General features: G+C 34.6%; 1 protein-coding gene, 1 long non-coding RNA gene and 1 pseudogene across 6 annotated transcripts; all 3 read right to left on the bottom strand.

Moving 5' to 3' along the window:
* Window positions 1–145,148: 145,148 nt before the first annotated feature.
* LOC149555754 (uncharacterized) lies at window positions 145,149–158,723 on the bottom strand. The gene is made up of 2 exons (XR_016365338.1): window positions 158,312–158,723; window positions 145,149–145,565 (listed from the first exon to the last, which is right to left on the bottom strand). It is a non-coding gene; the product is annotated as an uncharacterized LOC149555754 (long non-coding RNA).
* Window positions 158,724–163,936: 5,213 nt separating this feature from the next.
* On the bottom strand, window positions 163,937–269,804 carry LOC149555752 (protein NUCLEAR FUSION DEFECTIVE 4-like). Of its 5 annotated transcripts, none has more exons than XR_016364556.1 (16): window positions 269,491–269,803; window positions 267,786–267,982; window positions 253,745–253,954; window positions 253,444–253,488; window positions 253,127–253,194; window positions 252,846–252,930; window positions 252,150–252,314; window positions 251,988–252,038; window positions 221,131–221,214; window positions 220,640–220,926; window positions 220,401–220,467; window positions 179,577–179,662; window positions 174,727–174,830; window positions 171,630–171,909; window positions 164,722–164,851; window positions 163,937–164,601 (listed from the first exon to the last, which is right to left on the bottom strand). XR_016364556.1 is itself a non-coding variant. In XM_089829900.1 (16 exons), exons 2-15 carry the CDS (start codon window positions 267,894–267,896, stop codon window positions 164,753–164,755), a joined length of 1,536 nt encoding a protein of 511 aa, XP_089686026.1. In that variant the 5' UTR covers window positions 267,897–267,982; window positions 269,491–269,802; the 3' UTR covers window positions 163,937–164,601; window positions 164,722–164,752. The 5 variants fall into 5 exon arrangements, 3 of the variants coding, with proteins under 3 accessions (XP_089686026.1, XP_089686025.1, XP_089686027.1); XM_089829900.1 differs by lacking the exon at window positions 171,630–171,909 and adding an exon at window positions 165,385–165,458 and having other exon boundaries at window positions 269,491–269,802; XM_089829899.1 differs by lacking the exon at window positions 171,630–171,909 and having other exon boundaries at window positions 269,491–269,797.
* Window positions 190,300–190,967, bottom strand: LOC149555753 (uncharacterized; annotated as a pseudogene).
* Window positions 269,805–288,358: the final 18,554 nt, after the last annotated feature.

Genomic DNA, 288,358 nt, shown 5'->3' with positions numbered 1-288,358 from the left:
TATTTATTACTACAGTAGTGGAAATTTGTGAGTGTCACCCCCACCCCAGTTTTACCTTTTCATTGAAGGGTTTCTGGGTAACAAAATACCTTGTGTCATACATGTGTTGAATGTTATTTGCTTTCATACTATGGATGAATATGTTTAGCTAGCTATTTTAGTTTACATGAAATTTGTGAAATGGATGTGTGGTGAATGAATTTATGGTTAAATTTTTGAAGGACTGATTCCCCCTCCCTTAGAGTTTATTTTCCTATTGTATTTCCAACATGTGCCTCATCATTTCTCTACCCATGTAGAATTTATATACATTCTTGAAGTTTTCATTCAACTTGTCCATGTCAATAGGCAATGACACTAGAGCTCCCAAATCAAATGCTTTTATAAACATCTCCTTATCCAATGCCAAGAAGATGCTTCTATCTTTTCTATGAAATGACTTGCTGACGCAATTGTAGCATTTTATTAGTGCCTTTACTAGGTCAACATCCACAAATAGCTTAGGCATAATCAAATTCTACAAATTCCTAGTCTAATGGTTAGAAATTGGAACTTTCTCCATTTGGTTCTTTTAGAAAAACTAGAATAATTCACTTTCATTCCTATTAGGAACCTCTACATCTCTATAAAATACATAAAGATCCCTGAAAGGATGACCATTTGTAGACTATGCATTGGAAGGTGCTAGTAGAATTTACGTCCATTATTCTAAAAATGAGCTAGGGATCTTTGTTTTGGAGGTAGATTCTTCAATTATTTCCTATGCAATCAGTTCACCTTCTTTCTGAGCCATTTCTGCAAAATATTTTCAACAATTCTGAATGCTATATGTTGGAAATTTGCTCAAATTCTCACTACAACTCAACTTTTCTCTAAAATCTTAAATACTTGTGCAACTAGTAACAAAATGTCTATTTTTCTTGGAATTTATCTATTTCTACAAAGGGAGCATGACATTGATGGCATTAAAAGCCTACATGCTTTAAAACCTATCAATCCTCAAAAAGTTGAAAAAATCTTCACTTTTTCATTATTCGTACTTCCATCTCATATCTCTTTTTTCTAGCTTGGACATGGCCATTTAAAATTGTATTATTCTTTTAAAACTGGAGGCTACAAAGTTGTGATACCTTTTATTGGCCACTTCACCATGATTTTCTACCTTTGTTCATCTCTACCTATAACTATGCATGAAAGGCTATTTTAACAGTTTCATGACTTCGCTACCCCTTTTCCTAGCTGCCATCCCAAGCTTGTGATGTTGCATTTCCTTTTATTTTCCATTTTACAACCCTGTTTCCTTGTTGACTACTTAGGCTTACAGAACAACAATATCTTTATTTTCACCTTTGTCAATTCCTTGCAACTATTTATCACTATATTTTACTAACTGCTATGAAATGGTGATGACCATCAAACTGACCATCTCACATCTTTGTGGCTATTTAAATCTTTTTTTTATTAACTACAATGACCTAAAAAAACCTTTACTTAACATCTCTTCGCATCATAACTTCTTCAAAATCAAATTGTGACTTAACCCTTGTGAACTAGCAAAAACCTTTAGACTAACCTTTTCGTAATTTCTTTGCAATCTAGGACTTAACATTTCTTTCACTTGTAGCTTTGTGATGACTCAAATATTGACCTTGTTGCCTTTTCACAACCGCCAGACACAAAGCTTGTTTTAACCATGTGATGTTGCAATCACTGTCTTGATTGGCTACTACCTTGTTTTATGGTTTCATGACCAAAGAACTTAATTGCCACTAACACCTTGCGATGATGCGATAGCCTTTAGATTTGACTATTTTGATCACTTTTTGCACCTTCATGACTTAAAAAGTCTTATTTCATTTGTCACATGTGATATTTTAGTAATCACTTTGAAGTTATTAGTTCCCTTCCTCACAATCTCTCAAGTTAAGATTTTAACTCATACTCAAAGCTCATGATGGTGCAATGACCATATATTACAACTTCACATCCTTAATCATGGATTGAACTTAACTAAATGCAATGAAGCAATAACCCTAAATTTAACTATTGTTGTTACCTTTTGCCACTTTGTCACTTTGACTTTGAGTCAAATTTAACCTCTTGTGATGATGTGATGACTTAAACATTAACTGCATGACTCTTTGTCACTTCTTCACAACTTAAAAGATCTTAACTGCATTGCCACCCATGATGTTGTGATAACCATTTGAGGCTAACTATTTATTTTAATCAAAAACTCATAACTTAAAGCTCTAACTCATCATTTAACCCCACAAAGCCACGATTATGAGATTTTTGCTACTTCACTATCTTAACCATAGATTAACCTTCTTGTGAAGCCACAATAGCTCTTTATTCTAACTATAGTGGTCATCCTCTACATCATTGCAACTTGAAATGTTTGAGGCTTAATTCAAGTCACAACCTTGAAATTTGCAATCTATCACTTCTTCACAACCCAAACTTTAAGATTATCCTTAGCAGATGTGACATCTTGGTGACCTTATCCTAACTACTTTGTACCTTTGCATCCTTCAAAATAGTTAGTGATCATAAAGGAGTGATGTTGTGATTGAAATAATATTGCAACATCGCAACTTAAAAAACTTTAGAGACATGAATTATAATAGATAAAAAAGGTTCAATAAATTTAGGGATACACATAATAAACATATAACCAAAGTTTTTACATATCCTTATTTATAACTACATGTCAAATTAAGAAAAATTTCAACAAAACATGAAATATGACCACCACCCTAGGGTTTTTTCATGAGGAAAACATATTTTCAAAAAACCTAAGTAACTAAAACAACTTTCTTCCATATTTTCATAGGATATCACAATTTTTTTTGCTAGGTAAAAAATCAAGCCATCACATATTCCAATCAAGTATCATTACCTGAGATGGTTAGTACAAGACAAAGAAGTGAGACTAGAATATATGAACACAAAGGAGCAAATAACTAATATATTCACTAAGGCATTATCTAAGGATGCATTTGAGTATCTAAAAGGAAATTTAGGGGTCATTCCCCTATCTAAAGAAAGTTTAGAAGAGATGCAACATTGCATCAAATTTTATGATTAGAATATCTTACACATTGATGTAGGAGGTCACACTTTAGGAGCTACCTAGATCTGTGAAAAGATGAGTTGGAGCATGAGCAGATGAGACTACAAGAAGTCAAGTCAAATATGAAATAGAGTGTTTGTTTAAATATAAATTATATAGTGACATAGAGAGGAATATGAATGGATGATGTCTTTGGCATTGTTGTCAAAGACATAGATATGTGTGCAATTACCATACAAGTTATTAGATAAATATGAGAATCAAAATGAAACTAAAGATGAGAATCAGAATGAAACTAAGGATATTAATGAAGATCTATATACACCACAACATTTGGGGTTAAATTGTGATCGAAATTTGTGATGGTGGTGTAATTTGTGTCAATTTTCATGCTTTTTTTTGCAATTTTTCCATATGCCATCATAATACCGATGCAAGCATCTTAATTGCGATGCCCACATAAGTATAAACAAAAGAAGAAAACATGACATAAATCATTCCACATTTTTTTGATTATGGAGGGTTGTGTGTGAAAGAACATGGAGAGCTCTGAATGAGGGTGGAGAGCTCTAAACATTGTCATACCCTTGTTCTTGGTGCATTTTTTTCCTCTAATATCTCTTTATTTTGTTTTTGTGCCCTTGCTCTACAATTTTTCTGCTATGATCTTTGTATTTCATTATCATGCCTTTTCTCTATGATTTGGTTGTCATTCCTTTTTTATCTTTGTGTTTCAATGTCATGCCCTTGCTCTACAATTTTTCTCTATGATTTGGTTTCCATGCCCTTGTGATCTCTGCATTTTTTTGTTGTGCCCTTGCTCTAAAATTTTGGTGTCATGCCCTTGCTCTACTATTTTGTTTCCAGGTCATGCCCTTGCTCTGCAATTTCATTGTCATGTTGTGCCTTCATGATTTCATTGCCATGCCCTAGCTCTATGATTTTCTTTAAGGGCTATGTAAAGGTTGGTTTATTTTACGGTGCTCATGACATCTTAGCACAACAAAAAAATTGATCCAACTGCATATATATTCTAGAATCCAAAAAATAAATAAATAAAACTCACTCAACCTATGCTAAGTGACTTATCTCAAGATCCTCCATAGAAATAATGCAAATAAGGAAAAATGGGTAGAGTTTGCAAGAAATTTTACAAAAACATATCATAGAAGATATTTTAGAAAGAAACTAGCCATAACCAGTTAAATGGATCCAATTGTTGATTAGCTAGGTTGATTACAAATTCTTATAGAACTATCATCAGATTAGGTATGATAAAATGAACAAACAAATTTTCCCAACTAGAAGGATCAAATAAAGTTTTCCAAGGTGATAAATTTGCATATGCAAGGAATTGAAGAATAACTTTAGTGAAGAGTTGAGTGTAAGGAGTTGAAGAAGAAATTTTTCCTTCTATGTAAATGCAATAATCACGAGGCTCATTCCCTTGCAAAAGCCTATGCCATAATGAAATTCCCTCTAAACCATGCAAAGGATGTTGAAATGGTTCCCAAACTTAAAACTCTTATAAGAATTTGATTCTTGGGATCATTACAGGGAGACTATGCGAATACTTGAAAAACTCTTATAAGAATTTGATATTTGGATAGTAAATTCTCAAAGACACTTGCAAGTGATTCCAATTTCATAGTACATACTACAACACTTTCCTAGATTCTATCTAGTGGCTCCCATAATATCCTCTATCTTGTATAGTTGTTGCTTCTATCATGTAGTCTCTTTCTAAAGTTGCTCCTTCTCCTTTACTCTCGTGCCTTAAATTTTGATTATCAAACTTCTGCATATCTACCTTTATCTTATCTAAAATCAACTTCACATTGTGTTGTAACTCTAGCATAAGTGCTCAATCATTTTTAGCTTTCATTTCAGCATTCAAGTTTTGAATATTGGTCAACACCCTCACTTGCGAACCTCTCATGTCAAGCACTTTCTATATTGTTTCAACACCATGCTCTCCCTTCGAAGTTAATAGTTCTTCAAGTGCATTTTCTTGTAAAATATTAATTTTGGTGAACAATTGTAAACACTTAGAAAGTGCATTGTTGTTTTCATGTATGTATGTATATGTATATATATGTATGTATGGATGGATATATGTATATATATATCTATATCTATCTATCTATACACACACACACACACACACACACACACACACACACACACACACACATGTATGTATTTATGTATGTAATGTATATAGTGAGATCTTGCAAATAGTGGATTATGGATTATAAACAAAAAAAGAAAAGAAAAAATGACATCGATCATTCCCCATTTGTTTTGATTGACTATGGAGAGTTACGCATAAAAGAGGGTGGAAAATTTTGAACAAGGGTGAAAAACTCTAAACATTGGTGGATATCAACGAAGATCTAGGTTTTCATTTTTATTCCCTTGTGATCACTACATTTCATTTCTATGTCATGCCCTTGTGATCTTTGTGCCCTTGATCTATGATTTTCTTCAAGGGGAGAAGAGGTACCTATGTAGATCTTCTTTTCTTTTTCTTCTAAACATGTATTCCTTGTTCATATATAATAGCTTTTCTCAGATTCAAGGATAATTGATTATGATGATTGTATGCATATGTGCATGTATGCATGTAAATCAGTTCACTATGTGAACTATTTTACATGCATACATACACACTTGCATAGTACTTGTGCTAAATTAAATTAATCATTCATGTCTTGATTTCACACAAGAAATTGTCCTTGCATTCAATCAAATTTATTCATACCAAACCAAGTATGTATAAATTTATACTTACAGATTGTATTATCTCTTAGTGATTGAGTAAAGATATCATGCATTGGTGAATGCACAAAGTTGGGTCAGAATTTTGTAGAAGTCAAATCCATGGAATGAGACCTCTTAGAAATAGGTACCCAATTTTACAAAATAGGCACCTATTTTTGGCTTGGGTACCCAACCCTGAATTTAAAAAATGGGCACCCATTTTAAAAAAAATTGGGTACCCATTTTTTATTTTCAAAAAATGGGTACCTGTTTCTCAAAAAATTAAAAATTTAAATTCTTTTACAAATGGGTACCCATTTTAAAAAAGTTTCAAACTGGTACTTGTTTCTAAAAAATTAAAATTTTTAAGTTTTGGCGGGATTTTACATGCTGGTTTTAGTTTTTAAAAATGGGTACCGATTTTTTGAAATTCAAATAATAGGTGCTCGTTTCTTACAACATGAGGCAGGATTTTTTTTCCCTCCTTGGATTTTGGTTTGGGATAGGCTTGGTGAGACCAAGCCTATGCCTTGGCCTCTCAATTTTTTTTTGGGTGAATAGTCCTTTTCTATTAAAAAAATACTAAGATTACAATTCACAAAAAAGGGGCTGGGGGATACAAGATCACCCTGCGAGTGAGTTCAAATGGTCTAAGTCAGATCTAAAAACATGGCATCAGCCAAAAATAGAAACTATTCATCAAAAAAAACATATAAAGCAACCTCAGGCTACCAAAGTAGTAGCAGCCAATGGAGGAGGATCATCTTTGTCATTAAAACCCCAATCATATGTGGGATTGGGGGGTAGGCTAGGTACAGATTAGCTATCATCAGGAGTAGCAGCAGCAGGGGGATTAGTGGAAGCCTCTAGATCTTTAACCTCAGGCCACAAAGGAGAGATCGCCAAAGCCAGGTGGGGCCATTTCCCAAAATTATCCTGATGAGCACCAGGAGGAGGAGCTGGGGACCAACTAGAACCACCATAGGGTGGGGAGGCAGAGAGGTGCCTCTAGCCACTAGCCCCACCACTAGGAGAGTGGTGGCAGGAAGCCTATGAGTGCAGGGTGTGTGAGTGGTGGCCTGAGGAGTGGCACCGCTAGTGGCATCCATGAGGCATCGAGGTATCTGCTGAGGCATCTGGAGGGACTCTAGCCACCATGCAAAGAGAATTGCCCCAGTGGTTGAGCAGCTCCTCTAGGTGAGAAACTTCTAGTGCAACTTTGTTAGCTTGTGCCTATATCTACATAATAACATTGTTACAAATGCATGCTTTAGTGTACATTGCAATGTTAACATCCAAAAAGCTGTGTGTGAAAAGAACAACATTTCTATCTTTCCATAGAGAAAACAAAATTTACATCCTGAATGTATGCCAAATCTGGGAGTACTTTCTGGGAATTCTAGGGGAATCACCCAACAGGATCATGTGCCATGAAAATGGTTCGGGCCTAAAGGGCTTTCAAAAATCATGAATCTAGTGCCAATAATTATGAGCATGTTTACAAAGTTAGAAAATATGCAAAAAGGACTTAGGCTAACCACAGAAGGGGCATCTAGGATCAGGAACCCCAATGTGCTTAAACTGAGGCCCAAGGGGAAGACCTTCGAAAGCAAGGCACCAAGCAAAGTGGGTGATCTTGGGCTCAGTAATAGCGCTCTAGATGGTGTCAAAACATTTTTTTGCAAAGACTATAAATGCCATCACTTGTTAAGCATGTCAACCATCGAAAGATGGGGTGAAAGCCATCGGTATCCCTTATTGGGCTTGTAGTTGGAAAATGGAGTGTTAGGATACCACTTCCAATCATGCCACCAAGGATGACCAGATTGAATCCCCACTTTGTGCACCAAATGCATAGGGATGGAAGAAAGTAGAAGGTCAAAAGTCTACCAATTTGAACGGACAAGGCGGTACTATACCTGCATATCTTCCCAAGTCTTGAAACTCATAGCGACTTTGGAGAAGAGATCTTTGGTAGTTCTAATGCCACATTTAAAAAAACTAAGAGCACTAGCACCTTGGGTCTTGGCAAGAGGATTACCCTGAATGGAAAATAGGGGAGACCACCAAATATTTTGTTGATTCAAGGAGAGGCCATTACGAAACTCAGCTCCAACCCAATGAAGCTAGGGCTTGATATCCTCCCAGGCTTTTCAGATGCTCTTGATAAAAAACGAGCCTTGTATGATAATAGGTTCATGCATGATGAGAAGGGTTTGAAAACCAATCCCCTTCCATGTAGGTTTGTTGACAGGGAAGCCGGAAGAAATGCAATGGTGAACCAAAATCTTCCAAGCTTCATCTGTAGAAATAGCATGAACAATCCACTTGGCACAAAGAGCAAGGCCTTGTTTTTGGGTGGAAAGAAGATTAAGGCCACCAGATTCTTTTGGGAGGCAAAAACAGTCCCAAGCCACTTTGTCGAATCCATGATGATCAAAACCAGAAGCCTAGAGGAAATCTCTGAGCAAATGCTCTAGTTTAAGATAAGAAGCTTTGGAAGGAGCCTAGTAGGAAGAATAGTAAACATGGGTGGCTGCCAAAATCTTAGAACAGATTTGGAATTTACCAGCAAGAGAAAGTGGCTTGGTAATCTAGTAATCAAGCTTTTTGGTAATCTTAGCAAGCACAACATTCCAGAGCTCTAGCAGTGAAGCTTGAAAGGCAAAATGAATGCCAAGAAAGAAAAAAATTTCCCCATGAGTGACCCATTTCCACTCAAACTGGCTAAGCCAAGGTGGAGCTAGCAAAAAAGACTGGCGATAGTAGAGCATCTTATGCCATTGAATGGTAGAGCCAGAGGCTTGACAAAAGGTGTCTAAGAAAGATAAAGCATTCTTGATGTTTTCCTCCTCTTTAAGAAGAGTATGGAAGGAATCATTAGAAAAATGACCATTAACAAGCTGGGATGAAGATTCAGGTAAGGAAATACCATGAGCTAGTCTTGAGGAGACAGAATGAGCAAGAAAGTACCCAAACCCTTCAGCATCAAGAACATAAAGTGCTAGAGCTAAAGGGAAACCTTACCTGATGGAGCAAAAGAGCCCAAAAGCCTCAGATTGCAAATTATTAATGGTACTGCAAGAATTAGCATCACCAAAAAGCATCTCCACGAATTGAATGAAATTGGGACCAAAACCCAGAGCCTAAAGCATAGCTAAGATGAAGGGCCATTCAATGCGATCATAGGCTTTGGAAAAATCTATCTTCAAAAAGATAGCCTTTTTCTTGGACTTGCAAGCCCATTCCATCCCCTCCTAGACAACAATAATAATTTCAAGAATGTATTTGGACTTGATGAAGCTAGTCTACTCAGGCCGCACAATTAGATGCAACATGTGCCTGATTTTGAGGGAGAGTGCCTTGGCAATAATCTTATAAGACACATTCAGAAGGGTGATGGGCCTCTAATTGCATATATCCTCTAGATCACCAGCTTTAGGTATGAATTTAATATTTACTTTATTTATAATGGCTCCTAAGCTATTAGAATGAAATGCTTCAAGATAGACTTTGTGCAGATCAGGGCCAATTTTCTCCCAAAGGTGTTTGTAAAATTCATAGGGAAAGCCATCACAACCAGGGGATTTGTCATCTGCCATGGAAAAGGTAGCCTCTTTAAGATCTCTAAGGGAAAGAAGTTGCTCACACAAAGCATGCTACTCAACTGAAAGGCAGTTTTGAGTAACAAAGATACATTTTCAGAGAGCTTCTTCTTGAGCAACCAAACTTCCCTACGAAGCAAAGACATTCCCATAGTGATGAATGAATGCTTGCAAGATGTTAGGGAGACTGGATAGAACAGTCATTCCTTTCTTAAGTTTTTAAATCACAACATTGGTATGATAGGCTAGGAGAGCATGAAAAAACTCCTTTGAGGCTTTGTCGCCAACCTCCAACCAGTGGAGGTGGGCCTTGAGTTGAGCTCCTTAGGCAACATAGTTGTCAGCAACTTTCTTTTCATGGTGAAGCTTGAAAAGTTGGACTTGCAGATCTACATCAAAAGGATTGAGGGTGAGAGCCTCAGAAGCTTTTCTGAGGGCAAGGGTGTTAGTTTCATAAGCCCATTTTCTGATAGGGCAACTTGACGCCCATAGATGTGCAAGAATCATGCAGTTCTGGAAATGGCATCATTCCACTAGTGAATCCATCCCCTTTGAGAATGTGAACGTGGCTCCAAATTCTAGACATGTTGGATATGTGAAATGGTGGAAGCATGCATCAACACAGACATGTTGAGGAAAAACTTAGACTTGGCCACCTTCAAGATAGCTATTTTCCAAGTAATGCCAAAATAAATGGGATAGTGGTCAAATAATATGACATCTGATAGGGGATGACAGGAAAATCTCAATCCTTAGAAAAGGAGAAAAAAGATTGCACAGACATCATGGCATCATCAAGAAGTTTTAATATGCAGTCTAAGCCAGCTCAAAAGTTGGATCAAGTGTGCTAGACCCCACTACCCTGGCGGTAGTTAGCACTGGGATCAAATAGGCCCAATTTATTATGCATGTAGTACCAGGCTTCTCTTTCCCCAGCTATCCAACGAAAAGGCAGAATGCCATCTTTGTTAGAGGCCACTTCCACCATATTGAAGTCCCCATACATGACCCAAGTAGCTGGAGACAAATTATTAGCCAACCAAGCCCACAACTGGGCTCTTTCAACAACATCATTGGAAGCATAAAAATTAATGACTCCAAAAGCATGATTGTTAATGAAAATTAAAAGCTAAACAATTCTATGTGAGGGGTCAAAACCATGCAAAATAATAGCAGAATGAAGATGAGGTGATAGGAGAGTAACTACACCACCTCAGCCAGCTTCATGCTACAAAGAAAACATAACGCCATCCTGCCAAATGATGCGGCAAGCAGCAAAAAGCATGGAACCAGAGATCTTAACTTCTTGTAAACACAAAAAATCTAAATTACCAAGTATATGATGGGTATCCTAGACATAGTACTCTCTGGTGAGGTCTGTAAGACCTCAAACATTCCATGAAAGGTAGTTCATGAGAACTCTTTCATGTCATCCTCATCCTCAAGAGAGGAGTAGCTATTTTGTAAGAAGGTAGAAGCCTGGTGAAAGTCATATAGGAAATCTTCTAAACTTATAGTTTGTCGCTTCACTTCTAGTATCCTTGCACATGTAGGAGGATTGGGAGAACGTCATGTTGCTGGTGGCACAATGGAAGAGACCACAAGAGGAGTGCAAGCCCTAACCAAGGCAAAAGCCCTGGTGGTGGCTTTGATCCCTTGCATGCTAGCAGGGTTTGAAACTTTCAAAACCCTTGGAAGAGGAACTATGGAAGTTTCCTACATCCCCACGCTAGTAGATGTAGATGCTCTTGTGGGGATAGGAGGAACTACGGTAACTATCGCGTAAGATTGTTTGGGTGGCAAAGGGTTCAAGGTAACCTTTCCCTTGCATCCAATAGTAACCCAATCTTCTTTTTTCCCTTTGGCCTATTTCACAGGCACTTCTTTAGGTGCGGGCTTTACCCTAGGAGAAACCAATGGGCAATTTTGAATCTTGTGCTCTACTGACTGGCACCTATAATAGGTGTTAGGTAGATTCAAGTAAAGCACCATCTAAGAGAAGGTCTGAGCCCCAATATGAATTTCCATGATATCTCTAAGATCCTTGGAAAGATCAACTTTGATGCAAATACATCACTGTGGGCGAGCATTAAAGAATTTCTCAGGCTCCTTGGTGACAACTTTGCCAAGGGTTTGGGCAATGAACTCAATGAAATGCCAGCATGGCAAGGGTAAACCTGGGAACTCAACCCACACAAGAACCCTAAGCTTTTTATCATCCAAGACAATGAAGTCTCGAGACCATTTTTGGAAAAAAAGCAGAGAAGAACGGATAGACCAAGGGACGTTGGTAAAAACCATGTCTGCTTGTGACGGGTTAGCAAAGAAAAATAAGAAAAAACCTTTGGTAAGGTTTTGCACAGCATCAACGTGGACTCCATGAGGAGTCCAACTCTTGTTAACCCATTCTCTGAGCATAGCTTCAGAAGGAGTCCGACCCACAAAATACCCTATGAAGGTATGGTCCTCTAACCAGTCACATGCAACATCAAATTCTTGCAAAGGAAGGATAATACCAGGATTACCTCATAAAAGACCTTCAAGAAAAATTTGCGTGGGCATTTGTTCGGAGGTGGTGCCATGGTAGTTCAAAGCAATAGCGTGCACACCAGAAACAACTAGGTCACTGCTGGCCGAAGCCATAATAATAAAGCCTAAAGATTCTTGCAGTAAATGCAGTATGACAAGTGGTGCCTAGAGAAGGCAAGCTTAGATGAAGAGATATACACAAGAAAACTGAAAGTTCGCATGAGGCAAGAAACCCTAGTAGAGCATTTTTTCCATCCGCATTAATCCATCATCCATTACACCAAAAGATTGAACGCCTCTCAAAATTTGACTAAGGCATTAAGCTGACAAATTCATGCCTTGCCATAATTTTTAGAGGGTCTTCTCGATCAATTTTTTTTACGAAACAAAAACCCATTAGAGCTCTCACTGTCCTGATTTCAAAAATAGAAATTTTATAGTGTTATGACTTTATTTACTATTTTTGTATTAATTTTTAATCAAAGGTGGTATCTAAATGTAAAATAGTGATGTTTACTAAAACTTTAAAAACTTTCTCATTTTATGATTTTTATTAAATTAATTTATATGTCATCAATCTACATTCAATTCTTTTGAAGTTAAAAACAATTGAAAAAAGTGAAATTTTGATCAAATTATGGTGTCCGTACACGAAAGACTTTAAAATTTACCTTTAAAGCCAATTAAAATTTAATAATAATAAAAATTCATTAAAAAATTCAAGAAAAATATTCTCATCAATCTTTGGTGTGTTAGGTAACTTTTTTTAGAAGGATTCACAAAAAATATTTATTTGTGCTAAATTATGGTGTCGATACATGAGCATGGTATGGTCCTAAAACAAACATTTTGAAAAAGTGGTTTTCAAATATCCATACCAAAAAAATAGTCTATCATATGGGTATACAAATAAATTACATATTCAAAAAGAAGATCCAAGGCACTACAATTTTTATTTCTAAATCTTTTTTATATTTAATCTCTAAATGGCTCAAATTTTGGCATCAATTGACAAAATATTTCAAAAATAGGAAAAACACTTCACTTGTCTCCTTGCACTGACCAACATAATCTTGTCCACATAATGATCGGATGCATTCACATTAAGTCATAACAAGATCAAGCATATGATCCATTTATGTTACTTCATACTTTATCTATATCTCAGCATCTCATTGTCGTGCCCTTTTGATTTTTGTATATGTATGTCTGTATTTATGTATATACATATATACATATGTATATGTATATATATGTGTGTGTGTATATACATACATACATACACACACACACATATGTGTATCTATGTATGTATATATACACATACATATACATAAAGAAAAGCTTCTCTATATACATGTAAATACATATATAGATACACACATGTGTGCGATGTATGTATATATACACATACATATGCATAAAAAGAAGCTTCTCTAATGAATTGTTGGAAGAAATATAAATAGATACATGTCTCAAAGGAAAGTAAAAGAACATTAACATAGGCACCTCTTCTCCCCTTGAAGAAAATTGCAAAGAAAGCACTACTACATTTGGGCCCGAATACGCCACAAATTACACTGCCGTCACAAATTATTGTCCCAATTTGACCCCAAATATTGTAGTGATATAGCTGCAAAGGGCACAAAGATCACAATGGAATGATTTAGTAATGAAATCATAGAGTAAGGGTACAAAGATCACAAGGGAATGACTATGAAATGTAGAGATCACAAGGGCATGGCAATGAAGTCCTAGATCTCCAATAATCTCCACCAAGAGCATGACAATGAAATGCATAAATCACAAGGGCATAACAATAAAATGCAGTGATCACAAGGGCATGACAATGAAATCTCCACCAATCTTTAGAGCTCTCCACCCTAATTTAGAGATCTCCACCCTCTTTCACATGAAGCTCTCCACAATCAAATCAAATGGGGAATAATTTATGTTGTGTTTTTTTCTTATATAACTAAAATTAACTTCACATTGTGTTGTAACTTTCCATAGGTGTTTGATCCTTGATAGCTTTCAATTCAACATTTCAACATTCAAGTTTTAAGGTTTCCTCTTGATTATATAGTCCTTTCCACCCTAAAAACAACCTTTTTACTTCATTAAAATCAAGATCTAAACAAAGCCAATGATTAAAGAAAGCCCATATTACAGAATCCAAATAATAAAACAATAAAACTTACTCAACCCATGTTAAGTGACTTAGCTCAAGATCTTGCATAAAAATAACCCAGACCAAGAAAAATGGGTAGAGTTCACAAGAAAATTTAGAAAAACATATCATAGCAGATATTTTTAGAAAGAAACAAGTCATAACCTAGTTAAATTGGTGTAGTTTCTGATTAGGTACAATAAAATGAATAATTGGTTTTTCCCAGCTAGTAGGATCAGATACAATTTTGCAAGGTGAGAAAATTACATATGCAGATGTATATATGCATGTATGTATGTGTATATATGTATGTATGTATATGTATGTATGTATATATATGTATGTATGCACACACACACACACACACACACACGTGTGTGTGTGTGTGTGTATGTGTACTACAACACAAAAGGTTGCACTAGGGTATTACATGCAGTATTGTATGCCTCTAGTGTGCAAATACCTTGGACTAAGACATTATTTATCAACTCACAAGGCTCATTCCTTTGTAGAAGCCTCTTGCCAAATCACCCAAGATGGATAGAATATCTGGCTGAGCACCTCCTATATTGCTCAATATCTTGAGTTCATCTCTAACATAATTCTAATTATGTATAAGAGGATTATATGTTTCTTCATTGTTTCCAATATTTATGTTCATTCTAAATATGTACTCTTGCTTTTTTTTAGCATATTCTTTGATAAAAATTTACCTTTTGACCATTGTTAGGGCCTAAGCTTCATGATCAATGTAAGTTAATTTGCATGGTAGTAGAATTTCTTGAATTTATCGAAATAGTACTAAGTGAAATAAAAAAAAATGCATTTCAGTTCTCCATTGGGGACATAATCATAATTTATTCCTTAAGTTTGGATGCAATAATGAGGTTTTAGCTCAGGCCATGGGAGAGCATTTGAGTTGTGAACATAAAATTGGGAATGATTTATGTCATTTTTTTAAAATTTTATTTTTTTAAATTTAAAAAATCTAAAATCAACTTCACATTGTGTTGTAACTATAGCAGAGCTGTTTGATTCTCAATAGCTTTTATTTCAGCATTTCAACATTCAATTTTTAAAGTTTCCTCTTCATTATATGTTTGGTTTATCAATGATTTTCTCCTATTTGATTACTATATGATCTAGAATGTTATGAAGTATAGAAGCTAGTAGCAACTTCTCTCATGTTTCTAGAAAACATAGCATAGGTTTTGGGTCCCTTGGCTCTTAGGAATTTGTAGCATAGGTTTAGGGTAGTAACTCCTTACACTCAACTATTCACTAAAGTTATTCTTACTACCACAATGACATTACCTCTAAACCATGCAAAGGATTTTGAAATGGTTCCCAACCTTGAAACGCTCTTATACCTTAAGAAATGGCAAAGAAAATGCAGATGCAATACATCGCAAATTGCACAACTTGTATTATTTATATACAAAGAGAGAGATCTTTTTTAAGGTCCTTATTACATATTAGCACAACAGAAGAATTGTTCTAGCTACATAAATACTCTATAATCCAAATAATAAAACAATAAAACTCACTCAACTTGTGCTAAGTGACAAGCCATAACCTAGTACAATTGGTCTAATTGCTAATTAGCTGGGTTGAGTACAAATTCTTATAGAACTATCATCATATTAGGTACAATAAAACAAACAATCAGTTGTTCCCAGCTAGCATTAACTCAACTAGTCTAGTTAGACCCATTGATTATTGTCACAAACTATTAAACATAACTATATAAGGAGTGAGTTAGGACATATATAGGTTAACCTTACTTTAATTATAAATGACAATAAAAAGGTTGTTGAAATTCTTTAGAATAACTAAGAGGGAGGGTTAATCCATTATCCACGATCTAGATGTACAATTAAAACATTTCACAACTTAGTGAACCTATAACCATAAAACATTTTCATCACACATGCATCCATTAGATCATACAATCAATTAAACTTGTAGGTTATTGTCAAATCAACTTTATAGAAATGTTAGCATGAAACATAACAAATTCAATAACACATTTGACACAATGATTTAACATGGAAACCCAATTTGGGAAAAACCACCAGTAACATGCTACTAATTCTCATTCTTTTGAAGTGATGCCCTATGAAAGGCCAACCTTATTAAATGTTACAATGCACACTATTAATTGTGACTTGGTTAAAGGATTTCAATCACCCTATTAGGACTGAACCTTGTTATAGGACTTTATATCATTCACTTGGAATGCCATCTGATTAAAGGATTTACAAATGACTGTTAGGTCAACCTTAATCCAAAGGATTTACCCTAAACTGACACTATAATTAGAAAGTAATAGTAAGGCTTGATCTAATAGAAAATTACAAAACACTTTTAGATTACAAATCTTTGTTTTAGTCCTCCATTCTACTTGGCTTTCACACACTTCAGCTCTGATAGCTTGTTCGCCCTTCAAGCATCCATACCCTTCAACCTTATTTATTTGCTTGCCAATGCATTCTCTTTTCGTAGGTCATTGAATGAAGCAATACCCTAGAATGCTTATCTTCCTTAGGTTCTCTCACATGACAAATATTTATTCTGACTGGACATTTTTATAAATAGTAAATTAAGATCTTTTGTCATTCATCCTCCATCATCCATTTTAGAGTTAGGTTGGATTAGGTAGGATTCAATGAATCTACCCACCATTTCATTTTATTTTGTTCTAGAAAATTCTCCTTCAATCCTCTTTGAATTCACCTCAAAATGGTTCATCTTGAATTGTGTGCCACTAACTCATCAAACTTATCTTCCACACAGTTCACACATTCCAAGAAATCAAACTTGTTAGTTCAGATTCATCTAATTCATGATCTTTCTGATAATGCTAACACTCAGCATTAGCTTGCTTCTAATGCTCAACACATACTAAGTTTCTCAACATCCACTATCAAAACACTTAGCACAAACTAAAGTTACTGGTGTTTGACATCAACTATACTTTACTCAGCTCACACTGTATCACTTGACTTACACTAAAATTGACTTTGATTGGCTTCAACTATTTGTTTGCTCAACTTACACTAACTTTTCTTGATACCTACTGTGCATATTGTTAATCTTGGCAAACATAATTCTTTTAACTTGTTCTTTTGAACTTAATCAATGTATCCATTCTTTACACCTTAAGTAGATTATCAATGCATTATAATATCATTGTCTTAATTGATCCTTGTACTCCTTTTTCATATCATAACTCAACCTTTCCACTAGGTTCTATTGTTACTCATTCGATAAAATACTTTTTATTAATAAAACAAATGATAATACTCAAATCATCTAAGAAATTATCTTACTAGTAAGTAGCAGGTTTGACATTAGTGACAAAAAAATGATTGGAACTCATTATCATACTTGTATCAATCTGTTTTCAACAAAGGTTGCACTAGGGTATTATAGTATTGTAATTATAGAAAACTTCCTGATTCACCCAAGTGGGTGTATGATGGTGAAGAGTTGTATTAGGAGAATAAATCTCACTAGTGGTTATAGGAATAGAGCTACATCAAAACAATTAGAAACCAAAAGTACACATTCGTTAGAGTAAGTAGTTTAAGGGTCTTGATCCCATGGATACATGTATATAGGTAGCCTAGTAGGTGGAGTATGCCTCCAGTGTTCAGACACCTTGGAAACAGTTAGATAGAATTGGACATAGTTAGGTAGCACTTAACCATGTATGTATGGATGCAACTATTCTCTACTTAATAGTGTCATGCACATGGTGGGGGGAAATTGACCTTGCACCTTCTACAATACTTCATTTCCATTATTTTCACTCTTTGAATCAAAGGTATATAAATTTATCACTTGTGAATAATTTTCAAATAGTAAAAATAACAATAGTTTCTTATAATTCTATGGTTCTCTTTGTAAGTTTATAAATTAATTGCATTTATGTACAACTTTTTCAAGTTTGATATTTCTCTTTTTCTTGACTCATAGTCCAAGAATAAATTTTCAAGAGATTGAAACAAAAAATTGTAAGAATGATTGTGCGAAAAGAGCTAAAAATAATGTTTGGTGCATGATAATCATCCTTTTATATTCTTTTTGGCACAATTGTTCTTACATTTTATGATTTTTGGTGAGAAAAAAATTCTAAACTAATTAGGTAGGTTATTCAAAATTAAATCATAATTGGTTGAGGCATGTTTAAATACCTTATTTCACATGTTATTGAATGTTATGTGTTTATGTGATACTATTAATGAATGTTAAAGGATGAAAAGGATGAACTAATAATAGATGTTAGCTTTGAACATTATGAGATTATTTTATGGATGCTAATAATTGTTTTTTAGTTCATGTGATAATGAATGAATATGAGACCCATCTCTTCTTAGGTACTCTTTCTAGGCTAGTGTACTAGTTCTTAAGCACAAAATAGATAAATTATGATTTGAAATGTAAATTTGGGTGCTTAACTTAATGAATAAGCACACCAAGTGAAAGACCTTAATGAATGAGCATACCAAGATAAATACCTTGTGTGATGAAGGATTATATGATTTTCTTCATATTTCACCACATAGTAGTGCATTAAAGGTTCACATACATTCTTAAATAGATATTTATGAGCACTAGGTGTGTGAAGGCTCCATTCAAAAATGTGTGGAAGCAAAAAAAGGTCATGATGAACATTTTTGATGACATGTTTTCCAAGACCATACACAAGTTCCTCAAGGAAATTTCCCATTATTAAATTTTCATGTTTGCCAACACCACTGCTCTTCCTCTATGTCCTGCACAAATAAAAAAATGTTGCCTCCAACATTGCAACCATATGATAAATGTGAATAGAACATGCCCAAGCCATAGCCTAGTTAAATTTTCCTAGTTGTTGATTATCTAGGTTGATTAAAAATTCTTGTAGAACTATCATCAGATTAGGTACAATGAAATTAACAATCAACTATTCCCAGCTAGTAGGACCAAATATAGTTTTTCAAGGTGATAAAATTGCATATGCAAATGCATCACTTGAATTCCAAACATGAAGCTCATTCCCCAATTTATAATGGTTGGATATAAAGGCTCCTTACACTGGCCCAACAATGTAAGACAAGGATGTAACCAAGCATGTATTGGCATGCTCTCCCTGCAAGGATCCCAAGTATCTACTATTGTTGTTAATTTGGGCATCACTATATGATCCATAATGTTATGAAGTATTGAAGTCAGTAGTAACTTCTCTCATGTCTCTAGAAAATATAGCATAGGTTCAGGGTCCCTTGGCTCCTAGGAATTTGTAGTAATTATTATCACTACTACAAGAATAAATTTAGTGAAGAGTTGAGTGTAAGTAGTTGAAGAAACAAGTTCTTCTTTTGTGTAAATGGCATAATCATGAGACTCATTCCCTTGTAAAACCCATAACCCAGTTTAAAATATATGTATATATCAACCCAACTAATTAGAAACTAGGCCCATTTAACTAGGTTATGACTTGTTTCTTTCTAAAAATATCTGCTATGATATGTTTTTATAAAATTTCTTGTGAACTTTGCCCATTTTTCCTAGTCTATATTATTTTTGTGGGAGGAGCTTGAGGTAAGTCATATAGCACCTTAAAAAATATCTCTTTGTATATATATACATGTATGTATTTATGTGTGTATGTATGTATATATATGTATGCACCCTTGTGATCACTACATTTCATTGTCATGCCCTTGTGATCTCTACATCTCATTGTTGTGCCCTTGTGATCTCTATATATGTACGTACATACATATATATGTATATACATATGTATATGTATATATATGTGTATATGCACGTATGTATATATGTATATAAACAAAGAGATCTTGGCACAACAAAATAATAATAAAACTCACTCAATAGGTAGCATGGCCACAGATGTGATGGAAACGTCCATTGCTAACTAGATTCATCTTTTTCTCTGTCATTTTTTATGTGTTTATTTCACTTGAACTATTATTTCTTATGGGGAATTTTCTAATATTGGATTCATTTTATGTAGGAGGCACTGAGAACATTCCTAGATGTACCTATGTGATGAATTTCTCATGAGCAATAAAGATGGACTTCCCCTAAGAGTAATAGGAGGTGATGAGGGTATTCTAGGTACTTTAAAGATTGATCATTTCTTAAATATTTTAGATGTTAGAGGTGGGGGGGGGAATGAGCTTCCACCTTCACATGGTTGGCCTTGATTAGTAGACAATATTAAACTATTCTCAAAACCAAGTGAAGTTTAACATTAACTTATGTCTGTATGAAAACTAATTGTGTGAATCTCTTGGTTTCAAGAAATGTAGAAGGACACCATAGTTCAATATGCAATGTCAATTCATAAGCATATGACATCAAGTGAAGCTAAAAAAAACAATAGGTTTGCATTTTTCTTAGAGGTCTTTAATTAGGTATTTTAAGTTATATACCATCATGAACATTGTTCATGATGGTCTATAATTTTAAAAACTTAATAGACTTATTAAATAAATGTAACCATGTTGTGTTTTATCAGCTCTACCTACTATCTATACATTTGAACGCATTTGCACATGCATTCTTGATTCAGAGTAGCATAATATTATTTTGGATGTGATGGAAAAATGATATGCACGAGAAGATGGGAAAATGATGTAACTTTTGTAGGTCTAGAATCTTTTTTTTTTTGTACTTTAAAGATTAATCCTTTCTTAAATATTTTATATGTAAATTTGGAATTTAGATGTTAGGGGGGGGGGGGGGGGGGGGGGGTCCCAAATGAGGTTCCACCTTCACGTGGTTGGCTTTGCTTAGTAGAGAACATTAAACTATACTTGAAACTAGATGAAGCTCAACATTAACCTATGATTATATGACAACTAATTATCTGAATCTATTGGTTTTATGAAATGCAGAGGACACCATAGTTCAATATGCAATCTCAATTCATATGCATAAAAAATTAGGTGGAGTTAAAAAAACCCCAACAAGTTTTCATTTTTTTAGAGTTTTTCATAGACCTATTAAATGAATGTAAACATGTTGGGTTTTCTTAGCTCCTTCTATTGTCTATGCATACAGAACTCAAATGCATGTGCATTCTCGATTCAAAGTGGCAAAATCTTATTTTGGATGTGATAGAAAAATGATATGCACAAAAAGATGGGAAAATTATTTCACTTTTGTAGGTGTGGAACCCTTTTTTGTACTTTAAAGATTGATCATTTCTTAAATATATTCAATGTTAATGGGGGACTTAGATGCTGGGGGAGGGGGTGGGAAAATGAGCCTCCACCTTCACATGGTTGGCCATGATTAGTAGAGAATATCAAAATATTCTTGAAACCAAGTGAAGCTCAATATTATCATATGATTGCATGACAACTAACTATTTGAATCTATTGTGAGTTATGAGAGTATCATAGCTATTCAATGTTTGCCGCCATTTATTTTTATTAATACAATACATTGTCACCATTGTGGTGGCCATGTTTGATGGAAAGCCATCTGTCATGCAAAATTCCTTCCATATGACCATCACTATTAGGACAAACATTTCTGACAGTTTACTATGGGTCCCATAAAATTTCTGCCACAAATACATCACCATTGCAATGATGTCTTTGACAGCTTTCTATTAGAATTGGGATGGTGAAAATGAACTCTTTGCCAGTGACATGACCCAATTTATGACAACTGTGTCCATCACTTTTTTGGTGGTCGCCCTTGTTGTTACAAATTGCGATGACAAAAGTATGATGCCTATCTAATGGGAGCAAATTCCTCTTTATGTTGGGTGGGTGACGTGTATCCATTGCAATTATGATGGTTGCCCATCACCATTTGGCCCCAAATTTAGTAGTGATATAGACTATAAAGGGAGTTATTAATGACAAATCTTGAGAAATTCTTTTGTATTTGAATGGTAACTGTAGGTGTTTCCATCAATGCCAAAGAGGGAGATAATTGGAAAATATAATTGGAATAATTGATATGTTGTTATTGATGTCAAACCTTACTAGAAAGACATTTACTAATAGTGTAGAGTTTCATATCAGTTGATTGATGAAGATGATTTGAAAATAAAGTTAACTAGATGAACTAGTGAAGTTGTTGAATAAAAAGGAGCAAGTATGTTGGAATTGCAATGAGAACTTGATCAGTTAGTCTTTGACAAGATAATGCATTGTTTACTCATCATATGAAGTGAAGAAGACAATTGAGTTAATGTGTATAAGAGAAGACACAAATTTGAGTAAAATACTAAGCTTGACCAACTATTGGTTTTACTAGGCTAATGAAGCAAAACATTAAGGAATTTAAGAGATAGTCAAGAAAACATTATTACTTGAGTGTTAGTTATGGTCGAGTGATATGAAGAAGGGAAATATATTAGTGAACAAGTATAGTGAAGATTGAGTGATTCAATATAAGCTAAGCAAGACAGAACAATAGAGATCAAGCTACACAATGATGATTGAGTAGATGAACATATTGGTGATTGAGTGTCAACATTTTTATAGTTTGTGAAGAATTAATTTTTGAGGCTGACATAGTTGAATTTTTAGATTGGTCATGGATGATAAGGAGTGATGAGATGACATATTTAATGTCTGGATTGAGTTTGTTAAGTGATCAAAGACAAGTTTCTAGAAATGTCAAGAAAGGAGAAGAATGAAAAAATGATGATAAGATTCAATGAATCTAATTAATATGATCTATGGTGATGTTTAAGGAAAAAAAGATCAAAGATACCTATATAAGGAGGCATAAGGGATAATTATAAAGGTTGTTTAATTGTTGATTCATGATTTTATAGAGAACCTATGAAGAACAGAGTATCAGAGGAAAAGATAGAAGATTGGTGAAGTGTGACTGCTTGAAGGGTTGTCAAGTAGATTAGAGATAAGGATTATAATGATGTCTAGTCAATGAACCAAAAAATGAGAAGAATGAAGATATGAATATGCAAAGTGAGTTGTAGCTTGATAGATTAAACCTAGTTGTTAGTTTTTAACCAATGTGATAGTACAATACTTTTATCAAGGTTGACCTAATAATCATTTGTAAATCCTTTAATCAAGGTGAAATTCTAATGGAAAGATCCAAAGTCCTCTAAATAGACCATTCCTAATAGGGTGATTAAATCTACTAATAGGGTCACAACTAACAATGTGTTTTTTAACCTTCAATACAGTTGGCTCTTAATCAAGCTCACTTCAAAAGAGTAAAAAGTGGTAGCAAGTTACTTTGTCATTTTTCCCAAATTGGGTTTCGACATTAAATACTAGTGTCATATATGCGTGAATGTTTGTTTATTTTTCGAAAAAAGTGGCAAGACATTATGTAATATATTAAAAAGAACATAACATTGGTCCAAAGTTCATGAAGGAAAGAACCAATAAGAAAACCTCCAATCCTTACCAAATACTAAAATTACAACACTATAAGAATAAAAAAGATATCCCAAACAATGGGAATCAAATGATTATTTTATGATAAAAACATTGAACCCATACCATACCAAATATTAAGGAACCACCAATTTGGTAGTCAACTATGAAAATGTTCTATGTGTGAATGTTATATATGTGATGCATGTTATTTATTGTTGTTGTTGTTTTTTTTTAGTATGCATATAATGAACATAGAGATAGTGATGAATGAATAAGTGAAGGCATTGATAAGTTTTTATATTGGAGGAGTGTTTTTATGAGGTTGAATAAGTAGTGTGAATTTTTTAAAAGTTGAATTGGTATATTTGGACCTGAGGACAACTGATTGACCCCCATCTCATTTATCCTAAGTATTCTAACAAGGACAAGGTTGTTTTGGATGCATTAAGAAAATTAACTTAAAGTTTTGGTTTAATGACACAAGGGTTTCACCAAACCTAAAAGATATTGTCAAAAGATGAATTAGGAATAGAAATCGTGACCCACATCCGAAATTTTTTTTAGATACGAATCAAACACAATTTTATGAATATTTTCTTCAAGGGTTTCCTCTAATTAAAATTAACCAAAGGTTTTTTGAGATGACAAAACCATTTTATATTAAGATTAATAATACACACACTATGTTTTAGGGTCCATGTTGAACTTTACATGCATTATGATATTTATCATTCTATATGTGATACCTTCACACTAATAATATTTTACACGAATGTGTTCTAAAAGATTCTCCAGAGTCACCAAAAGAGTTTATTACAAGTATACTATGCACACGAGATGATAACAACATTTATTATAAGATGATGTGTTCGAAAGATTTTTGTGATAAATGTGGTGGTTTACAAAAGTTGAAAACATGCCCACATGTAGATAGTACACATGAAAGTGGTTAGAAAATAATTTCTCTTGGAAAGTACAAGTCTATTGCATATGGTATTAAAGATGGAAAATAATTAAAGAGGTGTAAATTAGTGAAAAATGATATATGTGGAACTAATTTTATGAAATTTTTTAAAGGAAAACTAGTATACGAGTACATAGGTCATGCTCATAGATTTATATTGTTAAATGATCAATTCAAGATGTGTAAAGACACTTTTCCCTTGGGCACAATTGTCTCTATTGTTGATTTTGATGAAAATTATACACTGAAGCCTCAAAATGAAGTACAAAAATGTACTGCCACTCTACACAAGTCCCAATTTTTGTACACATAGAATTCATTCATGCACATGACAACATAGACAGGGGCTTAAATATTATAAGAGAGTATCACTTCTATGTTAGTGATGATTGAACTCATTTATCAAAGTTTGTGCAAGGTTGTTTTAGAAAATTCTATTATAATTTAAGAGAAAGAGAAGATAGCTACAACCAACACATAATATAGTTAGATAATTGCATGACATAATTTAAGAATGCAAAATGTTCTATTAGTTGACTAGGATGCACATTAAAAGTGGTGTCAAACATTTTTTGAATTTCACCAAGGGAGGGCATATAAAGGGAGAGCATGATGGCACAGGAAAATGTGTTAAAAGAACACTTATTAGAGAGGAATCAAAATAAGAAGGTGACACAGCAATAGAATATGCAACATCAATAGTGCAATGGCATAACTCTACTATGGGACCAAGTAACACAAGTCTTTGGATTCTGGATACTTTTGTTGATACATGAAGATGACATTGAAACTTGTAAGATTGTTGTACACTTAAAGGGTCAAGTGAAATGCATTCTTTTAGAAGGTCAAATGCAGCATCATTAGTAATCAATACTAGATTAATCATGTGTTTTTGCTCCCTATGTATGCATTTTGTATGGGATTAATGTGAATCAAGACCAATGGGTTGACCATTGGCCTTGTAGACATTTGTAACCTCTGATTCAAATGAGCTCCCGAGAGCACTACAATTGAACAAGATTGAAGTGTCAATGGATTTTGACCACATATCTGACTGAGTTGAGCCAAGTAATTTGTCAATTGAATATTTCTTTAAAATTGTACTCTCTATTAATTTTGGTATTAACATCTCCTTGTATTAAACACAAGCCATGTATTTGCAGTTATTCCATATGATAATAGTGAAGAAGGGACAAATTATTTTTTCTGTTATTGTATCGAGGCCAAAAAGAAATTGACAACTACAGTCACCAATGGTGAGGGTATTGGGTACCCAATAGGATTCGTAATAGGATTTGTTGTAGTTTTAGGCACTTGGCTTATAATTTACTAGAATTTTGTCTAATTTCAATATCAAGCTAAAAGTGATTTTATGGCACTACATGTATAATGTTGGCATTAACTTATATTTATAATCAAATGTAGGTTCCCTATCAAGAACTCTAATGTCTGGTTGTTTTAATATTTTTAGACAGACATAAATATTCTTCATTACTCTAACCTTGTTGTTGCAACAAATATTCAATTAATGAAATATTGAGGTAGGCCTCTTAGCAAGAATTTTTGGAAATTTCATGAATCTTATCATGAGGAAATACTTGACATAATAAGGGGGTTATATATATATATATATAATGTAAAATATTGTAACTTTTCTACCATGTGCACATTTAGATGCCAAATTTTGTATTTAGAAACTGAGAAGAGAAATAACATGTGCATATTCAAATACCAAATTTTGCATATAAAAGTTGTAAAAATGTAACATGTACATATTTAGATGCCAAATTTTTTATAAAAAAGTTATAAAGATGTAACATGTGCATATTCAATGTCAAATTTTGTATAGAAAAGCTATAAAAATGTAACATGTGCATATTCATGTTACATTATTAAACTCTTTGGGTATGGTCATTATATGGTGTATTGGTTTCAATGAAAAATACGTAAAATGATGCATTTTCTCAAGTGTTCCCAATACCCAAACAAGGCTTACACAACCCAAATCAAGTAACTAACCTTTCCAATGACCTAAAAGGATTCTAAGGGCTTGTTCATTAGTCTCCAATTTAATAATTATTCATTCTATTTGGTTGTATGAACCTTCTAGATGCAAAATCCCTAAATCACTCCTTAAAACCCCTAAAAACTAGGCATGTTCAATCCAAGTCTCATACTCACAATTCTAACTAAAAAAAATTCATTCGATGATCCAACCAACATGTAATAGTAGGTTCAAACATAAAATGGTACCCTCCAATGGCTAGATTTCTCAATCCAATAAATTAGCCATGAATTGTTATTCCTACAATACATATCAATGGTGGTCACCATCAACTTTTTACTTTATGTTCATATTAGGTTGTTAGGACATTATCGTGCATGTTAAGGAATGAAAGTTTCAGAGGTATCGAGATCCTAGATCTATCTATGTTGAGGGTCCTACATCTATCTATGTTAAGACACTTTGGTTGGAAGATCAAAGTTTAACTATGTTGATCTATGACTCTTTTTGCTATGATCCTATAAATATACCATCACCACCAAATTCGGAGGGCATGGAAATGCAACCATCATCTTGTGTGGTATACTTATTTCAAATTTTGTAATTTTTTCACTTTGCATATGAGCTTTGTGTAAGTATTAGGTTTAAGTATATAGGTATGATTGTGCATGTTAATAGGGTATGTGGGTTTGTCATTAGTGTCAGTTTTCTCTAAATACTATTGTTTCCATGGAATAAATATTTCTTTTGGATTTCTTAGGAAGCTTATGTGTAACCATTGAATCCTAATTCACAAAATTCTTTAGAGTGGCAAGAGAAACAAAAAGAAAAAACTAGTAGAGATGGACAAAGGTATCAACTTGATACAAATAAGATTTTTGAATCAAGTTGGGATTTTATATGGTTTTTGACAATTGGAATGCTTTCTTTGTTATCATCCCTCCTATATATTTTTATAAGATCAGGTTAAGTTGTGTTTCAATGCACCTACTTTTTAAAGGTATTTGTAGAGCTTATCACCAAACTTTATATTTCTTTTTCATGCAGCTAATATAAAAGGACAAGAAGGTCTAGTTGGGAGAAAGATTCAAAACTAGTGACATCAATTAAGGCGAGATATCTAAGATTACGTTTTCATTTGTATGGTATACCATTATTTTGTTGACATCTTATGGAAAGATTAAATATAAATGTACATGTTTGTATGCCTACTTCTAAGTTGAAATGTTTTCCTTCTTGATTTATGAAGTGTGATGATCCTTTCTATTCAAATCATACCATTACTTTTTATTATGTATTTCCCATTTTTCTCCAAACTAAAAATCACTAAGGAAAACTATAAATTTTGGCATCAAGTGAGAATGCTTTACCAAATTAAAACCAATTAGAGTTGTCCAAGATTGAGATAGGTTATTCTAGAGTTTGAAAATATGGTCCTAAACCATTTGCCAATTTATCGATATCCCTCACAAGCTCTATGTTATGACCCTTAGAATATTGCAGCCGAATTGTCCTTAGTGCACCTTTGGGACACTTCAATGCATAATGGTCACACATTTTCTAGAGACTTCATGGTCAAAATAAGGGTGCCACTAGGGTTCACCCAATCATATAGAGCTAATGACATGGTTAAAATGTTGTCTTGAGAAATGGTTGAAAAGATGCACACTGTTGTACCAATTCACTATTTTGGCATCAAGTGATAATTATTTTCCAAATTAAAACCAATTAGAATCTCCTAGATATGAGATAGGTAATTGTAGGTTTTGACAACATAGTATTGTACTAACTAATAGTTTGTTTATAACCTTCATGAGCTTTAATTTATGACCCTTAGAAGATTGTTGTTGAATCGTTCTTAGTGCACCTTGGGGAAACTTTGGTGCATAGTGGTTGTAAACATTATAGAGAATATATGGTCTAAACAAGGGTGTCACTAGGGTTTACCCTTCCATCTTGAGCTAATGTCATAGTAAAAATGATGTCATGATGAGCAGTTGGAAATATATGCACTGTTGCACCAATTTATAGAGGAACACTACAAGTTTTTGCATCAAGCAGGAAAGGTTTTTGAAATAAAATCTAGTTGGAATCTCCTAGAAATGAGATGGGCTATTGCAAGGTTTGACAGCATGGTCTTGCTACATGTTATAGTTTATCAATACCCTTATGGAGATCTGAGTTATAACCATTAGAAGATTGCAACTCAATATCATTTAGGACACATTGGGCACAATCTGATTTATTGTGTTCTTGAACGCTATATTTTCTCTATGACTAAGACATGGTTATAACTAGGGTTCACCAACCCATCCAGATCTAGATTCACTGATGAATCAGTGTCATGATATACAGTTTAGGGTCTAAAAGGTTTTCACAATAGTTGTATTGTCAAGTTGTATAATATGTTCAGCATTAGAATAGGTCATTGTTAACTATGATTTATGATATTGTTCATGTTTAAATTTTTCCTTTATTGAACATGTGCTTCTAAACACTAAATACATGCCAAATTTTTCATTTTCAAGTCAAAGGTTTATCATTTGCAATATGACATTGTTATATGATTTGTGATCTTGTTCATTTTTCAAAATTTTTCCTTCTATGTTAAGCATCTAAACATTTAGCATATTTTATTATCACAACCATAGTGCAAATATGAAGCTAAAAATAACACATGTTATCTAAAAACTTGACCACTACTCTTGTTGTGAAAATTCATTATCAAAACTCATATTTTTGTAATGAAAAAATAGTATCAAATTTCAAGTTTCATTGTAATAAAATATGATCAAATATCGAGAGTACATGTCAAAATATAGCATATATGCTAGATCAAAAGTAGAGTTACAAAATGTGTATCACCTATATAAAGATCAATATACACACTGCAAACATTGAATATGTACAAAAATTGGTCATTTAATGACCACAACTATGTATCTATTAGAAAGTAAAGTCCACCAATATAACTGAGAGGGTCAAGTGGGTGGAGGGGGGGGGGGGGGGGGGGGCGGGGGGGTGTGTGAATCAGTTATCCAACTATTATAGAAATTATAAACCTTATTAATCCTTAATCATATGATCAATATAATTAGCAACCATAACAAGATACTCACACAATAACATGAGATATGCTAACTAGGGAATCCCTTGATCAGAAGAAAAACCCTAGTAGAGATGGTACCCATAAAATGATGTACTAATATAAATATTCTTTGATAGAGGATGGACCTTGTTAGGAGTCAATGAAATGCATTTAGTGCATATCATTCCCTGTTAGGAGACTTTGAATCCCTATTAGGAGATTCCAACCTTATTAGGAGTTGTGACACCCCTATTATGAGTTGTAGAAGGCAGATAAACCAACTGTCCAAAAAACTTCAGGGGAAAGACAACTAAACTCATTGTCCAACTGGTCTACATATTATTCCTTGTAGGATAATAGAAATGAATTGTACTTGTACTTCCCCTGTCCTATCACCTGGACTACATCTTTTGATCATTTTCATTAGATCACCAACTTTGCATCCAATAATTATTTGGACCACTTACTTACATTTAAAAATACTCTACTCTTTTTTTGCAATCCACAAATTTAATTCACTTCCAAAAAAGGAAAATATCCTTCCTTTATACTCTATCCTAAAAAAAATTCCTTGACTTGGCCTTGAGGCTTTCCTAATTAATTATAATGGGACCTCATTAAGACAATTAATTATTTTACGATTACACAATACTGTCAAATCACAATATTTACAATTTATGACATGTGTGACTCTAGACCTTGCACACTCACTAATGTGGAAGACTATCTAACATTGTATATCATGATTCTATCTTGGTAAAGAGATACAAATCATTCATCATAAATTGCTTCTTAGATATTTTGTCTATATACCACTCTTTATAAATCAAACATATATTTTGTATGTCTTCAACTTACTTGATGCACACTTAACATCATCATCAGAACATAGTACAAAAAATGTCCTTAAATGTGCTTGACCTGATCATCAATTCTTTCTCCATAAAACCTCATTCTCTGTCTCCTACTCTTTCAATATTCACAAAAATATTGCTATTGATGGGGACACAACCCAACAACCAGAATAGACACAATAGAAAGGGGAAATTATATTAACTAAGAAAATAAGCTTGTACAAACAGTGCAGAGAAAATAAACTCAAGACATGCCCTGCGGGCTTACAATAGCATAAATCTGGAGAATATTTCTCCTTTTAGCACCTCCTCTCAAGCTCCAATCCGAACTGCCTTTTACAATGCAAGAAATCTCCTTAAATAGACCCCGGAGGGTTAAGGACTAGGATTACATTCTAGAAAGTGCTAGTAGGCATCCACCGACAAAATAGAAGGTTTCGGAAGCTGCGTTAGAAGTCGGTGCAATTCTAGAAGAATCCAGAAACGGTAGCCGAACTTTCGGGAGGCATAACTTTTGAACCGTAACTCCGATTGATGAACCGTTTACATTTTCGAAAAGCTCTCGAAGTGCTCTATAGCCCTATGGACAAGCTTTGCTCGTCCCCCATTTTTTGACCCTTTTCGAGGTCATTTAATGCCCCAAACCTGACTTTGAAGCATTCTTAGGGGGTCTCCAAAACTTGAAAAACTGCAATAACTTTCAAATGGTGGGGCCTTTTGACCTGATTCTTTTTTTGGAATGCTCTAAATCTTGATTACATTCATCTGGCCAAGTCACACCTTCTAGGTCACCAAAATGATGGTCAAATTGCATGCTCCTATTTTTTTGGGATTTTTAAATGCACTGATAGTTGAACTATGAGAGTTGGAACCTTTATTTGAGCCAAATGGGTATCCAAAAATGCAAAGACATAAAATAGAAACTAAGTCTAAGTACATTTTTTTTTTGGGTGACACAGGATTGCCCTTATACCTCTGGATGCTCCTGCATCAGACACCCAGGGTAGATTGAAAAGTGACTCTGTCACTTTATGGATGGTAGAGGAAATCCCAAATGGGAAACCTCAGCTGCTGAAATCCAAGTTGAGTCTTCGATCAGTCGTCCTTTCCATTTGACCAAATACTCTTCATACTGCCTGTTTCTGGTACTCCTACCCACACGATGATCTAGAATGTCTTCTATCTCCTCCTTCTTAGAAGCAGGAATTGGACATGGCTCTAAAACCAGCTCCTCATCAGTACCATCATCATGATACTCTGTCAAATCTGCAATGTTGAAAATGGGAGAAATGTGAATACCATCTGGCAGCTCAACCTCATATGCATTTCCTAAGTTATGTTTCTTCAAAATTTTGCAGGGACCAAAATTCTTCATTTTCAGCTTGTTGTAAGTACCAACTGGAAATCTTTCTTTTCGTAAGTGCACCATGACTAGATCCCCTACTTGGAATTCCTTATGTCTTCTCCTTGCATCAGCCCTAGCTTTATACTCTTGATTCATCTTGATAATGTGTGCTTGAACCTCCTCATGTAGACGCTTGATGTGTTCAGCAAATTCCTCAGCTTCAGCACTTGTTCTCTCCCCTTGTTCTATCTTCCTCAATTCTGGTGCAGTCCTTGGGCTATTCCCATATACAATTTGAAATGGTGATTTTCCAGTACTCCTATTTACAGAGTTATTATAAGCAAACTCTGCCTGTGGTAGAATCAAATCCCATCCCTTGGGCTTATCCCCAACTAAACATCTCAGCAAATTGCCCAAACTTCTATTTACCACTTCTGTTTGGCCATCAGTCTGTGGGTGATGCGTGGAACTGAATTTCAAGTCTGTTCTCAACTTCTTCCACAATGTCCTCCAGAAATACCCCACAAATTTAGTATCTCGGTCAGAAACTATACTCCTTGGAAGACCATGTAGTCTTACCACCTCTTTGAAAAACAAGTCTGCAATATGGACAACATCATGAGTTTTATGGCATGGAATGAAATGTGCCATTTTGGAGAACCTATCAACCACCACGAATACTGAGTCATTACCCCTTTGTGTCCTTGGCAATCCAAGAACAAAATCCATACTTATGTCCTCCCATGGCCTTGATGGAACAGGCAATGGCTGATATAGGCCAGTATTTTGACTAAACCCCTTGGCAACTTGACAAACCTGGCAACTCTGTACAAACTTCTTCACATCCTGTGTAATTTGAGGCCAAAAATAATGTTCTCTAAGAATGGCAATGGTCTTATCCCGACCAAAATGTCCTGCCATCCCTCCACTGTGTTTCTCCTTAATCAGATTTTCCCTCATGGAACTCCTTGGAATGCACAATTAACTACCTTTGAACAACATGCCATCCTGAATCAAATAGTCTAACCACTTGGTTCTATCTACAGCAACAGGTTCTTTACAAGATTTCCATGCTTCAGCAAAATTAGGATCCTCGGGGTACAAATTCTTGAGTTCATCAAACCCAACTACTTCAACCTGCATTGTTGTAAGCAACAACTGTCTCCTACTTAATGCATCTGCAACCCTGTTAGATTTTCCACTTCTATGCTTTAACACAAATGTATAACTCTGCAAGAATTCTACCCACTTCATATGCCTCTGATTCAATTTACCTTGGCTATTTAGGTACTGTAATGCCTGATGATCAGTATACAAAACAAATTCCTTTGGCAACAAATAATGCCTCCATTTCTTTAAGGCATGAACTATTGCATAGAACTCTTGATCATAAACAGAATACTTCTTCTTTGCATCATTCAATTTTTCACTAAAATATGCAATAGGCTTACCTTCTTGGCTTAATACAGCCCCAATAGCACTACCACTAGCATCACAATCCACCTGGAATACTTTTCTAAAATCTGGAAGTGCCAACACAGGCTGTTCAGTCACCTTCTTCTTCAGCAATTCAAAACTTCTCGCAGCTGCTGCAGTCCATTTGAACTCTTTTCTATCCCCTCTTATTGTATCAGTTAGAGGTGCACATATGCCACTGAAATTCTTAATAAACTTCTTGTAAAAACTAACCAGACCATGAAATGATCTTACCTCAGTAGCAGACCTTGGAGTAGGCCATTCCAAGATGGCTTTTACCTTCTCTGGATCCATTTTGAGACCTTCAGGTGATATAACAAATCCCAAATAGACTAACTCCCTTTTTGCAAAGACACACTTCTTTAGATTAATTAATAGTTTCTCTTCCCTTAGCCTTTCAAGGACACTACGAATATGCAGTAAATGTTCTTCCAAAGTCTTGCTGAAAATTAAAATATCATCCAAATAGACAAGAACAAATTTTCCCAAGAACTTCTTAAGTACCTCATTCATGAGCCGCATGAAGGTGCTTGGGGCGTTCGTCAATCCAAAGGGCATGACTAACCACTCATAAAGACCCTCCTTGGTCTTGAAGGCTGTTTTCCACTCATCTCCTTCTCGAATCCATATCTGATGATAGCCACTCTTCAGATCTATCTTTGTGAAGTACTCAGCTCCACTCAAGAAGTCCATAAGATCATCCATCCTTGGCAAAGGAAATCGGTACTTGATGGTTATCCTATTTATAGCTCGGGAATCTGTACACATCCTCCACTCTCCATCCTTTTTTGGTGCGATTACTGTAGGTACTGCACATGGACTCAAGCTCTCTCGAATCAAGCCCTTCCTCAACAGCTCTTGAACCTATCTATTTAGCTCCTCTGTTTCAGTAGGAGTCATCCTGTGAGCAGCCTTGTTAGGAAAGCTAGCTCCTGGAATGAGATCTATTTGATGACTGATTTGCCTTACTGGTGGCAATCCATCTGGAACATTATCAGAGATAATATCTCCAAATTCTCCTAGTAAATCTGAAACTTCAAATGGTATTTCACTACTACTTTCTTTATCTTTTCTAGGAATCAAAGCATAGCACATACGCTGATGTTTCATGCCATCTAAAAACTTCCTTCCATCAACAAGACAAATCCTAGCACTGCTACATACCTTTTCACCTTCCTTTTTCATGGGCTTCAATTTGTGGCGAACTCCATCCTTTGTCAGAGAGTATGTGTTTGCATGTCCATCATGTATTGCATGTCTATCAAACTACCATGGTCTACCCAACAATAGATGGCAAACATCCATCGAAATAACATCACAGAGGACTTCATCATGGTAACTCCCAATTTTGAATTTTACTAAACATTGTTCACTTACCAGGACCTTATGATCATCTTTTACCCAAGAAATCCGATAGGGCTGGGGATGTTTCTCCCTCTTGAGCTTTAGCTTAGAGACCATCTCTTCAGATACCAAGTTATCAGTGCTACCACCATCAATGATCACATCACAACATTTATCCTCACACTTGCATCTGGTACGGAACAAACTCCTCCGTTGTCCTGGTTCATTTTCACCACTTAGTAGGACTCTTTCATTTACCAAGGTCTCTCCTCTTTCTGCATCCTCTGAATGTGATGATTGTGCATCCTCATCCACATGAGCAACCCTAGCTTGGCCCTCAGCTCTCGTATCTGTCCTTCCTTGTCATTGAGGGCATTCAAAGGCACGATGACCTTCTTCATTGCAATGGAAACAGGTACCACGGAAGCCTCCTCTTCCCTGTCCACATCCTCTACCTCTTCCTCTTTGGTTTCCAAAATCTTGATCATGGAAGCGGTTGAAACCCTCATTCCTCTGGTTCCTGCTAGTACCCTCATCTTCATTTTTCTTTTGAGTTTCATTGCGGCCTCCAGATGATCTACCGCTTCCCCTTCCTCCTTGACCGCACCCTCTTTTTCTTCCTTCAAACCTTTTACTCAGCTTCTCTTCAACTCGTAGGGCAAACTGGTATGCTTCTTCAATGCTGGTCATTCTTACCAGACTTAATTCTTCCTGGATGCTAGGTCGTAACCCACTGATATAACGAGCAACCTTCTCCTTATTTGCTTCTGCATGCCCCGCTCTAATCAGGTGTCGGTAAAACTCCTCTGTATATTCTTGGACTGATCTTCCTACTTGCTTTAACCCATGCATCTTCTTAAACAGATCAAGCTCGTAGTCCACAGGAATGAACTGCTTCTTCAATTTGTCCACCATGCGATCCCATCTTGTGATCTTCTCCTTTCCTCTTCTAAGTCTTTCCAGTTGAACCTCTTGCCACCAGATTTTGGCATGGCCTTTTAGTTTGGCCTTTGCAAACTTAACCCTATCTGGGTCCCTTATATCCTCATACTCAAAGTATTCGTCCAGTTCATTGATCCAATCGATCAACTCATCTGGTTTCAAATTTCCCGAAAATATACCCACTTCAATTGTAGGTCTTTTCCCAAACCTAGAAATGGCCCTAAAAAGCCTTTCCTCTATAGGATTTAGAACTTCCCCGTCAACTTCCATTACTTCCTCTTCATTGTCATCCTCACTATTGTCATCTGCGGCAATATTTGCTCCTCTACGAAGCTCCTCTTGCAATGCTTGTACCTGTCTCTAGAGGGCTCTAACCTCCTCAGGATCAAAAGCTCTGGCCCTTCCACCACACTCTCTTTGTGGAGGCATATTCTAACTCGAACCCACAACCACACAGTCCTGGTGCAAACTGCCTCACAGTCGGCGCTCTGTCTACACACTCAGGAAAACCCGCTCTGATACCACTTGTAGGGCCCATTTTCCGTTGCACCAAAAGCCATGACTGTTAGTGAACATGGAACACCACATAATTAACCACCTGTGGGCAGGGGAGCACATCGCATCACCCAACAATCTCCCCCTCGACGTGCATACCAGGTGCTTACGCGGGTCGGGAAGGCACCGGAGAGATTTGAACCCATGACCAGGCCAAAACCAGGCTCTGATACCAATTGTAGGGACACAACCCAACAACCAGAATAGACACAATAGAAAGGGGAAATTATATTAACTAAGAAAATAAGCTGGTACAAACAGTGCAGAGAAAATAAACTCAAGACATGCCCTGCGAGCTTACAATAGCATAAATCTGGAGAATATTTCTCCTTTTAGCACCTCCTCTCAAGCTCCAATCCGAACTGCCTTTTACAATGCTAGAAATCTCCTTAAATAGACCCCGGAGGGTTAAGGACTAGGAGTACATTCTAGAAAGTGCTAGTAGGCATCCACCGACAAAATAGAAGGTTCCGGAAGCTGCGTTAGAAGTCGGTGCAATTCTAGAAGAATCCAGAAACGGTAGCCGAACTTCCGGGAGGCATAACTTTTGAACCGTAACTCTGATTGACGAACCGTTTACATTTTCAGAAAGCTCTCGAAGCGCTCTATAGCCCTATGGACAATCTTTTCTCGTCCCCCATTTTTCAACCCTTTTCAAGGTCATTTAATGCCCTAAACTTGACTTTGAAGCATTCTTAGGGGGTCTCCAAAACCCAAAAAATTGCAATAACTTTCAAATCGTGGGGCCTTTTGACCTAATTCTTTTTCTGGAATGCTCTAAATCTCGATTACATTCATCTGGCCAAGTCACACCTTCTAGGTCACCAAAATGATGGTCAAATTGCATGCTCCTATTTTTTTGGGATTTTTAAATGCACTGATAGTTGAACTATGAGAGTTGGAACCTTTATTTGAGCCAAATGGGTATCCAAAAATGCAAAGACATAAAATAGAAACTAAGTCTAAGTACATTTTTTTTTTGGGTGACACAGGATTGCCCTTATACCTCTGGATGCTCCTGCATCAGCTATGTTGACATAAATGACAAACACAGTCATGAATGCAACACGCTAAAAATATCTCACATGCTTTGGAAATGCTTAGGATTCTCCCCCTTTGGTATTGATGGAAACATAGATGAAAAAAAAGTTCCAAGAATACCAAGTCAATACTATATTGTTGGTGTTGTTGTTGTCTTCTTTTCAAATCCTCTTCATCAATCAAATCTAGAATCCTTTGGAACATCGCTTTGTCTACATCTCTTCCTTTATGATCATTATCAATTGTTCACACTCTAACTCTTGGGAAAAAAATCTCATTCTTGAAATTTACAACTCAATCTCCACCTTAATCACACACAAGAGATATCAATCTCTCTCACATTAGTAAATATCTCCCCCATCAAAGGATCTTATCCCCCATACATGGTACTTCTCTATGTAGTCCCTCCCTATAGTACTAAGGAGATGTTTTTCATGCATACTTCTCCCCCATTGACATCAATGAAAAAGGCTTCATTATGTCAATCATCTACTCCAAGTTTTCAACTAGCTCAAGTGTCCAAAGACATTGTTCTAAACCATCTACCAAGAGTCCTTGATGACTATTCTCGTCTCAGATTATCCCCCATCTAGCATCAACATTCAATCTAGTGAAACAATAACATTATGTACCACTAGACTGATACAATATTTGCATCATCTACTCAGAAGTAGGTAGGGGCATAACCATAAGCATACCTCATAAATACTCAAATGTATCTTTAGACAAAGGTTTCATAAAGATATATGCAATATGATGTTTTGTATTGACATACTCCAATTGGATTCCTTTTTTTGTCACGTTCTCTCTCAAAACATGATACTTAATAGATATATGCTTAGTCTTAGAATGTAACACAAGATTCCTAAAATTACTTCTAAAAATTATATCCCAATGTCTTTTAGCATGTGCTTCATCCACATGATCTGATTACAATTGTTTGCTGCTGCTAAATACTCTACTTCTATGATGCTTTGTGAAATGCAATCTTGTTTCTTTCTCGACCAAGAAACCAATCTTCCTCCAAGGAAAAAAATACTTCACCACTAGTGTTTTTTCTATCATCTATACTACCTACCCAGTCTGCATTGGTATAAGTATAAAAATGAAATCACTTGATCTATCATACCATAATCCATAATCAGGTGCACCTTTCAAATATTTGAATATCCTTTTTACTAGTGTATAATGAGATTCTTTAGGATCAACTTGAAATATTTCTACTATCCCAACTACATTTTCTATATTTGGTCTGGTGTAATTCAAATATTTCAAGTGTAATTCAGATATTTCAAACCTCCAATCACAGATCTATACTTATTTTTCTCAATTTTAGGTGTCTCATCTTTTCTAGATAACTTGTGACCAGTTACTATTGGTGTACCAACAAGCTTACAATTTTCCAAGCAAAATATTTTTAAAAATTATTTCAAACACTTATCTTGTGATATAAAAATGCAATCTTTAATTTGCACAATCTATAAACCCAAGAATTTTTTTATCTCACCAATCATACTCATCTGAAACTCATTCTTTATCTCTTCAGCAAGCTTATCACTTGCTTCATCATTTTCTCCAACAATTGTGTCACCAAGAAATATCATAATGATCAAAAAACCATTTTAAATTTCTTTCAAATAAAAATTGTTATTGTTTGTACCTTTAGCAAATCCTAATTTTCCCAAACACTTGTCCAATCTAGCATACCAGGTTCTAGGTGCTTGTTTTAGACTGTACAATGCTTTCTTTAATATCCATACTATGTCTTCTTCTTCTATCAAAGGAAACCCTTCAGACTACTCAATGTAAATGCCTTCTTCAAGTTCTCCATTCAAAAATGTTGACTTAACATTCATCTAATACACTTTAAACTTCTTAATTGCTACATAAGCCAATAATATTCTTACCACTTCCGTTCTAGCTATAGGAGCATAAGTTTCTTCATAATCTATGCCTTCTTTTCATGAATATCCTTTTCATATCAATCTATCTTTATTCCTCACAGCTTCACCTTGTTCATTTATCTTGTTTTTGAATACCCATTAGGTTCCTATATCACTCTTGTCTTTAGTCCTAGGAAAAAATTCTCATGTATCATTCTTCAGAATCTGATATAGTTGTTCCTTCATTTCTTAAATCTAATGATCATCCTTACATGCCTCATCTACACTTTTAGGTTCAACTTGAGAAATTAGACATAATTCCTCATGTACTATGTTTCTTGTCAGTACTCCTTTGTCTTACTCCCAATAATTTGTTCTGCAGGGTGGTTTTTTGCCAAGTTCTTATTAGGTGTAGGAGTTTTTATCTAACCTCTTATCTCTTCTCTTGGTTTTTTCTGTGTTCTTCTCTTTTCTCAACAATTTGTACATCATCCTACAAATAATTTTATATCTCAAAGAAAACTTCAACAGTCTCATGGTTAGCCTTCGAATCAACAATAGTCACTAAAGCTATGTCTTCTATTACGTCCTCTTTCTTAACCAATTCAAGCTCATTATCTTGATGATCATTATTATTCAAGAATAATTCCATGCTTTCTTTAAATTATTCATCATCATTAGAAACATAATTCCTTCTAGTTCTTCTTACTCTCTTAGGACATCTAGATGAAAAAATGACCAAATTCTTTATATGTCCAACAAACAAGAACTTTCATACCTTCTATCTCTACCAACGCTACTAAGATTTCTCTTCATGGACCTAAGGCTCTGATACCAATTGTTAGAAAATAAAGTCCACCTATATAAGTGGGGGAGGGGGTGTTGGGTGGTAGGTCAGGTGGGGGTGGGGTGAATCAGTTATCCTACTATTATAACAATTGTCAACTTTATTAATCCTTAACCATATTATAAATATAATCATCAACCATAAAAAAATACTCATACATAATAACATTGAATATGTTAACTAGGGCAACCCTTGATTAGAGGGAAAACCCTAAGGTAGGTGATACCCTTAAAATGATGTACTAATATAAATATTTTTCATTAGAGGATGGACCTAGTTAGGAGCCAATGAAATACATTTAGTACATATCATTCCTTGTTAGGAGGTGTGACAACCATGTTAGGAGTTGTAGAAGGCAGATGGACTCACTATCCAAATAACCTCAGGGGCAAGACCACCAAACTCACTATCCAACTGGTCTCCATATTATTCCTTGTAGAATAATAGAAATTAACTATACTTGTACTTCTTCTATCTTGTCAACCAGACTACATCTTCTGATCTTGTTAATGGATCACCAACTTTGCATCCAATAATCCTTTGGATCACTTACTTGTATTTACCAAATACTCTTCTCTTGTTTGCACAATCCACATAGTTAATTGACTTCTAGACAAGGACAAAATCCTTCCTTTATACCATGTCCTCAAAATAATTCATTGAGTTAGACTTGAGGCTTTCCCAAGTAATTATAATGGGAGCTCACTAAGATAATTAATTATTTTACAATTACACAACACTGTCAACTCATCATATTTACAACTTCTCACACATGCAACTCCAAATGTTGTACACTCACTAACATCACCACTATACTATCATCTATTACTATCTAACCTCACATATCAAAATTCTATCTTAGTAGGAGATACAAATCAATCATCAAAAACTACTTCTTAGATATTATATCTATATATTTTTGTTTGTAAATCAAGCATATATTTTGCATTTCTTCGACTTACTTGATACATAGTTAACCTTGTCATTAAGACATTCTACAGAAAATGTCCTTAACTATTCTTGACATGATCTTCAATTCTCTATTTATATGAAATCATCCTCTATCTACAACTCTATCAATCTTCACATAAATACTACTATGTTGACATCAATGAAAAATATAGTCATGAATGCAACATGTCGATCATGCTAACAATATCCCATGTGCTCTAGAAATTCTTAAGATACTCCCCCAAAGGAATACCATCAATATTAATGCTAACAATATCTACATAATATGCATGTATAATAATCTATTTTGAAGTAGAATCATCAAAATGAAGCTTCTTCATAACAATGTGTGGCTCACTCTATGTCTACACAAGAAAAATTCAAATGCCAAGAAAGATATCTTATCCAAAAATATTATCAAATTAAATAAAACAAGGACCATGATTTACATTGGTTGTTGAATTGTTGATTGGCTCATCTCATTCTTCTATGCTAGGACTAAAGAATAAGGGTAATATGTTTCAAATTGGGCGAGTGAGTCTCCTAGTAAATTGGATAGGTAGAGAATTCATTATCAATCATAATGGGGTTTGTCATGGGGGAAGAGGACTCATAGTAGGTCATATCTACATAACATATTAATAAAATTACTACACAATAAATTATAATTAAGACGTACTAAAAAATAAAAGAGGTATGGAATAATAAAAATATGCATGCCAATGTTAGAGCTAGGACTCTTATGCTTGTAGGAGGCATGTCCACTGATGAATCTATTGTGATGTTTGTTTATTTGTGGTGACTGATTAAGGAAGTACTCGACATCATAAAAAAATTGGGCCCTATTTTATCAAGATTTTGAGCTGACATGTAATTATTAATTATAACCCTAAAGCGGTCAAACTACTTTTATAAAAGGGCTTAGGGTTAGGGTTTGTTTCATTAGGTGATGCAAAAATTGGTTCTTGTAGAGGTATTGAGCTGTAAGGGATTATGGATTGTAATCAGGTTGTAATCACTAGATCATTAAAAATATTGGAGTTGTTATTTGGTAGACGTAGCCCAGGGTTTGGGTGAACAATGATAAATCTTAGTGTCTTGTGTTCTTTTCTATGTGATCTATTATTTTCTGATATTGTTTATATTTTCATGTAAATTTTATTTATGTCTGTGGTTTAATCCTAACAAGTGGTATCAGAGCAGGTTGTTTTTTTCAGTTATCCTCTACAAGAAAGTCTTACTGTTGAGTGGGAGCAATGACAGATGAGGGTAAGCTGAGGGTTGACAAGTCTAATGGGCAAAAATCTCAGTTATGGAAGATGCAAATGAAGTACTATCTTTATCAAGAGGATTTATGGAAGCCATTGGAAGGAAAAACCAAGAATTAGGGATCTATGTCAAATGGCATATCATGCCCAAAATTTTCAGGTAAAAATACAACCAATTTTTATTTATTATTTTATGCTCAATATTTATGGAAAAAATACATTGATATGATGAATTATAATTCAATTGATATTAGATTGAATGCAGAGTGGTTGCATTATAGTAGTTCAACACACCTAGTCGAGTTCAATCTCATGCTTACATCCACTAAACCAACTAGGCCCTAGGTGTTATTGATAAATATAATTTAGAGCAAGATGTATATAGGATGAGTTAGGATTGCATGGGTATTCCTCGTTAGGTAATATGGTTAGATGAAAGGTGCATTCAAAAATAGTGGGAGGTCTATGTATGAAGTCACCCACCAATGCTCATTTTCTTTAGAAATTGAGGTAATACATACCTATTACATTTCATAGTGTAGTATATCATATATATCTAGTATATAACAACTTTGATCTCCTTGAATAAATAAATTGAAGTGTCTGTACATAGTCATTATGATTTCAATGTCCAATTCATATGACACAAGACATATATATGATATTTTTGTGCTTAGTATATGTATGTAGGGTGAGGGCTATACATCATACTACATACGATGTATAACAATAAGATGGTTTCTAAATAATTCCATTGGACATCAAGACCTATCTTTATAGTTACATTTGATAATTATTCTAGATGTATTCAACATCACATGACATATAGTAAATATTATGCATTCAATAACTACTCATTATTAATTTCAGTAATGGACTTTCAATACATTCTACATGATATGTGTGTTGCTAGTATTATAAGAATAATTAATTATATAAGGTTTCTATACATACATATACTAGATGCATGAACCATAAATATATATTATCTAATACATGCCACTTATCATTAGTCAAATATATGTACTTAAAATTATAATAATACTAATCTCTCATTGATCTACTAACTATCCCCATTAACCACTAGAATTTCTCCCCAAATTTATTTAACATCCTCCATACATAAGATTTGGTTCAATACAATTTTTTTTATAAGAAAAATCAATTAAATAAAAATCTTATATATTAATAATCAAAACACACTTATTAAATACTAGTTCCAACTATGCACCCCCAACCTAAAATATGACTTCACAATAACCTATAACTTAATTTCTATACTAAGATATTTACTATTTAGATTACTAATATCATTCTAACTAAAAATCACATAAATAAACATTCCATTAATAATACTTACTACTATTAAACAAAGCTAATAGCTGACCACTAAACTAGAAAATAAAACCTTACTTGTCATACTAACTAACCCATAAAAATGGAAGATTATTTTTCTGCTAACTATTCCCTATTTACCACCTACATCTTATTCCTAAACACATTGCTACCCACCAAGTTTCTCCACTTACAAACCCTCCTCTAACATCACATGTGAATTTCGAACTAGTACATGTAACAATACTTCCTCCTTCATTATTAGTGCAATAATTTATGGGGCCATCCTTGTGTTGCACTCCTTTCTAAGCTTTAGTGGCAGCTAGCCAATTTTGTCACCTTTTTTTAGATCGTATGAAGTTTCAAGGGCTTGGAAACATGTCAGGGCTTGGGTCATGAGCTAACATAGAGGGATGGTGAAATGTGGCGCCATGACAGGTGGTAGGGACCACCATTATTCCTACCAAGTTAGGTGCTTTTTTTTACCATTATGTTATTCTTTTATGTTAAGGGTACTAATGAGACTCTTTTCAAATGTTATTTTTGTTAGGATTACCCCTACCTTTTGAGGGAAAATTTTCTTATGAGATGGGGGAGGGGAGAAATTGATATGATAATATAGTTTAGACAGGTCATTAAATTTGTATATGAGTACTCCCCATTTAGAACACTTAAACCTATTGTCCTTTGCATGTTGACCCTTTTTCCTTGTTAAAAGTCATGTCTTTATTTAGACATATATTTTTTGATGAATAGTCATTTTCAATTAAAATTTTTTTTATTAATATTACAATTCACAAAAAAGGGCTAGGGGATACAAGATCACCCCGCGAGTGAGTTCAAACAGCCTAAGCTAGATCTAAAAACATAGCAATAGCCAAAAAAAGAAACTATTCATCAAAAAAACATATAAAGCAACCTCAGGCTGCCAAAGTAGTGATAGCCGAGGGAGGAGGATCATCTTTGTCATTAAAACCCCAATCATTTGTGGGATTGGGGGGCGGGCTAGGTATAGACTAGTCGTCTACGAGTAGCAGCAACAAGGGGATCCGTGGTAGCCTCTGCATCTTTGACCTCAGGCTACGAAGGAGAGATCACCAGAGCCAAGTGGGGCCATTTCCCATAATTGTCTTGATGAGCAGCAAGAGGAGGAGCAGGGGACTAGCCAAAACCACCATGGGGTGGGGAGGTAGAACGGCATCTCCAACCACTAGCCCCACCATTGGGAGAGTGGTGGCGGGAAGCCTGCTAGTGCAGGGTGTGCGAGTGGTGGCTTGAGGAGTGGCACTGCTGGCGGCAGCCATAGGGTGTCAAGGTTTATGCCAAGGCATCTAGAGGAACTCTGGCCGTCATGCAAGGAGCATTTCCCCAGTGGTTGAGTAGCTTCTATAGGTGAGCAACTTCCTGTGCAACTTTGTTAGCTTGCACCTATATCTACATAATAACATTGTTACAAATACATGCTTTAGTGTACATTGAAATGTTAACATCCAAAAAGCTATATGTGAAAAGAACATCATTTCTATCTTTCCACAGTGAAAATTTTTTTTCCATCCTGAATGTATGCCAAAGTTGGGAGTACTTTCTGGGAAATGATTTAGGTGTTAGTACATTTTGATTTTTGGGTTAGAGGGACTTATTCTATTTTTAATTATTATTTCTTTTTTATACAAGGAATACACTTTAGATTATTTTATTGCTTTATATTGATAGACTGATTGTGAGTTATCTTCCTCATTTTTCATACAAACACCAGAGAGTTAAATGTGCATCTATAGCCAATTTTTTTCATGCAAGTTTATACTATGTTGTGGTATTGCTATCAGGATTTAACTGTGTTTTTTTTAGTCAAACTCATTGAGCCATGTTTGATGAGCTTGTCTCCTACTTATGCTACATTGTCTAGTTGATTTTTTTCCTATATTTTATTTATTTATACTCAACATATAACAATGCACTTGGATTCTGTTGGTATAAATAAGTATTTACTATCTACACTTACTTAAATTTACTTAAGTTAATACATATTTTTATTATTTATTTATTAGTCACCTAGGAGTATGTGTACTCTTGTGAGTTGTCATGTTGACAACACAAGAGTCTGCACCTCTTTTATGCACATGGTGTCTACAACACAAGAGTTAGCACACTAATTAAGCACATGGTGTCTACAACATCTCCACTTGAGATACACCTTCTCATTCTTATCCTCTCATCTAGAATGATGGATAAGACATGTTCTTAGTTGTCATGCTTATCTTATCTCCTAGCTCTTTATTCTAAGTGCTTCTTGAGAGGCCTTTATATATAGGCACTCCTAGTGTGTTTGTACATACACTAAAGAGCAATGTATGAGGACATATTGTGATATATTGATCATACTCTTTTGGTCTACAATTGTGCTTGTGTTCGAGTTCCATGATCTTGGGTGAATCTTTCCCTAAGGAAAATTCTTACATGGTATCAGAGCTCGGGGAGGTTCTCTACACATAGTCATTCAAGACCATCGTTACTTTAGCACCTCAACCTAAATCTGGAGAATCTGCAAAATTTGGGAGTGTCCAGAGCCAAATAAAACCTCACCATTGCATCCAAAATGTTGATTCAATGAATTGACTATAAATTCACCTATGTTGGGCAATAGTCAAAATTGAGGAAACATTTTTTTGCAAACTAGTAACCCAAAGGCCCAATTTGTAGAATTGGTATGATCATTTCAGATCTACATTTTTTCATCTACTTCTCTAATTTTTTTCTAGATCTGCATTATTTTTGAATTTTTTTGACCATCAGGCCAGTTGGAGAGATTTTTGCAAGTGAAGATTGAAGCTTGCTAGTGCAAATTAGATATTTGCATCACATTTAGAAGGTCAAAACACCTCCAAATTGGATTTTTTTTCATCCAAATTAGACATCTGAGGCAAAGTCTAGAGACATTTGATTTTTGAAGCTGCGGCAGTGATTTAGGAAAATTAATAACAATAGTGATTTTCAAACAATGATATCTCCCTCATACAGACTCATTTTTGTGAGCAAACTTTTTTGTTTTGGGGTAGAATTTTCTCATCTACACATTAGTGTAGGTGGTTTGAGATCTTTGTTCCTGAACTTTTTGCAACTCACAAATCCCAATTTTTGCCACTTCAAATGCTTAGTACAGGCTCATCTAGACTCCAAATCATGTTCTATTTTTTTTAAAGTGCATATTTTTTGTCTACTTTCTAGATCTACAATCAAATTATAGGTTTTGTGGACCGAAATACTTCAGAAATAGGCCCTAAATTAGAAAGTGGCTATAGGGTGCCCAAATCATACATTGGGGGGGTTGATTGATTATTTCTACATTTTGGGGGGTGCATACATACATTGATCTCATGGAGGCTTGTCACATATGTCAATCTAGTATAAGACTGAAGTTGAGAAAGAGGAACTATAAAAAAAAAAGTGCCTTAATTATTTCTCATCTAAGAGAACATAAGTGTTTCCTTCTCTATACTCAAAGATACCGCCCTTGTTCAAACATCTTTCTAATCTTCTTGGCTTTATGTATAATAGTATGAGTAAGGAATATTTTCCTCCTCTTCTTATGGAAAGTTTTCCTCATGATGTTTGGATGGCCCTTTGGGAAGCCTATGTAGATACAAATATTTCTCCCTTTCTAGAAGACATTATATCTTTGGTCACTCCTATTATGTTACCTCCAACTCTAGATGAGATCCCACCTCCTGATACTCCTGTTGACTCTATTGATCCAGTTCTAGCCATAGATGCTTCAGATTTAGTGTAGTAAGAAAATCCATGTCTTCCTACTTCAGCTTCATGGGATGTCTTCCTTCCAAACATTGCAAGGTTGTTTGTAGAGTTTCACATTGAATATTTAGGAGATATCATTGATCACATTTGTCTTCTCTTTATTGAGGAGCCTACTCCATGCATTGTGGAAACTGATAATAACACCAATGATAAAACTTCAATAGATTCAGATACATGGGGTTCTATCAATAGCTGCAGTGAGAGGTCACAACATCAGCATATTCCACATGCACATATAGCTATAGTGATAGGTCTAGCACAATAGGATACATCCAGTCTTTCAGCTCTAGCTTTAGTGGATGACTTCTTGGCATACATTGTAGGTTTATTCATGGTGTCACACTTAGCAGATTTGGGGGACAATATTGATGATCTACATATTCTCTTTGATGAAGCAGACTCATCTGTAGTTTTCATGTGGATTCAATCTGACCCTTTTGTCTATTCTCTACATGATCGATCCTCACAGATTGAAGTGATTGTGGATACTTATGGACAATAGTTGCAAAGGGGTTCTTTATCAGTTGAGGAGAAAAATAGTTCTTTGAGACAGGTTCTTTAGCTAGTTGAGCGGGTTTCAAAGACATCACTTATCTATGAGATTCTTTCCCCACATAGTGGAAGCGTCTCATTTGTACCCATGGCATTGTTTCTTCCAAAGAGGAGGAACACCATTCTACAATCTTGGATCAACTTCTTCACTAGAATAGTCATTGTTAGACACTCTTCTTTGGGGTGGGGGGGAGGGGGAGACTATCTTGTCACTCTTCTTGTTCTCATTATCCTCTCTTGTATTGATTACTCCATCCGTCCATGCATCCCCTTTTCATCTCTCTTTTTGGGGGAGGGTTTTTCCCACAAGATTTTCCCTCTTTCCCCACTTTATGAGAGATTTCATATCTTTATGTACATGGGTACCTAACATGGCCTAGTAGCTGAGACCCATCTTGCATTTTGTCCTACTTTTTTTAAACTTAAGTGCATTCCCCTAAGTTACGCTTAAGGGGGGGTGTTGGTGTAAATAAGTATTTACTATTTACACTTACTTAACTTTACTTAGATTAATGCATATTTTTATTATTTATTTATTAGTCGCCTAGGAGTATGCATACTCTTGTGAGTTGTCATGTTGACAACACAGGAGCTCACACCTCTTTTATGCACATGGTGTCTACAACATAGGAGTTAGCACACTAATTAAGAACATGGTGTCTACAACATATCCACTTGAAATACACCTTTTTATTCTTATCCTCTCATCTAGAGAAGATGTGTGCTTAGTTGTCATGTTTATCTTATCTCTTGGATCTTTTTAGAGACATTCTAGGTGCTTCCTGAGAGGCCTTTATATACAACCACTCCTAGTGTGTTTGTACTTACACTAAAGATCAATATACGAGGACATACTCTAATATATTTATCATACTCTTTTGGTCTATAGTTGTACTTGTTTTTGAGTTTTATGATCTTGGGTGAATCATGCCCTTAGGAAAATTCTTACATATTCCAATCAAATGAAACCATTTGTTTAATATTATTAATGATACTTAAGTGCAAGCTACCATTGAACAATGCAAATGAAACTCCTTCATATGGAGAGTTATTAAAATGCATCCTATGTATTGATTCATGATTCAAGGTGATAGAAAATCTACATTTCCATGTTCATTACTTGAGCATCCAAAATCAATGACTAGTATTTGCAATGATTCTTCTTCTTTTTTATCCCATTTAGGATTATTGTGAAAGTTCAATCTTCTCCACTTCAATGAAACTAAATGCATGACATTGAATTATACAATATGAAACCCATGATAATATTCAAATCTCTGCATTTTCTTCATGAATCCATTTCTCACAATGATGCACATGGAAATGCAATACATAAAAGTCATAAGTGGAAAGTTCAAACTTTACAAAAAAAACCACACAATAACATGTAGGAGAGTTTCATCCTTTCAAATATATTACAAAATGACCTATCCCTTCCTTGTTACTACACAATCATACATTGCTACAGCATGAATAAGGTGGAGAGAATTTATCCAATGTATGTAAAATGCACATTGACAAGTTTTGTCTTTCAAGAAACCTCTACAAGATGATCATCCTAAGTGTTCCTTCCATTTCTCCCTTGAGAAAAAGAATTGCAAAACAACAAAACAAACAACAAGAACCATGGAGGCTCACCTCCCATCCTAGGCTTCTAAGAAGCCACCCATCAGGCTAGGGGAAACAAGGCTCCAAAATGGATTACATGCAAGCATCTCACTCATACAAAAACAACCCAACAAAATCACATTTACATTCACAAGATATCCCAACTATAGCTTACACAATGATTACTATATGAATCATGAATAATGGGTGAAGGTGGGCTCATCATGAGTAGAATGCCATATCCAAAAAAAACATACAAATTTGTATATATAACATGCCTCTTCAAGGCTATCAAAATATTCTCATCTTCACATCAATACACTTATACCTCAATTTCACATTTGAAAGGAATATGGCTACCATGGATCCCATACTCCATTAAAATAAACTCTCTTCTCTCCAGGAGAAGATCTTCTCAACTACATTGTTCAGCCCAACTAACCCCTTCACCCAAGGCTTCTCTTCCTCCCAAGGGTGAGTGAAGCCTGCACAACCATTAACACTTGACATTCAAAAAAAAACAAGAAGATCAAGAAATAAATTCAAGAAAAAAAAATGAAACACAATACACCTTCACACCATCACAACACAATACCAAAATTTACAATACAAAGATTCACAATACAATGCATGATCCCATAATAATTCTCCATGCTTGCAGATTCATTATGCAATGCTAAAGGATAGAAAATGGTCATGGTTTGAACACCAACCTTGTTCCAAGCTAAAGGCAATTATGATAGTTGTTGTAGAGCTCCCTTAGTCCTCTTCCAAAACTTAATCATCTCTAAACTTAGAGAGTGGGTGAACAACCCACTAGTTTGTCCAACATTCTCTCAAAGGGATTTCCCACTATCTACTTTTGCAAAAGCACCAAGCCACTTCCTCTTACAAACTTATCTCCCTCTAAATTTTCTATATTTGACTTAATGGAAACATGGGAGAGAATACATGTGACAACTCCATTTGTGAATTGGTAGAAGAAGGCATCAATAAAGGCCCCCCCAGGCTGTCTAGTTTCTATCATGGTCAAAATTATGTCCCTAACATGTTATACTATCATGTGGGTAGCTTATTTTCACATAAAAGACACTTTGGGACCACCTGAAGACCCTTCAAAAACCTAGTCAAGTCTAAATTCGAATTTCCTTTTGGATAATGACCCTTCCTACCCCTTTTCAAGTGGGTTTACTTAGTCATTAACAAGATAATTAGTTTTGGGATAAAATGCTACCATGACCAAAACCCTAGGGGACATGTCATTAACACACCAAAAATCCACAAGTGGCAAGTGACATATAAAATCACATTCCACATCATCATGACATGTCCCTAATGCATCTTTGAGATTAACAATTTCATAGACAAGCAAGCTTACATTTACGAAATAAAATACATCACAATAAGGCTTTTGAATCTTCCAAAGATTCACCTAGGAAATACTAAGTTCACATAAGTTTGGAACTTGTTTCCCCCAAAGATTTCCATGGTTCCACTTCATGGACACTAAATACGAGCATCAACAGTCCAAGGAAGTTATATAAAATACATATCATAAATGCATATTAATTTAAATGTTACACATAAATCAATGGAATTCCTTTACTTAATCATTTCAAATAGGACATTCAAAATGTTAAAATATCAAAATTTGTACATTACATTTAATCATAAATCATCATAATCAATTTTAACATACTCCACTGTCGTAATCAACTTTTATTTCTCAATAATTTTCATATAAAGTTTTTTTGAAATGTTAAAATGACAGAATCTACATATCAACATTAATTTTGTAATCAAATCATCCAACTAACATTCTAAACCACATCCTAATCCATTTCCTATCAACATGACAAAATTTTGGATCTATATTGCTAAATCAACCAACATGAAATTTAGTTTTGATAACATACCTTAGGTTAAAGCCACCAAAATGTAATCATCACAACTAGTATTGTTTAATTCAATTACATATAGTTTGATTACTAAAACTATCTTGTTATCATTATGAGATGTTACATTACAAGGCATATGTCTCTAAAATCACTAATGTCAGGAAATCATGACATTTTCATAATCATGTTTGCATAAGTTCAAAATCAGTCATTAGGTAAACCCATTATATGTGTTAGTCAAAATTTTATATCTTCATCTTGATCATCATTCACTGTAGCTTATCCACCTAATGCTGCTTGTACAAAAATTGACTTATTATATTTACATCATGTCGAGCTCTACTAAGTAGTCCTTTAACTAAATTGATACAATGAGTTCTGTCTATTATTATTACTACTACTCACAAGGGCAAGTGTTACTCATCTTTTCACATTGGACTCCTAAAACAACTACCCTAATAGATAATAACATACTATGAACCCATCGGCATAGTTTTTAAAGTTATAATTTCTCAAGTCTTTATTCCATAGGGTCTTAGCTTATGAATCTGATAAAATTTTGAATACAATACTTATGACGACAATGACTACAAGGTAAACCAATCTTAGTAAGATCTCAAGTTCAATATTAATAAGGATGCCAATCATGACATACCTAATTCCTAGAACCTACTTATCATCTTTCTATCATAAGGTGTATGGTTTTAGTCTATAAGTCACATGACATCTCACCTCTTTATGTTTCCTAGTTCTTACCATATTCATGTTATTTATGGTTTATAATATAATACTGGGAAAGGGGTCTTACATGATGATTGGGATATTCTAGACAAAAAGGAACTTGGAAGCATTCAATTATGCCTGGCACCATCAATGGCATTTAATATTACAAAAGAAAAGACAATAGAAGAGTTGATGGAAACCCTACAAAAATTGTATGAAAAACACTCTGCTTCAAACAAGGTATTTCTCATGAAGCATTTATTTAATATGAAAATGAAAAAATGTGGATCTATTATGGATCATTTAAATGAGTTTAATACTATTACAAGTCTGTTATCTTCTATGGGTATTAATTTTGATGAAGAAATTATGGCTCTCTCAATTTTGTGTTCTTTGCCTAAAAGCTAGAATGGCTTGATAATGGTTGTGAGTAATTCTTTTTCTGGATCTAGTACCCTAAAATATGATGATGTGATTGGTGTTATTTTGAGTGAGGAAACTCATAAGAAAACTTCAAGGTGATCTACATCAGGAAGTCCTTTGAACACACAAAGTAGAGGCAAAAAGATTGAGAGAGAAAGTAATTGCATAAATCGCGGAAAACCAAGAGAAAAGTCAAAGGAAAGGAAGTCTTAATTGGGAGGAAAAAATGATTGCTGGTACTATGGTAAAATAGGACATAAAAAGAAAGACTACTAGACTTGAAAGAAAAATGAAGGAGATAAACCAGATGGAGACAAGGATTTTGAAGAGGATGCTTTGCTTATGTCTTTAGAAAGTGTTGACGATTCATGGTTTTTAGATTCTGGTGCTTCATTTCATGCTACACCTTATAGAGGTTATTTAATTGATTATGTCCAAGGGGATTTTAGACTTGTTTATTTGGAAGATAGTGAAACCTATTGATTGTTGGAAAGGGAGAAGTTAAGATTAAGTTGTAGAATGAGAATCATTGGCTACTACATGAGGTAAGACATGTTCCAAGGCTGAGTAAGAATTTAATTTCAGCAGGACAACTTAGTGATGAGGGTTGTGTAGTTACTTTTAATGATAAAAATTGGAAGACTTCAAAAGGTTCCCTTGTAGTAACAAAAGGTGTGAAAGTAGGCACCTTATATCTTTGTACAGGTCATATTGTTCCTTCCACTTTAATTGTTTCAGAGAAAAATGAATGTTTAGAAACAATTGTTGTAGTTGAGGAGGGAGAACAAATAGCTATTGTACATTCTAATATAGCATTGTTGCACAACAAACTTGGGCACATGAGTGAGAAAGGTATGAAAAGTACTTCATTAAAAGAAAGTTTTACTAGGTCTGAAATGTGTTAATATGGATTTCTATGAAAGTTGTGTGTATGGAAAATAAAAGAGAGTGAGTTTTGTGAAGACTAGGAAGGAAAATAAAAAGAAAAACTTAGAGCTTGTGTATACTGATGTATGGGGACTAGCTCAGGTATCTTTCCTTGGTGGCTCTCATTATTATGTTACATTTATTGATGATGCAAATAGAAAGGTATAAGTTTATTTCCTTATACATAAATATGATGTATTTCAAACTTTTAAGAAATGAAAATGCTTGGTTGAAAATAAGACTGGTAAGAAATTAAAATGTCTAAGATCTAGTAATGGTAGTGAGTATTATAATCATGAATTTGAAAATTATTGCTCCGTTAATGGTATTCACAGATAGAAAAATATTCCAAGGACTCCATGAGAAAATGGAGTGGTTGAATGCATGAACAAGACTATAATGGAGTGTGCAAGAAGCATGAAGTTGCATGTTGGGTGGCCCTTACACATGTGGGTGGAGGCTATCAATACTACTATGTATTTGATTAATAGAGGTCCCTCTTATCCTTTGGTTGTGGTATTCCAAAGGAAGCATGGACTAGTAATAAGGTGAGTTATTCTTTTCTTAAAACCTTTGGTTGTGAAGCATCTACTCATATAGATTCTAAAAATAGAACCAAGCTGGAAGCTATGTCAAAGAAATGTGTATTTGTTGGATGTGCCATTAATGAATTTGGTTATAGGCTTTGGGATTTTTAAAAACATAAAATTGTAAGAAGCAGGGATGTCATTATCAATGAGGAAGTGTTGCACAAAGATCTATTTTAGAAACATGAGAAGAAAGAAGATGATTATGTAGTGTTCGATGATACTCCAAAAGGTGATGTTCCAACAATTCTTCATGATGTGCAACAACCACAATAAAAAATACCACACACTAGTGAGTGTTAGTGATGTAATATCATGGAGGCCCAATTTCTCAATCCTGCAAAACTCATCATAAATGTTCTTCACACTGCATCTCTAACTATACCTACTCGACAGACCTCAGGTTAGAGACTCAAAATCCTGCAACATTCTAATGAATATCCTCCATGACTCTTCAATGTCTTCCTAGACTGTCACACTATGGTTATGCATGTTTAATATGCATACCACCTTTTAAACATAATGCAGTCATAACTAACAAAAATTGGGTTCCAATTACATGACTATCAAACACTCTTCAACATTTCCTCCATTGGCACAACCAACCCACACATAAATGGATACATACATGGCTAGAGCACCAAACACTTAAATATTTTGATTTTCCCTTCACCACCTTATCACTACACTATGCGGTTATGAGCTTTGCCACCTTTATCATCCAAGTCACTCTCGAGCTCACCATCTTTGTGTTGATAGCTCGGGTTCCTTTGCAAAAAAATACAGTAAATAGCAAGACAACACAATTTCTTCACATGCCTCATGGCTTCTTCACAAACTGTGATTATAGTGACCACCCAATCATACCATTACCAATCTTAGGTATCAAAATTTGTAAAGTTTGAACTTTCTTAACTATCCAAAGAACCGATCCTCATCACTATTTCTTACTTGAAATCGGGTCTTTCCATTCTTAGCACCCATTTATACAGCCCTCCAAGACAGAACAACCTCCTCACCATTGTAGCAACGACCATGCATGCGAAGTGATTCCCAATCACCATGTTGGTCACACCTAGCTCGTGCATGGAGACTATAGTGCATCCGCCACCTTTCCATTGTTTGTTTGCCCCCAACACTAAATCTCTCCCCATAGCTACTTCATCTCTATTGATTACCTCCACACCCTTATCGAGTTAGTCATTATAAACACAAGAACCGTTAGCTATGGATTCGGGTTACAAATGTTGTAGTCAAAAACACTACAATTGAGTACCCATGATATCCATTAAACTAGACTTCCTCTCTGCATATCAGGTTTCTTCAAACACGCTCACCACCCATGGCTTCATAACTCCACCATCTTTCATTGATTGGAAGGAGACTTGGTCGATTCCAACCATTAAGATGGCTCTGCCAATCCACCACCAAAATAACTAACTATCAAATTGTGAACATAAAAAAAATGCAGATTCACATGAGCTATCAAGTATGGTAATTGAACTCCATAGATATAAAATGAGAACCTACTAATTGCAAGTATCAGACTACAAACAAATAATGGACAATTAGTGTTGGGGGAAAACAAACAATGGAAAGGTGGTGGATGCACTATAGTCTCCATGCACGAGCCCGGTGTGACCAACATGGTGATTGGGAATCACTTCGCATGCATGGTCGTTGCTACAATGGTGAGGAGGTTGTAATCTCATGTAATATCATGGATGCCCAATTTCTCAATCCTGTAAAATGCATCATAAATGTTCTTCACACTGCATCTCTAACTGTACCTACTCGATAGACCTCAGGTTAGAGGCTCAAAATCCTGCAACATTCTAATGAATATCCTCCATGACTCTTCAATGTCTTCCTAGACTGTCACACTATGGTTATGCATGTTTAATATGCATACCACCTTTCAAACATAATGCAGTCATAACTAACGAAAATTGGGTTCCAATTACATGACTATCAAACACTCTTCAACATTTCCTCCATCGGCACAACCAACCCACACATAAATGGATACATGCATGGCCAGAGCACCAAACACTTAAATATTTCAGTTTTCCCTTCACCACCTTATCGCTACGCTATGCGGTTATGAGCTTTGCCACATTTATCGTCCAAGTCACTATCGAGCTCACCATCTTTGTGTTGATAGCTTGGGTTCCTTTGCAAACAAATACAATAAATAGAAAGACAACACAATTTCTTCACATGCCTCATGGCTTCTTCACAAATTGTGATTATAGTCACCACCCAATCATACCATTACCAATCTTAGGTATCAAAATCTGTAAAGTTTGAACTTTCTTAACTGTCCAAAGAACTGATCCTCATCACTATTTCTTACTTGAAATCAGGTCTTTCCATTCTTAGCACCCATTTATACAACCCTCCAAGATAGAACAACCTCCTCACTATTGTAGCAATGACCATGCATGCGAAGTGATTCCCAATCACCATGTTGGTCACACTCGGCTCGTGCATGGAGATTGTAGTGCATCTGCCACCTTTTCATTGTTTGTTCACCCCCAACACTAAATCTCTCCCCATAGCTACTTCATCTCTGTTGATTACCTCCACACCCTTATCGAGTTAGTCATTATAAAAACAAGAACCGTTAGCTATGGGTTCAGGTTACAAATGCTGCAATCAAAAATGCTACAATCGAGTACCCATGATATCCATTAAACTAGACTTCCTCTCTGCATATCAAGTTTCTTTAAACATGCTCACCACCCATGGCTTCATAACCCCACCATCTTTCATTGATTGGAAGGAGACTTGGTTGATTCCAGCCATTAAGATGGCTCTGCCAATCCACCACCAAAATAACTATCAAACTCTGAACATAAGAAAAATGCAGATTCACATGACCTATCAAGTATGGTAATTGAACTCCATAGATATAAAATGAGAACCTATTAATCGCAAGTATCAGAATACAAACAAATAATGGATATTTAGTGTTGGGGGCGAACAAACAATGGAAAGGTGGCAGATGCACTACAGTCTCCATGCACGAGCCGGGTGTGACCAACATGGTGATTGGGAATCACTTCGCATGCATGGTCGTTGCTACAATGGTGAGGAGGTTGTAATATGATGTAATATCATGGAGGCCCAATTTCTCAATCCTGCAAAACTCATCATAAATGTTCTTCACACTGCATCTCTAACTGTACCTACTCGACAGACCTCAGGTTAGAGGCTCAAAATCCTGCAACATTCTAATGAATATCCTCCGTGACTCTTCAATGTCTTTCTAGACTATCACACTATAGTTATGCATGTTTAATATGCATACCACCTTTCAAACATAATACAGTCATAACTAACAAAAATTGGGTTCCAATTACATGACTATCAAACACTCTTCAACATTTCCTCCATCGGCACAACCAACCCACACATAAATGGATACATGCATGGCCGGAGCACCAAACACTTAAATATTTTAGTTTTCCCTTCACCACCTTATCGCTACACTATGCGGTTATGAGCTTTGCCACCTTTATCATCCAAGTCACTATCGAGCTCACTATCTTTGTGTTGATAGCTCAGGTTCCTTTGCAAAAAAATATAGTAAATAGCAAGACAACACAGTTTCTTCACATGCCTCACGACTTCTTCACAAACTGTGATTATAGTCACCACCCAATCATACCATTACCAATCTTAGGTATCAAAATCTGTAAAGTTTGAACTTTCTTAACTGTCCAAAGAACCGATCCTCATCACTATTTCTTACTTGAAATCAGGTCTTTCCATTCTTAGCACCCATTTATATAGCCCTCCAAGACAAAACAACCTCCTCACCATTGTAGCAACGACCATGCATGTGAAGTGATTCCCAATCACCATGTTCGTCACACCCAGCTCGTGCATGGAGACTGTAGTGCATCTGCCACCTTTCCATTGTTTGTTCACCCCCAACATTAAATCTCTCCCCATAGCTACTTCATCTCTGTTGATTACCTCCACACCCTTATCGAGTTAGTCATTATAAAAACAAGAACTGTTAGCTATGGATTTGGGTTACAAATGCTACAGTCGAAAACACTACAATCGAGTACCCATGATATCCATTAAACTAGACTTCCTCTCTGCATATCAAGTTTCTTCAAACATGCTCACCACCCATGGCTTCATAACTCCACCATCTTTCATTGATTGGAAGGAGACTTGGTCGATTCCAACCATTAAGATGGCTCCGCCAATCCACCACCAAAATAACTAACTATCAAACTATGAACATAAAAAAAATGCAAATTCACATGAGCTATCAAGTATGGTAATTGAACTCCATAGATATAAAATGAGAACCTACTAATCGCAAGTATCGGACTACAAGACTGAGAGCGATATTTTAACAAAGCCACGATTTTTGAAACTCAAAATGTTTACAAAGTATGCATGGCGACTCTCTGGCTAAAGGCTAGAGAGCTGATCCTTTACTCTCAATTCCTTTCTCCCTTTCTCATAGTTTCTCTACTCCTCCTCTCTTTACTCCAACTGCCCATTCAGTTCCCACTCTTTCCTTTTAAAGAGTTGCTGGTGGTTATACAAGGTTGGTTATTAAAACCATATCTCCTATTTTAATGCATTATTGTCTCCTCATGGAGATCTCTTTCCTATTCTAATGGAAATGCTTTAAAAATACATCTTAATGCTATACATAACCATTAAAACATATAACTTCAATTTTCTAAACCATGTCTAACCCATGGTTCCCAGAGATTCAAGATTTCTCCATTATTACAAACTCTTTCCATGATTGGCCATGTTCGAGGGGTCTCCCATCACTTAGATGGTCAACAAGGATGAGTAGACCTCCTAAAATATTTTCTCCCTCTTTGTATTCTATTTTACTAACAATTGCCAATGAACTAGAATGCTATAATGAAGCTATGCAATGGATACTAATATTCAGTGGGAGTCTACAATGAAAGAAGAAATGGACTCTTTTCTTAAAAAAATAAGACATGGGATTTATGCAAGTTACCTGTAGGTAAAAGGGCTTTATAGAATAAGTGGGTTTATAGGTTGAAAGAGGAGGAAGAGGTAAAAAAATATTTAAAGCTAGGTTAGTTGAAAAAGGATTTGCACAAAAAAAAGGCATCAATTTTGATGAGATATTTTCTTATGTTATTAAAATGACTTCTATCTGTACTGTTATAAGTATTGTGGCTACTGAAGAATTTCATTTGGAGCAACTTGATGTTAAAACAACCTTCCTCCTTGGTGATTTGAATGAAGAGATATATATGGCTCCACCACAGGGATTTGAGGTCTAGGGTAAGGAGAACTTAGTGTGCATATTACAGAAATGTTTATATGGATTGAAGTAAGCACCTCAGAAATGGTATCTAAAATTTGACAGGTTTATGCATGAGCATGGATACAATAGGTTTCATTCATATCATTGTGTTTATTTCAATAGGTTAGATGATGATAGCTACATTATTTTATGTTTATATGTTGATGATATGCTTATAGCTAGGTCTAACATGGATCACATTAAAGAGCTGAAATGCCAGTTAGCACATGCATTTTCTATGAAGGATTTTGGGGCAAGAAAATAAATCTTTCATACGAGGATTTTTTGATATAGGAAGAATAGGAAATTGATGCTATCTCAAGCTGATTATGTTGAGAAGGTGTTGCAATGTTTCTCTATGGAGAATGCTAAAGCTATTAGCCACCTTTACTTGGTCATTTGAAGTTGACTAAGAAGATGTGTCCCAAGACACAAGAAGAGTAGGATAAGATGTCCAAGGTACCCTATGCTTCAATTCTAGGAAGCCTGATGTATGCTATGGTATATACTAGGCTAGATATTGCACATGTAGTTGGAGTCATTAGTAGAAATATGAGTCATCTAGGAATTGATCATTGGCATGTAGTCAAATGGATTCTCAGATATTTGAGAGGAACATCTAGAAAGTGTTTACACTTTGGGGGATCTACTATTGATTTATAGGGCTATATTGACTTAGATTTGGTAGGGATATTGATACCAGGAGGAGTACTATAGGTTATGTATTTACTATTGGTGGGGCAATGGTGAGCTAGGTTTCTAGGTTACAGAAGTTTAATGCATTATCCACTATAGAAGTAGAGTATGTTTCTACTATAGAGGTAGCCAAGGAGATGATATGGCTTCAAATATTCTTGGAAGAATTGGGACACCCTTAGAGGGATAATTATTTGTTTATAGATAGCTAGAGTGCCATTCATCTTGCAAATAATTTTTCTCTACATTCAAAGATAAAACACATACAGTTGAAGAACCATTTCATTCGGTCTATTTTGGATGATGGATAGTTAAAGCTAGAAAAAATAAATATAGATGACAATCTGGTGGATATCTTTACAAAAGCAGTGACAAGGGAGAAGTTGAATTCCTCTTTATCTTTGGTTGGTCTTCTAGACTAAACAAGTATACAAGAACAACACAATCTAGGGTGGTTTGATCTAGTGAGAGCCCCATGTGGTAGTGGTATTGCGACATGATGAGTCTCCAAGTGGGAGATTTTTGTCTAATGTGGAGTCTGATAAGTCCCCAAGTGGGAGATTGTTAGTTTGTGGTGACTAATTAGGGAAGTACTGTACAAGCTTTATAAATTCTTTGGATTTTTTTTGGGCCCTATTTTATTGAGATTTTGGGCTAACATGTAATTATTAATCATAGCCCTAAAGTGGTAAAAATACTTGTATAAAAGGGCTTAAGGTTAGGGTTGTTTCATTAGATAATGTGAAAATTGGTTCTTGTGGTGGTATTGAGCTATAAGGGATTACATATTGTAATCAAGTTGTAATCAATGGATCGTAAAAATTATCGAATTTTCTATTTGGTGGATGTAGTTGGCTGAACCATGTTAAATCTTGGTGTCTTGTGTTCTTTTCTGTGTGATCTATTATTTTCTAATATTGTTTATATTTGTATGTAATTTCTATTTGTTGTTTAATTGTAACAATGTTTAATTGTATGCTAAAATAAAATATATGTTATAAAACACAATATATGTAATCATATTTAAATGCATACATTTAAAGTGTGTATATAAAAAATACACATCACTAATACCTATCATTTAGTATCAGAAGGAATTAATTATTATAGTACAACTATGACCATTTCCTCTATGGAATTCATAACATATGACATTCAAGTAAAAAGGAATCTAATTTCTATTATTTTTGAACAAACAAGAATGTGAATGAAATAAATTATGAGAATGTTACCTCTTCCCTCTCTTGAACATCAATGCTATCTGGTGCATTCATCAGTTATGTGAAAGCCATTTTTTTCTAAATGCATTTAAAATTAACAAGGAAGCTTCATTCAATAATATAGACTAGAAATCATCATTTTACTCTTAATATATTTTAAAAAAATAGTAAAATTGAACTTATTTACCTTTTTTTTTGGGGTATCCTCGACGATTTCTTGCTCTTTCCTGATGACCTTGAGGTAGGTAAGGTACCCTAACAAATGAATAAGTAATATAAGAGAAAGAAATATTATATTGCATGACTTATGTTGAGATTGTAAACAAGAGGAGTGCTAGTTATGATACCACAAAAATTTGTAAGCCAAAGTTAGAGGGGGATACCTAAGTCATAGAAAAGCTCTATAAAACACTAATTAAATATACATATTTATTAAGAATTAATATTTTCCAACTGAAATGTTTTATTCTATTTTACTGAATATTTTTCTCTTCACCTTGAGTGTTCAAGCTACCAGTATTGGTCTACTTGAATGAATACTGCAGAGTGTGCTCCTACCACCCAATGCACCCTACACTTTGTGTGTGTGTCAAATATCTCAATGTAATGTATCAATATCAATTCTTCTTTAAATAAAAAATTATTTAATTTTATCAAATTTAGTTGAAATTAATTAATAACATGTCAAAACTAGATACCAAGGGGGGGAGGGTGGTGTGAATCAAAATCTATGACAATTTATACTTTTTATAGATTCATCTATCAATAACTTGTGCATGCAAAACTATAAATATAAACTTTTTGTAACATGTGAATCAGTTCGTTCACATTTATAAAAGTAATAACACATAGCACAATATTTGTTACCCAAAAACCCTCCAAGGTGAAGGTAAAACTTGGGCGAGGATGAAACCCACAAATATTCATTATTGTATTAATAAAGATAACTATTTAACGTTACAATGATTGACCATAAAATATGATCTACACTATGAGGAGTCTTTCCAGTTAAAGACTTAAGAAAATGGTAGGTTTCACCTTGTTAAAGGATTTGACACTTACAACTATGTAAGGAATCTATTAGAGATTTACAAAGATCTGTTAAGACCACTCTATTAAGAGATTTGTGCTGATTCAAGTCTATTACAACTAATTCAATACATGACTCAAAGTTTTCTCTTCAAGCTGATTTCGAGTGTCCTCCTTATTGACTGATCCTCTCCTTTGATATGATAATACTTGTCTTTCCCTTTCACATTCAATGCAAATGAATAGGTCACTTCATCTATTAAATGATAACAGAACCTTTGAATGAATTCTAATCTTCTCAATCCTTCATAGTATAATACTTCATGTTTACACATATAATCTTCTCTTCTCTTCTTCTCTTTCCTCTCTTCTTACTATGATCTAGGTTAAGATCATCGCTATTTAAATATTTCCATAAATATTTTTCCATATGGTTCTATGTTTTTCCTCTTCATCTTGATCATTGAACACACACATAGGGATATGTGATCCATGTCATGTAAATGTTCTATAACAACCTCTTTGAGTATTAAATATTCTTTAACAACTTCTTCAAAACTTAAATAAACTTTCCAAGTCGGTTTGATAATCATTTTCCCTAAAACTTTGTCCATTCCTAACTTTTATATAAACTCTGCATTTCTCAACCTTTATTATTTCTAATACTCAAAATTGTTGTTACTTAGCCTTTTCTAACCTTCTAATGCTCAACGTATGTTTTGCTCGACACATACTCTATCGTTGAGTGGTACTTATATACATGGAATTTCACTCGATCATTGATGACCTTGATACATATATCAAATTACTCTATGACCATACAATTACTCGACTTCTATAGAAATCACTCAGTACATACTATCTTATATACATGACTTGGCCTATGTAGATTAGCTTGATCATAGTGATGACCATCTGACTCTACCTTGTAAATGACTAAGTGGTTGACACTAATAGACAAAAATGGTTAGAGATACTAACAATCTCTCCCTTTGACATTAGTGGAAAAAAAACTTTGTCATATCAGTACAATCTGATCAAATGAGCTCCCCCCTAAGTCTTATGATGTGTGACTAAATGAAAAACTTCATTATGACCTTTATACTATACCTATATATCTTCCTCTTTTCTTCAATACACTCCCTCTTCCATATACATTTATCCCTTGTATACATTTCCCCCTTACTTTTGAACACTTTGTGTCACTACTATTGGGGTTGAAAGAGTTGAAGTAATCCACATGTTTCAATGAATTCCTTGTGAACTCTAGTAATCATGGCTAGTGTATAATTCCATGTGGTTAATCTTGCCTCCAAAATTTTATTATACAGTTGTAGTTTTGCAGCTAAATCAATTAAACTCTCAACCAATGATAAGTTATGATCTTTTGCAATAAGATCCTGGGTTATCTTTAATTCTTTCTACATGACCTCTAAATGAGGTATCATCAATGCCTGAATTGAGATCAATTTGGATATCGTGGTGCTATTAGCTACATGAAGCTTGACCTATGTGCCTTAAGCATTTAGTAGAATATTGTAGTGATCAATGCTAGATCTTGTTGACTTTAAAATAATACTATTGGATGCCTTCATCGCAGCCTAAGTCTTAACTATGTTTTCTTGAATATTGTTTGTAAACCTTGGCACATCTGACCACAATTGTGTATAAATTCTATACTCAATATATATAATTCATCATTACCTATGATTTTTATTGCAATATCACTTTCTGCTCAGCTATGGTTATGAAAAATTTGTCCACAAGCTTGGTTTCAATTCTTCTTGCTAACCAATCGATTAGCTTCTCATTGGATTCAAAATTTTCAGCACTTACTTGATCAATTATATTTACAAGTTCATCAATGATTGGTTACCCTTCATCAAAATTTTGTATGTCAAAAGAATCAAACAAAAATATGCTTTACATCTTGTAATTCTTGTTGCTACTTTCTCTCTCTTCATAGCTCTTCTTTTCTCTTTTTCTTCTTCAAAATTTCTTGTAGAAATTTTTTTTGCTACAAGGTGAGATTTTCTAGATCAAGATGTGGTATTTCAATGATCTCATCTAGACTAACATTAATATCTAGTGAAATATCTTTTATTTCTTTTCTCTTCCTATTTAGTGAAGTGGTGTTGTTGCTCAATACTACCTTAGGAATAGGTGATGGGGTGTCACCACTTGATCTTTCCTATGCATCTTTGCTTGACATGGAAACATTCATACTTTGTTCAAATTTATTCAATTCCTTCTTTTCCTCAATATGAGGTTTTGAAAAAATCTTTTCATTTTCATTAGCTTCTCCATCTTCACCATCTTCTACTTCACTTGTAAGCCTTGACTACTTGACTTTTGGAGTGTCAAGAGTTTCAAATTTTATAGGACACATGATACCTTGAGGACTCGACACACTAGAGCTTTGTCCACTTTTGTGTTCATCATCAATGTTCACAGTCTCTACCTTCATTGTAGTTAGCCCAAAAATGATCATCCACAACAAATCGCTTTGCTTTCATACAATTTCCTCTTTATTTATTAATATATAAAATGTTTTTGAATTTTGGGAAAAATATGTTCCTATACTTCTCTAAAAATGTATCCTTTTGTTCTTGTGATAGATCAAGTATAAATTTGACTAGTGTGTCAATTCTTATCTAATTTTCTACTTCTTTTTCTTATTGCCATCTTCTCTTTGATCTTTCCAAAATATCTTGAGGTATCTATCTCTCCATTTCATTTGGAGCTATCTTGAAATTTGACATCATTTCTATCATAACTTCTTCAATTCTATTCTTATCATCATTATCTAGTATTTCATATTTCACAAATTTAAAACTAGATAACCTTGGATAAATTTTTATATCTGAGCGTACCTCATCAATAGAATTTTATTTCCTTTGAGGTGGTCCTCTAACCAATATCCTTCTTTTGGTTTGATGTTCACTCAGTATAGTTGATTCTACTACTTTATGCTTAGCAGACTACACGGTAATAGTAGTTGCCCTAGCCCTTGGCTTATTTGGTGGTGAAGGTGCCAATGCCTTCTTTTTCTTTGTTCTTAGAGCCTTATTTCTCATTGGCATGATAGAAACTAGGTCTTTACCCTTTTCAACTTCTCCTACTTCATCTTCCTCATCCCCGCTTTCATTTTCTTTGTCTTCACCAAGACTTTATGTTATTTGCAATTGTTCTTTTCCCTTGCCTAGGGTTCTAGGTCTTCAATCATCTTCTTCTTTTTATTCTTTTTGGAAGCTATCTTGATGTTCTTGTTATCCTTTCCTTTGCTTCTTCATATCTTCCAAATGGTTTGGCTTCAACATCTATTTCTTCTTTTAACAGTGCATCAATGTTTGCATTTACATCATCACTATCTATCTCATATTCAAAGCTTTGTAGCCATGCCTTCCTTCGTTTCACAACTTGTACAAATGGGTTGTCTGTATCAAAAAGGAAACATATGTCATTGTAATATTTTGAGACCAATTCCTCTAGAATTCTCACTCTCCTTTTCATCCTTAGCCAGAATTCATTAAAATATGTATTCATTACATTTTCAAAATTGTCTCCTAATTGAGTAATAAACTCATTGATTTTCCTTGTCATTGGTTTATCTTGTTCCCATACAACATTACTATACTAGGAAAATACTTCTGGATACAAAAGAATATACAAACAATTAAGGAACCAAACATACACATTGAATTCTTTGTCTTTCTTATTGATGATAGATTTTCTGCTAGTTGTAACATTTGAAACTCAACAAGATCATACTCATGATCTTTCATCACAATCTTCCATGCTTTATCCACATCCATACATGAAACACTATTAAATCTACTAGATTGATAGAATTTGTGAGCAATGACTCTCACTAAAAATTCTATGAGTGGATAAAAAATGCTTGTAATAGATAGACCACATCCATTCCACTCAAATTCTATATTTGTCTCAACTTCTCCTCAAATCAAGCATCACATGGTTTTCTTCTTATCTAGGGTTGGATAACCTGGAACCCTGTGTTCCATTTCTTTCTGATCTCCATTTGTCCATTTTGTAATTATTACTTCATAGCATGAACTCTACTCAAAATAACTTTCATCTATTTGATTTTGAAATTTCTCAAAAATTATAGGTCTCGAGTTCACCCTTTCCTCTCAACAATTTGAAACTCATCCTTCAGAATTACTTCATTACGTAGCTTCTCATAAGCTTCCCTAATTTCAAAATCCCCCACTTCTCTAATTTTGAACATATAACAACTTCTGACATCATGAATCATAATGAATTTAGGTGATATTGAGGATAATGCACCCATTGAGTCTCCTTTTGCAACAATCTCTAGAATGGCACAAGATTTAGGTGGAGGAAAAGCATCACTCATTACTAGTTGAACTTTACTAACCTTTTGACTTATTTCAGTAGTCAATGAAGCTACCATGATTATAACTAAGGTTTGATGTTCTTTCTTCTCTGGATAGTCAACACTCATTCATGCTCTTTACTTGTCCAAACTTCTTGATTGAATTTCTCCTTGAAATCTCTACTGGTTTCTTGAAATCACTTAATCACTCTATGCTCTTCAAAAATCTAAATGCAAGGTATAAAATAATGTCCTTTAAATTTATTATAGACCTTCCCTTTTCATTGATTAGATTCACCATTAATGTTGATTACTTTGTTGAGTGGAAGCCAACTAGCAGAACAACTCAGTCTCTTCCATAACCTTTAATCTCTATTAGAGTTCTTAGTATAATTTTCTAAATGTACTTGAGTCTTGCAATTCTTTCTTTGATTTCCAAACTTGTGACACTTGGAACATGTATTGTTAGGTGCATAGTTATTATTCTTCTGATTTGGCTAGTAGGGTTTTGTCTCTGATCTACATTCAAATTCTCTATGCCCATATTTCTAATAGTTGTAGTAGTATCCTTCAAATCTAGGTGTAGTAGGTGTATTCCTTAGTCTTAACTCACACTCGTGTATATGATATCCTCGATTCTTATAGTAAAAATAGTAACCAAAAAACTTAGGTTTTGAATTTTTCATACCATGTTTGCTTCAATAGATATTTGTAGTATGACCAATTTTTCCATAGTGATAAAATGTTGGTTTGTGTTTTGGCTTTGCATTTCTCATTTCTCCATTCCTAGATGATTCTCCTTTCTTAGTGCAAGAATTTCTTGACCCATTTGAATAGCTTGAGGACTTCATAAGTTTTTCAAAATATTTCATTTCTTCCTTTGGTTTGTTGAATTTTTCCATATATTCCTTCTCATTCTTTAGTATCTCATTTTGAGATTTCATATTTGCAATATCCACATCTTTGTGATTTAGTTCTTGATTCACAATCATTAGTTGATTTAGCAAACCCATTTTTTGTATTAGTGAGCTTATTCACATCTAATATCCTTTATTCAATTATAGTAGCCATTAACCTTTTGTCATTTTATGCCATAGTCCTCTCTTCTTCATCTTTCTTTCTTTGTTTAGTCACTTCACATAGTCTCACTAATTAGATTTCATGTTCTCTTTTCAGTGCCCTTATCTCTTCATTAAGGAGTTTGTTCCTTTCAATCAGTTCAATAGCTCCTTTTTCATTTGGATTGATTGGTTCAAATAGTCTTTCAATTTCAGCTTCTTCATAAGAGTGGTTCTTTATCTAGATGGCAATTTCCTTTCTCCTTCTTAGGAAATCCTTCAAATCTTGTATTGTCTTTTCAAGTTTTTTCAATGTGAGTTGGATGTCAATCACCTGATTGTCAATAGTCTTTCCTAGTTTGAAATCCTCCATCTTCCAACATCTAATCTCCAAGCCTTTAATCTTCTTTTAGAGAACTATAGCTATGATACTAGTTATTGATTTATGGAGGTGTAAATTAGATACTAGGGGGGTGGATGAATTAGAATCTATAACAATTTATACCTTTCACATATTCATCTATAAATAACTTGTACATGCAAAACTATAAATGTAAACTTGTTGTAACATGTAAATCAATTCAATCACATCTATAAAAGTAATAACACATAAGATAATATTTGTTACCTAGAAACCCTCCAAGGTGAAGGTAAAACTAAGGTGAGTATGACAACCACAATTCTTCACTACTGTAGTAATAAAGTTAACCAGTTAAGGTACAATGGTTAACCATAAAATATGATCTAGTTTGTGAGGAGTCTATCCTAATAAAGACTTAAGAAACTGTTAGGTTTCACCTTGTTAAAGGATTTGACTCTTACAACTAAGTAACGACTTTATTAGGAGATTTACAAAGATCTATTAAGACCACTTTGTTAAGAGATTTACCCTAATTCAAGTATATTAAAACTAATTTAGTACCAAACTCTCAGTTTTCTCTACAAGCTAATTTCGAGTCTCCTCCTTAATAACTAATCCTCTTCTCTAATCTGATAACACTTGTCTTTCCCTTTCACATTCACTGCTTATGAATAGGTCACTTTCTCTATTAAATGATAACAAAACCCTTGAATGAGTTATGATCTTCTCAATCCTTCATAGTATAATGCTTTATGTTCACACATATTCTCTTCTCTTCTCTTCTTCTTACTACAATCTAGGTTAAGGTCATCTCTATTTAAATATTTCCATAAAGAGTTTTGTAGATGGTTCTATGTTTTTCCTCTTCATCCTGATTGTTGAACATACACATACTGATATCTAATCCACATCATGTAATTTTTTTGTAATAACCTCTTCAAGTATAAAATATTTTGCAACAACCTCTTCAAAACTTAAATAAACTTTCCAAGTTGGTCTAATAATCATTTTTTATCAAACTTTGTTCCATTCCTAACTTTTATGTAAACTCTACATTACTAGGCCTTTACTATTTCTAAAGCTTGACATTGTTCTTGTTTAGCCTTTGTTAATCTTCTATTGATTGACATATGTTGTGTTCAGAACATACTATATCACTCAGTACTTATATACTTGGAATTTCACTTGGTTGTTGATAACTTGCTTGGTCGCTAATGAACTTAGTGATATAGAAAATTACTCTGTGATCATACACTTACTCAGCTTAAATATAACTTTCTCAATACATATTATCTTATGTACATGACTCAGCCTATGTAGAGTAGCTCTATCATAGTGATGACCATCTGATTCTGCCTTGTAAATGATTAAATGGTTGACACTAACACACAATAGTGGTTAGAGATACCAACATGTGCATATATCAAAATATGTCAAATATCTCAATATCATGTATCAATATCAATTCTTATATAAATACAAATTTATTAAATTTTATCAATTTTAGGTGAAATTAATTAATAACATGTCAAAACACATATAAATAAACATCTATTGCCCCTCTAGAAAAGGCCATCATCTTTAGATTCATCAGTAAGGATCACCTTCTCAGTAGTAGATATTAGAATGATTTAAGAATGACTGGGTGGTGAGGGGGGGGTGGGTGCGGAGGGGGGTTGTGGGTAATGGGATTGAATCATTTATATTTAGTTCCAGATGCATCACATAAACTCTTAACCACTTTTAAATAGATCTGTTCATTAGTCCATTCGGTCTCTTTATTAGCTTATCAGTAACATAAAATTGCAGTCCACTATCTCAATAGTAACCCACTTGTAGAATGTAAAGTGATAAACAATAAAACACATCAAATACCATTCACACAAGTATAACACCAAGATTCAACATGCAAACCCAATTAGGTAAAAACCACCACTAAGATACTACCAATTTTCACTCCTTTGAAGTGAGCTCTGATATGAGCCAACCTTGTTAAAGCTTACAATATGCACTATTAGGTGTAGCCATGTTAAAGGATTGAATCACCCTGTTAGGAGTGAACTTGTTAGAGGAATTAAGAACATTTTATTAGAATGTCACCTTGATTAAAGGATTTTAATTGATACAATGGTTAAAAAGTAACATGAGGTTGATTTGATATATACAAATCACAATGTAGGTAATATGTTAATTCATTGTCTAGACTCCATTCATATCTTTGCCACTGTCTTTGCACTACTTGGAAAGTCCTTCAAGCAATCATTCTTTACATCTTCTCTTCTCTATACTTCTCATCATTTTGCACAAGTTCACTAATCAACAAAATTAACAATTCCTAACCTCTTTGAGTTAATCCTTGTGCCTCCTTAAATAGGTAGCTTTAAATTTTTTTTCTTAGACATCATCATTGATCTTAGGGTTAGATTAGATTCATCAAATCCTTCCATCATTCTATTTCCTCCTTCTCTTTCTAGATACTTCTCAAAACTTCTCTTTGAATCCATGCCTAGGAATACTCAAATGTGGTTGATCAAGAATTAAATTCTCCAACTTATCAATACTTATCCTTCACACACTTTGACTAATATGAAAATTCAACTATGTCAGCTAGGAATCTAAAGACCTTCACAAAATATAAAATTTTGATGCTTGGTCAATACTATGTTCCTTGACCTTGATCGTCACTAGATAACTCAATCACCATTAAACTCTTTTTATTAAAATTTACTATCTTTTCTCTGAATTTTACTAATGCTTGGTCAATACTATATTCTGCTGGACCATAACTATTACTCAGTCGACACAAGCATAACTCAGGTTCTACAATAGGTTCCTTAATCTTTTTCTAATTTTCTTTGTTTATCCTATGCATTTTGTCTTCCATTGATCTTCTCTACTATGCTTTAACTTTAACCATCTTCTTCACTTAGTGTAATGAATAAAGGACATAGTATCTTTTCAAATTCCAACGGATGAAGCATCCATTATAATTCCACATAATTCAACCTTTTGACTAGGTCTTCTTTTTATCTCTTCTTCTCAAATCCTCTTCATCAATCATCTTGATATGACACTTTACTAAGGAAGAACCATCTTACCAATAAGGTTTGACATCAATGGAAACATAATAATTTTTCCAATTGTAGTTTCCAATAATCTCCCTATTTGGCATTGATGACAACACCTCTAGTTACCAAACAATCCAAAACACTTGATTCCCTCTAGGTTCAATAACAGATCTCATTAATATCCTTAGTTTCATTTTGATTCACATTTCAATGTCCACCAATCTCCCTAATCTCATCTTTTAGTTTCATTCTGATTCTCATCTTTACATCTCTGATATCCAACACCTCTACACACAATTGTATCAACTTCCTCTATCATATTAGAACATAATCTCCCTCTTTAACAACATGTTTCTTCCTATGTTTTAACTACTTGACTTCTCTTCCATGATATATGGTAACTGTACATACTCTCCCTCTTTCTAATTATTGATGGTAACTGCTTGACTTCTCTCCCATGATGCATGGTAATTTTACATACTCTCCTTCTTTCTAATTATTTATGGTAACTACTTGACTTCTCACCCTCTTTGAAAAAAATGCCAAAGATATTTCAATTTGTCTCATACATATTCAACATGTAGATGTTTATTTGTAAGTTTTCTAAACTAGACTCTCCCTCTATCATCGTGCTTATGGTTGTAACTCTATCAACTTTACAAATCAAACTCCTTACAATCTTCTCACAAGATTTAGATGGGTCCTAAAGTGTGACCTTTTATGAGCAGAAAAGTTTTATCTATCACATGAGGTGATCAATACATCAAGGATCTAATTAGAAAATCAAATTTTAAGTGAGATCCACTATTTCATCCTAACAGGTGAATCAATCCTAAATCCTTTAATAGGGTAGACTTAACAATATTTGTTTAAATCTCCTAACAGAGTGCATAATTCATTATATGTTTGTAAATTCTCTAACAAGCTGGACCTAGCAGTCTTATTTTCTCCTAATAGGGAAAATCAATAGAAATGGTTCATGTAAGCCTAAACTGGCCAAATTTATGCTATAGTAGTGAATTTTTGTGGGTATCATCCCTACCCCAGTTTTACTTTCTATTTGGAAGGTTTTTGGGTCACCAAAATTCTATATTCCATACCTTATGAATGTTTATCTTTCAGTTCTTATGCATGTATTAAAGTAGATGAATCAATGGTGAATGATTTATATTGTTAAGTGCTAAATTAATGTAAAAATGTCGTACTTACTAATTCACCCCTCCCCTCTTAGTAACTAAGCAAGTCTAGATTATTTCTAACAATTGGTATCAGAGATTTGTGGTTCTTAGGATAAAGTTTAACAACTTGAGCAAAGATCAAAGAACAATGGACATATTTAGACTTGATAAAGCAATTGAAAATGAAAAGCTAGATCTAGAGATGGCAATAGTTCGACTCAAAGAAGCAAATGAATATCTTTCTCAATCCTTAAAAAGAAGGAAGGAAGTTGCAAATTAGATGAATGACCTTAAGTATGTTGAAGAAAAGATTGAAGACTTTTTCCCTTCAAGCAGTTCAGATGAAGCAAACAATGCAATCAAAGAACTTCTAGAAAGAATGGATCACTAGAAGAAGAGATAAGGAAACTCAAAAGAGAACAGGAAATTCAATCTATAAGACTATGTGAAATTTTGGAATAGAGAAATAAGGAAAAAGAAGACTTGGAGGAAAGAAATAATGAAGATCAAAATCAATCCCTTCAGCATGAAGACCTTATTGATCAAATCTTTGAAACAAATGAAGAAATTAGGATTCTCAAAGTAGAAAATGAAAGAATAAGAAATGATCTGAATGAGATGAGATCTGAAAAGAAAATCAATGAAAGATTGAAGAATGACCTAAACACTAAAAAATAAGTCAATGAGAGAATGATGAAATCCCAAGCAGACATGAATCAATTGAATTAGCAAAATGAGAAAAATCTTCATTGGCAAAAAGATAAAGCAAGACTTGGATATGGGAAGAAGGTGAATCTTCCAAACAAGGTGCTAAAAGAATTCAAAAACCTACTTGCAATCACTGTGGAAAGATAGGTCACACATCAAACAAATGTTGGAGCAATGGAAAGGAAAAATTCAATGGAAAATGCTACAACTGCAATCAGCATGGTCACAAGGCAAATGAATACAAAGAGAAACCAAATTTTGAAGATAAATGTCACAAATGTAAGAAGTAAGGTCACAAGGCATCCAAGTGCAGATCAAAACCATTTAATCCAGTTGAACAATTTGTAAAGGCAATATTTTGATGGGACTACAATACTTGGTGCAAATCTGATTATTGTGGAGAATATGGACACATTGGCATAAATTGTGCAAGGCATCACTTAAGAAAGAAGGATACTACAATAAGATGTTATACATGCACTGAACTTGGTCATATAGCTAAAAATTGCATGAATATAGGCAAAATTGAGGATAAAAAGAAAGCATGAATAGAAAACATTAGGAAATAGATGAGGCAAAAGTGGATTCCTAAATCCACCAAGGAAACAAGTTCAAATCATAGTAGTGAAGTCACTCAAGAAGTGGGTGACTCCATCATCTCAAATTAAGTTCTTAAGAAAAGAACAAGAACTGTAATCTCAAAGGCTTATCATAAGAAGTTCCAATAAAAGGAAGAAAAATATCTAATTAGTATTTCAGATACATAGGGATCACAAGAATTCATCTTTCATCAAGAAAGGTTGATTATAGTCTCTATCGAGCAAGGTCGGGAGTAATAAAGTTTTGTTCAATCTTTGAATTACAAATCCTTTACCGACCTCAGTCAGTGGATGATAGTCTATCACATACTATGTCATTATGATATAGAGCATTAATGAACCTTTTCATCAAAAAGGATAAAATTTTATTTCATTCATCATCGTGTCTTCAATATACATAGAGCAAAGCAAATTATAGAGATTCTAAGTGTTTTCGAGCAAACTTGCAACATGATAGTCAAGGAATTTTCTCCTTTATCGAGCAACTATGGCATCAGGAAGTAGTAGTAGCAACAAGGTTAACAAAGGTTCCAAGATGCTAATTAAGGGTGTGGAGTGGAAAGCACCTAACTTCAAGCTAGTACCATCTGTAGCAGAATCTCAAATTCCTCCCAAGGTACTTCTAATTAACGACATCCACACTCATTTCAAATGTAATGTGTAAGAATTAGGAAATCTTGAGTTGGATAGTGCCCAAGTGAAAATGTGTGTAGATGGGTCTTTAAAGGTAGAACATAAACACCTTGAGACAAAAGGTTTAACTCATATTCCACATTTATTGAGAAATTTCCAAGTAAAGTGGATGAGGTATATTTTGAGTCATGTGCATAATGATCAATTATGGTTAGAGAAACCCATCTTGATCACCAAGAAGATGATTCACAAGATCACAGGTATCCCAATCCTTAAAAAAGTCAAGACCACAAAAACCCTAGGTTGGGAAGAACTCCAGAAGAAAAACCTAGCCGAGTGGGATGGCAGAGATTTGAAAATTAACAATGTGACTGATGTGAAGCTTAGGTTTGGTGTTCACATCATTGCACATGAATTTTACAGCTCCAACCAATTAAACAGTGTGCCATGTGAAGCTATTGATTTGGCTTACAATGTTCTAAAGAAGCACTTAGACTATCATATTTTCTATTGAAACAATTGAACAAAAACATGGATAGCATCAGGACATCCAAAAATAACCCCTACAAATTTGGTTCATTACTAACATGTATCTTCTTCTATGTGCAAAAATTCTTTCCATCTAAAGGTTCTATTGTATGGAGGAAGGGTACTCCTATTCTATACTAGATCAATAAATTCATAGTAGAAACAGGTGAGAATTTTGAAAGAGTTATGTATAACAACTTTGAAGAGTTAAAAGAAAAAGATGGACAACAGGTTCCAAATTCCCCCAAAACTTATTGAAGATTACAAAGATGATGTATGTTTCATGGTTGACTATCATAATGTTTACATTTAGGTAGTCAAGCCTAGAGTGGCATGGGTGAAACCTCTTCCATATGAGGTTAATTTTGATGAAACCAGAGATATTATTGAAGCCCTAGTTAATGATCCAATTGATCCAAAGCTTCTAGCCTTTGGAACATATGATGAGGCTAAGAGAAGAATTGAACTAGGCATCAAGATTCCTCAAGCTCTTAGCAGAGGTAAGAAGAGGGTGGCAAAATTGAAAACTACAAAAGGACCTCTTATGATTACCGAGGGTAAGGGAGAAGATAAAGATGAACCTAATGATGTAGAGGAAGAATTAGAAAAAGAGGAGGAGCTAGTTAGAAAGAAAGGTAAGGTGATCATCACCAAGCCTCCTAAACCCTCTACTGCTATATTTAAATCCAAGAAGAAAGGAGGTAAAGATGTCAATGAAGTTGAGTTTTATTGACCTCCACCCACATATGAACAGAGGTTGAAACAATTAACAGTTGAAGTAGGTATAAACAACTTCAAAGCATTAAAATATGAGAGAAGGACTACTGTAGAGAAAAAGGAAATTGAGGATCTGATAATGGAGAAGTTAAGGACATGAAAATTCTGTCCTAAAAAATTTGTTGAACAAGTGCCAGCATTGCTACTAGAAAAAATCAGAGTCAAATGGGACAACAACATCCAAACTGTTAAGGACATATTTGGACAAAATTTAAAATATTTGGTGCCCAACCTGATAGAGGCAGAGGTGCAAAATGCATTGACGGAAAATGAACACATGATTATTCTTAAGTTCAATACATGCCTTATACTGATGAAGAATATTGAGTTAGTAGTGAAAAATGTCACTGATGTATGGAGAGATGTTTACCACCTTCATAAGACTATAGAAGGCCTAGTTGAAATAATGGATGATGATGATGAAGATAACACACCTTCAGTCATAGTTACAGCTGAGGAAATGCAGGACCTAATAAAGGATAGAGAAGAAGAAAAAGATGTAGAAGCTAAGGAGGAAGACAAGCAGGAAGAAGAAGAAAAAGAGAGTAATCCAATGAGGATTGTAGCACAAGTCATTGCTTCCCTTCCCCACTCACCACCAAAATCTACAATATCTTTAGTGGAGACATCTTCAACAAGTGTGGTTATGAGCACAACAACTACAACATCTACTCAATCACTCTTTATTAGCTCCAGGAATCATTAATGGAAGTGTCAAACACTTCATCTACCAAGCTGAAACCATCTTCTTCAGCTACCAAGTCAGCTTCTTTAGTATCATCATCTACATGTATAGTAAGTTCTACATATAGTTCTATAGTTTTGTCTACCTTAGCATTGTTAGCACCAATTTCTGTTGTAGATAGTTCTTCTACCGTAAATACTTCTATGAGTATTCCTCCAGTTGCTACTTCAATTTTTGGAAGAATTTTAGTTTTCGATTTGGTCAGCACTTGTGTTAGTATCTCTTTAGTTGGTCATATTCTAGTCTTCACTACAAGCCCTTCAGTCTCAACTATTGTCTCTATTACTAAGTTCAAGTCAGTAATGCCAAAAGTAGTACCCAAGCAATCTCTAAAACTTCTGATTACTAGGAAATAAATTGACTTGGATAAAGAAATTGAAATTTTCAAGTTAGATTTTAACACTACCATAGTTGATGAAATGAGATTGGCCAGTCAACTCTTGGAGAAGAAGGCTAGGCGGAAGCAGTTGAGAGAAGAAAGAGATAGGGAATTCAGGATCAATGAAAGTGTAAAGAATATTATTATACAGGCTATAGGTGTTGATATAGATTCATCTCAAAAAAAATTTCTGTAGTTAGAAGAGGTAGTACAAAAATTCAATAAACATTCTACCAGGAAAGAGAAGCTAATTGAGAAGGGAAAAAAAAATTTGATAATAAAGTGCTTGAGCACATTTCTCAGCACATTGCAATAAATCAAGTAGAATTGTCTACAATTTTGGCTGATATTGAAAATTATTTTACTAATGTAACATCACTTTTTGCAAAGTTATGTGATGTCACCTAATTTACTAAGTAAATTAAGGAGAAACTAAATAAGATTAATCAGGATATGCAAGCTAGCGTGCAAAGGTTGTAGCTTGACCCTAGTTCAAGCTCAACACATCACATCAAGGTGAGGTATCTTTCATAAATGTAAGTAGAACTTCTGAGAGAAGAGGTAAGGATAAGATCTATACTAATAGATATACAAAATATGATCTTTCCAATCATGGACACAATGCAGAAACACATTGCACATTCTAAAACATTGGTCCAGGATAACAACTTCTCAGTTGCAGATCACATGATACAACTGTCAGCAGAAGTTTAGGTAGCTCTCCACACATGCAAAATTTTGCAAGATAATTGGGATAAGAAAATTGCTCTTATTCTCAAGGTACACTCTAATTTTCTCTCTCATTTTGGTGTCTCTACATAGCCCGTTGTTATTAGTGTCAAAAAGGGGGAGATAAGAATAGAACAAAGGGGAAGATGAGAATAGAATAAGAAGGGGAAACAGAATTGAGTAAGAGACATTTTGTGTTTTGTGCATAGAGTTATGCATATAGAATAAATGATGTATATAAGAGAGACATATGCAATGTATATATAACAACATTACAAATATAAATTTTGAAAAATAAAATTCAGCATAGCAGTATATGTACATAAGTCTTGGCTTATAAGTATTTTTTTCACTAATGCCAAAGGGGGAGATTGTTGGCATCAAATTATATTTTCCATCGGTGACAAAACTTATTCAATTATGTGTGGTTACCAAGCTTCGCAGTATCTACCAAGCAATCAGTCTATGTGATGGGAAGCCAATATAAATTGAGTGATGGAAGAGTAACATTTTTCTGAGTGCAACAAGGTAAACACAATATTTAGTATCTATTGAGTCACCAATAGTCATTGAGTTTGAATCTACGTTATGTGATTATTATGGATCGAGGCTCTACTTCTACCAAGTGCATAACAATGCCGATTAATGTAGTGGACACCGAGTATCAGAAGGTCACCAAGATAGCTTATAGAACCCGAGCTGTCTTCTATCAAGCCAAGTCTGTAATGTTTTTTTTACTTATGTTTTGGCCCACCTTTATTTGTATGAATTGTAATGGTATATATATGTGATGTATTCTATCATACCAATATGAGAAAAATCATTGAGTAATGAATACAAGAAGGAAAAAATGAATGCATGTGATTGAGTATCAGCAGCAGGACAAGGAATTCAGAAAGGTCAATACAGGAGCACAAAAGTTTTATCTATCACATGAGGTGATCAATACATCAAGGATCTAATCAAAAAATCAAATTGTAAGTGAGATCCACTATTTCATCGTAATAGGTGAAACAGTCCTAAATCCTTTAACGAGGTAGACTTAATAGTATTTTCTTAAATCTCCTAACAAAGTGCATAATTCATTGTATGTTTGTAAATCCTCTAACAAGGTGGACCTAGTAGTCCTATTTGCTCCTAACAGGGAAGATCACCAGAAGTGGTCAATGTAAGCCTTAACGGGCCAACTTTATGCTGACCCCACCCCAGTTTTACTTTCTATTTAGAAGGTTTTTGGGTCACCAAAATTCTATGTTCCATGTGTTATGAATGTTTATCTTTCAATTCTTATGCATGTAGTAAAGTAGATGAAACAATGAAGTACCAAATTAATGTAGAAGTCTTATAGTTACCGATTCACCCCTCCACTCTCAATAACTAAGAAAGTATAGATTATTTCCAACACAATCAAAACTCTTGAGATTTTTAACACCAATATTCTTCTTCTCTAGCACAAATTTCAGCTCATTCAACTTGCAACCATTCTTGATCCTCATAAGTTTGAGGATCCAACCTGAAAGTTATGATGTGATGGTTAATTGCAATTAGATCCTTCTCTAACTAAGAGTTTTGATGAATTTTTTTTTGGAAACCATTAACATTCCAAGCTTTAATCAAATTTTTAATTTACCATATTTTCTTGAAGAATTGGAACATCTCTTAAGGAGAGAATGAAAAAGAGGATGTCGCAACCAAATAGATTCAAATTTAAAGGAAGATCTATGAGGTTCATATTAGGAGGGTTGGGTGTATCAAATGTTAGAAGGATAGGAAAATGATCACAATCAGATAATGACAAAATATCCAAAGATAGGGAGAAATTTTCAACTTCCAATTTTGAGAACAAAGAAATCTGTTGAGCCTAACAACAATCTACAAGAAATCATACCTACAATTGGTCTAGGTGTAAGACCCATTTGAAGGAAGAATGTCAAATAATTCATTATCAAGGATGAAATTGTTAAAATCAAAAACCACCCAAGTAGGAGGAGAAATACCCTCTTTCTTATTATTTGAACCCAACATAGCATTGAAGTCTCTAGCTAAAAGGAATTTAGAATTAGGGAATTGCTAGATAAGGTTTGTTAATGTTTTCCAAAGTTGAAACTTAGCTAGTGAAGAAGTTGGACCATACAAGTTAATCAAAAAAAGATCAATGAAATTTGCTTAACATTAATTAATTGTCAATTGGGGCTAGATTGTAGTAGGAATAGTGTCACTTTCTTAGCATTCCATAGGATAGTGAGGCCACCAGAGGCACCATTAGAAAAACCAAAGCAATTTTGCCAGGAGGTCCATTTACCCACTAAGAGAAAGGAGGTTTTAGTAGATCATTTCAAACAAGGAAAACATCATATTGGGAAGAATCAAGCCTATGCTTGATTCTAGACCTCTTGTCCAAGGAATTAATGCCTCTAACATTCCATGAGATGATCTTAATTGAGGACAAGGAGAAACCTTAGTTCTCCTTGTTGAACATCTTTTTGAAGTAGAAAAGTTAGCATCCAATGTTGACTGGACACCAGCCATAATTTCTTCCAAAGCCTTATTTGTCTTAGAATTTTTGCCTCTAGTTTCAGTAGTAGATGTTTTGATGTTAAGGGATAAAGAAGTTTGAACAATAGAAAATTTGTCAAGTTTCTTGATCAAGGAATCCATTAGATCCATAATAGTTGGAGGCGCAGAATGATTGATAGTGTCCATACCAACATAAAAGGGTTGGAAAATTATATCATGATGAGGAAGAGAAGGGTGACAATCAGCATTATCATGGGAGAGAAAAGAGGTATTCCTAATGTTTACTGAAGTCTGTAAATTAGACTTAATAGGAAGACAATCAATATCACTCATAGACTAAATAGAAGAATCAGGTGAGTTTCAAGTAGAAGGAGGGGGAAATAGACCAACCACACATTGCATATCAAACAAAAATCATTCTAGAAGAAAGAGGAAACAAACATAAGATCCATGTGTTGAGGAGTCATCCTATGGAACTAAAGAGGGTTATCAAAAAATATTAATTTTTTAACAACAGAATCCATTATCGGCAAGTTGAATACTTTCAGAATAGACAAAGAAGAGGAGGAAGAAGTTGGTTGAAACATTGTATTAGAAAAATCAACACCCTTGAGTATCAAAATAATAACAAGCAAATATACCTTTAGCATGTGAACAAAAGAGCTAATAGAGGAGAATGAAAAAAGGAATATTGGATTTTAGGAACCAATTGCATATCATGTGTAGGCACAAGTTGACTATCTGGAATAGGGCATCCTACCAAAGCTTCCACATCACCAGAATCATCTAATGAAACATCCCCATTTGGCTAGTGATTGGCATCAAAATGAGGCAATAGATCCAAAGGCGAGGTGAGGAATCAAGAAGAGCAATCCAAATGGATCACCATGTAGCATTGAGAGGGAAAGGTAGCACACTCTTTTCAAACAACCAACTTTGAACAATTTGGATATTTACATTGATTTGTAAAATGACTCGAAAGATTAGCATAAAGGGAGATAGTTCATGCATCTTGAATAATAATGTTTTTTTTTTCAGAAACTGTAGTTAGATTGAAGAGTAATGGACTGAGGTAGTAGATTGGAGGTATCTAGAAGTCAAACGCAAATATAATGATGAGGTTCTTCAAAAGGAAGGAGATCATGTCAAATAAAGGATCCAAATTTATTAGCAATAGCTTCAGTGATATCCATATAGCTATATTAATTGGGAAGAGTAGGCATCTCAATCCAAAATGGAACCAAGGCACATGTAAAATCATTCATTTCAAAATTAGGAGCCCATTTAACCAAAGATATGCCAGAGCCAAAGAAAAACTAGAATCTATTATCAAGAACCATGTTTCTATCCATAGAAGAATGGAACATAGCCATAAAGAAGTTTGAACCATGTTCCATATAAAAAATATTAGCTAGACCAGCCCAATTTGCATAGGCCCAAGAGTGAAAATTAGAGATAGGAATAAATGATCAGATCTTACCAATAAGAGCATAATCTTACATGAGTGAAATGTACAAAAGAAGAAGGCCATCTTCCAAAAACAAAATAGGCTCTAGGGAGAAAATTGAGGGATCTTGAAAAGGGAACCTATTGGTTGCTCTGGCGGTGTCACAAAAGAAGGCTCAAGATGAGAACCCAGAATTCCATTATGAGAAGGCTAGGGAATGAAATTTGCAGGGTTTGAGATAGGAGAAGGTTGATTCGAAGGGGGAGGTTTGTGCACCAAAATAGGATTATTGTTCAGTGAGGACAAAAAAGTAGGAGGTCAAATTTATAATGAGTTAGGCCAAGAAACAAATAGAGGTTGAGAAAAAACAATAATAGAAATAGGATCAGGTAGCAAAGGGCCAGTGCAGATGTCAACAATCAGATTAATGCAATGATGAGAAAATTTCCTGCCACTAGATCAAGTTTGAAAGAAATGAGTATTACCATGCTTAATCCAATGATTGTTGAGATTATTCAACCCTAGGTTGTTTTGGCTCCATATTCCCCTTTGTGAGCCAAATGATTTTCAAGCCCCATCCGTTAATTTTTTTTTCATGACTCTTAGAAAATTGCTATTGCATCTGCCCATGACACATATTACAATCACTATTTACCTACTTATACCACTTCATCATGCTTTCTCTAACCATCATTAGTTAGTGTGATAATCAATTTTGAATATCAACATTAAAAGTAAGGTCAGTGCGAGGAAAACCAATTATCAATATTGATATTTAATTGATCAAAGAGTGAGTTTTTATATTGATATTTAATTTAGTTTGTGTGATATTATTAATGTGACTATCAATATTGATAATTGGTTGGTTAATGTAATGATATTTTGGTAATTTATTTAAATATTATGATTAAATTGTGATGGTAGATTTTATTTTGCATGTGTGAGTTCTTGTACCTTTCAGTGTAAGCATTTCAATTATTTAGTTAAAAAGCTTTTAATTTGATTTCTTAAGTGTGGGATTTAGGTTGCATCTATAATCACTTGGCCTATTATCTTCATCCCTTGAGAAGATAGTCACTGTAGCTCTCATCACCTTATGAGTCTCGGATTAACACTCTTAGGGTATTTCAGTCCAAATTATATCTCAAAATAATTCATTAAAATAGACCTCAACTTTAACCTACATTTTTTGCATTGTTTTTGAGGATAAATATTAAAGTCATGAAATCATAGTAATCCAAGATAGGAATAGTGCACCTTTGGGAGTGTTTGGTTAATTGTCAATCTTTCCTAGTCTAGTACCTTAGGTTTATGTTGCATAAATCCTTAGGTGAATAAATAGACCTAGAGATAGTCAAGGAAGGTTTGTTAAGGAGTTAGGAGGTAGTTCTAAAACTTATAAAACACAAAAAGAAAAATGTCCATTGAATAAAAAAAGAAAACCCAAGACAAAGAAAGGAAACCCAAGCCTCACTCAACTAGTCTCAACTACCATATTCTTTGAGATATCGAAAGAATTTAAAGAATATTATAGAACTACGTGTAGAAAAACTCTAGAACCACCAAAGAATCATTTTGAAACTTACTACACACCTTGGACAATAGAAGTCTTGGAGAAAGTCATGGCTAATATCACAAGAAATGTAGCAGGAGGTAATTATGGTGGAAACAATGGAAATGTAATTGTTCAACACAATATGACCTTTGAATTTCCTATCCAACCTCCCAAAGACAATACCCCTATGAAGAATATACCTGGCTCAACACTTCCTCTATTTAATTGGTCAATAATTGAAGATCCTAATATGTTCCTATTTGAGTTTGATGTCCTTTGTGACAGCTATGATTATCAAAGTTATGCACGAAAATTGAAGCTATCCCTAGCTACATTAAAAAATATTGTATTACGATGGTTTATGAGACTTAGGGACATTAGAACATGGGATCAAATGAAAGATATTTTTCTAGTAAAATATCATGAATATTACAAAACCAAGGAAGTATAGGATGAATTTTTTTGTACGACTCAATGAGAAGAAGAGTCTATAAAAGATTTTCTCGAATGATTCATAGCTATCTCACAACATTCAAGATGCCCTGATCTAACTACTAATACTATCAAAATGCTCTTTTTTAGGGGAATTTGAAATGAAACCATGGATTCTTTGAACCTAATTAGAAAAGGATACATTTCTAAATTACCTTTTGAAGACGTTAATGATGCTCACAGAAACTATTATAGGTCCCAATGGTTAGTGCAAGGATATCCAAGTAAGTATATCTCTTTGGAAAATACATCAAGTATAACCAAAAGAGAAATTGGTAATCTATTAGATGGTCTTAAAAATGATCACTTAAATCATATGGACAAACAAATTGATACACTTTATACTCACGGGAAAAAAGAAGAGGCAGAGTGTGCTTTGGTAGTATTTTGTCCCACATGTAGAAAGAAACATGGCAGTGAGGAATGTCCCTATAATACGGCCAAAATCTCCTCTCTTGAGGAAGCTAGTAAATACTCTAGCCTAAAACCTTTTCTTGTAGAGACCCTCGATTCTAAGTATTCTAAAGAACCTGTGTACTTTATGGCACCAAGATGTCCTTTTTCCCAACCTTCATATCCGAGTATGCAAAATGATTATTCCATGGGATAAAAGTAATCAATGCCCTTTTTTAATCAATCTGGTGGATATGGGGGTTAGAAATAATCCTCACAACTAGCACAATGGCAATAATTCCCTCAATATTCACAATGGATGCCACAACCCCCAATTGCACAACAATTGTAGTAGTAGGCATGGAGCCCACAATCACCACAATAATTTTATCTACCCCAAAAACCATATTCATTTCCATAATACTAGGAATATCCAGTAATAACCCCATATTATCCACCACAAAAATTACTACCATCTATTCCAACATCTCCTAATCAACCATCTAGTTCTTCTCAACCACCAAAAATAACACCTATGTCGGCACAACCAACACCAAATCTGAATAAGGAGGTAAACCATCTTGTGCATAATAATGAAGTATTTGGTTATTGTATGCATCTAGTAAATTATCTTATAATCAATGGAGTTCAACTTTTGTCTAGTAAGGCCCTTCTAGGTCCAACAATTTTAGAAATTAAGGATTCAGCAGATGATACTGTTGAAATTGATAATCACAAGAATGAGCCTAAAGAGCCTCCTTATCCTAAGAGAATTAAGGAACAACCACAAAAGCCTCCAAAACCAATGTCTAAATTTGATTTTATAGAAGAACTAAGGAATGATAATATTTGTATTTCTCTATTTTAGGTACTTCAGGATGTACCAATTTATGCAAAAACTATTAAGGATCTATGTGGAAAGAGGCAAAAGAAAAAGAAAGATTAGAGAACTACCCATGTCATAGGACAACTCACAGGTCTAATGCTAGGGAATATTTATATTCCAAAATATGTAGATCTAGGAATTTAATTATTAAGGTATGTATTAATGATTTGATCATTCCTAATACACTCGTAGATTTTGGAGCACAATAAATGTAATGACTAATGAAACCAAGGAAAATTTAGAATTACAAGGGCTTGGACCCACTCCAACGGTCTATTGGAATTATTTAGAATAATTGAGAGGGAGGGTGAATCAATTATCCAAGGTCTAGATGTAAAAATGAAATATTTTAATGCTTAGTAGTGTTAAGATATGTGGATCTCTGATAGATAAAACAATTACAATAAATATGAGAACAGTACATACTCTTACTTGAATAGTAGTAGTGCTTATTATTCCTTCTGTAATTGTGATTTATGTAATGCTTGACATCAATATTTCCTTTCTTGCAAATCAATGAAAATATGGATTATATGCCAAGTATTTTGATTCTCCTACAGATTAGACTTGATAAAACTATTCAGAACAATTATTAATATTACTTTAGTAGCAGATCACTAGGTTTGAGATGCCATGGATAGATGTCATTCCTCAGTAATCTTGTCTCCCTTAAGTATGTAAATGAAGATTCATGGCCCCTATAGATTCATGACTCTACGTGGCCTTTGGCCACATAGAGTCATGCCTCTTTGGTGGTATGACTAACAACCTATTAGTTAAGACAAACTAAATACAATGAGTGCACTTAATCTTAATACAAGAATGAGCCCAATAACATATTCAATAATATGACAGTATAAATCATAATTGTTGATAGGCATGTTTATTTGCTGATAGTTGCATTGCAAGTATATATTAATCCAAACACACACACACACACACACACACACACACACACACACACACACACACACACACACACACACACATCTATGTGTGTGTGTGTGTGTGTAATAATTAGCAATAACAATTTATCTAAAGACATAAAAAAAGATTAGTATATCAGATAAGCATCATTTACTTCTACTAATACTAAAACATTAACAATCCCTCTTTAGCAAGGGAGAAGTAATACACCATTAGAATTTAAGTATAGAATACCTTATCGCTTTATCTATTCTTCACACAATGAAACAGTTATAAGTTGGATAAAAAAAATTATCAAGTTATGAACACTATCATAATATTTATTGTAATCTCTAATTGTCTAAAACAATATCTAGAGTAAACACAATGGAAATCTTACCTATGATCTCTAATAGCCCAAAGTAATGTCTAGAGATGTCCATAGTAATAACATAAGATTACATGATCTCTAATTGCCTGAAGTAATTTCTAGAGATGCTCATGATTTTTTTTTACTCATGATCTCTAATTGCCTGAAGCAATATCTAGAGATGTCCATGATAACAGGCCTATTATTTACAAGATTGTCACCTTGTAAATAATTACCTTCTAAATAAATATGTCCATGAAATATCATCACCTTCAATTACATATGATGACACTAACCAACAATAGAAGCATAAACTCACATGAATTAAAATTTAATTTAATATTCAATATTACAAATTAATCAAACCAAGTTTTTATCTAAAGTATTTCAACTTCACTTTAGCAAGAGGCTTGGTAAAGATATCAACGGTTTGCTCATTAGTACAAATGTATTCTAGTTGAATGATTCCTTGATTCACCATATCTCGAATGTAGTGGAAAGGAATTTCAATATGTTTGGAGTGATTGTGGAATATCGGATTGGTTGAAAGCTTGATGCAACTTTGATTATCAAAATGAATCATAGTAGGCTTCAAAGGTCTTTTAAAAAAATCTACTAACAATTTCCATACCCATATATTTTGCTTTGGTGGTTTATAATGCAATTGAAGTCTGTTTTCTACTGGACCAAGAAATCATACTAGATCCTAGACTTAAGCAATATCTAGAAGTACTTTATGTCTAATAGGACTACCTACCAAATCAAAATCTAAATATCCATGAATTTCAATGTTGACTTTATCATATTTGATTGCCATTCCAATAATACCCTTTAGATATCTCAAAATATACTTAGTTGTATGTAGATGTATCTTCTTTGGTGCACACATAAATTGACTTAAGGTGTTAGCAGCATAGCATATGTCAGGATGAGTATTAATCAAATACTTTAAAGAACCAATAATTTGCATGTAGTAAGTATAATCTATAGGTTTTAATTTGATCATATCATCCTTCAACTTGTGTAGGTTTACTTTCATAGGAGTATCCACTGGTTTACATTCCATCATTCCAAATTTTGTTAAGATGTCGACTATATATTTTTCTTGATTTAGAAGAACATAGTTATCTTGTTGCCAAAATTCTAATCCAAGAAAGTAGTGAAGTATACCTAAGTCTTTCATTTCAAACTCTGCTATGAGTTCTCGTTTGCATTTCTTTATGAGATGTTCCTCACCTATTATCAACAAGTCATCAACATATAACACAAGAATAATCATATCATCACCATCTATTTTGAAATATAGGTTGGGATTAGATTAATTTTTGGAATATCCTAACTTCAGTAGGTAGTTGTCTATCCTTTCATACCATGCTCTAGGGGCCTGCTTGAGACCATAAAGTGCTTTCTTTAATTTACAAACGTGAGTTTTGTTGTCATGAGTATTGAATCCTTCTAGTTGCTTAATATAGACTTCTTCTTCAATATTTTCATTAAGGAATGTTGTTTTGACATCCATTTTATGTACCTTCCATCCCTTGGATGCTACAATAGCCAAGATGGTTCTGATTAAAGTATATCTAGCAACTGGAGCAAATGTTTCTTCATAATCAATGCCTTCTTTCTATGAGAAGCCCTGTGCTACAAATTTGGCTTTGTATTTTTCAATGTTGCCATCAGATGCATGTTTAATTTTAAACAACCATTTAGAGGAAACAACTAATTAGTTCTTAGGTCTTGGTACAACATCACATACATAATTTTTTAATATCGAGTTATATTCTTCAATCGTTTCTTCTTTCCAAGACTGATTTGAAAGTGTTTCTTTAACATTAGAAGGTTTTATTTTTATAAGTTTAGTTAAAAATGCAACATAACACGATTGTTCTTATTCTTTTGCTCTGACAAATCACTTCATTTGGTTCAACCTAATTTTATTCTATCATTTTCCTAGCCCAAAGTGACCTCTTTTTATTATTGACATTTTTAGAATCTTCATGATTAGACATAGTAGAAGAAGATGGTTCATTATTATTCTCCCTCTCAATTTTTGTTTGATGATTTTTATCTATTTCAGGAATAGATTTAGAATTCGATTCATCACTATTTCTAAAAATGTTAAAGGTAATTGTTCTTTGACCTAGAATGAAGACCTTGTATCCTTTTTATAGTTTCACTATATCCAATAAATATCCCCTTCTTCTCAAAAGATTATAGTTTTGTAATTTTCTCTTTAGGAATATGAATATAGAGTGGACATCCAAATATTCTTAGATGGCTTAGGGTAGGATTAATGCCTGTCAATACTTCTTCTGGAGTGGTGTTCTCTAATATTGAGTGTGGACATCTATTTTGAATGTAACTTGCAATGTTGGATGCTTCAGCCCAAAAGTAATAATGGAGGTTTTGATCATGCATCATTGCTCTGGCAGATTCAACAATTAAAATATTTTTACGATCAACAATTCCATTCTATTGTAGATTATAAGGTATAGAAATTTCCCTCTTAATATTTTTAACAATTTCTACAACAATGTAGAAATTCTTAAAAATATTAGAGATATATTCACCTCTATTGTCTGACCTTGGTATTTTAATTTTTTGTCCTGATTGATTTTCAATTAAGGCTTTGAACTCCTTGAATTTTGATAAAACTTCAGCTGATTCTTTTTGTTTCATAAAATAGATCCAAGTTCTTCTAGAGTAATCATCAATAAAAATTACATAAAAGAAGCACCCATTTAGAGAAGGTACAGACATAGGACTGCAAATATTAGTATGGATTAGTTCAAGGATGGATTTATATTTGTGAACACTTTTAAGAAATGATTAGTATTTTTAGCTAAAGCACACATTGCAAATACTTAAATGATCAAATTTTAGACAAGGTAAACCTTTTACAAATTTTCCTATGGATGACAATGCCCAATAGTGAAGGTGATGACCTCCTATGCCAAATTTCAATGGAATTTGAAGTTTCATGACTAAAAGATAGATTTAGGTTTTGATTATTACAAAGTTTATAAAGAATTCCATCTCTAAATCTGATAGAAATGGCTTTCTCAATATTAGAGTTCTTGGGCCAAGATAGAACTCTATCCTCTTGAAATGTAATTATCAAGCCTTGATCAACAAGACAAAAAATAGAGACTAGGTTTCTCTTTATTCCTGGTACATATAAAACATTTTTGAGTTGTATTATAATTCCTAAATTTAGTTGAATTGAACAAGAACCAATTCCTTTAATAGGATGAGTAGAGTTATATCCAATGGTAACTTCTTTGGAGGCTTGTTCAGAGAATGTTTCAAATTTGTCTTTAAAATTGGTGATGTGTCAACATGCTCTACTATCTATGATCCAAGTGTTGTGGTTAGAATTTAATTCACTTGAAAGGGCTAAGTAAAAAATATAGTTTTCTCTTTCTTATTTCTCTATAATTTCTCCTTTAATTTTTGCTAAGGTTGCTTGGATTTTCTTCTTTTCGAGGCAGAAGCTATGAGAGTGACTTATTTTAGCACATTTAAAACATTTAACTTTGGACTGATCACATTGTTTGTATTATTTGTTAGATTCCCTTTTGTTATATTTGAATTTTCTTTTCTTGTTTGAATTCACATGAAGTGCTTAAATTTCTCCCTCTTGATTTGTACTTAGTCCTTTTAATCTAGAATCTTCTTGTGTGCATTCATTCTTTAATAAATCAAATTTAGGAAGTTTGGGTTGAGAGCTTAAACCTCAGATAAATGTTTCCCATGATAGAGGAAGATCTCTTAGGGCTATCATGTTGAGTTTTTGGTCATCGACTCAATTTTCCCTAGTTACGAGTTAATCCTTTAGTTCAGAAATCCTTAAAAAATATGAAGTTATAGATTCTCCATTTTTCATCTTTATATATAATAGATCTTTATTTAGAGTTAATAATCTACTAGTATTGTTGATTTCAAATTTATATTGAATAGTGGAGAACATCTCGAATGCAGTATTGAGACTAGATATGGATGGAAGAATATGATCTTTTACAAAATCTATTATGATTTTCATTACTTTATTATTATGTCTTTTCCATGTTACTTTTTTTGGTTCATTTTCAGGCATGGTTATATTTGATTCAATATATTCCTCTAACTTCACTTCTCTTAATATTATTAATACTCTAATTTTTCGTGAAGAGAAATTAGATGCACCCTCAAGTCTATCTTCTAGTCTCACATGATTCACCATTTTAATAATATAATTTTAACCCCCTTTTTAAAAAAATCTAAGATTTTAAATTTTATTTTGTAATAGTTTTTCTTATTAGAATAGCTCTAATACCAGGTTAAGATATGTGGATCTCTGATAGATAAAACAATTACAATAAATATGAGAATATAGATACTCTTACTAGAATAGCAGTAGTTCTTATTATTCCTTATGTAATGGTGATTTGTATAGTGCCTGAGATCAGTACTTCATTTTTTGTAGATCACTGAATATATGGATTGTATGCCAAGTATTTTGATGCTCCTACAGATTAGACTTGATAAAATTATTCTAAAAAATTATTATTATTACTTTAGTAGGAAATTACTGGGTCTGAGATGCCATGGATAGATGTCATTCCTCAGCGATCTACTCTCCCTTAAGTCTATAGACAGAGAGTCGTGACCCCCATAGAGTCATCCCTCTTTGGTGGCATGACTAACAACCTATTAGTTAAGACAAACTAAAACACAAGGAGTACATCTAATCTTAATACAAAAATGACCTGATAACATATTCAATAATATGCCAGTACAAATTGTGACTTTTGATAGGCATGTTTATATGCCAATAGTTGTATTGCAAGTATATATGAATTCAAAAACACACACACACACACACACAAACATGTTTAATAAGAAACAATAACAATTTATCTTAAGACATAAACACACATTAGAATATCAGATAAGCATCATTTACTTCTACTAATGCTAAAACATTGACAAGCAGACCCATATCCATCAAACATTATCATGCATGCAACCATTAGATCATACACTAAAACTTTGTAGGTTACTATCCTAGGTCAAAATAAATTTGCAGAAATGTAAACATGAAACAACATAAGAATATTCACACAATTTAACACAAGGATTTTACATGGAAACCCAATATGGGAAAAATCACTAGTAACATGTTACTAATTCTCATTCTTCTGAAGTGATTTCTTATGAAAGGCCGACCCTATTAAAGCTTACAATAAAAACTGCTGAATGTGACTGGATTAAAGGATTTCGATCACCTTGTTAGGAGTGAGCCTTGTTAGAGGACTTTAGACCATTCCATTATAATGTCAATAGGTTAAATGATTTACAAATGACTATTAGGTCAACCTTAATCCAAAGTATTTACCCTAGAATGATACAATGATTAGAAGGTAATAGTAAGGCTTGATTTTATAACAAATTACAACTCACTTGTAGTTTATAGATCCTTGTTTCAGTCCTCCATTAGTCTTTGCATTCATACTCCTCTTCTCTAATAGCTTGTTCACCCTTCAAGCACTCATACTCTTAAGAATTCTTAGTTTGCATGCTAACTACAATCACTTTTTTTTGGCCAGTGAATGAAGCAATACCCTAGACTCTTTGTCTTCCTTAGGTTCTGGCAATGACAACCTTTTCTTTTGACTAGCTATCTCTATAAATAGAGAATTTAAATCTCTTTTTACTTAGCCACAATCATCTATTTTAGGGTTAGGTAGAATTAGGTAGGATACAATGAATCTACCCAATTTTCTATTTGGTTCCTCTAGAAACTTCTTCTACAATCTTCCTTACCTTGAACTCTGTGCCACTAGCTCATCATAGTTATCTTCCATATGCTTCATACAGTTCAAGAAAATAAAATAGTTGGCTCAAATTTGTCAAATCTTTGATTTAACATTATTTATTATCACTCAACATCTATATTGTTCTCAGAGTTGGCTAATACTAGTTCACTTGGAAAACACTAAAGTTTAATGATGCTCTACACCAACTAAACGTTACTTGGTGTATATTAGCAATCACTCAGATTACACTAGTTTTCATCTTTTCTCAACACTACTTATTTTTTTCTCGGCTTCCACTGATTTCTTCTCAGTGTGCACGAATTGCTTGGCAAGGCTTGGTAGACACTTTTCTTACTTGATCTTCTTCCACTCTTAACTTGAGTAATCTTTCATTTTAGACTTTAAGTAGATAAACAATACACTATAGTATCAATGTCTTACTTGGTCTTAGTGCTTCGTTACCATACCAAATAACTCAATGTTTCTCTAGGTGTTATTGTTATCTCCTCTTTTCAAATCCTCTTCATCAATCAACTAAATGATAGCTCTCAGACCAAAATCAATTATCTCACCAGTAGGTAGTAGGTTTGACATCATTGACTCAATAATGATATTTACATTATAGGTTCTTCTCTTCAAAACAATCTTATATCAATAACCTCCCTCTTCAACATCGATGGCAAACCAATACCAACAACAATACCAAAAAGAAAATAAATCTTTGAAAAATCTCCCTCTATCAGTGTAGTATATGTCCCTCCTCTATGTATGGTAATGTGGGATTTTTCAAGTTGCTTTACTGCTCTCTCTTTCTTATATCTCCCTTTTGAAATTGTTTATACCTCTTTTTGATATTCAAGTATCTTTCTTTCTGTGTACTTATATCTCCATGTACTTGTCTCTCCCTCAATCTTATATCTCCCTCTTTGACAACAATGCCAAAGACTTATCATCTCTATATGTAGATATAATAAATTCCATATTCTCCCTTTTTCACCTTTCATGCAGCTGTAAATCTTCTAATTTAGCTACTTCATTACTTTAGATAGCTCCTAAAGTAGTATCCATTGCATCAAGTTGTATGATACAACATTTAGATCAGTTGATGCAGGGCACTACTCATGTTTCTTAAGTATCATTGGATAGGGGTATCAACCCTAGTTTACCTCTAAGATATTCATGTGCATCCTTAGGTAAAGCTTTTGTGAATATATCAGCCATCTATTCTTTTGTATTAACATATTACATCCTCACTTTTTTGTCTTGAGCTAACTCTCTCAAGTAATGATACTTGATTGCAATGTGCTTAGTCTTTGTGTGCATCACAAGGTTCTTTGATATATTTAGAACATTTTTATTATCACAATAAAGTGCTACAGGTTCAATGATTTTCTCCTTCATATCTTTGAGTAGTTGTTTGATCCATACCACATTTGTACAATTTACAACAACAACCACATATTCAGCTTCAGTAGTGTAGCTCAAATTTTTCATTTTTCTTGTAGTATAGACTATAGTCTTCTTTTCCTTTCAAATACCTCATAATTCTCTTAATGACCATCAAATGATTCTCCTTAGGACTTTTAGAGAACCTTGCAATAATCCCAACAAATAATGTAATGTCAGGTCTTCTATGTACTACATGTTGTAATTTTTCAATCAAAGACCTGTACAATGTTCAATTCACATTAACAGAATCGTCATTCTTTGATAATTTGGGTCCTGTCACCATAAGAGTGCTAACTAGTTTTGAATCTTCCAATCTAAACCTTTTTTAATATTTCTTTCACATACTTAGATTGAGTGATGTATATAACATACTTCATCTAATATACTTGCAAACCAACAAAGAACTTGATCTCTCCAAACATAGACATCTCAATTTATTTCTTCATTTTATTTGCAAATGCCTTACATTAATTATCTTGACCTCCAAATATGATATCATTAAAAAAAAATTCAGCTAGTAAAATACCTTTACCTCCTTTTGTCTTAATTATAGATTTCTTTTATTATCAATCTTCTCAAAACCAATCTTCACAAGATAATTGTAAAACCTTTCATACCATGCCCTTGGGGTTTTCTTTAAATTGTATAAAGCTTTGTATAGTCTATATTACATTTTCTTATTGTTAGCATCAAAAAATCCTTCATGTTGATACATAGAAACCTCTTCTTCTAATATGTCATTCAAAAATGTTGACATCCATTTGATAAAATTTGAAACTTTGGTATGCAGATTAAGCAAGCAAAGTTCTTATTTCTTCTAATCTTGCAACTGGAACAAATGTTTCTCCATAGTTTATTCCTTCTTCTTATGCATACCCCTTGCAAACTAATCTTTCCTTATTCCTTGTGACTTCACCATTCTCATCTAAATTCTTTCTGTACATCCACTTGGTGTCAATCACATTCTTGTCCTCTAATCTAGGAACTAGAGTCCATATCTTGTTCTTCTCAATATGATCAATCTCTTCTCTCATGGCTTTACTCCAATCCTCATTTTCTAACTATCTTAGGCTCATGCATGCTCAAAAGACATGCATCCCTTCTCATCCTATTTCTTATCATTGGTCCAACATCTTTATCTCCAATAATTTTTTCAGCAAGGTGATGTCTTTTGACATAGTTTGACAATCTTGGTTCTACTCTTCTGACTTCAATAAGCCTATCAACTTCATAATCACTATATACTTTTCTATCAGGTAATTCAACATCTCTTTCATGTAAACTTATCTCAGAATCAAAATGTTCCTTAGCTTCTATCTACAAAATTGGTTCCTAACTCTAACTCAATTAATGAATGTAACTCAACATTCATTATATGTGACTTGACAGTCACATAAACTTGTCGTTGATTTACAACTTGGTTTATAACATTTTCATTAGAAGGCATACCTTCATAAAAGTATACGAGTTATTTTTACTCTTCAAGTTCCTTTGCAGGTTCAACTTCATGTACCTCTATGTATTCACCAAACTTCACATTTTCACTTTCCACAACTTTTTTAGTGTTAGTATTTAAACACTTATAAGTTTTACTTCTTGTGGAATAGGGAAGGAATATACCTTCTTCACTTTTAGCATCTAATTTACCATTCTTGAAATCCTTAAGAATGTAGCACTTGCTTCAAAATACCTTAACATATTTTACATTGGGTGAGTATCCATACCATAATTCAAAAGGTGTTGAATGAGTACCTTTCTTGACTTACACACAATTTAAGGTCTAGATAGTTGTACTTACAACTTCTCTCCAATATCTCAAAGAATTTTTTTTCTCCATCATGAGTGTCCTAGAACAATCCATTATAGATCTATTCCTCCTTTCAACAATTCCATTTTGTGAAGGGGTTCTAGGTGTAGAAGTTTTTTTTTTTATTCCTTTGTCATTACAGAACATCTCAAACTCATTTGATGTAAATTCTCCACCTCTCTCAAATCTCAAACATTTCAAGATTTTGCATGTCTCCTTTTCAACTCTAGCTAAGTACCACTTAAATATTTGGAAAGCATCATATTTATGTTTCAAAAATATAATTTTCATCATCCTAGAATAATCATCAACAAATAGGATAATGTACTTGTCACCTTTGTAGCTTTGTACATCAATTGGTCCACACAAATCAGTATGAACAATTTCTAGAATTTCTTCAGAGGTATGAGTCTTACTTGTAAAACTAGATTTTGTCAACTTTCCTAACTGAAACTATTTACAAATCATGTTATCAAGCTTCTTCAATTTAGGCAAACTGCTGACTCTTTTCATGTTATTGATACTCACTGAGTTATCAAAGTTATCATGACATAACCTTGTGTGCCATAACCAAACATCATCAAATTCCACAACAAGACAAGTACCATCATTCATATCAAAATAAAATAGATTACCTCTAGTTCGATAACCTTTTCCAATTAATTTCACATCAACTCCATAGATATTTTTTATCTTGTTCTCAAACTCAACTTTGCAGCTTGAACTATTCAATTGTGACACACTCAACAAGTTATAGTTAAGTCCTTCTACATAATAAGCATTGTCACACATGATATTTTCTATGAGTTTGATTAATCCTTTACCTTTTATTAGATAGGGTGCATCATTACCAAAACTTACACTATTTCCATCATAATAATCAAGGGTGGTGAACTTACTTTTCTCTCAAATCATGTGATGTGAACATCCACTATCACTGATCAATCTGTCACTCTTCTTCACATAAGACACTAGTGTAGTTGGCTAGTCAGAATCATAATCATCCTTCATTGCACAACATACACTACTTCATTATCATGGTCATCAAATCCATCTTTGGTTTCTTCTTCACTAATGTAGCAAGAATTCTTTCCTTTATCTTTGAAATCTTTTTTGTCTCATCTCTTTTACCTTTATATTTGTCTCCACTTCTATTTTTCTTCTTCTCTAGACATCTAGCAACAATATAACCAACCTCATTGCAATCAAACCACATGATAGGTAGCTTGCCTTTTAATTTTCCTTTGCCTCTGTGAAATCTTCTTGCCAGCAATGCTTCAAGTTGTTCTACATCCTCCTTATATGTATCATTGTCACTAGAAACACATTTTACCTTTTCCTTTTTCTCTTTTGATTTCTTTAATGATAGTTCATCTTTGAAAGAAGATTCAACATTCTCATATTTGAAGTTATCATAATTAGAGAGTTCAAAGGTAGTGAGCCTACCTACCAAACCTTCAAGGAACAAATTAGTAGCATGTATACATCTTAGTTCTTGTATGGAAGAAACTCTAATAGAATAGATGGGAAGGAGTGTCCTCAATATTTTTCTTAATATAGTATCATCATAAATGATACCATTAGCTCCTCTTATAGCATTAATAACATCTTTTATTCTAGAGAAAAATTGAACAATTTTCTCACCTTCTTCCATCCTCATGTCATATCAAACTTACCTCTTAGACTTTCAGATTTGGCTCTCAAAATATTTTTATCTCCTCCATAAATGGCATGAAGAGGATCCCACATCTTCTTTTAACTATCACAATCCTTGATGTCATAAAACTCAGAGAAACTTAGGGAAGAGGTAATCTCCAACAATGCCTAATCATTTTCTTTCTTTTTTTAGGGATCATCAGCAGTTGGGGCTCTAGAAGGGTCAACATGCTTACTAGTGATGGTAGATTGTGCATGGTCTCCATGACCTCCTAGGTGCAGCTTCATCAAAATTTTCCATGTAGGTAATTTCTCCTTGTTAAGCTTGGGTACCTCTCTTTTAGACAACTTGATTTTTTTCTCCTAGTAACTTCAAACTAGTCCTCTTAAGCACTATGGCTCTGATACCAATTGTTGGAATTATTTATAATAACCAGGGGGTGAATTAGTTATCCAAGATCTAGATGTACAAATAAAAAATTTCAATGCTTAGTAGACCTATATCCATAAAACCTTATCATGTATGCATCCATTAGATCACACAATAATTAAAATTTGTAGGTTATTATCCTAGGTCAAAAAAAAATCGCAAAAACATAAACATGAAACAACATAAGAACATTCACACAATTTAACAAAGGATTTTATGTGGACACCCAATTTGGGAAAAACCACTAGTAACATGCTACTAATTCTCACTCTTCTAAAGTAATGCCCTATGAAAGGCCAACCTTGTTAAAGGTTACAATACACACTATTAAATGTGACCTAGTTAAAGGATTTCAATCATCTTATTAGGAGTAAGCCTTGTTAGAAGAATTTAGACCATTCCATTAGGATGTCACCCAGTTAAAGGATTTATAAATGACCATTAGGTCAACCTTAATCAAAAGGATTTACCCTATATTAATACAATGATTAGAAAGTAATAGTAAGGCTTGATCTAATGACAAATTACAACTCTCTTGTAGATTACATATCTATGTTTTAGTCATCCATTCTACTTGGCATTCATAATCTTCAACCCCAATAGCTCATCCACCCTTCAAGAATTCACACTCTTAAGCTTTGTACTTTACATGCCAACTAGAGTCAATTCTCATCGACCACTGAATAAAGACATTCCATAGACTCATTGTCTTCCTTAAGTTATCCCACATGACAACCTTTTCTTTTGACCAACTATCTCTACAAATAGAAAATTTAGATCCTTTGTCACTTAGCCACAATCATCCATTTTAGATTTAGGTAGGATACAATAAATCTACCCACTTTTCCATGTGGTTCCTATAGAAACTTCTTATACAATCTTTCTTGAATTCACCTCAAAATGGTTTACCTTGAATTTTGTACCACTGGCTCATCATAGTTATCTTCCACATGCTTCACACAATTAAAGAAAATAAAATAGTCATCTCAAATTTGTCAAATATTTGATTTAACACTTTTTGTTGTCACTTGACATCTATACTTTTATTTCACTTGGAAAACACTAAATTTTACTCATGCTCTACACCAGCTAAACTTTACTTGGCATAGACTAACAATCACTCAGCTTACATTGATTTTCATCTTTCCTTGACAGCACTTGTTTTTCACTTGGCTTCCATTGATTTCTGCTTGGTTTACACTGGCTACTTGGTAAGGCTTGGTTGAAACTTTTATTACTTGATCTTCTTCTAGTCTTAACTTGAGTAATGTTTTATTTCAGACTTTAACTAGATAAACAATACACTATAGTATTAATGTCTTATTTGGTCTTAGTGCTTCTTTTACATACCAAATAACTCAACCTTTCTCTAGGTACTATTGTTATCTCCTCGTTGAAAATCCTCTTCATCAATAAACTAAATGATAGCTCTCATACCAAAAAGAAATTGTCTCACCAGAAAGTAGCGGGTTTGACATCATTGACACAATAATGATTGTACCTTTATAGGTTCTCCTCTTCAAAACAATCTTATATCAACATTGTCTTCCAAATGGTTGATCATTCTTTGGTAAAACTAAAAGGTATGATTGAATATGTTATCATTTCTATTGAATATTTGGTGTATCCCACTATTTTTATAATATTGCAACCTAAAATTAAGTTGGGGGGATACCCCCCATTATTGGAAGACCTTGGTTGGTTGTTGCTAATGCTTTTATTAATTGGAGGTCTAGAAACATGGTGATTCTAAATGGAGAACACACTAAAGAATTATTCTTGTATCTTGTGACACAACCTTAAGTAGAAACAAAAGAGCCTTTGTAGGTCGATAGTGATTTGGAAGATTCTTTACCTATTTTGACCATTGACCAAAAAAGGGAGTTGAAAGGTACTTCTAAGGACAATGTCATTAACCACTTATTGCAAACTTATTATGAGGTTGATAATATTTTTTAGATAATGATTTTTCTTAATAATACTAAATTTCCTTTGCCCATTTTGGAATTATTTGCTAATAGGCGACTCATTATCAATTCAACATTTTATTTCTTTGCATCAATTTTTACCACACACTTGTTAGTATAGTGCATTCTTGATGTTCAATTCTAGTTTACCACTTCATGTTATAGAAATGCCTACATAGTCTTGTCTAGCTGAGATTCTTCCTAGAAAGACACTTAACCTTAATCCAAACCTAGATGAATCCAAAAATAAAGAGTTAATTGAAATGCTATGCACATATAAAGAATCCTTTGCATGGGGTTAGTAGGATATGTGGTATACATCCTTCCACCTATACTCATCATATCTATATAAATGAAGGAAGTAGACCAGTAAGACAACCACAAAGGAGATTAAATACACTCTAGGAAATTGTAAAATAAGAACTTCCTAAAATTCTTAATGTTAGATTCATTTATCCAATATCTAATATTCAATGGGTATATTCTCTTGTAGTCATACCTAAGAAGAATGGTAAACAATGAATATATGTTGATTATAGAGTGTTTAATAAGGCCACAAAGAAGGATAAGTTTTAGTTACCTTTTATTGACAAGGTTTTGGATAACTTAGCAAATAAAATTATTTTCTTCTTTTTAGATGGATTTAGTGGGTAAAATGAGATATTAATTGCCCTAGGACCAAGAAAAAACTACTTTCACATGTCCTTGGGGAAAATTCACCTATAATGTTTTACCATTTGGTTTGTGTAATGCTCCAACAACCTTTTAAAGGGAAGTATTCCATATTTTTCTGATCTAATTAATGATTGCATTGAAGTATATATGGATGTTTTACGATGTATGGTGACACTTATGACAAGGCCAAGGTAAATCTTGAAAAAGTACTTAAATGATGCATTGATATATACTAGTCTTTCTCTAAGTCATGAGAAATGTCATATGCTAATAACTAAAGGAATTGTTTTGGGTTACCATATATGCTCTTGATAAATTGAAGTGGATCCTAAGAAGATCAAATCATTCAAAATATTCATGTACCTACTTGTCCAAAAGATGTACATAGTTCCTTAAGGTGTGTTGGTTATTACCTTAAGTTTATTCCTTATGTAAAGATGTGGAGTTCTTATGGACAATGTCAACAAGCTTTTGAAGAAATTAAAGGTAAGTTCATTTCTACTCATGTTTTATGTGACCCAAATTGGGAATTACCTTTTCATATTCATATAGATGCCTCTGACACTTCTATGGGATTTGTCCTTCAACAAAAAGAAGATAATCTCTTCTATTCCATTTATTACATCAGTGAGAATTTTACTAGATGTGAGGTAAATTATACAATTATTGAAAAGGAATTCTTAGTTATTGTTTACATCATTAATAAATTTTATCATTATATCACTAGCTAGAAAAAAATTGTACATAATGATCATTCTTCTATTCAATTTTTAACAAATAAACCAGGGGTTATTGGGCAAGTAATATGATGGTTACTTCTTTTATAGGAATTTGAAATCACCATACTTGATAAACCAAGATGTGAAAATGTGGTAGCTAACTTTCTATCATGATTACAAAATGTAGATGAATCTTACCCCATTGGTGATTCTTTTCCTGATGAGCACTTGTTTGCAATTTTAGTTAAAAGTCCCTAGTTTGCTAATATTGCCAATTATCTTGCTAGTTGCAAGTTTCCACCCCACTTTTCTCCCAAGGAAAGGCATAAACTCATTGGGATTAGTAGTCAATATCCTTGGACTAACAATTTACTTTTTCATGTAGGAATTGACATTGTTATGTGAATTTTTGTTGCAAAAGAAGATGTTTTTGATATTCTTCATGGTTGTCACTCTGAATTTAGCCCAACATACTGCTAATAAAATTTTGGCTCTAGGATATTACTAGCCTACATCACATAATGATTGTAAGAAGTTTGTTCAATATGGTGACAAATGTCAATGGATGGGTTGTCCTACTTGTTCTGATGAAATGCCTTTACACCCTTAATTATCTATTGAACCATTTGAAAAATGGGGGTTAATTTCTTTTGGACATATTAATCCTCCTCAAAATAAGGAATATATCTTAGTAAACACAAATTATGTTATGAAATAGGTAGAAGTAGTGGCTTTAAAAGATTCCAAAGACACAAAAATTGCTAACTTCTTATACTCAAAAATGTTTACTAGGTATGACATTCCATGCAAGATTGTCACTGATCAAGGGGCACAATTTACTTCCAATATGATCAATGCCTTGGTCCATGAATATGAACTTAAGCATCACAAGTCCTCTCCTTATCGCCCACAAGATAATGGACAATTGGAAGTGATCAGTAGAAAGTTGGAGAATATTTGGATGAAGACAATAGCCTTGCATAATAAAGATTGGGTTGATTGACTTCCTTAAGCTATATGGGCCTACCGCACACTTGCAAGACCACAACTAGGCTCACTCCATATGAGCTGTTTTATGAAAAAAAAACTTGTTATACCAATTGAATTTGAGATCAAGACTCTCTACACTACTTTTTAAATTGGGATGAGTCTTAGAGAAGATCAAAAAGATCAATTGGGTCAACTTCATTCTCTTGATGAAATGTGCCAAGAAATCCTCTACAAAAAAGAGATGGTCTAGAAACAATGGAAGTAGTGGGATGACTGTTTCATCAGACCGCATTTTTTCTCAACTTGGTGATTGGACGTTACTCTATGACTCCCAATTCTAGGACTTTCAAGAAAATTTTCATACACAATGGCTAGGGCCATATGAGATTTAATCTGTCCATGATAATGACATTATTTTCTTGTGACTATGGATTGTAAATGCCATTCTCTTCTTGTGAATGAACATCGTTTGAAGCTATATAAAATTCCTCTTTCCAAAGAGACATTCTTTATTGATATAGCCAAGGAACTCACTATTGTTCCTTTTGGTATGTTCTATCATTAAAAGAGTCCCCTTAATATATATAAAATAAAATAAAAAATCCAAAAATGAAAACTATACTTCTAGCATTGTTGGCCAACTATGAGCTGAAAAATAGTTCTCCAGTAGCTCTGAGTTGTAAAAAATCTTGATTATGAAAACTCATTACTAGCACTATCAGATGGAATATGGTCAAAAATTGACTCTCCAATGACCTTATGTCATGATAAAAATTATTCTAAAGAAAAGGGACATGCATTATGCCTTCTTCTAATAGCCTTTGCTAGCTAGAGCGATAGGAAGTTCCTTTACTTCATGTAACCTCGCTTGCCAATAGATGTTCCTCCTCTTCAAGTTCCTACCACCTGTACTTCCTCAACATGTCTTACACATGGAACCTTCTAGTTCCTATCACTCACAATTTTTCCATTTATACATCTTTTTGTGCAATGTGATGATTATAACTCCTATCATGTTTCTTTTTAATGATACTACCATCGTTGCTTTCTTAACATGTTTAATGTGACAAATTCCTTTTCTCCCTAATATTTCCTTCAATGAAACTTGCCATGTTATCATTCCACATCATCCTTTATGGATCTTATAGCATCCCATGATGTCATTCTTCACCATCCTCGTCGAATCTACTCGATCATCGTCATCATTGCAAGGAGTTTTTGATGCCTTCTTTATTTAATGGTACTTTATATGCCTACTTTACTATCACTAAATTTTGTGAAACTAGGACATTTTCATGATAAATTTGGGGGGTGTAAGAACATGTCCATTTATGATAACTCTATAACACCACCTTGTCAATTAATCATCTCTGTCCTTTTTAATTGTCATTTGTGATTATCTTTATTTATAAACAAACTTTGTCCTTGGTTATTTATAAATCTTCTTGCTTGGCTAGTGAATATTGTTCTCTATAATCTATAAATCCTTTTTCCACAATGGGTGGTGACCATAGACGATTTGAACTTGATTCAATGGATAAATTACTTGCTAGCCAGGAAGCCTACACTTTTTTTTGCAATGCAGGGTGGCATGACTATTTCAAATGGTAATGTGGCCATATGATGCCATCACTATGGAGTTTCCTTGACAATTTTTGCAGGATAGTCTTACAATCCAAGGGCTAACATTCCCAATGATAGTGTATATGGTAGACAAAGTAACAAGCTTACCCCAAAATGATTTGAACTTGATTCCATGGATAAATTACTTGCTAGCCAAGAAGCTTACATTTCAAATGGTAATGTGGCCATATGATGCCATCACCATGGAGTTTTCTTGAGGGTTTTTGCATGATAGTGTTACAATCCAAGGGCTAACATTCCCAATGATAGTGTATATGGTAGAAAAAGTAACAAGCTTACCCCAAATTGGTGAGATTTACTTTCCCACTACAACTTCTAGGGTTACTAAATTATAGGACCAAACATTTTTTTTGCAACAAAATTAGTCTATTGAAATTGTTAAAGGGAAAGGCACTCGGTGAAATTCTCTTGTTAAGACCACTATATTACTTGTGAAGATAGGTTTTTTGGCCACTATATTACTTGTGAAGACCCTTTTAACTTTTTTCATGCACATTATTTACAACTCATGCTTCACTTAAGCATAGGTCAAGTTGTTAATCTTCCTTATAACCTATATCATTTATTAAAGAAAGCATGTAGTTAGTTTGGGGAAGGCCATGATAATTCTCTGGCCCACCATGGCTTAATCAAACTCTTAGTTATGCATGGACTTCAACTTCACATGCCCCAAATTAACTGGGATAAATTTTTAGAATTTGGCCTAGGAATTGAAGGGTCCCAACCTAATGAAGCAAAGAATGAGGAGGCCAAGCACTCTAAAAAGGAAAGTTTTAAAAATAGCCCTATAGATAAAACCACAAAAACACCAATGAAGAAAAGCTCCATTTCCATCCCATGATAGAAACCCAATACATCCTCTATATGCAAAAACCCTCCATGGTCTCCCAACTACCTAGACAACTTAGCCAGTGCAGCCCAAACTGCTACAAAAACAAAGGTGGAAATATTAGCCAATAGTTCAAACAAAAAAAATAAAAATAAAAATTAGATAGTGAGATCTAAAGCCAAAATAGACATAACAATAAATAGAAAGATGCACAACCTAATAAAGGAATAGAAAACCCTAATCTCTCATGCAATCCTAATGTGGACCAATAAAACCTTGATATGGAGGATGCAAATCTAGATGAGAATCTTATTAAGGCTATCAAACTTCCTAAAGAAAATACTGAAAATCTTAGTGCAAATGTTGCAAATATTGAGAGCCCTAATACCGAAATCCCAAAACCTCAAGGAAGTACCAAAAATCTTGATGTATCCCAAACTAATTTCCCAAATGAGTAAAATGTTGACCAATAATTTCCTGATATAGAACAGGGTGCTAATGTAGGGGAGGATGTTGACCCTAAAATTATGTGGAAAGATGGGGTGTTATAGAGTAATATTGAGAAACCTTATGAGAAGGAAGGAGAGCATGATGTTAGAATATATAGTCCACCAATATAACTAAGAGAGGGAGGTGAATTATTTATCCAACTAATATCACAATTATCACCCTTATTAAACATTAACCATATGAGCAATATAATCAAAAATCACAACAAGATACTCATATACAGTAACAACAAATATGTTAGCTAGGGAAACCCTTGATTAGAGGGAAAACCCCAATGGGGATGACACCCACAAGATGATGTACTAATATAAAGGATAGACCCTATTAGTAGTCTATAATAACATTTAATACATATCAATCCCTGTTAGGAGACTTTGAATCCATGTTAGGAGTTTCCAACCCTATTATGAGTTGTGTCAACCCTGTTAGGAGTTGTAGAAGACAATTGGACCCACTTCCCAAACAACTTCAAGGTTAAGATCAATGAACCCATTCTCCAAATGATCTATATATTATTCCTTGTAGAATAATAGAAATGAAATGTCATTCCATCCTCTTCCTCTATCCTGTCAACCAAAATTTCGCTCCTTCAGATCTTGTAACTAGATCCCAAAACTTGCATCCAATAATCCTTTGGATTGCTTACATAAATTTAATAAACTCTCTACTCCTTTTCATAATTCACATATAATTAACTCATACAATCATATAAAAAACAAGGAAAATATTATGGACACCACAAAAAATGACCTCGTGCATAATGACTACCCAACAGAAGTGGTGCTAGAGGGAGGACCATTTTACACTCCTTAAAATGAAGAAAATTTGTTAAAGTTTCATAATTTTACACTATTGCAAAAATGTGTGCCTCACACAAGCTTAGAAAATTTTTGAGTTTCTTAGACATTCAGGTGTGTAGGTGTGTAGCTCCATAGGTATGTAGGTATGTAGGTTCATAGATTCGTAGCTATCCAGGTCCACAAGACTCTATGGTGTGCAAAATTTAGAGAGGTGAGAAAGTGTATTTCTGCAGAGGTGCACTTTTTCTAGAATTGATGCAAACTACAGGATCTTGATCAAAAATCCCCATTTCAGTAAGCATTAAGGTCTTCACCAAGTACCGAAGAGTTTCTTGAGCTTATTCATTTATGTAAGCCACGTAATGATAGAGGAATACCCCAAATCCCACCACTTCCATTCAACATTTCATCATCTTCTTCTACTCTGCCACCTATTCAACCATTAGGTCAACCTCCACATACTCCAACAGTCCCACCACCATTAGGTCCACCAAATCCTCCAATGGCCTTTTTTGCAAATGTAGTGGACTCACCCATTAACTTGAGAGGTGCACTCCATGACCTCCCCAAGAATCCAAAAAAGTTTTGCCCAAGGTTCATTTATGGAGAAAAACAAGCTACCAAAGATCATGTCAAAGTTTTCAAGGAAATTTGAAAATGAAAGCAGATTGCTAATGAAGACATGGTTCTTCATTTATTTCCCTATTCTTTGGGGGAAATTTCCTTCAATTGGTATGTTACTTTGCCACTAGGATGTATTGGAGATTGTTCTTGGAACAATTCAAAACTTTCATCAACCTAGCTATGGTACATCAACAGTTTATATCAATTAAAAGGTATCTAGCTGAGATAGTTTGATGCTTCAACCATCACTTTCATATGGCATACTGCAAGTTGGAAATGCCATACACTATACCAGTTGGAGCTGCTATCCAAATTTATCTAAATGCTATGGATGCCCTTATCGCGATCTTTCTAAGAAGACTTCCTCTAGCTGATATCGATACATTAGACAAAGTCTTTGTAGAAGTGATCATGTTCATGAAGCAAGCCAATCCCAATGGAGAAGAGATGATGCTTCCAACACAAGTAGTCACCATAATGCCAACATACCCCATGGGAGCACCCACAGTGCCTAGCCAGTTCATACCTATGAACCTAGTTCCACTATAGCAGGCACCCACTCCACAAAGTCATGTGATAACATACTCGAGATATGAGCCTCCAAAAATAGCTTTCTTTGAATCGAAAGCAATGGTTCCTATGGAAATTGATAATAATCTTATTTCAAAAGTTGGTCAAATAAAGAAGACTATGTCACAAATGGACAAGGAGCTGACACATCTTAGATTGTCATGAGGACAAAATCACAACTTCCAAAGAAATGATGCTAGCCCCTACAACAATAGCTTTGGCTAGAATTACAACAAGAATTTCAATAAGAATAATAACAACAATGTAGGAAACAATGGAAAAGGAAACAATTTCAATCCTCCTCATCACAACAATGGCTTCCAAAGGCAAAACTGACAATGGAAGCATTCTTGCTAATAACAACAACAACAATGTTTAGTATATTGATATCAATCAATATAATGACAAGAAAAATGCGCCTAACAATGATGGTTTGTACTACAATGGCAATCAGGAGATGAATCAAAACTCACAAGTAAATGATAATCCTCTTCTTCTTCAATTCAATGCTATGCTATTAGAATCTTATGATTTCGGACAGAATGTACAAGTGGAACAACCAGCAAGTGAGGAATTCTCATTCCCATTTAGCCAAGAACTAGACCTTCAACGTGATGAGATGTTTTCCTTTCATAATGACAATTGGAATACATACAATCTTAGAAATAGAAAGGATCCCTTAACAAATGGAATTCCTCCAACTTTGCAACCAACTCCACCTAATCCAAGAGAATGTAACAATTTTCCACCAATAAGACCAGTGTATGGAGGGCAATAGCATCAGAATCAAATGAATGTGCCAACAATACTGAAGAATCTTGCTTGGTCCACTAAAATGTACAATGCGATAGAGGATCTGAAAAGGGCTAAGGCCAATATGTTTATGTTTGACATGTTATAGAATTGTCCACAACAATGAGAAGTTCTTATGAAGACATTGGACCATACAAAGGTTTCCCACAATATGAATATTGTCCCTCAAAAGATAGTATCTCAACAAGTGAATGCTATAGAAGTGATGCCCACTATGTTCAAAGACAAAGTTGAGCTACCCCCATTTTTGCTAAGCATCAAGATATATGGGAAGAATCTTCGGAATTGCCTTATTGATTTTTGAACTTCATGTAATGTCATGCCGTTAACAATAGCTCAAAGGCTAGGAGTTAGTCCTCAACCCTCTAATTGAGTAGTAATACAATTGGATAAAATAGAGGTAAAGGTCATTGGTGTATTGAAAGCTATGCAGATACAGTTAATAGTCGATCCTCAGATTCAAGATGTTATTGATATACATGTGGTGGATATCCCAAAAACATACGATTTTTTTTTAAGTAGAGAATGGACAAAGTGTCTAAGAGGATGGTTTTCTATAGAATTCACTCTATTGTGGTTGTCATGGAAAGGATTGAACAATCAAATCAAGATTGATGCTGAGCCCAAGCTAAGAACAATGATCATATAATACAATTCCCTGAATGAGATAGCATTCTTACAATTAGAGTTGGGTTTATACAAAGTGATGGTATTGGATATGGTTCCAACTAATACATCTCAAGATCAGAGTAAAGAATTGAAGGTGCCTATACCAAAAAGTGAAACCATGACACATTTTATAGATAGTATGTTAACTAATCTACAATGCTTAGGGGAGGAAGCTAATCCTAGCATCCTCCTTCCAAGATATTTTTGGTTGCACAAACTTAGTCACTCAGGATTCAAATGCTCAGCATGTCAAGAAGTAGTAGAAAAGGTATTGACACAAATAATGGAAAACAAGGGTAAAAGGACCTCAACAAATGAACTTAGAGAAAGCCAAAATTATGTGAACTCATCCAACCTCATTGAAAAGATTGAAGAGGAAAGAGAAGATCTAAATGCATCATACAGTGATACCTCTTCAAATGGTGAAGGTTTATCTTCTCCTCCTCTAGGAATGATTAAAGTTCAAAGAAGAAGACGATATGTGAAAGGTAAAAGATGGACTTTAATAGTAATTCATCCTAAACATGAAGTTGAAGAAATCAAAGAACTGATAGAAGAAATTCAAGATCAACAAGAAAAACATACGCTTCCCCTATCTATAGATTACAAAGGGGAATCATCAAGTCCTACACAAGGAAAGTTACAATGGGTTCCAAAGAAACAATCATTCAAGGCGCAAGTGAAACAAAGGTTAAGGACGAATAAGCATAAAGTTAGAAAACTCAATGAAAATGTAGTTTGGACACTTTGATTTGATGGTTTCAGATGCAAATCAGGAGTTAGTGCAAGTATCAAATTAGTCAACCCAAAAGGTAGGTTTTCTATGCCACATATCAATTACAATTTAGATGTACTAACAATGGTGCATAATATGAAGCATTAATTCAAGGACTTCTCTTTGCACTAGAGAAGGGAGTCATAGTTCTCATAATTGAAGGAGATTCTCAATTGGTCATACAAAAGGTAAAATCCATATACTTTTGTAATGATAAAAGGTTACTTTCTTACAAAAAAAGGGTATGGGATATATTGTATGACTTTGAAGCTTTGAACATAAGATCCATTCCAAGGAGAAGAAATGTAGTAGTAGATGCTCTCGCCATTTCAACAAGTGCTTTGCAACCAGTTAAACAAACCAAGTTAACAAGATTCTTAGTAGAATTGGTTTTTTGTTTCATCCATTCTTGATAATATCACCAACTGTTAGGTCTTTCAGGATGATCAACAAATACTTGAATTTATGATGTGCAGTTGCCATTTTGAGGGACAAGACATTGATGATATATCGGATGAAAAACTTGAAGATGATGAACTTGAGGATGAAGATGGAATTCTTAATCTGAAAAACAACACTACTCCAAAAGGAATGGTTGAACTTGAACGTATCTTTGATCATGATCAATCAACACTCAAGAGAAGGGAAACTCAAGAAAAAGGAATCGAAGAATGTGACTTGTACAATTTGGTTACTGATGAAGAACCAAAAATGGTACAAATAGGAAAAGAATGCAATCAACAAGAAAGAGAAGACATGCTCAAATTTCTCACTAAGTATAAGGATGTTATTGTTTGGAGCTATGACAAATTAAAGACTTATGATCCTAAGATTATCATGCATGACATCCTATTGAAACCAAATGCCAAACCATTCTGACAAAGACAAAGACTGGTAAATCCTAGGATTGAACCACTGATCATGAAAGAAGTAAAGAAGCTAATGGATGCTAAGCTATATTTCCTATTTGACATTCCAAATGGGTGGCAAATTTGGTTCCTATGTGGAATAAGACTGGAGAGATTCACCTTTGTGTTGACTTTCATAACTTGAATCTAGCATCTCAGAAAGACAACTATCCTTTACCCTCACTAGATGAGGTTTTACAAATTGTTAATGGTTCAAAGATGATGTCATTCTTGGATAGTTACTTAGGATACAACCAAGTGATGGTTGATGAAGAAGATAGGCTAAAGACTGCTTTCACAACCAAGTGGGGAACTTTTGCTTACAGAAGAATGCCCTTTGGACTGATTAATGCAGGAGCTACATTTCAATGAGCAATGGATGAAGCTTTCAAAGGATTGATTAACAGATGCATAGTCATCTACACAGATGACTTGACTATCTTTTCAAAAGATCAAAGTACCCACATTGCTGATCTAAGATAGGTATTCAATAGATGTCATAAATACGACATATCTCTCAATCCCAAGAAATGTTCATTTGGCATTACTAAAGGAAAGCTCCTAGGACATTTTATTTTTGAAGCTGAAATCTCCATTGATCTAGATAGAGTTGAATCTATTCTAAAATTAGCACCTCCACACAGTCAAAAGGAATTGAAGTCTTTCTTTTGGCAGATAAACTTTGTGCAAAAATTCATAAGTGGATTTGCAGAGATAGTCTGTCCCCTTAATGATTTACTCAAAAGGGGGGCTAAGACAGAATGGGTTCCTGAGATAAAGAAATCATTCGAGGATATCAAGGTTGCAATTTCCACAACCCCAATTTTGGTAAGTCTAGATTACGATTTTCCTTTTAAGATCTATTCCTTTTCTTTTGAACATTCTTGTGCAGGGACCCTAACATAGAAAAGAGAAAAGGAGGATGAAAGACCAAGGGAAAAGGAGGATGAAAAACCAATTGCTTTTATGAGTTTCCCTTTGAAGAATGTAGAGTTGAATTATTCTAACCTTGATAAACAATCCTTTGTGTTGATCAAGGCCATAAAGAAGTTCCATCACTACATACTAAGAAGTAAGGTGTATGCAATTGTACCTAATCTAGTAGTAAAGATGATTTTAATGTAGAATGAACTTGGTGAAAGGAGAGGAAAATGGATGGCCATACTTCAAGAATTTGATCTTGAAATTCAATCTATTAGATTATTCAGAGGTCAAGGTTCATCAAAGATGATAACTGATTAACAAGATGGAAATGAAAAGGAATTCAAGTTTGACGATGAAACAAATGAGGACGATCAGAAAAGGATGATTGTGTCACAAGTTGATATTAATTAGGGAGTGGTGATAGATGTTTGGTATCAAGACATTGTATACTATCTCCTACAAGACCGGTGTTTGAAATGGATGAATAGTTCAAAACATAGGGGACTTAAGATGAAATGCGAGTCTTACATGCTACTTGATAACAAGCTATATAAAAGGAACTATGAAGGGATATATTTGAAATGCTTAGGATGGGACATGGTTCAGTAGAAGCAATGATGTACATGATTTTAAGGTCAGGTTATTTTTGGCTTTCAATATTTAAGGACACTTTTGAACATGTGTGTTCTTTCCATATATGTCAAACTAGTGCTAATAAAGAAAGACACTCAGCAATGCCATTATAATTGGTATAAAAGGTATGCCCCTTCACAAAGTGGGGGCTAGATTTTATTGGTCCCTTCAATCCACCATCATCAACTAGGCATGCATTTATTCTTATAGTGATAGATTATTGTACACAATGGATAAAGGTAGAAACATTCAGAAATTTCACTACTAATGTGGTGATTGACTTTTTGGAAGAACACATTGTTACTAGGTTAAAAATGCCATTCACTCTTGTCTTCGATAATGGGTTTGCATTTGCATCCGCATTCTTGACCCAGTGGGTATTTGAAAACAAAGTCATTATCAAGTTCTCTTCAAATTATTACCCATAAGGAAATGGGGTAGCAGAATCTACAAATAAGAACTTGATCATAGTAATAAGATGATTGTTGAAGGAAATTCCTAAGGATTCGCATATGAAACTCAAATATGCCTTATGGATAGATTGAGTGAGAGTCAAAAATGCTTTCGGGACTTCTCCATATTTTCTTGTCTATGGACAAGAGCCAGTGTTCCCACTTAATCTCAGAATTTCCATTTTGAAATTCATGAGTGGATATGCTGAAGATGTTGACAAAGCACAAATCAAATTGATGAATCTTTTAGATGTGGATGAGAAACACATAGCTGCATTGGAGCACATGGCTAAACATCAAGTTGTTGTAAAAAGATGGTTTGACAAGAGAGCCAAAATCAAATCATTCAGGATTTCTGACCTTGTTCTACTCTGGGATAAAGCGAAAGAATAGCCAGGTATCCATACCAAGTTTCAATGCTTATGGACAGGCCCTTATCAAATAGAAAAAATTTTGGAAGAAAACACTTTTAGGCTTAGTTCCTTATAAGGGGAATTTCTTCCGTTCCCTATAAATGGGCAGTTTCTAAAGCATTATTTTGGAGCCTAAAAGACAAAAATAAAAAATTAGTTAGATTTTATTTTTGCATTTAGCTTAGATTTTCATTCCTGCAAGTGTGTTTAATTTTTACAAGTGTGTTTGCGTTCATGTTGAGTGTTTGCTTTTAGTCATGTGTTTCCTTTCAAAGTTGTGTCAATCCTGGGGGGTAAGGTGTACTTGATATTTTCTCTTAATATTTCACTAACCACTCTTTCATTCTAATTTCAGGAAGAGGTATTTCTTTGTCAAGACATTTGGATGATTGTGTATCTTATACCAACCAAGCAACCGACATTTCTTGTGGAAATAAGGGATTTTTAGTCTGGAAATCAAAAACCTAGACCAACAAGTTCTCAACACTTTGCAAATTTAAAAATTTGATTTTCTTGGGTGTTGTTGAATTGAAGTCAATGACGATGAGAGATGGTCCAAACTTTAACTAGTTCAAACAAGAAGGGTCTCCTAGAGAGGTTACTAAGATTATTATTTGACGTGAGAGTTTCTAAAATTTCTAAAAAAGGAATGCAAGGGATCTTGACAAGGGATCGAATCCAAGAAATGACACTAATGTCCTGACTACACAATCTAAGCATAGTCAGGATATAGAAGATTTTTTAAAAAAACTAGAAGAAAATATAGTATCACGACTGAAAGATTCTAAAGATCTAAAATGGAAAATATGCGTTCTCAAAACAAAGTATCTTGCATTCAAAGTATTGTTTCATCAAAAGTAACATTTTGAATGACATGGAGCAATTATTCAAATAGCCAAAAATTTAAAAGAATGCGGCATCCCACTAAGAGCCCTTGAACTGATTCTCTCATGTGGACAAATAATTGATTGATGAAAAGCCTTCATGGAGATTCTGAATGAATGAGCTAGCAGGAATGTAAGATCATTTCAAGTTGCCAAAAAACTTTGATAAATGGCATCCTGAGGCATTAAAGGGAATGAATACACAATGCACACACTAAGTTTGGAGGTTTCAAATTCTGAGATTTTGATTGTAAAATCATCCAAAAGAGGCTCGAGATGTCCAAATTTTGGTTGGTGTTTGACACACGTTGAAAGAATGTTTTCTAATGAAAAAATTGCTTGGTCATTTCTTCCTTTTTTCAGGGCTATTTGTTGTGGTGTCCACAACACATGCCACATTCCTCACAAGGAATGGGGACCCCCCACTTTTTTTTCCCAAACTCCCACACTCATAGTTCGAGAGTTGGGAGAATTTTGTTAGAGTTAAGGTATTAGAGTCGAAAAAATTTGAAAAAACACAAAAAAATTAGGAAAATCGAAAAAACACAAAAAACATTAGGAAATTTGAAAAAACACAAAAACATTAGAAAATTTGAAAAAAATACAAAAATATTAGAAAATTTGAAAATAACAAAAAATAAATTAAAAAATGATAAAAAAAATTAAAAAATTAAAAAATTTAAAATTTAAAAAACAAAAAAAAAAAAAATTTAAAAAAATATAAAAATATAAAAACGAAAAGAAAAAAAATAAAAATAAAATACCCAAATAAGGTTTTTTTTTAATGCTTATTTTATTTCATAGCTTTTACATTGTCTTTGGGCTAATAACATTTTTTCTCACAATGTGCACGTGATTAAATGGCATCCACATCTAGAGTAGCACCCAAACCTATAGTCTTCAAATTCCAAGGTGTGCCCTTCAAGTTGAGATTCCATGATGACCACGTAGAAATCAAAGATATCAACCTTAGACACATAGACTAAGGAGAATACCTGAGAATTTGCAACAAGCCAATAGAGAAGTCAACTATGATGTCTGCATTGATCTGTTCTAGATTGGTAAATACAATGTCACATCCTGTGTCAGTATAATCAGTTGAGCTAATCATGGCCTTGTCATAGCATTTTTTCCTGATGAAAGAGTAGTCAAGAGTGTCATTGGAGAAGTGGTGTTGGATCTGCAACCCGATAACATTGAGAGGGTCTTTCATCTTCCTAGAGCAAACCAGTTCATCTAACTCTCCTATGAAATAGCTGAAAGATGGTACAGGGAGCATGAGCAAGATGCCATTGACATTATACGATCCTTGTACCTCATTGAGAAGCCTCCTCAGGGTAGGATAATAGGCAAAGTGGATATGACTCAGGGATACATGAAGGAAGACACTGGATACTCTATTTGAGCAAAGTCATGGGCTTACCTGTAGCAGGCCACCTTAGTAACTTTATGGTCAACTTCATTGAGACCATCAAACAAGCAAGGATACCATTAGGCTAGGCCACCACACTAAGTGAAAACTTGTGTGAGCAACTAAGGATGGTGAAGCACAAGAAGAATTTTTACATGACTTCTTACATGGTGTACCTACTTACAGCAAGGCCGACAAACTTTCCTGATTTGTATAGGAAAGGCAGTATGTAGGATCTCAATGCCTGGCCATACATAGTCTACCCACAACTGGTAAAGAAGAAGCTCTTAGCACAGAGCAAAGAATACAGAATCGTGAATGATGCGTTTATATTTGTGATCATTCAATTCATTGAGGGAGACTATAGGAAGAGGTTATCCAATGAAGCCAAAGTATAGATCACAATTCTCAGAGCCTACTTCATCCAGTTCAAGACATTCATGTATCTGTGGATAGTTGGTGCATCCATCAATCCTAAAAAGCTTTTAGATATCCTAGTGACAAATTAGTGCTCTTAGAGATTTCCCAAAAGATTGAGTCATCCTACAAGAAAATAAAGAGACAATGGAGACCTTGTTGGACATGGCCATTGGTCATAGGAGCATATCAAGTGAAGTGGAAATGGGATATTTTGACCTTCGAGTGGGAATGGGAGAACTATCCCCTTGAAGAGTACAACTCTCCTTGGCCATTTTTTGACAATATTGGGAAAGTGGAGAGTCTGGCAGGAAAGGACTTCCATCATGAGGATATTTTTGAATATCATTGGATGAATGCCACAAATGATTACGCTGTCCATATTAGAGACTATTGTAGGATGAATTTGTATCTAGCAAAAAAGGCCCTCCAATTGAACATCCTTGATGAGATAAGGCAATAGGATTCTAAGAAATTACTAGACCCCATGTTCAATGCTAATAAAATTGGTGAAAGACCTATTCTGAATGCAGAGGTTGAAAGGGAGGAGGGAGATAACATTAATCATTGAGTGAGACATGTCATCAGAATGAAAAAGAACTAGATTAAGAAACTTTTTCCATTTGATCCAATTCTTGATATAGTGATCTTCCATGCACATGCTTACCTAGAAAGAGGTAAAGGAAAGAAAGTCACAATTCCTACCTTTGTAGCCCAGTCTCCTATCAGGCTAGAGACAGTCTACTAGCTTGATTTTCTGATTGGATATTATCACCCTCCAGAGAGGAAGGGAAAGAGAAAGAGGACCTCTCCTCAGAGGATTCAGGCAGAACATGTTGCAGAATAGGCATCTCCCCAACAACAGGAACACATTCCACAAGGGTCCCAAGATACTAGAGCTACTCAACTCTAGGATAAAACTCAATTGCCTCCTATTGTGTCCAGCCAAGCAGAAGAGGGAGAAATTGAATCTACCTCCATTCCTTCTGAGCAAGAAGAGCCAGCTTCTCGTTTTGTCCCAACGAAACATAAGAGGATCAAGATTCAGATGAAGAATAAAGAAAAGGATTGGTAGAAGATTAGTTCCTAATCCATCTATTCCTAAAACCATTCCAGAGGGAGATGAAGAAGAAGAAGAAATAGAATCAAAGAAGGAGGAACAAATGCCCCTACAGGGAAGAACTTGGCTAGCAAAAGCCATAGAGTTTCAAAAAAGAAAGAGTGTCATGGGTACCTTGCCATCCACCCAAGCAAAACCATTTGAACTCTCTTCTTCAAAAGATGAAGTACAACACTGAGTAAATGAGCAAAGTGAAGAGGGCGATGATGTTTTCTCAATGTCAAATTTTGATTTCATTCCCGTAGGCATAGAGTTGATTGTGGATAATATTAGAGACACCTCTATGGGTGAACTTCAATAGGAAGACTAGACGCAAATGTCGCTAGATACACAGGGTCTTGATCTTACACCTCGATCTCCACCACAAATAGTGGCAGATAGTGGCTCGGTCATTCCTCCACCTCAGAGTTTAGAGTAAGATTAGGTTCAAAAGGAACCATCTTCAAAGGAGCAACTAGAACAAATGGCTACCAATGAAGTGTAAGAATATTCTCAACCACCTTCCCAAGACACTGAGATGCAAGCTATAGGATCCACAGAGACTGAAGCTACAGAAGGGGAGTCCTCACAACAAGAGACGACACTAAGAAAGAGTGATAAAGGGAAGGAGGTAGTTGAACACACCCCTTCATCATCAAGAGCTAGATTTGCAAAGAAACACATCTCAAGATGGATCAAAAAGGAAATAATGAGGATGACAAAGCTTCAATTTCATGCTTCAAAGGATGAAATTTGTGATATTGCAGAGATCTTGAACAAACCTGAGTCTTCATCATGTGAGGCAGGGTCATTGGCATTTGACACCACCATGTGAAACCAAGATTTATTTGTGCAAGTGGCTCTCCCACCTGAAGGCACAGATGCAAAAGGCCTTAGCCTCGAGGATTATGAAATGAAGGATGCTATGTTAGGAAGGCCTACATAGGATTCAACCCAAAAAATGATGACTATGGGAGTCAAAGAGGTCCTCAAGCACATGGAAAAAGATGAGATTAAACTCTAAATACTTCAAAGGCAAGTTGAGATCCTAAAGGGATATCTAGCCAAATTTTTTGGTCCTCTTTATCCTGAGCACCTCGAGCAAACTCTAAATACTATTCTTAGAAAAGAGGGGGGTGTACAATTAGATCCATTTTTGAAAGCTTGTCACGAGTGGTGAGAAAACCTTAAGGATAGAGGTGTTACTATAATTATATGGAATTTGAAGTTACTGCATGCCACACAGGAGAATGTGAATAAGATCCTAGCAATTTTGAGGTAGGACTTCAATATCATGGATGAGGTATGGGCTTGGAGTAAGAATTTGCAAACTCTACAAGCCATAAAGGGCCAAAGGTATGGCACATTGATCGATGTATATACCAGAGAAGAGCTAGACATGATTGATGATTGGATAGAAAAGATAGTGGAAAGAAATAAAGTAATGGGAACATTATGCAAGGAAATCCATCAGCTCAAGGACCAAGCCCGAGAGCAGATTTTGGAAGCAGAGAAGCTATATAGTGATGCATGCTTGGACATTTTTGAGGATGAGGAATGAGAGAAGCTATTACTAGTTGAGATGGTAGTAGAGAATTTTAAGAAGACCTTAGAGGAAGCATCTAGTGATGAAGATATCAGACAAGCCTTCAAGACTGAAGAAGCCCTGTTAGAGTTGGACATCAAACTTAGAGATTTTGCAGAAACTTGAATTGACATGGAAAACTCCTGACAGAAGGTGAAAGATAAATATGAGGCTTTAGATCTTATAGATGTGGCTAAAATTATTGAGATGATAGAGAAATTCAAGGGTAAACATCTAAACATAGCTTGGGGATGAAGAAGAACAAAACCCAGATGCTAGAATTTCAATTTTGACACAGTAAAATTTTGAGATTTTGACCTAGTAGAGGTGCACAGGTTCGAAGCTCCGTAGGTCGAAAGGTGCATAAATATGCAAGTCTGTAGCTCAACAATTCAAAGGTACACCAATTGTCAATTCCAAAAATAGCACTTTCCATATATTGGGAGCACATTCTGATGACAGTTTAACTTTGAGACACGCCTAGTGAAGGACCAACTTCCATTTTTAATGCCTCGATGCACTTCCACTTTGACTGAAGGCTTCCTCCTACTTTCTCTCTCATTATTTCTTTTATTTTGACATGTAAAGGGGTCATGCATCCAATTAATGAATAAAATATGGATGGAGTCCCTTTAAGCAAAAGATTAATTGTTAGTTGGTATATATTTAATTTGTTTTATTAGTTAAAAGAATTTTATTGCATGAAGAATATCTTTCACTCTCAACACAAATTGAGGAGATGATTTCTTATAAATACCCCATTGTAAAATGTTACAAAGGTTGTCATTATTATGCAATAAAATTATGCTTTTGGTGCTCATAGTTGGACTGTAGTAATTCTTGCATGAATGTGTCATTATTTTGTGAATTTTATTCATGAGATTTTGATTGAGCCAAGTGTTTATTGCATTGTTTCTAGTTGTGCGATCTTTTAGTTCTGGTGTTTGCTATAGATTTATGAATTTTGCTGATGTATCTAGCTTGAGAAGAGATCACCAAATTGTGTCTGCATAAATTTTTGTCTCACATGAGCTCACTTTTTATGGCCTTGTGATTTGATGAAGAGTGAAAAATCATTCGGTTACTAAAATTTCCCATTGATGATTGCATCAGTGGATTCTAGGAAGTGTTGCTCCTATTTTCATTGGTTTCCTACCGATTTCTTTGAAGGTTTAACTTGCAACGTATTGGTTTTTGTAGCTTATGTTTATTTAGGATTTCAATTTCAAGTTATTTCAATTTCATGTTATTTTCTTTCAATTTTGTTATTTTCTTTGCTAACCCCTTGTTAAATTAGGAACTCATATTAGTTGCATTGTTAGATTGCATTCATTGAAAAAATCAGAAAATAGAAAAATATTGTTCTTTTGTGTGTTATTTTGAGACAACAAACAAATTTACTTCATTCCAAGATCATAATTAGAACTAGCAAAGGCCTCCTCATGAAAAATCACATTTATCTTCAATTAAGTAGATTTTGGTACTTTGCAAGACAAATATTGAACCTTGGAGTTGATCCCAAAAGGATTATCTTTTTAAGAGAGCAATTACGCAATGGATTTCTATTTTTGACCTCATGCATAATGATCACCCAACAGAAAAAATGTCCTATACCATATCTTCAAAATAATTCCTTGAGTCAGCCTTGAGGCTTTCCCAATTAATTATAATAAGATAATTAATTAAATTACAATTACAATATCACTATTGGCTCATAGTCTATACAACTTCTCTCACGTGTGATGCTAGGGCTTGTGCACTTACTATGTCAACATCAAACTATCTTCTATCATTGGCTGACTGCGCATCTTCTCATTACATCTCATATGAAAGCTATCAAACTAACATTATAACACTTTCTAAAGCACTATATTTTTGTACTACTCTCAATAAATTGGGCACAACTTCCATACATTGTCGACTTATGTCACATGCACTTAACCATGTCATCAAGACATAATGTAAAACATGTCCTTATCTACACATCATTAGACAATCAAACTATTATTTGTACAACTAAGATCTCTATATGCTACTCTGTTAGTCTACACAACCTCACTACTATGTTGACATCAATGAAAAATATAGTCATGAATGCAACATAGTAATATTCTCCAATGCTTGGGATACTCCCCCAATGTAGTATCATCAAAATTCATGCTAACAATCTCCCCCTTTGGCATTGATGGCAACATAGACGAAAAAACATCTAAGTTCCAAGAATACCAAACCAATACTTTGTTGTTGTTGTTGTCATCATCTTCTCAAATCCTCTTCATCAATCAATATCTGAAATCCTCAGGAACATTGCTCTGTTCATCATCTTCTTGGGATCGTCAATGATTTTTTACAATAACAATTAACCATACATATCTCCTCCTTCTCACATGAATCTTTCTAAATCTCCCTAATAAATACTTAGTAGATGTTTTTCATGCATATTCTCCCCCATTAACATCAATGACAAAAACATGTAAATATACTAATGGTTAATACTTTTTTCATATAGTGCACCAAGCCTTCAACTGACTCAAGTGTCCAAAGACACTATTCAAAAAAAATATCAAGAGTCATTAATGACTCAGTACTCAATAGATACTCCTCAATACAAGAAGCATCAACATTCATTCTAGTCTAACAATAGTGCTATGTACCACTGGACTGATGCACTCTTTGCATCATCTACACTAAAGTAGGTAGGGGCATAACCCCAAGCATACCACTCAGGTATTCAACTATATCTTTACGTAAGGGCTTTACATATATATATAAATATATGCAATATGATCCTTAGTTTCACATACTCCAACCTAATCTCTTTTTTTTTTGCCTTCTTTCTCAAGACATGATACTTAATAGATATATGCTTAGTCTTAGAATGTAATATAATATTCTTAGACATATTTATAGTACTTGTGTTATCACAATATATGATAACAGGTTCTGTAAACTCAATCCCAAAGTCCTTCAACATCTACTTCATCCACATAACTTGACTATAGTTATTTTTCACTACTACATACTATTAGTTTGTGGTGACTAATCAGGAAAGTATTGTACATACTTCATAAATTCTTTGGGGCTTGGGGAATTGCCCCAAAAAAAAATTGGGTCCTATTTTTTCGGGCCCTATTTTATCAAGATTTTGGGCCAACACGTAACTAACCCTAAAGTGTTTTAATACTTATATAAAAAAGGCTTAGGGTTAGGGCTATTTTCATAGTTGTGATGCGAAGTTGGTTCTTGCAGTGATATTGAGTTGTAAGGGATTACGAACTGTAATCAAGTTGCAATCACTGGATCATAAAAATATCAAAGTTTCTCTTTAGTGGATGTAGCCTAGGGATTGGGTGAACCATGTTAAATCTTATGTTCTTTTCTATGTGATCTATTATTTTCTATTATTGGTTATATTTGCATGTAATTTTTATTTCTGTCCATAGTTTAATCCTAACAAGTGGTATTAGAGTGAGGTTTTTTTTCAGTTATACTTTGTAGGAAAGTCTCATGGTTGAGTGGGAGTCTCACAGTCAAATGGGAGAAATGGAAAATGAGGTTAAGCTGAGGGTTGATAGGTTTAATAGGTAGAACTTCCAGTTATGGAAGATGCAAATGGAAGACTATCTTTATCAGAAGGATTTATGGAAGCCGTTAGAAGAAAAAGCCAAGAATTAGGGATTTATGTCAAATGATGAATGGAATCTTTTAGATAGAAAGGAACTTGGAAGCATTTGATTACGCCTGACACCATCAATGGCATTTAATATTACAAAAGCAAAGACAACAGAAGATTTGATGAAACCCCTAGCGACATTGTATGAAAAGCCCTTCACTTCAAACAAAGTATTTCTCATGAAGCATTTATTTAACATGAAAATGACAGAAGGTGGATCTATTATAGATCATTTAAATGAGTTTAATACTATTACTAGTCAGTTATCTTCTGTGGGTGTCAATTTTGATGAAGAAATTAGGGCTCTCTTGATTTTGTGTTCTTTGTCTGAAAGTTGGAATGGATTGGTAATGGTTGTGAGTAATTTTTTTCCTAGATCTAGTACCCTAAAATATGATGATGTGATCAATGTTATTTTGAGTGAGGAAACTCGTAAGAAATCCTTGGGTGGATCTACATCAGGAAGTGCTTTGAATGCACAAAGTAGTGGCAGAACAACTGAGAGAGGAAGTAATTCTAGAAATCATTAGAAATTAAGAGGAAAGTCAAAGTGGAGGAGGTCTCAACTGAGAGGATCGAACAACTGTTGGTACTATGGAAAATCAGGGCACAAAAAGAAAGATTGTTGGAATTGAAAGAAAAATGAAGGAGATAAAATAGATGGAGAAAGGAGGCAAATATGGTAAGTAACAAATCCGATGAGGATGCTTTGCTTCTATCTTTAGAAAGTGTTGGTGATTCATGGGTTTTAGATTATGGTGCTTCATTCCATGCTACATCTCATAAAATTTATTTCATTGATTATGTTCAAGGGGATTTTGGGTTTGTTTATTTGGGGGATAATGAACCTTGTTAGATTGTTGGAAAGGTAAAAATTAAGATTAAGTTGGAGAATGGGAATCATTGGCTACTACATGAGGTAAGACATGTTCCAAGGCTGAGTAAGAATTTAATTTCAGCAGGGCAACTTGGTGATGAGAGTTGTGTAGTTACTTTTAATGATAAAAATTGGAAGGTCTCATAAAGTTCTCTTGTAGTAGCAAAAGGTGTGAAAGTAGGCACCTTATATCTTTGTACAAGTTATATTGTTCCTTCTACTTTAATTGTTTCAAAGAAAAATTAATTTTTAGGAACAATAGCTACAGTTGAGCAAGGAGAACAAATAGTTGTCGTAGATTCTGATACAATGATGTGACACAATAGGCTTGGGCACATGAGTGAGAAAGGTATGAAAGTACTTCATTCATAGAAATTTTGACCAGGTCTGAAATGTGTTAATATGGATTTTTGTGAAAGTTGTGTGTATGAAAAATAAAAGAGAGTGAGTTTTGTCAAGACTAGGAAGGAAAATAAAAAGGAGAAATTAGAGCTTGTGCATACTAATATATGGGGATTGGCTCAAGTATCTTCCCTTGGAGGCTCTCAATATTATGTTACATTTATTGATGACACAACTAGAAAAGTATGGGTTTATTTCCTTAGATAGAAATATGATGTATTTCAAACTTTTAAGAACTGAAAATGCTTAGTTGAAAATGAGACTGGCAAGAAATTAAAATGTCTCAGATCTAGTAATGGTGGTGAGTATTGTAGTCATGAATTTGAAGATTATTGCTCCACTAATGGTATTCATAGATAGAAAATTGTTCTAAGGGCTCCACAAAAAAATGGAGTGGCTAAAGGCATGAATAGGACTATAATGGAGCACGCAAAGAGCATGAGCTTGCATGTTGGGTTTCCCTTATACATGTGGTTGAATGTTGTCAATACTGTTGTATATATGATTAATAGAGGTCCCTCTACTCCTTTGGGTTGTGGTATTCCAGAGGAAGCATGGACTGGTAAGAAGGTGAGTTATTCTTTTCTTAAGACCTTTGGTTGTGAAACATTTGCTCACATAGATTCTGAAAATAGAACCAAGCTGGAAGCTAAGTCAAAGAAATGTGTATTTGTTGGATATGGCATTAATGAATTTGGTAATAGGCTTTGAGATTTTGAAAATCATAAAATTGTAAGAAGTAGGGATGTCATATTCAATGAGAAAGTGTTGTACAAAGATCTGTTGCAGCAACATGAGAAGAAAGAAGATGATTATGTAGTGTTGGATGATACTCCAAAAGATGATGTTCCAGCCATTCTTCATGATGTGCAACAACAACCATAACAAATACCATGCACAGTAGTGCATGTTAGATGGTCAGCAAGGAAAATTAGACCTCCAAAAAAAATTTCTCCCTCTTTGTATTCAATTTTACTTACTGATGTTGGTGAACCTAAGTGTTATGATGAAGTTGTGTAGGTGGATACTAAGATTCAATGGGAGTCTGCAATGAAAGATGAAATGGACTATTTGCTGAAGAATAAGACATGGGATTTGTCCAAGTTGCCTATAGGTAAAAAGGCTATATAGAATAAGTGGGTTTATAGGTTGAAAAAATAGGAAGGAAGTAAGAAAACATTTAAAGTCAAGTTAGTTGTGAAAGGATTTGCACAGAAAAAAGGAATTGATTTTGATGAGATATTTTCTCATGTTGTTAAGATGACTTCTATTTGTACTGTTTTAAGTTTTTTTCGCTATTGAAGATTTGTATTTAGAGAAGCTTGATGTTAAAACAACCTTCCTTCATGGTGATTTGGATGAAGAAATATATATGGCTCAGCCATGGGGATTTGAGGTCAAAGTTAAGGAGAACTTAGTGTGCAAATTGAAGAAAAGTTTATATGGCTTGAAGCAAGCACCCCAACAATGGTATCTAAAATTTGATAGGTTTATGTATGAACATAGCTATAGCAGGTGTCATTTAGATTATGGTGTTTATTTTAAGTGGTTGGATGATGATAGCTACATTATTTTATATTTATATGTTGATGATATGCTTGTAGCTAGGTCTAAGATGGATCATATTAAGGGGCTGAAATGCCAGTTAGCACATGCATTTTCTATGAAGGATTTGGGGGTAGCCAAAAAAATCCTTGGTATGAAGATTTGTAGAGATAGGAAGAACAGAACATTGACACTATCTCAGGCTGATTATGTGGAGAAGGTGTTGTAATGTTTCTGTGTGGAGAATGCTAAAGCTGTTAGCACACCTTTACCTGATCATTTGAAGTTGACTAAAGAGATGTGTTCTCAGACACAAGAAGAGGAGGATAAGATGTCCAAGGTACCCTATGCTTCAGTTGTAGGAAGCTTGATGTATGCTATGGTATGTACTAGGCTAGATATTGCACATGTAGTGGGAGTCATTAGCAAGTATACGAGTCATCTAGGAATTGAGCATTGGAATGCAGTCAAATGGATTCTCAAATAGTTGAGAGGAACATCCAATAAGTGTCTACACTTTGGGGGCTCTACTACTAATTTATAGGGCTATGTTGACTCAGATTTGGTAGGGGATATTGATAATAGGCAAAGTACTATAGGTTATGTCTTCACTATTGGTGTGGCAGCCGTGAGCTGGGTTTCTAGGTTACAAAAAATTAATGCTTTATCCACTATAGAGGCAGAGTATGTTACCACTATAGAGGAAGCCAAGGAGATGATATTGCTTTAGTTCTTCTTAGAACAATTGGGACATCTTTAGAAGGATAATTATTTGTTTATAGATAGTCAAAGCACCATTCATCTTGCAAAGAATTTAGCTCTACATTCAAAAACCAAACACATATAGTTGTGGTAGCATTTCATTCGGTATGTTTTGGAGGATGGAAAGTTAAAGCTAGAGAAGATACATACAAATGACAATCTAGTAGATATGTTGACAAAGGTAGTAACAAGGGAGAAGCTAAACTCTTCTTCAACTTTGGTCGGTCTTCTAGACTAAACAAGAATAAAAGAATAGCAGAGTCCAGGGTGATTTGATCCACTAGGAGCCTCATGGAGTAGTGGCATAGCTACAGGATCAGTCTCCAAGTGGCAAATTGTTGTTTAGTGTGGAGCTTGATTAGTCCCCAAGTGGGAGATTATTAGTTTGTGGTGACTGATCAAGAAATTATTGTACATACTTCATAAATTCTTTGGGGCTCAATGCATTGCCCCAAAAAAAAATTTAGGGTCTTATTTTTTTAGGCACTATTTTATCGGGCCCTATTTTATTAGGATTTTGGGCCAACATGTAACTAACCCTAAAGAAATTTAATACTTGTATAAAAAGGGCATAGGGTTAGGGCTATTTTCATAGTTGTGATGTAAGTTGGTTCTTGTGATAGTATTGAGCTATAAAGGATTACAAACTATAATCAGGTCGTAATCACTAGATCATAAAAGTATCAAACTTGATGTTTGGTGGATGTAGCCCAAGGATTGGGTGAACCATGTTAAATCTTGGTGTCTTGTGCTCTTTTCTAAGTGATCAAATTTTTTTTTTATTGGTTATATTTGCATGTAATTATTATTTCTATCCATGGTTTAATCCTAATACATACTCAGCCTCTATTATACTTTGTGAGATACAATCATGCTTCTTTCTCAGCTAAGAAACCAAACTTCCTTCAAGAAATAATGCTCCACCACTACTTCTCTTTCTGTTATCCATACTGCCTACCCAATCCGCATCAGTATATGCACATAAAGTGAAATCACTTGATCTATCATACCATATTCCATAATCAAATGTTCCCTTTAAATATCTGAATATACTCTTTACTGGTGCACAATGATACTCTTTTAGACCAGCTTGAAATATAGCTACAATCCCAACTGCATTTTCTATATATGGTTTGATGTGAGTCAAATATTGCAATCCTCTAATCATGGATCTATATTTGTTCTTCTCAACTATAAGTGTCTCATCCTTGCCAGATAACTTATGACCAGTTATCATAAGTTTACCAAACTCTCCAATCCAAATATCTTCAACAAGCCTTTCAAGTACTTAGCTTGTGAAATGAAAATACCATCATTGTTCTGCATAATCTCCAATCCTAGGAAAAACTTAATTTCTCCTATCATACTCATTTCAAATTCATTCTACATTTCCTCAGTGAACTTATCACTTTCTTCATCATTGCCTCCAAATATTATGTCATCAAAAATATTACTATGATAAATAAACCATTATCAACTACTTTCAAATACAAATTACCATCTATCGTACCCTTAACAAATCCAAGATTTTTCAAATACTTATCCAACCTTGCATACCAGGTTCTACACACTTGCTTCAAACCATATATGGATTTCTTCAGTTTGCATACCATCTCTTTTTCTTCTGTCAAAGGGAATTCTTTAGGCTGCTCAATGTATACTTCTTCTTCAAGTTCTTCATTCAGGAAAGTTGTCTTAACATCCATCTGATATACTTTGAACTTCTTATTTGTAGCATAAGTCAATAACATTATTATTGCTTCCATTCTTGCTATAGCAGAGCATAAGTCTCATCATAGTATATGCCTTGTTGCTATGAGAAACCCTTGCATACAAGTATGACCTTGTTTCTGACAACTTCTCCTTGTTCATTCATCTTGTTTTTGGATACCCATTTGGTTCCTGTCACATTCTTATCTTTAGGTCTAGGAACTCACTCCCATATCTCATTCTTCACAATCTGATCCAATTCTTCCTTCACTGCTTGAATCCAATGATCATCTTTACATGCTTCATCTTCACTCTAAGGTTCAACTTGATAAATCAGACATAATTCCTCATTGACTCAGTTCTTTGTCATCACACCTTTGTTTGTACTTCCAATTATCTGCTTTAAAGGGCAATTCTTTGTCATGATCCTATTAGAGGTAGGAGTTTTCATTTCAACTCTTATCTCATCTCTTTTTTCATACCTTTGTTCTCCTCTTTTCTCAATAGATAGAACATCATTCTGTAGATCATTGTTAGTCTCAAAGAAAACTTCAACATCCTTCCTAATAATTCCAGAATTATCTTCTTCTTCTTTAGAACTATAATCTACCATATTTTCCTTAGTTCCAAATTTTTCATCAATCTTTTCATTTTCACATTGAACTATAGTCTTGGTTCTATGATTAAAATATTTGTATGCCTTACTTTTCAATGAATAGTCAACAAACATACCTTCATCACTTCTTGGATCAAACTTATCAATGTCATCATCTCTCTTACTGTAATGCTTCCTTCCAAATATTTTGAAATACTTAAATGATGGTGAATGACCAAATCATAATTCATAAGTGGTCTTGCTCATACCTTTTCTAATCTGTACTATGTTCATTGTATTAGAATTCACAAGTGGGAAGATTTACTTCTAAGAGGGGGGTGAATCAAAAGTAACAAACTTTAACCTCTAAAAAATTTTAACTGAAATCAACACATGCAGTAACATATCCAATTAACATGAAAGTAAAGGCATGCATGAAAATAGATAACACAAGATTTGATCACCCAAAAACCCTCCAAAATGAGAAGGTAAAACTAGGGTGGGGATGACACCTACAACTTATCACTGTAGCAATATGTAACTAACTAAGGTTACAATGTTTTGACCATCATCAATGGTTTGTCCTATGAGAGGCCTATCTTGTTAAAGGAATGCACATGTCTAAACAATTTAGAAACATTCACTTGTAATGTCACCTTGTTAAAGGATTTACAAAATGGTTGTTAAACTAACCTATCTTCATAGGATTTTTATTCTCCTAATACAATGGCTAGAAAGTATAGTAGAATGTTTTAACCTGATTACTTACAATCTTGAATTGCTGATTTCATATCAATGTTCAATCCTTTTTAATCTGATCCTCCTTGATCTCATAAGACTCTATTCGAAGTGTTGATGCTTTGTTCTTCTATTAACTAATCTAACAATTCCTCTGCTTTTCTAAGTCACCTGTATTGTTCACCCTTCTTCTCTTCGCTTTCTTTCACTTTGTCATTCCACTCTTCTCAATCATCTATATGAATTATGAGGCTTTTTCCTTCTTAAAAAGGTTTCATGACTTAGGGTTAGGTATGAATCTACGGTTCAGATTCATTCATTTTGTCTCTTTAGCATTACACTTTTTTGATTGGTTGCATGCAAAGTACATAGGAACTCTAATAGATTTGATCTTATTTTCAAGATTCAAATTTTTTATATTAGTTGTTATGCAACATGATTTGCATCTAAGTTTGTGAAGGCACAAACTCATATGACAATACTATGTCACTCAAATCTTGTTGATTATTGATGCTCAACACTTGTTGATTACTGATGCTTGACACATATAGGAATTTTATCTTTCTTGGCACCTGTAGTTCACTCGGCACATATACTAGCTCAGCATCTATTGTCACTCGATAGTTGAAACTTGCTTGGCACTGTCTATTTGCTCGACATCTGAATAACTCAGTACTCGTTGAATTTATGGCTCGGCAAATACTGTAGCTCAACATCTATATTATACTCGACAATAACTTAGAAATTTTTTTAAGTGTGTTGACACTCAATTGTCAAAACCAATCTGAGACCAAAAATCTCCCCCTTTGACATGAGTGGCAAAAACACTTAACTATACATTATGAATCTAATCTCTTTGAGTATAATATACATTTTTTTTTGCATATATACAAAACTTTGAAAAATTGATCAAAATTTTTTGAAGGATTTTAAACCTCAAAATCTGTAACTCCCCCTAAGTTGATGTGCCTTTTCTATCTCCAAAACTTCTTATGTTGGATTCTAATACTCTTTATCTCTGCCTTGCCTTTTCATTCTTTTTTCTATTTGCGTTGTATTGACTCCCCCTTTCACACATCTTTCCTTTCAATTATTGTATCCTTTTGGCTTCTCTATTTCTCTCAAAATTTATCTCCATAATCTCCCCCGTAAATTTATCTCCCCCTTTTTGACACTTATGTCAAAGGGTTCTATACATTAATTGAATACTTAGCCAAAAAGGATTTTTTTACCTCCATTATTATCTTGAGAGAAGCATCCCAATTTTCAAGTGCAATTTCTAGTGATTTAAGTGAGATGGTTGACTCTGTTGTAAGGTGAACTAGGCCTTCCAATATAGAAATATTGGGGTCTTTCTTTAAAACATTCTTAGCATAGGCCAGTTCCTTTTGCAAAACTTCCATGTGTGGGGTTATGGCAGATTGTATTTGTATGAATTTGGTCTTTATATTTGCCTCATTTGTTGTTAACACAACTAATTCCTTCTGAGTGTGAAGCATAGTGTGAAAATGCTTCTCACTCTGAGCTGGATCCTTGGGTAGTTGCATGCTTGATATCTTAAGGTTCCTATCCAAGCTCATTATTCATTGGCTAGTTTCTTGTGTGAGAATTGATGGATCACACAATTTGGAGTACAATGAGAATATATTCTCAAGTATTGTCTTTACCTTTTCTATCTTCTTTGCCAACTCTACTTGTGAGAGTGTTGTTTCACTCGATATTTTTTCATTTATCTTCATTTGGAACTTCTTTTCTGACTATTCTAACAATTTGGCATTAGTATCAAGGTCTTCATTTTGTAACTAGTCCACTATACTAGATAGTTGCTCCATAATTGGCTTGGTTTCATTAGGTACCTACAAGTTGAATGCATCCAGAAAGATGTCTTTGATCTCAATTAAAGCTTGCCTTTGTTTATACCCATTTCTAATTATCTCCTATTTCTTTTTCTTTTCTAGTGCCTCTTACACTTCATTTATCTGTTCTATGTTCATGCTTGCATAGTCATAATTAGGAATGACTATTTCTTCATCTAGAGTAGGGTATCCATAGTGAAGTACCCTTGCAAACTTAGTAGAGCTAAGGCCTGGTGCTGAAATTTGGAGTGATATTGCTTTAGTGCTCGGCTTTTGAGATGTTCTAGTTGGAGTCCTTGTTGTAGGCAAATTTATCAATGTTTGTATTGCCTCTTGTTCCTTCTCCTTAGGAATTTCCTCCTTTGCTTTGCCTTGATTGATTATTGTTATATGTGGGGTTGCACCTTTTTCTTGTGTTGTAGTGACAGAGGTATCCATCTATCTTGTTTGATCCTTCGCTTGCCCCTTAGCAGTTGTAGTGTCTGGTACTGTGGAGTCAACCTTAGCAGATGTATCTTGTGCAGCTTCCTCTTCATCTCCATTATTTCTCCCTTCAAAGGGATCTTCTTGTCCTTCTTTCGTAGTTGTGAGGCCATAGACTGACTTCCACATTAGAGTGGACTTCTTGACAACATCTTCAATTTTATTTTGTAGAATAGTGAATGCTCTATACTTGGGTGCAAATTTGCTCCCATGTTTCTTATTTGCTTTTTTGATTTACCCTTTAGTAAGTTCAGGCATCGTTCGACCCAATTTTGACTCTCTTATTTCTTTTTCCATGTTTAGGCAATAATGTCATTTATTTTCTACAATAGAATATAACTCCTTAGGCATTGAATTTTCTAGTTCAAGTGGAGTGTTCTTGAACTTTTTCATCATAGTATAGAATGATTCTTCCACTATGTTCTATTCTTCTCTAGTTAATTTATTAAAATCAATTCTTTTCAAATCAGACAAGTCTTCATTATCTCTAATGTTATCACATATGTTCTCCAAATCAGACTTAGTGGTGTGACTTACCACTTTAAACTGGATGTTGTCATCTGATTTAGTTCTTTCCTCATCTGATTCAGGGGGTGCAACATATTTTCTTCTTAGGTTCTTCTTGGCTAGACCTCCTTGTTCTGTAGCCTTCTTCTTTTCCTGCTCCTTATCCTTCTTTGTGTTTTATCTTGTACTAGCCATTGTGGTAGGTTTTTCTAGGCTAGGCTTAGCTATCTTCTTGTCTTTGGGTCAAGAGTTGTAGGTCGTTTTTGTGCTTTTCTCTTTTTAGGCTCTGACTTAGGTGCTTCTTTGGTTTGCACTTCCTCCTCGACACCTTCTTTTTCTTTTGCATCTTCTCCCATGCTTTGGGTTAATGCAAGTGGCTCTTCACCTTATTCCTCTTCTTCTTCTTCTTCATCTTCTTCTTCCTCAGCTTCTTCAATCCCTTCACCAAATCTAGCCTTTAGATTCTTTACCAATCTATCCTTTTTCTTCAAGGTAGAGGCAGTTTTCAATTCCATTTCACCTTTTTACTTAAGTACATCAAAAGTACCAAAAGGCTTTGCACGTTTGTCAATGTCTTCTATTAGCAATGTTGTGATTACTGTAGATGCCTCATCAATCTTGATTTCATATCCAAGTGGCCTCAACCATCTTACCCTTGGTATTTCTCCTTGGATGTAAGTGAAATCAATTTCCACTTAAAAACATATGTCATTAACATGTTGCTTAACTAGAGAGACATGTATTCTGAGTCTCTATTTCATTGAATTTTTAAAGTCTTCAAAGTAGTTGGTCATGATGGTTTCAAATTTTTCCCCCATTTGTTCTATATATTCATTCACCTAGACTATTACTAACTTGTTTGTTTTCTAGCTAACATTTCCAAAAGAGGGGAATTCATTATGGATATAGAAGAATAGACATATCAAAATTGATCCAAATTTATATTATGCACTCTTGGATCTCCTTATAGCTCCCAGATTTTACAAAAATCTGCTGTAATTGCAATTCAACTAGATCATACGTATGATCCTTCTTAACAATCATGTACCCAACATCCACTAGAATACAAGGCACACTATTCAGTCGACTTGACTGGTAGAGTTTGTGGGATATGACTCTGACAACAAATTCTACAAGTGGATCCTTGATTGTGTCTATGGTCATGCCTCTTATGTTCCACTTTGCCCCATTGTTCTTCTCTATTTCTTCTTTGGAATCACTCCTCGGGTTTTTTGGTCATTCTAGGGTTGGATACCTAGTCACCCTATGTATAATTCTTTTTGACATTTTAATGGGTCAATCCTCCAAACACAGGCATCCATCATGGATCCTACTCAACACAATTCTTATCCATTCAAACTTGAAAATAGTTAGAAAATCTAGGGCATGGGTTAAGCCCTTCCTCTCAACAATATGAAACTCTTCCTTTAATACTCTATTCTCACACAATTTATTGTATGCTTCCCTAATTTCCATATCACCAATAGCACCTATCCTACAATTGTAGCATCTTCTTACATCTTGTACCATTACAACTTTAGGTGGAATTATGGATAAAACTCTAGCGAGGTCATTTTTATAAGAAACTTTGGGAATTGGTCTAAAATAAGGTTATTTAACTTCATTACTGACCAACTAAACTTCAAACAACTCCTTTTCCTTGGGTTTCCTAGAGTTGGAGGCGATTTCTACAAACTAGGTTTTTCAAAACATAAAAATGACGTAAGTACATAGCTTGACACTAGTGTAAATACCTTGAATCAATGAAATAATGTTGAATCTATGTTGGAATCTTCTCAAATGCATCAATCTCTACTTTGAAACCATTTATGCACTCTTCTTTCTCTTGCTCTATGTTTGTGATGATGAAAAATGAGGGAAGACTTGACCTTATACCTTTCATATCATAGCATTTAATGCTCAGTGCATATACAACTGTCCACTTGGCTCCTTAAGCAATTCTATTTTACTCAACTTCCATTGATTTTCCAATCACTCGACATCAATTGGAGTTTCCCTTGGCTTCAATAAGTATTTCTCTTCACTCAACATCCACTGCTAACTCAACTCTTACTGACTTTGGTAGACAACTCGGCATATGAAGAATTTTACTCAGCAACAGTGTGAAAATTTTGAAGATTTAACCTTGCATCTTTATTCATGCTGATCTATCCTTTTCAATACTGACTTAGTCTTGAAACTAATGTATGATAAAACATTTAAATATAAATCCCACATACCTTCCTTTGCTTAGTTGGATGAAGTGTGACCACTTGACCTTTTTGGTGAAGTGATCCCTCCATTGGATGTGCTACTTGTATCTCTTCTTTTCCATGTCCTATTCATCTCTCCTCTAATGTGTTCAACATCAACTTTTCCTTTTCCTTTGTTGAACTCAAAGTTAGGTGTCCTTGACCTAGTTGGGAAATACTTGTTGATGTGTCATGTCTTTAGATATTCGAAACAAGTGGTTTGACTCAACCATCTATTTTATTTGCCACTAAAGTGTGTTCTTATGTAGTTCTTAGGGATGTGTCCATATTATTGATAGTAGTGAAAATTTTGCCTAGTGTTGTAGTCCCAATTGTAGTGATGTCCATGACTATTTGTCTTTCCTAATTGGTTTGGTGTCCATGTAGGCTTGGACCTACATTCAAAGGCTCTATGTCCATAGTTTTTATAATTGTAGCAGTGCCCTTCAAATCTTGGTGTCCTGATGGATCTAGTCATGCATTCATGTGCCTAATGTCCTTGCTTATTGCACTTGTGACAGTGACCCATGTTTTTAGGTTTCTCATGTTGATTGGCATTTTTCTTCTGCACACATTAGAGGTATGTCCCTTTTTACCACAAAAATGACAAATAGGTTTTGTGTTCTTACCTTTGTCACTTTTTTCTTCTGGAATCTTAGATGACTCTCCTTCTTTAGTGCTGGTGTATCCTAGTCCTAAAGTATTATTACTAGATCTTGGTGATTTTAGTAGTTCTTCAAAGTGCTTGATAGCTTCGTTAGGTTCGTTAAAGATTTCTACAATTTCCTTCTCTCTTCTTAAGTCATTTTGCAATTGTTCAATTTGCATCTTCAATGTGGAGATCTCAATGTCCTTGACATTTAGATCATGATGGGAATTCATCATTTGGCTTAGGGTGTCTAATTGTATATTGGAAACTCTTGCAAGCTCAATTGACTTTTCCTCTAATCTGTTGGCAAGATTTCCCTTGTTATCTTCTATCATAGCTTTATCTTCAATGGCTCTCTTCTTCTATTTAGTCACTTCACAAAGCATCATGGCTTGTGATTCTTTCTTAATCTTGAGAATTTGATCTCTTCTACTTGAGCTCTATTCTTCTCCATTAGGTCTACAATTGCTACATCAAATTCCTTAGAATCTCCATTGGAAAACACTTTTGAGCTGTCAATCTCCTTGTACTATGTATCATTCTCAGCTATGGCAATCTCTTTTCTTCTCTTTAGGGATTTCCTCAACTCTACTCTAGCTCCTTCCAAAGAATGAAGAATGAGATGTATCTCAGTCTCCTCATTCTCTATAATCTTCCCAAGCTTATAGACTTCCATTTCTAGATCCTTTCTTCAAGTTGTAAGTCTTCTCCTTGAGGAACTTGACTCTTATACCAATTGTTGGAATTCACAAGTAGGAAGATTTACTTCTGAGGAGGAGGGGTGAATCAGAAGTAAAAAACATTTAACTTCTAAATTTTTTTAACTAAAATCAACACATGCATGTAAGATATCTAATTAACATGAAAGTAAAGGCATGCATGAAAATAGATAACACAAGATTTGATCACCTAGAAACCCTCCAAAATAAGAAGGTAAAATTAGGGTGGGGATGACACCCACAACTTATCACTGCAGCAATATGTAACTAATAAGGTTACAATATTTTTACCATAATCAATGGTCTACCCTTTGAGAAGCCTACCCTATTAAAGGCTCAACACTCTAAAAGATTTACCAATATTCACTTGGAATGTCACCCTATTAAAGGATTTACAAAATGGTTGTTAAACCAACCTATCTTCATAGGATTTTCATTCTCCTAATACAATGGCTAGAAAGTATAGTAGAATTTTTTGACCTGATCACTTACAATCTTGAATTTTTTATTTCAAATCGATGTTCATTCCCTTTTGATCTAATCCTCCTTGATCTCATAAGACTCTATTCAAAGTGTTGATGCTCTGTTCTGCTATTAACTAATCTAACAATTCCTCTGCTTTTCTAAGTCACCTGTATTGTTCACCCTTCTACTCTTCTCTCTCTTTCACTCTATCATTCCACTCTTCACAATCATCTACATGAATTATGAGGCTTTTTCCTTCTTAAAAAGGTTTCATGACTTAGGGTTAGGTTTGAATCTACGGCTGAGATTCATCCGTTTTGTCTCTTTAGCATTACACTTTTTTGATTGGTTGCATGTATACTACATAGGAGCTCTAATATATTTGATCTTATCTTTAAGATTTGAAATCTATATATTAGTTTTCATGCAACAAGATTTGCATCTGAGTTTGTGACGACACAAACTCATATGACAATACTATGTCACTCGATGCTTGTTGATTGTTGATGCTCAACACTTTTTGATTATTGATTCTCGACACATATAGGAATTATGTCTTTCTCGACACCTATACTTTACTCTATCTTTCTTGGCACCTATAGTTTACTTGGCACATATACTAGCTCAGCATCTATTGTCACTCGACATTATACTTGGCAACAACTTAGAAAATTTCTTAAGTGTGTTGACACTCAATTATCAAAACCAATCTGAGACCAACACATTGTGTACACTTTTGTATTTATTTCTTCTCTCTAAAATGTCTTGGATACATCATTTTCAAACAGCATTGCTCTTGCTACCTTTGAAACTGATCGATTCCTTATTTTCACATTTTTACTTTGCTCAGGAGTCTTGGGTGAAGATAGTTATCTTTTGATTTCATTTTATTCACAAAACATGTTAAGCTCTCTAGAGGTGAATTCTCCTCCTCTATTTGATCTTAAACATTTAATCTTGACACCAAATTCATTTTCAAATCTATTTGTAAATATCTTAAACTTCTCAAAAGCTTTAGACTTTTTAATAAATGCTACCCACATCATCCTAGTGAAATCATCAACAAAATTCATGAAATATATTTTACCATAGAATCTTCTTGTTCTTGTAGGACCACTCAAATATGTGTGATTAATTTTCAGCTTCTCTGTCATAGTGAACTTCTTGCTGGGAAAAGATAATTTCTTCTACCAAGCCAAAATGCACTCTTTGCAAACAACAATAGAGGCTTTTTTATTTTAGGCAAGTCTCTAACGGCAAATGTGCTACTAACTTTCACAATATTATTAAAGTTTATATGAAAAAATATCCTATGCCATAACCAACTTTTATCAACTTTTGCAACCAAACATGTCATTTTAGTAGGATTCAATTGAAATACATTACCTCTAGACCTAGTTCCAATTCTAATCATCCTACCATCCTTGTCCTTGATAATCCAAGTATTTTATGTGAAATGTAATTGATATCCCTTGTCCGCCAATTTTCCAACACTCAACAAATTATGCTTCAATCAATCAACAAAATAAACATTGTTAGTGTTAGTTCTTCCATCTAAAGTAATGGATCCAATCCCTATAATATGATAGGCTACATTGTTACTAACTCTAACAATACCTCCATCATAGTTCTTGAATTTAACAAACTTATTCATATCACCAATCATGTGATGTGAACAACCACTACCAATTATCCAATCTGATTTCTTTTCAACTTGGGAAACTAGAGCTTTTTCCTCTCTAATTTCTCTATCAAGATCATCTTCCTTAATAGCCACAAAACCTAATTCATCATCACTTTCACTTTGAGTTCTTTCATAAGATTCCTCATCTTCATTATCATATGGACAATCTCTATCTCTTCTAAGCTTAAACTTTCCCTTATACTTTTTCTCTCTTTTAGGACATTTAGATGCATAATGACCAAATTCATTACATGTCTAATATTTAAAGACATTCTTGTGATCTTTTTCTCTTCTCACAAGAAGTGTTATACCTTCTTCAATATTTTTGTCTTCATCAGATTTGGTTCTACTACTACCAGCAAAATCTCCATTTGTAGTTGCGCTTCTAGACAGGCATGGCCACATATTAAGGGCATTGAAGGTTGTCTCTACTCTTGCTAATTCTCCAATTTGTCTCAGATCCGCTTCTTCTACTTCCAATCTCACAAGCAACATTTCTCTAGTAAATTCCTTAGTGCAGGGTACTAGTTACTAAATCATTTGAGCTACTTGCTTGAATGCTGGTGTTATAGTCTTCAAGATATTCCATACAACCTCATCTTCTTCCTTGGTTCCACCATGTGACTTGATTCCTGCAACAATCTCTTATATCCTACCAATATAGATTCTTATAGATTCATCTTCTATCATTTTAGCATCTTGAGATATCCATATCCAATTTTGCAATCTTAATTTCTTTGTATGTGTATCACCTTCAAAAATAAATGCTAATGCTTTCCAAATCTCAAGAGATGTTTGAAGTGACTTTACCAAATTGTATTCATTCTCTAGAAGAGCTGATAGTAGAGCTTCTTTGGCTCTAATGTTACACATGAATAGATCCCTCTCTACCTGACTACATTCTTCAAGCTTTTCTTCCTTCACAATCATCTTGCTAGCTTTTGTCAAAAGCCAATAACCTAAACCCATGCACAATAGATGATTCTTCATCTTCTCCTTCCAACTATCATAGTTGGCCCCATCAAATCTAGGACTATCATTTCTAAAAATATTCATCATCAATCTCCCAAAGCTATTAATCTTATCCTTCAAAGACTTGATGCTCTAATACCAATTGTTAGAATATATAGTCCACCAATATAATAGAGTCAGGGAGGGGGCTATTAATTAGTTACCCAACTAATATCACAATTATCAACCTTATTAAACGTTAACCATATGAGCAATATAACCAATATCCATAGCAAGATACTCATACACAATAGCACTAGATATGTTAACTAGGGAAACCCTTGATCTAAGGGAAAACCTCAGTGGGGATGATACCCACAAGATGATGTACTAATATAAATATTCCTTGTTAGAGGATAAACTCTATTAGGATTCTATAACAACATTCAGTACATATTAGTCCCTGTTAGGAGTCTTTGAATCCTAATTAGAAGATTCCAACCCTATTAGGAGTTGTGGAATATAGCTAGACCCACCGCCGAAATAGCTTCAAGGTTAAGATCAATGATCCCACTCCAAATGATCTCTCTATTATTCCTTTTAGAATAATAGAAATTAAATTTGCTTCCTTCCTCTTCCTCTATCCTGTCAATTGTACTTCTGCTCCTTTAAATCTTGTAACTAGATCACACAACTTGCATCCAATAATCCCTTGGATTGCTTACACGCATTTAGTAAACACTCTACTTCTTTTTGCACTTCCCATATACTTAACTCATACAATCATATAACAAACAAGGAAAACATCTTTCATTTATACCATATCTTCAAAATAATTCCTTGAGTTAGCCTTGAGGCTTTCCCAATTAATTAAATTACAATTTCAAAAGCATTTTTGGCTCACAATCTATACAACTTCTCACACGTGTGATAGTAGGGCTTGTGCACTTGTTGACATCACCATCAAATTGTCTTATGTCACTGGTTGACTATGCATCTTCTCATTACATCTAGATGAAAGATATCGAACAAACATCATAACGCTATTCTCAAGCACTCTGATTATGTACTTCTCTCAATAAATTAGGTACAACTTCCCTACATCATTCGACTTACATCATACACAGTTAACTACATCATCAGGACACAATGTAGAACATGCCCTTATCCATGCATCATCAAACAATCAAACATTTTCCATACAACTAAGAACTATATATGCTACTATGTCAATCATAACAGACTTATTGCTATGTTGGCATCAATGACAATATGGTCATAAATGCAACATGTCAATATTCTCCAATGCTTAAGATACCCCCCAATGTAGTATCATCAACATTCATGCGAACACATACTTTTAATGAAAAAGAAGTAACTGAAGAGAATCCCATGAAGAAAATGTCTCTTATGATCCTCTTGAGCATCCTTCAAAAGAAGTGAAAAATAAAGAGGAAAGCTCTTATCGCCCAAAGCTAGACTTGGACACTATTGAGAAAGAAACATCACCACAGACTATGGTTGTTTTAGAACCACCTTTTGGAGCTATCATTGATGTCACCAACATTCTCAATTATATCCTAGTGAAAATAGAAACATGAAGAACATATGTTATTTCCATTTCTAACTGGTTCCAAACTTTTGTTCAACTACACCAAGAGAATCAACAACTCAAGACACAACTATAAGGGCAGTCACAAAACAACAATGAAGGAAAAGGCAATATGGCTACTACTCTAGAAGACTTCATGAAAATGAAATAGGGCAACCATCAACTTTCTTTGTATATGTTGTCTGCATGATGCCATGCAAAGTCTTAGAGTTGGGGGAAAGATGAGTCTTAATTATTTCTTATGTTCATTAGCCTTTTTCCCTTATTTATCTTTCATACTTTTATCATGAGGTCCCTTGTTGCCAATTTATTGATGGTGAAATAGGATATTTAGTATCTCTTTAAAAGATGGGAGAATAATTCTCAAAGTGATCAATTGTTCTAAAAATGACACATTTAAATTTCAATTTTCTACAAGAACTACATAATGAACGAGATGGCTCATGGCACAAACATATTGGGTGTTGAAAGATTGCAGACTTGTTTTGATTACTATAAGTTATTTAGGCTATTTTAAGTATATAGTATAAAGCTACAAATGAATCAAAGAAAACTTTGGTATTGTTTATTTTATAGTTATAAAAAATATGGCCAATGACCAAAATAAACTTGTGCATGATTGTAAGAAATTATGCTTGATTCCAATATATAAAAAGCTCTATTAAAAATCATTCTAGTGTTGACATATCTATTAGAGTTGGATTTATTATAGTCACCATGTGATTAAATTCCTTGCTCACCATGAGAACAAGAAGCAAGCCCCCCTCTTGAGAATTTTGGTGAGCTTGTTTTTTATTAAGGAAAATAGGTTTTGAAGGGCTCCTGAAACACTTTACAAATCAAAATATTTTTAATGTAGCCCAAAAAAAAGATACAACAAAACAAAGGTGAAATAGGTCACCTACCAAAATTAGATGTTTAGGCTAGCCTCATAGATATCACAATAAATTTTGATGAGCTTATTTATTTGTATATTATATGTGACTTCAATTGCATTTTGTTTATAAATATGTTTGGTTTGTATGGTTTAATTTATCATATTTGTAACCCAAATTTCTCTGGTTTCATGGTAACTTCATTTTAATGCATATAGGCAATGTATGGACATTAAGAATATGATCTATGTTATGTTTGTGAGAGGAAGAAACTAATTTATGATTTCAATTGAACCTCACTTCTAGGATCCCCTTCAATTTGATCAACTTGTTATATTGCTGCCAATATATACCATTTCTCTACCACAGTCTTGTCAACCTCTTGTCACAATTCATTATTCTTTATTTTCTATGTCGGGACTTCGTATCGCATGTATCATCTTATCCATCCATAGTAACCATGAAGATTTCTTGTCGCAATTAAACTTCCTATAGCAAACAAAGTCCATCCTAATATTTATTGTTAATACATTTATCAGAACATTTAAAGATTGATTTCTAGTGTTGATATTTAATTGATGAAAGAGTGAGTTTTAATGTTGATATTTAATTTAGTTGGTATATTATTATTAAAGTGACTATCTTTATTGATAATTGGTTGGTTAATGTAATGATATTTTGGTAATTGATTAGATTAGGATCAAAGTGTGATGGTAGATTTTATTTTGCAAGTGTGATTTCTTTATCTTTTAGAGTGTGCATTTCAATTCTTTAGTGAAAAAGCTTTTAATTTGATTTCTTAAGTATGAGATTTAGGTTGCATCCATAATCACTTGGCCTATTATCTTCATCCCTTGAGAAGATAGCCACTATATCTCTCATCAGCTTACGAGTCTCAGATTAACACTCTTAGGGTATTTTAGTCCAAATTATATCTCAAAATAGTTCATTAAAATAGACCTCAACTTTACACTACAAGGACATCTGATATGTAAGAAATCACACAAACAATTTGATATGCTCGACCAACTACTAAGTGTAAAGCAAGAACTTAATATGAAGGATGTGGAGGTTGTAAATTTGAAAACTAAGAGTGAGTGTTTGAGGAATGAGTTGAGATCTGAAAAGGAATTCATTGAAAGGATGAATACACCCAAAGAAGCAGTGAGATACTATGAAGAACTAATGAGATTTCACAAAGAAGACCTCATGACACTTCTGGACTAGGCTATACTAAGCACCTATCATCTACTGAGGAAGGATAATCATCAAAGTGTGGAAAACAAAGAAATGCAAATATAAAGAACAATAAACCTACATGTTATCATTGTGGAAAATTGCATCACACAACAAATGTTTGGAGAAGCAAGATTGGTAAGAAAAACCCTAATCCCAGATTCAATAGATATTGTTAATTATAAGAAGAAACGACATCAACAACATGAGTGTAGATCAAAAGCTAGTAATACACCAATTGCAACTAGATTTGTTGGATACTACTACGATTTTCAAAAGTATGGACATAGAACACAAGAATGTAGATCAAAGCAAAAACCTCACTAGACACCTAAGAAGAAAGGAAATACACCTAAGAAAACTAACTCATATAGTTGGAATTGCAATACATGGTACAATAGCTTGTATTAGGACACACTTCAGAGGTAAATCCAAGAGTTGGATGAACGATAATATAATTTGTTATAGCTATCATAAGATTGGACATTTGAGCAGAAACTGTAGGACCCAAGCACCAACACATACTAATGGAAAAAATAAAGGCAAAGAAGTTATTGACATTGAATAAGTAAGAAATTAGATAAATCAAACTTGTAAAAATAAGGAAGAAGGTAACAATAGTGGGGCTAATGATGCTAAGAGCACCCAATCCAATGGATCAGCTGATCATACTACCTCAAACTTAGCAAAGAAGGTATGTAAGGAACTCTATTTCAAATGATATATCATACACCAGTTCCTAACATATGATGTATTGAAGTCCATATCTGCATATGATGAGATGCATTAGGATAGATCTAAAGCGTGAACCAAGGAAAGAATCCATGTACAAAGTTGGAGAACAATTAGAGTCGAGAATTAGTATTGATGTAAGTTGTGACTAACTTATAGTGTGAACCAAGCTCATATATTGACTAAGCTAATATGATTGTTTGAGTTGAGATTGAGAATAGAAGTGCAGTTGTGACCAAGTCAAGGTGGTGACCTAGAAAGTAAAGTTGAGAATAGTGGTCGAGTTGTCTAGTATTTTTTGAGGCAACAATATACCACCAACATTAGAACAATGCATTTAATGATGACCTAAATCATTTTTTTGAGGTATATAGTGTGATTTTGAAGTCATTTTTCATATCTTGCATTCAAATTTTCAAGAGTAGAGCATTCAAAGAGCTTTAAGCTGATATTTTGAAGTGATTTGAAGTGTGTCATCAGCAAAGTAAATTAAAGTGTAGAAGATCATTGTTGTTGAGTTTCAGAGAAGCTTGCGATCAAACCCTAAAAAGATGAAATGAAAACTAGTTCATTTGCAAGTACAAAGAAGCAATAAATTGAGGTAGTAATGTGCAATTAGTTAAAAATGGTGCTTTGCCACCCCAAAGTATAAGGTTGTACCTAAAATTGTGATGAAGGGAGACTCTACAAGTGCCCTATCATCAATTCCACCTAGGCTTAAAATGACATGATGTATGATCTTTGTATAAATGCAAAATTGGTGAAGTGGGAGATTATGAGATAAGAATGGCTTATGAGAAGTTGTGTAGAGAAGTAATTTTGAACAAAGAATTCAAAATTATTTTTGAGAAAGGGTTAACTTTTTCCCTAGATTATTCGAAGAACTGCAAAGTTGAATGGATTAAGATGGTACTTAGCCGAATTCATTATATGCAGTTATGATTGGAGACTAGACCAATCAAGATCATAAAGAAAATCATTCAAGTCATGACTGGATACTCTATGTGTGATCAAACAAAGATAGTGTGATGCCAAAGAGAAGAGTTAATTGAGGACAACACAAAGGTAGTATGGAACAAGAGAGGATTTACTATTCTAACCATTGAAGAATCTCTTATTGAATTTTATGTTCAAGTGATTGTGTACAAGTTTTATCAATTGAGACAATTGAATAGTGTGTCTTGCATAATAGTTGACCAAGCATGGAAGATTGTCAAGAAGGACCATGAATACGACCTTGTTGAGCTACAATGGACATAATTGGTTGAGAATTTGGTTTCTATTAGCAAGGAAAAGATTTATGTGTAAGTTTGGATCACTTATTGTATGTATATTTTTTTTCTGTTCACTAGTTGACAATATTATGATGATGTATTCTTTTTGATACTGATAACACATATGTTCATGGAGTAACACCTATGGTAGCATGGTTGAGACCATTTTCCTTTGAGATAAATATAGAAGAAGTGTTTTCCATCATAACTACATTGTTGGCCAAAAAAGTTGATTCAAAGGGCAAGCCATTCAACAAATATGAGGTTGCAAAGGAAAAAATCACATTGGAAGCAAAGACTCCTCCTATGAATAAGAGGAGAAAGAAGATGATTGAGGATTTGAAAGGGAAATTGGGTAAAGGAAATGAAAAGGAAGTATCCCTACAAATTACTCAATGTCTAGGAGAGGATAGAAGTAGCAATGAAGATGAAGGTGAAGCAGAACAAGAAGGAAAAGGCAAAGAACTTGTTGTTGACGAGCCAAAGGAAACCGATGCTAAGGAGATTGTGGCGATAGATCTTGGGATGAAAAAGAGCTTAAAGAAAGTTGCAACCTCACCCACATCTATACCATAGAGGATCACGAGACAAAGATCTAAAGTAGCAATCCCTATAGTTGTTGAGCCTGTAAAGAGAGATTATGTCAAGATCACCATACCTATCAAAGGTAAGAGTCCTAAAAGAGGATATCAAAGGTAAGAGTCCTAAGTTCAAGAGAAGAAGAGAACCAAAATAAAATTAGTTGTTAAACTAGATGATGAAGAAGATGATGAGGTTGAGAGGATCAAGTCAGATGACTTGAGTCATTATCAAATAGTACCAAGGAGAGTGCCTCAAGACATTGGAAATGTATGTGAAATTATAAGGAGTTCAACTGATTAACTAGCTTTAAGTGTGTAAAATATGAAGCTTTAGATAAAGTTGATAAAGAAAAAGTAGAGTAGGCAATAATATATATAGTGGTGAATTATAAGTATACATCAATAGAGTTAGGAAAATAATTGCCTGAAGAACTATACAATAAGATTTACGGCAAGTGGAAATGGGCTCTAACCACTAAGAGGCAAATAAGGGAAGCCACATTGGCCCAAACAATGTTTGATTTAGGCAAAACATGTATGACTAGAGCTTTGAGAGATTACACAAATAAATTTGTGACAAAGACAAGGGCATACAAAATTTTGAGTAAAATTGAGGATGTTGTATAGGAGAGTAGGCTAATTTGGAAGAAAGTTTTTGGTTTGATGGCTACAATAGAAGAGGAAGAAGAAATTGAAGCTAACAAAGTTGAGCTAGATAATAAAAAAGATATCTAGTCTGACACTCAGTAGCTTGTGGAAACTATGCAACAAATGGCACAAGAAATTATAAAGCCAATTGAGATTGTTATAATCGAGATGAGTCATCACAAGACATAATGAAAAATGTGACTACTTTTGAAGAAGAGTTGGAAAAGATTAGGAAGTCCGAGCAAGAGAAAGAACATGCTTCAAAATCTATCAAGGATATATTGACCGAAGCAAATCCTATAATTATGCAAATAAAAGAATATCCTACCAATGGAGACAAAGATCAGAATCAACAAGTAACAATCACAATCACAAAAGCACATATACTTACAATTGATTACAATGTATTATTATTATTATAGATGTGGAGCAGCAAAGCCTACTAACTATTGAAGAGGAAAGAGAAGAAGGTCCTAATAAGGCAAATCAAACCAAACAGGGTAACACTAAAGAGGATAAAGAGAGAAAAGTGCTAGAACAATCAAGTAGAACAATCTACTATAGGTGAAGTCAGACCACAAGTCTCAGGATCTCTTAGTGAGGGGATAAAGGAGACAATGCAACCTAGTGCAACATATCTAAAATTAACCTTTGGGGATTAAATCAAAACATTATGAGGTCAAATAGCCAACTTACTAAAAGTAGTAAACTTCCAAAATTAGTGACTCTACACTGAAGTGGACCTTATTGAAAAGACAAAACATAAATATTTTTAGGTAATGCAAGATTTCCCTTACACTCAGGATGCTCCTGCTTCAAGTTATTTCTAAATTAATATAGACATTGCAAAGATTTATTTCTCTTAATCACATTATTTGATTCATTTTAATTAATTTTAAAATACTTTAACATTTCTAACATTATTTATTTTATTTTTACTAGTAAAAGGTCGAAGTCAATATTTATTAATAATATAAATAGTTTACAAATCATTTTTTACACCCGGTTGAAAGTGTGGGCACAAGGGAAAAAAGAATGGGACGAAGAAAATCCTTGGTGTCACTCAGGAACAAAGTCTTGTATACAAAGTGGAAGGAGATGTCCTTTCTTACAAAATTCAAGAGTGCATACCCCTGTTACATAACAAAGAAGTGGCATACCACCTCTTACAGATGATCCAAAAGTGAGTGCATAGGTGGGGCATTTCCCCCTTATTAAGTACAAGTGTCTCTTTTCATTAACAAGGATCCAATGCCAAATTGACCCTTATGCAAGATACTATGTAATTAGCTTGTTTAAGAAGAAGAAAGACCCTCTGTGAGATACTAACTGGTGCAGACCATAATTGATCCAAAAACAAGCCCCTGCATATGCAAAAACACAACCAATAAGAACTAATGAAAAGGTAGAGGGTTAGATATATCATAATCACAGTTAGCACGGTGCATAAGAGAACATAATAACAGTCACTTTGAAGCAATTGTCACTGGAATGAGAGGGTGAGGCTTTAACCATAATTCATAGAAAGGAAAGAAAATAGCAGAAGTGAATAATAACTCAATTTGGTCCAGCAAGCACATCCACATATTAGACAAGCATTATCATTATGGTGTATGGCGCATAACTACCAACTCATACCCATATGAAAGAAATATTATGTCAAAAGGGATTCCCCAAAAGTGTCATAGTAAGGGGCAATAGGGATATATTTCTTGCATATAGGTTCAACATCTACATGCAATGCTCTATACACCACCGAATTCTCTCTGCAAAGATTTTATGGAATCCCCAAACAAACACCAAGTCTGATCGTCAAAGCCACAACACTAAACATTGAAACTAAAGATTGAGGAAACAAAACAAGATTGTAGAGTAAAGGGAAGAAGTCCATAGAAAAAGATCACATGAGAAATCTGTGTGACAATTGAAAACCTTGTGACCATATAGAACCATCATCAGTGTAATGTAAATCCTTGTGACCATCAGAATTTGAACCTATTTGCAAGAGAACATATTGGAAGAGGAGGGAGGAAAGGAGACAATTCATTGCTCCCACTAGTATCAAGGCCTTGATGCCCACCCTTGATTGCAATATCACAATTTGACTTGTGGAAAACATCATCGACTTATCAGTGATACCAATTATCCACTTAATACCATGTAGGAGATCATGAAAGTTGAGTGGAGAATAACCAATGCAAGGAACCTCAAAACTTGCAATAAGATCAAATTTAACCCGAACACTTGAGTTTTTAGTTATATGTATATAACAATGAAGCAAAATTTAACTGATAAGTTTTCTTTTGTTGGTCAAGCCAAAAAATGAGATAAGCCATTTTTCCAACAAAGTTGCTACATTTTACATAGCTTCAATGATTTAAGGACAAGGAATCAAATGTGCATACCAAGTGAAGGAATCCTCATATTTGAATTCCATTATGCAACGAGAATCCTATTAATAATCAATTCTTTCCACTAGCCTATCTTATGCTTGAAGGGTTGTTCAAGAAAAGACCATTAACTTCCTTACATATCAAATGGATAAACATTATAAGATATGAGGTATTTCAACTTCAATAATCATCATAGTTTGTCTTGCTTTCGTCAAAATTTGTACTCCAAAATAAAAATGATTCATTGCATTTTATGGCATCTTCCCAATCTTACCAATTATGCAATTTAGTAGTTCCTTAATGATTCCCACAAGAGAAAAAAGAAGGGAACTCATAGGAACATTGTCTATGATGGAATGATACAAGCACAAACCCCTTCAAGAAATGAATCACTAACTCATCAAAACAATTTTGCGATGCAAACTATTTTACAACCAATTAAACCAATCCTACCTCATACTCTAACTGCGGTCCAACTTAGAATATTGCCAAAGGAAGCAAAAAAATCTTTCACAAAAAGATTTGATCACTGCCTACATTACCGTTGCTTGCCCTGATTGTTATCCAAGACATCAAATGAAAGATTTCCACAGAGAGATTTCATCATTACCCATAAAAACATCACCTATATTTTGATTCTTGATTCCCCAAGAGAGAAAATCAAAAGCTTTCATAGAGAGTGTTGGGACTCAAAATTGAAGCCCTGATTTTGAATACCATTCGAAAAATCAAGCCCTATAAGCCCTTTTTAATGCAAGTGTACCTGACTGTACTTGTGAGATGTAAGAGGTATTTAATGTTTCTAACACCATTCATTCAGTACATCCACTTGTCCCATGAAGATAAATTGTCATTCTAACCCGTTCTGTGAAGTCCTATTTTGAGCAATGTCCAATTCTACATTTTTGCCTAAGTGTCAAATAGCGGAAGGAGTTGTGTTTGCAATTGAATATCGTGCACCCAATAATGTTTCATGACTCATCTCTTTGGGAGTATTTAGTGTCCATTAGAGAACCTATGTTTTAGATTTCAAGTCATTTTGAATCCGTTTGACTAGTTTTTGAATCTCTCAAAGTAGGTCATTTATTGTTTGTCATGCTAATGTGAATTGTTTAGAATTCTGGGAGGCCCATTTGACTTTCTACAATTTTGACTCAGTTGACCAAAATGACAAAATTCATTTTGCATTACATTCTATAGGTCAAAAACTTGCCACTTTTCAATTTTGAGCTTATGACGAATCCTATTGATCAGTTTTCGGATGCAATTCCAAATGAGATTTGTAACTTTTCACTATGTCAAGAAATGCAAATTGGTTAGTACCCATGTTCGTGATGTCATATCTTGAAATTCATGATAGGTGAGGTCGAATGGATTATACCACTATGTTCTACTCCAAAAATACTTTGTGCGCCAATTTTCAAACCTTGATGAATCCGTTTGCACACTTTCCTAGGTCAATTCCATTTGCAAAAAATATTTTTTTGTCATTGCTTCCAGTCTGCAAATTCTGAGTACCCCACTTAGATCGCTAGCCAAATGCGTCTTGTTATTCTTCACGAGCCCAAATCACAAATTTATACTCTCCTCATGACAGTTAACCAACGCCCCAATTTTTGTGTCCCCAAGTTTCAGTTTACCCAGTTTTTGAAGCCAAATCCGAACGTGATTTATAGTTTTTTGACATGTCTTCTTGCAAGAAATTCTGCAAGGGCAACTTTGACAGTCAATATCTTTTGACTGAGAATTTCTCATGAGATGAGATTCGACAAGGTGCAAGTATATGGAACAGAGAATCAGTATTTCTGATTTTAGAGCCCGATTAGTTGTTTTTGTCAATTTTTAAAGCCAGTCAAAGGACCTTCTGGCGTAAATTAACAATTTGCAAATTAATGGTAAATGAGTTGCAATTTTGTTTCTAGAGGTCAAATTTGTTTCAAATCAGTGCCATAGGGTGAATGAGTTAGTTTTGCATGTCAGTTGTTCATAAACAAAAAAAAAATAGTTAGACCCACTTTGGGCCCCGACTAAATGCTATCAGATCGATAAGGTATGGTGAGAAGTGGTGTTAAAAGAAAGGTATAATAGCTTTCATAATTATATAATTATATGAATGCATATAATTATCACAGGCTCTCATTCATGAGACCATTGTCAATATGACAAGTAGTTGGAATATAAACCAATTAGAGAGATTAATCATGGCTTCTACTAATGGAGCACATCTAAGAATGTCTACTACAAATCATAGGAAACATTGTCAAAGATTTTAATGGAGGGCCATAACCTTCTTGAAAACCATAAACATTCTGAATTAGGGCCAAATTCAGTTGGTAATTGTGGGTCTAACAGTATGGAGGAAATAACAAAACAAGATTCAAATGTAGATTTTGATTCTTGTGCTCCATATTCTTCTTTAGTGTATAATGTACCCTTAAAGTTACTTTTTTGGGGTATCTAATGTTAAAATGCGTCACTCTCCAACACAAGAGAAGGAAATGCAACTAGATTTTTTCTCTGCTGAAGATCAATTTGATTCAAGTGAATCTATCAGAGTCAAACTAAGAGTCTTTGACATCAGTGTTGGCTTTGGTTTGTGGTGAGCAACAATAAAAGGGAGAACTCCACCACTTGCAGATTCAGAGGTTTGCATTGACTGATTTCCAATACACTCTCCTGGAAAGAGTATAACTCGTCTTACCTTAGAAGAAGAAAACAATACTAGAGCATTAGGAGACATTGGCACTGGAGGCATAGATTGTTTTACAGCCTTGGAAGACTTTGGAAGCAACTCAGGCCTTGTGGAAACAGGCGCCAAGTTTAAAAAATTATTTTTATTCTTTTTTATTGTCTCCTCTTCTAAATGTGGGTAAATTTTAAATAAAATTTCATTTAAACCTATAGTTTAAAACTTTAGGAAAAGAAAATATTTACCCAAAATGTAGTCTTGAGGCCATAGTAGGAGCCTAATTTTCAAATCAAGATTCTGAGAGTTTCCGATAAGCGAATATAGGCATATTATATATCGCCGAAACCGGGAGAAAATGAACTTTCTAATTTTGGAATTTTTTTTTTTTTTTTTGGTGCAAAAGTTCATTGGTTCAAGTTATAAACAGAAATGTAAAATTTGGGCCTTCTCAGTGAAATTGGTGAAAATTGAAAATACAGTTACAGGCCTAGTAAAAACACATGGTAAAAGGTCTGATGGGTTAATTTTGAGAATATTATACAATTCTAGTATAATTTGGCTCCAATTTTCAGTTTTGAGAATATTATGTTTTCTAGCTGTGATGAATTTCGAGATTGAAGTTGGAATCATGATTGAAGAATCAAATCTCTTTGGAATGAAAGAGAAAATGGAAATATCTCTTGGTTAGGATTGATTTCTTTCATCCTATATATGATTTTTTCTCTTTCATTTTAGGGGTTGGAAAAAGTTAGAGAAAAGTTAGGAGTTGGAAATTGAAGCAGAAATGGTTTATGGAATTGATGAAATTTGAATGGAAAGTATCTAGGTTGTGTTGGTTCCAGACCATGAAGTTATTCTTTGGCTGTGATACCCCCTTCGCATCCCAACAGTTTCGCATTCCCATTATTTTCTCTCTTGTATGATAGCATATGCATATTGTACAGTCTAATTTATTTGGTATTTTGTGAGTTAATTTCCTGCATTTCCATGTATTATTTCAAGGAAGTCAATACAAAGAGCAGAAGGTGTTGAATTTATTTTTAAATCTTGTCTCCTTTATCAGTGATTTGCAATGTTTTATGATCTTAGAACAAATGGCCTAGATCATAGTTGAAGTCCCTTAAGGTTGTATATTGTTTCATTGTTGCTTATAATTCAAGGAATTATGTAAATGCTTCAGGGAAATCAATAGGGTTGCAAGTTTGTTGAGAAGGATATCAGGTAAGAATGAGAATTAGATTGAACATTGATATCCAATTTACAAGGTACATGGATAGATATGGAGTCTTGGCATAGGATATGTGTCTTAGATATCCAAAATGCATGAGAAAGATTTGTGAATTGCCCAATGGATGAGGCACTGATAAGCTACAAGATCATTAATTTGTTATCCATACTTAGTTTTCATCCACTTTCTCCACCCACATAAAATCAAATCAAATTAAAATCATCTTTATATTTTATGTTTGAAGAGCTAAAATAGAATGCCCTCACTCAGCTTATGAATCACATTGTCTTGCAGTTAGCTATTGCAAATCTATGTTATTGCATGAGTCAATAGGAGAATTAAGGATTTCATCTATTGGTGATAGGTTCAGATTATATGTTTAATTACACTGGTAGCATATAAGTGAATCTAAGGTACACCAACCTAGGTTTTCCAGAGCCTGAAGTAGAAGAAGGGTCTAGCCTTATAGTTGGCACGGTATTTAAAAGGATATGTTAAGGATGGGAAGTAGCTACCCCTAGGTGTATCTTGTTCTCATCGGGGTAATTTGGAATCGCGTTGTTTCAAAACACTAACAGGGAGATCTGAAGATCGCCCTCATCATCAACATCATCACTATCACATTTTCTTGGTGTTGAAGATGAACCTGTCTCTACAATGACATTATTGCCATCTTCCCCAATGGAATTAATAATATTGGGGTTTGTTGGATTGGGTTTTTTTGGTGGTGCAGATAAGGTTGGGTCAGCAATGAGTCAACTTATGAAATGGTCTCAAAAAGGATAAATTATCCTAGGAAGAAGTTCATGGCCATGTATGCAACAAGATATGTAAAGAGTAATATAAGGGTACATTGTATACCAATCATACTGTGGAGAAAGTGGGTGTGGGGAAAAGTAGTCCAGAGGTGGTGGATTAACAAGCTGAAATAATCTCCATATTGTTAATAGACTAGGAATAATTGCAGGAATAATGGTTATTGGGCATAGTTAAAATTGGAGTTGTGAGCTCAACAGTACTATCAGGAGCTTCTCTGAATACAACAATAGGCGAGGGTGGTGAGCTCCTTACAGGGCTATTGATTTGTAATGTGATTGTGGATAAATGATAAAGCATTGAAATCCCAAAATATAATCTTCATTCCAGGCTAGGATTTTATATGTTTATTATAGAGACCTTTTGTAATGGTTATTTAATAACCGTTGCTTGGCCCAAAAAGAATCAAAGACATAAAACAAATGAAATCCACTGGGTTAGTGGTTGTCAGTGTAGCCCTATCATTTCTTCATGATAGACAAATAATGCAATAGAGTAAGTTCACCAAAAATATCTAATAAGAAAAGGAAACAAAGCACTGATTCAAGGCACATTGCATTTTAAGGCCATGGAAGAGAGGGAATGGAATGAGAGATGGGAAAAGGGAAAATTAATAATCTAGGGATGGGTGGGGAAATAGGGTGAAGATATATCCTAAGGTAGGAAACGAAGGGGAGTCAAAGGTAAATATTTAAGAAGGGAAGACTTTGATAAGGGAGCCATTTGCCCCTACATTAGCTAGGGTATCAGCTATAGTGTTGTCTTCTCTATAAATATGGGAATTGGCATATGATTTGGAAAAAGAAGCAAGGTTAGGCCTCTATCCAATCGAGATCTAAGGGACCAATTCAGGGTATCCTACTTGCAAAGAGCATTGAGGATTTTTGTGAATCTCCCTCTATGATAAGGTTCTCAATTTTTAGGGCAGAGCAAGTCTTAAGACCCTCAACTAAAGATTTCATTTCAGCAACGTTGTTTGATGTGGGATTAATAGTACTAGCATACCATCCTTTTATGATCCCTTTGGAATCGTGAATGACAAAGCCAATGCCTACAATCCTAGGATTTCCCTTGGAAGTGTTGAGATAATGGGTGTTGCACACATTGCATAATATTGTTATGTTTTATTATTTTATTTTATTATGTAATGTTGTGCCTAGATGGATGTGCAACATGTATAGATTCTCATGGAATATTCTTGATGAGTTGTATTGTAACATTGTGAAAATATTTCATGTAATTACTTAATATTGGGGAAAAGAATTAAATGCTCAATATTAAATGTGGGGTCAGTGGGTTAGGTAGCACATGGTTTTAACACATGGTTTATGTAATACCACTTGGTGGTTTTGTGGGACTTGCTACTATATAAGTAGCCACAAGGGTAGTTGTTGTAGAGAGTAAGAGTGAGAAAGGCAAGAGTTGAGCGAGACAAGGCTTGACAGGTTAGCCAAGGGAGCATTTATGAAGGTTGAAAGCATGACATGGGATGTGTGGATTCATGCTTGTTCACATAGTTTGCCCAGTTGTAGCTATGGCCATGAAGGCTTCCATAGTTGTATGGCAATGGTATTTTTTGCTGAATAATACATGGTGATGGATGCTTTTGGAGGCTGGGTTTTTCCCTCAATGAGGGTTTCCCAAGGTATATCTTTTGTCACAATTTTGTGGGTATGTTGTCTATTATCTTGCATGTGGATTTTAATTCTGTGTTTATTTCAGATCTATTATGGGTTATGTGGAAACGGTTATTATTTCTTTATTGCGAAGTTTCCTTATTGTAGGGCCCATTTACCGTTGCACCAAAAGCCATGACTGTTAGTGAACATGGAACACCACATAATTAACCACCTGTGGGCAGGGGAGCGCGTCGCATCACCCAACAATCTCCCCCTCAATGCGCATACTAGGTGCTTACGCGGGTCAGGAAGGCACCGGGGAGATTTGAACCCATGACAGGCCAAAACTAGGCTTTGATACCAATTGTAGGGCCGATTTTCCGTTACACAAAAAGCCATGACTTTTAGGGAACATGGAACACCACATAATTAACCACTTGTGGGCAGGGGAGCACGTCGCATCACCCAACAATCTCCCCCTCGACGCACATACCAGGTGTTTACGCAGGTCGGGAAGGCATCGGGGAGATTTGAACCCATGACCAGGCCAAAACCAGGCTCTGATACCAATTGTAGGGCCCATTTGTCATTGCACCAAAAGCCATGACTGTTAGTGAACATGGAACACCACATAATTAACCACCTATGGGCAGGGGAGCGCGTCGCATCACCCAACAGGAAGCTCTATCAAAATTTAGCTTGTACCATGACGAGGGAGGAGACAAACACAATTTTGTCTATCCCTCTTGGAAGACTTCTTGCCTTTTCCCACGCGTACTGGTGTAAGCAAGCCATAACACTTCTTTTTCATAAAGGAGTCCCATTCCGAAAAGAAACCTTCCCCCTGGTGATTCTCACTTAGGTTATTGTTGATGTTTTCAACAATGCTTGCTTCAATCTTATTGCAAAGGAGGGTATGTCCATTTTCACATTCTAGAAAAGTTGACGATTACATTTTTTCTAGAGTTCCCATAAAAGGATAGCAAGAGCTGAGTTCCATAGGTTATCATCTGTGTTTTTATTGTGTTTAGAAATGTAATCTCTAACATAGGGACCCTGAAGAGATGTCGTGGTGTCAATGGTATCGAAGGACACTAAAGTTTTGAGGTGGTACTCCCCATGAATCTTCCCAAAATCTGGTTGTTGACCAATCTCCAATCTCCCAAGATAGGTGTTTACTAACCATATATTTGTTATCTGACACTAAGTTCCATACCCTTGACCATTTGGGAGGGGAAGCAATCCTAAAGATACTAAGAGGGTTTTGAGGGAATAGGTATTTGTGATAAATGATTTGGGCCCATTTTTGGTTGTGTTCAATGAAACATCATGACACTAGTTTGTCTTTTAAATCTTTACTTTGTCAAATGAGGTTTTTGACTTCAATTCCGCCAAACTTGGGAGGTTTGGTGATAGAGTCCCATTTAATGAGGGCTATTTTTTTGTCTTGGGATACCCATTTTCAATAAAAGGTTATCATTTTCCTTTCAAGTTCAGAATTGATTTTGGAAGATGAAGGAAGACGTGACATCTGATAGGATGGAAGGGCTGAGAGGACAAATTTTATCATTGTAAGATGCCTTGCACTAGATAACTATTTGGCTTTCCAATGATGTGTTCCCATGCATTTTTGGTTCTCATCCCCTTGTCCATGGGCATTTCGATATATTTACAAGGGAACAAACCTTTCTTGAAGCCTACGATGTTGCAGATCCTATCCTCAAGATTCTGACATGAATTAATATTAAAAACCTCTGATTTTGCAGCATTGATAATCTGGCTAGATGTTTTATATAAAGGTCAAGGGTGGCTTTGATAGTGGTGGCTTTACTTATGGAGCTTTCTGCTAGCATGATGGTGTTATCTGCAAATTGCCAGTGGGTAATATTCTACACAAAATTTGTAACTTTGATATTGTGGAGATGACCTTGACTTTGAGAGAGTTTGACAAGTCTGCAAAAAGCTTCCACCATTATAACAAAAAGGAAGAGAGGAATGGGGTCCCTTTGCTCGAGCCTCTAGAGATCTCAAAGAAACCTTCCGAAGTCCCATTTATTAGAATGGACATTTTGAGGGTAGAAATAAACTTGAAGATTAGATGAATCCATTGCCTTAAAAAGCCAAAGGCCTCCATACATTTTCATAGAAAATGCCAATCTACTTTGCAATATGCCTTTTGAATGTCTAGTTTGATCAACATACAAGGGATTTTGTTGGTCTAAACTTGGTGAATGAGTTCTTGAATAATGGCAATACCATCCATTATTGATTTACCTAGGATAAAAACATGTTTTTTCCTCAAAAATAATGTGGGGTAGAATGAGTTTGATCTTGTAAGCCAATGCTATCAAGAGGATTTTGTAAACTATGTTGCATAGGGAAATGGGCCTGAAATCCCCAAAGTGGGAGGCTTCATTCTTTTTGGAAATTAAGGTGAGGAATGTGTGATTGATCTCCCTCAGGAGGTTATCCGCATTCCTTGTCCCTACTATGGCTCTCCATAGATCCTCTCCTAAAAAGCTCCAACATTTTTGAGAAAAAATTTCTTGAAAGCCATTCAATCCTGGGGCTCTATTAGGGTGCATTTGGAAGAGGGTCGTCTAATTTCCTCTTTGGTGAAACTCTTGTTAAGGAGAGAGTTTTGCTCTCTAGTTATTAGAGTGGGGATGTTGTTGAGTAAGGTCATTTGGATCATGAGATCAGAGGAGTTCCAGTTGTTGAGAATGTCTTTGAAATGGCTAATGGCTTCCACTGTTATGGCCTTCGGTTCTTCCAGTAACAGCCCATGAGAGTTTATGATTTTTGAAATTCAGCTAGTGGAGTATCTCAACTTGGAGCTATTATGGAAGAATTTTGTGTTTCTATCACCGTCCAAGAGCCATGTCTCTCTGGATTGTCTCCAAAAAAATCTTCTTTGGATAGGAGGTCCGCTTGTTCGACCAGGAGTTCCTTCTCCTGGAAATAGGCATCATGCCTTTGTCTAGGAATTATTTATTTAGTTCGATAATGTCCAATTCCACCTGGTTGAGCTCTTTGAAAATATTTTTGAAGTAATGTTCGTCCCATTCTTTAATTTTAAGATTTTTTAATTTAGAGACAAAAAAGAAATTAGTAGAGCCATTTACTATATCCTCATTCCACCATTGTTCCAAGAGGGAGAGAAAATTTGTGTTGGAACCACGTATTTAACATCTACAGGGTATTATGTCGTGCTTTTCCATTTCAATTGTGAGTTTAATGGGAAAATCATCTGACCCAAAGGTAATGACAATCTCAGCTAAGAGATTGTGGTTAAAAGAGGCCAAATCTCTAGTATATAGGAATTTATGTAACCTTTCTGCAACGAGGTATGGATTGGCTCTCCCATTAGACCAAGTGCAAACTTCATTATCAATTTTAATGTCTAAGAGGTTACAAGAAAAGATCAAATTGCTGAAATCTCTCGCTGCTTGGTTCAAAATCTTTATACCTCCAACTTTTTCATCTAGGCTAATAATAGCATTGAAATCCACACCTAGAATGATGTTATTGTTCTGGTTTGCCAAGAGGAAGTTTGAGATTCCACCCCCCCCCCCCCCCCCCCCCCGTCTTACTAGTGGAGGAGGTAGGGCCACATATATTAAGGAGGGTGAAAGGCAAGTTGGAGGAGTAATTTTTGACTATACTACACATCCAATTGGGATGGGAGGTGATAGGAGTAAGGAGAACCTTTTTGGGATTCCAAATGAAACATAGGCCACCAGAAGTTGTTATGACTGAATGACCCCATACCTTCCACATCCCCAAATTCTTGTCAAGTCTAGTTAATTCTTCTTAATTTAGTTTGGTCTCTTGAATAAGGATTAGGTCAAAGTTAAAGCTTTTAAGGCAACATTTTAGCAAACACTACTTGTCTAGGGTGTTGATACCCCTTATGTTCCAGGATGTAATGATAAATGAGAATGTGCAAGGCCCTTCCCCTTACCATTCTGAAATGATGACGCTAGTTTAGCTTGGTTCTCAACCTCACCTCTCTCTTCCTTGGACCAGATTTAGATTTTCTACGTTGCTTCCTTAATCTTTTGCCACAGTTTGGAGAGTTTTCTCCTTGATTGGTTTCTGCCAACCCAAGGGAGGGAGGGAGGCCTGAATGTTCTGAGTCTTGGCTACCTCTATCCTATTGGGATTATGGTAAAGAATAGGGTCCAACATGCCTAAGGATGGGATCATTCTATCTAGGGAGGAGCATATGACCTCTTCTAAATTCCCCATTTGGTTAATTCCTATAATATCATAAACAATCTCTAGCTCCATAGGCACTTGATCATGGTCAATGTGTTTCTAAAGGGTTGGAGTTGGTGAGGATTGGTTGGCTAACAACCTGGTTTCGAACTGCTGCCATCTGAGAAGTTCATGTTGAATTTCTCCACTAGTGAAAGTGAATTCCACCATTAGGTCATTATGTTGCAAGAGTCTTGTTTGCAAGGAATTGTTAATTGATAATGGCTTTGGCTTCTTCTTTGGTAGCCAGATCAACCAAATTTCCATGAGCGAGTAGCTAGCTTGGAGGAAGGCTAGGATTAGAGATGAAAGTGAGAGGGGATATCTAAGGAGGAAGAATAGGAGCATCCATATCCAACAGTGATAGGCCAAAGGGGAGGGGTTGTTAGGGAGGGCTAGTAGAGTTGTTGCTCTCATTATCTTTTAGGTCAATAACGAGAGGTGGGGAAGAAACAACCCTTTCGAGCTTGGAATTGGATATGATGAAAGAATGCAATGCTTGAGGTGGAGGATGTGTGGTTACAAGAGAGAGGTTTGAGCTCCTTACCTCCTTATTTGTTGGAGGTTGAAAGGATTGTGCCCAAACGACCTGGCTTGTAGAGGTGGTCTCTTTGACGGGGTGATGGATCTAGAAGGGTCGAGCCTGAAGGACTCCAAAATAGATTGAGGAGAGGAGAAGTCTTTAATCAAGATGACATTTTTCTCTACAATATTCTCGAAAAAGGTTTAGGAGAAATGTTGGAGGAGGAATTGTCAACATGAATGGTCAGTTTAGATAGGGTTAGGATTGGGTTGAAGAGGATCAGAATTAACCATTCCTCATGAGAGGAGGTGGGAATAGCAGCCCCTAAAAAATGTCCAAAGCGATTGCCTATGTACCAGAGATCTTCCATGTTTCGGAGGGAGGTTGGGATCGACCCCAGATTGAACTATACTACCTTTCTTAACACGGTACAATCCTTTGGATTAAAGGTTGCACGGAATTCAGAAAATAAAAATGGAGAGCCTCCATAGAAAATCTTACCTTTATCTACAAAGAAGTTTTTAATTCTTACGATTTGCAATCAATGCAGAATAAATCAGTATCAATATGAAAAATGCATACCTCTCCCGTGAAGGCACCTTCTTCAGAAACTAGGGATCTGTGATTCGAAAGGACTTTTAGCGGAGGGGAAGATTGTCGCTCAGTGTGAATATGCCCTAAGTTGCTTCCAGTGCTTGGAAAGGTGGAGGAGATCTTCTCCTGATCTTGGCCTGCTTCTGCCATAGCGGGGGGGAAGATTGTCGCTCAGTGTGAATATGCCCTAAGTTGCTTCTAGTGCTTGGAAAGGTGGAGGGGATCTTCTCCTGATCGTGGCCTGCTTCTGCCATGAGTAGGCGGCTTTTCTTCCTGCTACTTTGTGAGGATTGGAAGAATGTGCATCAGGTATTTTTCTCAGGAGAGACTTTTTGGCCGGTTGCTTAATACTTGATACCAAGAGTTTGTGGATTGTTGAGTTGAGTTTTTGCACTGCGGTGAAAAGAGAGTGATTCTCATCCTCTATATAGGAGCAAAGGGTTGTGAATGAGGAGGTGAGGGGGCGCGTAACCAAGCAAATTTGATTGTGTCCGAAGAATTCGCAGGCGAAGTTCATTTTTTTCCTTTTTACTAATATTTACTAACATTTTGCAAAGCCTTTATTTATCACTCTTATTATTAGTCCATCCCTATACGTAGGCAGGAACTAATGTTTTCAGTTGTGGTCATAAATAATTTTTACAATAAAATCAATGAATTTGTAAAGTTGAAAATCAGTTTATTTTTAAATTAATTTTGAGATGATAATTTGTATTTTTTTATTTGTTAGTGACATTTCTCCCATGAGTAAAATTATTTTCTGCTCTTAAAAAATTAGAGAATTCGAAGTCTGGAATGTTCTTTAACTAAAAAACACAAAGGCTCTAGAATCTTGTTGGAGCTAAGATCATCTAATTCAGCTGCTTTGAAATCAGCCATGGCGGCTCTATCAAATACCAATGGTGTTGTGCTAAAGTCTTATAGGGACTTTCAGAAGCAAGAGAAGGTTGAGGCAAATGATTTCGTTGAGGCTATTTTTTAGGAGAAATTCCATGCCTCCGAGGAGTTTAAAGCACTAGAGACCACACCCGACGAGGGCCCAAATCTATAGCGAGCCCTTGAACTTCCTTCAGTATCCTGCAACAAGTGTTCTGAGCACCCTTCAGGCTCTTGTGAGGGACGTAGTGCTTACACTGAAAGCTTATGTGCAACAAAAGCTTGAGGAAGAAGCCAAATAGGGATGGAGTTCTTGGTTGTGGTCATTGCTTGTCTCTATAGATATGTATGCAAAATTTGTAAGCACATCCTAGGCACACGAACAACTTGAGCTAAACCCTCAATGAATTGTGGTCTTAGACTTATTAAATGGAAAATCATGAACCTTATAGAGTTGTAAAAATAATGAAACATATCAAAAGCATGACGGAAAAGTAGACTCAGAGGAACAATGTGACTTTGCAAGAGGCCCCCACCAAGTGGACAATTTCAAGTATTATGATCTGCAAGGCTAATACAGTAGCAAGCATATAACACCATTACCATGAATATGCCTTAAGCCTATTTGACAACAAGTGTTCTGACAAAGAATGATCATATCCATCTCACACCAGATCCCATCACCACTGTCAATGTTTCTTCTTCAAACGGAATGACTACACATGTGGCATTGCAAAACTGCATCAAAAAGGTTCTATACAGCCACCCGGTTACTGTGTGGCCGACAAGTTTCACCACCGTGTTTACCATCTTCCTCAAAGAACATGATGAATTTCAATGCTGACAATATTGCCTTTGTCCTCACTTCAAACAACGAGAGCTTCTTACCAAACAACTATGAACAACTATGGTTCTTTGTTTGGCCTCTTTGACTCAACAATGCACAAGAACACGAAATCTAATGTATTAAGGTCAGGGAGCTACCCTTCCCACCCTCCGAAAGACTGGCCTTAAGCCCTCTCAGCCACACCAACACATCTCTGTGTCCATCTCAATGCAATCAAATCAAAACATTGTCTCCTCATTTGATGTTGTTGATTGTCTCCATGCCCCTCAACAAGCCAATTTATTTGCTAGTTATCATATTCCCTTTTACACTCATTAATACTTCTCCTCTTCCCTCTTTCACACACCCACCTACAAATCCTACACAACTTAATCCTCTAGATCGATCCTCAAGTACAATGATCCCTCTTATTATCATCTCAAGGCAGATGCAAACTACTCCTTTGGTTTGTTACCAGGGTTAGTACAAACTTCGAGTTAATCCACCGCTGGGATCAGATGATATAAACCTTCATCTGCTAAACCCATCATTTGCCACTTGATAGTTACATTTTTTTCCGAAAACAGTATAATAAACTTTATTTTTACACCTCATGAAATTCCATTACATTCAGTGAGAATGATAATATAGCACCAACAAGATAAGTGCTTCTTTTAATTCTCATACAAAATCACTATTATCTTAACTTTATCGTGGAATTCTATTTGATTTTTGGCCAGAACAGGCCACCCACCTCTCATTTCTAGAAAGCACTAAAATAAATCACAACAGATAAAAATAAAGCATGGAAACAATAGTGAGCTACGCTTTTAGAAAAGGAACATTTTAATTGAATTATTGTTTCATTTTACTTGGTTTAAGATATTTAAGAATTAGTTGAATTTTAAATGATATATTTATTTTCTTAAAAACAATTTGTTAAAGAATATTTATTATTTTTTATATGACAATTTAAAAAATTTATAACTTTATAATGAAACTAATTAATTTTTAAAATATAATCATATTATTTTCCGTCTTCATTATGCGAAAATGTGGTTTTTAACAATATTAGTTTGAAATGGAAAATATGACAATTGATTTGAAATTGAAACTATGACTCTATTTATTCTAAGTACTCTTATATTTTTTAATTATGAAATATTTAAAAATTTGTAAAATTATTTTTAGGAATGCTCTTATATTCTTTCATTTTAGATGTCTATCCTATCTAAAATACTCTAATTAAATTATCAAAGTAAATTTGGCACCTACTTCATCCACTTTGTAAGAAAATTTATCTTCATCCATTTACTATTTTATTTGTTTCGAACATTAGTAGTTTTTCTACTAGTATTTTGAAGCTATTTCTTAAACAATAGGCAGGGACTCTAGCTCTACCAGAGCTCTTGTCTATATTAAGTATTTAATTGAATATAATAAACTGATTCTTGTATAATCACAATTTTCCTAGAATGTCAATTAAATTAAAATTTAACTTAATTTCCTCAAGACTGTTTGAAGATACAAGCTTGTATTTCATCTTGTCACGACTCACTTATGGTTGCTTTTAAGAGTACTACACTCTCAAGGACTGGGAATTTCTCAAAGAGTTTAGAAATTGGCATAAAAATATTAGATTATTATTTAGCAGATAGGCTATTTGTGAGAAATTTGTTCCCGAAAATTAAATTTTTAACAGAAAATTTGCAAGAGTTTGGCAAGAAAATTGAAAATTCTTCATGTTAATTATTTACCGACAATTTTTTTATCTCCCTCTACTTTTAACTCTTGTTTTGATATTGATTAGTTGTTATCTCCACTTTTAACTATTGTTTTTCTTATTCTATTTATTAGTTGTGATCTCCACATTCGCTCATGTCATGATCTATTCAGTTAACTTTTCATTTTTAAAATTTATCAGATTTTAATTTTTATTTTTTTTAGTAGTTTAATTTTTTTTGTATTTCTCTTATTAATTTTCCATAATAGAATTTTTGATGGTTTTTTAAAATAATTTTTTTTTACATATTTGATAAATTTAATTTAAATAAATAATATTTATTAATCTATTTAAAATATTCTAGTAAATATTATGTTATTTAAATTAAAAATTATTAATAATCTAATTTGTTCACATAAGATTATAATTAAAATATTCACTTTTAACTATTTTTTTCTTTTTTTATTTATTTAAAAAATAATTACTTGTGATCTCCACATTAGATTATGTTGTGATTTCTATTTATTAAACTTTTGATTTTTTAAATTGATTTTAAGTGTAAAATATTGAAATTATTGAACACATTTGTTAAGCAATATTCAAATTTCCTAAATGTTGTAAATTTTATATGTATGTTTTAATTTTCAACTTTTTTATTTTTGTATTTTCATTTTTTTTAAAACTTATATTTACATTATTTAATGTTCATTCTAAATTTTTCTCTTAAATCTCATCTCCTATCGTTGCATGTACAAAACCATGCGATTGCTAGTGTAATATTTATATTATATTTTCATTATTTATACATGCCAATAGGTTGAGTTCTTAACTTAATTAATGATTAAAATTCTTTATTTCTACCAATGAAAATCAAATATTATTATGTTTTCTTATAAAATTAGTATATTGTATAGTGAAGATATGATATTTTTATGCTTAAAAATGAACAAAACTAATTTTTAGCTATCTCATTGGCTAAAAGCATTTAGCCTTTTATACACACTTTTTACACCTTTTGAATTCTTATATTAATTAGTGATTAGAATTCTTTATGTTTTAATTGGTAAATGCCTGAAGCCTAGATTCATTATTATTATTTGTTGTAATTATTTATTTTATGTGTTAAGTGAATTCGAACCCAAGACCTCCCACATGAGAGGCTCACAAATTACCATTGTGTTGTAGGCTCTTATCTTCTATTCATGATGCATATTAATAATATTTCGATATAACATTAAAAATTGTAATATTATATCTATTTTTTATTTAAATAATTATTACTACATAAAATATGATATAATATGACATATAATTAGAAAAATACAAGACTAAATTACAATTAAGATTATTAAATAATTCAATTAAAATGTATTTAATTAAAATTAGAATTATGATTTAAAGGGTCACATACATACTTTTAGGATATTATTAGACTTTGTACTTAAATTATCATAATAATTAGTCAATTAATATATTTAATACTTATAATAATAGTCACCAAATTATAAATTTAGATATAAAATTAAAACTATAATTAATTAAAACAAAAGACAAGTACTTACCTAATATGTTTTTGCTTTTTTTTCTTATTGAACATACCATACTATATCTTGCTATAAAAAGTCAACAATTTCCCCATATATATATATATGAAGATCTCAACTCAACACTCAACACCAATTAAGCCTACAACGTAAAATTTGTAATCAAATCAGATGTCCTCCAAGCATTCAATATATATTGGAATTTATACCCAACAATGGCACATCAAAGAGAATAAGTTACCTGAAACATATAAATGTTAATTTTCTCGCCTTGGTCAAAAGGAAAGCGGGCCATGTATTATGAGCGTAGATGTTAATTAATTTGTGCTTAGACACATATAATGGCAATCCTTCGACACGCTTCATTGGTTTATTCAAAAGTAAACAGCAAGGATTTGAATTACACGCGATATTCAAAGGCAAGTTTTGATATACACAGACTGGCTGCCACTGTAGAACGTCTAGTGGCAGTTATAATTAGTTCATATTCTTCTATAGATGGATTTTTCTCATCTATTTGACCTCTTTTGTTTTATCTATATTTTACAGAAGAATGGAGTATTATTATTATTTTTTATTTCCCCCTTCTCCTCAGGGAAGCACTATATCCATTGAGCTAATATATGTTTACATCACTGCATACATTGCCAGAAAATAAACATTTAATATTATTGATTTCTGGCAGTGCAAAAGTTCTTTTCCAAATCAACCAATTTCGGAATTGTCCAGTGTTTTCCTCAAAAAACCGTATTCACAAACCATAAATATAGCTTATCAATTTGTAGTCATGATTGGAAACAACCTTGTACACTGGCTATATGAGTGATTAAAAGGAGGGAAACGTATCAATACCAGTTCTCTTTTGGTAATATCTCTATAATTTAGACATACCAAAGCTTAGGACCCTAATTACATTGTGTTATATTTGTATGCTGGATACTCATCCTTATTTTCAGGAAAAATCATCTGCAATAAGACGAATGACTAATTTCTTTTCTATGGTGTGTTGCTAACAACTTTATTGAATTCCTGGTGCTTTGAGTTCGTTGCGTAACATAAAACATGATATTTTCTATTGTACAGTCTACGTGTACGTTTTATTAACCATAAGCAGGCTAGACAACCAATGAAGCAAATTATAGAGAGGTAAAGCAAAGCAAAACCGAAGCATTGCCAACCATAGCATGTATTTTCCTCCCCACTTGCACTCATGTTTGCAGAATCGCTATGATACAGAGCAGCTTGTTTGTCGTAAAGAACTCCCAAAACTTTTGCTGAAAGTATATATGAACCAATGGTTGGAGTTATCCTGCAAAAGAGTGATTGAATTTCTGAATTTAGAGGTTTCATTGCTATGGTGTTACAAGCATGAAGCAATTAAATTTCATTGCAAAGAAAAAGAAAATATGAACAGTGAATGAGCCTTTACCCAATTATCTTGTACAGCATTGCAAATGGCTTTATGCCAAATAATTCTGAGAGAATAGCTGGAGACAGAGTCCAATATGCACCATATGCCATGCCAATAAGTGCTGAACCAATGTAAAGATAAAAGGCGCCTGCACATACAAATTACTATCTTTTACCATAAAATCCACAGTTTCTTCTTATATTGCACATTCTCAAGTTGAGTACCCAAGCATTTATCAAACTCGGATTGCTAAAATTTCATTCCTCACACGCTCAAATTTGTGCATGATATGAGCAAATAGAGATGATTTTTCTATGTTAAAAAAATTCAAATATCTGTGAAGGACTACTCATTTATCCAAAGTAGATATCCAACCTGTAATCATTCAGCTAAGATGATTCACGAATAAGATACCTGATTTACATAAAAGTAAAAGAATCACTGGTAGACAATTTTACATCTATTAAATGTCTGAATGGACTATGAATGCCGTGTCTATATTATTGATAAGGATAAGGGCAAAAATATGAGAATATATAAGGTTCCATTATGTATCTCTTGCAAGGCTTACTACTTCTAACTCAACGTGGAAAAGGCTTTCAAGGAAACCAAGCAGACAAGCTTTAGCAGTTCATTCCCGATTCTAATAAGCAGATTAGGGATTCAAGTCGACTGGTAAACCTTTAAATAATGTAGCTGTAGCCGATTCCTTGGTAACTGAGACAGGAACCTATAGAGCGTGCTATCCATTAACCCTGTAATTGTTGTGTCAGAACTTATGATAGACAAGCTCAACAATCTATAGAACATTAATAAATCAGTACCAATGCTTGATAAGAGAGTCTAATAATGTTCTGACGTCCATAAGTTCAACCAATGGATTTTTTAGCGCTCAACAGATTGTTGAATCTCACTTTTTGAGGACTAAGTGGACCCTACTAAAATGTTTTCATATTTTCTGGCTAAAGTATCAATTGCATTCAATGCTAGAAACTAAGTGCAAATAAGATAGCATTAATATACAGATTCGACAGAGGTGGGCCCCTACTATTCTATGGCGAAAGGAGGAAGGGAGTGTACCAGAATATAACACAATAGAAGCTTTATGAAATTTGATTTTCTTACATGTAGCTAGATCAAGAAAGACCATGACAAGATCAGAAGCTTGCCCTAATCTATCATTATCTAATATGAAGAGGACCAACAGCTTTGATAAAAACCAACAAATTTTTACCAACTTTATATTTAACAACGGCAGATAGAAAAAGTGCCTAATTTTGGTAGTCTTCTCTAATCTACATGTATGTAAGAAAACTCTATTTGAATAGAGTTTCTATTGTTTTATTTATTTTAGTCTATCTACCATGCACTACAGTTACTATTATTGTTTGAAAATTGATACTGCAGCTATATAATAATGAACATTAACACTGTTGCCCACACAAAGGCAGGTTAAATTCTCCAAGAATCAGCTTCGATCAAAATACTTTTTGCCAACACAGAATTCACGGAACAATAAATGGATAAGCCTACCAATGATGGGGATTCATAGGCCATACTATATTATATTTTGTTTCATCCTCTGTAAAAAGTAGAAGTTGAGAAGTTACTTTCCCAGTTGTTAGGAGGTTAGCTTTAATTAATTGATTGTTAATCTATTATTGTTTTACACTTTATGTTGAGATTTGAAAGATACTGCATATCAGATTAATCAAAGTTTTGGATTGAAGTTAGCACCTTATTATGTTGCTAAGATTTTGAGTTGTTGATCTGAATCCAATCTATGCCGACTTCTTTCCTTGATTCCCTATCAATTGGTGTCGAGCAGTTTCAATTTGTGGATTTGGGTTTATTACTTGATATGTTTTATTTGCGTTTTGAATCTCTCATCAGGAAACTTAAAAAATATGCACTCTCGGAAGTTCCAGCATTGTATTAAGTCTGAAGCTGCCAAGAACATGAAAGTTGCATGTTTCAATAAAATCTGACATTCTAAGACAGTTATCAGCATTTGAAGTTACAATGTGTCTTGAGTTTCAGATCTAATATCTACTGAGTAAATTTGAAAACAATTCTCGCTTTGCAAAAATTAATAAAAATTATTACAGGCCACCAAATTGTACCAATGAGTGTCTGTGCTGTATTTGAGAATGTGTGAGGCACGTACAAAAGGGTGTTTAGAAGACATACGGTGTTTCTTTTAATTACCTGCCAATTTGAATAAATTTCTAAGTGTGAATGGTACACATTTAATTCAACCTTTGCATGGCTTCTATAGAGCTGCCGTACTTTTCTGTACATACTCCACACATAATTTTTATTTAAAAACATTGAATTATTTATAAACTGAAAAGTCTTTTAACAATCTATATTATGTTTTCTTCTGAGATCGATTGTGAGACAGTTTTTAGCATTTCCTTTGCTCTCCTGCATCCTGATGATGGATCATGTAGTATGATCTGAAACGTTGATGCTAAAAACTGTTGCACAATCAAATCCCAAAAGACAAAACAATATACATCAATATGGATTGGGAAAATCCGTTAACAATCTTAAAAAGAATTAAAGCAAATCTTAACTTTTTAATATGCAGATCTTAAGATTTCAGTATACTTGCATAACACACACGCTAAAAGAAGGTAACAAGGTGGCTGACTGCTTATCAAATCATGGATGCAACGGTAACTTAATTAATTGAGTCTTTTTCAGCAGACCATATCTCAAACTTGATTCCTGAATTGGGGAAATTAGTATGCTCTGAACTAGTATAAATAAGCCTAAAAGTGTTGGTCATCTGTTTCAATTCCTCTTTTGTCGAATTTTTCACAAATTATTGTTTGACTGGAGCGTATCTGGGTCTAGGTCTTGTGAAAAACATGCATCCCCAACCAGCAATTGTGTGCTCAGATATTTTCTCTTCTCTCTCTTTCTATGTTGTAATCTAGCAAGGATACTGAGTTTTCTTCCTAATTCTTTCCCAGTTGAGCTCTTGAATCAGGTTATATATATTCTAGTGGTTTGCCCACTTTTGCTTTAAAAAAAGAAAAATATGCTTTTTTTTACCATTTTATAACTGCAAACCTTAATTTTCTGACTTTTTTAAATCATCATTTAATTAGGAGCTTTGAATGTTAATTTATCTCCTATATATTTATTGATGACCATATATTTATAAACAGATTCAATTTTGGCTCCAATTAGAGAGGATCATTGTTGGAAATGTCATCTCTAGGTCAAATTAGCATGTCCACATCGTAAGGAAAAAAATGTTTGTGGGAGACTTGATCGATTGAAATATCATCTTGGACAAATACTCTTAAAGTCTGCCCAAAAAAACCTCCAAAAGTTATACATGAGGTACAGAAGCAATTAGAGATCTTTGAACAATAGGAAAAACTAAAGAAAAGGGAACATAATAGATTGAAGCCATTCATGGTGATCCAAGAGGATCAGAAAAACCAAAACTTTGAGTCTCGAAGTCTCTCAACTTCAGCAGAGAGCCACAAAAATGAAAAAATGGATTGTCCCAAATCCAAGTAAAAACCATGTCATGCCGTAGTGGTCGTCACGCTGATTCTGGAACTGTTTTTTGTTTTAAAAATGGATCCTGTAAGAGAAAGTTATCATCGGTCAAAGTTACCCAGGTAAAGGGTTGACCAGATGACATAAGCATCCCAGTCAGCAGAGTCAGCCAATCAAGTGGCAACACATGGCAGATGATGGGGCAGTGACATGTCTAATTGTTTTTTAAAGGGACTATAGAGGCCAAATATTAATTAAAGGTGACATGTTTTAATAAATGAACCTTTATCATTCAATGCTACATTGGGATTAAGGGTGATTCCTATTAAATGAAAGTTAAAAAGCATTTCTGAAAAACAGTACAAAGGGACAAAAGTTAATTTTTGAAACAAAATTTGAAAAAAGAAAAAAGAAAAAACATTCGCAAACATATAGCAAAAAAGAAAAAAATTGTTTTTTTTCGAAAAAGTAGCTAAAAAGCAATAAAAGGAGAATTTTCAATTAGGTCTCTCATTTGAGCATGTTGAGTTTGATTTTGATATTGCTTCAACCTTGGAAGATTTCTCCGTTTTTGGTTTGTGAATCCAAAAGCCCTGTAGGTGACATTCTCTATGTTGTTGAGAGATACAATGTGAAGAATGGTCTGTGATTTTGTTAGAGGTTACATTTGCACATATTGGAGGTTAGATATCAGAGTTTTCAGAGCTTTTTGTGTATCAGATTTAAGCAGAACAGATTTGGACAAAATTGTAGAGGGTTTGTCACTATTTGTTAGTTACATCTTCTCCCTAAAGAAGAAACACTACTTGAAGGGCTTCATGAGGTTTCTAAGGCAGCCGTTGGCGTTTTCAAGAGTTGGAATCCGTATTTATTGGAGTGCTTTGCTTCTATTTGTCATTTATAGAGCTAGATGTCCATTCTGGAAGCTTTTTGGCTCCTTCAAAATACATAGTTTGTGAGCAGCTCTAGTTAATTCTTGGCTGCATTTTGTGGGCATGATTTTGATATGTCATTTTATGAACTGGGTTATTATATGTGTGAAAGATTGAAAAATCAGCTCATAAATTAAATCTGGAGTTTTAGCATCACTGTATCTGATTTTTGTTCATTCCTTTGAGTTTGTAAAGTTCCTATCATATTATCTTTTTAACTGCACTATTAATGCCATAGTTTATATTCAGACTACAAACACAATCAGAAAAGACAAAAGAAATATATCAGAGCACAAACAGGACTGCATATCACATATAAGTGATCGAAACTACCTCAAATCACATAACAAAATATTTCAATAACAATTTAAAAAGAAAATAAAGCATGATAAATTATTGAACAAATATTGGAATTTGGAGTAACAATTAGTGGTTGATAAGATATTCTTTTGGCAGGATTACCACTAGAAATCTACGTGCATATAGCACTTATTTTAATTTATAATGTTTGCATGAAAATAAAAATAAAAGCTAATTGCTACTTCTACACTAGGAAGTTTAACTAACTACTTGCCAGCAAAGGCAAGGTTCATTATACAAATTCATCCATCACTGAAAGGTAAAGATAGCATAGACTATGAAAACTGTACAAAAATAGAAAAACGAAAAAATATGATATTTCTTCTAAGAAAGGTGATGGCTGAACATAGCACAAATTATTAAAACTAAAAATAGACTTCTAAATCATCACACCACTTTTGCTGATTAAAAAGGATTCTAAAACTATAAAACTTTAGTAATTGATCACGATGCTCTGAGTCCAAGAATTCTCTTCTTTGATTGATCCAACCTCATCAAGGTGTAGTTTCAAACACTCATTATTTAGTCCTTTTTCAAACTTCCAATCTTCTAAATAACACACTTCTGAGAACATAAAGGTTTGGCAATGACATAAATTTATTACAATCACTTTTGATTTGCTTTTGCCAATAAACTTGAAGAAAAACAAGTTGTTATGACTGTCCAGACTCTTCAAATGACATTTTTCCTCTTCAAAGCTAATATTTTGCAGATGAAGTAACTGATGATTAGTACTCATTTTCCTACATGACCTAATAATTTCACTTTGAAAAGGTTGTCACGAAACTGATGGATAAGCGAATTTCAAAAGAATGAGACAGGTTTGCTGCTGCACATATTTTTCTTTAGAAATTGGCACCCTGCGGCTGCTGAAGGCTATGGCTGGTCTACATTCTTCTCTAGTTTTTCTTTCTAATGAAACTGAAATATCCCAAATGGATATTTGATCTGCTGCTGCTATTTGTTTAATTATATAAATTATATTTTCATGTAGATTTTTCTTTGATCTTATAGAGCTAGACAGAAGTTGTAGAAGAAGGTTTGTTTCTTTTCGTATTTTTCAGAATATAGGTATTACAATAAATAAATAATAGTAACTGATAAAATAGAAGTGATAGAAATTATATGCAGCAATACATACTATTCTGGAAATGATTCTAAAACCGTATCAGCAAAGTCTGATTTATTTCAGAATAGTACCAATACAGATGTACTTCAAACAAAGTTGACGCCAGCTGAAGATGGGAACCAGCTACAGCCAAACAAATTCAAATGATAGAGCCCAAGCTGCTACAATAAAACAACTCCAATCTACTGCAAATAAACACTCCAGAATTCCTCCTGTGAGCTGCTATAAGGAAAAGCTAGGCTGAACCAGAGTGGTCGCCTTCCCTATAAATCCACTGCCTGCAAAGTGTGACTACAATACTAGAAATTGATCCTCTATCGTGATCAAACTGTATGCATAAGAACCTTTAAATCTGATCTTGTTGAGAGCTACGTCCCAACAAACTGCTCTCAACACTAGGGCTTGTGTCCTAGGTGAGGAATGCTCTTCCAGAGCAATGACATCCAAAATAGGTTGACAAAATGATAAAGATACTCACCTTTAGGTTACCATTTCCTTATATCCCCTCTCCAAGGAAAATTGAACCCTAAAAGAACCCTAAAGTGGATTTTATTTGGACTTTATAATATAACATTATTTCCCCAATAAAGGCATCCAAATAGAATAGGCAAATCAAACCAAACCACTGTACAGATATTGGTGTCGGTTATTCACTTCATTTTCGAGAAGGAAGTTTTGGGTGTCATATCCTCTTTGTCTTTCTTAGTGTTCACCTGCTTGGGATTCTTACTTGCACTATCATCCTCCATGCTCGTCACCCTATTACGGGATGGTAGAGTGGTGGACCAAAAGGCAAGAAGAACCAAGCGGAGCAATCCTTAGACTAGAACGAAAGACGGATGTCAGCTTAAGCACTCCTTGCAACTCTAGATGATGAAAATTCACCTTAACCAGTAAACTTACAGCGACTTTTCGAAACCTAGGATATGACTTTCAAAAAGTTCAAATCCCTTTGCAAATTAGAAATTTATTATGCAATTCACCTCCAAATAAAATTTCCCAATATAGGGCAAAAATCGCAGCCACTTGCAAAAATCAAAATTTTATCTCCCACAAATTTTGGCTCCCACAAATTTTGGCTCTCACAAAATTCAGCTTCCACAAATTTCAGCTCCCACAAATTTCGCCCTCCACAAAATTCGCCAAGCAAGAAAAGTGCAGATCTGCTCTTGCAAAATCACCAACGCCTTGAGAAGGAGAAATGAGAAGTGAGGAAGAAATGGGAGAGAGGCCTCCTCTTATACCCAACTTTCTTCTTGGACCCTGGGAGAAAGAAAAACAAATAATTAATGCAAAATTATGGCCCACAATTAAATACTTAACCAAAATTAATTTTGCCATGATGAAAATTAACTTTTAAAATTGACAATTAGTTCTAAATTGCAAAAAGAAATTAAATGGTGCCTTGGAGATGTTAAATATTTCCATTTAATGAGGATTTAGTAAATAATACGTCATTAAAATAGGATGTTGGCTAACTAAAAGCCATTTTTCAATATTAAATTACCAATTTCATTAAAGGCAAAAAGTTTTCAAGACAATTTTAATCTATTAAAATCATTTTTTTGCAATTTCTTACCCAAATCGATTTTGCTATGCCAATAAATTTATATTTTTATTTATTTTGACAAAAATAAAATAAAATTTCTTCTAAAGCCAAAAATCGATTTTTGCAATTTTATTTCACCATCACAAAAATTAATCTTTTTCACCAAAAATAATCAAGATTTTCCAAAAGACCAAATTTAACAAAATTTTCATTTTTGAAAATTATCCAAATTTACACAATCATATCTAAAATTTCAAAAGAAAAATGTCTAAGTACAAAATTTATAATTTTATCCTACCAAGTGTTGCTCTTTTAAAATTTGTTCAGCCTAAGGATGAAATTGGTGGCTCTGGAAAATCAAGTTGAAACAGGGTGAAAATAAATCTAACCCTCTCCCCACTGGCCTGAAAGTGTCCAAGGCTCAAAATTATCAAAAAATCAAAATTGTTGGACAATCCAAAAATTTGCTGAGGCGATCAAAAGAAAGGGGGGGTCCCCAAAATTTTGGGGCGATGGTGTGAAAACCTCACAACACACGTCTCAGAGACTTTTTGTGTCTCCGGAGACCTCAACAAAGGTTGGAGACTTCATGACGAAGTCTCCAAGTCTCCTAATCCAAATAGTGAAGTCTCCCCAAAGTCACCTGATAAAAAATAAATGTAAAATATTATATTAAATTATTAATGTATTTTAGACCTCATTTTAATGTTTTTAATGGAAAAATAAAGACCAATGACAATTTAAATGATTTTTGGAGAGCATGATTGCTGAAGACCTTGAAATGGATGATCACAACCTTCTGGAGTAGATGAGAGTACCATCAACATACTAGTACTAAATAGATTCCGGTTTTTGTTTACTGTACTAAGTTTATTGTTTGCATATCGGCAATTTAGCATCAAACTATACTTTTTTGAATCTAAAAATTGAATATGTTATGAAAATCTCAGTGATTATCAATCTTATATAATGATGACCATATGCAATATTTGGAAAACAAGTATGACTATGAGATACAATAATGTGATTATGTGAGTTTTGAAATATCTGACTCTATTTTAATGTGACATTACTATTATTATTTACTTTACTCTTTTAGTGTTATAGTATTAGTATTTAGTATTTAGTATTTAGACTCTTAAAACTATTTTTAAAAAATTGTTAGTGTCCAAGTATTCCTATTTTTGGAAAATTGGCATACTAGTACCAGTACCGGAGACCTCCAAGTCTCCCCAGCTCCCTAGTGACGTTCACAAAAATTAACACAATTGAATATTTAAATATTCTATTAAATAATTGGATTTATTATTACAAATAATTTCATCTCCTTATACTAGAGATTGGAAAAGAAACCAGCTGAACAAATACATGTTACATGATTCACTAAAAAACTGATTGCCAGTTAAGGTTAGGGTTTGGGTTCGAAGAACCAATTATCCAGTATGACAAAATTTTGAAATGGAATTTGGGTTAAGATTAAAATGTCACATAGTATCGTAAAATACTAAAAACAAAAAAACACCATAAACTTGTAATCATAGCATCATATCAACATCAAAACAATAAAATAATAATATTAAGTTCAAGTATCATTGTTTTGACTTTGAACAATTGAAACTTTATACGAAGTTTCAATCATCTAATGGATTATCTAAATCTTCATCTTTTTCTTCTTCTTCATCAAAGATAGTTGATTCACAAATAGTGCAAATGGGATCAGCTGCACCAATAGCATTCTTGCTTTCAAAATCCTCAAATGATTATTACCTTCTCATTATACAGAGCTTGTTTGACTCCTTTCACCTATTAAAGATATTGGTTAATGTTTAAAGTATAATTTATCACTATAGAGAGCTCGCAATTAATTGGACAGATCATTTTCAGCAATTGGATATAAAAAAATCAGTGGAGGATATCTTGAGGACTAGTTTAATTTGATGTACTAAATATTTGGACTTCAGAAGATTTTGTTTTATAACGTCAAATATTTTTTTCAAAATCTGTAATAATCATTTCCAGCACTAAATTATAGAATGTTTCTCAATGGAAATGCACCTGGTTACACTTGGTCTACTTAGGTCTTCCTTGGTTTGACCTGGGTTTGGCCCAGACAAACCAGCCTGCCTGGGTTCAAACTTTGGCCAAACCCAAGGCAAAACAAATTCAAACCTGGACCTGGTTTCAACCGCCCTGGCACCAAGTTCTCAGACAAGCAAACAAGACTTGGTCAAGGAATAGTCTTTGAAGATTTCTACTGTATATGTTAAGATGAATCCCTCTCTTTTGATTTTTACAATGATTCAATTCTTTGGCAAGTTTTCTACTTGCAACAAATAGTGGACAATCAAGTTGTGATGTCCCTATTATGCTAATATACCCTCAATAGCAAGCTTCAATGCATCCAGGAAGTGCAACAGGGCAGTTAAAAAAAGATAAAAGATAAATTGATCAGAACTTCTATAAAATGAACTAATAATTAAAAGTGTGTCTATCAGGTGCTGACAAATATGCCAATAAGGAGGAGAGAATACCGCCAGTAGCTAGAAGTATACAAGATATCGCCATTGTTAGTTGAGTGATCAACAAACATAATGGTCGAGGATACCCAGTTGTCATAAGCAAATCAGAAAAATACCTGCAAAATGGTCACAGCAGATGCAAGTGCATAATATGTTATTCAAACATGGGATGATTTAATTGAATAACCCAAATCTGCCACACAAAAATTTGATTTTTTGAACCATTTCCCAAGATTATCATCATCATTTAATCATGTTAAGTTTAAAAGTTCCTTTCAATTATGTTCAAAAGATTATTCAATATTATAATTATCACTCAAGTGTGCATTCTCAAAGAAACGAAGTAGAATGTGAAAATCCTGGGAATATGATAAGACATGTCCTTGATTTTAATTTATACACTTTTGTGTCTAAAAAGTGGTCAATAGAGAAGAAAGAATAATCATTAAGTACAGTAGGGTGCCAGAAATATCTACTCAAAGGAGAAAAGTTCTTCCATGTATAAGGAGTCAGATATAGGAATGACCCAAAAAGAAAAAAAAATAACTACATGCCACATTTATAATGTGCATTATTTTTTATTTATACACTTCTGTGTCTAAAAAGTGGTCAATAGAGAAGAAAGAATAATCATTAAGTACTGTAGGGTGCCAGAAATATCTACTGGAAGGAGGAAAGTTCTTCAATGTATAAGGAGTCATATATAGGAATGACCCAAAAATCAAAAAAATTAAACTATATGCCACATTTATAACGTGCATTATTTTCTAGACAATGCTTGAAGCTACCCACATCAGGTAAAAGTATCATACTTGAATACAAAAGATGCAATTTAAGCAATTCATTCCACAATACTGTGCATTTATAAGTGACATGGGGTTTTGAGTAGAGAAATATTAATGTAAGAAAGCTGCTACATACAAAAGTGTGTCCATATGGTGTACAAAAAAATAAAATTGTTTAGGAATATGTTGGCAGTTTCTACATTATCCCACCTAACAGATCTACACTAAATGAAGAAAAAACAATTTGCATCATAAAATTCATTAACAAATGTTGGGACCGATAGTCTAAAAGAGCATAATAAATTATATTAATGTTCAAATATGGCCATAAGTAGGTTAATGGGAATATATAATACACCGGATAACAATAGAGAGCTCTAGAAAGAGGAATCCTAGAAGCAAAATAATGAAAGTAAATAGGCCAAAACAGAGCAATATGCCACTGACAAATAGTATGAAGGGTGAAGAACAGCCACAACAGGGTGAAGTGCAAGGTGTCAATGAGACACAAACAATAGGGTTAAATCCAGTGGTATGAGTATCAATTTCTATATCTGGTTAGAATGCTATCGATCTTGATATCCTTCTTTTCAAGGTTTGAAGCATAGAAATGCTAAAGACCTTAAAATGCACCTGCCAGACTATGTCATAGAATATAGATCCAAAATTGATTCATCCCAAGGACTAAGGATTGTGATATCGTTCAATGGTGTTGGTTGTAGGTATGAGATCTCTTAGTGTAAGATTTGAGGCATTACTATTTTTTCAGGTATTCCGATCTTGAGTAAGATTGCATGATTGCCTAATTCTTTTTCCTTATAAGAAATTTTACTCAAATTCTGATTTGCAATCTATTACGATAATAGATAGTTTCTATTATCTCTGTTTAGTATCTAAAGGTTATCTATTGTAATCTTTTGTAAATGTTAGAATGTTTCTAATATTTAGTTTTTTATTTCTAGAATAGAATATTTCTAGAATAGCATGTTTCTATTCTATAGTTATTTGTAGATAACTGTTAGTTATCTTTTAGCTAGAATAAAATGTTTCCATTCTTTACGAGTGTTTCCTACAGAAACATTGTTCAATCTCTTGTATAAATTGACCTCTTGGTCTCTGTTAATAACAAGCAAATATTTTTCGATTACTTCGTAATATGGTATCAGAGCCAATACTTTAACTTTTTTCATAAATAATTATAATTTCTTGGTTGAAATTTGAAATTATCTGCCTTTTACTTGCAAAATTATTTACATACATATTTGCTTCCAAGTCTCTCTATAATCCGACTAGTGTTTTTGTTCTTAGAGATCTGAATCCATCGACATCTGGTTCGGTTTTGCAACCCATTTCTATCCAGATCTGTTTGTTTTTCTACACATTTCTGCCCTTTTTGCAGCAGGGTTGTTTTTGTTCAAAACCCTAATTTTTTGGGTTCGGAAAAAAACTTTTGATTCCAGATTCTTGGTGGTTTTTTGAGAGCTCAACTAGGTTGCTGTCAGATTTTTCTAAATGCCTCGATTTTCAAGTTGCCAATCTAGAAACTAACAACATATTCTTTCTGGGTTTTTCAAGCTCTCTTCTGGGGCACTCTTCAAATTTTCTGGATCTCCACTTTTTGAGGGTTGCATGTACTTGCATGTTTGTTTGATGTACTTGCATGTGCTGCTTTACCATGCAAATTCCTCTCTTTTGCCTCCCTTGAAAATTTTGGTGGGCTTTCATAAGAAAATTCCTCAAAAAAAAATAAAAAAATCTTAGTTTCTATAAATTTTCCGTCAAAATCTCTGATTCTATAATTCATAAAGTTGTGTGGGATTCTTTTGTGGGTTTTTAATTTCTTCCTCAAAAATTATCTATTGGGTTTTTACCATTTTTCCTAAAAAATAAAGCTTTGTAATGTCAGGTTTTGATTGTTTTTTCACCTCAAAAATCATAAGTTTTGATTGATATTTTACCTAAAAAATCATGTAAGGTTTTGATTGATTTTTCACCTCAAAAATCATCTTGGGTTTTGATTGATTTTTCACCCCAAATATCATGTTCGGTTTTGATTATTTTTCACCTCAAAAATCATGTTAGGTTTTGATTGATTTTTCACCTCAAAAATCATGGCTTTTTGCAGTTTGTTTTGGAGCAATATGTTCATCTCCAAAGTTTTGGAGCATTATCCAAAGTACCATTAGCAATCTTCTCAACAGACATCCTCTGCTCCAGATTCAGAAGGCTCTTGGAAGAAAAACATGCAATGCAACTATTGCCAAAAGTTTGGGCATATGAAGGTTGAATGTTAAAAGCATTTAGCTACCCTATCTAAGCAATTTGGTTTGCACCCAACAGCGAATAGTGTGGAGCACCTTGAGTAGACAGAATCTGTCTTTTATGCTTTTTGACAACTTCATGCTCTAGATAGATTAACCATTAAGTGAGGGTATTACGATAATAGATAGTTTAAATTATCTCTGTTTAGTATCTAATGGTTATCTATTGTAATCTTATGCAAATATTAGAATGTTTCTAATATTTAGTTTTCTATTTCTAGAATAGAATGTTTCTATTCTTTACGAGTGTTTCCTACGGAAGCATTGTTCAGTCTCTTGTATAAATTGACCTCTCGATCTCTATTAATAACAAGCAAATATTTTCCAATTACTTCGTAATACAATCTAGGTACAGAAGTCCAATGTTATATACAGATGGATTTGAGATTCTGTACATTGATTTGATTATTATATAAGGGATCAACATACATAAGAAATGTTTATGCTAATGAAACATAGGGTTGCATCCCCATCCCTAGAACCTCGCATTCCCAAGATGGAAATGTCCCCAGTAAAAAGGGATGGGGATGCCACATCCCCGACTGCCGCCGGAACCTTGGGACAGCCAGGAGTCCCCAAGATGTCTTAGGGATGGGTATGAGTCCACTGAGCATCTCAGTAGCTTCTGAAAGTCTCCAGTGCCTAGACATTTAAAAAGTATATTGTTTTTAAATTTCTTTTATATTTATCCATGCAAGCAAATCAGACATATACATATATTCTTGGCTGATTGAAGGACATTTTCAGATCATTTGTGAACCTGATATAGGATATTTATGAGGATTTGCAGCTGCAATTGCATACACTATTTCTGTTTTGCTGGCTACCCTAAATAAGAATCAGATTTGAGGTTTCTACGGTGCTGTTTCCATGTTTGCAATTCATTTGGTGCTGATGTCATATTATCCAACAAATTCTTATCAAATTCCACTTTCATATATACTGTCATATTGTCCAACAAATGATTATCCAATTCCACTTTCATATATAGTTGATTGAAATGTATAAGGGTTTTATATAATCAGTGGTTAATGACAGTATCACTGTCCATTAAAATATCAGTCATAATCAGCAGTCATATTTGAGTATTTATCATTTGACATATTTGATATGTGCAATTCATATCTTAGTATTTAAAAAAATTCCATTTTACAGATCTTCCAAATTTTCATTGAAACATAATTCTTATTTCAGATAAATCTCATGTTCCATTTTCATTTAATGTTTGCATCAGCGCAAATTTTGATTCTAACTGATTCCATGTATCAGAAATTACAAGATTATTGCTTCATACATAAAATAGGACTCCCAAGTTGCACAATCATTTTCATTTTCTCCGTTTCTAATATAAGTCCATCTTGTGTGACTCCTTCCTTCACATATCACTTGTTCCATGGCACCACAATAGTTAATAGAATCTGTTCAAAGCTCTGGCAAGCTATCAAATTCGTCAAATGCAGTTAGAGCAGAGATGCAGAGCATGGAAATAATCCAGCTCGTGCAAAGGGAAATGGTTCAGATGTCGTGAGCTAATGTGCGGTAAGCCAACAGAGATTTATTGAAGCGTCAATCAGTGTACAAAGACTAATGAAAGAAGAATTTGTGCCAATAATTTTTTAGAATTACATTTTGAGAGGACAAACAAGGGTTTCATTAATGATAAGAAAAATGCATAAAAGAAACCATCAAGCAAAGAAAAACATGTTTTCATTTCCATTTTATACATTATTAAAAGGTCGACAAAGATAATAAGTACCCAGATGTTATTCGACCAAAGCAGCTCCCCAAACTAATGATTTGCACAAAAACTCCTACCTCTTTGCTCCTTGCAGCATTTCCAATCTACAACCACCAGGCACAAATTGGTTTAAATAACAATGTTGAACTGTTTAGAACTAATAATTAAGAAAAGAAACGAAAGTAGATAAGCCTAATGGATTTTAGGTCACAAAATATCCAAAATATTTACTAATCTAAAATTTCTTTCCAAATTCTTCACGAAACAGTCAGAAGAAATTTATGACAGATTACTGGAATTTTGGATACATTTGAAAATAATTCAGATCTACCAACAATTTGTTTGGATAGAAAATCTGGATAAAAAATAACTATACAAAATATATGAGATTCAACCATTTGATTATAGGATCCATAAACACATTTTTTGTCTTCCAATTAATTCTTTGTTCTCCCAAGGAAGACCAGCCAACTTTTGCATATTCAAATTATATCTTCACTGCTATCGATTTTACATTAATTAGTTAGCTTTATTTTCTTCTCTTCAATGGAAGCTATCCATCCTTGCAATGGACCACTTGAGAAACCCAAGGGCCCAAAGCATACATGATACAATTTTACCCTAGAAACATGTCTGTCTCAATAACATACTACGATCATTATTGTTAAATAATTTATGTTACCATTATATGTCAAGACAATTCTTTCATTGTAATTAAAGAAGCTGGCATAGTACAACAGTTTCATATTAAACCAAATGATTTTAATGCATTGAAGAAAAAGTTGGCACATTATAACCTAAATATATGCTCCTAAAATTGCTGACCATCTACCCAACTGTAGGTGAACTATATAACACAGATAACAATGGACCTGTAGCCCTAGAGAGAATTCCTACTTTTATCACACATATGTTTTCACCATCATGGATGTAAAACAATAATAGCATCAATCAAATTCAGTACTCTAAGTCTGGATAAATATATGACTACATCATAATATATTAAAGCTCCATGATGTTAGAAGCATGATATGTTAAAGCTCTATACAAATGTGAGATTTTTTCTTAATTTCTAGCCCAAATATTTCCAGGTACTAGTATAAAAATCAATTTCTATCGTTGGCCCTGAAATAACCTTATATATCACTTTTTCCCCAAATAGTATTGTTTTTAGTCCTTATGTATATCTATGAACCTATGAAGCCTCATTGATGAGGATGTCGTCCTACCCCAGTAGACATATATTTTGAGTAAACTAAAAGGAACCTATTTGGGAGGCTCTACCACTCATTCCCCAAGCCAGCTACCCCTATTTACACTAGTATATATAGAGGCAAGGAGGGGTGTAGCCGAAGTATAAGAGTAGGATGTACTGGAAAAATGACTATCCCTGATGAGATCCCTCTCCATCACCAGTACATGCTTTTGGTGTGATGGAAAAATCTACATAGTATTAGAGCTAGAGCTAGGGAAAAAATGAAGTTCTTGTTTGTAGGAATTGAAGATCATAGCTTTCAAAATTGGAATTTTCAATGTTTGTCATTTTCATGCCATTCAACAATTTCTAATTGAAGCCAAAGATTCTATTTCAGCCCACAAGTAGAGGCTTGTATCGAATAGCTATGGCAACTGAGGTTGAACTGAATTTTGTATCGAAGATAGGCCAAGGTCATGCTCTCTTTGCATGGGTCTTGACTTCTTTTTCTCTCTAGTGATGCACTACTTTTATGGATCCGTCATGGCTCTTTACGTTAATGCTTCTTTGGTTCCACACTTGATCAGCTTTGTAGACAACTAGCACTGGTATTTTCAACTAGCAATTTGTTTTTGCATGGTTGAGTAGTGCTGTAACGGTCACTCATATAAATTCATGTATCGTCTACATCCTTGAATGTTAGATGTTTTGCCTCTGTTTGTCATCTATTCATTGTTTGGGAGCACATATGCATATTATTGTTTTATGTATCTTCAGTTGGCAGATGTTTTGCCTGTATTTTCCATTGTATTCTTCGAGTAGTGTCGTTGGGGGAAGTCATGCAGATTGATCCTGATCTTCATCCTAGTCGCAAAGGACTCTCTTCATTCAGCATTATGACAATTATCATTCAACAAATGTCCATTACTTTCTTGTCACAAAAAATTCTCTTTTGCATCTCTACTATTGTAGATTTTGAGGGAGGGCTTTATTCCCATTAGATTTTCCCTCTTTCCTCATTCTTTTCATTAGATTTTTCATTTCTCCTTAGTTGGAATTAAGAGTGGGTGTTAGTGTACACTAGTTCAAACTTCCTAATTAACTTCAGCTTTGATGGTGATTTAAGATTCCTTATTGGGGATCCTTTCTCATGCATTCTCAAACTAAGGCTGTAAATTCGGATAGATTTCTGTTAACAGCTCACGCATGCTGGTGATAACTGCAATCTCATTGTAATTACTGTTTTCATGCGGTGGTTTCAATTTCTATAAATCATGCACTATGTGTGCAATGTAATATTATGGAATGGGAAATTGAATTTATTTTTCCACCAAAGTTTCTCTTCTTTTTCTGCAACTTATTTTTCTGATTTCTTAGTTTGATCTATTCAGCCATAGATGCAAAATTCTACAGGGTGATCCCAACAAGTGATAGCTGCTAGGTAGGTTATCCCTTACTTTTTGTAGTAGGTTCTATACTAAAGTTGACAATAGTTTACCGTCACAGGTACACTAGTTTCAATACATGCTACTGAAGTAATGGAAAAGCATATGAGTAAGTGCAACACAATGTTTCAGGAAACTGGATTGCTCATTCCATTAATATCTTCTTCAAGTACATAATATGACAATGAATCCAAATGTAAGACCAGACAAGAGATATAATATCAAGGTATCTTTTCTTGTTCATGACAAGCATACATATAATGTCCAAAGGGTTGTGACTTAATTGTCACGACATAATGCCTTCAGTAACCAACACTTCCTAACAAAATTAGTTATTCCTAAAACATAATTTACCCGACAACATCACCCCCCCCCCCAAAAAAAAAAAAGAATGTCGTCTGCTAATGACAACAACCAAAATGGAGACAATGATTTGCAATATATACATAAAAGAAGACAACTAGGAGGAAGATAAAGAGGGTTAAGAAGCGTCCCTAGAGCTGGTTGAGATGTTGAAGGGTTCAACTTTGCTTGCAACTATACACCTACTAAGTCCGCACATTCAACTCCTCTTTTGCTTGCATTTGAGCCTCCACTGACTCTTTCAACATTACTACAACATCTCTGAGCTCGGCCTCCTTCCCTTCACACTCCTATTTAGCCTCGACCAACTGAGTCTTCAACATGCACTTCTCCTTGGTAGCTGCCTCCAACTGAGACATGAGTGTTTCTCACTCTCTCTCCTAATTGGACTACTCAATGGCTAGCTAGGTAGCCATCTCCTCTCGAGATCGCTCTACTACTACCCTATTTGCCTCACTTCGTTGTTGAGCATAGTAGGTGTCCCTATATACTTGTGTTATCTTACAGGCGAGGCTCTCAAGTTTTCTCTCAACCACTGATTCCTCAAAAGTCCACTCTTGCATCATCTCTAGTGTTTTTATCGCTGGCCATCCACGTGCCTCAAAAAAAGTGCCGAAAGCAATGGGACATTCGACTCGCATGAATGACAATATGTATCTCAACTTTTTGACAGCATCCTCCAAGGTTCTATCCTGTGCAGAGACCACAACCCGACGACCTCTAGCTACCATGTCGGCTAAGTAGGCCTCCACATCTTCACCAGGTATTTGTCTTGGTTACTCGATGGCTGGTTACTCTTGCAACGTCCCTACCATAGCTTGCAAAGGCCCTTCTCCAAGCAATCCCTCATCTATCTCTCTTGTATGACAATCATTGACCACTATATCAACTCCTAGAATTGGTGCTACTATCTTGCCTCTGCCTATACTATCCGACTCGATAACCTCTAAAGGTATCTCTCTCAAGGGTGACTAAATAGAAGATCCTTGTGAGATTGGTGTGATCTTAAGCTGTTGCATCAAGTAGCTTGCACATCTATCCACTAGACATCTTTTCTTGGATACTAGTCCTCCACAACTGTCTTCTATCGGCTCAACCACACCAACAGAACTATCCCTCACAGGCTTAGCCAACTACGTAGCATCAATTGTCACCATAGCATCTGACCCTACCACCTCTAATATGACTTGTGGCTCATGTGGTTCTCCACCCTTTGTCTCAAGAATCTCCATAACCTACACCTTCTCGAGTACAACTCTTGGTGGTAAAGACTGAGACTTCGTGATTCCCATGGGAACCCCAACCATTGTCATCTGGATTGTTTAGGTATCACCACGTGGGCTCTCTCTATTGTCACTACAGTCAGGGTCATATCAATGGGTGCCCTGACTTGTCCAACAGCAGGGATAGGAACAGTGCTAGTAGTAGGGGTCAAGTGTGCGATGGCAAAAAGGATAGGTCGTGCAAATAATATTGGAGGCTTAGTAACAATTTCTACCTAATCCTCTCCACCTACCTTACTACTATTAGCATCCTCAATGGCATTCTCACTCTCTAATGTGGCCAAGCATCCAGTTTTTATGTCTCCATGTATAGATCCTGAGTCAACTTCCTGTCTGGATCAATTCTGCCCTGTGGCTTCCTTTTGTCCTCCACTTGTGCCTAAGTGGTGCCACCGCATGATAGGAGGCTTGCTAGGTGCCAAGGGTCCTAGTTTGACTTCTAGAATGTCTGAGGGAATCTTTCTACATGTAGCATCTCGAAACAATCTGATGTCGTAATGTGGCATGTAGAAGGTTTTATGTTGCAATGTCATAAATTCGTACATGTGTTTAGACAACAATCCTGTCCAATCATACACATTACCCCTTGTTAAGCCGTTCATCAGTCCTATCTGCGAAAAGGAAATATTTGAAGCACAACTTGATCTTGTGAACCTACACTTGACAACATCCATAAGGCATCACCAATGTCCTTCTCTGAGGAAAGACTTCTTCACCCTTCTTCTTTTCTAAGACTTCTTAGGAGAATCCTTTTCTGTCTGCGACAAGTTCTCTCTACATACCACTCGTATGTAAAAGTCTTTTGCATCCGGACTCATTTTCTTCGCCTTCAAATCTATCTTGTGCCTCTTTCTAGGTATGTTGAATACCCTTGTGAACTCCACAACTATGAACGAAATCTACAAGTCACAACCCAAGTAAGAGACTGTGCTGATTTTTGAGTACTTTTCATGCATCTCACTCATTACACATAGGGGGCCTTCAAAGTCAATAATGCAAAAGATGGGCATTTGAATGGCCACTATACCTGCGCTCTCCTCAAACTAACTTCATTGGATCATTCTCTAGCATCTCGTGGTACCCTTTCCTACACTCTAGCCCATTCAGCCCTTCAAACTGTATAGTCTATGGCATCACGCAACCTTGGAAGTCACTATAGGCGCCATTGCTACTCTTGGTCTAACTTTCTTCTTTCTAGAATCAATGCACCCTACAACTCGAACACCAAAAGGTAGAACTTGTGCATTCTTTGTCATGTCATTGCTTGAACCTAAGCCACTCCCCTATGTCTATAGTTTCGCTTTCCAACTTCTCTTTCCTGTTGAGTCAATAGTAACATTTTCTTGTCTTGTCTTTCATGCAATTTAAAAAACAGCCAAGGCTTTTGCTCTCTGATCTTCCTTCAAAAGTACGACTACAAACCCTTTTCGTGACTCTGTGTTTGTCTTTCTCAAGTTTGTGCCTCACGGTTCTAGCTATGTGCCCTTCATGTGTGGTTTCCAAGGTATCCGATTTTCCTTCTTATTCCCATCTTCACTCAATAAATTTGGCATCAAGTTTCTAACAAAACATCATGTTTAAAAAAACACTTTTTTAATTCATGTTTTTGTAATGTGGGTCAACTTTGCTATTACAGATTAATAGTGTCCTTTCTATTCTCCCTTCTTAAGAGTTTATAGTTCATGGGTTGGTCCTTCGCCGAGTTCCATCGCATTCTTCTTCCTCTCAACGGTTATTCTCAGCAAAATTTCGTAGGATCTACTATTAGCGTTGTTCCCACTCAGTTTTTTCTCTTCATTTTGTTTGAGTGGATGCTTGCCCAAACAAACGATGAAGGTGATGCAACAACCTATTTGTGGCAAGGCTAATGTTCAAAATGTCCCACATAGTATCTTGGACAACTTCTTCCCATGCAAACTCTCTCCGCACAAAAGTTTCGATGGCCGCCTGAAATAAAATGTGGAAGTTTGAGGTTAGGGCATGTTCCCCTGCAAAGAGCTTTGTAACTCCTTGTCATTGGTGATGATATTTTCGTTAACAAAAAGTCTCATTTATTCACCGTATTCCATGGCCTTTGTGACTCCCAGATTCGGTCGACAATGATGCCAAATGTTTACCGTCATGGGTAAATTAGTTTCAATACGTGCTACAAAAGTAATGGAAAAGCATAACACAAGAATAAATGCAACACAATGTTTCAGGAAACCGGATTGCTCATTCCATTAATATCTTGTTCAAGTGCATAATATGACAATGTATCCAAATGTAACACTAGACAAGAGATATCATATCAAGGTATCTTTTCCCATTCATGACAAGCATACATATGATGTCTACAGGGTTGCGACTCAACAGTTGCAACATGAAGCCTTCAATAACCAACACTTCCTAACACATAATTAGTTATGGCCAAAACCCAATTTACCCAGAAACAACTAAGCTAACTGTAACTATAGGGGACCCAAATAAAATGTTGTATGTAGCACACTCTCCTAACTTAAAGGATGTTTGGAATGTTTTATTTCCTCCTTTTCATGGAGAAAGATTAGGGATGTTTTAGTGTAGCTTACAAGGCGCTATTTTATTTTTTATTTTTCTTTAAAGCTAAGCTTATTAAAAAAGGCTTAGAACAAGTAGTTTGTAATGAGAATTGAACTGATGCCAAACTTATCATGCGCATATTATCATTTGAGGTTCTAGTTATTGTGTTCATGTGTAGTGAAGGATAGGGGATGAAATCTTGAACTGTGGAAAACATCCTATTATTACTTTTATACTATGTTTGTGATTATATGAGTTGAACTGAATTAACCTTGTTAAGCTTTTTATTTATGCTTCTTATTCCTTAAAGTAATAAATTTGCATATTGCTTTAACAATTTATCTTCATAAACCATCTGATGTTTGTTCATTCAATCATTTCATGTTGATGAAAGGATCATTACAAATGTAGCACTGCTTTAACTTATGTGTTTTCCAAGTGCATATCTATAAGTATATATATATAAGGGTAGCAGAGACATGTCCTATGTAGAGACATCTATGTTGATCAATAACATTAGTGTGTTTGTATATGTAATACTTAGGTGTATATATATATATGTATGACTCGTCTAATAATTTATTAATTATCAGTAATAATGTTTAATTGGTAAACATAATCTCTTGATCAAACTAATCAGACTGAAACTACAACATTAATACTCCCTCTTAGCTAGGGATGATTGTTTGTAAGATGAATACACTACACTCTCAAGTAATGAGAGAGATATGTCATCTCAATATGATATCTTGAATTAAAGAAAACAACATACTTTTGATGCTACCTTATGGCGTCATCCAGAATGATTCAACCAGGAATATCAACCATATGATATTCATCATACTTATATTTTCTTTAGTATGTGCATTGGCATTAAATCTCAGGATGCCTACCAAGGAAAATATCTGCACATGGTGTCTCCAATACTACTACTCATAGTATACACCATGCCATATCTCAGTATGATAACTTCAAGAATTATCTATGAGATATGTACTATAATAATCTCCTTAGACATCAACCAAATAATATCCATCATGACAACAGGTTAAACCATTGTTAAGATCGTCACCTTACAATAGTAATCGCAATAAAGAAAAACATCAACGAAAGATCGTCGCCTCTCATGATGGTTCTATAGAATCATGTAGTAACTCACATGATATCCACCATGAACCATATCAGAGGGTAAATCCACCATAAATATTCCCAGAGGGTGGAACAAAGGCATTCACCTCAAACTTCTCTCTCACAAAGAAGAAAGCATTACAAGGAATTTCGCCTCGAACTTCTCTCGCACAAAGAACTCAATTAAAGATAATTCAAGCAATCACCGATGTTAAATCTCCCTCTCAATAAGAGCTCCGATCGATAACTCCAAACGTGTAGTCAATAATGTATAAACTTCACTTTGTCAAAAGGCTTGGAGTTGTCAGATCTTCAGTGATATTGTAGTTTGAATGAATAACATTCCAAGTATCCATCTATGATTTAGGCATTCCCAGAAAGGCTTTTTTGTTTACATACATGGAATTTCATCTCATGAATCATAGTCCACTGATTTCTATAATTTCCTGATCTTTCGAGAATTCATCTCAACATGGTCTACTCCCTCTAAATCAATATGACCAAGATCCTAAAATCAACTAACGCATATCCTCCATTTGCTCCCTCTATCACGAAAGCATACTTTGATTCATAGTAACATGAGTGAATGTACTGAATTGTGGGTTTATCCCCAAGTTTGGTTACATCATACATTCACGCTAATGTGGCTCCCTTTTGAAGCTCCAAGTACATGCATCAACCTCTTGACTTCCAACTTTACATTTGACAAATGTGCCAAACTCCCTCTAAATGCTATATACTCTAACACAATGTCAAACTCCCTCTTGTTATAGAAGGATACTAATAATTCCGATCATACAAGATATCTTGCAACAATAGCCTCACTTTATCTAGCATGATCATGGGATGACTACTGAATCCAAGATCAAAACACCTTTGGAGCTACTAACATAAGATTGAGTCCTGCACAATATTAGGAAGCATGCCTAATGTACCATTCTTCTTTTCTCGCAAGAAAATCCTTAGAGGCAAAAGAAAAGATCAATGCAAATAGCCCTTATAGTATATATAAAAATACAAATAAGAGAGAGACTACGGTGAGTAGATAAATGTAATACTCAAAGATAAAAAATACTTATCTAAATGAAATGTTAGACTCCCTCTAAATGTGAACATCTTGAAAGCCAACAACTCAGTCTCATGGTAGCAATTATTAGGTTCTTCCTTAATTAATCTATCTAAAATTTAAAATATTGCTCCTAGAACAGCTGTCATTGCTTCAAGTTTGCAATAACTTCTTAGATAAGGTCCATACTTGATACATAGCTCCAACACTCCTTGTGCAGCATAAACCAGGTACATTGATTAAAACAAGTCTAATCAAATATATAGATTTGGCACGATTCCTTACAATGTAGTTTACAATTAATAGAAACTTCAGAATATCTTCAGTATCAATTCCCTGATACCATGATATTCTTTAAGAGTAAGTTCTTTGATCCATCAGATTATTATGAAAGCCTTGGCATAGAAGCATCTTTACCACCAATATTCTATAAGACAAGTATGTTGATCGTTCTAGGTACGAATCCTAGGAATTACAACCATGATAGCCTTTCGTTCATCAATTCTCCTCTAGAAAATGACCATGAACAACTCTTAAAGTAGTCACAACCATCAAGGACTGATGTGGTGTACTACAAAGCCTATACAACCATTTCTATGACTGCCCAAAGCCGTGGTCTGAACATCATAAATCAATATACTAATCTTGCCCTTTTACACTTGTGGTTCCTTAATCCTCACCTCCTTTGCAGCTTCTCAATTATTCCCTCCAAGTGATATGTACCAAATATTTTTATATGATCTCCTTATATATCTTGTACTCCCAAATGGTTGTATCCCAAGACGTGGCTTATACCTCTTTATAGCCATATTGTTTAACATATAGTTTGGTTAACAATCTGTTATCATCGGTTAGCTTGTTATCTTCTTGAATAATAATAACACTTCACTATCAACGATCTTTTAACTCACCAATAATGAGATCATCGATGAATCTTCCTTATTTCTGAGCTTGATGTCTTCAAAAGTAATGACCAATACTCAATTGCTGTAATAGTGACCTTATGAATATGCAATCATTAAGAATACTATGGTTTTGGACTTATATATGTCTTGCTCCTGAAACGATATCCTTATGCAACATCTCTAATGGATATCTCTACATTTTCTTGCATCACCATGGACCTTGTCCCCCACAAAACACTCCAGCCCCCATGATAATTCTTGGGATTGTAGTCAGCTTAAGGTATGAAGAATATCCAGTAGCATAATACAACCATGCTTCTCTCAGACATACTCATCTTAGTATCTAGAGGAATTCTAAAAGATGGCAACATTACTTCCACCAGCTATATATCAACCTCTCTACGCTCTTGAAATTTTTTTTAAAAATGTCTTTGCACCCTTCACAAGCTTTGAGTAATGCTTGTTAGCCTTAAAAAAACTAATGAATTGAATATCTTGAGAATGTAATATATTCCCCATTTAATGATCTTTTTAACATTTTTGAGATCTCCTAAAGATTCTTACTTTCTACTGTACTCAATGACACTCCAACGGGAGCAACTCCTATCATTGCATCCATATTCGTCAATTCTTCAAATCCACAATAGTTGCATACACTTGAGTATCATACCACCTTTAGATACTTAAACCACACCCTTGGAAGCTCAATAATGAACCTTTCGATATTCCTTGCAACACTATAAAAAATCAAGGTACAGTAGAGAATAAAGTAATATTGTACTTAACACTTGTTAAAGCTTGAGCGGGCTGGGTAGTTAGGAGGTGAGGGAATGCATAGGTTCGTTTTCCCAAAACATTACACTATTTCCATCTATAGTCGTAATAAATCTTCCATCTAGACTCGCTTCTGCACTTGTGATTGGCAATTTTGTCTCCAAGACATGGACAACCTTTTCCGTCCTCAGATCCCATAGCCTCACTCCTGTGGAATCAGAAGATGAACTCAATATTGTTTGATCACTATGAACCCATGCTACCGTCCTGATTGAGCCAGGAGAATCATCAACTTCCTTGGGAGGTGCCTCAGGCCGGTTCAAATAAAAATCCTTAGTATTTTTTCATATCCTCCGGTGAGAAGTGTAGTGCTCTCAAAAAACGCACAAGCTCGAACAATGTCCTTATGAACAAAAGAGTGCAACTCATCTCCTGAAAAAGCATTCCATATTTTTGTGCTAAAGTCAGTTGATCCTAAGGCTGCACGCATAGCACAATTATCAAGGCAACAACTCCAGATGGCACCCTTGTGCCCTTCAAATGTCCCAATCCAATCCCATGTTTCACCATTCCTTAGCATTGTACTAGAATCTTTGCTAGCACTGATAAGAAAGAAGCCATCAGGAGTAACCAGACTGTAAAACAAATCCACAATAGGGCACGAATGGCCATGGTAGACAAGCGGCACAAGAACTTTCTTCTTATCCATTTTAGATTCTTTAAACCCTCGAACCAAAATTTCATTACAATAACAACAAATAATCCTTATATTCTTTACTAAATTATTTCAAAAAGACTCTTGGTGCTAAAATCTAAGAATCCTGAGCTCCTAACTTGAAAGGTTTTAGGAAGAAATTCAAAAAAAAAGAAATGAAAAGGAGGGTTGTGATGATCAAAAAATTGTGGTGTTTAGGAGGGTCTCCAATGGTGGCCAATGCAATGAGCATGAAAATGGAAGGTTGTCAGTGTCTTGGAGACAAAATCACCAGTCACAAGTGCGAAAGTGAGTCGAGATGGAAGATATATTATGACTGCACATGGAAACAGTGTAAAGTTTTGGGAAAACTAGTTGACGCATTCCCTCACCTCCTGACTACCCAGCCCACTCGAACTTTAACAAGTGCTAAGTACAATATTACTATTGGTGTAAATAAGTATTTACTTATTACACTTACTTAAGTTTACTTAGGTTAATGCATTATTTATTATTTTGCATTATTTTATTATTTTTATTTGTGAGACACTTAGGAGTCTGTGCACCTTTTTGAGTTGTCATGTAGACAACACAACAGTACGCAACTCTATTTTAGCACATGGTGTCTACAACATTGTTTTGCGTGTCACACCCTTGTAGGCTTATCCTCACATCATCGCACATACTTTCGTGCTTAATGGAGGATAACCCATATCTGGTGGACATGTGCTTGGTTGTATGACTTATCATGATGCTGATTACGAGGCATTCTAGATGTATCTCAGAGGCCTTTATATGCAGGCACTTCTAGTGTACTTTTATATTGCATGAATTATGACATATTGAATACATTGTCATTCTGATCATACTCTCTCTCTCTTTGGTCTACTGTCTGCTTGTGTTTGAGTTCTTAGTTCCTAGGTGAATTTTTCCCTTAGGAAAATTCTTACATGGTATCAGAGCAACTTGGAGACTTTCTCATCACATAGCGGTTTGAGACCACGCTTGCTTCATCATCTCAGCCTGAATCTGGAGTACTGCAAAAATTGGGAGCGTCTAGAGCCAGATCTGACCTCGCCATTGCATCCAGAACGCTGAACCGGTGAAAATCGACTATAAACTCGACTACTTTGGCCCAAAGTTGACCATGAGGCAAAAAATTTTTGCAAATCGAAACTCGGAGGCCCGATTTGTAGTTCGGGTATGGTCTTTTTTTAGATATGTAATTTAATTTTCGAATCTATTTTTTCTTTGTAATTTTCAGAATTATTTTTCGAATTCATTCCTCGGCAGAGAAATTTTTTTTGCCAAACCGAGCAATGACACCCCGGCTCGGGTTTAATATTTTTTGGCAAATATTTAATATCGTAAGGTTTCATTATTTATTTTTTGGCCTCTAAAATCCGGCCGTACATAGCACAGGGTCGTACTGCAAGCGGACCTACCAAATCCGACTAAACACTCAATAAACGGCAGACAATTTAAAATCCGTCAACAGCCCTACCAAAGTTCCGACAGCTTCTCACCCGCAATTTGGCGGCCCTTACTCTTTGTCTTGAGGCCGCGGCTATTTAACTTTTAAATAGCGCAAAGCGCTTTCCCACTTTCAATGTGGGATAAACCCCAATAACCTCCAGGCGAGATTTCGAAATCCAGTGACGCACTGTCATTCCGACCTCCATGTTCTTTTCCATCCGGCGACCGCGTGTTCAGGAATTCCCTGCTGCCCATGAACAACTTTCATGATGACTGTTACCCATTTCCGCCGTCGTGTTTAGACCTTCATTAGGGTCCCCAACAAGCGCTGCACAATTCTTGGCGAGTTTCAAAATCCCCGCCTGCGCCTGCAGATTTGAAGTTTCCGGCGAAGAGCCCGTATCTGCACTTTTCCAGTAGCTTTAAACTTTTTAGCGGACTGTAACATTTTCCCGCCCGCTCTTGGAGGAATATTCCAACATTGATTCCCGTGTGTGACTACACTTTAATTCCCCCCAGCGTACAGTCCAATCAGCAGGGCCCACTCCACGTGTACTGCTCTGTGTACCGGCAGTCCAGTCATCAGCTCGGTACTGCCACGTTTGCCATGTGGAAACCGGTACTACGAAGTGCCACATCATCTCATCCGTACGTTCCATACTGTACAGACAGACATGCCAGCTACCACGTCACCCGAGGGTAGAACTTTTGCTAATGTTAGCAAAACAGTAAGCTAAAATTGACGGCCGTTTGACCATCATTTTCAGGCGTTTTACAACTGCAGCGATGGTCGTCTGACCGTCAAATTTAGACTTGCAGTTTTCCATCCAGACCCCTCTTCAGATTGCTTTTCAGTTTGGCAGCCTGAGTTTGCGAGCCCATAACTTGGACATCCGGACTCTGATTCAAGCGCAATTTTTTTTGAAATTAGGTAAAATTTCCTGAATTTTCTAGTGGTGGTGTTGTTTTTTGGTTTTGGTTCACAGATTTTGCAGAAATTGAGTTTTTTGGTGACTGTACCTACATAATCCTGTGTTTTGCAACTTCAGAAGCTTCGTACGAGCACATTTGGTCACCTTTTCAGGTTCTGTTTTTTTTGAAAGTGCATATTTTTTTGTCTACTTTCCAGATCTAAAGTCAGATTTTAGGGTTGTGTGGACCAATTTGTCACTTTTAGAATTAGGCCTTCTTTGGCATTGTAAAGCTTTGATTCTTTTTCAGAATTGTTGTAAACCTAAGCTACAGTGCTTAAGTGACAGATTTAAGCCTCATAAGGTAGTTGTAAAAGCCAAATCAAAAAGTCCACTTTGTTCATTTTGACAAGTGGCCCATTGTAAATGCACTACTTATAAAGTGCCAACATCTTTTTTGGGGTGGTCTTTTGATTAAGTGAAAAGGGGGGGTGTGTACTATGTTTTTTGTGTCTCTATTTTGTGCTCTTTTCATTTCTGCATCATGGGTTTTAAATGTCCTCCTCTAACTTCACGCAACTATTCTACATGGAAAGATATTGCATGGAGTAGATTAATGGAAAAAGGATATAGTCTGTATGTTGATGGTACAATTACCAAACCTACTGATGCTAAAGAACTCATTAATTGGCAAAGACAAGACCAACAAGCTTTAGGTGTTATCAGGAGTAGTGTACATGGGGATCTTCTCTTTCACATTAAAAATTGTTCAGCCTCTAAAGAAGCTTGGGATAAACTTGAACAATTGTCTGGTAAGGTGGATGAAGAAAAGGGATTTCAGATTGAAGATGATCTACTTCTCTTAGATCCTAAGAATTATGACACAATTCAGGATTACATCATTAAAGTCAATGAGTATAGGGCACTACTTAAAGATTGTGGAAATCCCATGAAGGATGATAGGTTGATTCATCATATCCTGAAGAGGCTACCTTCTGAGTATGCTAACTTTGTTTCGAGTTTTATAACTCACAAGTTAACCATGGGATCTGCTTACTAGAAGCCTTCCTTTGATGGATTTGCAGACATGTTGATTGTTGAACAATCTCACTTGGTAGATTTTGGACTTCTCAAGTCATCAAAGACAAAAGCCTTGGTGGCTAGTGATGATCAAAAATCTAGTCAAGGGGGGAAAAGCAACAACAACAAGAAGTAGTGGAAGCAAAAAACACAATTTGAGACACAACAAGCCTCCTCTCAACAAGGCAGTTCTTCTCCAAGCAAGAAGGGAAGTAATGAAAAGAAGGACAAACTCTTTTGTGCATACTGCAAAAAGCCAAATCATGACGAGCATCATTGCAAGACAAAAAGAATCGATGAGTTAGAAAATCTACTCAAGAAGAATAAGATTCAAGTGCCAGGTACTTCCAAGGATTCAACTCCAACCTCTTCGAAGGGTAAAGGTCAAGCACTTATGGCAAACACAAGTTCTTCTTCGGAATGGATACTTGAATCAGGTGCCTCCTATCATATGAGTTCTTCAAAAGAAGACTTTTATTCATTGAAGCAATTAAAGGTACCACACATCTTCGTGGGAGATGATACTAAGATGGAAGTTGAAGGGAAAGGACATGTGGAATGGAAAATGGGGAATTCAAAGATGTTCTCTACGTTCCACACCTTAGTTCCAATCTCCTATCAGTTTACCATATCACTCACCTTGGAGATGGTCATAAGGTTGAGTTCCTTCCTAATTCAGTGATGGTGCGAAGTCTCAAAGATGATTCATTGGTAGTAGTGGGAAAAGTCAATGATGACAAGAGGTTATACTCCTTCTCCCACTTTGTGCCTAAGTGTCCTTCCCAAGCCTTGTTGACTCACTCTACTTCACAAATCAACTTATGGCATGAGCGGTTTGGTCACCTTGACTTCCGCTCTCTTCAACAACTTTGCTCTAAACATATGGTGAAAGGTCTACCTAATATCAGCTTTTCTAAGGGAGAGTGTTCATCTTGTTCAGTGGATATGAATCTCAAGGAGAAGTACGATAAAAGGAAGTCTTCTCGAGCTCCAACTGTTTTTCAGCTAGTTCACATGGTATTAGCAGGACCCTTTTCCATGACTTCAGTCAGCCAAAGCCGCTACATACTCACATTTGTTGATGACTTTTCGAGATTCACTTGGGTCTACTTCCTTCATCACAAGAATGAATTGGTTAATAAGCTTCAAGACTTCAAGACTCATGTTGAAAACAAGTCAAGGAAAGCCATCAAGATATTAAGGGTGGACAATGAGAACAGGTATGTTGACAGAAGACTTAAGAACTTTTACAGAATTGAGGGGATTGATGTTCAGAACTCACCAACATTCAGTCCGCACAAGACAAATATTGCACCTATGAGGATTAGGACTCTCAAGACCATGGCAAGTTGCATGATAAAGGCCAAGTTTCTCGATCCTACACTTGAAGTTGAAGCCATTAGCAGTGCTACTCACATACTTAATAGGTCTCCTCATCCAGCCTTAGATGGCAAGACTCCTTTTGAGGCATGGTGCGGCAGAAAACCAATTGTGAGTCACCTTAGACTCTTCGGTTGTCCAGCATGGGCAAACCTTTCTTCCAGGAGTTGCAAGGCACCGACACCTAGGCCTTGTACCTTCATCAGCTATGAAGATAATGTGAAGGCTTACAGACTGATGGATCCAGAGACACATGAGATTTTTGTGGAGAAGGATGTTCATTTTGAGGAGAGCTCACCGAGCTTATCCTCTACTCTCTGCGCATCATACATAGTGGAAATTGATAGTGACTCTAGCGATAGTGCTTCAACAGGTTCAGACACGTGGGGTTCTATCGACAGTTGGAGTGAGAGGTCACATCAGTCCAGTCCACATGCTTACATTGCCACAGTGAAAGGTCCATCATAGCATGGTACATCTCGTCTTCTAGCTCCAACTTCACTTGACTTGGGAGACAGACTTGAGGACTTACATCTTCTCATTGATAAAGGTGATCCTTCTACAGTTGTTGCGAGGGCTCACTCTGATCCTCATGATCAATCTTCACAAGTTGGCATGATTGTGGATCCTTATGAACAGCAATTAGTGGAGGTCTCTTTGTCAGTTGAGGAGACAGATGGTTCAGTGGAACAGGTTCAACAGACATCCTTGACCGATCTGGATTCGTTCTTTTCAGCATAGTTGGAAGGGGTGAACATCAGCATCAACACAAGAATACTTGAGCAGGTTTCAGAGCCAACATACATCTTCAGGAGTGTACCTTTGGCATTGTTTCTTCCTAAGGGGAGGAACACTATTCCGCATTCTTGGACCAGCTTCTTCATCGAAGCGGCTTTCACTTATTGGCATTCTTCTTTAGGGGGGGAGCCTATTCTATCTCTCTTCCTTCTCTCATTCTCTTATTTATATATTGGATGTATGTCGTAATGGGGGGGTCTTGATTACTTCATCCATCAATGCATCCATATTTATCTCTCTTTTGGGGGAGGGTTTTTCCCATGAGGTTTTCCCTCTTTCCCCACTTTATGAGAGATTGCATCTTCATTATGTACATGGGTACCTAACATGGCCTAGTAGCCAGGACCCATTATGCATCTTCATCCTAGTTTGTAAGCTTAAGGGCATTCCCCTATGTTGCACTTAAGGGGGGGGTGTTGGTGTAAATAAGTATTTACTTATTACACTTACTTAAGTTTACTTAGGTTAATGCATTATTTATTGTTTTGCATTATTTTATTATTTTTATTTGTGAGACAATTAGGAGCTTGGGCACCTTTTTGAGTTGTCATGTAGACAACACAGGTGTATGCAACATGGCCTAGTAGCTGGGACCCATTATGCATCTTCATCCTAGTTTGTAAGCTTAAGGGCATTCCCCTATGTTGCACTTAAGGGGGGGGTGTTGGTGTAAATAAGTATTTACTTATTACACTTAAGTTTACTTAGGTTAATGCATTATTTATTATTTTGCATTATTTTATTATTTTTATTTGTGAGACAATTAGGAGTTTGTGCACCTTTTTGAGTTGTCATGTAGACAACACAGGAGTATGCAACTCTATTTTAGCATTCCCCTATGTTGCACTTAAGGGTTTAGCATTCCCCTATGTTGCACTTAAGGGGGGGTGTTGGTGTAAATAAGTATTTACTTATTACACTTACTTAAGTTTACTTAGGTTAATGCATTATTTATTATTTTGCATTATTTTATTATTTTTATTTGTGAGACAATTAGGAGTTTGCACACCTTTTTGAGTTGTCATGTAGACAACACCCTCGTAGGCTTATCCTCACATCATCGCACATACTTTTGTGCTTAATGGAGGATAACCCATATCTGGTAGACATGTGCTTGGTTGTATGACTTATCATGATGTTGATTACGAGGCATTCTAGATGTATCTTAGAGGCCTTTATATACAGGAACTCCTACTGTACTTTTATATTGCATGAATTATGACATATTGAATACATTGTCATTCTGATCATACTCTCTCTCTCTCTTTTGTCTATTGTGTGCTTGTGTTTGAGTTCTTAGTTCTTGGATGAATTTTGCCCTTAGGCAAATTCTTACAATTACTTTATTCTCTACTACACAAGGCAGTCACTCACTATATGAGTCTACTTTCCGTCTCTTTAGCGGATATAGTAATTTCTACACATTTCCAACTTGGTGATTCTTGACTTTCTCCACAATGTGATATTGAAAGTATGCTTCGGTCAGCTTCGCTATAGAGTTTGGGTTCCATGTGATAGATTGATAATCTCCAAATCATTTTACTAATGATGGTCTACCATTGCATTGATCTCTAAAAGCCTGATAATAGAGTCTGCATAGTATTGTCATTGTACCATCTCTACCAGGTAGCTTCCTTTTGTTTCTTTCTCATTCATAGGCTCAATGATGTCAACAACTGCAATATTCCTCTCATGATTCCAACTCTTCCAAATTTTCCAAATGGACCTGACTAAAAAACTAAAGGGTGCTTGGTCAATTTGAAGTTTGCCTTATGCTTGGGAGGTCAAGTGACAATTATTGTCCACCATAAAATCGTGGATCAAATTCATGAATGTGATCAATTTATTGCAGCAAAGTTTTCATACTGAAAATGACTTGGACATTCCAGTTTTTCAGGCATCAAAAATCTTACAATCAGGGGTCTAGCCAAGGCGGCTAAATTGTCACGTAGGTTGCAATCATGGTAGCAAGCCTATTCACAAGACGCCAATGGAAAGATTCCTAAGTTCGAGCTGCTCCGATACCATGTTAATGGAAGGATCACTGCAAATGCAATAGCACTACTTTAACTTCCAAGTGCAGATTTGAAAGTATGTATATAAGGGTAGAAGAGATATGTCCCATGTAGAGACATGTCTCTATGTTTATCAGCAACATTAATGTATATATGTATGTATATATTATTATATATATGACTCATCTAAATATTTTTTAATTATTGATAATATTGTTTTAATCGGTAAACATAATTTCTTGATCAAACTAATTTGACTAAAGCTACAAAATTAACATATTGGTCTCTAATTTACCCATTGCCAATATACACAAGTTGCTTATGTTTAAATATTTCGTTACAACCAAATATTTGTCACTAATTCCCAAAGGGTTTGATTGTTTATGGTCTAGCATTGCATTCAGATCGAAATGTAGCCAATTAAATACTTACAATTAAATGGCAGGCGCCAATAAAATCTTGATAGTGTGCATACTTGTAAATTCTGTTAGTTTTAGATTCAAATAGATCCCAAGGAGCTTCTCTTTACAATTTAAAGAACGGTTTAACCATGTGTATTGTTCCATGTTGTAATGTATTGTACACATACAAAGGAAAAATTGGATTGTATCGGATTTCATGTTGTCTTAAATTCTCAATTGACAAGGTTTGAGGACTTCTCTTGTTTGTTGTACCTTGTGTTTTTTTCATTTTTAGAATGTTTGCAAAACCATGGAAAGAGACTTTCATCTTGATTGAAGAAAGGAAATTTTCAAGTTTTTAAGTTGGCTAAGTCCAAGAGATGAGTGCACTTAATAAGTAAAGGCATATCTCATTGAAGGACCATTAGAATTCTAAGCATTATAGTTCTTGTCGTTGAACCTCCGAGTGCCTTCTAACATAACGTTGGGTAACAAAGCCATCCCTCTAGTTGTCCAAAGATAGGAATCGAGATAAAAAGCATCTTCTCAGAAAAAAATAATTTTTTGATAAAAGTTAGCAAAAAGATGAAACCCATGATTGGTTATTACAAAAAACTTTGAAAAAAAAAAAAAAAACCTTACACACGACTTCCCAAAAAGCATTCAAAACCAGAAAACTGAGGGCAAATACCACATTTTCCTAAAAAAATCATCAAAATCCTAGCAACAAGAGAACATGATTTTGTAAAATATTTTGTAGAACATATTTCTCCTAGAAAGCCTAGGGGTATGCAACAACATTTTTTGTGAAAAAAATCACCAAAAACTACACGACATCACAAATGATCCAATGTAGAGAAACCCAAACTATAGCAGACATGAGTAAGGCAAACAAAATTTCCAAAAAGACTTTCGCATGACTTTGCAAAGGTGTTGTGGGTCTAAGAAAACCCTAGTAAACACAAAAAAACTCGTTTCTTGGTATTGCAAGCAGCAAGAAACCCTTCACAAAGAAATAATCTTTTGTTAGCTCATTTTTCTACAAGTAAATCATTGCGGCTCTAGTAGACAGGATGAACCACAATTTTCGCAAAAAAACTAACTCAGAAAAATATAAGTAGAGAAATGTGAACTGTGCAAAAGAAAAATCCTTCAAAAGTTGTGCAATTTGAAGAGCAGTCATGTGGGCTGAACAAAAATAACAAGATCAGAAAAAACCTCTTTAACAGCACGATTTCCTTCACACCAATCATAGTACAATCAGACAGAAAAATCTTTAAATGCCATAAAACTCAACAAAAAGATGTGAACCAAAAATGATTGCCATACAGGCCGGTAACCTGAACAATGCATGAGAAAAACCCTTGCCCTAGTAGAATAGCGCCCAGAAAACAAACAAATAAAACCTCAACCTACAATTCTCAAAAAACCCCTCAACTTGTGATTTTTTTAGAAACAACCACTCAAGTATTATCAAGGGAAAATAAAATTACTTTTATTAAAAAATAAAGGAAAAAAGTTCTAGAAATTTTGAAGACATTTCTATAAACCCAAAGATCTTTTGCTTTGAAAAAACCCATAAAAAAAACTTCCAGAAACATCTATAGGTAAAAGAACCATACATTTTTGTTTAAAAAGTTTGTCCACCAAAATGGAATCTATAGTTTGCTACCATGAAATGATAATTGATTGTTGTTGTACCAAGCAAAAAGGACAAATACTCCTTATATAGAAGTTTACAAAAGGATTTTCCATAATAGAAACAATTGAGAACTGAAGGACATAATCGGAATTTACTAAAACTGGTTGACTGACTCACAAATTAAAAAATTATTAACTAATTTACCATTATAAGCTAAAATTACAATATATTATATTACTTTTAAAATTCCAACAATGCTAGTAAGCTCAGGAAATCGAGATGATACTATAGTCTTATTGGATGCAATTTTGACATTTGAGAAGCTCTCCACACTTCTGAGAGAAGTTTGCTATTTTTCAAAAATAGCAAATTGCATCATCTAAATATCCTAAGAGCTTAAGAATGATTTGGTGTGGTTAAAACTCATACTTGATTCATTTTATTGTTTTTTGTAACTTTGAAGTTGTGCAGAAAGTAATACATGATATCAGATTTAGTTGTCCTGAACTGAAAAATTATAAGGGATCTTATACTTAATTTTTTTTAAAAAATTTTATCAAAAAATAAAAGTGACTAATTGTTGGGCCCAAAAATAAAGTTAAATTAAAAGACCACTTTATGCAGGAAATTGAAAGGTAACTTTATTTTTACTTATTTATTTTAAAAGGTACACAACACCATCAAGTGCTTTCAAAAGATGGCCAACACTGATAGTACTGATCATGGGGTACAAAGTGATTTAAAAGGTCGCTCACTTTCAAAAATATTAAAAGTGACTAAGAAAATAAGGATTAAAAATAATATCAAAATAAGAGTTTGAAGTTACTTTATTTTTATTATTGAGGGAAAAAGTGAAGCAAAAGACAATTTATTTTAGTTGCCCTGAATGTTCCTACAGAAGGAGCTTTTTCAGAAGTGCATTCATTCATGGTATTTACATGATCTAGAAGCTGTAGTCTAGAGCTTTTGTAGGTTTGTTAAAAACCACCATAAGACAAAAACCCTATGGAGAAAATTGGTTCCAAAATTGAAAGATACTCCCTAGCTAATACAGCATGAATCAATTACAATCATGGTTTGTTCTGAATGCAAGAATTATATTGTGGTGGATAATTTAGGTTACACAGTGAGCTAACAGGAGAAGATTGTGGAAGCATTATTATATCTTTCCAGTTACATCTCTGTTTGTTGAAAAAGATAAATCTTCTATATGTTGCAAGAAAATAGATACTATTGATATTTTATTGAAGATTTGGTATTAGTGCATAAGGGTTCCCCATCTTAGGGTTAACAAACCCTAGTTGTAGCATTTAAAGGTTTAAACACCCTGACTGGTTTAGAACATGCAAAACCAAGCCATACAAGTACCTCATTAAATGCAATTTTGGTATGTTATTGCTGGCCACCTCTTTTGGACAGTTGACTACACGTCTAAGTTTGCTTTCAGTAATCTAAGCATTGTTCCTTTATATATTTTGCAGTAGTCTTTTTTGGGCTCTGGACAGCATTATTTACCAAAAAGTCCATCATTGTTTGCTACATTTGCATATCACGGGCTGCTACATTTGCATATCACAGGCCAGTATAGTATGTATGTTCGATATAGAAATAAAGATCAATAGTTTTCTTTTGTTTGCAATGTGAATGCTTAACATTTGTAACTGAGCATGTAAGAAATTAGAACTGTGGTTTGAATGTTTTCTATGAATGCACAGCAGATTTGTGTGTGCTAGCAGATTCATTCGCTGTAGAGATGCATTGTATCTAAGTTCACTGGAAATACAAGCTATTACAGTCCAAGAAGTGAGATTGTGAGAATCTGTAATATCTCCAAGCAGGGTAATGGGAAAATTAAAACTTATAGCAATGTCTTCCTCTAACAGCAATACTAATAGTGTTTGCAAACCATAAGTAACCAAATAATAGAACTTTGAGCACTCAGCTTGAATTAAATTTCAAAGAAGCTGTAATTACACCCTCAGAAAATACACAGATGTGGGGAAAAGATGCACCTCTTCTAGTGGCAGCCTAGAAGATGAAATCAATGAATGGTTACTGTCTGCATTTGGAGTTGCTAGACATTAACAGAGATATCTTGGAAGGTAGCATGTACTCAAACTCTTATTGCAGATCGCTTGGTTACACAATTCCAGCAATGCTAGTGATTGCTGGCCCTCCAAAGCAAAAACAGAGCCTGGCTCCAATTCTGAGTTGAGGTGTTATGTATTCCAATTCAGGGGAATGGATAATGAACTGAGCTCACTGTATCACTCACTTCATATGGTGCATTCACACAATATGAATTGGGCTCTTCAAGTCCACGGCAGCAGTGAAATGTAATTCAACCTATGAATGGCCAAGTGATTCTTGTCTTTTCTGGAAATCGTATGACATTATCCTATAACCTTTAGTATTGCAAGAGATATTTTGTTTCTATTCAAGCCGCCACACTGCTGAATGGGATCAGGTAAAGGAATGTATTTTGCAATGTATCTGCTATTTATTATCTTTGAACGAATGGTTATGGGCCCATGTAAGCTTCTTTCAGGTGCCACAATTAACATATCAAAGCTTCCATCGAATAAATATATTCCTTCTACTTATATTATCAGTCAATAGTTAAGCAAAGCGGCCAATATTGATGAGTCCAGCTTCAAGCAGTAAAACAGTGAATATGAAAAGTGATGAGCATTATATAATCTACGAGTATTATTTATGTGCCCAATCATAGCCATCAAGGTGTGATGAATCATGTAAAAGCACTCAAGCTATCTAGGAAAGACCAAGGAGCCAACCACATGCAAGTCACTTATGTCTCCCTCAACATATATGCATAATATGCAATTGGCTAATCGACCACATGTGCACTCAACTATCCACGCCTCCTCTATGATTTGAGCCTTCAAAGGTCTTTCTAAAAGAGAAAACTAGTGAGACTCATGATTCATACATACATAAGTCTCTCCATGTCCACCCAAATCTCAATGTTTTGATTGTAAGTGCTGCATTACTTGAGTAGTCAAACACTTAGCCTTCCTATCTCTTTATGCTCATCCACCACATGGTCCTTGTGACTTCTTTACACCCTCCAAGGTCTAATGTACAAAATCAGAATCTTTGATATGTTCTGCACACAAAACTTGAAAACTCATCTTAATGGACTCCTCAATAACATTATCCTCATGTTTAGGGGCTTCTATATCTGTGATTAGACAAAGGTAAGAGATTGTTGTTTCCAAGCAACAAATCAAAATTGCAGTCATACTTATCCCTAGTGTCCTCAAACACCCCTGAAGGTTCTTCATCAAATATGCTGCTCCAACAATTTTCTCTAACAAATGATCACATGCTTCAAGCTTGATTCGAACTTCCATCCTCTTGGCTGTCATGTTCACAGGTGTGCCATTGATTTTTGTTGTCCCAAAGTGTGTTCTCTGCCAAAAACTGTCCTCATGGATGCCAATTATCCCAACTAAAGTGATGTCCACAATCAGAATATCAAGATTTATAAGTTAACCACATCAAGTCCCACCAAGAAATCACTGTTAATAGTCAGAAAATCAAAACCCTTTTAGCTTAGGGCAGCATCAAACCCAATCAAGAAACTGCTGTCATCAATAAAAAAATCAGGACTTTCTGATTTTAGGGCAGCATCGAGCCCAATCAAAAAATAACCCTCCTCACGATGAAATGTGAAAACATGAGGATAAGAGAAGATAATGATATTAATGTCCAACAAGAGACCAACAAAGGATCTAAGGGACTGGAAGATACAGCAGGGAAGAAAAACAACCCAACAGGAGCACCAAATGGTGTCCGAGAAAGAAAGGAAATGGAACAACAATGGATGAGAGAAGGACTAAATATCCTTTCTTAGTAAAAAGAAATCCAGCACTGAAGGAGATGGCCCAGGGTGACCAGAGCTTCGGGCCCGTCTCTGAGTAACACTGGAGATAGGGTGTTGCTATCTAGTGAATCCACTACTAGGTCCAATAAATCTGGTGTGCCCGGAGATGGGTGTAGCAAGCGGCCACTTCATGCCTCTAGAGGGGGACATGGGGGGCGGGGGGGAGGTGGTGATGAGCTGATCCGAGGCCTAGCTCTAAGGAAACATGCATTGTAAAGTGAGCTCAGGGAGCTATGAAGTCTCCCAGAGGTATAGCACTAAACACAATTGGTCAAAATAACTAAAAAAGGCCGAAAGGGATCTAAAGTCTCTAAATAAAAAGTGGAACTTGCCTCTAGTCTCATAATATATGGGGCACTCGAAGATGAAATGGATCTCAGTCTCTGTCTAAGACAAAGTGCAAAGGTGGATAAAACGGTCATCTTTGGTCAAATGGTGATCCGTCTGGCATTGAAGCCAGTGAACACCAACTCTGAAAGACCCCAGGGAGATGTGGAGGGTGTTACTCCAGTATCGGCTCAAGTAGAAGGGACACACAATAATCCTGTCAAGGGTCTCCGAAAAGTGCTCAAAGTAGAAGGCCACCTGCAGGTGCAGACCTCGAGGAGGGTTAATCCAGGTCATGGTGATGTACTGTCTATATATGTCAAGTCTGACATGCCCATTCAACTCCTACTGCAAGGGGAGGAGATAAGCGAGAGCATCCAGTGAGCACCGGTAAGGCGGGAGATGATCAATGTCAATCCTGATCGAGCTCAATAAGGTAGTGGCTTGGGTATACCAGCAACGAGCCTTGGTCCTTAGATCAAAGCTGGCAATATCAATTGAGGAGGAATATGTGAGGTAGGAGTATCTATGGCAACCATCTGCAAAGTCCACAAAGCCCCTAAGGTAGTGAATGGACCAGATAAAATCAAAGATGGTGTTAAGCCTAAAAGGGTGAGCCTGAACTCGACCAAGATAATAGTGTGCCGAGTGTACAAGTGACATTTGGTATAATCTGACGGAGGAGGGTCTAGACTCACTCGACCAAGGCCCAATCTGAATCAAGAAGAGAAGGTCCCCAAATCATAGAGCCATATAAAATAGTTGGTCTAACCAATGAGTCCAAGAAAGATAACATGGGCGCAATGTCCTGAGAGGGAACCCATCCCCTTGGCGATCTTGGGGAGGTGGGTGGGCCTCGAGCTGAAGCAGGGACCAGAGAGCTTGACATAGAGCTAAGTGTACGAAGAGACAATCTCGATCACCTAAACCTAGAAGCTAAAGTGAAGATGCGAGGTCTTTAGACAGAAGACCATAACCCAAGTCTTTCTCAGGTTCACAACAAGATGACGTTGGTCACAGAAAGAGGCCAACCCATAAATAAGCCTCTAGAGCCCCTTTGGAGAGGAGGCTAAAAGAACCACATCATCAGCAAAGAGAAGAATGGAGATCAAAACCTAGTGTAAGTAACAACCATCCCTGGGGAGCGATGTCTCACTGAAGGAAGGCCTCGAGCTCATCAATATAGATACTGAATAAAGTGGGTGAGAGAGGGCAGCCCTACTTCACCCAAATGGTGCTTTGAATCGGGTCGGAGAAACCCTCGAAAGTCCTAAATCTGCCAACCACTGTCTCATAATCGTTGTCAAAAGAATATTTGAAATACCTCTCGAAAAGGGCCGCCCAAGGAACGGAGTCAAAAGCCTTACAAAAGAGTATGAAACAATAGCAAAATTTCTCAACACAATGCCAAGCCTCCTTAGTGATAGCCTGCAGTGTCAATATGTGATCCATAGTCTAGATGTCGATACGGAACCTAGCCTACCCTCTAGCCCAATGATGTCTCATGTCAAGATGTCTGGAAAGAATAATGTTCAGGACTGTAGCATAAAGCTTGGCAAAGGTATGCCCAATCATAATGGTCCTTTAATAGTCGAGGTTCTAAAACCGACCCGGAATTGCAGATCGGATAAATCACACATCTTGACCATGAACCAGGGAACCCAGTGCAAACCATTCTATTGAAGAGAACAAGAAGAAAGGAGCACAGAATCAAAATACCGACCTTAAAAAGCTCTTCCTGAAATCCTTCTTCATCAGCGGCTCTGTTGCATCTCATGAATCTGAAAACCTTGTAAGCAGTGGACGGAGTAAAAAGATGGCAGTGGGGGGGAGGGGACGAAAGGGTAGGGTGAATGGACAGCTAGTGAAGGATATCATAAAGAGTGGAGGCATGGGACACTAGAGAGTGTTAGTCAAGGGTGGAGGGCAAGGGAGGTTGGTAGGGGAACAAGGTACACCAGAAGACTTTCGGGTTGCCAGCGAGCGTGTCACAGAGGGATCTACACTGTGAAGCTACGAAAAACCACTTTTTGTGACGAAGAAGGTGGTGGTACGAGGAACGTAAATGAGTATGAGGGAGAATGAGAAGCAAAGGAAGCACATAGGGAGTGGTGGAGAGACTTACAGTCATACCACTGGTTCATGGGATAGGATTTCTGGCTAATGGGGTTAACTGGGAGAGAAGTGTGGTGGGGAATGAAGAGGAAGGCAGACTCCTAAATACCAACAACAAAAAGACTAAACAAGGACAAAGCCTAGGAGGAATCTGAAAAGTAGTCAAGGGGAGAAGTTGTTTGAGGTGGAGGATGAAGAGGTAGCAATCATAGTCAAAGAAGTGGAAAGTGGTATGAGGGGCCGAGAGAAAGGGTGGGGGATGGAGCGGGGAGGGTGAGGGCTAGGGGGCTGAAATATCCCAAATGGATATTGACCCAATTTCTTTCTCAAAATATCATTCAGAACATAAACATATGAAGTTGCATTATTGCAACCTAGTAGTACAAAACCATAGTAAATATCCCCAATAGATATTAATCCAATTCCTTCCTCAAAATAATATTCAAGATTCAAGCATATGAAAATGTGTTAAACCAATAGTATAAAACCATTAAACTCTCATAAAATTCCTTAAAACATGTTATTGCATTATACAACAACAATACAATAACCAGCATTCAAAATCCAATCTTAAACACAGTTTTATAGTCTGATTGGAACACTAAGAAGAGGACCTATAAGCGCATGTGAGAAAACTAAAGTGACGTCCCTACAGACATTGGGTTTCCATCCATTGTCTGCCGGCATGAGGGGCTATGTCCTCACACTGGCTGAAAGCTGAAGCTTTCTAAACAACTCAGGCAAGAGAGAAACTAAAATCTCAATCATAAACCAAGCATGCCAAATGAATGAATGGTTAATCTAGATCCACATAAATCTAGCTGAGGTGTCTGAGTGAACCACTATTGTAGCATTGACAAGGTCGTCTCTGATCAAACAAGCCACACCACCCAGAACCATGAACACTACCTAACGCTTGAACCTCCTCTATGCAAACAGATAGCCACTGATATCCAAAAAACCCCCAGGAGAGGGCAGATCAGACTCTCATGAATCTTTGTAACAACCAAAACATCTGCTAAAACAACTGCATCCAAAAACAGACTACATAATGACCAAAGAGTGTCATTACCATTCCAATAGTTGACATGAAGAGAGCCAAAGGAAGGTTCTCTTTCATGCGACTGCTGGTGAGATTGTTATCTGGCTAGAGGAGCACATCTCTATTCCCATTTTCTAGGAGGGGAATCCCAAATAATAACTCTAAGGTTTTGGATCATTGCCCACTTCACATCTCATCTCGCCTCTGCAACCAAAACCCTAGAGTGTCTGAGCTCGGCAACCTGTGCTCTAGTAAGGTCCTCGTCCAAAATAATCTTCGAAGGAAGAGGCAATAGCTTCCTCTCTGATCTAAAAGCCCGTAATCTATTGAAAAGTGAGGAACTGCAGAAAAAGGGTACCAATTGGTCGCACCCAACACTTGTCTAAAGTGATATCTAAGATGCCTAACTGATCTAAGAGAAAGGATTGTCCAGCTATCATAGGATCAATGGTGAATCTAGGGAGGCCTTGAACCCTAAGGTTAAGTTCACGAGCACAACTCCAACACTCATCAGTAATTTGTCCCTAGACAATCTTTTCCACACCCGCCAGAGGAGCTGGCTTGGGATTGGTGTGAATGGAGGCCCAAGTTTTGGCCTTCTTCTCAATCTCAAACAAAAGAGAACCGTGCTTGACCACAAGTTCATTTTGTTTCTCTCTAAAGTGTCAAGAACTCCTAGTTGTTCAATGACCATGTCAAAGTGGGTTTTAATATCCTTTTTTTTGGAAATGAGAGTGGTAGAGAAATTGCAAAGGGTTGACGAGTTGGTATCTACCTACACTTTAATAGCAACGATGGTCTTGGAAAGTGTTTGGACTATATCCCTCAAACATAAGTTCTCTGACTCAACTTTGATCAGTCTGTCATATAGCCTCTAGTTGATCAATTTGTCATATAGCCCCTAGTAATTTAGGATGGCACAAGAATAGCAACAGAAGCAAGGACTGAAGCAGGCATAATGGGAGACTCAAAGGTCCCCATTGAGAGGCTCGAAGCAATAGCACGACAGGAGGTTTCCAGAGAGACAGCAAAAGATGTTGAAGCAACCCAAGCTACTGTAGGAGAATAGTAACACTGTTAAGAAACTGCTAAAGCCAAGAGTTTGTCTAGAGAACAGTGGTCAAAGAACCTGACCTCCATGCACTGTGTAACAGCCAACAACACCGCGTACAAGAGACAAGCGCAAGAACGAAACTTGGGTTGATAAATGGCTGCAACATTGTGGTAACTAGGAAAATTGAAAAATGAAAAAAGCAATAGTATGGAAAAACAGTGATCATGCGACTATGTAGTGGCAAGATAGTCTCAGGTTGACGGAGAAAACACATCACACATCCAGAAATTTGAAACCCAATGTCACGCAACAAACACCCATTCTAGATTACCACTACTCTGAAAGAAGCACCCAATTAAAAATCATGTGTCTTCTTCAATTTTTCAAATTAAATCTTGCAACCCCTCAAACATTTGCTCAATGCCAATCATTCTTGCACTATGTTCCACTACCTTGGGTATGGTAGCAAAATATGTTTGGATGACTAAAGAATGTGTCAAGATCAACTTCAAACCAAGCTCAACATCAATGTAAGTGAGAAATGCAACAATCATGTCTTCATTTAGCCTCAACTATCCTTCTACAGAATGTGACTTCTGAAACAAAAGTCTCGGTTTTTCTACAGATCCATCCGCAATATCCCTTCCACCAAACTCATACTCAAACAAAAGATCATCTACATGAATGTTAAAAGGAATTTTTTACCTCATGCTCCTCTTTAACTGTTGTTGAGAAGTGAGATTGTGGGCAATAAGAATTTCCAATTTTCACCACATGTTTATCAATCCACTCTTAGTTGTTATCAATGCAAATGCTCATATGACAACAAGGGACTACTAGTTAAATTAAGGAAATTAGAATTAAGATCCCTTGGAGTGTCTTTGTCATCCCTTCCAATTTTCAGTATCTACTCTAAAAGAAGCACCCAACTGAAAATCATGTGTCTTCTTCATGATTGCAAACTAAATCCTCCAACCCCTCAAACATTTTCTCAATGCCAACCATTCCTGCATTATGTTCCCTTGCCTTGTGTATGGCTGCAAAATATGTTTGGATGACTGAAGAATGTGTCAAGCTCAACTCCAAATCAAGCGCATCATCAATGTGAGTGAGAGATGCAACAATAATGTCTTCATTTAGCCTCAATTGTCCTTCTAAGGAATGTGACTTCTAAAAGAAGAGTTCTGCTTTGTCTACAAAGACATCCACAATATTCCTTCCACCAAAGTCATTCTCAAACAAAAGATCATCTACATGATTGTGAAAAGGAATTTTTTACCTCAAGCTCCTCTTCAACTGTTGCTGTGAAGTAAGACTGGACAATGGGAATTTCCAATTTCACCAAATGTTTATCAATCCACTCTTGGTTGTTGTAAACACAAATGCTCATATGATGACAAGGAACTGCTAATTAAATTAAGGAAATTAGAATTATAATCCCTCGGAGTGTCTGTCATCCTTTCCAATTTTCACCACATGTTTATCAATCCCCTCTTGGTTGTTGTCAATGCAAATTATCAAATGACGATAAAAGACTACTAGTTAAATTAAGAAAATTAGAATTATGATCTCTTGGAGTGTCTTTGTCATCCCTTCCAATTTTCACCACATGTTTATCAATCCACTCTTTGAAATATCCCCGACAGGTTATTGCTTACTCCAGCACCAAAATAAACTTATTACTTCAGGATTCCGACATTTTGTCAAGCGGTTTGCAGTCAAACTTAGATACTATTGAGTGAACCTCACTAATAAGACACTAAAGTAACAATACTAGAGAGTAGTTACTCATCAAATACATGAGACAAGGCTAACCCTTATGAAATGACGAATTTGCAAGAGATCTAGCACCCTTGTTTTTTAACAATCAAATTGAAGAATAACAAAGTCTAAAAGAATTACAACTGAGCAATGAAGAACCTGGTAATCGGATAACAGGATTCGATTCAGAGTCATCACCCAATGGACAGGATGTGGTGCCGTCTCTCTTCTATATAATCTGCCAAAGAAAGATCAGAATACGTGGTCATGTCCCGCTAGTTAATGGACCATTTCTTCCTCTGCCGTGGCTTCCTTATTCGTACACAAATCTCATCGGTCTAAGGTTGCAATTAGGAGGCTGTTTACTGGTTGATTAATTCATGGGCAAAAGCCAATGGCCTGGACTTACAAGATATCATACAAGGGAGACTTCCATTCAGTAATCCCACCATATCCAAAGAGATGAATGTCAAGGTTGGTTTTCTGGCCACGAAGCTTGGGAATCATATCGGACCCGTGAGTGCAAAAGCGGACAAAAGAAGATTTTCGGGGTCAGATTCTGTGCAAGCTGTGTTATCCGACATGATCCAAAGTGTCAACGAAGCGAAGCTAGAGCAATACGATGTTGCTAAATTTGATTATATACGAGAATGGATAGAATCTTGTTTTCCATCGTCGCTGGAGCCCGCCTGGTTTTCAAGAACCTGCCGCCATGGGAGACGATGAATGGAGCAGTATTGCAGATGCTTTTTGGCTGAATGTTTTTGCAGGGACGATGGTAGAAATCCTTGCCACATTAACTATTGCAGAGATATGTCATCGGCTAAAAGACGTGTGAGAGGTAACCATGAAATTTCAACCTGGTGTAGCAGACCATCTAAGCCCTGATTCGATGGATGTAATTCGCTAGTCTCGGACAAATCAAGTGATGCAAGAGTTCCCAATTCCTACAATATTTATTGATCTTCGGACAATGTCGAAAAATGAAGGAAGACGCCTGTCTTCAGATCCGTAATGCAGAACCCACGAATCCAAATTGCCCGACGGTTATAGTTTAATCCGTCTGATTCAAGAATCCAATGGTGTCGCCTTATAAAAATGATATCTGTGATAGCTTACGGCTCCAGATCTCGGATATGGAAATGCTAGTTGACAAGATATTTTGGAAGATTCGTTCTTTGACCCCTGATCTGCTCACACTTGGAACTTCCTTAATCAGCAATCGAACTTCTTCTGAAAATTCGAACCCTTCTTGACCTGTTGATCTGAATCGGATCGTTGTCTCTTTAAACTCTCTTCCCGACTTCCTTCCGAATTTCCTCTAATACTGCAATTAGTTAATCCCTTTCTAACTGAACCTCCAATGATCAATGAATCGCAAGATTTGGCCTTAGGCCACAGATTTTGTCCCTGATGAAATGACTGAATGTCACCTCCAATCTGCAATAATTCAGATGATATTTCACACCCTCAAAATTGCGTACCAATTGAGAGTTATCGTTCTCAATGGCCAACTGTGACAATTGCGAAAACCCTAGGTTCCACAATGCACCCGTGATTGAATCACAATCTGAAACACAAAGAGAGATAATCAACTTCCTGATTCGAATGGAGCCCCGAGGTGCCTATTTATTCTTTTCCCTCCATCCTCTCCAGAGACTTCTAGAACCTTTTTGATCTTATCTCTTAGGTGACTTTATTAAATATTTTCCAAGTCACTTTATTAAATACAAGGTCATCTTTTAATATTTATTTATTTAATTAAAATAACTAATTAGTCGTCCTTGGACAACCATTAATTAAATTAATTAAATCGAACTGTCACCAGAAAATTGGGGACATGACAGTCCGCCCTTCCTGAAATTGCTTGTCCCCAAGCAATGGCTGAACCATGAACCAATCAGTCTGCCTGGATCCCAAATGTAAATCTGTGTATCATCCCAATCCACATCATACTCCCGTGGAGAAATCATCAATACCAGTAACTGAGGAACTGTACTCAACATCCAAACAACTGACAACTCTGATGAAATCATCTGAAAACCAACTGTAGATGTCAGTAGAAGAAGCCATTCTGCGGAACTCAAGCCAACTGAAACATCAACTCTATCAAAACTCAAACCCCCATCAGAATGACACTTGTACCCAACTTCTCTGTAGATATGACAACAGCTATAGGTACCTGAATTACTGCCATCAAATTCAATCTCTGAAAAACTGCTCTGGGTGTGTCGATGCTGCAGGCTGAGTAACTTGCTACTACCAACTTTATTTTCAAAAGATGGTGCCAATCTATCCCCTAATGGATGGTAAGAAACTGGAGCCAATCTACATCTGCGTGAAATAAAATTTTCTATCTCTGTGTCAAAAGAAAAATGATGAGCGTACCCTACCATATAATGCCGGTAAGAACCTCCAAACTCTGTTGCTGGCTCATCATCACTGAATTGGGAATCAACAGATGGCTCCATTTTCTGACTCCAAGTGACTGTAGGCTGGATAGAATCCCGTGCATTCTGCTCAACAAACCCTTCCTCAAGATCCCTGTGAGGTAGCATAGTAGAAAGGACCCTTATAATCTTCTCAACCAATCTGCAAATAACACTAGTATCTTGGATGAGAACACCTTCTGTCGCCTTATGCGAGTCTAAATGAACACATGCATTATCCAGCAAATACTTCATGAACGGTTCAGTGCAGTAAAAATTATACGAGGAAACATTAACATACTCCCCTGCATACCACAACTGATCCTCCTGTGAAGGTGGCATACCCCACTGTACCACACTGTCGTTTATCAGAGAAGAATCAATCTGGAGACTTGACTCTACTGGTATCCCAAATTCATTAGAACCAGCTACTACCAAATCTTGAATATATGTGTCGGCCTTAACAATATGCTCTTTAGTAGTAACTGCGGAAGTGTACTTACCATCATCCACCTCAGTAGTCAAATGAACTGGGTCTGGGGCTGGTTTTGTTCGTAAATGCTCCAACTCCACGGTCACCTCCTTCAACTGAAACTGCGACTTCTGTAGATCTCGCTGTGTGTCCTCTAATGCCTCAGTAGTTGCTATGAGCTCTTGGGAAAGCTCACTCACCTCCTCTTCACGATCCAAGAGTGCCTCATATGCGGTACTCCCCCACTCAACCAAGTGATCACGGTCGGCTACCAATCGTAAGTAATCATGCTTCAAAATCCGAACAGCTTCACGCAAGGCATGAATCTCTGCCAAAGAAAAGTAACCACCGCTGGACTCATCTGTCATAGAAGTACCCCAACCAGTAACAGCCAACAACTGACGAGCAGTATCAAAATGCTCACAAGCGATAGCAATGTCTCGCTCACTAACTTTCAACTGGCTAATCACATGATGGCTCTGGCTAAACTGTCTTCCACAAAACTTCCCTGTCACATTGTCTAAAGGAGTATCTTCAAAGTTACTGGTTTCTAGAATATTGTCATCCATATCTTGCGAATCCTCTTCAAAACTCATATCCTCATCCGGAGTGTCAAAATTTATAGTACTGCTGTTAAACTCCCTTGTACCCAAAGAATTTGTCAAGGAAGCTGAGTCTACAAAACTGTTCACTTCATCCTCCTGGATGTTATCAAGGTCGAAACGATCCTGGGATTCATCTGTACACACTGTCAAATATGAAAAACCTTCAACACCTTTCAGCAAGGATGGCCGACTGGAAATATGAACCAAACCCAACAATGGTGCATAAAAACTAATACCAACATCGGATGTTCTGCTGGCACAAGGAAAGATAACACCGTATATTCTGCTAATCAAATCCATGATAGTACTCAAACAATCATGGCTATCATAAAGTGCTAAAGATCTTCGGTTGACTGAATCCCAAATGCTGCTGAAACATTCCCGAATCCATATGCAAGAAACAACTGGTAACGCAAGCAAACTACTTACCTGAGTAATGTGACCAATACCAGCTAACTTCACATACCTGTCTGCCATTGTCCTTGTATCCTGGATGTGAATGCAAGATGAACTCGTAACATTATCAGCTACCATATATGATCCCTCTTCTGTCAAAAACTGAGTGCAAGATGATCTTAAGCTCAGCTCCATGTCGTGCTCTTGCCCTTGTTTCTCCCAGTCCTGTAATGCCAAAATTGCTCGAGTGTCCTCAAGCTCGCAAGAAAGCTTGACAACTTCCTCCTCCTTCCTCCTCAAGGCATCTGAATAGTCTTTGGCGAGGCTTAGAAGATGATCACGATCTGATAGAAGATGTAAATAGCTCAACTTAGTCGTTCCCATTCCTTCACCAATTGCATGTAAGTCACAACAGGAAGATTTTGCTTGAACTCCCTTATGTCTTCCTTGTAACTGAATCATCTGGATGTGCTCTTCTAACATCTCCCGCATCCTGTCATGATGAGATAAAGAAGCCACAATACTATCTTTGCTTACCTTCAGCTGGCTGGACAAATCATGTGAAGTACTGCCATTCTCATCCTCATGTGATGAAGCATCTAACTGAGCCTGGTACTCTCTCTCAGCAAAATCATGAATGCTCGATGTCTGCTCATTTCCACCAGGTATCTCATCATCATGCATAATGATATCTTCATCATCATCTGAACTCACTTTACTGTAATCATTGACTGTCGGAACCGAACCACCTTTAGTATCTGAGACATCACCCTTGGGAAACCTGTATACAACTGTCTCAATTGAAGTATCAAGTTGACAATTACTATCCATCAGCGTAATATCCTTCATCACTTCTTCCTGTGACCGAACTGAAACCTCTGACCGGTTGCACACTTGTTTCTCGAACTCCTCATTAAGGTTCCTAGTAACATCTCTCATTGTATCAGTCAACGCTTTGTGAGAAGATTTGCCAAAACGAAATCCAGTTGATTTATTCACCTTAGCTGGGACGGACAGCCTGTCAATCATACTGTGGTGCTTAACCAACAGTTCAGACATGTTATGTCTGATTTTTCTGAGCTCGTCCTGAATGTCTGAATAGTCCTCCTTTCCACAATTCCGACTCTGAATACTGTGTCTATTACTTGTCCAAGATTGTGTCCTTGGAGACTTTGTGCTGTACCTGTACATCTTGGTTGAAGTCGAGTGCTGATTACTCATGTAAGTCGGTTCTCACCCCACAGGATGGCAAGAAAACCGCTCTGATACCACTGAAATATCCCCGACAGGTTATTGCTTACTCCAGCACCAAAATAAACTTATTACTTCAGGATTCCGACATTTTGTCAAGCGGTTTGCAGTCAAACTTAGATACTATTGAGTGAACCTCACTAATAAGACACTAAAGTAACAATACTAGAGAGTAGTTACTCATCAAATACATGAGACAAGGCTAACCCTTATGAAATGACGAATTTGCAAGAGATCTAGCACCCTTGTTTTTTAACAATCAAATTGAAGAATAACAAAGTCTAAAAGAATTACAACTGAGCAATGAAGAACCTGGTAATCGGATAACAGGATTCGATTCAGAGTCATCACCCAATGGACAGGATGTGGTGCCGTCTCTCTTCTATATAATCTGCCAAAGAAAGATCAGAATACGTGGTCATGTCCCGCTAGTTAATGGACCATTTCTTCCTCTGCCGTGGCTTCCTTATTCGTACACAAATCTCATCGGTCTGAGGTTGCAATTAGGAGGCTATTTACTGGTTGATTAATTCATGGGCAAAAGCCAATGGCCTGGACTTACAAGATATCATACAAGGGAGACTTCCATTCAGTAATCCCACCATATCCAAAGAGATGAATGTCAAGGTTGGTTTTCTGGCCACGAAGCTTGGGAATCATATCGGACCCGTGAGTGCAAAAGCGGACAAAAGAAGATTTTCGGGGTCAGATTCTGTGCAAGCTGTGTTATCCGACATGATCCAAAGTGTCAACGAAGCGAAGCTAGAGCAATACGATGTTGCTAAATTTGATTATATACGAGAATGGATAGAATCTTGTTTTCCATCGTCACTGGAGCCCGCCTGGTTTTCAAGAACCTGCCGCCATGGGAGACGATGAATGGAGCAGTATTGCAGATGCTTTTTGGCTGAATGTTTTTGCAGGGACGATGGTAGAAATCCTTGCCACATTAACTATTGCAGAGATATGTCATCGGCTAAAAGACGTGTGAGAGGTAACCATGAAATTTCAACCTGGTGTAGCAGACCATCTAAGCCCTGATTCGATGGATGTAATTCGCTAGTCTCGGACAAATCAAGTGATGCAAGAGTTCCCAATTCCTACAATATTTATTGATCTTCGGACAATGTCGAAAAATGAAGGAAGACGCCTGTCTTCAGATCCGTAATGCAGAACCCACGAATCCAAATTGCCCGACGGGTATAGTTTAATCCGTCTGATTCAAGAATCCAATGGTGTCGCCTTATAAAAATGATATCTGTGATAGCTTACGGCTCCAGATCTCGGATATGGAAATGCTAGTTGACAAGATATTTTGGAAGATTCGTTCTTTGACCCCTGATCTGCTCACACTTGGAACTTCCTTAATCAGCAATCGAACTTCTTCTGAAAATTCGAACCCTTCTTGACCTGTTGATCTGAATCGGATCCTTGTCTCTTTAAACTCTCTTCCCGACTTCCTTCCGAATTTCCTCTAATACTGCAATTAGTTAATCCCTTTCTAACTGAACCTCCAATGATCAATGAATCGCAAGATTTGGCCTTAGGCCACAGATTTTGTCCCTGATGAAATGACTGAATGTCACCTCCAATCTGCAATAATTCAGATGATATTTCACACCCTCAAAATTGCGTACCAATTGAGAGTTATCGTTCTCAATGGCCAACTGTGACAATTGCGAAAACCCTAGGTTCCACAATGCACCCGTGATTGAATCACAATCTGAAACACAAAGAGAGATAATCAACTTCCTGATTCGAATGGAGCCCCGAGGTGCCTATTTATTCTTTTCCCTCCATCCTCTCCAGAGACTTCTAGAACCTTTTTGATCTTATCTCTTAGGTGACTTTATTAAATATTTTCCAAGTCACTTTATTAAATACAAGGTCATCTTTTAATATTTATTTATTTAATTAAAATAACTAATTAGTCGTCCTTGGACAACCATTAATTAAATTAATTAAATCGAACTGTCACCAGAAAATTGGGGACATGACACTCTTGGTTGTTCTCAATGCAATGCTCATGACAACAAGAGACAACCAGTTAAATTCGTGAAATTAGAATTATGTTTTCTTGGAGTGTCTTTGCCACATGTTCTCAGAAATGCCTTAGTTGTTGTAGGACTCATCCAACCCTGAATCTCCTTAGTTGATCTAATATTTGCCTCCAATCAATTCCATGGTGAAGCATCCATGACAAACCAAACATTATCAAATTGTAAGATCTTATCGTGGCGGCTTCTTGGTCCCCTGCAATCAGCTCACTAAGACAATATGTCTCAAACGATCTTAACAAGTACTCCTCCAATGTAATCATGTGTATAGTGCAAAAGACATCAATCTCACTACATGAACAAATTCTTGTATTGCTTCCATATGCATGAACATCACCACTATCCAAATTGAGAATGCATTCCTTACCAACAAGATGGGAAGGTATGCTGGTTTGGAAACTTTGCGGAATCCCTTTCTTCAACCTTGTAGTTTCCATGAGGGCTTATGTGGTCTGCACTTGAAGGTACAATAGTTGATTCTTGCTTGTTCAAGTCTTCATATGGCTAATGTGAACCTGTGAATATGTCTCCATTCTCTTTAGGGCTCCTTGTGCCATCTAGCCTATCATCCTCATTGCTAACAGAAACTTCCTTATCCTTACACAAGTAAGGGTTCAATTTCCCCTCACATTTTTTTCAATATATTTTGACCAATTCACATGCATGAGTAGAAGGAACACATTCTTCTTCCCAAACAGCCAAAAGCATGGATGGGATAGGTTGCAATGTAACATCCATCTCCTCAATACACAAGACCATAATGTTCTCCATGGCTGCAATAATCTCTCTATCATGATATCCCCTAGTCATGACCAATAAATGATGAAACATCAAGACATGCTCTTGTGATCCTGAATCCAACAAAGGGTAACTCATTTTGACATCTGCAATTATTTTCAATATTGTAACCTCCTCGAAGTGTGAATGCTAATGATGTCGTCAAATCCTTGAAAATTATCAACAATCAGGTGCCGTGCTATACCTCTTACATGGTGTCATCATCATATGAATTCAAGGATCCAAGAATCCTGAAAGTCTCACATAGGCACGAAGTAACCATCAATTTGATCCCCCTATCAGGGTGTCTCAATAACCATTGTGGTGTTAATATGGTCACAATAGGAGCAAGGATTGACTATACTGAAATTCAAGGTTACTGCTCTACCACACTCAAACATACTTATAATTTATTTAGAATGACAACAACACCATCTCTCTATTGATGGTGAAAATTAAGCTTGTCGCCAACTTCTTGTAGTGCCTCCCATCACTAGGAGTTATGCTTCGATCCAATTTCTGGAAATCATATGACCTTATAACATTACCTTTAGTCATGCAAAAGATATTTCATTGCTATTCAAGCACCCACAGTACTGATATATAATCAGATAGAAGAATGCATTTTGCAATGTGTCCACTATTTATTATCTATGAACGAATGGTTACGGGCCCAAAATGATCTTCAAGGTGTCACAATTAACATATTGAAGCCTCCACCCAAGAAATATTTGCCCTTGACATATTATCTGTCAATATATGAGCATAGCAGTCAATATTGATGAGTTCGGCTTCAAGCAATAAAACAATGATTTGTTTTGTCTCCGTTGTTTAGTATCAAACTATCAAGTTTCATAACACCATTGTCCCAAATAAAAGAAATAGTGCAACCTCAAATGTCTCGACTCCACAAAATATACATCTTCAAAACATATCAAGTAGGGTAAGAAATTAAGAATACTTCAAACTTGGTTCAAAGAGACTCTCCATTAGATTCCATCATTGACTTTAAGGAGTCCTCTTTAGTTGTAATGTACCACATTTTATGGGTTTCATGAATTATTTTATTCTTTATCCTCTTTTTCTGAAAGGGTGTGTTCCCCATGACCAGAATTTACCAACAAAAGAAGTTCTACAACATGAACACGTAGAAAACAAGAAATTGCAACTGTGCAGGTCAGAATATCGCATTCACTGACAAACCATAGGATAGCTGGGATTTTAAACATTTTAATTCTAAAAGGTCCAAGTAAGGAAGACTAGCTTCATATAGTACAAGTATTAAGGATTTAAAACTATGTTTACAACCAAAATGCTATGATGATTAAATAAAGCTGGAAAGAAAGATTATGATGAAACATGAATTCTACTACTAGATTCTCTCATGTTGACACAGCCCACAAAAGTTACTGAATACCATGCATGAAATCCTAGTGAAAGATTTAAGTGATCAGAAAGATCTCGTGCATTTTATTTCATGGATTTTCACAAAACAAAGAATGTATCAACCCAATCAATTTTGCACTTCTAAGAAACATAACCTTTTACTTACTTGTGCAAAATTATTTATAATAGCAAGCCCGCTACCACCACCACTAACAACCACAAAAGTGACAAGCCTGCAAGAAAAATGTTCTAGTTATCATAGCCATCACGCATTATTTATAATGGAGGAAGATTAGTCTGCATGGTGCCAGAAACTGCGCAAGATACTACTTTTGAATGGGAGAACACCTATTTGGAAACACATATTTGCATGCTATACATGCAAAGAAAAAGAAAATAAATTACCAAAAGTCAATTGCCACAAGACTTTCCCAAACATTGAGATCAACAACCTTTTGGACCTCCATATGTTCCTTTGTATTGCCATGGACAGATGTTTCTACTGATTCTACTTCAACAAATGCAGGAACACTTTTTAGAGGGATTCGTTCCATTTCAACATCTCCACTAAATGCTTCAGATTTCTCATCCAAGTATTTTTTGTGATGAACAGTAGCTAGAGGAATAGGAATGAGATCATTCTCGTCCACTTGTGACATCCTTGGAGTAGGTATGTACTGTTTTCTAGCTACCTGAAATAATTTCGAAGCAGTCCAAATACATTTATTAACTTAGAAGTTCATGACCAATAATTCAAGAGTGTCATTTCCTTTTTTATGCAAAAGTTTCCATTTCATTAGCTGCAAACTTGCTTCCATTTAAATCTACAAAAATATCAATGTACCAAGTGATAAGTTTTCATTTAGCATTTCACATGAATGTCAATATGATCTTACCGGAACTGCATACATTACAGATACAATGACAAGCATGACAACTGCAAACAAGTGGCTGCCAGGATTTCCAAGTTGAAACCTAACCTGAAAATAATTATATACATCGTTGTAAGTTTTCTTTGATATTATTAGCATATTTCCAACTGCAATTATATCACACAAAAAATCTAGTATAAAAAAACAATCTTGTTTCCAACTAGCAAGTATCTTGTATAGTCGAGAGTATCATCTAATTACAATTAAATGATTCTAGCTGTAATATATGGTTTTGCACTCCAAAAAAATGGATTTTATGAACCTGTGTGCAAAAGAAATAAAAAAGATGAGTGTTGGCTTCAGTTGGAAAAAAATTATGCACACCTCTTACAGCTATGGATATTTTGATCACCAATCAAAAAATGTCATATAAATGCAAAGTAATACCACTTGTGTTATTTCTCCAAACTAGACTAACCATTTCAAGAGAGAATGTAGAGAATTTTACATTTTCATTTCACCTATGTCTATCAAAATTCTGAAAATTCTGAAAATAATATCATTGAAGCACGAGAAAACAGTGCATAAAGATTCTGTTAATAATATCATTAAAGTCCAATAGTCTGTCAGTGTGAGGAATACTTCAATCATAAGGAAACAAGAAGAGGTGCATAAAGATTCTTCTTCGAGGATTTGGCATAATACTGAAGGTATGTTGCAAGGACAGCAGCTGTTCAGCTCTCAAATCTAGAGAAATATTTTATGTAGTTCTAAACCCAAAGGTCTTTGCCATTCAAGTTAAAACATGGGTGACATATGCGATCCTTATAACATTATAAGTGAAACTTACCCCATCTGATAATACCCCCTCAATCTAGTATGCCCTTTAATGTCCCCAGTTTTTTATAAATTGACTGAATTTAGTTAATCAAGTTGTCTAATAATTAATATTATTATCAAAGGGAAGAATTTAATTGATTAATTTACTTATAAAATAAGTCAACTTATTCAATAAAGTTCTCCACTTATGACAAATATTAAAGTCATAGTAACACGGGGATGCGTCCCTGCCCTTTTCACCTGATGCACCCGAGACAAGGATGCACCCAGGACAAGGGGACGACGTTCCCACGTCCCCAACAATGCTTCCATTGGGTCGTCATCTCATTGGGAACGGGGGATGGGAATAAGTCCCCTCACCCTTCCAAGGGACGGCTGGGTGTGCCCTATCCAACCAAAAAAAAAAAGTTAAAAAAAATAAAAATTAAACATGTTTTAATATTCTATTGAACGTATTGAATATAATAGCATGTTGCTCAATATAATCATCTCTATGATGAGATACTCATACTTTTGATATCTATGACTATTATTATTTAATATTTGTATAATAGAAGTTAGAACTCTTTCATTTTCTCATTCAAGTATCTAAAATCTTAATATTTATTTGTTCAATGTTCAATGTTCCACTATCATGTTCAATCTTCAATGTAATGTTTAAGACTCGAGTATTTAAATTTTAGTAAATTAGTATTTTACATCTTTATGTCTTATATTATTATATAGTATATACAACCCCCCATCCCCCACCTCTCCCGTTCCCTGCCACTGTCCCACATCATCCCCGAATTGAGGCCCTTTGGCCCCCCATCCTGGAAACTTATTCCCTCGTCTCCCCGTCCCCAAGGGCGGTGTAACCATGATTAAAGTTGGGCTAATCTTCTAGGAAGTGCCTGGAGATCTTTATAAGGAGGTTCTTAATGCTGCAGTAAGGTATACTTATGGCTTGGTGTGATGAATTTATATGATGCTGAGAAGCTGAGGACAGAAGCCTTCAGTAAAATAACGAGTGTCGAACAAAAACTTGACTCTTTCGTGATGGACTTCGTAACTAGACCAAATTTTTTAAGACTCCATTGTAGACAAATTTTCAGGGGTTAAGGGTTTGATTTTTAACTAAAGTGTGATGAAGAGAGGGATATCAACATGGATGCTAAGGCTATTTGACTCAGCATAAGGGAGAACAGTGAAAAACAAATGTAACTTTGAGCTAGTGCAGCAAGCCTGTGATAAGCATTCTTCATTTATAATTGTTATTGTACCTAGCACAGCTTCTGAATCATATCCGCTGTTATAGAAAAAAATGTTACTCTATATTTCTGATAATGATATTGAAAGATTGGGCATTTGAGACATAAATACTTGTATATTGAGTGCCAGTCACAGAAGTAACTTTCAATGCTAATCACTAATAACAATTAAGTTAAATTTATTCTGATTTTCAATATGGTGCTGAAGCCAATTGTTACATCCCAATCTTTGCCCTAAAATTTTTTAACTAAATATTGGCATTGAACCAAATTAACTTTTCATGTTCATGTGAAATTGAGTTAGTTCATTATAGTCGTTGTTATATCATGGTAGTTATAGCCGTTGTTTATTTCTTCATATTCATGTGAAATTGAAGCAGTTAATTTTAGCCGTTGCATCAATCTAATTATCATATGAAACTGAGTCAGTTAATGTTACAAATGTAAATGGCAGAATACTTGATTGATTAAACAGAGATCAAAACGATCAATATATACAAAAGGAGATTAGAATAAAATAGAAACATTCTATTCTACACTACACCTAAATATTAGAAACATTCTAATATTTACAATAAGCTACAATAGTGAGCATTAAAGATTATTCTAATACCCCTCCCATAATGCTCAATCTATTTACTACACCAATAGATCCCCTGAATTTAACAAACTTGTCAGGACCAAGGGGTTTCGTGAAAATATCTACTGGTTGCTCTAAAATAGGGACATAGAGTAACTGAATAGATCCATCTTCTACTAATTGTCGGATATAATGGCAATGAAGCTCTATGTGCTTGGTTCATTCATGAAACACTAGGTTTTTGGCAAGTTTGAGTACTGCCTGATTGTCTGAAAACAAAGAAGTTGGACCTGCTTGAGAAATATGCATATCTGCAAGCATCTGACGGAGCCAAACTGCTTCACAAGCTGCCTTGACAGCTCCTCTGTATTTTGCTTCTGTAGAGGAGAGTGCATGTGCCTGTTGCTTCTTACTGGTCCAGGTAACTGCTGCAGATCCAATACTGAACACAAAACCAGAAGTGGATTTCTTGTCATCAACTGAGTCGGCCCAATCAGAATCAGTGAATCCACTAAGCTAAGGAGTAGTACTCCTAGTGTAAAGAAGACCATAATCTGAAGTACCATGTGCATAGTGTAACACACGTTTCGCTGCAATCCAATGATCAGTCTTGGGATTTGTCATGAACCGTGAGATGTAGCTGACTACAAAACTGAGATCAGGTCTAATAGTAGTAAGGTAGATGAGACTACCTACTAGCTGCCTGAAGAGTGTTTCATCTATAGGAGGAGAATCAGATTGTGTGGACAATTTCATACCAGTCTCCATAAGAGTGGAGGCAGGTTTACAATCCTGCATTCGAAACCTGTCAAGCAAATTTCTGGCATACTTGGACTGAGACAAAAAAATACTGTTGTCAGTCTGCCAAACCTCAATACCTAAACAATAATGAAGCAATCCAAGATCGGTCATATCAAAAGTTCTACATAGATCCTGTTTGATATCTGAAATCAAATGTTCTGAACTCCCAGTAATGATCAGATCATCCACATAGACAACAAGAAAAAGAATATCATTACCAGAGTGTTTAATATACAAATTACTATCTGAAAAGTTGCGCTAAAATCCCTGAGTAACCAAGTACTGATCAATCTTTATGTACCAAGCCCTAGGAGCCTGTTTAAGACCATAGATGGCCTTCTGGAGTCTACATACTTTTGGTTCTGAACCGACAACCTTAAAACCTAGGGGCTATGTCATGTAGACTTCTTCCTATAATTCACCATTGAGAAAAGCACTCTTCACATCCATCTGATGAACTTTCCAACCATACTGAGCTGCAATGGCAAGAAGAATGCGAATAGTGCTCATCTTGGCTGTTGGAGCAAATGTCTCCTCATAGTCAATGCCTTCGCGCTGGGTCAATCCTTGAGCAACAAGTCTGGCTTTGTATTTGTCCAAGGTACCATTTGCATGGTACTTGACCTTATAGACCCATTTACAGCTAATGGGTTTCTTCCCAAGAGAGAGATCTGAAAGAACCCACGTGTGGTTCTTTTGAAGACTCTGAAGCTCAGCATCCATTGCTTGTTCCCATTCTGGAATTCCTTTGGCCTCTGCATATGTCTGGGGCTCAGGGATACTATGGATGTTGGCCATTAAGAGCTATATTAACTGTGTTGTGTTGAATGCTCTTATTTGTGGAGGTTCTACCCTCAATGAGTTCATCAGGACGAAGATCACTAATCGTTTGAGCCCACCATTTTGGCCGAAGAGTCGAGGAGCCAATATCAAATGCTGTCGAAATAGCTGGATGAGGAGCAGGAGCAGGGGCTATAGTATCAGGAAGTCGCTGAGGTGGTGTATCAGTAGCATCAGATGACTCATGTAAAATAGAAGAACCCAAGTCAAAGATTGCTGAAGACTGAATCTTAGAATGCGATGGAGAGTCAAAGAGCGGAAATGGTCCGAGTTCCTCATCAAACACAACATCACGATTGAGGATTAAACAATCAGTATTTACATCAATCAGTCTGTAGGCCTTATGTGTGTGACTGTATCTTGTAAACATAAGTTTTTGGCTTTTGGAATCCAACTTAGTGCGTTTGGCATCAGGAATCCATACATATGCCAGAGAGCCAAAAACTTTCAAATGGTTGATGCTAGGTTTGCGACCAGACCAAGCTTCCTCAAGAGTCTTATGATTAATGGCAAGGGTGGGTGACCGGTTGAGAAGGTAGACCGCTGTGGATACTGCTTCTGCCCAATATTTTCTGAGAACATTTCTATGTTCTAGCATAGCCCTAGCCATTTCTGTTATGGTACGGTTTCGACTCTCTACAACACCGTTTTGCTGAGGGGTGTGAGGTGTGGTGAATTGACGTCTAATGCCATGAGTAGTACAGAAGGCAGAGAAAGCAGAAGAATAGAATTCCCCCCCATTATCAGTCCTAAGAGTACAGATGGAGGAACCAGACTCTTTTTCTACTAGAGCTTTGAACTGCTGAAATACAGGAAAAGCATCTGATTTTTGCTTAAGAAAATATACCCACATTTTGCGATTGAAATCATCCACAAAGAGTAAGAAATACCTGTTCCCAGTAATAGAAGGAGTATTCATAGGACCACATACATCAGCGTGGACTAGCTGGAGCACTCTAGATGCCCGCCATGATTCGCCATTCTTAAATGGTGTCCTATGTTGCTTCCCTGCTTGGCAAGCTCCGCAAATGCGATGGTTCTGGGTCTGGATATTAGGTAGGCCATGGACTAAATTATCCCGAGCAAGTTGTGCTAGATATTGAATGTTTAGATGATTGTATCGTTGATGCCAAAGGCTGTTGAGAGCGGATGATTCGGCGATGAAGGCATGCTCAAGGGAATCTCCTAAATCTACAAGCCTATAAATACCATGATCCTCAAGACCGACAGCAAGGGTAGTGCGAGAAGCACGATCAATAATCGAACACTTATTTCCACTGAAAACGACATCCAACTAAGGAGAGTGCTTCATAATCTAACTAACAAACAGAAGATTATGTTTCATGCAAGGATTATAACATACATTGAGGAACATGAGTTTTCTTCCTCCAGACTGAATCTGAACATTGCCCTTGCCGACAATATTGTATTCTTCCCTGCCTCCAAAGATTACTGAATCAGAATAGGGAGTAAATTCGACAAACCAATCACGCCTATAAGTGAAATGTTTGGAGGCACCAGAATCGATGTACCAGGCAAAAGATTTCACATGATTTGCAGGTATGCTGGCCATAAAGGCATGATAGATGGATTCTTTCTGCTCTGAGTGTTGGGCAGCATTGGCTTGCTGTTGAATTGAGTCTGACTTTTGATGTCGCTGATACAGATGCTCATAACATGTGAATATCTCAAATGGCACAAACTTTGAGGTGCAAAAATGAAAAACCCAAAAGAATTGGAGAAGTACCTAGAAAAGAGCTCGAAAAACCTAGAAATAAAATGTTGTCAAAATTTGGATTTGCTGGCTTGAAAATCAAGGCACGGAAAACAAGGTACCCACAAAAAATTGATGAAGACCTATTTGAGATCTCGAAAATCCCACCAAGAATATGTGATCAAAAAAAATTTCTGAGGTCAAAAACTAGGGTTTCGAGTAGAATAACATTCGGCGGACGTGGAGGTCGAAAAATGCAGAAATAATGTTGTTTTGAGCAAAAATTGCCGTTTGAAGAGACGACCAATGTTGGAATGAAGTCACAGCAGTTTGGAGGAGGGAAAATGACACCCAGAGATCACTCGAATAGAAGAAAAAATGACATGAAGTTCTCCATTTTCGGGTTAAAAAAATGACCTTTGTTGTTTCCAAGTTGCATGCGAAGTACACCGGCAGAGCTTGTTGTTTGACCCTGCAAGGAAAAAAAATAATGTACAGAGATGCACGAACTGGAAGTTATGATTCGTTGCAACAAAAACCCTAGCCGTCGTGTGAACCAGCAGTTACAAATCCGGCGTGAGCAGAGAGATCGCCAAACAAAAACCGGACGTGATTTGGATAGATGATTTGCAAACAACCCAAATTTGGGATTTGCAGACAAACCCGAATTAGGGATTTTTTCCTGTAAGCCGAAAACCCTAGGCAGGTTACTCAGAACGAGCACCAATAAATGTATAGAATAATTTCAAAAAATTTATGCACCAATAATTTCAAAAGAAATTATAAATTTTCGAAATAATGTATTAGGCTCTGATACCATGTTACAAATGTAAATGGCAGAATGCTTGATTAATTAAACAGAGATCAAAACGATCAATATATACAAAAGGAGATTAGAATAGAATAGAAACATTCTATTCTACACTACACCTAAATATTAGAAACATTCTAATATTTACAATAAGCTACAATAGTGAGCATTAAAGATTATTCTAATAGTTAAATCTAGCCATTGTGTTCATGTGAAATGGAGTCAGTTAATTTTAGCCATTGTACAATTATGATGAATGAGTTAGTTATTATAATAAAATTTCCTAACGATCAGTTGATGATTTTATCTAACAAATTATGAATCTTGAATTGTTGTTTTGGCAAGAATGTTGTTTTCAAGGTTGCAGGATGAAGACCGGAGAGAGAGGGGAAGCATTACAAAACGAGGTCATCAGGAGGGGATGGTCATAAGGTTCAGTCATCAGAAGTGGTAGGTTTGCCTTAGAAACCGCCCTGGCAAGGTTATTAGGACTTGACAATATATTTCTTGGTGGAACCGCATGAGCTTTAAGTAAAAACAATATAAATATTAAAAATAAACAAAGTTCTTACTTCTAATAAATTTATCAAATAATAATATCACTTAATATTATTTTATTATCTCAATTAAGATCATAGATAAATAATTACAAGGTGGCACCATTACATTAAAATCATTAATCCAATAATGCCACCTTGCAAATACGTACTTATAAACTTAATCAAGATGATAAGATAATATAAATGATATAATTATTTTAATAAGACTCTTCATTTTCCTTTCTTTATAATTTTTCCCTCTTTATTTTCCTTCTAGCCGATTGAAATAAAGAATCGAGCATAATCTTTTGTAACTGCTGGTTAGCTGTAAGGTTGGGTCGGACTTATTAATTCATCTTTTGTCATGTTTCGAGCATCATTGATAGTGAATCAATTAACCTTCATGCTCGAAGTTGTCTCTGCCTTCATATTACTGCAACTTATCATCGAAGCTTACAACATCTCGTTCCTACTATTATTCCCAAGTCACGCTGCAAATTTAGAACAGAGAGATGAATTGTGCCAAGCGGGAGTCTCCTTGTTATGGTGACAGTGTGTCACGTAAGTTGTGATCCCTCTTTTTCATTCATACCTATTAATATGCTGAGTCGTTTTTGTTGAAAACCAAATTAGAATCCCTTATTTTTCCAAATATTCATTTTAATCTTGTCGTTTTCCTGTTTGGAAGAAAACTTAACTGTATTATGGTCAAATGTACACATTTAGACGTCTCATAAATGTTTATATTTCATAGATGAAGTCGACTACAGTTAGTAATCCAGTTTAATAAAATCTCCAAGATTAGTCAACTGCCACAACATTAATTCGAATATAAAGAATGTCTTAATCATTATATCTGAACATTTTTTTTTTTAACTCTACCAAGCTTTCTTGAATGTTTCTTTTTACTTCTTGATAAAAGATGTTATACAATATGGAATAATGATCAAATCTGAGATGAATTCAAGTAACAAGGAATTCGTAGGCTAAAGAGCCAGAATCTTTTGAATAGGTACAAGATATACTAGTAAAAGCTAATTGTTCAGGCACCAAGGAGACACCAGCTTGATGGCCTAATTATGGTGAGGAGGTGTAGATGAAGCTGTTAAAAAGAAATACAAGAATGAAATCAGTAACCAATTCATTTATACATAAACAAACTAATATATGTTAAGCTCATGCAAGTTCCACTTTTGAAATTAGTTGTCAAGCTGAGTGGTGGAGATCGGGTTAGAAACCCACATTTCAAAATCCTTGGCCAGGGTGGTAATAGGCAGACTTGCCACAACAAATTGATCGTGTTGTTGTCCAAATGCTTCAGTTATTCCTTCGACTAACTGCTGGGACCTCAACTCACCTAATTACTCTGATGGTTGGATCAATGAACTTCCCAAGCCTAACCTCGGGGTAGGGAGGGCCGTTCTATTAATTTAGAACATGTGGGGATAAGTAAAAAGGTTCGCGGCTCGGAGGTTAAGCCTATGATAATGCTTCTCCTCTCACCAAAGCTAGAGCTTGGACAACCAATTATGGAAGAATCATAAATAAAGACTATATGTTATAATTAACCTGTAAGTTTAGTATTTTCTTTTCAAGCTTTAAGAATCATTTACTATAAAGTTAGATACTTTCTTAAAATTAGTTAGTTGATCATGTGCATTTAAATCTGCATTTCCGTTTCAGTCAACTATAATTAGTTCAGTATTTATTTTCAACTGATTTTATAAATTATTAGCTAATGATAATCTTGATAGAATAGCAAAGCAATATAGACTTAAATATTCAGTTTTTAAATAGTTGTTGAATCCTATGCCATGTGAATATGAAATATAATTCAGTTAGTTTAATGATGAAGTTAGTTAGAAGAAAACCGGTTGTTACACCAATAGTATTAATACTAAAAGGGTCAAGTGCATGTTTATGAGTTTTTAATGTTCTAAAATTATATATGTTCTTTCAACACGAACTCTATTATTGCATGCATCAAAAAAACCAACCTACCAAGTACACAAATTTCTAGTACAATAAACAACAAACAGCAATGAAAATTTGAGTAATTCAAATATAGGTGTTTTATGGTAAAAATAGTGCAAGTACCTAGATTGGGATATTACAGTGGTACCATAGCTGCAAGTCTTGGCAACCCATTTAGGTTGATTGCGAGTGTGAAAAAGGCGGAGTCATAACTTGGAAAATAGGAGGGAACAATAGCTGGCACTAAAGGCCTTTTGGACGCCCTAAGTCCCTTAAGTGACTATTTTGCATGTGTTTAATTCATTTTTTTCATTCTTGTTTTGCTCCATTTTATTTCAATTTGTATATTGTCACTTTATGTTTTTAAAGTTTAAAGTTGTACTATCAATGGTGAAGTATCATTCTATGGAATGGTTTATTTTTGTATATTTGTTTCATTTCTTTGCATGTATATATATAGAGAGAGATGCATCCAAAATCAAAAAAAAAATCGTGCATCAAAATCCCGCACCCACAGCAGCATCAAAACCAGAATCAATAACTTAGCATATATAATATATAAATGTATATGATATGTACCTTACAAAATCCACAAGATATGCATACAAAATATTTATAGAACACATAATATTATAATATTTATAGAATGCATACATTTACAAAGTTCTACAAATACTATGTATCAAATATTTGCAAACACAATATACCAATGTTACGGGACTTGGATTCGCCTCTGACTCGGAAAGTCAAAATTGGACTTGGACTTGGCTAGGACTCGAAAAATTGAAAAACAAATGAAATTTAAAGATTTATAAGGATTTAAAGATTTTTTCATGCATCATTTAGTCAATTAACATCAAATACACAATAATTGAGATAAATAGAAGCTACTCAACACTCATACACAATGTTGCATAGATCACATAAGTATATAAGTGAATTTTTGAAGGGAAAAAAATTAAATAACATAATATAAAGTTAAACATAGTGTCACTGTCAAATGTCTACGATATATGAAATCCATGAAATCAAAAGTTTAAAACATATATCAAATTATCAGCTATAGTGTAGAAGACTAAGGTTCATAGTAGCCTATGCCCTCCTAGGAATACGCCTAAGATAAGTCATGGAAGACTCAGATATTGAGAAATATGTTTGTTACAGCTTATGTGCACATTGTAGAAAACAACAGGGCTCTCAAGTATGTCTATGTATTCAGCTATGTAATTTCCTTTAACTTGGTTAACGACCTTTGAAGATTTAAACATTAAATTTCCTATAATATGATAGATGTTAATATTTTCAGATTGGTAGCTGACTATATTGGTTTATAAGTATTCTTCTAAAATTTGTAGGAGAACATTGACTTTTGTAATGCAAGGATATAGTTCCAAATTAGTTTTGGAAAACATCATTACTTGCTTGACTAAATACTATTGTACTAGTACCACGATAATCCCACTCCAAAGGTTTCAAGTCCTATACACAAGGGAAAGTTGGGAAAGGACAATTTCCTAAGAATAAACTTGTCAAAATCAATTTCAAGCATTCATAACTACATAAGGCATATTGTTAGATGGTTGGCATTCTTTCTACATAATTTTCTACACACCCAAAAGATTGAAATAAAAACATTATAACTTTTTGTCTCCATAATCAGATTGGTCAAGGAAGTGTTTAAGATTTAATCCTTAATAAATTCCTGACATACTACAACATCATTTTCAGAATTAATATACATTGGAAAAGAAAAAAACACCTAGAAATCTCTATATCTATTATCTCACAAATTCGTAACTTTTTTTTTAAATTTATTTTGGGAGAGTCATGGGCTCAGGACTGGGTGAGTCCACATGGACTCTACCAAGACTCGGCTGAGTCTGAGTCCAAAGGCCATTTGCCTCAGAAAGGCCTCCTCTGCCTCGGACTCACAAAGTCTAGGAACATTGCAATATACATAATATTGATATTTCTATACATTTTTCAATATTACATGTTGAATGTACAAATTTGATGTACAAAATACATACAAATGTGAATAGAAATTCCATACAGACAACAAATTTGATATATACAAGAGAAATTCAGGATATACCTATTTTTGAAGCACAAATAGGTAGTTCGATAAGAATAAATTTGAAGAATGCCACGAATCTCATCCATCTATGGGATAAGAATAAATTTGAAGAATGCCACGAATCTCATCCATCTATGGTTGTCATTCATCTCTAGGGCATGTGATTTTGAGTCTATGCATTGTTTTATTAAAAATGGAGCATTTTTGGCACATTTTAAGTTTTGCAGACCTTTTTTGTGCAGTTTGGGGTTTTAGAGAACAGCAATTAAACCTAATTTTATATGGATTTAAACTCAATTTCATCTTCATTTTTTGCCAAAAAAATTGTCTATTGTTGTTGATCGGTTTTCCCTGATTCTCTAGGGGAAAATCAGCACTAGCCTCGATTGTAATAACCCTGGTAGTTATAGCTCAAAAAAAACACTAATCTTTTCTTTATAATTTAATGGTTTGAAATTTTGTCAAACACTTGAAATGCATACTCTGATACTAAATTTCTGGTTAGTAATGAATAGTTCAACCAAATTGGCATCAATGGAAGACCAAGCAACAACTCATTTAATTCCAATCCTCTGCAAGAAACAACTAACTAAAATAGAATACCGATATAATAATAATTAACAAAGATTAATTTGACATTCCTGATTTGTTCAGAACATGTTTGCAGATTTCATTCCATTCATTTAAAATTAAAGGAACATTGCAACTGGATTTGTTCAAATCAATGACTTCCAACCATGAATATGAAATCACAATGGTGCCCTTGTAAATGCTCTCCAAATGAGATCCTCAACATTTTGTACACTGAAAATGAGATGCCATGATTGTGAGCTGAATAACGCCCAGCTGTGATGTGTCAGAATCTCCTAATACAGCCCATGCCCATACAAGAAACATCAACAACAGTAAAAGTTGCAGCAACAGTCTGCTGCAAATGTGGCCACCATGAAGTGCAGGATCTCTACCGTCAAGCTATAGGCAGTTTGGTCGCCAAACAACAGCAAACTCAAAACCCTTCAACTTGTCACAAAAAACATAAGATATATGCTCTAGGACTAGGCTATAATAGATGCCAACAACATGCAGAAGTATGGCTCCCAAATGCAAGTTTTAGCAATTACGAATTCAGATGAAACTTCTAGTCTATAAAACGCAGGTATCAAATGTGATTTGTATCAGCCTCTAATTTCCAATCACACAAATATGCATAGCAGAACTCCTCATTAACAGTGGCCATAGTAGAGAAGCTCGATCGTTTTGCTATAGCTCAGCTGCAAATCATTTCTTCCGAAGCAATAGGGATACAAAAATGGAAGACTAATAAATCTCAGAAATCTAATTCACAATACCTCAGCAGTGAATTGCCTGGCACTTCTCAGAATTTCAGAACAAGCCCTTATAACTCAGTAAGGGAAAAAATACTTCAGACTCAAAAATGTCATAGAGACAACAAGAGCAAAATAAGATAATCAAATAATCGGATGCCTTTTCCAATGAAATGACCTCGTATATATAATCCTCTATTGCCAAAAATCTCCCAAAAGAACTCAAACTCCAAAAACTGCAGAGTTTCCCCAAAAAAGTCAACTCTGAAAACTTTCCAACACAACTTCACTTTATAACATTTAATACATGGCTTAAGCATATAATTAATTAAATAAATAGCCCCTTCCCATGATGACTCAACCCTCAACTTCAGTGAAATTATAAAGTTAATTATAACTTTATAATAAGCTATTTAATGAATTAATAATAATTTTGCCACTAAAAATATAATAACTTTCAAAATACTCATAATTTAAATATTATTTCTCCATGTTACCAAATGCACTTTCCAAAAATAGAAAGGGTCCATCTCAATCAACACTTGGCTTACTACAAATAGTAAATACACAAATCTAAGTCCAAATGAAGTCCTATCTAAGCCAAACAAAGACCAACCCGTATCTTAATTGTGCAGAGGACAAGACCCTCCCAAGCCAAGCCACTACCTCAGAAGACCCTCTATTCACAATAATTAGCCTATGAGGATCACAATAATAAGCTAATCTCTCAAAGTCAGATGCTAGAAAAAATGGGGACATTACATCAATCACTGATTAATTGGGCATAATCAGTTTTTTTTTGCAGATTTATAATTCTATGATTCATATTGTTGATTGCATAAGCAAAAACTTAGGTAAATTTTCAAGATGGAAGTCACCAAATAGTTGCCTAAGTTTCAGATCAAATATTAACAAAGTCTATGTATATCATGAGATCAAAATGGATTGTAGAAAATAGATTTTCTCATTTATATTCATATTGCTGATTACATAAGCAAATATTAGTTAGACTTTGTAGAGGGCAGTAACCAAATAGCTATCTAAGCTTGATGTTAACTATTAGCTAAGTCTATGAAGTAATTGAGATCAAAGCATATCAGACTTTTAAGGAGTGCAGTCACCAAAGAGTTGTGTAAATCTGAGATCAAATATTAGCTAAGTCTACAAAGTAACTGAGAAAAAAAATTATCTAACAACAATCCAAGTATTGTTAGAAATTTAAATTTACAAAAAAGTGGAATAAATTAGGAGTGGATACCATTTTGAAGGGATCCAAGACTTTCATTGTGACTGAGGTAAGGAGTTTTGTATGGGTATTTCAATATTTGAGAAAGCTTATCAAATCATATTCCACAATTGCAATGCTTTATGTTCCATATCCTTGATATGGGGTGGAATTCAACTAATGACATTTGTTTGGTTGAAGTAAAAGATTAGCAAGCCACTAGTTTTGGCAACAAATATTGCAGGTGGAGACAAATTTGGCAACCAATGTTAACAATACAATTAAATATATTAATTATAATTAAAAGTCATCTATGTATATATATTAAAAATTGAATATATTATGAAAAAATATTTACATTATGAATTTTACATTTTTAAAAATTTTTATAAGTTATTATATAACTATTAATATACATTAATATTCAAAAATAAAAAAATTGAAACCACTTCATAATATTAATATGGGTTCGCTATTTCCTTGTTAAAGGGCTATCTATAATTGTTACAATTTTAAAATTAGTGTATGACATTAAACTGTATATTTGATCTTATCATAATCCATGGTTGTTAGCTGCTTTGACACTATCACACATGTTGCCCACAATTGGCCATGATTGAGGTTCTTCCAAATTTTGTTGACAGCCACCATTGCTCCTCCAACTCCTTTGTTTAGGGTTTTCCAAAAGTTTGGAAGGAAAATTAAAGGGACAAAATAAAAATTCTTTTCCCAACTCCAGATTGACTTTGCTTCCATCCTAGAAACAACTCTATTTCTAAGTGTTTGGTCAATTTCATGAGGTTTCTATAATATCTTGTAGGATTTGGAATACATTTTTTATGTCCTTTTGACATTTTTTAGAGGGTTTTTAAAATGATTTTAATGCGCTTCAAATGCAAAAGGTCACTGAAAATTGGTTCAATGATTTGTCAACAATCTTTTTATGAATCAAAAAAAAAATTCTAGGAAAAAAATGGCTAGCTCTAGGATTTTGGATTAATTGGATATAATTGGGATTTTTTGCAGTAACCATGTATTGCAATTTCCAATCAACAAACCACAAAGGGCATGAACAAAGGCAAGCATCAAATATAGGATAGTCGAGCAGGCTTTGGCCTATAAAGCTATAAAGTCCCAAGGAGTATCCTAACAACAATTAAAGGGAATTACCATGTTACTTTCAGAGCCAAGGACCCTTTTGTACATTGATTGGTAACAATTGTAACAACAATAATCTCACTCACATTGGGGGGGCTCCTTCGACCTTTTTTTGCAATGGGCTTGTTTTTCTTTTGGCATGCTAATAAATGATTAATTCTCATTCATACATTAACTGAGATCTTGGCTCACATTAGGAACTGATTCCATATTGTTTTTTGCATCATTTTGGTGGACACTTTTAGGGGCCCTCATTATCATGTTAGCCAAATCACACATTTTATTAAGGTAGGGAAGCAAATTTGGCAAATGCATTTCTCTATGGTGGGAGGAAGCTTAGCCACATAGCTAATAACTTTCATGTGTGGGGATGGTTCATCAGAGGACATAGTTAGGCAACTTGCTCATACAAATAAACTCTCCTCTTTAAATGTTTTTCAAATTTTGCCACATCTCTTCTGCAAAATTCCAATCCATTACTTAAAATTTTCAAATTTGGACATCTTGCAAAGAATGGCATTCTTGGCCTTAGAGTTAGATTCGGTAGGATTCTTACCAAAATCGTCAATTGGAGGAGTTCTCAGTGTTGTGTAACCACTAATCACTAATTGCCAAATATCAAATTGAAGTGTGTTTAAGTTTTTCCTAGAAATAATAATAAACAATAAAGAGCACAAAAGTCATTAGACATTTATCCTAGGAAAAAACTTTTGACATTGAAGGGAAAACCCCAGCCACAGCAGGAAAATATCTTTTATTGATAACAAAATTCAAGTACAATGTTTTCCACTAAATACAATATATATAGAGAAATTGGGAGAATCTTCATCTCACAAGTAAAGGTCTCTTCCATTTCTCAAACAAGACTTCTCATATTTCCAAATGCATGCCTCTTCGCATGACGCATGACACGTCTCTTTGAATAATAAAATGTCAAATATTTAGTGTGACACCTAGCAAATATTGAATGCCGCATTCTGATCACTTAAGATGTCGGAAATATCTTCTCTAGTTGTTGAAACAATTTCAACATATAGTAAAATCAGAGATAAAGATCTCTATCGCGGCTACAATCTTCAACAAAGTGCACTTAAATACATCTCCATCCTCATGCTCCATAAAGCATTATTTTTTCCATGAGGGAAAGGAGCTTGATTAGTGGAAAAAACATATTTTTCCTTACCAACCACTTTGTGCTTCTCAAGATCTGCCTTAAAGCTTGTAAGGCTCTTTTCCGAAGGAACTGTGCTTTGGTACCAATTGAAGAGCACATGCTAATACTAAAAGGAAGATTGAATCAGTACTAGGATAAATTTTAACACTATTTCAAAGCTGCAAATATAACTTCAAAAAAATTGAGCAAACAAGAATAAAGAAATTGTACGGAAAACCTCTAAGGGAAAAACAACAAAAAATATTACTTTTATTAACTTCTTATCCACGTCCCCCGCACCCCCTCCTTTATCCCTCATGAGTGAGGGACGATTCCATTCTTGCATTCTCTCATCTTGATGATGGATCACAGAGTGTGATCCGAAACGTTCATGCTAAAATAATATACACAATTGAATCCAGCAACAAATCATGCATTTTTTGCAAACCATCGGCAACAACCCACAAAAGACACTGATCTTACAAACTTGAGCTCCAACTCACTAGAAGCACCAACTCCCTGTAAGCACCAACTCATATGGAGCACCAGCCTGCAATGAACTCTACTTGAAAAAAAAATCTGTGCTCAAAAAACATTCTCTGTATTCTGCTCAATAAATATAAATCTGTACTTGCTCTTTTCATCACACTTTATCTGACTTATTAAATCGCTAAAAAATCATCTTCTTAAAGTGCACTTTTTCTAGACTGCACTTTTCCTGTCTTATTTCATAAATATCCATGAAATTCTTCAAGGATAAAAGATACTAAAATTGGTGCTGAATTTCCAAAATATCTTGAGTGCCCAAATCTGATCGCAAAACCCTATCAGATCTACTTTAAAATCCTGCATAAAATATTATTATATTTTTTATTATGCCATATTAAATCTTTCTTCTTAAAACATATCATGATCAAACCTTTCTTTGTGTGTCACATTAAACAATTCTTCCTCTGACATATTCAATCTTTCTTTTTATAACATAAATCAGATGTGCTTTATCCTATCATATGCTCAAACATTTTTTTCTTGTTTACTTCAAAAAGTGACCACCAGCGCTATTTAATTTGCTTATCTTTTTTACTTCGTAAAGCTTACCTTCTTTTAACATTAAGTGAAATCTTTCTAGCACAACAGCATATTCCTTCCAGCAACAGTTTCTTACATTTTTTGTGCATTTGTCAAGCATTGACATGAATGCTAATTATCTAAAACTTATTACAGTTCTCATTTGTCTCATTTCTCTAATGAGTTACAGTTCTGATATAGCCAAGAATATTTTGAGAAGACATGGGAGCCTAACAATCATCATCATTATACATGTCTGGTTAAAAAACAGATGGAAAGATTTTTGAAACATATGTCCAGCGTAAATATATTCAACCAGCATTTAACTGTTAACTCATATAGCAATGCAGTCATACAGTCAGATTATATCTACAACATTACACAAATAGCTCAGGGATGACCATATGGGACCAAGGATGAATTATTTTAGCGGACACCTTTTTCATTCTTCAAAGATCACTCGACATGTCCAATTTAGCTTCATGTCTTTCTTTCAGTTGAATTAAGGTTGTTTTCATGAGTTTATTATTCAAATGTTCTGTTGCACTGTGTTTATTTTGGGCCATAACATTTTTTTAATATCAACAAAGACTAGTAATCCCATTGACCATAACTTCAGTAATGTACTCTTGCATCTAATTTAAAGCCTTTTTTACATGATATTTATGTGACCACCTATGGTTTGTGATTGTGCTATTATGACTAGAAGTTGTTGCCTTGTTCACCACAATCCTTTAGCGACACTCCAAAGCATTGACCCAACTAACACAAAACCTATAGATAAGATAAATTTATTAATGTCTAACAAAAGACCACAAAGAGTCAAAGGGGCTGCCAAGTACAATGAAAATGAGACCTATTGTCTTGCATTTTGTCACCACAAAAAGTTGGTAATAGCATGAAACTTTTCTAAGCTAGTGTTGTGTTTCTCTAAGCTTGAATTTGATATTCAATTGCTTAATGTTGATTGATCGATCTATTTCAATTTGTATATCAAATCTTTTTGTTGAAGGCCTTCATCAAGTCTTTTTCGTTTTGCTTCCTATCGAGCCTTTGCTTGATTTTTAAAGCCTTCATCGTGTTTTCTTTGCTTTTGAGTTTGCATTTGTTGGTTTTGCTCATGTCATACCTTTCGCTTTTCCCTTGGATTCGGTCTAACCTAGAGCTCAGTTAGAGTTGTCAGTCAAGAGATATGCCTGTTTTAGTGCCTCAAAAATGGACCTTTTTGGTGCAACAACACAAATTAAAAATATTATATTATATTTTTAATTTGACTTTCACTTTTTGATAAATATATCTTAAATTCACCTTTTATTATGTTTTTAATTTACTTTAACTTTAAATTTTTAACTTAATGTGACAATAGTGCACTTTATGTTATAATTTTAAGTTGAGTTACTTTTTAATTTTTCACTTAAAGTGACTATATAACTATATAGTTCCAGTTTATTTTTTTTATTTTAAATCAAATACTTATTTAAATGTTACTTTTAAATGATGTTTATATGTTACATTTTTAAATATGATATGTAAATATTGTTTATGACCCATTTAGTAACATTTTTATAAATTTAAGTGAATTAAATGACTTTAAGTTATCAAAAGTGGACATTTGATATGCAATTACATGTAAAATCCATCAGAAGTGGACATTTTACATGTCACTGCATATAAAGTTCAACTTGGTGGACCTTTTTGATGTCATTACATCAAAAGGTTATTAAAAGTGGACCCTTTTTATGTCACTGTGTCAAAAGTTAAGTTTTTATGTCTTTGCATCAAAAATGTAACATGTAACTTAAAATGTGCAATTGACCCATAAAGGTCCAATTTTGATTGCTTGCACATTTTAAAATATGTTATTGACCCAAAAAGGTCCGATTTGCCTCGTTTGCACATTTTAAAATATGTTATTAACTCTAATAGGTCCAATTTTAAACTTAAGCATGTTTTAATATGTGTATTGGCCTCCAAAAGGTCCGATTTTGAAGAGGTACATGTCTTTGCCCTCCAAGAACCCGATTTTGATCATAAATGGAGATTTTCTTGATGGATTTGCATGGGATTTTCTCTATTGGAGGCTTTTTTACTTGGCAATGATTTTCCTTGCATCAAAAATGGATTCAACATGCTGAAAATTGATTTTAAGAGCTCCAATTTAGGGTACATTTTTGAAGAAGTAAGCAAATAACTCGATTTTAATCAATGTTTTTGCTCCAATACAAATCGATTTGAGCTTATTTGCTGAATACATTGCATGTTGATGCATATTTTGGTGTTTAAAGACCAAATCGATTTAGTCTTGCATCTTGCTGAAAAACATTTTTCACCAAAGACGTCCCAAGCATGAACTTTTCAAAAACATTGGATCTTGGAGCAATCTTAGGGCACATTTTGGCATCTTTTAACAACTATTCTTTTTTTGCTTCCCTTTCCCATTTGAATTTGTAAAACAATGAAAGATTCAAACATTTTTGGAGAATTTTTCAACACTGGAGCATCTTTCTCCTTCATTTTTGGCACTTAATCTTCATGTAAGTGGCCTTCTTCTTTCTTGCTATTTACTTTGTGTTTATCTTGCTGATTTTATGCACATAATTGCTTGATGATTGCCATTTGTTGAAATCTATGCTATGGAAAATGTTTTTTTCTTTTAAAAATGAAGAATTTGTTCATTTTCATGTTTTTCGTTCTTTCCCAAGTTCCAATTTTGAATTTGAGTGTTGAAGTGTTTTGCATCTTGGCATGTTTGAGTCACTTTCCAAAGGTACGTTTTTCTTTGTGTTTGTGTTTTGTGTTTGCTTGCTAGTTTTCTCCACTTTTAAGTTACAAGTTTTTTCCCAAGAACCTATTGTTGCTTCACTTCATGTGAAAGCATCATCACGTTCCACATTTTATTTCCATATCACAACACCTCACCTCTCATTCGACGAATGTGATTACATGTTTTCCATCTCATTCACCATCCGCAGATGCATGTAATCTCATTTTTTGTTTTCATTTTCACTCATCTCACTTTTCACATTCATTCGCACAACCGGATTACACAAAATGTCTTATGTAATTGCATCCAAAAAGTCCAATTTTGATTAAAAGTCACTTTTTGAAAAGTCAAAAAGATGTCATTTTCATCTCCCATGTACTTTGACCTCCCCTTTTCACCAAAAGTAATTATAAAGCTCATTATCCCTCTTCCATTTTCCATTTCCATCCCTCCATATACATTTGCACCTCCATGAGCAAATACATGTTTCTGAATTTTTCAATGTTTTTCATCTCATCTTCCATCCGCGCTTACATGTGAAGTGCATCCTCCATCTGCATTCGCATCTCATCTCACCTTTCACCTCCCATTACATGTTGCACTTACATGTATCCATTTTTCATGCAATAATGCCTTGAAAACCCTAAGTCACATTTGAAAATCAGCAATCTTCATTTGCACGCATTCCCATGCATTCCACCTTCACACATTCTCATTTCATTCTATTTCATTCCATCTTCCTTATTTTCACCTTCATAATACTTCATTCTACTTTCCGTTCATTTCATTTTCATCCATTGCATATGCATATGATTTCTTTCAAATCATTTCGTTGGATCTATCAAGTCTCCAATTTGTTTACATATCTTTGTTAATCACAAATCAACTTGTATGGCGATTCCATCTGATGATGTATTTATGTTTTGGGATTTTTGTGTTGCAGTACAAGCACAAGAAATCTCCTCGCCATCAAAATCCAAAGGCAAAATGAAATATCAATATGATAAAGAGTTGGCTCATGCAGCTCCCTCATCAATCATATCTATTTTGGATAACGTGATGGACACGAAGATTGGTCATGTGGATGTGGCTAATTTTCTGCAGAGAGTTGAAGCTCGAGCTAGCCTTGAAATGAAGCATATCAAGAGAAGTAACATTCACCGGGTGTCTAAATTTTCTATGGCAGCCATAGAACTTGATTTCGTTCTTGATGTGCATGACGTTTTACTCCAAGGACAAAGACTATCAAAGACGTTGATGGCAAGGTTATCACCAGCCTCGATCCTAATGTCATTGAACAAATCTTCAAGGTTCCACATAAAGCAGAATGTGCAGATTTGACCAAAGAATCATCTTTGGCATGCTAGAATGGGCAAAAAAGTGATTATTAGAAGTATGTCAACCTTTACTGGTTAGACAATAAAAGAAACAACTTCTCAAGATGGTCAAAGGCAGTTCATTGGCCTAACTTTAAACAAGAATATAAGGATCTCATCATCCTTCTCAGCAGAATTTGTGGCCTTAAAAATTCTACTGATTTTGAGTTATGGATGTATAAGTTTATGTTTCAAATCATGGAGAATAAAGAACACATCTTTTGGAAAGAGCTCATCAGGCAATGTAGGAACTTCAGCACCTTTTTACATGAATTCTTATCTTGTTTACATTGTTGCTGCCATGGGATCTTTCTCTGGTCTTTCAACCAAAGGAGATCATCTTTAGATTCCTATTTGGGATTACTATGACCAAATTACTTTGGCAAATAGTAAATTTCATTATAGAAGAGCCCAAGATGCCTTCTTTGGGCATTTCCAGTGCTTGTTCAATAAACAGTTATCTATCAAAAGAGTATCTGATGCAGCGTGGGAAAAGGTGAACCGATACGGCTATATTTTCATTCAATTTCCAAATTTCACATACTTAAGAGTTGGGTATTTCAAAGGTGAGTTGTATACCATACCTAGGTATGCTACAGATCGAATCATCTTGATGGAGCTAGCTAGACAGTTCATGGACGTACAGAGTGATCAGCATGCTATGCATAGGCCTAGTTCCAACATTACCTCAACTAAACCTCTGGCTATTGGCAACTATTCGGTCATTTTTGTACCTAAAGAAAAGAACATGGAAGGAGAGTTGTAGTTGACCACCTTAAAGAAGTTCAAGGCCAGATTTGACTTTGATCACCGAGAGATGATTTCTCAAATGAAAAGAGCTTGCACTCATGTTCATCGCATTGAGGACATCTAGATTAATATGAGGACAGAGCTTGACATCATGAAAATGGACTATTGCAGATTAACCCTGCAACAAATAATTGATCTTAACATGTTGGAGATCCCTTCAGATTTACAAGTTGAAGATGATGGCAACATCCTTGATCCGGAGTTTCATCAAGCCGGCTATTATAAGAAGTGTCCTTTTGCTATCCAGTGGAAAAAGGAAGGTAAGTTGATCATGGACAGATTTCAATCCATCTTGGTAAACACCCATAAATGGTTGAAAAATAAAGGCCTTAAAAGAGTAAATCCTATGATGGACTTGGATTGTGGAAGTTTGGTCCTTCTGGCAGAAAGTCGCAACTAGAAATCACAGGAAAAGATGGTGCTTCATCCTCTGATGCTAAAAGTTCCCTCAAATTCAAATTGAAGGGTGGAAAAGGGGCTAAATTATCTCAAATTTCTAAACCAATTCAAGAATTAGAGGAAGAATCAAAAGAAGAATTGGAAACAGAGTCTGATAAAGAAGATTCAAATGAAGAAGGGGAAATCATGACCATATCTCCTCCAAAGCCTGCACAACCTTGTGTACCATCTATACATGAAGTGCCTTTTCTGCATGAAGTAGATGACGATGTGGATTCATTCTCCACTGTTTTTACTCCTCCTATTCCAGTCTTGACAGTCAATACAATGGCTCTTCCTATTTCCTCTGCTACTCCTCGCACCCCTGCAAATGAACAATATGAACATTTAGCAAACATGTTTGAGGATTTTCCGACTCTTGCCAATGGTCAAGTTTCCCAACTTGATATGTCTTTGACAGGTTTTGAGTTTTTCATGATGGAATCTTCCCAAAATGTTCTTATGCCTTCAGTTGTGCAGACTGAATCTTGTTCTGCTACAACTGTTACAACAGAAATGCAAACAGGATCAATGCCAATGGTTTCCACTGTATTTTCTTTTATGGTTGAGCAAAATAACAACGAAGAGGAGAAAAGTGGTTCTTCCTCCGAAAAATCTCCCTGTAAAAAAGACCAAATCCAAATCTTTGAAAGACAAGATTGTTTCATGGATTTTGGTGCATTCAGATAAAACCAAATTTGTTGAAGTTGTTGAGCCCCTAGTGGACAAACCTGTTGAGGAACTTACTCGTTCTGATTACAAGTTTACTAATGTCGAAATCGGAAAGCAATCACATTTGAGTTGTTTGCAAGATGCTCAAGATGCATTGGCTAATGTATCAAAGAGCAATCATGATCTATGGGAAAAGAAAAATCAACTGAAACAGGAGGTCTCTCCTCTAAACGAGGTCATTCAGAAACAATCTTCTCAGAGTGTTATCGTTATGTCTCAAACATCTAAGGAGAGAAAGTTGATTAAAGCTACCAAATCTTGGATACAGGAAATCGTTTATGAAGGAGTTCGAGCCATCATTGAGACATTTGCAGTTCTTAGGCGCATCAAAGAGATGAATGAAATGGAGTGGAACTTAATTTCTTCTTTGACTCAAGAAGCGGATAACTTGAAGGAAATCCTCGATGAAATGGTAAGATTTGATCTGGATGCCTTGGCATCATGTAACGTTCTTCCGTCACGTGAAATGTTCTTCAGATATCAAGGACTCATTGGTTACAAAGAGGAAATGATGAGGAAGCTGATCACAAAGTTGTAGGCAGTCTTTGGAGATTGTCAAGCAGTTGAAACAAGTGTTAATTGTATTTGGAACAAATGGGATGCCATGTTATTGATGAATCAAGTAATCTCATTGCAATAGAAAGAGCAAACTCAAAATATATGTAATGTCCCCAGTTCCTCCAGTTAGAAACTAAGGACATTATTCTTAAACTTTGATAGTATTCCTTGTTTTCAGAGTTTTCCTATCATATATTATGATGCCCTTCCTTCAAATTTATTCTCTATTATATACCCACTCCATATTGATCTCAAAAGACATGACTAATCAGTAACAATTAGTTTAATAATAATTATATTTATAATTTTGATTATATTAACCATTGATTTATGTTTATTTAATATTATCTTATATCACCTCTTTAATTATATTTATTATAATCATCTTTATTATGATATTCCCTTTTGATATTATTATAATATTATCATAATACATTTAATAATATTATTATTATGTTTTCTTGTTAATTATTCCTTCTTGGCTACTATCATATTATAATATTATTATCAACATAATTATTATAATATTATGTTCTTTTTTAAAAATTTATTATTTCTTTAACTCATTATATTATTGAATTTTATTAGAAAAATAGGGGACATGACAGTCTACCTTCCCAAAATTGCTTGTCCTCAAGCAATTCAATATTCTCTGCTTGCGATTTGATTGATGCAACCTGAAACAGTAATTTCACTTTGACTAGAACGATAATATTACCAACAACTTACTAGAATAAATTTATAACTATAAACATGTCAGAGCTAGAAGGAAATAAAAAATTGAATACTAAATTAAAATACTCGAAACAATTCAATGACACTTATCTGGATATGTTGCAACATATTTGTACTCCTGATTGTATATTAACTTGATCCATGATGAGTGCTGATAATTATTAGGAGAGACTTTATCTCGTCCTAAGCCCTTGTGGATATTCCTTTAGAATTATCCCTCTTTATAATCCTTAGGAGAGACTTTATCTCGTCCTAAGTCCTTATGGATATCCCTTTAGGAGTATCCATCTCTATTTAATCCTTAGGAGAGACTTTATCTCATCCTAGGCCTCTATGAGTATCCCTTTAGGATGTACTCATCTCTATGATCCTTGGGAGAGACTTTATCCCATCCCAGGCTTGTATGGATGCCCCTTTAGGACTTTCCCTCTTTATTTAATCCTTAAGAGAGACTTTATCTCACCCTAAGGCCTCTAGGGATCTCTGATTTATCACTTGGTAATGATCCCTCCTTTACCGAGGCCCTGTGACATATGCATATGTTTAATCCTTACAATATATATATATATATATATTGTCTCCTATTTGCAGTTTCTCTCTAAAGAAACTGGTAGTTTCTCTCTAAAGAAACCTACCAAAGAATTTAGTCATATTGTATTTTGAGTTTCTCTCTAAAGAAACCAGATATTTCATAAGTTCTTGTTCAAAACTCTCAATGGATATCTGACCCTAAGTTTTTCTCTAAAGAAACCAAGCATTCAAATATTGCCATAATATCGGGTACCTCTATTTGATTTGTCCTGGTCGGTTGGTAGGTTAAGTGTCTCTGCAATATACTTGTCTTCTCCCAAGTCAGCCTCTATTCTTGCAAAAAATTGTATTTCTATTCTTTATTCACATCACATTCTCCTAAAAGATTTTGAATATATATATATATATATATATATATACATATATATATAACCTGATTATATATCCTTCTTTTTCCCTGCTCTCACACTTCTCTTATCGCTGACTTATTTTCTTCTTACTATTTATTCTCCACAAAGCTTCTTTACATTTATACAATATGCTCTTTTTACTTCCCAGACCTTCATACCCTCTTTGATAAATATATATAAATCAGATTAAAAACTGATTATACATTTCTTTGTTTTGCTCTGCACTTACTTTATATTCTATCTCATATATTCTTCTTCACATCACCACTCTTTTCAAATGAAACATCCCTTATATATATATTGGATAGTATAAAAGAACTTAACCTTTCAAGATATAGAGTTATGCCCCTTTTTAAGCAATACTTCATCCTTTACTTAAACGCACCTCTTGACTTCTTAACAAATAAACTATAATCTCTTACTTTATTACTTTATGGTTTTACTTTAATATTTATACTTATTGAATATATAACATTTTAATCCATTATATATTGCTGAAGATGCAAATATTATAACATCATTGTGGTTGCCATAACTCTATCATTCTCTTCGATAATTCCGTGTCTTTACTCTTTAGTGATTTAAATCAGTCATCGTATATGATATATTTTTACTTTGCCAATATTGAATCTCTCGATGGCATTATTTCGTCTCATAAACATTGCTTCTAGTGACAGCATCTCTGCATAGCTGCTGAAATTGATTTGTATTTGTTCGCACAATGATATTCTTGTATTGCCAATGATGTGGCGCGTGAGCTATTTTGTTTTAACCATAGATTCTTCATCGATAGTCCAAGTCTCTTTCCTTGCTATTCATTGATAGAATACCATCACATCATTATAGTTTACTATTCCATTTTTTTTTTTTTGAACGCTGTCATAGAATTGTTCCTCCATATTTTTAATGATGTTTTTCTGTACACTTATCGCTGCTAGGTCTATAATGCTGCATATTATTTTGGACCACATGGCAAGCAACTAATTTATTCCTTCATTATCGACATCCTCTAATGAGCTAATAATTTAGTTGCCATCTTCTCCAATTTCCACTAACTCAGTAATTTGTTAATGGTCTTTACTCTGACATATCTCCTACAATTTTTGACGACTTGTTCTTATGGTGTGGCTCTGTATTCTTCTTCATATGTATAAGGACTGTACGTGTTCGATATATATATGTTTGATAGCTTGTCATCTTCCCATTCTCTGACTTCAATCGCTGCATTAGCGTATTCTATTTTTGTCCACACTTCAGCATAATCGTCTTTCTTTGATGTGCGAAGGCTTTTCAATAAACTCCAATGGCATATAATCTTCCTGCAACATATGAAATATAATTCCTTCGTTAATCTTCAGATATTGCAGCTGCATTTAAAAATATGTTTCTTATAAAAGTTTGGCTTTATTTCTTGAGTCCTTATCATGGTGGCTCTTCTAGATCAGGTCTGTGATCGCGAACTTCTCTACTTTCCACCAACCAGGTTTCCTACTTTCCCACAACCAAATTGTTTATGTTAGGATTCTAAATAATTTTGTAATTCATGAAACCTCTGACTAGACCCAACAGGATGATAGGGTCAATGCTCTGATACCACTATAATGTCCCCAGTTCCTTCAGTTAGAAACTAAGGACATTATTCTTAAAACTTTGATAGTATTCCTAATTTTCAGAGTTTTCCTATCCCTTTTTCCTATCATATATTATGATGCCCTTCCTTTAAATTTATTCTCTATTATATACCCACTCCATATTGATCTCAAAAGACATGACCGATCAGGAGCAATTAGTTTAATAATAATTTTGATTATATTAACCATTAATTTATGTTTATTTAATATTATCTTATATCACCTCTTTAATTATATTTTATTATAATCATCTTTATGATGATATTCCCTTTTGATATTATTATAATATTATCACAATATATTTAATAATATTATTATAATACTATAATAATATTATAATATTATTATTATGTTTTCTTGTTAATTATTCCTTCTTGGCTACTATCATATTATAATATTATTATCAACATAATTATTATAATATTATGTTTTTTTTTAAATTTATTATTTCTTTAACTCATTATATTATTGAATTTTATTAGAAAAATAGGGGACATGACAATATACAATCAGGACCAATGTTGATGTAGATTCTAAAGACTTTGGTTCACAAACAATGAACAAGTTTGTCTTATATAAATCCTCGACGAAACACTTATTAAATACTATGACAGAAAATTCCAAAGTTGTACAAATAGTGTATGCAAATGCAATGAGAAGAGAAGCCATATCGAAGACTATGGAAATTGCAGATCTTCCCACAGTGAGTGACATCATTGTCAAATTCAAAGCACTGAGAAACAATCTTTAAGATTGTTGTTTTTGTTTTTATTTCATGTTAGTAATTGTAAAGGATGCATTACATGAAAGAGTGTAGTTACATTAATACAAGTTATATGTATGTAAAAGGATGTAATGCAAGTTGCATGTGCAATTCCATGTAACCCTTTATTTTCTCCTGTAGTTAGACTAGGTTAAAGTTGGTTGAGTTGCTCCCACTTTTTCCTCCACCTTTTTCTCCTCCTGTGCTTATATAAAGGAGTGCCCCCTCATTGTAATATCATCATTATCTTTATGCAAGAGAGCTCTTGAGAAATTGTGCCAGCACAACTTTGTTTGTGTAAGCACTATTTTAAGAGAAAGTGAATACAAAGGAGCATTTGAGACTTAACTTTGATTAAGTGAGATTGTTGCTTGCATGAGTTATTAGCTTTGTCTATAATTCATCTAAGCTATCTTTCATTCATGTTATCTTGTGTTCTTGGTAATTGTATCTCGTGAATTGAATAGAAAAGAGTTAAGAAGCAATTGGAGGCAGAGCTTTGACTAGGAGCAACTGTGGAAGTGTATAGCTAGAAGCTTTGTCTGTAGCTTATATTTTCTTTCTTAATTCGCAAAATAGTTGAGTTATTCTTACTTTTAGGAGTCTTTGTGCCCTAATTGTAAAAAATTTCCATATAGAAGTACGACTAGACTTAGAGCCAAACTAGTACATTTTTAGCTAGCCTTTGAGTTGGTGAAGGTTTACCAGTATCACTATTTCCAACCTTTGATATTAGTGTAGTTAGAGATTCACCCTGCCCATTACTCGCTCCACGAGTAAGTGGATTCTTTCTTGAAAGATAAGAAGAAAGGATATTGGTAACACCCATTTTATAAAATCTCTCAACTTCTTGCTTACCTTGAGTTGATCCAAGGAATGGTGAGAAGGGGAAGCCTTCCCTTTAAGGTAGGAGAGAGACTGTCTCACACACTGTGGTTGGTCATCCTATTTTGCGACTAGATTTTTACCCAAAACTGTCAGTTACAAAATATCCACCCAACAAGACCAACCTGCAGCAAGACACCAAATAACATCTAAAGGAGAAACAACAACAACAACAATAGAAACAAAAGAAAAGCCTAAGAGACGGAGGAAACGGAGAACCCTCCAAACCCACCCTATGAGTCCCGAACAATTGAGAATAACTTCCAAACTAAATGATAGTCGTTGGTGCCTCTCTAAGTCCTGGACTTCTGGTGGTGATTCTGGGGGAGGAAGGATGCATCATATGAGACATCGTCCTCGACCTCATAATTCTAGTAAAAGGGGCGGTGCAAAGCAGCTACTTGGCACCACACATCAGGTGAGTCCTATTGGAGGATGTAATAAGTTGGCAAGAGAGAAACATCATAGGGTGTCGGTGCTGGAGCGTGTGGTCGCAAAGTTGACAGGTTTCTTAAAAAGAGGGCAAAGCATCATTGGTCAATATATCAGAAGCAGGTGGAGAATAATCATGCCTCCCTCAAAAGGAAGTAGAATCTCCCTTTGATCTCATAGTACAAAGGACACCAAAAAAATGAAGGGCACCTCAAACTCAATCTCACCCATGTGACAAAACTGGAAAAACTTGTAATCTTTGTCTATAAGGTGATTGGTCTCGCAATGAAGCCTATGGAGTCCTACATAAAAGGATCCTAGAGGGACCCTGAGGGAGTGGGGCCAACGCAAGGAAAGATGAGAAGGGTGGACAATGAGTTTGTCCCTCAACTGCAAAAAGTGCTCCACATGAAAGGCCATTTGGGTCAAAGACCCTTGTGGGAGTTAACCCAAATAGTATGAATGAACTATGTGCAAATGTCATCTCTAATGTACCCATTCAGCTCTTTGTGGAAAGGAAGATGAAGGGGTGCATCAAGTGAGTACAAAAATGGGGGGCAAGCGATCCATCCCACCAATGGAGCCAGGAAGGGCAAGTACCTTAGCAAACTAACCATGAGCCAACCAAAAGGGAGGACGGAAGCAACAATAAACTCTGAAGAGAAATAAGCTAGGTAAGGATAGCTATGATGACCCTCCGACGAATCAGAAAAACCCCAAAGGAGGTGGATGTACCAGAGCAAATGAAAAATAACCTCAAGCTCGAAGGGACGAGCCCCAAATTCGGCTAGAATAATGTCGTGTAGGATGAATTGCTTGCACCGAATAATATGCCAAAGGAGGAAAATCTGAACCCGCTCAATGGAAGCCCCATCAGACTCTAGCAAAGGACCCCACACAATAGAGCCATAATGTACAAAAGGTATAATAAACATATCCATAGGAGCCATCTTGGACACAGTGTCCTAAAAATGGTGACAGAAACACTGTTTCTTGAGGAGGGCTAAAGAACCATAACCCTTATTAATCCATGGACATAGGGTAGTCTCATTCTAAAGGAGAGCCCCTATAAGTTGACCCCCTGATGCCAAAATAGCATTTCCCCTATTCAAAAAGTTGCATCCAAATAACATTGAGAAAGGCATCAATTTTATTAAATTGAGGACATTTAACTCCCTTTATAAACTTGAAAAATAACTAAGAAAATATCAAGGGACAAAAAAGTGGATGATGTTATCAATTTCCAAAGCCATCAAGAAAAATCAAAGTAAAGAAGCATGTATAGACCAAAATGTTTCCATTTAGGAACATTATGCTATCACAACTTGTTTTTCTGATTTGTTATAATATTTATTATTAATAAACTACTACCATCATCATTAATTAGTTTTAACTGCAAAATATGATTTTTAAAAACAGCTTCCTTCCATAAGAAACTTGATGCCAGATATAAAGTAATACCTGAATAAGCATTGACAGTGCAAGGTAAATACCCAGAAGCACAATCATGGCCTGTTGAACAGTAGATTAAAAGAGGTGAGAATCTCGTGACAGCAGTTTGAAATGCTCTTCAAGTAAATTGCTTTCTTTCTTCGATCACAGGCAGTTAAAATTTCAACTTACATAGATAATCTTGAACCGCAGCATGGTCTCTCTCATATCTTTGTCACTCTCAGTTGGTGCTACAGGACTGACGAAAAATCCCAAAAAGAGAAAAAGAATAGTTGGTATGAGGGTTAACATAAGAATAAATTTATTCACATCGGGTTGCAAAAAAGCTTCATAAACCTGCAAAAAAAGAAATTCAATATCTAATTCAGATCCTGCAAGTGCAACAAAGAAACGTTCAAAGAACAAAGTATGAACCAAACCTCAATATGCTTTCTATAAGTATATGTGAAATGAAGTCCAAAAGAAAAGGCATGTGTTCACCCAAGAATGATGAGAAACAAAGAAAAATAGAAGTTCGAATTGTATAGATGTGATAAAGGATGAGAATTAACTTAATCACAAGTCAGATCAAAGTGATGGCCAAATTTTTGTTATTGAATATATCAACAGGAAGAATGAACTGTAGACAAGCATATTGAAGGAAATAATTTTTACCTAAAATCAGTGCAGAGCAGAATTGGAGATGATAAAAAATGCTCAGGAAAATCAATCAAAAACTGTTCTTGATGAATTTATACATGAAATCACTAAATAGTGTTAAATATTATTTTAGGCTTTAGCATTTTTGTGAATTTTTTAAATTACAATACTTTACCACTTCTCTAAATGTCCTTCATGAAAAGTTGTTCAGAGCAACATGATTCTTACAGTCACAAACATGGCACCACTCAATCCAAGTTGAGACTTAAGTATACCCATTGCTGTACCCCGATGGTCCTCAAAATTCTGCAAGCTGGAAGAAATATAAGGATCAACACTATTTATTTAAAGCAATGACAAAGCATACATCACAATTTAAGTTTCAGGACTAGTGAGTATGCTGCTAACACAGAAACCTTACAAAGTTAACAAATCCTATAAATCTAAAATCAGACTAATTACAAACGTTATCCATGTTCGTTAAATCAAGCTAATGTTCAATATTAAACCTGCTCATCATGCAGGCTGTGTCTACCCAGGCATCTCCACCATTTCCCAAAGCCATATACAAGAAAAGCTAACACAAATGGTTACAGAATACACAACGTAAGCTCAAAATCAATTTTAAGACTTGATGAAACTTCTTTATTTAAAAACAAGGGATAGAATATTGGTGAAGAGCTATTCCTCATGAAAACATGAATGCAAGATAAAAAGACCAGGAAGACGATGCTAGCACTTAAAAAAATCTCCCAGATTACTGCAAAGGAATGAAGACTCCTCACGTCATGCTCCTGCATGATGGAGAAGAACATTAGGTGCTTACCATCCATATTGATGTTGGAGTATCCCAAGACATTGTCATCCACATCTACATAAAACAAATCTCATCTCACAGTCAATTTAATAAAAATAACGACTCAAAAATAGATTAAAATTCAAGAACAAAATCCTACAGACAGGCATCTCTTAAGAAAATTGTCATCAATATTGACTACAATTTTTTTTAATAAAAGACGATTTAAAATAAAGAAATCCTGCATAATAAGACATGCAACAGACCATATGGCACACACATAGAAACTCAGTGATATACCAGAATGAGTGAAAATGTTCAAATTACTAACCAGACCATAGCCAAAAAAGTGCATGACTGCCCCAGCATACACAGTAACCCATGGTGGGTACATATTATAAAATAAACCAGAAACAATGCCAAGAAAGGCTCCAAAGTCCTTTGCAGCTCCAATATTGTCAATCTCCTCCTGACTATAGTGAAACTTCACCTTGATATGCTCACTATAAACAGCATATGTGTATGTTAACCCACCGCATCCCTGGAAAATGAAAAAATATGTCACATTATATACTGGTAAATTATTGTAAATAAGAAAGAACATTGAGCTTCACTTGTGCCAAATCAATATTGAGAGTGGCTGTTCCAGTCAGTAGAACAGGATGACATTAGTTAGCTTTTTAAATTGGGGAAAAGATTAAGTGAAGGAGGATATAATCCTCTCTTGCAAAAACACAATGCTAAAAGATAATTTAGGCTTGCATGAAAATAAAAAAACATGGCATACCAAACAATTCTACAAAAGCACCAAGACCCATGTCAAGGAGAAGTTTCTTTGACATGGACATATCCATCTTTCAGAATAAGGAGAGGTGGATCACAGGCTCAAAATATATGTCATCCAAAATCATGGAATTAGTAAAAAATTTAAGTGAAAGGAATTGATACCTAGCTTGGTCAATTTGGATGGGACGCTATGACATTGTTCGAAGATACTTTTGTCAATACTCTATACTATGGGTTCTTGCCAAGGCCGATGGAGGATCAAGAGTTTCATCACAAACAGTAATGTGTGGATGATCTTCTCATCAAATGAAGCAAGGCATCTTACCAAGTAAACTTGATCAATTCAGCTATAGGTCCAACTTACTACAGAAAGGTTGGTCTATCATGGATTATATAGAGAAAATAAAATTTATACTTAGAAAAGGAGGTTCTACATGAGAGTCCAAGTTAAATACTTTTTAATTTTATTTTTTTAATTGGATCTTCATCAAGTATGGACAGTGAAGTTCAAACATTGCCGGACATGGTTGATCAAGTTCCAACATCACTGATTATGAATAGTCAAGTTCAAATAACATTAACTGTGGTCGATCAAGTTTAAACATCACTGACCATGGTTAGTCGAATTCAAACATCAGACACCATGGCTAGTCAAGTTCAAATATTAGAAACCATTATTGTTGAGTTTTGAACAGACCCAATCATGTACAATGAAGTTGATTCCAAACAATTTTTAAATTATTGGCTTCCAAGGAGGTTTCAATGAGTTTTAACAGTCCTATACTTTCTTGCATATCATTATAATAGCCAATGCAATGTACTCATTATGTGCCTATTAGTTGAAATAATCTCATTAGTGGACAAACTGTAGAGGTTTAAGATTACTTAAATGTGGTTAGAGAAAATAGTTGATGCTTTTATGGACCATAAGCACTTCTATCATTTGAAAATGTGTTTGGAACATTTCTCAATGAGTGATCTTCAGATTGTGTCCCAAGGGCTTGTTCCGCCAAGAGAAATTGTTAGTATCTTTTGTGGTTTATGGTATCATGATCAATTTCATTCTGCAACATGGAGGAGAAAGCTAATTTTTTTAGATCACAACAATTGTCATAGCAATGCCCATAGTTGGAATACAACCAATAAAATGTCATGGAGATTATATAATTGTGTTTGACCTGAGTGTATCTACTTCAAAATTTCAACCAACAAATAATATTTATTTGAATTCAATGCTACCTAAAGATGGGTGGAATGGATTGCATTTATTTGGGTAAGGAAAGAATCATCTTGGCATTTTTTGCTACAAGTAACTCTCTAGAACTACAACTTGCAAAACTGTGAATTTAGCCAACGTGTCATGAGATTTCTCTCTCCTCTTAGCAATAGGAGAGGCTCCCTTCTCACCATAGGTGGCTTCAATAGGATCTCAACTGAAATTACAAAAGGGGTGATGCTCTCAATCAATTCCTCTCTTCTCAGGAATGATTCACAAACAATTACAACTTCAAACACTACAAAAATCACATATTGCTATGATAATACTGGTAGCTCAATGGTTGACAATAAGATAAGATAAATCATTAATGTCTAACAAGAGACCACAAAGATAGTCTATGGGGATTGCAGAAGTACAATCGAAGGAACCATCCAACAGCAAGGGCACCAAATGGTGTCTAAGGAAAAGCAAAACAAAGAGCAACAAGAGGTGGGATAACAGCTAGCCCTAGGCTAACTACTCCCCACCGCAAAGAAGAAATCCAGAACCAAAAGGTGCGACCCAGAACAAGAGGAGTCATGTATCATCTCTGAGAGTCATTGGAAGTGGATAGTTGTTGTCGCATGTAACTCTTGCAAGGCCTCACAAACCTAGTGTGACCAAAGGGAGACCAAGTGAATGCTTGGTACCTCAGGCTACTGAGATCAATAAGGAGGCAATAAGACGATTTGTGGTCTGTCTCAAGGGAGTCTGAGCCTATAACATGTGGTTATGAAGTCTCATATTCTCCTAAAGATAAAGAGTAAGACATCATTGGTCAACGTACCCAAAGAAGGCAAAAAGAGGCTAGCAACCTCTAAATAGACAATAAAACCTTCCTTTGATCTCACAATACTGGAGCAATAGAAAATAAAGTGTATGTCTGTCATAGCCTCCCCCAAGTTGCAAAGCCAACAAATCCAATCCTCTTTGTTAATCTAGGTCCAGTCTATATAAGGAGGTGATGTGAACCTATCCTCAAAGAGCCCAAGGAGAAGCAGAGCGAGTGCATCCAATGCCAAGAGAGGTAAAAAGGGCACATAGTGATCCCATCCTGAATATCAATAAATTGCTCCACATAGATCATCCTCATACGGAGTCCCTCCCCCCCCCACCAGGGTTAACCCATGGGGTAAGAATGTACTACCTATAGTTGTCCATTCTAACATGCCTATTCAATTTCTTCCAAGAATGAGATGAATAGGGACATCCAAAGAGTATTGGAAGGGAGGGAGGCGGTCAACGTTGATCCCCACCATCCTCAAAAGAGTAAAGGCATGTCCATACCAACAACAGGCCCAAGCAATGGAGACAGCCCCTACAATCACCTCAGAGGACCAATAAGCCAAGTAAGAATATCTATTTCACCCCTCGGCTAAATCCGTAAAGCACTGAAGATGATGGAGGAACCAAACTGGATCAAAGATGCCTCGGAATCTGAAAGTATGAGCCCCAAACTCGACCAAAATGACACTGAGGGGGTAGACTGGTGGTACCTAATGATGTGCTTGAGGAGGGCCTGGACTCTCTGCACCAAAGCTTAGTCTAACTCTAACAAAGAGGGCCCCCAAACCACAGCGCCATAAAGAATCGCCTACCTAATCAAGGTGTACCAAGCATCAATACTCCAAGTGCCCTTATCTCAGTGTGTAATGTCCACCCAATTATGAGTATCCAATTTTTGCCCTAATCACATTTTTTGTCAAATAGTTAGCATTAAGAGATACCTTTTGCTTTGATCGATGCTCTATAGCACGATTATGGTTTACAATCACATTTCATAACTAAAAAAAAATGATTGAGACACTAGTTAATTAAGGTGACCCAGCCATAAAGTTCTAAAATAGGGTGATTTGATGAGGTGCCCCAATAACTTCCTACCCTAGGCCCAACAACGTATATATGACCCCCCTTGGCCTTATGTGGCTCGTGCCATACATTTGAGGTGGGATACCTATTGTAGGGTATCATCCTCATTTTCCTTCATTTTGACATTCCTTACTTGACTTCAAATGCTTAAACATGTATTTACCATAGTGAGGTTTGTAGGGGGCATTCATAGTGGGGTGCTTTGAAAGTATGAACTTCCTAAGCCCAAAGGCAATCCACTTGTCCCCATTTGGCCACATGGAGACACTTTGATCACAAGCTTGAGGTGAGGTACATAGAAGGTGAGCTCATCCTTGTTCTCCCACTTGCGACCTCCCTATTCCCTTACAATAGCTAATTATATCAGGCGTAAATCATACATAAATAGTATTGGCTCAGATCTTTTTTTGAATACCCAAAACAAAACTATTTTCTAAATAAATAAAAATGTCACTAACTTGTGTGAGAGTTGCATTGCAAGTGCAACAAATTAATAATACAATAGATTTCATATTACAGCACTTATAAATCATCAAATATATTGCACATTAAACCACTTGTCTATAGATAGATATCTATGAATGAATATCATGTATATCTACATCATATCAACACTAAAATGCATACCAAATATTAATAAAGAATAGTCAAACTCAATACACTTATTACACAGTACTCGGATCATGTAATATTCATACTAATGAATCGCTAATCCAATATTAATAGTAGAATCTGTCCTTAGTGTCTTTCTTTTCTTCTTTTTCGACAATGCTTTTGAGAAATGTTTGTCCACACGTATACGTATCTTTGCCTGATAGAAGGGGATGTCTCTAGAGAGTTGTCTTTCTAGATTGTAACTTTTCATAACCAACAAAAGTTAATTAAATTAGATTACATCCTCTTAGTTTGACTTGAACTGGTATTTGTTTGGTTGATCATTTTTTTAATATTAGTTAAGCCTTATGAATTCCTTGTACTTATCCTTCTTTATTTTTCAATCTCTATTACCTGACTCTATCTATTTATCCAAATTAGTGCCTAACTTGCTGCTATTATTGATTTGTGTGTTGCACAGCAATATCAAGCTCAGGTTCCTCTTATATTAATAAGAACCGATCTTCGTCTTTCGTTTTTTTGCTAGATCTTAAATCCATTTGCTAATTTGCTTCTATAGTTAACATTGTCACAAAAGTCCTCCCCTCCCGAATTTTCTTTCCCTCAAAAAACTTAAATTTGGGAAAGTGCATATATCAGCTCCTTCCTGTTGTGAGACTTTCACACCATTACCCCATCACAAATGGGGACCCCCTCTTTTCGCTTGTAATTGTTACATTTGTTGGTGTTTTGGCAATAAAGTTGGCACTAGGAGGGCACAAACAAAGTTCATTCATGAGGATATCAGCAAGGATGAGCTTTCAAAGTTATATTTGAGATAGATCTCTCTTAATAGTGAAAAATCCAAAAAACCGAAAACTTAGAAAACCGAAAAATCACAAAATCCAAAAAGAAAAAGGTTTTTTAACGGACAGGCAAGTTGTTGTTCTTCCAATTTGGTTTAATTTGAACAAGCAGTTACAACCACATGGATTATATCAACTTACAGTGTCAGGACAATGTAGAGTACATTGCATCATCAAACATGAGGAAATGCAAAGTTTGGTGTTTCTTTTAAGGGTGAAGTTGGCATTACACCAAAGGATTTTTTTTTTTCAGAAGTGCATGAACCATTAGTTCTTGTCAAATTAAAATCTGGGTTTCATAAATTTAAAGAGAAGATTCAAAGGAAGCCAAGAAGCAAACATGGAGGAAGTACTTGGCACTATTGTTGGTGTAGTGTGCACCTATTGCATTCAGAATCTACTTGTCTGCCAATGTCAAGATACCATCAACCTAGAGAAGTTTCAACCTAAGAAGGATTCCATTCGTCACTCGAGTTGGAAACCAAAAGATGACCATATTGCATCCTCATCTGATGAAGAAGAAAATAACTTGCAAGAATATGGCATGGACAAACTTAACAACCAGGATAGACAAGTAAATGATGAACTTTCATACATTAAATGAGAAGGAGAAGGTGTTGAGAAGGAAATCAACGAAGCAATAGAATACATTCAAGGATAAGCATCTAGAAACCCAAGAGGGTGAGTAACTACAAGAAGATCATCACAAGTTTGAAGAGGAGGAAATCCTTGCCGAAATTTCTTCCATGATTCAAGAGGAGGAATCCCAAAATGAGTTATGTGAGGTTTCAAGTGTCCTTGGAAAAGGAGGTAGTCAAGTTGATAGGTTGAATGAGGAACTTTAAAATATCATAGACAAATCCAAATATTTTTTTAAAAAAAAATTGACAAGGCACTACAGGACATTATCTCTACGATATTTTTTTGAAGGTGGTTGAAAGATCTCATTGAGAAAGTGCAAATGGAAACATTGCCAAAGATATCTTAGGACAAACAAGTTGTTGCAAGTAGCATGACTCGTCATCATCTCAAACCACCAAAGGCACTATCACTTGAAATGTCATTCAATGATCAACTTGTGAAGATGTTTGATAGTCCTCCTATCAGTTTTGAAGATACCATGTTTGATGAGATTCTATTTGAAGAATTGCAAGATGTTACTATAGAAAAATCTATCAGAAATTTCACGTTAGATGATGTAGTTTTGAGTGTATTTAGTGAGAATGTGCAAGACTTGTTGAGAGATGAACAAATCACTCGCATGGAAGACGAGAATGAAGAACACTTGATGGGGATGCTACAATTGCACTCTACATTTGAAGATAATCTTGGAGAGATATTTGAAGATCAACTCATCAAAAAGACCTTGATTTTTTAAGACATGCTGAAAAGAGGACACAAGGATGCATGGTTTGTGCTATACAAAGATAAGCAAATGGAGGAGATATTACACGGACCTGAAATTATGATTAATCCTGTCTCAATCACTCATGAGTTCAATGCTGGTGCAAGTGGGATGGTACACCAGAAACTTTGACCTCTTGAAGCTGATCACAACGAGTTTGGACAAGAGCTTGCACCCATAGCATGTTAGGTTGTATCTTTCCCTATTTTTTCTTTTAAAAGTTATTAAGATTATTTTTTTTGATTATGGTGATTTAGGAAAGGCAACTTGAATTTGGATTGACCATGGTCCTAATGAATTGCCTCAACTATTGATTTTACATGATAAATTTCCTGAATTTAAAAGTGAGGTGACAAAAAAATAAGAGTACAAGGATGAGTTTGCAAGATTGAAAAACTATCACCCAGGCCTTGTTGCTCTTTAACATTCTGAAAAACCATATTTGATCAAGTATGTATATAGCTCTTTTGTGTGTTATCAGCTTAGATCTTTTGTACATAGTCAAAGCAGGTTTGTCTTGAACCGTTGGGCTTGAGAAGGATAGGATAGGTTTTCTTTAGTTTCTTTAGTCTGGCTCCAAAAACTATCGTACCATTTGGTTCGAGAAGGGTAGGATAGGTTTTTTAGTTGCTTTAGTTTGCTTTAGTTGCTTTAGTCAAGGGCAGGATAGGTCTTGAACCAATATCATACAATGAATCACATAAAACCAGTCCTTTTCAAAGGATTCTTATAATGAGTTATAACCTGTTGTATATCTCCTTAGAGCTTCACCTCAGTACCTGTACTTGTTTAATTGTAACCTCTTGGAATTTTATATTGTAGTTCCTAAAAATCCACTTTTCTCATATCCCTATATTATTTTTTCCCAAGATAATGGCGTCTGTTTGAAATATCATGTTAAACATTACACATGCTTTGTATTTGATTCCACACTTTTGCATCTATGTTTATAATCTATTTGAAGCTCCAATTTTGTGTAAATGGGAATGATGCTGGAAAAGTTTGTCAAATTGGCCTTCCACCTAGCAATTGCATTTGTTCCAAGACATCCCTGAAGCCTTGTAAACAAGTATATTGCATCTGTATTCTTGTTCAACATGTCCATACTCTACATATGATCTGTAGGGTACTCAACCAAATGAAACATTTACAGAGACATTTTATCAAACAGTTTACATGTCTTGTTTTTTTCCCGCATGGACTTTGGCAAAAGTCTACTGTTGATAAGTTGGTTTTTTGTTACCCGCTAATTAAATGTATTAAAACATCATTTAAAGGTATTGATGTGATAAAGGAGGTCATCGACACATATCCTCTAAAGCAAAGATGGGAAGAGTGAGGGCATTCATATCTTGTGAATCCCATCTTCTTGCCCTGTATTAAAGTTCTATATAGTCTAATGATGGTCTGTTCCAGGGCTGATCTTGATCCACTACCTGCACATGAATATACCCGATCACATTTCTCACATCGTGCCAAGAATGCTTTATTGAGAACATAATGTTAAGCCCACCGACATCTAGCGTTTCAAAATGAAATCCATTTGGCATAGCCAAGGAGGATGTGGGCAAAGTTTTGTGTGACATGACTTTACAAGTGCCAATTGCATTTTCTTGAAATTTCTAAAACATCTCATGTCTTCCCTACCATTCACATTTGTTTGTGATGCTAATGCCTCGTAGCTGTGTCCACTTTGCACCCATCTGAAATCATAAAATGTTATATGCTTGAAATGGCTCTGCTATGTTGTTCATTTCCGCTCATTGTGGGAAACTCCATACTTGACCAGTACTGCCCCTCTTATATGATTTGTTCACAACACTGAATTTTTACTATGCAAAACACTCCTCAAAGGTATGCTCATACCTTGTTGCACATACTGCAATCATTACATTTCTTTCCTTGAGAGAGCATACATTTTATGTATTTTATCAAAAAAAATGTGCAGGCCCTTTTCTACAGACAGCTTATGTGCATTGTCTCCAATTCCACTATTTGGATGCACATCTGCCATCGCATTTCGTTTTTTTAAATCTAAAAATCATTGTGCTCAATAACAACTACATACCTCTGCGCTTTGATGCATTTTCATACAAACATTGAATAAAGCATTCCATTGGAAGACATTTTGCCGAAAAGTTCACGTGTTGTGGTTGTAACTCTGCATTTGTATGTATATCTATTGAACATTTACTTAGAAGATATTGCAGCCTTCACATGTACATTTCGGCAACTAGAATTACAAAATCATTAAAATCTGCTAGATCTCCCATACATTCAACAGATATTCAAAACCATTTTTATGCATGAATTTGATATGTGCCCTCAAAGTTTCTATCTTTATTCTGACCAAAGAAAATACCCAGCTAATATACTTAGATGGATCTCTATAACTAGAATTACAAAATCATTAAAATCTGCTAGATCTCCCATACATTCAACAGATATTCAAAACCATTTTTATGCATGAATTTGATATGTGCCTTCAAAGTTTCTATCCTTATTCTGACCAAAGAAAATACCCAGCTAATATGCTTAGATGGATCTCTATAAACTGGTTGATGATCTCACTGCATTCCATGAGATTACTTCTCTTTGATGCCTTCTGATGATCAATTCATGGGCTTTGTTTGGGGTTTTGCAATATGCTGGCAGGTCTTTCAGGAATATTTCTAACCCAGACACCCGACAGAGAGCTTCAAAATGAGGCTTAGATAGATGCTAAAATGCAATTTCAAAATTTCGATGACTTGGCCACAGGAAAGGAGATTTTTTGTTGTAAATTATAGACCGGGTTTCATGCCTTTCCTGCATGTTGCTTGCAATCATTTGAGATGATATTTCTTTGAGACATGCTGTCAAATAATCTGATACATTGTCCTTGATTTCTCATGTTGAGCTGATGGATTTGCGTCACACCAGTCACTTGCATTTGATTGAAATTCTCTAAAGCAACATAATTAAATCCATTTTACGACCCAATATGATATCTATTTGAGGAATTCTGCTAAATGCATGTATACCAGAACATTCAAACTGTATTTCCTGTCAAAAATGTGAATTTGCAGTCTTCTAATATCTTTATTCCAGATAATATATCTTTGTGGCATTCAATCAACGAGTCGGGGGTTTTGTCCATGGTTCCACATCTTGCATGTGTGCCTGCAGAATATTTCCAACTACAAAATCTGACTAAAGTTGCCTTATATGCTTTGATGAGTGTCAATATGCAGTTCAGAGGTTTTGATTTTAGCACAAGAGGGTGAATGGTTGTAGAGGTTGTGGAATTTGGTTTTACACCAACTGCATTTCCTTTAGAATTAGTAAAAGGTACTTATGAGTTTCTTGAAACAGTACTTTCAAAACCAAAATGGTTAACAGGTTAAGCTTTGTGGTTAAAGATTGCAAAAAGTTAAAGATTTGATCTGAACGATGTAAAAGGTTAAGCCTTTGACAGGAAAGACGTAAAAAGTTGGAGTTCAAGGTTAGGAAATGTCAAAAGTTCGTGTTTGAGAAAACTTCTTGTGGAAAGTTAGAATTTGGAGTTGGGGACTGCTAAAAGTTAAGTTTTGAACCCTAAGATGCAAAAAGTTGGGGTTTGGGAATTATTCTCATGAAAAGTTTGATATTGGAGTTATGATTTACAAAAAGCTAAGGTTTGAGAAAAACTTTTGCAAGAAGTTAAGGTTTGCAATACATCTCGTGAATAAGATGAAAATGCCTTGGAATTTTTTTAATTTTGGCCACTTTAAAAATCCAGGCAGCATTCTATTAATTGCTAATGCATAGTTTTGACTAACTTTGTACTCCTCTCACATGACTGAGTCTATGGTATAAATATAACACATAAGAATCACTTGAAGTTCAGTACTTACATATGCATTCCTCATATTCTTGCTAACACCCTGGCTTTCTTTTTGTATGCAATTTTGTCCATGTTGCATACAATCACAAAGTTGTTGTGAAGTTGGATAAAGTTATGCCAACTAATGTTACTTTTGCAGCTTTGGCATTGATGAACTGCGTTTTAGGTATTAATATGCAATACCTCAAAATCTGAAAAGGTATACATTTTGCCACAAAATCTTTGAAATAAAGTTGTGAAGTTGGATAAAGTTATGCCAACTAATGTTACTTTTGCAGCTTTGGCATTGATGAACTGCGTTTTAGGTATTAATATGCAATACCTCAAAATCTGAAAAGGTGTAGATTTTGCCACAAAATCTTTGAAAGAATATATGTTTGAAGGATAGGAGAGAAACTTTACCTAAAGAAAAAGATAAGGAGAAAATAAGGGTGGAAACAACCTTTTATCGAGTTGATCGATTATGTATATGCTAAGAAATGACCACTGGTAGGGAATCCTCTAAACATAGAAAGGTATAAGGCCTCTCTAATCGACACACTTATAGGACACAGTACATTACAACAATGTAGGCATGTTAATTCAAGGGCTATAAGTATGGCCCAAATAAATAAAAGAAGACTAAGAGATACTTACCCAAGTTGACTTGTTAAAACATTAGCCTCACTTGGACTTAAGAATATGTGAAAAAATGGTTTAAGATGAAATCAATATGGATAGAAGAAATCCTATTAGACCAAATCTATGTTACTAGTTTGGCCTAGGCAACCCTAGTTCATACTCTAGTTCGAAGTAGGGTTGGGGTCTAGGTGCAGTCCCCAGTGGGTTCAGCCAAAATCCAGGTGATAGCCTATGGGTTTGACCTAGATGAACCTATGTCGAATTTCACCTTCAAATGCATCTAGCTAGAAAATTTGGGTGTTTTGAATTTTTCTAGTTATCAATCTATAGTAATAGTACATGGATAGTCAAAGCTCAAAACCATGCATCCAGGAATAATCATCGAGTTGCTATGCTGGAAAGAAATGGAAGGGTTAATCATTGTTTGAAAATAAATTCGGGGAAAACTCAACCAGTTTTTGGCAAATAATTCGGGAACTTAAAAAATTGTTTATATTTAATTAGTAATGCACTCTTTTTGCAAAATTCAAGTGAGATGATGCATCCAATGAGTCAATAAAATGAGAACACAAAAGAAACAAGGTTTGTCTAGATATATGTAATCAGAAAGTGGGTACAAAATCGCATTGTCATGAGGAATGTTGATGGCTAGAAGCAAAATAGTAAATAATTTATGTAAAATTAAAAGTAAATACATCATTCCAATTACATCTTCCTCTTCTCAGATCTCCTATAAAACTAAGGGAGAGGTAGAACTAAAGGGTCTAGTCCTAGAAGTCTGCACTGGGCACAACTATGCCTCCACGCTCGGTATGTCTAACTCAGTTTGTGGCTCGTCCTCCATCCTGGATGTAGATTTGCCTCTCTTGGCATTAGTAATGAGTCTAATGACTACTCATTCGACTCAATGCCATCCAATGTGAAACCAAATCAACCCCCTCCATAGCCTGCCTCTCCAAATCATTGATGTCATCCTCTTCAAAAACTCTGCTCCAAATGCACTTCGATTCCGCTTCAATTCAATACAAATCAGTTTGCAAGTGTTTGGAAGACTATTTTCCCCCTCTTAGAAAAATACAAGTGAAGAAATGAGAAATGGAATTAATTTGAGCCGTTTTTGCTTGTAAGTGCTGTTATAAAACTACGACCGACTTTTAACAAAAGTTGCCAAGTTTTTGGCAAAAACTTGGCAAGTACTCAGTGTGTTTTTGCCAAATATTTGGCAAGTTTTTGGTGCCACTAACAGTCGTAAAAACTCGCCAAGCAATAAAACTCAGCCAATTTTTGCAACTCAGAGAACACTCTGCCAGTAGTACATATATGGGTTTAATATAAAAAATAACCATTGCATATTCAACTCTCAATCTCTAAGGGTAACAAGTTACAACAATGCATGAATCATGTTTATCATTGTTAACAATGGATTGTGTCTTCAAGAGTGTCAAGTCTATCAAGCGTGTCGGGACAGTGATTACCTTAGGACTGGTCCAGTACTTCGAGGATACCTTAAGCCTTATCCAAATTCTTGACACACTTCAAAGTCCTATAATCTCAAAAAGTAGTCCATATATGCTTAAAGATCTTGTGATATAGCACCAAACAAAGACAAAGTACAAGGAAGCAATCATGAGAGTTTCCGTAAACTTCAAATGACAGAATATCCAAAGAGAGATCATGTGATTTATTAAGAGTATCCTATGTATCACAGTGTCCTATGAAGAGAGATGGATAAGATAGTCATCAAGTTGTTATCAATGAAATATCATTCATAGTCTATTGAGACTACAATCTATAGAGCCCATTGTTACAAATGATTGTCATGTGACTCATGTCAAGCGAAACCAAGTCAAATGACCTACAAGAAGATAGTTATCTGATACGGATGGTGATGATGATTTCTTTTATGATCCATAAAATATTTAATCAATGATGGATAATTGTTGACACTTAACATTATTATTTTAATTTTTTTTTACTTCAAAGTTTGATATATGGATCATGACATTTGAGATTTGACTATTAGTATGGTGGTGTATTTTGCTACATTATTTGACCATTAATATGACGGTGTAGTTTGCTATGGTATTTGACTGTTATTATGGTGGTGTAATTTGGGCTTAATTATTGCTGCAAATATGCATATGTTCTGATATTTATATGTTTCTGTATTGGCGAACCCAAAAGAAACCCCCAAACATAATTTGAGTAAACCATCAAACAAGAACCCAAACTGATAGCTAAGGAGAAAATCAACAGACACCTAAGATATCATGTACATTACTACTGGATCTCCTATCCTTGAATCTCTGAGGTTAACTAATGTAAGCACAAAATAGAACAAATTGTGTCATGTTCTTAACTAATAAAAGAACAAAATAGAGCAAATCTTGTCGTGTTTTTTTAGAATGGCACTAGAAAAAGCTTGTAAACGAAGTGGTGAACCATAAAACAATCATTTCCACATTCTCAACATCCCCATCCATGGAAAGTGAAGATGGTGAGATCAGAGATGAAAACACAAAGCATTGCTGACAATGGATGGTGAATTTGACTACGTGAACCCAATAGCATTTCCCATAGGGGTGGTTGATCATCATGAGGGCAACACAAGTAAGGAGACAAAACGAATAAGAATAGAATGGACTCAATGGAGACATCATGGGGGCATCACGAAAAAGGTAAAGATGGAAAGCAAGGACCTCTGACATATCTCTCGACAAGACAGCTCAACCCAGTCCAAATATGAGAGGCTGGTGCACCAAGAAGTACTTGACACAACAAAAAATTAATATTATCCACCAAACCAGATTTATATCATTGTCTCATGAAAATCAAGACTGTTGACTGAAAACAATTCTAAAACCGAGGCGAAATCAGTGACAATTAGCTGCAATATTGTTGTATGCTCTCTTTACATAAATTGTATGCACACATGTCAAGCAGAACTGGGAGCATTCCATGAGGAAATAGAGTGATGACTTCCTTGATTAATACTGCAAAGTTCCAAATTTATTTATGTCATTTTTTTACCAAGCTGCATAACATACAAACTAATAGCAAAAAATGTCTACCAGTCATTATTTAAAGTAGAGTCCAGACATCAATTACCATTAGAATCATTGCAGCTGACAGAGAAAACCACCTATCGTACCACAGAAAATTCCTTTTGCTTCTTGTATGATTTGGAGAATTCCCATGTTTCTCTTGCTGTGTTCTCATTTTGTGGTGTAATTGCGATGATCCACAAGGAAGAAAAGGTAAAAGTTGTGTTCAATTTAAATGAAATTTCAATCAGCGAGAACTTACTGCAGTCAAGAGAAAAAAATAGAAGTTAGGGAAGCTGGTATTTTGCAGTTTATAGCACTGATTCAAATAAGCTAAAGAAAGGAACCAATCATAAACACAATAACCTAAACAAAATAATTCAGAGGATTGAGTCAGTAAATTCATTAATAGAACTACAAAGTGTTCTTATTTTGGGATTACATGGTTGACGACTTCGAGGATTAGTATCACTAGATTGCTTTCCTAGATTATGTTAAACAGACATAAGACACTTCTTATAACAACAATCGTTAGTTATAAATATATAATATATAACTCAGTTTTTTAAATTTTTTGTAGAACTAAAACTAGAAAATGTTTTTCTCACACAAAGATGTGCCAAATAGCAGGGGTTGGTGTGTAGACTAGCAGAGTGCATTAGGTCTTTTCTACTTTAACAAGGTTGAGCTCAGAGGAAAAACATTAACCCATGTTTTTTAGGGCGACAGAGTGCAAAGCTACATCTTCACCCCTGTATAAAACTAATTCTCCAGCAAGGATGCACTGTCTAAAACTTAAATGAAAGCTACATCTGCAACCCTTACAATTTTCTGTTTATTGTACCTATCAGAATATTTATATGTGTTAATCATAGTTGGGGTAAAAGCACCACAATGGACAATGCATAAACCTTTTTCCTACAACATAACAATTAACTTCAGAATTGCAACAACATTATTTATAAAGCTCAATGTATGATGAAAGCTCTAGAAGTCAAGGAGAATCCGACGGTCCATTATCAGAAAAAATTCAATATATAAGCCAAAAAAAAAAGCTGATAAGCCACACGTAATCAACCACTGCTGTTCACTTGAGAATCCAAGTCTCAAGTAACCTAGATCAGCAGCTGTTTACAACCACCAGATAGACAAATCTACATTGGAGGGAGATGTGAAGCTTACTTTTATTACCCTCTTTGTTTTCAAATTGAAAGACTGGCTGGAGCTAATTGATTATTTTCAGATCTGAATTTATCTAGATCTTTAGTAGTTTAGGATACTGGCTGGAGTTAATTGATTATTTTCAGATCTGAATTTGTCTAGATCTTTAGTAGTTTAGTATAATTATTAAATCTTTGTAGAAGATGGAAATACCAAAAGAGCATAACTAAATGTTGCCCATGGTGAACCCAACAGAGATATGCCTCTTAAAAATTGCCCAACAATCTTTATAAAATTGCTGTTTGCGAAAATTAATTTCTAAATGAATTGTTCAAGCAACATGAATAAATAGCCTCTCAAAAGCGTAGTTAACTAGATATCTATGAACCTCCAACCCTCGCAAAACCCATAAAAGGGATTCCAAACGCAATAAAAAGTATTGAGAAGAGTTTTTTCAGAAATTCTGATTTGAATTAAATTCCCATTTTCTGCAAGCTATAGAGAAGGAAGCATAAACCATTACATCCACCCAGTAAAAATATTTTCAGGGACATTAGTATTGATTTGTTCATAGATTGAAATACAAAGAAGCAATCTCTAAATTGCACCTTGTCTTGGGGACTTCCCAATTAGATGAATGTTCGCATAGTAATCCCTCGCATAACACCATATCTTGATCTGAAACCTCAATACTTTAAATGATTTTTCAACACGATGCATATTTTGTTTGACTTTAATATGAAGTAAACCTAGGATGATTGCTACCTATGGCAGGACTGGACAAATTGTAAGGTGCAGATTCGGTCCACAGAGCATGGAGTACATTTACACCGTCCTGTACGACGATTTTCTCCATGGGAATTGTAGGACTGTAGTCTATTTTGGAAGTCTCTTCAATTTCCAAAGCGTGAATGATAGAGCTAAAGTCGGTATCACTTATTTTCAAAGCATAGGTCTCAATCATTTTGTTGGCATGTATTTTTGCAAGTTTGATGCATTTTTGTATAGCTGGATTCTTATCATTGGACTCCTCCCACTTCAACTCCGTTTTTTAAATAAATAGTTCTTGAAGTACAAAACCCTTTCGAGTAAAGTGTTCAGGTTGAAGTAGGAAAAAGAAAAATAACAATATTTAATTACATAATTTTATGTTCATAAGGTAAAAATGATTCATAGCAATGTTATTAGTCCTTCTATGGGCACAATACTTATGCATTCTGACCAATCAAATCAAAGAATTTAAAGAATTATATGAAATTCCAAATGTTTATATCTTTTTCTAATTGATTTAAAGAATTATATGAAACTTCAAATGTTTATATCTTTTTTTAATTTTTCATTATTGAGAAAATTAATTTTCTTCAACAAAAATACAAATATTTTCTAACAATTTCATCTTGGATTCATGAATGCATTAATTACAATTTTATCTTTTTCACATTTGTAACAAGTTGATAAGATTTTTTTTTCAATCATTTTATCTAATCAATATTAATTATTAGTCCCTCAAGGGTACTAATGTTTTCATTAAACCCCCTATTACAACCCAAAAAAATTTATAAGTTCTAAAATTCAACAAACTTTTATTTTTAAATTAATTTATATTGATTTATTCCCTTTTTCTAATTGGTCTCTTGCATTTTTCCTGGGGTTTATTCTATTTTCTCACTTCAAAAAATACCATATTTTCTAACAACTTTATCATGCATTAATGAATTTATTAATTACAACTTTATCTTTTCCGTATTTCAGAAGTTTATTATTAATTACAATTTTATCTTTTCCATATTTGTCACAAGTTTATTAGATTTTCGAAAAGTAATATTTTTATGTTCCACAACAAAAATAATGTCTAATCAATATTAATTATCACAATTTTTAGTTTTCAAATTAGTTTTTAAAAATTTTAATATATTTTAAATTATTTTAAAAATTAGCTTTATATAAATCAATAATCATTCTAAATTATTAAATTTTATTTTATTTTAAATATACTATTGCTATTAAGAGTTGTATTGCTTTATATATATAGATTTTAGTATATATTAATTAAAAACTAATTTTTTTAATTTAACTTATGTAATAAAATTGTAAAAATGTTAAATTTCTTGGTTATATTAATATAAATCTGGTGATTTTACAATGCATCAAATTAAGTTATATATTTTTAAAAATAATTAATTTCCAAATTTAAGTTTTATATTCTACATGTAATAATTTATAATAAGATTTATTACAAAATTACTTTTAGTTTTATTGACTATTTTCATATTATATATTTATATCATGTTTAGATTATTAATCAATAACATATATGATTTATACTATAAAATAATTCATACATTAACTTGGTATTCTCTTCAATTATTCATTTATCAATTAAATATAATCATGTAGATATAATATTCATTTTAACTACTAACTAAATATGTAAATAATTTGATCTCAAAAATTAAATTTATATATTCTATTTAATATTATACATATTATTTAAATTATATTTAATATCAACTTGTGCTAAATATCTCTTAGTTTTTTATATTTAATATTATATAGTAAATCATAAACAACTTAATAATCTCTTGAAGACGTTTGTTTATCAATTTAACGTTACTTAGTAATCATAAGAGTAATATTTATCTTATTTAATAATTATTCAATTTGTAATTACTATTGTGATATAATACAAATCTACCTTCACTTCTTCACAAAAGATAGGGACTCTAGCTCCATTAGGAGCTCTTGTTACAATCTATTTTTTTTTGCCAAGTTCAAATATAGAGTTAAATATTTTTAATTTCTTATTTTAAATATATTTATTATTAGTTTTACATTGATATTTTTTTTTACTATTTGATATGACTTGTTCCTAAAACTTCATATAATGCATAAGTTCAAATTGTACTTCACTATATATATATATATATGAATTTTTAATATAATTTCAATATGTTATATTTTTTATTTTAATTTCTATTTTTTTAAAAATTTGAATTTTTTAATAAAAGTAGTTAAATTATTACTATTATTTTACTTTTATAAAAATAAATTAAACAATATTATTTTTTAACTATATTTTATAATAGTGTCTGTAATATGTATAATTGATAAGTGTTACAATTTATAAGTTATATCAGTTAATATTATTAATATTTTTTATTTAAACAATTTATCATTTAGTTTAAATATATTTAAAATTTAAATATATATTTTAATATTAAATTAATAATTATATTTTATATAAGAAAACATATTAAAGAAAATAATCATAAAAAGAAGTAATTCAATTCTAAAAGATATATAAATTATTATTAAGTTTCTATAAACTATGTATTAAAATTAAATAGTTATATTCTATTTCTTATTTATTATATCAAATTTATTCATCAACATCAAATTTATATGTATTACATCTATTTATTATTTACAAATGTACATATTAAATTATATAAATATTATTTCATAATTAGAAATTACTTAATTTTGTGAAAAAAATGGAAATACAAAATATTAAATAGTAAAACTTTTCTAATTGTGTAAAATTAAACACCTAGTTTTACTTATTAATGGCAATAGGCATTCTACAATGGCAGAATGGGGGAGTGAGATGGTGTGAGCGTGTTAATGTTAACTTTTATTCTGTTAGATTAAATTTGACAACCATCTACATGTCAAAAGTTTCAATCTTATTATAAATAGAATATACTTTCACAAATAATTTAATAAATAGAATATAAAATATTCATTTAAGTTATAATATTTGTAGAGACAAATCATCCATTTTTTAAGAAATTAAAATAAAAACCTTAAATTAGTAATAAATAAATAAATGGAGATAAAGGAAATATAAATAATTTTAGATGTAGTAAATTAAATTATAATTATTTTGTAGTGGATATCTATTGGCATTTCTTTAGATAGATTTATTTAAGATATCTATACTAGTAAAATATTTTTATATTTCAATACATTTCAATTTTTTCTTATACAAATGTGAGTTTTAATATAAAAATTAAATTCTTAATTTCATTAATTAAAATATAATATATATTAATTTTCTATTATAATCATGATTTTATTTTGACTATTTGTTTTTTAAGAAAAATAATTATATTTAATTCTCTCTCACACACACACAACTTATGTTGGTATCACTCTATCTTACTATTTTATCTCTCTTACTCTTCCTCCTCTATATTATCTATCTTTTTTTCCTCTGCATATATGTTTATGTTGTTATTGTTCTATACTACTATTTATCTCTATCGTAGTTTTTGTCTAGTGCTAATGATTAAAAATAATGTGAGTTCCATTTGATAATCAAGATGAGAATAATACATAATTGGGAGAGTTTTTCCAACTACTTATGGTTCTTTAGTAGCATGCATAACATGCTTAAACATATAATGTGATACTCCAAATGCTTCATCACTTCTTCAAGTTCTATAATTCAAATATTGGTATGGATATCTTTCCTCATTGCACATAGTTTAAGTTGTCAATGTAGAAGGTGCAAATTTGTCTAAAGCATATGTATTGATTATAATATGATATTAAGTACTTAGTGTCGTATTGGGGACTTTGGCCTTTTATTCTTAGGCTTAAATGCCCAAAGATATAATAATATAATACGAGAACTTAACAACAAAATATGAGCCATCCTATCATATCACAAGTGCATTTCTAGGATGAGAATTTAACAACAAAATACGAGTCATCCTATCAGATCACAAGTGCATTTCTAGGAAAAAATTAATGCATTCACAATGTTAAATTAGAACTATTTAACCTTATTCTTACTCATCTACACCTCTACAACCATTATGCCTTAGGCAGGAACTATGACGCATTGCATCTCTTGTTAAACTCTGGAATCAATGATATTATTTTGGGCCATTTTAAGATTAAGTATGGATGTAATGTGGTATAACTAGCATATCTAAAAATTTAATTTTAATTTCTTTTGTAAATAAGCCTAGAGGTATCTAATTTCAAAAGAATTAATATAAATTTAGTAAATATTGTATTCAAATGAACACAAAAATTATATGAATAAACTATTGTATTTGTTTTTATATATACTATGCCTTGATATTAATATATAGAAGTTTTATGAGACTGTAAAATTCAACAAATCAAATTTAGAAAATGATTTATTTCACCATGTACAATTTTTTTTAAAAATCATATTCCATAAAAATCATAGCAATAAAAAAATGCATATTCTATTGAAAAAATCATAACAATAAAAATGATTTGAGACTCTTGATCTGCCTTATTTTTACTTCCATTTCCTCTGTAATATTCATGATTTTAATTATATTTAGTCTATTTCTATTTTATTTTTCTGACATGTAAATGAACGTCAATGTTTTTACAAAATAAAAAATGTTTACATTGTGCCACTATAGAAAGCCTCTCAACTTAAGAATGCATATTCTATTAAAAAAATTAAATTAAAAAAATCATAGCAATAAAAATGATTCGAGATTCTTGATCTACCTCATTTTTACTTCCATTTCCTCTATAATATTCACAATTTTAATTATATTTAGTCTATTTCTATTTTGTTTTTATGATATGTAAATGAACGTCAAAAAATTTCAAAATAGAAAATGTTTACATTGAAGATTGTTGCCACTATAGAAAGTCTTTCAACTTAAAGATCTATATTAGCAGTCGCATACCTGTAATAATGAGATGATAGAAGTAACCCATTTCATTAAAAAAATTTAACTTTCAAAATAGAATGGAAATCTTGAAAATATTGCATTCCAACAATAACATCTCTCTGAAAAATAGTTGTAAAAGTTGGAAAAACAAAAAAAAATCTATGCAAAAATTATATTTCAATAACCTAATGACTAAAGAATTACTATAATAATTTGATTGTATAAATTTTGTACCATCAACATTTAATATCACATTACTTGTTTGAAATATAATTACTATATAAAATGAAATTACTAACTCCAAGAAATACTTAATATGGGAGTATACAAATTCATATATGAAATACAATTTTCCAAGAATGGAACTTTTAAAGAATTAAAGCTTCTATAATTCATGAGTTTAAAAGATCTTCCCTATAAATAATGATTGGCTTCAATATGTCACTTTAAAGTCTCAAGATTTCGTAATTTAATAGCTAAAGTGAGGGCGAATTTACATATTTTGAAATCATTAATCTTTTTTATCGTAAGCATTTATATTTGTAGAATGATTATAGAAAGAAAAGATCAAATGAAACAAATATTTATATAATAGAATATATATTTATAAAAAATTAAAATTATATTTGATTGAATTATACTAAAAATAAGATTAATTTTAATTTTAAAAAATTACTTGTAAGTTTGAGAAAATATATAAAAATTAAAAATTAAAATTAAATAAAACCATTGCAATTTACTTTAGTGTTCAAGATCTCTTGGATTTTTGTAAAAATTTAGATGAGAAGGTAAGAAAACACCAAATATTGAATATGTCTCTTTGCAATTGAAAATCTGAGAAATATTTCTTCTTTCTTCTTTGTGTATATGAAACCCAAGTCACTTGGAATGATAAATTACTCACAGTCATCAGAAATATACCAAGATCAAAGGTGCTTGACTTTGGCTTTTGGGATTTCTCCAACAATGACAAAAATGTCATATTTTGGAATTGACTCATTAAGGTGAAGTTTAAGGAGGGAGTAGTGGTCATTAATGCCCCAAGCTCAAGCTCCTAATGGGATGAACAAACAAGTTCTTCCTAGGGCTACACTCCTACTATTGCATTGAATGCAAACAAATTCTTGTCATATGGTTTGCCTTCTATGAATCCTCTTATTTGGGCATCTAATTTAGACAGCTCATTATCTCTTGCGTGCCTAAGTTCTTAGTCCTTAAAAACCATGAATACAATCATACAAAGGTAGGGGAATCCGTTTGGTGTGAGTTTAAGAGGTTAATGTATTTGTTGTAAATAGATTACAGAATGCATAGTATGACTCAAATTTGTAAAGGAACTTAAACCCTTCAAACCACAACAATTATCAGTGTCGTAGAATATTTTTGAAGAATGACCAAATGAAGAAATTGAAAGCTCCAAATAGATGCACCATTTTGGAAACAGAAAAAAATGACCCAAAGCTAAAAAAATTCACATAGAAAAGGAAAAAACAACGTAAACCCTACAAAGGAGAGAAAATTAAAAGAAATAAATAGAATTGAAAAAATAGAAATAAATAATATTAAAAAATTGTAAAATAAGGAAAACAACAAATATTTTTTGAGCATGACAATTTTCCAGCAAAAATTTGTAAAAATCTCGAGTGAAGCTGACAATTCACCGATGAAAATTTACAAAAATAGAGGAAAAAGCTCCCACATATAAGCCTATCATCTTACATAGCATTTAGATATAATCTTAATGAATCTTTGATAATCCACCTTATCTTTAAAATTGTGTATATTGTTATTATTACATAGAAATTTAAACACGTGGTCAAAGACTTTGCTAATAGTTAAAATGTCCTCCTTTGATTAATATTACAAAAATATTAGTCAGATGTTAATATGATAAAAAAAATGTCAAGTAAGAATGCGAAAATTTTCCAAATATTGATGCAAGAAAATAATACACTATAAATCATTCATATTTATTATTATGGAAATGAATTATCTTACATGTTCTTCTCATGATATATAGTCGTGTAAAATTGAACTAAGGTTAAAATATAACACTAAAAGACATAAATATCATTTTTTGTTAATACTACTATAAATTGAAGTTTGGACAAAAGCTCCAAATCCATATTGTTTTAATAGGTCTAACCAACTATCATATATATTACCTTTAAAATTGTAATTGAAACAACCAAAACTTGACCATTATTCATCCTTCTAATCATGCAACAAATTAAATAAAATTGTTCCTCTTATTATCTACATCTTTCACCACCCAACATGTAAGGAGTTTGCACTTTGGGCTGACTAGGTTAGCTCATTTTACCTTCTTGGAAAATCTGACTAGCTATCTTTTCCTTATGTAGGCCGATAGGGACATTACATGTGGTTGGGCATCAAGATGTGAGATTGATCTACATCATTTTTAGAGCAAGGGTAATTTGGGTCTCATTGTGGGGTTCCCATTATTTCTAGCATCAAATATTGGGTATGCTTTTTTGGAGTTGTGTAACTTTTTTGTTACCTTGGAGATTTTTTTTGGAGTTGACTTGGTAGTCATTATGGCTTCTTAATTAATGTAACATGTATACTTGCATTGATTGACGAGGCGATACATTTGGGTCCAACTCTATTTGGAAATGACTAGTTCTGGATGCTTACCCAAGGCTATCTCTAATTAAAGGGACCTTGCTCTTTCATTTGGATCAGGTTATATTTTCCCATTCAAGCAATGAAGCATTTTCAGTAATGGGACTTGAAATAGAGGAGAAAACTAGGTACTCCTGCTAGGCAAGTCTTGGAGCATACTTTGTATTCAAGTCATGGGTTCATTTCTTTGTAATAAGATCTTTGTTAAGATTGCCTTGGCAAATCAAACCTTGGGGATTATCTGTATTTTGTAATATAGTATTAGATCCTTGTTATTGCAATATTTTCTTGCATGTAATAAAGTATTCTGGGTAATTCGTCCCACCATAACTTGGTCTATATTTTTGCATCTTTCATTTTTTGCACCATTTGTCATGCACCACATTGTTAAGCTTTTGAATACTTGGGAGCATTCAACTCAATAATTTGCATTTTACATAGGCACATAGGAGTGGTGTAGTCCAATATCCCACTTTGTAAGGTAACCTTGCATATATTTTAGTATGGATAGCCAGTTTCGCACAAAAAACTCCTAAAGCCCATGACAATTGGTATTAGAGCAATTCCAATCTTGGCAAGATTGACTTTTGAGTTGGCATCAAGAAAAGGAGTTGTTTGAGATCAAATCTAGAGATTGAATGGAAGCATGGTTGATGTAGATAGCCAATTTGATGTGGACCAACCCCAACCTTAGCATCATGATGGAGCAAAGAGTAAGAGTGAGACTATGAAACACAAGGATTGGTTGCTAGATCATGAAGCAAGACTAGATGCTTTGGAGAATTATGACATGGAGGAAATGTTGGAAGATAGATGGATTGAAAAGTTGGCTAAATTGGGTGATCAAATGCACTCTTTGAAGGAATAAGTTTGTTTCCTTAAAGAGGGTCACCAAATCTATCATGCATTTTTGCAAGGAGATGGACAGACTTCTAAGACAACAAGGACCAGTTCCTATAATGGTGAGTAGGGTGACATAATACTGGATAACTTCTTTTTAGATGTGGAAGAGTATCTAGCTTGTCTACCAAACTTAAGTGATGAGGCTCAAGCTAAGGAGGTGGTAACACATTTGACTACGAGTGCAAAGAGTTGGTGGCAAACTCATCAGATGGATGAACATGTAGACAATCTTGTGAAGTCAATCAAGACTTGGGTGAAGTTGAAGAAGGTGTTGCATGATCAATTTAGGCTAGGGAACTCAGATTGGATCATCCGAACATGCTTCAATTATTTGAAGCATACTAACATTGTCTGTGAATATGTGAAGGCATTCCAAGTATTGGACCTAGAGTACACCAAACTTAGTAATTTTGAGAAGATTCATTTTTAGCAATGGTTTGCAACTTTGGGCCAGACATGAACTAAGACATCAAAAGGTACAAACCCTTTCCAAACCTATCACAATTGTAGATAGGTTTCTTGACTATAATAGTGACATTGGAAAAGTGTTTGCTGGTGCCTAAAATGAAAACCATGGGAAACAGTTTCACTAAAATGACAAGAAGGGTGACACCTCTTCAAATCAAGACATCAATCATAAGGACAACAAGAAGAAGGCTAACAAGTAAAATTATAGAAATAAGAAGAAGGATCATGCCCCTTCTAAGAAGAAGAAAGATCATGAGCTGGGTTTTTTAATTCGTGGAAAGGCTAATTATTGGGAAAGGGAATGTCCATATTGGAGTCAAAAAAATACACTTTTGGTTCACAAAAAGTAGATGCTAGGATGATCACCTTGCATCTCCTTGACTCCATGCAAAATTCCACAAGTGCATATGTTATTGATAAACATGAGCTTGCTATGTTGAGACATTCTTTGATGGAAAGAAGGTGACGATGATGGTCAATTCAGGGTGACACATAACTATATATCGACTAGGCGAGCTAGGTAGCTTGGCCTAAAAGTTGAACCAACCTCTACTCATTTAAAAACTATTACATCACGTGCATAAAAGGTGAGTGGAGAGATCCAGAAGGAAGTCATCCAAGTTGGGCCTTGGCAGGGTGTCACAAACGACATTATCTATGCAACAACTTATTTGCACCTTAGTAAAAAAACATATTACTAACAAACATAGTATGTTAACTAATTGTAAGTGTTTGCTAATTACTAACACATATTAATAAAATTAGCTAACATATATGCTAACATATTATTGTTTTTTAGCAATGTGTTTTTTACTAAGGTGCAAATAAGTTGTTGCATAAACAATATCATCATAGACATGGTTGTTATTGAGATGAGTAAGTTTGATCTCATCCTTGGAGAGGAGTTCCTAACGACTACAGTAGAAGCAATTGTATCACGCATGGGATGTGTTTTGATATTCGATCTAGGAAGACCTTGTTTGTTACATATGATGAAGAGCGAGGATTCTGAATAGGGACTTAGTGCACTGAGCACAAAGCATGTCTGCAAGAGTAGCTAGGATGAGTTGTGCTTAGCCACATTGTCTGGAGGCTAGGATAAAGGAGAGTCATATGGAACTTCTAACAACTTACCCATCCAAAATTATTTGTTGGAGTATGCGAACCTCATGCTTGTCAAATTTCCTATAGTACTATCACCACTAAGACATGTGGACCATAAGATTAAGTTAGAAGTTGGAGCAAGACCGCTTGTAAAGAATCCATATCATATTTTAGGACTCAAGATGGTCAAGCTTCAAAGAGATAGTTAGTAGAGCTTGTTGAGATAAGATATGTGCGCCCATCCAAATCTTCCTATACTACCCTAGTGTTGTTTCAGTGCAAGAAGGAAGGGACACTTAGCTTGTGTGTCAACTATCATGTGTCGAACAAGTTGGCAATCAAGAATAAGTATTCACTCCCTCTCATTGTGGAAAATTTTGACCACTTGATGGATCCATGAGTGTTCAGTAAGTTGGACTTGAGATAGGGATACTACCAAATCAAGATTACATTGGGTGATGAAGAGAAAATAACCATGACAACTAGGTACAAGAGTTACAAATTTTTTATCACATCCTTTGTTCTTAATAATGGCCTCGCTACATTCAGTAGCTTGATGAATGATGTATTTATATCTTTGATGGATAATTATGTGGTTCTGTATTTGGATGATATACTTGTGTACAACATAGACTTGAGTGAGCACAAAGAACACCTCAAGGACATGTTCAAACTACTCACAATCTATGACTTGTATGTAAAAAGAGAGAAGTGCATGTTTGCACAAGAGGAAGTGGCATTTTTGGGACACATTGTTGCATGTGATTAGATCCTCCCAGATCTAGAGAAACTAGCATCAATTAGTGATTGGGGATCTACTTCATAATGTTTATGAGGTAAGGCAGTTCTTGGTCTAGCTAACTACTACAAGAAGTTCGTAGTGAGCTATTCCAAGATAAAAGGACCTCTCATTGACTTTTTGAAGAAGGACAAAAGTTGGAAGTGAGGAGAGAAGAAACAACATGCATTTAACACCTCAAAGGAGAAGTTGATTGAGGAGCTAGCCTTAGCCTTGATAATATATGGTGAACCATTTAGAGAGCAGGATGTATTGAACCTTGGTGAAACTTCCATGCAAGATGGAAACACCTTTTGTCAAAGTCTTTGGAAGGATAAAAGCATAAGTAGTGATGAAGTGGTTGAAATTTGAGAGCTTGGGGGTCCTTGGAGGGAACAATTTGAGAATCACACATTCGACATTCATATTGCCTATATTCTATTAGACAAATGAGAGGAGGCTCGACACACCTATACATTGATTTTAGAATTGATAACCATCTTTCTGATCCAACAAACATCTTTTTGGAAGATGACATTCTTGGTAGATGGGAGCATTGTGGATTAACTTCTTTAAGAGACCTGATGATTCTTGTCTACAACACAAGCACACAATCTAGAGGATGCATGAAATCCTTAACACTTTTGGCTAGTTTCTTGGAGGCCCTTGATTGATGGAATTGGAATGATCAAGTGATACTGAATCCTTTAAGTGATAAACTTACAAAAAAAATTGAGTTATTTTCTCATGAGTTCATGTGTAAGTCTAGTCGATCATTCCCTAATTTAATAGAATAGCATGGAGTGGTGTACTTAGATAGTGTGATAATCATTTTGGGATTGGAAGTGGTCAAGTTGATCCAACCTAAGAGAAGTGTTGGAATGATTTTGAACACACTACACATTGTGGAGCATGGTGTTGAGGACGATAGTGAGGGTCTCATAGAAGCTTAACTTGAAGATGCAAATGTAGACAAGTCAGAGACTTTGCCTCATCATGCAAATCAAGCTAGCATACCTTTGGAGCCTCATGCATCGCCCATTTCCTTGAGGAGGCCTGATAATGATTCCACACAACTTGATGTTTTTTTGGGGATACCTTTCTAGATTTTATTAGCTTCAATGATGGACTCCATAATGATGGTATCATGGAGAGATGGAATGTCATGAGTCCATCCATTATAGAGACCAAATTCACATTGGAGATAGTTTAAATATTTCTAACTTGGAGAGATGCAATGGTACTTCAAAGATCTAGGCATGTTGCACCCAAGTCATGGAAACTTGAACTAGCAATCATGAGGAAGAACCTTATGAACCATTTAGTGACAAACTAGTTCAATTAATCGATTCAATGTTGAGGCAAGTTAAAACAAAGAATAAGGTCAACACAGATTCTACGTTCCTTTAGGGAGGAACTCTTCTTTGTAGAACTAAGCATGTTGGTTAACCTCTCAGTGTAAAGCAGGCTTACACAAGCTTCAAGGGCGCCACCACTAGTTTAGTGTGGGAGGATGTAGGGGGTCTGCACTTTGGACTGACTAGGCCAACTCATTTTACCTTTTTGGCATAATCAACTAGGTATCTTTTCCTTATGCATACCAACATGCATAAGGAAAAGATATATTTTCCTTATGCATACCAACTAGGTATCTTTTCCTTATGCAAACCTCTTTGGCACACTCAACACAGATTCTACGTTCGTTTAGGGGAGGAACTACTCTTTACAGAACTAAGCATGTTGGTTAACTTCTCAGTGTAAAGTAGGCTTACACAAGCTTCAAGGGTGCCACCACTAGTTTAGTGGGGGAGGATGTAAGGGGTCTACACTTTGGACTGACTAGGCCAACTCATTTTACCTTTTTGGCACACTCAACTAGGTATCTTTTCCTTATGCATACCAACATGGACATCACATTTGACTAGGTGCCAAGATGTGAGGTTGATCTACATCATTTTTAGAGCATAGATGATTTGGGTCCCATGGTGGGGTCCTCATTCTTTCTAGCATAAGATATTAGGTATGCTTCTTTGGAGTCATGTAAATATTATTTTCCCTTGGAGATTGTTATAATTTGTTATGAAACACCAAAAACCATCTCCTTCAAATGCGAAGGAGGAAGGTAAGGAGGAAGAAGAAGCTTCTTGACTAGGAGACGATGAACATGGCAAATTGCCTTAACAAGTGATCTCAATGAGCTGGAGGTCATACTCTAAAACATGTGTGACATTTGTTGCAATTAGTGCAAATGCAATAGAGTTTTGAATTCTAGAACTTCTAAGCTGTTACTTTGATTCATAGTGTTTTATGTGTGGATCATCTACAGTTCGATTCTCATCTAAGTCAAACATTTTAGGTTTCTGGACACATGATTGTTTTTGTGCTTACTAGGAGGAGGTCTTCCAAGTTCGTGGTCTAACTCTTTGTTCCCCTATGATCATATGCTTTAACAGATGTGGCTTTATCTTCAACAAGTGCAGAAGTTCTTCAAGCTAGCTCTAAAACATAAAGTCATCAATAGAAGACTCAATTGGTTCTCCCAATTGTTGATCTAGCTCTGCATCTGATCTAGCAAAAACCTATTGGTCGGGCTCTGACAACTTCTTCTCCCTCTTCCTTTCTCAAAGGCACAACGTTTGATTCACCCAGGAAGATGGGGATGGCTTAAACATCACACACTAAGCTTCATTTCAACACTAAAGTGTTAAATCAAAGATGACTTATTTTTTACAAGCTTAATTTTCTCCTTAGTGTGTGATGTCTAAGGGTGGCCAAGAAGATGTGTGTATGTACTTCCAACACTACTATGTTGCAATTCCATACAAATTAATTCCATTTCTCTATCTCTACCAGTTGATTCTAGAGTCTACTGAAGCCTTCTAGAATTAATAAACATATGAGAAACCATAGAAAATTAATGGCTAGAAATTAATTTAAAAATAAAAATCTCTAACTTTTAAAATTTAATAATAATTTAAATTTTTATTATGAACATTAATTATGAGCCACTCAAAATATTAGTATCACAAAGCTATATCTATCATTTTAAAGTAAAACATTAATATTAAAAGTATAAATTTAAGATTTTATTTAAAATTATTGTATTATTTTTTATTATATATTTTTATAAATTAAAATATTATTAGAATTTTTTTTATCTTCTTTTTTCAAAACATACAATACAAAATAAAAAATATTTATTTTTGTCAATTTTTAAAATAAAAATGACTAAAATATTGAACTTCAAATTTACAATTCTAAGATAAAATATATAATATAAAATATAACCACAATAAATTAAAAGAATAGAAAAGTATAAATAGTAATTAAATTATATAAATCCAACAATAAAGTAATAATATTTAAAAACTAAGTCTATTTTTTTAAAATGATTGGTTAATAAATTTTGTATTTAAAATTATTTTCTATTAAATTGATATCTCATAAATAAATTTCTATTAATAACTTATATTACTTAAATTTTTTTTTAAAAAAAATCTATAAATTTTACCAAACAATCTTACAATAACTTGTTTACTAACCAAATTTTTGTATCTAAACTATTTATATTATAAATTATATATTCAATTACAATTTTAATCCTCAACTTTGAAGAACACAAACTATTGGGTTTCTCTATAAATGAGGCTTTAACTTGCTCCTATTTGAATAGTACTTTGATAAGTATGAGTGTTGTTGAAACTAATGCTCAAAACTTGTTATGTAATTAGAAATATCCTTTGACAAAAATCAATCTTCTAATTCAAACAAAAGACAGGAACTTTAGCTCCTTGACTCTTGCTATTTAATTGTTATTCATATTAAAAAAATTGGTTATCCTACATTTTTAATATCACATAAAAATTAAATATTTTCTTAACATCAACTTTTGACTATAAAAGAACATCTATTTTAAACAAATAAATCTACATACAATCAAAACTTTAATTGCACACACCCAACATAATCAAAATTTTAATTGCAGAGTGAAAAAAATTCTCCTAACATTATAATCACCTTCTTTAACCCAAAAGACTATCTATCATTACTTATTACACAAAACTCCACTAAACCTTAATTCAAAATTTCACTTTCAACTTTACAGCATATGACAATGTCATATGTTGTTTTTTTGTGCATCTTGCTGAAAATTTGTAACTTTCATTTTTTTCAATTGAAAAAAAAAAAAAAAATCACTTTCAACTCTCTAAAACTCCTCAACCACAATGTATGAACTTGTCATTTGTGATTATATGCTATTTTGTCATTTATGATTACAACACTCAATAAAGCTCTCCAAACAACAAAAATCCTTTTGCCCCACATGACCAAGCCCAAAAACACATGCAACTTGTACAAATATTATCCTACCATATCTAAAATATGACTAACTTTCAATTTGATTGAAGGATATCACGTGTGATCTCGACGTGGTAAGTTTACGAAGGCAAGCTTCAAGGAGCTAATGAGTATTTTATTAAAATAAAAAAAGTGAAGTCTACGTGGTAAAACATTCAATATGATTGTACGCTAAAATCTTGTGCTATAGTAAAGGGAGACTTAATTAAAACCCCACCTAGAAAAGACATTCCATATGTTTTATACAATTAAAAATCATTAAAAATATAAAACTCATGATGAGCGCGCATTCTTATGTCCTTAAAAGCCACTCTCAAATCACATCAAATTTCTTTTTCATTACTTTAAAATTAGTGCTTGTTAGAAAAAAGAAAAAGAAAAAGTGCAAGGATTATACTAATAGGAAATTATATATAAACTTATATGATAAATTGTATAAATAATAATGTGTTACAAGATATTAATTTAATATACAATATCTTATTAGTTGCAATGTATACTAGGAAACTTACGCATTCGTTGATGTCCAAGTTTCAAATTTGACTAGTCAACAAACCAATCAAAATAAAGCATTAAAATTTATTTCACAGTTAAATATTGATTCTTATTTTTATAATTTTAAAATATGATTTTTTTGAATTTTTATTGGCTAAGCTAAGCAGAAAATTCATTTTGCATTAAAAAATCTAATTTTTAAAAAATATTATTCAATATTAAATTTAGAGGGTTCCTTACTTTTGTAGAAGGTTCATTGCTTTTCTAAAAACTATTTATGGTTGCTTCCAAAAAGCTCTTAGCTTTCTCCCACCATAGCTCTTTCTCCCATCATAGCTTTCTGTAATAGTCTTAGTAAAATGGTGTCCATTGCTTATGAAGATATTGGATAAAGCACATTACGAAAGAGATTGCTTAGCTTAAAGCTATCAGAGTAGGTAACTTTGAAGGTTTTCTTTTTATTCAGTATGCCAGACACTTCTACTAACTTCATTTAGTAAGCGTTGGGTTGAATTCCAAATCCAATCTGGAAGCATAATTTATGAAGTTTTTAGTTTTTAGGCTCAGAGATCCGATTCTCCGATTTTTGTTTTATTTGTAAACAATCTTTATACATTTCTTTCATTGTAAAAAATCTTTGCATTTTTCTATCAAAGCTTCTTCTTTTTTAGTGTTTGTAGAGTCCAAAAATTGGGATATCTAAATTTCTAGTAAAAGTGATACTGTGAATGATTGCTTTCCACCAAACAAACTTCTTACCATTGCACAGTAAAAGTATGCAAAAAAATAATAAACCTTAAAAGCTTGGTATTAGTGGTCAAGTTTTATCGATTCTTCAACAAGGAGATTTTTGTTTCTATTCACATCCTCCTCCTATTATTTCCACTCATCGCACTTCTCGATAACAAACTAATCAACATCTGGTTCCTTTACAAAGTGCTCCATTTTGATAGGCTTTTATTCTCACCAAGAGTTCACAACCTCTTCCCCTAATGAATTTGAGGACTCCTCCACAAAGGTTTTAACAACACCATATGATATATATCAACATTCTAACAATGTCACATCATTAGAAATTATAAACTAGCTGAAATTCATATTCCACTATCAGACACTCCCCATAAAGGAAAGGTTTGTTTGAAACATTGAATCAAACATGAGGCAAATCCCTCATAGAAGGTGGAATTTTTCACACAGAGAAGACCAAACTTGGGATCTTGGAGATTCATTTATTTGGAAGAGTTGTTGTTGCCTTCAATTAGCCAGGTCAAAACCTCAACCTCAACCTCAAATCCCTCCTCCCTAGAAACACAATAATATGCAAAACCCCTAATGGTGCTAGAATGCACTTAATGTTAGTGAGGATGTGTTATATTCTATAAAAAAAAAGGTAGTGGGTAAGCCTAGGTATCCTCTATAGAGATAAGAAACTTACAGTTATCATGACTTGGAAAATTTTAGATTCTTTTATGGAATATGGCATCCATTTGCCTTTTTTCAAAGCTTATATAAGCATTTCCTTAGACTATGCATGGATTTTGTAGTGATGACTTCCATTTTCCAATGATGGATGTACAAAAATACATTTCTATAAGAATGGTATGTTTATAGGCTATAACTTCTAGTATATGAGCTTTGCAATAAAAAACTTCTCTTAGGGAGATAGACTCTTGCCAAAAGTTGTAATTAAAAAATCTATGATTAATATAAAATTAGAATCATACCCTCTTAATAGTTTGGGATTTTAGCTTCAAGAAATTTTGGTATGAGCTTATCAAAGGTTCACAACATTACTATGAACTTATGATGTGACTTCGTTTGAATGGGCTTGTCTTTTTCTCAAGTTACCAGCTTCTTTGTTATGTTATGCTAAAACCCACACAAGAAGAGATGGTACCAATAATTTCTCTAACATACTATTATATATGTCTGTGTTTTCTTTGTTCATGGAATTGGAAAAATGGCTTACGTTTCGGTATTGTTATTCATGGCTTTAGTTGTTGCTGCAAACTATGGCAACAATGACATCTACATCTAATACAATATGACAACAGAGGTAGTGGATGGAAAAATAAATGTGCATTTGGTCCCTCATACTCATGACAATTTGGGATGGCTCAAAAATCTTATAACAAAGATGCATACAATAGCCTTTAGAAGCCTTGTGTCTAATTTGAACACCTCAACATCTTCTTCTTGTATTAGAAATTTGCAGTTCAACCATATGAAGGCATCAAAAGAAAATTGATTTAGCAAACTGAGAAATATACATGCTTAAAGCCTTTGTGAAAATATAACCTACTATGTTGTAAAGACCCCACCTGTACAAACATGGAAGGGAAATGACATACATGGTATATTATTTGGTGCAATATGCAAGACACACAGAAAGGGTTGTGACATTAACAACAATATTTAGTTTACAATTTTTAACTTCTATTAATTTCAATTCTTAATTTATTTCAATATTGTCTAATATACTAATTATATTTTTAATTTTTATCTAAAGAAAATTATTATTATGTGTTATGATTTATTATTATTTTTTATTAAGCTCAAACCCAAGACCTCCTAATTTTTAAAGATTCAAAAAATTATTATTTTAGTTATTGGAGCTTCAACTTTCCATTAGTTTTATTTTGTGTCTCTATACATAGTCAAACTCTAACTTGTCTTCTGACTATGGATATTGCAACTGAATTACAATGCATTCACGATGCTAATTTACAAGTAATTTACAAAATATTATTTCTTGTCAACTTCACCTTAATTCTGTATATCCACTCCAGTACCACTCTACAACAATTATGCATTAGGAAGGAACTATGACACTTTGCATCTCTTGTGTATAAAGTAGTATTTTTATTTATACATTTTGAAATATAATTTTAGGTTGATGATTTCTTTTCAAGCTATCATTAATTTTTATATATTTTTCTTTATTCTTGTTCATGTCTAGTTATATTAAAATAGTTTGATTTTTTTTCAATTTTAATTGATATTCTAATTTTTTATAAATTAAACAATAGTATCGAATCAATAATACAAAAA

This window comes from Cupressus sempervirens, chromosome 5 (assembly GCF_028749045.1).
Source record: "Cupressus sempervirens isolate cs-2001-9-10 chromosome 5, ASM2874904v1, whole genome shotgun sequence".
Taxonomy (NCBI): Eukaryota; Viridiplantae; Streptophyta; class Pinopsida; order Cupressales; family Cupressaceae; genus Cupressus; species Cupressus sempervirens.
Note: the sequence above shows the minus strand (reverse complement) of the source record. Positions and strands in the feature narration are given on the sequence as shown.

Coding starts and splice junctions, on each gene's coding strand:
- LOC149555752 (XM_089829899.1), bottom strand. CDS start 267,896: ATGAGAACACAGCAAGAGAAACATGGGAATTCTCCAAATCATACAAGA. Junction 253,955..267,785: donor CAGCTGCAATGATTCTAATG/GTAATTGATGTC, acceptor TTCATTTTCCAG/GGATGCGGTGGGTTAACATA. Junction 164,602..164,721: donor ATGCTGTACAAGATAATTGG/GTAAAGGCTCAT, acceptor ACTCTTTTGCAG/GATAACTCCAACCATTGGTT.